The 288,358-nt window shown below is 36.5% G+C and overlaps 1 protein-coding gene and 1 pseudogene across 2 annotated transcripts; one reads left to right on the forward strand and one right to left on the reverse strand.

The window, feature by feature from the left end:
• Window positions 1-33,560: 33,560 nt before the first annotated feature.
• Window positions 33,561-231,229, reverse strand: SYK (spleen associated tyrosine kinase). Of its 2 annotated transcripts, XM_043977546.1 has the most exons (15): window positions 230,991-231,229; window positions 195,518-195,586; window positions 176,654-177,102; window positions 143,237-143,397; window positions 113,994-114,132; window positions 98,383-98,464; window positions 97,967-98,019; window positions 96,045-96,113; window positions 87,915-88,011; window positions 85,100-85,277; window positions 83,275-83,484; window positions 59,636-59,825; window positions 56,055-56,195; window positions 52,020-52,132; window positions 33,561-35,466 (listed from the first exon to the last, which is right to left on the reverse strand). In XM_043977546.1, exons 3-15 carry the CDS (start codon window positions 177,065-177,067, stop codon window positions 35,394-35,396), a joined length of 1,920 nt encoding a protein of 639 aa, XP_043833481.1. In that variant the 5' UTR covers window positions 177,068-177,102; window positions 195,518-195,586; window positions 230,991-231,229; the 3' UTR covers window positions 33,561-35,393. The 2 variants fall into 2 exon arrangements, with proteins under 2 accessions (XP_043833481.1, XP_043833482.1); XM_043977547.1 differs by lacking the exon at window positions 96,045-96,113.
• Window positions 134,524-135,794, forward strand: LOC122735771 (annotated as a pseudogene).
• Window positions 231,230-288,358: the final 57,129 nt, after the last annotated feature.

Raw genomic sequence — 288,358 nt, forward strand, 5'->3', positions numbered from 1 at the left:
CAGTTCTAAAAATTAAATCACCTTGGTTATTATTCCTGGAAAACCTATTTATCTACTCCTTTATGGCTCCCTTCACCATGCTGTAATTTTCAAACAAAATATAATTTCCAGATAACCACTCTGTCATAAAGAATGTAATCTCCTTGAGGACAGAAAATTTCTTTGCTTTTATATTTGTATCTCAAGTGTTTTGTTTTCATTCATTCATTTTTGTCAGCTTTTTAAATGTTGAATCATTTTTGCATTACTAATATAGCTCCAATTTGATCACAGTGAATAATTTTTTAATCTTTTGCTACAGTTTTTTATAGCTATTGGAGTTGGAAAGGACCTTAGAAACCTCCATATAATTCTCTCTATATTCTTTCCAACCAGTGCTTCCCCAGCCTTTGATTGAAGACCTTGAAGTGGGAGAAACCCCTTATCTCAAGATATTTTTGCATTTTGGATTGCTCTTTTTGGTAGAAAGATTTTCCTTTGTGAAGCCTATATGTATCTCTTTGAAACTTTCATCCTTTACTCCCAGTTCTGCTTTCTAAAGTGAGGCAGTTTAATCACTCTTTTGCATATGTACTTAAAGATTATCACATTACTTCTGAATCTTATGTTCTTTAGGTTTAAAAATCTGAGTTCCTTTAATAGGTTCTTACATAGGATGAATTTTACCACGCTGCTTGCCTTCCTCTGCAAATTTTCCAGTTTATTGATATCCTTAAAATGTGGAACTAGGAATACAATGTAATAGTTATGATCTAAGTAGTTAAGAGTGCAATGATTCTTTCTCCTCTCTAGTTCTGAGCAGTTCATCTCAATGTAGCCTAAGATTGCATTTGTTTTTTTTTGGATGAGGTATCACACTTAAACTGGCAGTACACCAACAACATCATATAGTGTTGTTTTTTCAAATTAAATGCTCTGGCAATAACTCTTATCTTGTATTTTTAAGTTGTTTATTTTTTAATTTGGGGAAGTACCCAATGTTAGACTTTATTAAATTTAAATAGTTCCTATTAAATTTAACTTTGTTCAATTTGGCCCACTGCCTGGGCTATCACAAAATTTTTGAGTTTCAGTTCTGTCATTCATTATGTTAGCTATTTCTCCTAGATGTGTATTTTAAAATTTAGTAAGCATGTCATCTCTACTTTTATTCCTATCATTGATCAAAGGTTTAAACAATAGAAGACCAACTATAGATTACTGGGACACTCCACTGAAGATGTTATTCCAAATTGCCTAGTATAGTCTTGGCTCTTTAACAAGTTCAACATCCACCTACTCATCATATAAAAATTCCATGTCTCACAAAACTAGATTGAAATATTGTCAAATGCTCAGTTAAAATCTACATAAGTTATAGTAGGAGACTGGCAGTTCCCTGATCTCTGAGTCTAGCAACACTATCAAAAAAAAAAAAAGAAAATTAGTTTAGTTTGTCATAAATGACTAATCATTGGAACCTTTCTAGGTGAATTCCATGAATTGAAGGATTGACATTTAGTCTCTTTGCAAAAGAAAGTAAATTCTATTTTTACTGAGAGGAAAAGAGATCTTTGAGCATCAGGGGAGTATATATTTATACCTTATTGCTGTAAGAGAACTACAATTCTAGAAGTGACAGTTGAACAGTATGTGGCTCTATATTGTGACTAATGTGTGCCAAATTTTCCTATAATTAAGAATAGCAGGTGCAGGAGTCCAAAGCTTTGTTGACCACATAGGGAGCTCATGTTTCCATCCCTAAAATGGATATTTTGACTTTGAGTTGTTAATTTTCTTTTTCCCCCCACAAGATTCATCTAGGTTGGAAATACCAAGGTTGATTGATAGCTAAAACCATGCTGTCTATTTTTCACCACTTAACCAGATGAGAAGCAAGCCCAGGCTGTGGCTTCAGTAAACGGCAGTGAGATCAGCTGAAATGTTTGTAGACTCTCACAGACATCTTGCTTCCGGCAGATGTCCCAGATACCAGGCCATGAAATCCCACCACAAAAATAGTTGTGTAAAAAAATTGTATGATTAGGCTAACCTGGCAGCTATGAGGCTGTTTCACAGAGTTTGGTTGAGTTCAAAATGATCTGTGGTTCATGTCCAGCACAACTTCTCTGCTCAAGGAACAGATAAACCTTAGTTTACATGAACTTATTTAGCAGGAATTCCTTTCTTTTCAAAGTTTTCTGTGGCTCAAGGGCAAAGTTTAGCCATTAAAATGAAAAAAAGAATGAATTTGAAGGAAAGTCTAGCACAAATTTTTGACACAGAAAATTCTAAAATTCCACATGTTTCCCCACTCCACCCCAATTCCATTAGAATATAAGATCCTTGACAGTAGAAACCATTTCTTCTTATTTGTATTCCCATTACTTTGATCAGTGCTTGGCATGAAGTAGGGCAAACCAGTAAACATGTGTTGATTTGTTTGATTTATTGAATTGTAGAGCACATTAAGAAAAAACTGGGAAATAGAGAAACTATTATAATTGTGCCTAGAATAATAAATCCAAAGAATTAAGAAATGCACAATGTAATCCTGGAGTTTGGTGACCTTGTTTAGCCTTCTTTCTTATAGCATTACCTTTTACTGATAATCTGTGATTTGATTTATCTTCAAATATTTGAGAATTAGTACATTGCCTATAAATCTACAGATTTATAGATATTAATAATAATAGAAAATTCTGTATTTTTACTTAGTGATTACAAATGGAGCAATACATGCTCTGGTTCATAGAAAAAGCAAGACTCTCTCCCTACAGATCTCCCTCTTCTCTTTAGGGGAGGCAACATATTATAGAATAAAAAGCTCTGGCTAACCTTTGAATAGATGTAGTTTAATAGAAGTGTCAGCTCTGCCATTAATTAGCTCTGTTACCTTGGCAAAAGTATTTACCCTCTTTTTACCATCATTTCTACATTGGTAAAATGGTAATGAAGATAACAGGCCTATCAACATCACAAAATTACTGGGAAAAATGTGTAAGTGGTTTGGTGTAGTATAAAGAATAATGGGGGACAGCTTGGTGGCATGGTGGATAGAGCACCAGCCCTGGATTCAGGAAAAACTGAATTCAAATTCAGCCTCAGACACTTAACACTTACTAGCTGTGTGACCCTGGGCAAGTCACTTAACCCCAATTGCCTCACTAAAAAAAAAAAAAAGAATAATGATAGTCTGGGAGGCAGGGATCTATGTTTTAGTTTTGACTTGTCCACTTCCTAGTTGTTTTACTTTACACTTTGCCCCTGTGGACTTCTATTTTTCTCATTTGTAAAAATGAGAAGCTCAAATTCTAATGTCCCTTTCATATAAAATATCCTGTCTTCACTGAGAGAATGGTATAATTTTTTGCACTTATATTTCTAATCATTTTTTCATATGACTGCCCTTCATGCACTCCAGTTAAAATTACCAGCTAGTGATTCCTTATGTCAGTGTCTCCTCCTTTATGCCTTTGCCTATGTCTGGAATATTCTCTCTTCTTATCTGTATTTCTTGGAATCCCTAGTTTCTTTCAACATCTCATGTTCCTTTCCTGATCCCCTTTGATCAACTGTGAAGTTGATACCCCCAGTGAAGAGTGGAGCAAGTAGAAATTATAGTGAGGAAAAAGCAGGAATGAGGCAAAAAAAAAGAATAGTAGATTGTCATAAGAGAGAAGTTTTAAGAGTTTTGGATCATGGGAATAAAAGTGATGGCTAAATGGTGATAATAAAATACATAACTATCCTTGTGTGGCTGAAATAAAATGCAGTTTGGAAAGTTTTGGTTGATTCTTGCTTCCAGTTTTATGAGGGTACATAAACATGTACCCCAATAAGTCCCCAAGCATGAAAATATGTATTGGGATGGAAAGTGGCAAGACAGAAAACACTGAAAATAAGAAAAAAATTATAACAGTATTCCAGGTAAGAAGTAAGGAACATCTTGAGAAAGAAAGGAGTATCACCTAGGCCAGTAGATAATTGCAACAAGGATCTGAATAGGATCTGGATATGAATGAATGAAGAAAATCTCAAAAAAGGATAAGTTGCTTAATGATGGTGGGAAAAGGAAAGATCTGGATGTGAAAGGGCAAAGCAAAGAATGACCCTGGAAATTGGGAGTAGGGTGTCCCCCTACTGCAGGGATGATGCATTTTTAGGGGAAAGAAAGTTCTGTGAGTTTAAGAAGGTGAGATGAAGAGTTCTGAAACAAACAAAGTTTGTATAAACATAGTGGAATTATTGTTGGAACAGGAGAGATACACGGGTTGCACTAGGGATAGCATAATGTATTTAGTTAAAATACCTCAGTTAAAATCCTGCCTCACAGACTTACTAGCCCTTAGGATTGTGGGCAAGTCACTTAACATCTATAATCCTCAGTTTCTTTATCTGTAAAATAAGGGAAATAATAACACATATTTCACATGGTTTTTGTGAGGATTAAATGAAGTAACACATGTATGAAGTAAATTGCAAACTTTAAAGCAACTTATAAATATTAACTAATAATATTAATATTAATAATGATGTTGATATTAGCTAATAATAAATGTTTGCTATTAGCTAGTTATTAAAATTATCAAGGAGAAGGGAAATGGCTAAAATAGATGAGGTCTAAAAGAATGGAAAAAGGAATAAATGAAAGTATGTTTTTGCTCAAGCATGATATAAAGAATTAACATACATACTACTTTAAGATTAAGCCGTGGTCTGTAAAAGCACAGAGGTGAATTTTTCCAATAGATAATTAATTAGTTATCTTAAGTCAATATACTACTTAGGGTTATAATGACGCATAAGATAAAAGGAAGAGATTGAATAATTATTATCATCAGAACAATCTAATATATAAAATGTTAAAAGTGTGGTTCTAACACCAGCACCCTCTAAGTTCAAACTAATGTGTTGAAATGAGGCACTCACAAGTCACTCAACATTTAATACAAGGATGTTTATTTTGTCCTAACATGGTAAGAATATGCATATCCTTGGATAGAGTGACTTTTATGTCCTCTGGACATAGCCCCCTCATCTCTATATGGGAACAAGTCTGATGAGCAGGGCATGGTAAGATTACTTATATGATGACTAAAAATATGAGAGACCTACCATCTGGGTAGCATATTCATTTTTAATATGGCTGGTGAGTTGTTAATAAAATGAGGCTGTCTCTCCCAGACCAAAAGACCCCTTCCTTATGGTCAGGTCTGGTTCATACACGTTTCCTCTTGTAGGAGGTCCATCATACAGTAATCAAATCTAATTGGTTGACATGATTTTGGAGGTGGGTTATATTAAAAAGAAGTCAGTGGATATATAACACAAGTAAAGATGATATCAAGGAAAAATGTGGAGACTACTAACCAAGCTGATGGTGGCATAATGGCTCCCATTCAGAATTGGTTTATGGAGGCCAAATTTCATCAGTAAGATCCTTTAGCATCTCTAGACAAAAGAATCTGTCTCCACCCAAGTCTCCTTTTGTGGGCTTAGCTTGGGCTTGACACAGAGAGATTTTATCAAGGAGAACTCAAGATGATGGCAGAGTGAAGCCAGGAAGCTGCCTGAGCTCTCCCAAATTTCTCTCAGAAACAACATTATTAAATTAAGCCTCTCAACAGATTCTGGAGCTGCAAAACCTACAAAAAGATGGAGAGAAACAATCTTCTGATTTAAGATAACTAGAAGATCTTCAGAAAAGGTCTGTTTTATCTCACTAAAAGGGGAACACAGCTCAGTATAGAGGGTGTCTGGGCAAGCCAGCAAAAGTCACAACACAGATCAGCAACTAAAACTCTCGGTCCTAGCTCAGCAAGCTAGTGGCATAGCCCCAATACAGAAGGGTAGGAATATCTTCTTTTACCCCAGCTCTGAGAAATGGACCTGGGGTGTTTGTTTCTGTTCTGTGCTGTTTATCTTCAATTTTAAATGATGGCAGTGAATGCTAGGAGTTGATCCAAAATGAACTTGCAGCTAGGATTCCAGGTGGGATTTTGCAGCTAGCCAGTCTTGCAGAAACCCCTAAGAAGTCAGAGTTCCAGGAACTCAAGCCCACAGGGGTCTTTGGACTTGAAACTTGGAACAGGAGCTGAGATAAACTATGAATCCAATACCTTTTCCCTGCCCCGGAACTGAAATGCCATAGAAGGAAGCCTCATGTGTTGAGAAGTAGTTGTGATTATAACTTTGAAGTAAATATTTGTTTGTAAAAGCTAATATAATGGTTAGTGGTTAAATAGAATTAGGGTACTGGGGAACATCCCCTTACAAATGGGAAGAACACCATTTGTGGGGACTATAGTCACTTGCAGAGAGTCTACAAACTCCCCATTGATCACTCTTAAAGATACAAGAAAGCCCTGGGAGAAGGAAAAAATGTAACAATTCCTAACTTTTAGGTAGTGAGCAGTCAGAGGAGTCAATGTTACATAGTTGACTTTTTTTTTTCTCTTTCCATTAATTAATAAATATTTATGAGGTATCTTCTGAACGCTAGACACTGCGCTAAGCACTGTGGATATAAGAAGAGGCAAAACCTGTCCTTGCCTTCAAGCAGTTTACAATCTAATAGGGGAGACAACAAATAAAGGTTACTTTACCTAAGTATAGAACAAATAGAAGGTAATTAAAAGAGGGAAAGCATTGGAATTAAGAGAGGTTTCTTGAGAAGGTAGGATTTTAGTTTGGACTTAAAGAAAGTCAGTGGTGGGAACAAAGGAGGGAGAAATTCCAGGCATGGGGACAATGCCCAGAGGCAAGAGAGGGAGTGCCTCATTGAAGAAACAGCTAGGAGATCAGTGCCACTTGGTTAAACAATACCTTAGGCATTATGGAGAGTGTGAGGGCCAAAATTTGATATACAGAGTGTAGTGAAATAGAAAGTAAGACTGGCTCCCTGGCTCTGTTTTTTTGTTTTTGTTTTTTCCCCATGGCTGGAACATTGTGGTGGTGGAAGGGAAGGAGAAGGAGGCCAGGCTGGACCTTAGGGTAGATAGGCTTCTTCTTAACATTCTGAACTCCATGTGTTCTCTCTTGACTAGGATTTAATACATGCTTAATGCCCAGAGGCTGGTGCTAAAAGTTTCTAATTTAACGCAACTATACATTTAGTTTTACTCGTCACATCATACACAATGAAAAGATGGGATTTATACAAGGAATGGAGGGCTGCTTCAATATTAGGAAAACCATCAGTATAATTGACCATATTGGCAAAAGCAATAGAAATCATATGATTATCTCAATAGATCAGAAAAGGCCTTTCACAAAATACAGCATCCATTCCTATTAAAAACACTTGAGAGCATAGTAATAAAAGGAGCTTACCTTAAAACAATAAGTACTATTTATCTAAAACCATCAGCAAGCATTATCTGTAATGGAGATAAGCTAAAAGCCTTCCCAATATAATCAAGATTGTATAACAGAATGCCTATTATAACCTCTATTATTTAATGTTGTATTAGAAATGTTAGCTATAGCAATAAGAAGAAAAAGAATTTAAAGGAATTGGAATAGGTAATGAAGAAACAAAACTATCACTCTTTGCAGATGATATGATGTTATACTTAGAAAATCCTAAAGAATCAAATAAAAGCTAGTTGAAATTATCAACAACTTTAGCAAAGTTCCAGGATACAAAATAAACCCACATAATCAGCATTTCTGTATATTACCAACAAAGTCCACCAACAATAGATAGAGCAGTTCTATTTAAAATAACTGTGGCCAATATAAAATACTTGAGAGTCTACCTACCAAGAGAAACATGACAACTATATGACCAGAACTACAAAACACTTTTTTTTTGGTGAGGCAATTGGTTAAGTGACTTGCCTAAGGTCACACAGCTAGTAAGTTTCAAGTGTCTAAGGCTGGATTTGAACTCAGGTCCTCTTGACTCCAGGGCCTGTGCATTGCACCACCTAACTGCCCCTACAAAACACATTTTACAGAAATAAAGTCAGATCCAAACAAATGGAAAAATATTAATTGCTCATGGGTAGGTAGAGCCAATATAATAAAAATGACAATCCTACCTAAGTTTATTTATTTAGTGCTATACCAATCAAACTATCAAAAAATATTTTATAGAGCTAGAAAAAATGATAACAAAATTCATCTGGAAAAACAAAAGTTCAAGGATATCATGGGAACCACTGGAAAAAAATAAGAAAGAAGGTGGTCTAGCAGTGCCAGATCTCAAACTGTTTTATAAAGTGGTAATTATCACAACAATCTGGTACTGGCTAAGAATTAGAAAGGTAGATCAGTGGAATAGAATAAAAAGAAATTACACTATAGTAAATGGCTATAACAATCTAGTATATGATAAATCCAAAGATCCAAGCTTTTGGGACAAAAACTCATTATTTGACAAAAACTGCTGGAAAATCTGGAAAACAATATGGCAGAAGCTAGTTATAGATCAACATCTCACACCATATACTAAAATAAGGTCAAAATGGGTACATGATTCACGCATAAAGGATAATACCATAAACATATTGAGAGCATATAGAATTTTTTATCTGTCATATTTATGGGCAGAGGAATAATTTAGGGCTAAAGAAGATATAAACTAGATCATTTTGATTATATAAAACTAAAAAGTTTTTGCACAAACAAAACTAATGTAACCAAGATTACAAGGGAAGTAGAAAACTGAAAAATAATTTTTAAAACAAATATCTCTGATAAAGGTCTCATTTCTCAAATATATAGAGAACTGAGTCAAGTTTATAAAAATACAAGTTATTCCCCAATTGATAAATGGTCAAAGGATGTGAACAAGCAGTTTTCAGACAAAGAAATCAAAGCTATCTATGCTCATATGAAAAAATGCTCTAGATCACTATTGATCAGAGAAATGCAAATTAAAACACCTCTGAGGTATCACCTCACACCTATCAGAGGGGCAAATATAACAAAAAGCAGAAAATATTGGATATTGGAGGGGATGTGGGAAACCTGGGGTGCTAATCCATTGTTGGTGGAGTTGTGAAAAGATCCAACCATTCTGGAGAGCAATTTGGAACTATGCCCTGATTAAAAGCTATTTCTAAATCATTATTATTACTATGCTTTTTCAACAGCCTTGTTCTTTTTTTTTTTTTTTTTTGCAGGGCAATGAGGGTAAAGTTAAGCCCAGGGTTACACAGCTAGTAAGTGTCAAGTGTCTGAGGTTTGATTTGAACTTAGGTCCTCCTGAATCCAGGGATCGTGCATTATCCACAGCACCACCTAGCTGCCCGTTTAACCCATAAATACCACTGCTAGGTTTATATCCCAAAGATATCTCCCAAAGGAGAAAAAGATCTATTTGTACAAAAATATTTATAGCTGCTCTTTTTGTGGGGGCTAAGAATTAGAAATCAAAATGATGCCCATCAATTGGGGAATGGCTAAACTAGCTGTGGTGTATGATGGTGATGGAATATTATTGTGCTATAAGAAAGGACAAACAGGATGATTTCAGAAAGGCCTGGAAAAGACTTGTATGAACTAATGTATAGTGAAGTGAACAGAACCTAGGGAACATTGTGCACAGAGACAGCAATATTGTTTGATGAACTTGCAATAATAACTGTGGAAAAAAACTTGAAGCAAGTTTGTCTGACAGGCCTCGGTACTAAAACACATAGAGAACTGAGTCAAATTTGTTAAAATAAGAGCCATTCCCCAATTGATGGATGCTCAACATCTCTAACTCACTATTGATTGGAGAGATTCAGAGCAAAACAATTCTGGGTACTACCTCATACCTATTGGATTGGATAATAGTACAGTAGAGGAAAATGGCAAATTTTTTAGGGGATGTGGAGAAAATGAGACATTAATACACTCTTGGTAAAGTTATAAACTGATTCAAACATTCTGTAGAGCAATTTGGAACTATGGCCAAAAGGGCTATAAAACCATGCATGCTCTTTGACCTACTAAGAGATTAAAGAAAAAGCTGAATTTGAAATTGGGAAGATGCCCATCAATTGGGGAATGGCTGAACAAATTTTGGGAGGAGATTATGATGGAACACTATTGTGCTATAAGAAATGATCATCAAGATGCTATCGGAAAAACCTGTAAAAACTTACATAAGCTGATGCAATGTGCTGTATACAAAATAACAGCAATATTGTAAGATGATCTGCTGTGAATGACAGTTATTTTCAGCAATACAATGATCCAAGAAAACTCTGAAGGACTTATGAAAAATGCAATCCATCTACAGAGAAAGAAATGATGTTATATGAATACAGATTGAAGCATAATTTTGTTAGTTTCTTTTTCTAAAGATTTTTTGTGTGTTTTCTTTCACAACCTGACTAATGTGGAAATGTTTTGCATGACTACACATGTATAAGATATTGAATTGTTTAAGCTCTTAAGGGGTAGTGGGGAGGAAGGAGGAAGAGCATTTGGAACACAAAGTTTTAAAAATTGACTAAAAAATTTCTTTTTTACATGTAATTTTGGAAAAAATAAAGTTCTAAATGGAAAAAAGTGATTTTGAGTAGTTCTTCATTTGACTATAGATAGCTTTGATTTCTTCAACTGAAAACTGCCTTTTCATATCCTTTGATTATATTCTTATAAACTTTACTAAGTTCTTTATATATTTAGGAATATTTTTAAAATATATTTTAAAAGCTAGGAAATAAGGAGCTTCAGATTTGACTGGCAGAACATCATGGGCTCCAAATCTGCAAAGGCTTCATATAGAAGATTCCACTTGAGGTGAATCTTGAACTTTTAGTTTCTTAGGGTTCTAAGAGACAGATGTAAAAAAAGAGTAGATTCCAGGCATTGGAGACAGTCAATGAAAAGGCAAGGAGAGGGGCAGCTAGGTGGCGCAGTGGATAAAGCACCGGCCCTGGAGTCAGGAGTACCTGAGTTCAAATCCGGCCTCCAACACTTAACACTTACTAGCTGTGTGACCCTGGGCAAGTCATTTAACCCCAATTGCCTCACTAAAAAAAAAAAAAAAAGGCAAGGAGATAAGAAGTTGAGGGCCATATAAGAAAAACAGTAAGAAAAGCTATTTGCTGGTATGGTAGATTGCACAGAGAATAATAGCATGTCAGTAAGATGTCAAAGGTGGTTCTGGACCACGTTGTGATGGGTTTTAAATGCCAAACACATATGTTTATATTTCTTCATAGAAATAATAGACAGTTACTAAAGCTAATTGAATAGGAAAGTGAAATACCTAGTGAGAACTGTATATAAAGACAATCACTTTAGCTTCTGGTGTAGATTGGGTTGACTAGACACATGAAACAGGGAGACCTATTTCCACAGGGTTGCTAAGAAAATGCTATTAAAATATTTTTTTTAATTCCTATTAAATCTGCCAATGTAGTCTTGACATGGTGAAAAGAGCAAAGGATTTGAAATCAAAAGGTAATGGATTTTAGAACCAGATTTGACACCTTCTATATGTATGATAGAAAGGAAAGGAATAAATATTTATTAAGAACCTACTTTTGCCACATACTGTGCAAAGCGCTCTAAAAATATTTGTACAAGTATTTGATCCTAAGCAAGTCGCCTATAAAATGAGGACAGAATCAATAATCCTTTCCAGCTCTAGTATTCTAAGATTCTGTAGGGTTAAGACTTGTCCTTTACTCTACTCAATCCTTTATCATCTATGTCTGATCTCAAATCACGTGGAAATCAACACTGGCCTGGACATTAACAATTGATCTTTTTCTATCAATCTCATTAACATTAATCAACATTATAGGATGCAAGTGGATCAGACAATAATACTGACACTTCTATAATGCTTTTTAAAATTTCCAAAGTGCTTTTACATAAATTTTTTCTCATTGAAATGTCAAAACAACCCTGACAAGTATTATCTCCATTTTACACATGAAGAAAATGAAACCCAAAGAGATAAAAACCTCTAATATTTCCATAGCTAGTAAGCATTTTTTTGGAATGATGGTCCAGACCTCTAGGGTTATCTTTGTCTCCTTCCTCCAGTTAGGTAGAAGCCATACCTCATTGACTTTCCTGCTATAGAATTTTATCTCCCCTTCTTAGGTGTGTGTGTCCTGATATCTATTTGGCCAATCTAAACTTTTTTTAAAAAATTAATAAACATTTTTATTTATAAAATATATTTATATGTAATTATATTATTGTGTTATATATAATTATATTCATATATATTCTGTTATGGGGAAATAGGGAGGGGTTTGAGATAGGGGTTCTTAGGAATTCCTCTTGCACACAAATCCAATTAGAATAAAATAATAGTTTATTTAGGTGCTAAGAAAAGGAAACCAAGAGTTAAATCCTTGGATTTCTTCTCATGGAGAGAAGGCATGGCACAGAGAGGAGCAGGAGATAGGGAAATCCTTTTATAGAGGACTGATGGGGGTGATCATTTGACTGTGGAAAGTTCCCTTATTGGGGGAGGACCATCCCCTACTGGTGGTGGCTGGGGAAAGTTGGGTGAGGGGAGGCTCCAGATCTTTCAAGCTATCCCTGTCCTCCTCATGCCACAAAGACAGCAGCCACATCTAATCTTATCTCCCTGAGGGATGGGGGAGACTGGAATGAAGGGTGGTGGTCCTGGAGCTAGCTCAGTCCCCTGCCACTTATCTCTTTAGGTGTGTCTGTCCTTTTGATTTAGTTTCTCAAGGAGAAGGTTCTTTGATTTACCCCAGAAAACTTCTGAGGTACCCAGGGGCCCCATAATAACAGGTTCCAATTTTCATCTCTCCTTCCCTCTCTCCCCAACCCCGCCCTGAGCCAGTAAGACATCAGATATGGGTTATATATGTATAAAACCATATTAGTCATTTTGTACAAGAAAACTTGAATGAAAGAAAAAATGAAAGAAAGTGAAAATAGCATGCTTCAGTCTGTTCCATCAATATCGGTTCTTTCTTTAAAGGTGGATAATATGTTTCTTCAATAGTCCTTTGGGATTGTCTTGGATCATTGCATTGCTAAGAATAATCAAGTCATTCACATTTCTTCATCAAGTAATATTGCTGTCTCTGTGCACAATGTTCTCTTGGTTCTGCTCACCTCACTATACATCATTTCATGCATGTTTTTCCAGGCCTTTCTGAAATCATCTTCCTTGTCATTTTTTATAGCACAATAATATTCCATCACCATCATATACCACAGTTTGTTTAGCCATTCCCCAATGGATGGCCATTCCTTTAATTTCCAATTCTTAGCCACCACAAAAAGAGCTGCTGTACATATTTTTGTACAAATAGTTCTTTTTATCTTTGGGGGGATGTCTTTGGGATATAAAACTAGCAGTGATATTGTTGGATTAAAGGATATGCACAGTTCTATAGCCTTTTGGGGATAATTCCAAATTACTCTCCAGAATGGTTGGATCTTTTCACAACTCCACCTAAAGTGGATTAATGTCCCAACTTTCCCACATCCCCTACAATATCCAATATTTTCCATTTTTGTTATATTTGCCACTCCAATCTAAACTTGATTCCTTGATTCCTTGATTCCTCAATATGTCTGTCCTGGTATCTGGTCATCTTTGGTTTTGCTTCTCACAGGAGAAACTTCTTGATTTATCCCGTCTATGTCAAGGTTTATAAGATTAGAAGCTGGAAAAAATCTTTGAAGTCATCTAGTTGTATCTCCTCATTTCATAGATGAAGAAACTAAAACTTATAGAAACAAAGTTATTGGTCTGAGAGTACAAAATTAGTAAATAGTAGAGTATCACACAAGTAATATTAATATGTTGTATTGTTGGGATTCCAACTCAGATAGTGTGATTCCCCATATTCTTTAATTCTATAAAAAATTCTATGTAAATATATAATTCTATATAAAGTATATAAATTCTATTAAAAATATCTCCCTAATGGTGCCATGATTTTAGAGAATATTTGATTGATCCCTTATCAAATTATTCAAAGACAACTCCAGAGCATCTGCTGTACTCTGAGTAAAATGCATTTTGATGTAATTTGAGTATGAGAAATTTACAATAGTGAATACTTTTGGTTTATTTTGGTCTTTTCAAAGTATATTTGCTTTAAATAAGCTGACAAGCAATACATTTCAGTTTTCTATTTACTTGAGATAATTTGGATCAAGCATGGATAGATTACACAAGTATTGGCCTGCCACCTAGTGTTTATTTTTAAGAGTGTCAACCTGAAAATTAAAGCAATCAATATAATAAAATTAAGGTCTTTAATAGGTGCAGAAGCTCTTTTTGTGGTGGCTAAGAATTGGATATTCCCATCAATTGGGGAATGACTTGTCAACCTGAAAATTAATCAAAAAATTATTATAACAGAACTTAAGGTCTTTAATCAGGGCAGAGAAGCTATAACTCAGATTATCACAAAGCAGATTGCTAGGAATTCCCAAAGATGGGAACCAAGGAATGGGTTTATATGGACTATGAGACTGCCCTTGGGAAAAGTAAGTTTCTCATAGATAGGAACAACTTAATGTAAATGAACCTTTTTACATAAAAACCTAAAGTCCTAGAAGTAAGCCTGAGAATCTTTGGGAGGGGGTTGTTTGTTTGGGAGATCATTGGCTTGGGGATGGTGAATAGGTGAGGATTAGTTAGTTTTCAGTGAATTGTGGTTATCAAGCTATCCAAGCTGTGGAATATTATTGTGGTATAAGAAATGACAAGCAAAATGGTTTCAGAAAGAACTGGAAAGACTTGTAGGAACTGATATACAGTGAAGTGAGCAGAACCAGGAGAATGCTGTGCACAGTGACAGCAATATTGTTCAATGAAGAACTGTGAATGACTTAACTATTCTCAGCAATACAATGATCCAAGACAATCCCAAAGGAGTAATGATGAAACATATTATCCAGCTCCAAAGAAAGAAATGAGTTTGATTAAACACAAACTGAAGCATGCTATTTTTCACTTTCTTTCATTTTTTTCATTTAAGTTTTCTTATACAAATGACTAATATGATAATATCTGATTGCTTACCACCTCAGGGAGGGGAAAGGGTAGGGAGGAAAGGAGGGATAAAATTTAGAACTCAAAACATTAAATAAAAATATTATTTTAAATGAATGAATGAATAGATAAATAAATGAATAAAAGCTCAGAGAGCCTGACATTTATACAAAGTTTCCATATGTGAAATAAGGCTTGAAAGAATGAGTTTTTAAAAAATATATTGGAAAAAAATCAGTGCAGAAGCATTGAGATATCACCATAGTGAGTGCTAGGAATACCCAAGGATAGGGAATGGGGGCAGGGTTTATATGAGGTAACAGGACAGAGAGAATGAAAAGATTGCCTCTGGGTTAATTTACCTCACAGTTTCACCAGCTAAGTTCTTTTACCTAAAGTCCTGAGAGTGCATAAGAAACAAAAATAGAAAAAGAAAGCTTAGTATTCTTTGGAAGGGAGAGTTTGCGGAGTTCCACAAAATTAGAATTGACAAAGTCTGGTCAGTCCCAGGCAATTCATTGGCTTGGGAACTAAACTAGATGAAGTCAATAATTGTGTTTATCAAGAGAAACTCTAAAAATAGGTGTTTTGTGAAGACCCTGCAATCTAGTGTGCAGGGATGATGATTGGTGAGTTCTGGGTCAAATAAGGAGGGGCACCTGTATCTCCTCTTCCTCAGATTCCTTAGGATCCAATGCAATCTCTTCTTTCTTGTTTCAGATCAACTTATTTGGAATAGTGAAATGAAATCCCTTTGTTTTAAAAGTAGGCTTCAGGGAAGTTACAATGATTAATATAATGAAATTATTAAAAATTAAATATCATTTTTGTACCCATCCTTCCTACAAGATAATTAAAAGGCCAGAGACATCAATAATATCTCCTACAATTTGTTCACCATGATCAGAAAAGGCTATTTCTGCCTTTTTTTTACCAGAAGTAGGTACTTCACAGAAATGAGATCAGAGAATGGATAGGAAAAACACAATAACAATTTATTTTGTCCCAAGAAGAAATATAAAACATGATCACATGGGGGACTCCACATTTCTGAGGATATATATGGGGTGTTTTGTTGTCCATGGGTTACAGGGTGTTATCAGTTTCAACAGTATGATACAGAAGCAAAGGCACTTTAACAATTTCAGTTATAACAAGTATGGAGGAAATACAGAAGCATCATGATAAGACTACAGGATTCCAAAAAAGGGTTTGGCAAGGATGAGGACACCCAGATGTTACCATAAGATAGGGACTTACTATCCTGAGGGAAAAGAAGTCATTAGGTAGAATCTTTTATCTGCTAGCTATCTGGGTTCAGGTTTGGAGTTCAACTGAAGGACATTTATGAAACTCAGGGTTTCATAAAAAATACTTTTGGATAATAAGGTGCCTTAATCAAATCCAGGTGATCCATATATTCATATTAACATAATGGATCACTTTTGGAGGGATTTGGGGCATCTGTGGAAGATATTTGGGAAATAAGGGTCCTTACCTTATGCAATGTTTATATAGCTCTTTATAGCTTCTATATAGCTATATCTATTGTTAAAGGCTAAAATTCTAGCTAGTCAGTCTAAAATATCTAATGAGTGGTCGCCAATAAATTATAAGCTTTAGCAAGAGTTGGGCTTTTAAACATTTATTAAGGAGAATAAGAATTTGGTAGAGGGAGAGAAAGGCCTACATTCATCTATCTATTAAGGGAGAGCACATTTCTAGCTCCACTCTCTACCAGAGTCCAAAAGAAAGAGAGCGAGACGTCACTTCCTGACACCAAAGAAAAGATGCTTGGTCTTGTCCTCAAAGACCTTCCTTTCATGGCAGAGTTTTTCTACAGTAAGTCTCCAGCAGGTGGCGTCATTCCAATCGTTACACTATATAGCATCTATATAGTTTCTATTTAATTCTAGAGGGTATAGTAGCTTCTAATAAACTCCTTGAGAACAAGACCAGTCTTATGCCTCTTTTTGTATTCCCAGTGGTATACCTGGCACATAATGAGTACTTAATAAATGTTTATTGATTGATTTATTGATTGATAATGCCTTAAAGACTCAGAATGTGGAACACTCTCCCATTTAGGAACTTTACCTATTCCTGGCTACTAGGTTGCCCTTCCATACACTTTTTCAGACTATAACAAAGTTAGGTGGTTATAATATAGGTCCAGAGACTTGGAGCTGGAAGGGATTTTGGAACTTATCAACCTGAATATTACTTTAAAAATCACTATAACAAAATTAAGGTCTTTAATGGGGCAGAGGAGTTGTAACTCATGATACCACCATAGCAAGCTAGGAGTACTCAAATGGTGGGGGTGAAAACAGTTTATATAGGGTACAAACAACAAACAGAGGATGTGAAAATACTGCCCTTGGGATTGATTACCTTTTTGGGAGATCTACAGTTTGAGGAGTAGATTCCTAAGTTGATCACTGCCTATGACAACTTGGATTGGGGCAGCTAGCTCACCCAAAGAATTGGAGGCTTATCACAAATCTTGTAAAATAAAGACATTTATTAGGAGTGTTAAATATTAAAATATAGTTTTTGTATCTGCCTATCTCCAACAAGCAGATCAGGGAAATAATGTTTAATCTCTCCTACAAAATTAATAAAACAGATCAGAGAAATTTTAATATCTTATAATATATCTTACTAACTAGATCAGAGAACATATCCATACCTGTCCTCCTATGAAACAGATCAGAGACAGAAAAAAACAATATCAATTTAATATTTTGTCCCAAAAAGAAATATAAGACAAAAGAGAAGCTTGGGGGACTCCTCATTTCTGAGGGCATATATGGTTTTAGTCCACTGATTACAGGGCGTTGTCAGTTTCAATAGTATGATACAGCAAAAAGCAGTTTAACAATTTCAGTTATAACAAGTATGGAGGAAATACAGAAGCATCATGATAAGACTACAGGATTCCAAAACAAGGTTTGGCAAGGATGAAGACACCCAGATGTAACCATGAGATGGGGACTTACTATCCTGAGGGAAAAGAAGTCACTAGGTAGAGTCTTTTATCTGCCAGCTATCTGAGTTCATGTTTGGAGTTCAGTTGAAGGACATTTTGCTCCTGTTAACCCAGTGTTTCATAAAAAATACTTTTGGATAATAAAGTACCTCCATCAAATCCAGATGATCTATATATTCATATTAACATCCCCTCATGTTGGTCAAGGAGGATCAGTCCCTCAGATCCCCGTAGACCAAGGAGCTTCTGTTTGGAACCTAACTTTTACAAGAACACCATTTAATCAAGGCAAGGAGTCAGGGAGATAGGAAGGCCTGAAAGTCCTGAAAAATCTGGCAAAGGCATGGAGGTTCACTGTAATGACACAAGAGGGATCCCTGTCACAGGGGTACTGACCCAGGCTTCTGTCTGAGTAGTTATATAGAACCAAGAAGGAGGATAGGTTCAGGAAGGTTGTAGCCTAGGGATCTGAGAGGGTGTGGGGTCACATGAGAGGGACTGATCATTGTCAAATTGGGGGGGGGGCAGAGCTGGCCGCGAAGAAAACCCCCACAAATACCAAACTTAGTCCCACCTGTAGTAAAATTCAAAACCATAGGGTGACCTGACAAGGTGGATAGGACACAGGGAAAGGCACAGAGTCTTTGGGGGTGCTGGGTATTCTTAGCCTTTGTCCAGTCCAATCTTGGGGTGCTGCCTCCTCTGGATGCCATCTACTTCTCATCCTCGGAGTCCCAGAGTTGTGGTCTGCAGCAGCTGTCCCCTGCTTAGGTCTTGGACATTGCATTCCAGAGTCCCACATTGATAGTGACTATAAGAGAGTTTACTTAAACCCTAAAAAAACTGACCAATAGCCATACATCCCTTACCTTTACATTCTCCCTTAAATCACAATTAGTAACTTCAATTGTAAGCAAGAAGGGGGTGGGGGGAGAGACCTAAGACTGAAAAGATACAGCAATTTGAAAATGATGATGTTAGCTATTTGGATATATGAATAATAAAATTCCACATTTCTAACTTGAGATTATTGTCATTACCTGGTCCTAATCACATAGCAAACACAAGTGGCTCCAAACTAAGCTCATGTTGTAATTTCAAGGAGCCCAGCTTTCTGGGTGGCAGCTTTATTATCTGTTTGACCAACCACTATCTGGTTAACTAACTACTTTGCTTCTCCAAAGAAAGAGTAATTTCTAAGTGACCCCAGGAAGCTGATCAACCATATTTCTCCATGGTGATAGTGTCCCCCTCAGGGCCAGAGCATCCCTAACTGGACTCAGGCCTAACAGGCTACTACATTTCCCACTTTTTCATTTAATAGCTAAGGGAAAAGAGGCTGAAGATCTCTTCTTCTGTAATTGCTTCAAGCTGAATAAGGTTGTAGAGCTGTCACTAGGTCTTGGTCCAGAGGGTGAAAAGGTGTACAGGCTGGAATTGTTGCTGCCATAAGCTAGAAAGCCTTGAATGAAGAGAGAGAATCCAGGAACCCCAGGTCCTGCATCCAGAGTGAAAAGTTGTTCACAGGAGAGAGGACTATATGGCTGGAAAACAGATCACCTTGGTGAACTGTCCCACTTGAGTGAGAGAAGACCTGGTATTTTGTATCTTTACAAAACAAAGGAGAGGGAAGGGCAAGATAACTGTGAGGGGATCTTTGAACAATGGGGTATCAGTAATCCTACTGATACCCCATGCAGCACCCATCCTTATCTTGCATATCATCTTGCAGACCTTGGTATAGCTTATTAGCTTACCTGAAGTGGGAGACAGAGCTACCCCTCCCCCAGAGAGTTCAAGGATTCCTTGGGGAGGTTGGGATGTTTGGGTTTTTGGGGGTCCCACTGCATTCCTGTAACATGAGCATTTAGCTTGTCAATAAGCTGGAGACCATCATATTTTTCATGTTTCTCTAAGGCTACCATGAAGTTAAAGCCATAGCATCATAACTGAAGTCAATAACACCAGATTAATGTCTATCGCAAGAAAAACTGTATCTTCTCTTTGTAATGTTATAATAGACTTATGCTGATGTATCGAATATGGCATTATTTCATCCAAAGAGCCTTGCCATTTACATAAAGCGCCAGAACATGGACACGAATAAGGCCTAAACTCATACTGCTCTTCTGCTTTTTCTATGAGTAGCAAACGAGTAGAATGTGTAGAAGGCCTGGAGTCAGAAAGACCCAAGTTCAAAAATTACCTCAGACATTTACCAGTTGTGTGACTTTGGGCATCTATTTCTAGTGTTTCACTTAATTAATGTTTGTCTCAATTTTCTCAATTATAAAATAGGGATAACAGTAGTCCCTAACTCCCAGGGTTATTATGAGGATCAAATGAGATAATATATATAAACACTTAACACTGCTTGTTCCCATCCCCTTTTCCTTATAGTTGTGGGGTAATGGTGACTAAGAGTCTTCTTCTAGTCAGAAAGTCTTTATATAATCATTTAACAAGCATTTATTAAGTCCCTACTATGGACTAGACACTGCTATGCCCTGGGTAAACAAAAAAAAAGGGGGGGGAATTGTCACTATTGTCAAGGAACTTATGTTCATCAGGAGAGAAAACTTATGTAATATAAATATATATGTATAAATATATAAAATATGTACAAAGGTAATTAGTGGGGGAGGGAGTATACACTAGCAGCTAAGAGGTATCAGGAAAGGCCTTATGCAGGACTTTGCATTTCTGGCACCCCCTTTTTTTTTTTTTTTAAGTGAGGCAATTGGGGTTAAGTGACTTGCCCAGGTCACACAGCTAGTAAGTGTAGTGTCTGAGGCCAGATTTGAACTCAGGTACTCCTGACTCTAGGGGCCGGTGCTCTATCCACTGAGCCACCTAGCTGCCCCACTGGCACCCTTTGAAGGAAATTAAGGAATATAGCAGTTTATTTCTCACTTTCCTTTGCTTGATCTTTATCATGCTCACTAACCATAGCTATTGCTTCTCCCACACACCTTGAGTTTCTGTTCTTGGTCCTTTTCTCTTCTCCCTGTCAGGAGTTCTTAATAATTTTTGTGCATGTCATGGATGCATTGGCACTTTGGAGAAGCATATCCTCTTCTCCAAATAATGTATATGGTTCCTTCTTTCCTCTGAAATTACAATCACCCTGCTGTAGGCCCTCATTACTTCATGCCTAGACTATTGCAATAGCCTACCAATCAGTTGCCCTCCCTCAAGTATCTTCCCACTCCAGTCCACTCAGCTGTCAAAGTAATCTTCCTAAAGCAGATATGAACATTATTCAGTAAACTCCAATGCCTCCAACCAGCTCCAGGATCAAATATAAAATCCACTGTCATTCAAAGCCTAGAATTCTCTCCTGCCTCATTCCTCCTGTCTTTCCTGGTTTCCTTAAAATTCCAAATTATACAAGAAGGTTTTCATGATCCCTCTCAGTTTTAGTGTCTTCCCTCTATTTAAATTTTTTTTAAATTAACATTTTAATTTAAAATTTTGAGTTCTAAATTCTACCCCCTCTTCCCTCCCTGCTGTTGTGGGAATGCAGTGGGACTCCAAGAAGCTTAAAGATTCCAATCCCAATGAAGTCTTAGACTTCCCCATGGGAAAAACAGCTCTGCCTCCCAACTAAGGAATAAAGTATGGCTGATAAGCAATACCAAGGTCTGCAAGATGATAATGCAAAATATGGAAGTGTGCTGCATATCTTACTGATTTGTAATTCCCTCCCCTTTGTTCCAGAAAGCAAGAAACCAGGTCTTCTCTGACTCAAGTGGGACAACTTTCCATAGTGATCTGTTCCTCTCTCCTAATAAATCTCTTTTTATTTTACAAGATTCATGATAAGCCTCTAATTCTTTGGGTGAGCCAGCCCCACCCCCATCCAGTTTACAAGTCCCTCCAACACCTCCCTTCCCCGTCCCTGAGGCAGCAAACATTCAGATGTAATTTATACATATGCAATTATTTAAAGTATTACCATATAGTCATTTTGTATAAGAAAAATAAAATAAATCAAAAAAATAAAAGAGAGAAAGTGAAAAATAGCACACTTCAGTCTGTGTTCAATCAATATCAGTTCTTTCTTTGGAGATGGATGGTTAGCTTCATATTAGTCCTTTGGGATTATCTTGCTAAGAATAATCATTCATAGTTCTTCATCAAACAATATTGCTATTAATATGTACAACATTTTCTTGGTATTGCTGGACCAAAGGGTAGGCACAAATGAAAGCTACTCTGTGGTACCACCTCACACCTATCCAATTGGCTAATATGACAAAAAGGGAAAATGATAAATGTTGTAGAAGATGTAGAAAAATTGGAATACTAATGCATTTTTGATTGAGCTGTGAAGTCATCCAACCATTCTGGAGAGCAATCTGGAACCATGCCTAAGAAGCTATAAAACTGTGCATACCCAGCAATATCACTACTAGGTCTACATCCCAAAGAAATCATAAAAAGGGAAAAGGATCCACATGTACAAAAATATTTATGACTGCTCTTTTAGGAAATTGAGGGAATACACATCAACTGGGAATGGTTAAACATGTTGTGGTATATAAGTGTAATGGAATCCTATTGTGCTGTAAAAAATGATAAGCAGATGGATTTCAGAAAAGCCTGAAATTACATGAATTGATGCTGAGTGAAATGAGCAGAACCAAGAGAACATTTTACACAATATCAACAACACTGTGATGACCAATACCAAGACAACTCTTTTCAAAAATACAATGATCCAAGACAATGCAAAAAAGTTCATGATGGAAAATGTTCTCCACATTCAGAAAAAGAACTATGGAGTCTGAATGCAGATTGAAGTAAACTATTTCCATTTTTGTTGTTGCTTTGTTGTTTTTGTTGTTGTTTATTCCTTCTTGTGTTTTTTTCCACTATACATCAATTCATACAAGTCTTTCTAGGTCTTTCCAAAATCATCCATCACAATCATATACCACAGCTTGTTTAGCCATTCCCCAATTACTGAGCATTCCCTTGTTTTCCAACTCTTAGCCACCACAAAAAGCTGCTATAAATATTTTTGTACAAATAGATCTTTTATATCTTTGGGACATAAACCTAGCAGTAGTATTGCTGGATCAAAAGGTATGTACAAATTAAAACTAATCTGAGAGTATGTCCTTTGAGCATAGTTCCAAATTGCTCTCTAGAATGGTTGGATCTTTTCACAACTCTAGTAACAGTGGATTAGCATCCCAGTTTTCCAACATCTTCTCCAACAGCAAACGTTTTCCTTTTTTTGTTATATTTGCCATTCTTATAGGTGTGAGGTGATACCTCAGAATTGTTTTAATTTGCATTTCTCTAATCAATAGTGATTTATAACATTTTTTATATAACTATAGATAACTTTGATTTATTTGTCTGAAAATGGCCTGTTCATATCTTTTGAGCATTTATCAATTTGGAAATGACTTGTATTTTTATTAATTTGATTCAGTTCTCTATATATTTCAGGAATGATGTCTTTATCAGAGATACTTGTTTCAAAAATTCTTTCTCAGTTTTCTGCTTCCCTTATAATCTTGGTTACATAAGTTTTGTTTATGCAAAAACTTTTTAGTTTTATATAATCATAATGATTTATTTAATACTTTGTATTGCTCTCTATATCTTCTTTGGGCCTAAATCTCTGTCCATAAATCTGGCAGATAAACTATTCCATGATAATTTAATTTGCTTATGGTATCACCCTTTATGTGTAAATCATGCACCCATGTAGACTTTTTTCAGTAAATGGTGTGAAATGTTGTTCTATACTTAGTTTCTACCATACTATTTTCCAGTTTTCCTAGCAGTTTTTGTCAAATAATGAATTTTTGATCCTTTATTCTTAAGTGTTTCTTGGGTTTTTTGTTTTGTTTTGTTTTTTTTGTTTTGTTTTTTGCAGGGCAATGAGGGTTAAGTGACTTGCCCAGGGTCACACAGCTAGTAAGTGTCAAGTGTCTGAGGCCGGATTTGAACTCAGGTACTCCTGAATCCAGGGCCAGTGCTTTACCACTGTGCTATCTAGCTGCCCCAAGTGTGTTTCTTGTAAACAACATATTGTTAGAGTCTTATTTTTAATCCACTTCCATTTTAGAAGTGAGTTCATCTTATTCACATACAAAGTTATCATTATTATCTGTGAATTTTCCTCTATCTTATTTTTACTCATTATTTCCTTCTCAGTCTCTTTTTCATCCTTTGTTCCTTATCTTCTCCTCTTACCTTTTTTTTTTTTTTTTTGGTGAGGCAATTGAGGTTAAGTGACTTGCCTATGGTCACACAGCTAGTCATTGTTAAGTGTCTGAGGCTGGATTTGAACTCAGGTTTTCCTGAATTCAGGGCCAGTGCTCTATCTACTGCACCACCTAGCTGCCCCTCCCCTTACCTTCTTATTCCTTATTTTTTACTTAACTGTCTTAAAACCCTTTATCTATTCAGCACACCTTCCTAATCTTAATCTAGGCATCTTTCTAAAAGTCCCTCTTTCATCCTGTCCTCCAGTTTTTTTCACTTCTGTAGTTCAAAAACACTCTTCAGATGTATACATTGTTTCCTCTTCAACCCAAATTTGAATAAGATTCTAATATTACTAGCTCTCCACTCTTCCCTGCTTCCTCTGTTTCACTTATTCCTTTCATGTCCTGCTTTTATGAGATAATTTCTCCTTTTAATCTTTTCCTAGCCAATTTTGTTTTTAAGAATCACCTCATGAACACAACTCAGTTTCAACATTTCTTATAAACTACCTTAGTAATGACAAGTTTTAAGAATAATATTACTACTAATTACTAATATTAATAATGTTTTTGGGGGCAGCTAAGTGGCTCAGTGGATAAAGCACTGGCCCTGGATTCAGGAGGACCTGAATTCAAATCTGGCCTCAGACACTTGACACTTACTAGCTGTGTGACCCTGGGCAAGTGACTTAACCCTCACTGCCCCTCAAAAAACAAACAAAAACAAAAAAAATAATGTTTTCACACATATTTGACCTTTATCATTGCCTTAAGTTAGTCTTTAATGATTTTCTTATATTTCTCCTGGATCTTTTATTTAAAATTTTCCTTTGAATTCTGGTCTTTTTGTTACAAATACTGAAAGTCTTTCAGTTAATCAAATATCCTTTTTTTTTTTCCTTCAGGATTACACTCAACTTTGATAGAGGAGTTATTCTTGGATGCAACTTTGCTCTTCAAAATATAAAGTTCCAAGACCTACAGTCTTTTATTGTAGGAATTTCTGGGTCTTGTGAAATCCTACTGTTTTTCTGCAGTATTTAAATTGGTTTTTAAATTTTTTTCTTGTTGCTTGCAATATTTTCTCTTTAACCTGGGAATTTTGAAACTTGGCTATGACATTCCTGTAAATTTTTTTCCTAGGATCTCTTTCAGATGTTGATTTGTTTATTCCTTGTATCTCTACTTTTCCTTGTTCTAGAACTTCAGTTTCTCTTCCATTATTCCTAGATTTGTTATATGTTGGTATCCTATAATGTAAAGTGATTCCACTTGCCCAATTGTAGTTTTAAAGTAGTTATTTTCTTTTTTAAGATTTTGTGTTTCTTTTTCTAATTATTTAACTTTCTTTTCACAATTTTCTTGGATTGCTTTTTTCCCCTAATTTTTCATTGTCTCTTATTTGATTTTTAAATTCCTTTTTAAATTCTTCCAAGATTTCTTTTGGGACTTGTGACCATTTGACTTTAGAGTAGGAATGGCTTTTTTTGTTTAACCTCAATATCTTCCTCTGAATATGTACCCAGATCTTCTTTTACACCAAAGTATTTATCAATGCTCAAGTTCTTTTTCCTTTGCTTGCCTATTTTTATTTAATTGTATAATTTTATTTTCAGCAGTTTAATATTATTATTATCAAATTTTATTCTCAAATTGTGGGTAATGTTGCCCTAGACTTACTGTCGTAAGGGGCTAAAATTCTAGCTAGTCTGTCTAAAATATCTAATGAGTGGTCGCCAATAAATTATAAGCTTTAGCAAGAGTTTAGACTTTTAAGCATTTATTAAGGAGAATAAGAATTCGGTGAAGAGAGAGAGAAAGGCCTAGATAAATCTATCTATCTCGGGAGCTACAGTTCTCCTGCTCCGCAGGAGAGCGCCAGCCTCCCCCCATTCCTCCCACAAATAAATGTGACTTCCTGACACCAAAGAAAAGCCACATGTCTTGCCCTCAGGCACCTTGTCCTCATGGTGGACAGTTCCTACAGTAAGTTTCCAGCAGGTGGCGTCATTCCAATCCTTACACTTTTGCTTTCTGAATTCTGTCTGGAGGCTCTTTTTCTTCTTTAAGCCTGTCATGATGTCCTGAAAATGTTCTTGCTCTCTACATAACTACACTCACAAGTCTTGTGCTTCCTCCTCCTCACCCACACTCACAGCCGGGGATCACATCTGGTCAGCATTGGTAGGCTTTCCTGACTAATTCTTATTTTTATCTATCTATCTATCTATCTATCTATCTATCTATCTATCTATCTATCTATCTATCTATCTATCTATCTATCTACCTATCCAATCTATCTATCATCTATTTATTTATTTAATGTGATTCAGCACAGAATTCCTATTGATATGTTTTTAAAAGTTGTTTAAAGAAGTGAGATTGGAGTTTGATAGAAATGTTCTCCTCATCCAGTCATCTTGTCTCTATGTATTTGTTTATTTTTCTGCTGTTTCCATTGTATTAGATGTTCACAAAGCAAATCTGCTTCCATCTATGAAAACATGGATGTTTTAGGAAAACTTCCAATGCTTGTCTTTTATTTTCACTGAGGATTAGGCTCATGTTTGCTCTTTTGGACATATTCTGTTCCTTCCTGCAGTTTCTAGTGGGTGAAGATTAATTTTGTGTTAAAATTTTTATTTCTTTTTTATGTGAAGGTCTTTCTCCTGGTCATTCACAGAATTTATTATCATTGGAATTGTCAAATTTAACTTTAGTATTTTTTTCCATGATGGGACCTGTGGATTGTTTTTTTTTTCTTTCTTTCTTTTTTTTTTTTTTTTTTTTGGTGAGGCAATTGGGGTTAAGTGACTTGCCCAGGGTCACACAGCCAGTAAGTGTCAAGTGTCCGAGGTTGGACCTGAACTCAGGTCCTCCTGAATCCAAGGCCGGTGCTCTGTCCACTGAGCCACCTAGCTGCCCCCTGTGGATTGTTTTGATTGACAGGTGTTTTTCCCCCCTATGGTTAGAAGTTCTGGGAAGTGTCTTTCATTATTCCCTGAATTACTGTGTTCAGGCTTTTTGACTTGTTTTGTTCTTCTGGTTGACCTTTTAGTTATCCCTGAGCATATTGTCTTTGAGATCAATGTTTTACTTGTATAGAAATCATATTTCCTTCTAACATTATTATTTTTTTCTTTGATTCTTTTGTGGCCTTCTTGTTTATATATTTACTTTACCGATCAGTTTTTCTGACTTTTGTTTTGTGAGTCTCGTCACATTGGATTCAAGTTTTTCTACTCTGCCAAATAGTTTTGTTTTGAAAGTCATATGTTCAGGGGGCAGCTAGGTGGCACAGTGAATAAACCACTGGCCCTGGATTCAGGAAGATCTGAGTTCAAATCTGACTTCAGACACTTGACACTTACTAGCTGTGTGACCCTGGGCAAGTCACTTAATGCTTATTGCCCGTCCCCCCCCCCCCGCCCAAAGGCATATGTTCTATTTTCATGATTCTTATTTCTCTTTTAAACCATTTTGGAGCACTCTGGTGTTTTTCATGTTTTCTTGGGAATCCATAAGTGCTCTGCCTTATCATAATTGTTCTTTTTCCTGTAATAATTATTTAGAGATATTAGGACTCTTTTATGTATCCTAGAGACCATCTTTTTTTCTGTTATATTCCTGGTTGACTCATCTACTTGTCATTCTTTTTTTCCCCTCAAGGCAATGAGGGTTAAATGACTTGCCCAGGGTCACACAGCTAGTAATGGTCAAATGTCTGTGGTCAGACTTGAACTCAGGTCCTCCTAAATCCAGGGAAGATGCCTTATTCACTGGGGCACCTAGCTGCCCTGGCTCATCTACTTGTAGATGAGGTTTTCAGTGATTTTAGGTTGCTTCCCACCCCCAATCCCTTACTTTTGAGCAATTTTGCTCATTTTCTGTCAAATTACCTGAGGGCTGGGCCTCAAAGCTTGTTCAGCCTTCTCCTGTGCTGGCAGATTCACTTTTCAATGGCTTCAGTCTCTGCCTCAAATGGTTTCCAGTAAATGGAACTTACTTAAGTTGGATGCTAGTCATTATTTCTTCATCTCCTCTGGCACTATGTTAACATCCTGCTCTAGTTTCCTGTGTTCCTTAGTTCTACGACTGGGCAGAGCTACAGAGTGGTATGTGGGCTGGTGCCCCATGAGGAGCATGAATGTTTTATCCTATCTCCCCACCCGCAGAGTTGGGGGGTGGTTGCGTTTTATTGTCCCAAAATAGAGGGATTAGGACAGATGGAGGAGTGTGTGCTGACAGAGGAACAGCAACAGAAATGTGTAACAACTGTGGACCTCCCATTTCTGTAAAGGGGTGGTCTGGTAGAATTTTCTTGTATTTCTTCTTGCAAAATATTATAATTTTGCAATATTCACTTTTCATTTGTGTATGTTCATGTTTGTGCGTGGTTTCTCTTTCCAACTATATTCTTGTAGTTACTGTGAACAATTTTTCTTGACTCTGCTTACTTCATTCTGCATCAGTTCATGTACATCTATCCATATCTCTCTATATTCATCAAAATTATCATGCTTTATAGCACATCAATATTCTATTATATTCAAATACCACATTTGATTTTAGCCATTCCCCAATTGGTGGGCACCTTTCTTTCAATTAGTTTGCTATGACAAAAAGTCCTGCTTTTAAATATTTTGGTTGTATATCTGTACTTTCTTTTTACCAATTGCTTCCTTGGGATATAAACCTAGCAGTGAAATCTCAGGCTCAAATTTAGGGGCATTTTAATCACTTTATTTGCATAATTCCACATTTCTTTACAAAATAATTGTACAGATTTATAGCTCCACCAGCTATGCATCAATGTGCCAATCTTCCCACAACTCCTCCAACATTTGACTATTGCCATTTTTTATCTCCAAGATTGCTTTCATTTGCAATTCCCTTACCAGTGATTCAAAATTCTATCTACCCATATCATCTAAAGACTTTAAAAATGTTCTCTTTACATGAAATTTTTGGGCTTAGAACTTACATTTAGCAGGTGGAGATTTTAATTGACTAAGGCATCTTATTGTGTGTGCTTCTTAAAATTTTGTTTTTGAGGAAAGAAAGTGTAATGTTTAAACTTTTATGTGTGGTCGCTTTATTCCTGTCCCAAGTGTAGGGAAAATTAGCTAGGGTTTACTTGTAAATTAGAAGCTTTAACACTACTTTTAGGCATTAAGCATTTATTAAAGTATAGTAAAAAGAGAGCATCTGGGTCAGAAAGTTAAGAAAAGGCCTATCTAACCTAGAGTTCCAGCCTGTCTTGATTCTTCCTCAAGAGCCTATTCCTCCATGAGCCTATTCCAGAGAGCAACTGCCAGTGGAAGCTTTTTCTGGGTCCAGAGGAGAAGGGATCCATCCACAATGCTTCAAGGTAATTGGCTAGCATCACCCAATCAACCAATGAATTTCATTGGTTCCCTGGACTTGAGGGTGGTCCCGTGTTGAGGTCAGAGTCCACAACCTCAGAGAACACACCCTCTTGAGAGCTAGGCAGGTATGGTTTTAATTGAATTAACTTTAAGTGAGTTAATCAGCAAAGTCAGTGGATCTCAGTCAATCCAATCAATCCCCTGGGGCCTTTGGGTGTTGGCAAAGCCCATTATCTTCTCACAAAAGAAAATATTGGTATTTGGCAGGGAGAGAAGGTGGTTTCTTGTTGTTTGATGAACTGCAAATAATGCTCTGAGTAGTCTTGCTTATGAAGATTCTTATCTGGACTGACAAAACACCCACTGTATTTATTAGAAATCTCTTTTCTGCTGTGCACTGTTGCTAAGGAAAGCCTGGTTCTGGCACTCCTGCTTTTGGCACATATTTTAAATATTTCTCCCCAACTGACAAAAAGCATATTTATTGTATTTTTTTATAATCTCCTGCAGTTGGGTGACAGTGGATAGAGTTCTGGGCCTTGAGTCAGGAAGATCTGAGTTCAAATCCAGCCTTAGACATTTAGTAGTGATGTGACTCTGGACAAGTTTTTCAACCTCTGTTTACCTCAGTTTCTTCATCTGCAAAATGGGGATAATAACAGCACGTATCTCCCAGGGTTGTTGTGAGGATTGTAGGAGATAATTGTAAAGTCCTTAGCACAGTGCCTGGTATATATTAAGAACTATAAATGTTAGATATTGTTAGTTAGAAAAAGGTAGAAATTTCACTGTGTGACTAATTGTACAGTACATGCTTCATCATTACTATGAAGTACTTACTAGAGTAAGGCTTACTAGAGATCAGTAGCCTTATTCTACAAAGCTGATTACTTGATAGCACCTCCACTTGTTGACTAATCTTTGAAATATCTGCCTGCACAATTGTCTCCTTCCTTTATGTGGCAGAGAAATCAAGCCAAAAAAAAAGAAAAGAAAAGAAAAGAAAAAGAAATTGTCAACTTCTCTCTTTCAACTGGAAGTCCTTGAATTAATTTTTTTTTTGCCTGGTATAAAGACTTTGAGGAATTTATACTTATATGGCATTAGCACTTTCATTCCATCTGGGAGATGAAGAATAGTCAGAAAACTAGCTCTTTAAAGAATGATAAGAATTATTCATGAATATTTCCCACTAATTGCTATATTATGATGCTATACATATTAGGATTTTTGAAGAAAAAATAATTGTTGAATGCTCTTGAGGAATGTATTTCTTGTAAATCATGATTTTAATGAAATAACCAGAAAACTTGTGCTTAATATTTAAAAAACAGCCCCTAGGAATCTAGAGCAATAGACAGGATTTATAATAAAACTCCAAGTTTTAATGAAAATCAAGTGGGCACCACAGATGACAAAAGACATGAATGGGATGAGTCGTGTTTGGATGGCTTTTAACTTCAATATCCATGAACAATCTGGTACGTGTCAAAGTTAGGATTTCTATCTTCTTCCTAATTTCAAATAAAGTACTTTAATAGCTATACCACTCTTCCTCTAAAAATATTTTACTATATCTCAGAAAATGCTCCTGTCATCATAAACTTACAGCCTAAAGCAAACTTAGAGATCATCTGGTACAACCTTTCATTTTACAGATGAGACAATTGAGGTCTATTTATAACTTGCCCAAGATTCCTAGCAAAACCAAGACTTACATATTGTTTCTTTTGATCCCCAATATATTGTTACTTCTATTGTACCACAAAGGTTTCTCATAGACTGGAATAGATTTTTACAAAACATTTTTTTTGTCTTGCTTATTTCGGGGTGGGTTCTGGAAAAAAGAAGTGAATCATATTTATAAGAATGAAACATCAGATTGATGCTGATCATGTCATACCAAAATTAATTGTTTTTCTTAAATATGTGTGCCTAGAAATGTATAGTTTGTACTGTTTTAGATCTTGTGAAAAGAACCTTAGCTATATCTAGTCCAAACCCCTTTTTGCAGATAAGAAATCTGAAGTCCAAGGTGGTGAAGTCATTTACTGATGGTCAAACAATGTGGGGGAAAAGGAAATTTTTGCAAGACACTAGACACTGCATAGGCACTGGTATTAACCCCCCACACCTTTACCCCGTTCCCACCAATCCCTGCTATTTTAGTTTCCTTCTGGTTCCATCCAGAGTTACTTTCTGCAAGGGCAACATGTAGGGTCCTTATGAATAAAATATGCTTTCCTGCAGGTGATTTGTGAAGGCTAACACAACACTAGGTCTAAGAGTTAAATTAAGGAAAAAGAGAACCTGAGAGATTTGAAACTGTCATCCATCAATTTTGTCTCCATTTGGTCCATTATTTAAGAGGTCACTTTCATACAAATCACTGAAAGATGTTTTCTCTGAGGCAGGTATATTTACCCTCAATAAGCAAGGCAGATTTTTGTACTACCTGGCCAGAAATTATTCACTAGGAAAAGCCTTGGTTTCTCTTGAGTTGTTTTAGTTGTGTCTGACTCTTCATGACTGTCCCATTTGGGGTTTCTTGGCAAAGATACTTGGCAAAGCTATTTCCTTCTCCAGCTCATTTTACAGATGAAGAATTGAGGCAAACATGGATAAGTGACTTAACCAAGCTCACAAAACTAGTACAAAAGATACAATGCCCATTTTACAGAAGAGAACCTTTTTTTTTCCTACCCTAAGCGGCATAACTGATATAAAAGTATATCAAGTACCCCCGTGAGCAATAGAGCAATAATATAATAATAACATAGTAATAATAAGCCAAAGAATTTGGTATATCTTAAAATTATGAGTAGACTAAAGTGTATTATAAACACATTTTCTGGTGCTTTGCAGTCAATACTGTCCTACTCAATTTTTATTTTATACCAATGTTCTTAATCTAGGCTCTATGAACTTTAAAAAATATTGATATCAAGGTAATTAGTCTCTTTTGTAATTCTATATGTTTTGTGCATTTCAAAACATTATTTTGAGAAGGGTGTCCATAGGCTTCACCTAATTGCCAAAGGGAACCATGGTACAAGAAGGTCAGGAACCTCTAATGATGAACATTTTGATGAAAAAGTTACTATGACTTTTAAAGCTATTAAACATCATTATCTGCTGGTCTGTGGAAATTCTTCTACTCTTAGTGAGCAGAATTTGGAGAACATTGTATACTACTATATATACTATACTATGTATACTATACAGTGACATTGTAAGATGATCAACTATAATTGTCTCAGCTTTCTCAGAAATACAATGATTCAAAACCATTCCAAGAGACTCATGACAGAAAATGCTCTCCACATCCAGAGATAGAACTGTGTAGACTTAAGGCAGATTGAAGCAGACTATTTTCACATTTGGGGGTTTTTTTGCTTTTGTTTTTTGTGGTTTTTCCCTTTTTTCTGTTTCTTCTTTCACAACATGACTAATGTGGAAATATGTTGAACCTGATTGCACATGTATAACCTACATCAGATTGCTTGCCATCTTGGGGTGGGGGGAGGGAAGAGAGAGAGGGAGAAAAAGTTGGAACTCAAAATCTTGTGAAAAATGAATGTTGAAAACTATCTTTACATGTAATTGGAAAAAATAAAATAATATTTACTAAAAAAAGGAACTCTTAGATAACAAATAATAACTAAAACAGGTTCCATCAGGTTTCTAAATGCTATAGTGCAATTTATATTTGATCCCAGAAAATATGTAAAGGGATAAATTCAGTCCCAATCTAGGAAAAATCTTTTTAGTTACTAACTGCTGCAAGTCAGATTCTTTCAGCCTATGATAGCAAAGATAAGTTAATATATACAGTAGAAGATACTCTGGGCCTGATAAGTAATAAATTAAAGGGTTTGGTTTTTCTCCTAAAAGATGTGAATGTTTGGTTTTAGTTTAATGTCATTAATCTAAAGGAAAAATCATGCTCTTTAGGGTGATGGGTAGCCCTATTAATTCTTTCTCTGAAATAACCACAAAGCTCATTTATAATTTTTATTAAGGAATCAGTTTCTATAAAATGTCTTTTGAAAAAGCATTGGCCTATCTGAATGTACATATAATGCAAAATACAGCTTGTTCAGCTTTTTTTTTTAGAAGGGCCAGTAGATTTTTATGAATCAAGTTTTAATTTCTACAGTTCAAAAATAAGAAGTTCAAGAATTATGGTTAATTGCGGCCTTATATAAACATAAAATCACCATCTAACAACAACAACAAAAAACACAACTAAAAATAGGTGTGAGGAAAAAATATGATTAAATTATTAAAAAGCATACATGTAATTGAATATTAGCAAAATAAAACAAAATATAGGAATATAACTTTAAAAAAATTGTCATATAAGTAAAAACTAGGATAATACAATTTCTGAAAGCCTGTTAATCGACAACCTAAAATGATTGTTCAGATTATTATTTTTTTCAGCCCTTGTAGTCTCTCTTTAGCAAAGCATTTAAGTAAGCCTATAAAAAATAATTCTCATAACCTTAGGAAAGGAAAACACAGGAAGTTATCTTTTAGGACCTTATTTTCTCCCTAAAATTCTTAACTCGAAATACCTTTTATTTGAATGATTCTTATTTATTTTGGCCTTTATTTTTCAGCATACCTCCATTCCTAGAGGAAATAAGTCACCTTTGCTCCTTCCCTTTCTGCACAGTCAGTCAAAATTATAGTTTTTTATTTTGTTTTTCCTGCAAAGAGTAAAAGTTTCTACTATAGAACTGAGAAGTGATTACCATGAAGTGCTTACTTCATATTTAGAGGTCATTCTCAATTTGAATATTTTTATGCCCCAAGATGCAAATTTTTGAGGTGGAGGGGGTAGAATGGGAGGTGATGCATGGAGGGAAAGAGAAAGAGACAATTTAGTCAGGGAATTCAGGTCTAGATGCTCTGTTTTAGAATCTCTGTTTTGGTTGTGAGGTTGACAGTGAAAGCTTGTAACACATTTGTTGAAAGAAGATAGATCAAATAAACATGGAATAGTCTTCTCACAAATAGTTTCAGTCATAAGCTTTGTCTACTGTTCCTTTTCTAAGTTATCCACCCTATAAAATAGGTTTAATCTTCCCTCTGAAAATATGCATTTTGCAATGGCCTATTGATGGAAAGATTAGCTATGAATAAGGTAACAAAAGCAATTCATTTATTAAAAACAAAACATAATTTTCATATTTTTCTCATTGGCATATTTTCTATCTCATATAACAAAGCAAAAGTAAATATAAAATATTTAATTTTCATTCAATTAAACTTACTAATACAATCTTCACTGGTTATTTGATTTTGAAAATGCAATTATGCTTTCAGGAAATATTTTACCCTAGAAAATTTGAGACCAATCAAGATAATCCTATATTTAACTTTATTCCTTCTCTCTTTTTCTTCCTTCCATCCTATTCTATTTCTATCCCATTCCATTCTTTCATGTTGTCCAATTCTGAAACCTTCCTCTACATAGTCTACATACAAAAAAAGGAAATAAAAAATAATCTAACAAACTCTTTTGTTCCTACTGTCCTCTTCCATACTTTCCATACAGAAAGGGTATTTCTGTCCTGACGTTTCTCTCTCTCTCCCCTCCCCATTCAATGTTATTGTGTATCCATGTTTGTAAAATCTTTGGGAAAAGCCTAGGTTGAGTGTAAGCAGAGGAAATTATAACAACTGTTGTGTTACATTTTTGTTCTTCAATCTGGTAACACTGAATGATAGGATTAGCATTACCAATAATATGTACTAAGTAAAATTCATTTAAGAATATGAATTTTTCCTTTATAGTTTGTCTGCTGCAGGGTTTCTATGATTCCCCAAAGGAAACAAGAATTGAAGTTCTGGATCTGTTAATTAACAACATCATAGTAGTAATTACGTAGTCGCAATTCAACAGCTGAAAATGCAGGTCTGTTTTCAACCCTGAAATGAAAAGAGAATTATTATTATTTGCCTGATACTGCTACTATTTAGGAATGGACACTTTAATATTATCTAATACTGCTATATCTTGGCACTTCTTTTAATTATAAAAGTATTTTATTATTTTCCAGTTATATGTAGAGCTGGTTTGCAACATTTGTTTTTATAAGATTTCTAGTTTTGAATATTTTTCCTCCCTCTCCTTCTTACCCCCCTCCACAAGACAGCAAGTAATCTGATATACATTATATATGTACAGTAACATTAAACATATTTCTGCATTAGTCATGTTATGAGATAAGAATCAGAGCAAGAAGGAAAAACCTCAAAAAAGAAAAACAACAACAAACAATAGAATAGAAATAGTATTGTTTGATCTGCATCTATATTCCACAGTTCTTTTTTTTCTAGATTTGGAGAGTCTTTTCCATTATGAGTCCTTTGGAACTATCTTGTACCATCGTTTTGCTGAGAAGAATCAGGTCTATCACAGTTGATCAGCACACAAAGTTGTTGATACTATGTACAATGTTCTCCTGGTTCTGCTCACTTAACTCAACATCAGGTCATGTAAGGCCTTCCAGGTTTCTCTGAAATCTACGTACTCATCATTTCTTACAGCACAATAGTATTCCATTGCATTCATATACCACAACTTGTTCAGCCATTCCCCAATTGATGGGCAACCCCTCAATTTCCAATTCCTTGCCACCACAAAAAGAGCAGCTATAAATATTTTTGTACATGTGGGTCCTTTCCCCTTTTTTATGATTTCTGAGTGAAAGGGTATGCACAGCATACCTCCATTCCTAGAGGAAATAAGTCACCTTTGCTCCTTCCCTTTCTGCACAGTCAGTCAAAATTATAGTTTTTTATTTTGTTTTTCCTGCAAAGAGTAAAAGTATGCCCTTTGGGCATAATTCCAAATTGCTCTCCAGAATGGTTGGATCAGTTCACAGCTCCACCAACAATGCATTAGTGTTCCAATTTTTCCACAGCTTCTCCAACATTTATTATTTTCCTTTTTTGTCATATTAGCCAATGTCAGGTGGTACCTCACAGTTGTTTTAATTAACATTGCTCTAATCAGTAGTGATTTAGAGCATTTTTTCATATGGCAACAAATAGCTTTGATTTCTTCATCGGAAAACTACGTTGGCGCTTTTTAAAAAAAACTATTGGTTTATCCTTATTTTAGGCTGTCTTTTATTATTTTATTTTTAAAACAAAATATACCTTGGTAGAATACAACAAAAGTACTAATGGACAGATGAATGACATAATTTACATTTAAAAAAAGGGCTGACCATAAGTGACCCTCTCTGTTTTCAAAAAGAAAAATGGAAGGTTCATCATTAAAGCCATGTTTTGTCCAAATGTTGTAACTCCTATCTGAAACATCCTGAAACACAGGATGATATAGAGGCTGAATAAAATGAAGACCATGATTAGTGTCAATCGGGTGCTAAATTGTCCAACCCCAGCACAGTATTCTGAGTATTTTTGCATTGCATTGAATTGCTTTCATCAGTGGCAGGGTATTGACACTGTCAAGACAAAGTGATGCCTGTCACTTTAAGCAGGGTGGTGAAGAATCAAAGTAGATGATAGAGGAGATTATAGAAACTAAAATAGGTCAGTTTGATTACATGAAATTTAAAAGTATTTCCACCACTTTAGATGTTGATAACTCCACCAACCATGCATTAATGGACCTGTTTTCCCATAGTCACTTAAGTATTTGTAATGTTCTTTTTTTTAAATCTGTTTTGCCATTATAATGGCTGTGAGATGCAATTTCAAGACATCTTCTAATTTGCATTTTTCTCATTGTTAATAATTTTGAACATTTAAAGCATTTTAGTCCTTCGCTTGTCATCCTATGCATCTAGTTATTATGCTTGAATCCTTGTGAAGAAGACAACTAAAATACCCTTAATGTATGAGAAATAGGACCTTTCCTACATTAAAAGAAATATCTGGTGGGCCATCTTCAGTGCAGGAATACTATATTTCATGTTGGAACCCCATCTTGTGTGTTGCTACACAATCATTTCTTCTTGAACCCCTTTGAGATATCAGGGATTCCCCTCCATCCCCCATCTTATTTGAGACTAAAGTCTACTATACCACACAGAGAGCTGGTGTAGTGTTGCCACCAAGTCTTTGGTGTAGCCCCCACACCAAATTGGTTTTTCCAAAGTACCCATTACCCTTTAAAAAAAAAGTTGAAGAATAAAAACCCCAAAACACATAAACTTAAGACTCATTAATACAACTTTTGCCACATGAAACTTTATAGTAATTAATCTTATTTTCTAAATTATTATTACTTATTTCTATTTTAAACTGAAACTAAAGTTTTTCCTGGATCTGAACACATTTTTTCCTCTTTCTCATGTTTATAATTTCTTAATTTAGTGTAATGATTTCCAAAAAGAAGTGGTTTTTAAAAATATGTCATCTAGATTTTCAATGTCTTTCCTACTATGTGTTTGGCTCAAAGGTGAACATAATACTTCAAATGTATACTAAGCCTATTACTTTCTATAGTTATATATTTGTGTAATAAGATATCTCTTACCCTAGTAGACTGTAAACTGCTTAAAGGCGGTGACTGCTTTGTTTTCACCATAATTTTACCTTGCTATCCATGTAAGGCCACACAAAAAGGACATTATCTTTAGAAAAATAAGACTATTTAGTGGAAAACCTAATTTTTCTGCTGAGAGAGAAAGGCCTTATTTTAATCCATAATCTTTTCCCACTGATGTTGTATGGGTACAAATCATGGGACACTACAAATCTCTGAAGAATGAATTTTGAGGGTCAAACCAAAAGATAGTGGAGAAACAAAAAGTGGATACATATCAACAATCAATCAAAAAATTATGCAGTAAAATTATGCAGTAAAAATTGCATGAGCTTGAAATAGTTGGTTTGATATAGCCAGCATGTTTCAATAGTATCCATGCAATGTCAAGACATTAAGATAGCCAATGAAGAATTTGAGAGGGCATAGGCAAAAATTTCACAAAATGTGGGGTTACAAATGCATTGTGATATGCATCATTACAAGGAATACCCACAAGAAAGAAATCACAGATCCATTTTAAAAAGTGACTAAGATGCCATAAGTAATTAATGACCTACTTTTTATGCATATGTCACAGGTAATCTTGATGAAAATATGAATAAAAAATAAAAAATAAAATATTATTTTAGTGCTTTGAAGAGGGATCTGATGATGTCTGTCTGCTGAGGAACTACTAGGCAGTAGATTGGATAAAACTCTTGGCCAGAAATCAATAAAACTTGAGTTCAAATCTGGCCTCAGATACTTACTCACTGTGTGACCTTAGGCAAGTCACTCACCTCTGTTTGCCTCAGATTTCACAATCATAAAGTGGAAATAATAATACCTACCTGACAGGGTTTTTGTGAGGATTAAGTGAGAGAATATTAAAGGAAATAATGGAAAAAAAGTGAAGGAAGGCAGTTTAGCAGTACCAGATCTTAAAATAGATTATTAGGCAGCAATTATCAAAACTATCTGGTACTGGCTAAGAAATAGAAAGGAAATACATGGAATAGAGTAGACATATGATTTATGGCAGCAAATAAACAACCTTGTATTTGACAAGTAAAAAGAATGAATATTTTTGGATAACAATTCATCATTTGGTAAAAATTCCTGGGAAAACTGGAAAACAGTATGGCAGAAACTGGGCCAAAATGGATACATGACCTAGATATAGAGATTTTACAACAAAATTATAAGATCATGGAGCATTACTAATTAGACTTATTGACTGGGGAATGAATCCTATTCTTTTAGATTTGAAAAAGATCTTTATATATATTTAGATATGAAAGTTTTATCCGATAAACTATCTATAAAAATATTTCCCCAATTTTCTGCTTTCATTCCGATTTTGGATGTATTTTTTTATTTGTGCCAAATCTTTTAAATTATCCATATTATACCAAAAATTATCCATATTATACCATATGCTTTCTTTCTCTTATTTATTCATAAATTGTCCACCATAAGTCTGATAAATAATGTTCCATGTTCTCATAATTTTATTGTAAAATCTCTCTTTATATCTATGTCATGTATCCATTTTGATAAATGATCAAAAGATATGAACAGGCAGTTTTCCTAAGAAGAAATCAAAACAATTTAGAGTCATATGAAAAAATGCTCTAAATCATTATTGATTCGAGGAATGCAAATTAAAACAACTGTGAAATGTCATTTTATACCTATCCTATTGCCTAAAATGATTGAAGGGGAATGTGACAACTATTGGAGAGAATGTGGAAAAAATGGGACACTAATTCATTTTCAGTGGAACTGTGAACTGATCCAACCATTTTGGAAAGCAATCTGGAATTATGCCCAAAGGGTTATTAAGCTATACCTTTTGACCCTGCAATATCACCACTTGATCTATTTTCAACGATAATTAGGGAAAGAGGAAAAGAACCTAAATGTTCTAAAATGTTTATAGCAGCTTTCTTTGTGGTGGCAAAGAACTGGAAATCACAGGGATATCCATCAATTGGGAAATGGCCAAATAAGTTATGGTATATGATTGTGATGGAATACTTCTGTGCTATAAGAAAAGATGAGCTCAATGATCTTAGAAAACATGGAAAGACATTAAATAAAAAAGAGTGAAAATAGCAGAACCAAGATAACATTGTATACAATAACAGCAATATTGTTGTTTTGACTATTATAAATACCCAAATTAATTATAAAGGACATGAAGAAAGATATTATCTGCACCCAGAGAACTGATAATAGAAGTATGTATAGAATAATTTTACATACATATTCATTTATATATACATATAAAAAAAATAATTATGAAAATTTTGTTGTATATTTGAAAGGAATATTGTAAAACAAGTTGTGCTTAGTAGATTTGCAGTTTCATGTGAAATCATCTTTTTTATTGTACTATGTTATGGAAATGATTGTGTCATGAGAATGCTTGTTTTATTCTACAAATTAAAAATTAAAAAAATTTAAGTGAACTAATATTTCTTTGCATAGCACAGTGTTTGACATGTAGTAGGCACTTAATATATGTTTATTCCCTTCTTAGCTATAGGCAGGGAAGCTCATCACTGGGTCAACCACAGATTAGCAGATTTCTTTAGCCACAGCAACTCCAAAGCCCATTTACCAAGATATAGAGAGGTTAGGAAAGGTATTGGTGGAAGTGCCTAAACAAATATAAAACAACAAATCCTTAAATAATAAATAAATAAGCAAATGTTAGGGTTTGAGATGACCCTGGGTTCTTGGAGGCTTTGCAATCAGAATTTATGCTCTGCCAGTTCCTACCCAAGCTTGCAAAGATGTAAGTGGACCTACTAACAGATCACATCTATTGCTTGAAAACTCATGCAGCTAATTGAGGAGAAATATAGTAAAAATATTTGCAAACATCATGTCTAGGAAGATTATATACTAAGAGTTTCAAACTATACTGTTAGAAGGACTCACACAAATGAGATCATTGCTTATGGAGATACTGAAGTATGCATTTCCAATTATAATGCAAATCCTTCTAGGACAGTGGCTGTATATCTTTGTATTCTAAACAGCACCTAGTATGGTGATGGGCCTGTGCTTGGTGTTCACTAAATAGCTACTGATTATATATATATATATATATTATATATATAAATATAAATATATATCAATGATATGAAATAGCTGGAATAACTACCAAGCACACAGACATATGCAGATAAAAAGGCATTCAAATCCAACTACTTTCATAAAAATCTCTAGACTATAAGCTTAATCTTGTATGTCATCAAAAAATGAAAAAAATAGTGCTATCTTTTTTGTTTGCTATCTTGTTTTACATTATCTGTATTTGCTCATTTTTTATGGGTTTCTTTTTATGGATTTAATTTAGGAACCATTCTTGAATGTCTTGTTATTATTTTATTCTTGGGCGTTACCAGGGCTTTGCATTTTATCAAGCATTGGATTATTTACCTTTGCATTATAATATTTGTTAAGAGAATATTATGGGGGCACCTAGGTGGTGCAGTGGATAGAGCACTGTCCTTGGATTCAGGAGGACCTGAGTTCAAATCTGAACTCAGACCCTTGACACTTAATAGCTGTGTGACCTTGGGCAAGTCACTTAACCCAAATTGCCTCACCCAAACAAAAAAAAAAAAGAGAGAGAGAGAACATTGTGTTTCCTTTGAGGAAAGTATTTATCTTTTTATTTTGGAATTTTTCTCTAGGTGGTCTTTAGGGGCTTTTTCACTAAATTTTCAATGATTCAGACCTTTCTTTTTATATAATTGTTTATATGTCCAAAAGGTTAGATCTTTTTTTTCTTTGATGATTACTTATAACTTTTTAATATTATAAGTTGCCAGGTCTTGTGTGATTTTTGACTTTGGTCCTTTGGTATTTGAACTGCTTTTTTCTGAATGGTGGCAGTATTTTTTTTCTTTGATGTGTGAACTCTGGAATTTAGCTATGACATGTCTGGTACATCAACTTTTGGGGTATTTTTTCCAGAAATGAAACAGGCATTCTTTTAATCTTCTTTTTTTTTTTTGCAGGGCAATGGGGGTTAAATGACTTGCCCAGGGTCACACAGCTAGTAAGTGTCAAGTGTCTGAGACTGGATTTGAACTCAGGTCTTCCTGAATCCAAGGCTGGTGCTTTATCCACTGTACCACCTAGCTCCTCCCCTCCTTCCCTTTCCCCCTCCCCAAGGTGGAAAACAATCTGATATGAGTTATATATGTATGATCATGGAAAACATCACCACATTTGTCACTTTTTACAAGCAAATTAGACCATAAACAAATGTAAGGATGTGAAAAATAGCATGCTTCAGTCTGTTCAATAAACATCAGTTCCTTCCCTGGAGGTGGATAGTATGTTTCATCAATAGTACTTTGGGATTGGGGTGGAGCCAAGATGGCAGAGAAAAGACATTAAATGCACAGAGCTCCTGATACAATTACCCAAAAAACAGCAATAAAAGAATCCCTGGAGCAGAAAAACACAAAAATACGGGCTGAAATTATAGACAGATTTCAGGGGGCCATGCTGGACCATGAGACCAAGTCTAACCCTGCGGTCGTGCTGACAGACAGACTGTTGGAGGAATTTACCACAGAGCCTCTGAATCAGCTATGGCACCAGTGTCTTCTAGAACTGAGTATGCGGTCAGGTGAGAAGGCTGATTGGCTGGACAGGGGGATCTTCAGGGTTACCAGCAGGATGGGGGGAAGAATTTGGCTGTTCCACCCCAGCAGGTAACCAGGAAGAAATCCTGAGTGATGGGAGGCTCAGGGAGGGGAGGGGTGCAGGTTCATCAAAGCTAAGAACCACACCACAGAAAGCTTTGCTCATTGGTTGTTTAGTAAGTAGGCTTAAGGTTATCTCCAGACCAGAGAACAGGCCAGGTGAGAGTAAAACCTGCCCTCCCTTAAACCAAAACACCTGGGACCCTCTGAAGCTGGGAACAGGAGTGGAGTCAAGAAGTAACTCCCTCCACACCCCCAGTGGAGAGTTTAAAATCAAAGATGAGCAAGCAAAGAAAGTTCAGAACTATAGAAAGCTTTTTCAGGAACAAGGAAAATTAAGATGTAGCCTCAAATGAGGAAATCAACCACAGGGCTCCTACATCCAAAGCTTCCAAGAAAAATATGAACTGATCTCAGGCCATGAAAGTTCTCAAAAGGGACATTGAAGAGAAAGTAGGAGAGATTGAAGGAACATTTAGAGAGAAAATGGAAAAAGAAATGAGAGCAATGTGGGAGAGTCATGAGAAAAAAGTCAACAGTTTGAAAAGCCAAATGGAAAAGGAGATTAAAAAACTGTCTGATGGGGCAGCTATATGGCGCAGTGGTTAAAGCACCGGCCCTGGATTCAGGAGTACCTGAGTTCAAATCTGGCCTCAGACACTTAACACTTACTAGCTGTGTGACCCTGGGGAAGTCGTTTAACCCCCATTGCCCCGCAAAAAACAAAACAAAACAAAAAAACTGTCTGATGAAAACAATTGCCTAAGAATTAGGACTGAACAAATGGAAGCTAGTGACCTTATGAGAAACCAAGACATAGTAAAGCAAATCCAATTGAATGAAAAAATAGAGGGCAATATGAAATATCTCCTTGGAAAAACAGCTGACCTAGAAAATAAATTCAGGAGAGATCATTTGAAAATCATTGGACTACCTGAAAACCATGATCAAAACAAGAGCATAGACACCATCCTCCAAGAGATTGTGAGGGAATATTGCCCTGATATTCTAGAAGCAGAAGCTAAAATAGAAATTGAAAGAATCCACTGATCACCTCTGAAAGAGATCCCAAAAGAAAACCTCCAGGAATATTATAGCCAAATTCCAGAACTCCCAGGTCAAGGAGAAAATATTGCAAGCAGCTAGAAAAAAGAAATTCAAATACTGTGCAGCCCCAATAAGGATAAAGCAAGATCTAGCAGCATCTACATTAAAGGACCAGAGGGCAAAGGAAATGGGACTACAGCCAAAAAAAAAATCACATATCCAGCAAAACTATGCATAATGTTTCAAAGGAAAAAATGGGATTTCAATGAAAAAGAACACTTTCAGGCATTTGTGATGAAAAGACCTGAGCTGAATAGACTTTCAAACACAAGACCCTGGAGAATCATAAAAAGATAAACAGGAAAAAGAAATCATGAGGAACATTAAAAGGTTAAACTGTTTACAGTCATACATGAGAAAATAATACTTTCAACTCATAAGAACTTTTTCAGCAAGGAATACACAGAGGACACAGGTCTGAAATGAATATGAAAGGATGGTATTTGTAAAGCATTTATTTTTTGTGTATCCTTGTTCTTTGTGGAGCAAATAAGGTGGGTTGTCTGGTGTCTGGGGCCAGATTTGGGCTCTGGGCCTCTTGGACCCAGGGCTCATGCTTTGTCCACTGTGCTACCTAGCTAACCCATGATGATATCTTTATAATAGGGGTGAGGGGTAGAAGGAAGAGACTGGGGGAAGGGGGAGGGGAGAGGTGGAATGGGAGGAGGTAGCTCACAGGAAGGATACAAGAAAAAAGCCTATGGAGGGGAGGGGAAGAGGGGGAGTAAGTGAACTTCACTATCATCAGAATTGGCTCAAAGAGGGAATAACATACATATTCAAGCGAGTATAGTAATATATTTTTGCCCTGAGGAAAAGTGGGAGGAGAAGGTGATTGGGGGGCGGGGAGAAGAGGGGAAGGAGAGAAGGGAAGTTTGGGGGAGGGAGCTATAGAAAGCAAAACACTTTAGAGGAAGGTGAAGATGTTCACCATAACACCACATGTATGACATATATTGAATTGCTTCATTTCATAGGGAGAGTTGAGGAGGGAGGGAGGAAGAAAAATTTAGAAAACAGAATTAGCTCAAAGGCCATAACCTCATCAGAGTGGGCCCAAGGAGGGAATAACACACATCCAATAGGGAAGAGTAATCTATTTAACCCTACAGGAAAGTAGGAAGGGAAGAGGATAAGGAGGGAAGGGTGAATGAAGGGAGGGTAGAGCAGGGGAGGGGGCAGTCAGTAGCAAAACACTTATGAGGACGATTAGGGCAAAATAAGATAGACAATAGAATAAATATCATTGGAAGGGAATGGAGGGAAATAGTTATGATGATTGACTACAATGTCAAAATGTATGGAACTTACTCTGCTGGGCTATTGTGGAGAAAATTCTCTTTCAAGTTCAAGGTACTATATAAAAATTTTGATGAACAGGATGCTATCAGAAAGACCCGGAAAGACTGACATGAACTGAAGCAGAGAGAAATGTACTCTATAGAAAATAATAGCATTAGTGTAAGATGATCTGCTGGGAAGCATGTGGTTATTTTCAGCAAGGCAATGATCCAATATAACTCTGAAGAACCTAGGAAAATTGCAGTACATCTACAGAGAATGAACTGATGGTATCTGAAAACAGACTGAAACACATTTTTTTCTGACAATTCCTTAATCTGAAGTTTTCTTTTTATCTGTTTTCTCTCACAACTTATATAAGGTAGAGTTGTTTGCCATGACCGCTCATGTATAATTTATGTTGAATTGTTTGAGTCCTTGGGGTGGGGGAAGAACTTAGGAAAATTGAAGTCCATCTACAGAGAAAGAACTGATGGTATCAGAAAACAGACTGAAACACATTTTTTTTTCTGACAATTCCTTTATCTGAAGTTTTGTTTTTATCTGTTTTCTCTCACAACTTAGATAAGGTAGAATTTTCTCCCATGACTACTCATGTAGAATTTATGTTGAATTGAGTTCTTAGGGTGGGGTGGGAGGGGAGGGAGGAAGAGAGGTTGGAAAACAAAGTTTTAAAAAACAGTTGATGTCAAAATTTGCTTTTACATGTAATTTGGAAAATAAAAGTCTAAAATAAAAAAATAGTACTTCGGGATTGCCTTGGATCATTGAATTGTTGAGAATAGGCAAGACATTCACAGTTCTTCATCAAACAATATTACTGTCTCTGTGTACAGTGTTCTTTTAGTTCTGCTCACTTCCCACATTCACATCATTTCATACATGTCTTTCCAAGCTTTTCTAAATTCATTCTGCTTGTTATTTCTTATTGCATAATAATTTTCCATCACCATTATATACCACAATTTGTTTAACCATTCCCCAATTGATGGGCATGCCTTTGATTTTCAATTCTAAGTCACCAAAAAAAAAAAGCCGCTATAAATATTTTTGTACAAATAGGTCTTTTTCTCTTCATTGGGATGTCTTTGAGATATAAACCTAGTAATGGTATTACTAGAACAAAGGGTATGCACAGTTCTATAGCCCTTTGGACATCATTCCAAATTGCTTTCCAGAATGATTGGATCTTTTCACAACTCTACCAACAGTTAATTAGTGTCCCAGCTTTCCCACATCCCCTCCAACAACCAATATTTTCTGTTTTTGTTATATTTTCCACTCCGATAGGTGTAAGGTGATACCTCTGAGTTGTTTTAATTTGCATTCTCTGATCAACAATGATCTAGAGCCTTTTTTTATATGATCATTGATAGCTTTGATTTCTTTGTCTGAAAACTGCCTGTTCAAATCCTTTGACCATTTAATCTTCAATTTCCGCCCCCCCCCCATTCTAATTGATTTAGGTAGTTTTTATTAATTATTTCTTGAAATACACTATCCCAACTTTGTAAAATTCATGATTTGCAGTAAGTACAACAACAAAAAGAGTTCAAATGTACAAACTTCATTTCTCTTGCTTAGTAAACTGTTATACTGGGGTTTTTTCTGTTTTAATTGTATTCTCTCATTTAATGCTGCCTGTATCAGACTTCTTGAATTATAAAGTTCCAGGTAGACCAGTAACACTTAAGTCATTTAAGTGGTGGAAAGTCTTCTATAAGAATTAAAATTGGGGCAGCTAGGTGGCGCAGTAGATAGAGCACCAGCCCTGGAGTCAGGAGGACCTGAGTTCAAATCCGGCCTCAATTAAAAAACTACTTAAAAAATTAACAACTTTATCAAATTGGCACAATATAAACAAAGTCCAGCAGGGAGATAGAAAAAAGAAACTCCACTTGAAAATAACTGTAGATAATTTAAAATATTTGGAATTCTATCTGTCAAGACAAATTCAGGAAATATATGAATACAATTACAAAAAACTTTTCACACAAAGTCAGATTTAAACAACTGTAAAAATATTAATTGCTCATGGATGGTTGAACCAAATATAATAAAAATGACATTTCAGTCTAAATTAATTTACTTATACAGTGCCATACCAATCAAACTACCAAAAATTATTTTATATAGATAGAAAAAAACCCAAACAAAATTCATCTGGAAGAACAAAAAGAAAAGAATATCAAGGGAATTAATGGGAAAAAATGCAAAGGAAAGTGGCCTAGCCATACGACATCTCAAACTATAATATAAAGTGGCAACCATCAAAACTATCTGATCGTGGCTAAGAAATAGAATGGTGGATCAATGGCACGGATTAAGTACATAATACACAGTAGTAAATGACTATAGTTATCTAGTGTTTGATAAACCCAAAGACCCCAGCTTCTGGGATAAAGACTCACTATTTGATAAAAACTTGTAGGAAAACTGAAAAACAATATGGCAGAAACTAGGTATAGACCAGCATCTTACACTGTATATATATATAAAGTCAAAATGGCTACATGATTTAGATATAAAGGATGAGATCATAAGCATATGACAGTAAGGAATAGTTTACATGTCAGATCTATGGAGAAGGGAAGAATTCATGATCAAAGAAGATATAGAGAGCATTACAAAATGTAAAATGGATAATTTTGATTATATTAAATTTAATTGTTTTTTGCACAAATAAAACTAATGCAACAAAGATCAGAAGAGAAAGCTTGGAAACAATATTTACAGCAAATGTTTCTGATATATATATATATATATATCACTCACATATATAGAGAACTGAGTCAAATTTATAAGACAAGCCATACCCCAACTGATAAGTGATCAAAGTATATGAACAGGCAGTTTTTAGATGAAGAAATCAAAGCTACCTATAGTCATATGAAAAAAAAATGTTCTAAATCACCATTAAAGAAATGAAAATTAAAACAACTCTGAAGTAATATCATATTGGTTAATATGACAGAAGAGAAAAATGATAAAAGTTGGAGAGAATGTGGGAAAATAGGGACTAATGCACTAATGGAGTTGTGAATTAATCCCACCATTGTAGAGAATAATTTGGAACTATGCCCAAAGGGCAATCAAACTGTGCATACTCTTTAATCCAGTAATACCACTATTAGGTTGTATCCCAAAGAGATCATTAAAAAAGGCAAAAGGACCTACATGCACAAAATTATCTATAGCAGTTTTTTTTTTTTTGTGGTGGCAAAGAATTGGAAATTGAGGGATACCCATCAAGTGGGGAATGGTTGAACAAGCTGTGGCATATGAAAATAATGGAATAATATTGTGCTTTAAGAAATGATAAGCAGGCAGATTTCAGAAAAACCTGGAAAGACTTATGTGAACTGATTCAAAGTGAAGTGGGCAGAACCAAGAGAACATGATAGTAACAGCAACATTTTGTGATGATCTACTCTGAATGACCTAGCTCTTTTCAACAATACAGTGATCCCAGAAAATTCCAAAGGATTTATGATGGAAAATGGTATTCACCTCCAGAGAAATAATTGATGGACTCTCAATATTTTCACTTTCTTCATTTTTTGTTTTTTTTTTTCCTTTTTAGTCTGTTTCTTCTTTCATAATATGACTAATATGGAAATATGTTTTACATGAGTGCACATATATAACCTATATCAAATTGCTTAATGTTTTAGGAAGAGGGGATAAAAACATTTCAACTTAAAATTTTATAAAAATGAATGTTAAAAACTGTCTTTTTGTATAATTGGAAAAAATAAAATACAATTAAAAAAAAAAAGATGATACCTTAATGTTTTTTGCATTGGAAAGCTCTATGAAGCTCTTATTTTTTTTAAAAGCTAGCAAGTTTAGGGGCAGCTAGGTGGCACAGTGAATAAAGCACCATCCCTGGATTCAGGAGAACCTGAGTTCAAATCCAGCCTCAGACACTTGACACTTACTAGCTGTGTGACCGGGTCAGCTAGGTGGCAGTGGATAAGGCACTGGCCCTGTATTCAGGAGTACCTGAGTTCAAATCCAGCCTCAGACACTTGACACTTACTAGCTGTGTGAGCCTGGGCAAGTCACTTAACCCCCATTGCTGCACAAAACAAAACAAAAACAAAAAACTAGCTGTGTGACCCTGGGCAAGTCATTTAACTCTCATTGCCCCACCAAAAAGAAAAAGTTAGCTAGTTTAAAATCTGGTATATCTGTGAGAAATCTTGGGGCAGAGGAAGGCAGTGTTCTCTTCCTTCTTAGTTCTTTTTCCACCCCCATCCCCACTCCAAGGTCCATTTCTCCTTGAAAGTAAGATTCCATAAAATCACTTCATTAGGGTCAATCCCAACCTTACAAAGAGTCTTAGGTGGAGACAGATCCATTTATCTGGATAACCAAAGGCTTCTCAGTCCAAGGGGGAGGTTATCCTAGACAACCCTCTATTGAAGAGGACATTCTTTGAATTTATTGCCCAAGGCTGGAGATAATCTTTCTCTGCAAGGGTTAATTCATGGCTCCCATTGTCCACCTACTGTTTCAAGAGTATAAAAACCCTGTGTACCACCACCATGGGGTCTTTGCTCTGAGAGAGATGGTCATTGACCATCCTTTTATTAATAAGCTACCTGCCTATTAAAAAAAATTAGTAAATTACACAGAAACTATGTCTCATATTTTTAATCATCACATATCAGTATTGGGCCAACCTGTATAAAGCAATTTTAGCTAAGACCCTAAGACAGAATCACTTGGTGGAAAGTGGAGAGAGGAGAGAGGACCTTTGACTCCTCCCCATCTTAATTTAGAAATGTCAGTAAATTTTAGATTTCTCATAGGTGCCTTTGCATTGTCCCCAGAAGAGCAATGGCTGACAGCCATGAAGAACTACCTAGACACACTGAAGAAAATTAGCTTTAGGATCCTACAAGGAGTTCAAGAGAAATGAATGTAATGTTAAAGGAAAATTCATAAACTTTCTGTGAAGGGAAGAAAGACTATCAGAAACCAGGAGCTATGAGCTGCACTATTGCTATATGTGCTCTCTAGGCTGAACCTACTTTCCTTTGGCCTCTCTATGTATGTGTGGTAAAGGATGATCCAAATCAGAATGGGATTTAAAAAAAAAATCTACTGCTCTTATTTTACCACCTTAGCAAGTATCCATTTCTAAAAGATAATTAAGTCTAGCTAATTGATATCAGTTTGATAATATTGAGGGAATGGGTAGGCAGAGGACAGAATATACTGTTGGGTGTTCACTAGTATTAGAAAGACAACCTTACACCCTCAAGGTTATATACCTAGAATCTTGAGGGAAGAAGCTACATGACCTATGAGGGTGAGTAAACAATTTGGAGTACTAATCCTGGAATATGTTGTAGAAACATTGAGTGCATGTATGGAGAATTGGGCCTGGATCTTTGATTTCAATGGTACAGGAAACTCCTAGGGAGGAAATTCCTGCTACCAATGTAGAAAGTCAACTTCTCTGCAAATTACAGTTTTAGAGAGTTGCCTAGGGTACTAAGGTTAATTGAATTGTCTAGAGTCATATAGTGAATATGTCAAAGATAGGACCTGAACCCAAGTTTTCCTGGCTTTGAGGCTATCTAGAAGATGGGAAAGTGGAGAAAAAGGAATAAGCACTCATGCTGCACCTACTATTTTCCAGGCACTGTGCTAAGTGTTGTTGTTTTTTTTAAATAAATATTAGCTCATTTGAATCTCTCAATCCTTCAAGATAAGTTCTATTATTATCCCTATTTAAGAGTTGAGGAAACTAAGGCAAAGTAGAGATTAAGTTGGCTGCCTGCAGTTGCACAGGCCAGATTTGAACTCAGTACTCAGAACTTCCTAACTCCAGGTCCAATGATCTATCTACTGTACCAGCAAATAAATGCTCTATTACTCCATAGTGCCTCTACATCTGTGTGTGTGTGTGTGTGTGTGTGTATACATATCTATGTTTATATGGAATTCTATAGCCAAAAGTATATGTAGATAGATGAAATATATCTATAACCAAATAGAAATTTAGCATGACACTGAAGACCTCAGGTAGAGTTAGTAAGAGGGCTTTTCAGAAAGAGAGACTTTTTTCAGGAAAAGGCAACTCCAAGGAAAAGAAAGAGGAGAAGAGATACAGAGAAAGACATTCACACAGAGATACACAGAAAGAGAGACACAGAGAGTTAGACACACATTCTTTAACACATTCATGGTTTCCAACTAAAGACTTCAGAGTAAAAATGGACCTTGATTGAGATCAGAGGTTCCCTCTGTATTGAACAGAAATTTTATCACACTCTCATCTAAAGAGTTCATTCAATCTTATATGCTGTCTGGTATATTATTACCTGTTGAATATCTCCAATTTCTGTTTCATTTACTGGATATTTGCTCTTGTTTAACCAGCAACTGATGGGAAAAGGCTAAACTGATTAATTTAAGCTAAGATTAGTGACAAGGGAAGTAGCTTTTCCCCTCCTCAGACTTGTATTCTTAAACCAGCAATTGTTGAGTGGAGCAGGTATTCTAGTCTGGCACTTGTCTTAGAAATAGGTGAAGAGATGAGCTCAGCTCAGCTCAGTTATGATTCTTCTTCTCTCTTCAAAGCTGTCTCTTGGAGAGTGGTTGGACAGTTCCTAAGATATCTATCCATGTCACCTACTGGTGAGCAGCATTTAGACAACCCATGTGGACCATACATAGGCCTCCATACATACATATACACATACACACATGTATATATATACATATATATATATACACATATACATGTCATATATGAAAACCAGGGATTTACCTAGTAAATAAAGCAATTTGATATAAGTAGGGAAACATTTTGTACTCACTCATATGTCCAACATAGTTTCATCAGATCATAAATTTCACTTGGACAGCCTGTAGGACACTCCATCCTCTCTCCTTTTTCTAACATTGCTGAAACTTCACTTCCTTTCATTCCCTAAAAAATATGAAAGGTATTTGAGGTAATTAAAATAGATATGTGTTGCAACCATTTCTACTACAACTCACATTAAAAGTACTCAAGTATGTTTCTATCAATTTCTTTGATCTAAGGATCTTAAAGCAACATGATCTATATATTTATGTGAAGATTATGGCCATAATCATGAGGGGAAGTTAATTGGGCATATTATCTCAGAATCCATTGCAGAAGTAATACCCTGAATCAATCAATCCATAAACCAGTTTACAAGCATTTATTAATCACCTGTTATATGTCAGATACTGTTAAGCAATAGTGATACAAAAGCAAAAGTGAAACAGTACCTGCCTTTTGATTAAGAGAGAGCATCTAATTTATATAAAATATAGAAAATAAACTCAAGATAGTTTGGGGAGGAGAAAACATTACTATTGGTATTAGGGTTTGTTAGAAAAGGCTTTTTGTAGAAGATGGTATATGAGCTGAATCTTGAAAGAAACCTGGTATTCTGAGAGGTAAAATTAAGGAGGGAGTACGTTCCACAGATGTGGTACATCTAGTGCAAATTCATGCAGATAAGAAGTAATGTGTGCAGAATAGTTAAGTTGGTAGGTATATTGGATTACAAAATTGTTGTAGAGACATGATGTAAAATAAGACTGAAAGGTAAGAAGGGGGCTGGTTTTGGAGAGATTTAAATACTAACACAGGAGTTTATATGCTGTCGTAGAGGTAATGGAGATTTTTTTTTAAGTAGAGGTGATTGGCATTTTAGGGAAATGACTTTGCTCTGTAGAGGATAGAGATGGGAATAACAAATGAGAGTCAATAGTGTATGGGGGCAGCTAGGTGGCACAGTGGAAAAAGCACCAGCCCTGGATTCAGGAGGACCTGAATTCAAATCTGGCCTCAGACACTTGACACTTACTAGCTATGTGACCCTGGGCAAGTCACTTAACCTTCATTGCCCCACACAAAAAAGAGTCAATAGTGCAGATAAGAGGCCATAAAGGCTTAAAACTGACTGTGTGAAAGGAGAGGGAGGGACCTATGGGTGAGATGTGAAGATAAGAACAAGATTAATGACTGATTATATATTTGGGGTGAGGAGTTAAGGATAACAATGCTGGTAACCAAAATCACTAGAAACAGTGAATGGGCTTTTAGATAGGGACACTATGTTCTATTTTGGACCTGTTGAGTTTAAGATGTTTGTCAGACATTAAAATCAAAATGTTTATTAGGCACTTTGTGACATGGGACTGAAACTTGGAAGATAATAGGTCTGTGTAGGCATAGTAATTGAACCCACGTGTACTAATGAGATGCCCAAGTGGGACAGATAAAGAAAAGACTGAATAAAGTCCAGGAGAGAACCTGAAGAAAAGCCAAAGTTAGGGGTGTGACATGGATGAAGAATCAATCAAGGAAACAGAAGAAGCAGTCAGACAGCTATGAGGATAATCAGATGCTCAAACTGATGTGAAAAAACAGAGAAAAGAGGAGGCAAGTGTGGTTAACATTTGTCAAAGACTTTGGAAAGATAAAGAAGGATAATGTTTGAGAAAAGGCCAATGTATTTGTCATTGAAGAGAGCAGTTTCAGTTGAATGAAGAAGTTGTTAAATGGCAAAACTGCAGTGGATTAAAGAGAGTGAGTGGAGAATAAAAGAAGACTCAGAATGTGGAATGCGGTTTGTTTTTTTTTTTTGTTTGTTTTTGCAGGCAATGGGGTTTAAGTGACTTGCCCAGGGTCACAGAGCTAGTAAGTGTCAAGTGTCTGAGGCCAGATTTGAACTCAGGTACTCCTGAATCCAGGGCCGGTGCTTTAACCACTGCATCATCTAGCTGCCCCCTGGAATGCGTTTTTAAGGAGTTTGGCTGAAAGGGAATAGAAATAGAATGATAATTATTAGGAATAGTAGGGCATAGAAAGGGGTTTTTTTAAAGATGAGGGAGACATGAGTGAATTGGAGGCAGTAGCAAAGAAGCCTGTAGTACCTGTAGACAGCAGGGAAGGAACCTGTTGTAGAGAGAGAATGAAAATTATAGAGCATAGACATGATTGGGGGCAAGGGAGGCAATATTGCTGTCAAAGAAGGGAAGGGATTAGATAAAGGGTATATGTAAAGGGATGGGCTTTATTGAAGAAAAGAGATTTCTTTTTTTAACCACAAAGGAGAAAATGGTATGAGTGATGTTCAAGGAGTAGTGATATAAAGAAGAAGGGAGAAGAGGGAACTCTTGGTGAATAGTCTTGAATTCTTTAGTAAAGTATATTATATGAGGGCCATAGCTGAGAGAGAATTGTAAAAAGTTTGAAGAAAGATGATTATGTATGAAACACTCCAGAGTGGGCACAGGGATTGAGAATCAATTAGGGAAGAGTAAAAGAGCTCAACTTTCAAAATGAAAGCCCTGTTGAGATTAGTTAATAAGAATTTAGTGGACACCGTTAGCATATTTGTATGACCTCTTCCAATTCAGCGGTATTTGAGTAGGAATAAAGGCAGAAGTTGGGTACAATCTAGTGTTAAACTTTGTAAAGTTGTGAGTTTTGTCAGGGACAAAAGGACAGAGGAGTAAAGGGTTTTGAGAGTAAAAACCAGTGTATAATTAAACTGGCTCACCAAGGGGTCAAGATTGGAAAGCAATGAGAGTGTAGCCAATTCTGAGGGAGAAAGAGATTGGATGGTGAGAACAATGAATAGGTTTGAGAGGAAAAAAACATAGAGATAAAATGATAATAGATACTAACAAAAGAATTTCAATGTTCTTTACCAGGGAATTGGAGGGTGTGACCATGACTGTGTGTTTCTGAGGCAGAATGGAGGAATGTCAGGAGAATTCAGCAGATTGAGGAATGAAGTAGTTAGGGTATTTAAGGGAGTGTTGAAATATTGAGGTTCATTGGTAAATAATCAGAATCTGGCTTAGATGATAAATCTGGTTAGAGTAAATATCAAAGAAGGAAAGGGTGAATGTTTTTTCCTAATTATATAACTTATACTTTGGAAATTCTCAGGCATTAGAGTGAAAGAAAAACAATTAAATAACATGTTATTTGTAGTCTTTTGCATTATTACATTATTGCTAAGTAGTATTTCCATTTCTAAGATGAAGATAAAATCATGTTTCCAGTATCACTTGAATAAGCTACAGATAAAGGAAGAAAACCTAGATTACATAATAGAACCCAAGGTATTGCAGAGGATTAATTCCAATTAAAATAGTCTTTCAATGCTTCAAAAGATCCATAATTTCATTCCATCCCCCCAACATTACAAACTGAAAGCATCCCATGCCTTTGTACACATCTTCTTAAGCTACCTTAGCCAAAAATTGAATCATTTAATGACCATCATTCTAGTGATAAAGCTCTCTACATCTACCTTGATAACAGTAATCAGATGCTGATAGCATAATCTTTGAGAACAACTCAAAATTATCTCCATTCCATGGTGAGGCATTAGAAAAAAAAAAAACCCAACACATGCTAGTGGTGAATTTCCTATAATAATAGATATAATTGTAAAGGAAAGAACAACTTGCTAGAAATTCGATTTTAAAAGACAACTCCTCAAATTAGTTATTTCTGGTTCTGAATCAGATAAAAAATAAAGCAAGTGAATAATCCAATTTTTACTAGCCATCACTTAAAGCCCCAGACTCAAGCACAGAGAAAAATATATTGATGTTATTATTCTAGTCTTATAGTGTGGAAAGATTCATATTTCATAAAGTCAAATGGAAAATTTCAATAAATTTGGTCCTAATCAAAAAGGACTGAAGATGATTTTCTCATGCAGAGATAAGGAAAAATAAATTTGTGTCCTTTTGAATATAGTATGAAACTATAAGCCTTATTTTTCACTTGATTTATGTTTTATTAACCTGTCTGAATGATGACATATACCAACCAATTAACAATAACTCACTCGATAAGGCTTCTGCCCATAGGAAAATGCTTCCCACATTAGCACTCCAAAGCTCCAAACATCACTCTTGCTAGAGAATTTATAGTAATTGATGCATTCTGGAGCATACCACTTGACCGGCCACTTTCCATGAGTTTGTGCCTAAGAACAAATGATTATAGATATTATACGAAAAGAGCAATGAGTAGCAAGAGAACCCCTGACAAAATTATTTTAAGTAAAGGGGAGAAACCTATTGTCTTCTTTTTAAAAATCTTTTTAAATTTTTTTGTTTGTTTATTTAAAATTTTATTCTCCCAAATTACGTATAAAAACAAATTTTAACATCAATTTATAAAAACTTTGTGTTCCAAATTCTCTTTCTCCCTCCCCACCTCCCCTTAAGAACTAAAGCAATTCAATATAAGTTATAGATATGTAGTCATGCAAAACATTTCCACATTAGCAGGTTGTGAAAGAAAACAGACAAAAACAAAACTTCAGATAAAGGCACTAACAAAAAAATTATGCTTCTATCTGTATTCAGATATCATCAGTTCTTTCTCTGTAGATGGATTGTATTTTTCTTAAGTCCTTCAGAGTTGTCTTGGATCATCGTATTGCTAAAAGTAACTAAGTCATTCACAGCAGATCATCTTATAATATTGCTGTTATTTTGTATTTCACTTTCCATCAGCTCATGTAAGTCTTTCCAGAAACCCAGTGTTTTCTGCAACTGTATTTCATGTGATTCGTAGGTTCACTGAATAATTTGATTCTTCCTCAGGGGCAAAACTCTTTTCAGTTTAATGCTCCAGTCTTTACATCATAGAAAATCTCTTTAGAAACTTCCAATTTGTAATACAGGAAGTATGAGAAAGCATGCACACAAAAAACAACAACAGTGACACTGGAAGTCAGAGAACCTTGGTTTAAATTGAAGCTTTGCCATTTACTGTTTGTATTACCTTGAGCAAACCTCTGCACCTCAGTTTTCTCCTGTAAAATGAATATTCCAAAGCAGAACTTCAACATCCTTTCCATATTTAAATCCTTTGACCCCATATTCCCATGAATAGAAACAGTCTATATGTTATGATGGTCCTTCTTGGCCATTCCTTTAGTTTACGAGTAGTTAATATGCCTTCTTCAAAAAAAAAATGAATCTGATCAATCATGTAGTAATCACTGATATTAGAGGCTCAGCTATTTCAAACTTTTACTCAAATTAAGACAAAGATGTGGCTTGTTCAAATATAAGATTTCAAAGCATCCACACTTTAGAATTTTTTTTTTTTGGTGAGGCAATGGGGGTTAAGTGACTTGCCCAGGGTCACACAGTTAGTAAGTGTCAAGTGTCTGAGGCTGGACTTGAACTCAGGTCCTCCTGACTCCAGGGCTAGTGCTCTAACAACTGAGCCACCTAGCTGCCCCCACATTTTTAGAATTTTTAAAAATAAACTAATTTAGGTCTCTGAGGTAAAAAATGTTATCTCCTTTCATAATAATTTGTCATAAACAAATCAGAAAAATGACCTTTAAGATATTAGAAGAATTCATGAGCGAATAAGGGATGGAGTAATTAACAGAAGTTAAAGAAGAATTTGGATTATATAAAAGTTTTTTTAAAAGATTTTGCAGGAACAAAACTTATGTAGATGAAATTAGAAGAGAAACTGTAAGTTGGAAAAAAATATTTATAGTATGTTTTTCTGATAAAACTATCATTTCTAAGACATATAAGAAACCAAAATGCTCGATGTGATATGAATGGGTACTTTTCATCAATATTTTCAACAATCATATAAAAATGCCCTAAATCACTAATAATTAGATGAACAGGTTTTGAGCATTTTTTAAAATCTCAGGACCTTTAAAAAATCTTAAATATTAGAAAGAATTAAAAAAAGCTAAATTATATGTATTGATATTTTTGTATTAGATATTAAAATTGATTCATTCTAAAATATTTGTTTACTAATTCATTTAAAATAATAATACTTATCACATATTAACATATATTATATATTTCTTATGATAAAAACAAAATAGCAAGAAAAGTGTCACTGGTTTACATAATTTTGCTTACTTCTTTAATATGTGGCTTAATAGAAGGTAGCTAGATTTTCATATCTACTTCTTTATTTAATCTTTTGTGATGTGTTGTTTTTGTTAAAGGATATTAAGAAAATTTAGCTTCATACAGATATGTAGATGGAATAGTGGGCAGTGTTTTAGTGAGCAAATAATGGTTTAGCATTATAATGAAAACAATTTTGACCTCATGGATGCCCCTGAAAGGATTTTGTAGATCATCAGGGACTTATGTATTAGAGAAATGTAAATTAAAGCAACTCTGAGATTTTTCCCAATAGCCATCAGATTATTATAAATGGTAAAAAGTGAAAATGACAACTGTTGGATGGACTCTGGGGGAAATATAGTGCTTTAAGAAATGACAAAAAAGACAATTTCAGAGAAACAATAACAATTCTATGAATTGATGCAGAGTGAAGAGACAATAATATGGACTGCAATTCATATAATAATAGCAACATGATAAATAAAAACAGCTTTGAAAGATTAAGAACTCTGATAAATCCATAGTGCCAAAGATGAAGGATCTCATTAATTGACCAAAAGGTGATGGACTCAAGATACAGAATATGACATACATTTTCAGATATGGTCAATGTGGGAATATGTTTTGCTTGATTACACATATTTCATTAAAGGAATTTTTTTCTTTTCCTTTTTCCAGTTTGGGGATAGACAGAGGAAGGGTAAGGATAGGATAACAAAGAAAAAAATGAAAGAAAAAAGGTCATTGAAGCATCTTTTTAAAAACACATAGAAGTGAGTTGAAGGAAGGTCAAAAAGAAATGAGGGCTTTCTGATTGGCATGTTAAATTTATTTCATATTTTAAAAGATAAGCAAGTAGTACATAAAAGTTCTATAGTTTCATGTACAATCTAGTGTTTGTTATGCTCTATGAACACAAAAATGATCATTTTACTTAAGTTCAAATTTTAAAATAAAATAAAATAAAAAATTTAAAATAAATGAATGAATGAATGAATTTTGAAATAAATTATAAAAAATTTTCCTCAACTTGTTTTTGTTCCATTTAAACTATGAAATCATAAAATCATAAAAAACCCCTTAAGTAAGATAACTATTTAGTAAATACTCTTTCCACCAAATTAGATCTATATAAGTAGTTTCTCTTTTTAAAATAATTTATAATTACATATTTTGAAAGAATAAACACTGTAATGTCTCACTCACATGACTAGCAATTGGATGGGACACCCATAAAAAAAGAAGAAAATGTTTTGTTTTTGTTTTCTCTTTCATGACAATAGCATTATGTTAAAGGTCAGAGAAAAGTATTAATAAGTCCCATGGTCTGATAATTTGCAAAAGGTCTTTCATGATTATAGAAGACAAAAATAATAAAAACAAAGAACTTTTTTAACATATAACTGGTTTTAAACAGTTTTTAAAATTCTACTGTTAAAAAAAGCATTGCAGAACAATCTGAATTCCAATTTTTTAACCACTAGTTACTACTGACATGGACTTACTTTGTAATACTTACCTTGTAATAGTTTTCATCAGCGTTAAGTGCTTTTGAAAGTCCAAAATCACTGATTTTGGCATAATGTTGGGTAACTAGTAACACATTTCTTGCAGCCAAATCCCTGTGCACAAAATTGTTCTCCTCCAAATATTTCATCCCCATGGAAACTTGATGAACTAGTTCTATGATATTCTTATCCTTGACATGCCTGAAAATCATTAACTGTTCCTTAGTAGGTCAATATTTCATTGTTATGACAACAGAAAAATAAATACTTGAAGCAAAAACTTCCTTCATATAAATTAATACTTGTCTTTATTTTTTGTTTTAAAAATAATTTTATTTATTTTATTAAATATTCCCCAATTACATGGAAAAGTTTTAACAATATGTTTTATAATTCTGAGCTCTAAACGGTCTTCCTCTTTACCACACAACTCCTCTCCTTGAGAAAGAGAGCAATTTGATATTGATAATATCTATGAAGTCATGAAAGACATATTTCAGTATTAGCCCTGAAATGAAAACACTAAGAAAATAAAACAATAAAAATAAAGTTTAAAAAAAGCATGGTTCAATCTGCACTCTCTCTCTGGTGATAGATAGCATTTTTCTTGCTATCTTTGGAATTTTGTTGAATTATTGTCTTGATCAGAATGTCTAAGTTTCTCACAGTTGTTCATCTTTATGCTATTGCTGTTACTGTGGAAAATGTTCTTCTGGTTCTGCTCACTTCATTTTTGCATGAGTGAAGTGCACATCATTTCTTATAATATAATAGTATTTCATCATAATAATATATCACAGCTTGTTCAGTCATTCCCCAATTGATGGGCATCCCTCAATTTCCAGTTCTTTATTACCATATATAAGCTATATCAGATTGCTTTCTGTCTTGGGGAGGGGGGAGAGAAAAGAGGGAGGGAAAAAATTTGGAAGTAAAAATCTTATGAAAACAAAAGTTGAAAACTATCTTTATATATAACTGGAAATAATAAAATACTTTTATGATTTAAAAAAAGGAAAAAATTGAGGCTTTCCTTAGAGAAATTTGTTGTAAAAATTTTCCCCAGTCTCCTATTTCCCTCCTAATTTTGGCTGCACTAATTTTGTTTGTACATATACTTCCTCTGCCTCTTGTTTCATCACAAACTTCCCATACCTATTAGTCTAGCAGGTACATTTTCCCATTCTCCCCCTAATCCACTTATGATAGCATATTTAATGTCTAAATCATTTATTCATTTTGGCCTTGTTATGTACATATAAATCTTGGTGTGTGATATTGGTCCATGCCTAGTTTCTACCAAACTGTTTTGCAGTTTTCTCAGAAATTTTTGTCAAATGCTGAGTTTTTACCCCTAAAGTGTGATTTAGATTTAGTATTTATGGTCATAGATTAGTATTTTTTTCAACCTCTATAAAATAATTGATATGGCACTGAATAAGCAAATTAATTTAGATAGAATTGTCATCTTTATTATAGTAGCTCAATCTACTCATGAATAAGCAATATTTATCCAATTGTTTAGATCTGCCTTTGTGTGAAAAATGTTTTATAATTGTGTTCATATAATCCCTAAATTTGTCTTGGCAGGTAGACTCCAAAGTATTTTACATTGTCTGCTGTTACTTGGAATGTAATTTCTCTTCTTATCTCTTCTTACTAGGTTTTATTGGTAGTATATAGAAATACTGATGATATATATGGGCTTATTTTATATCCTATAATTTTACTGAAGTTGTAAATTGTTTCAACTCATTTTTAATTGATTTTCTAGGGTTTCCTTCCATCAATCATATCAACCAAAAAGAATATTTTTATGTCCTATTTCCTATTTTTATTCCTTCAATTTCTTTTTCTTCTCTTATTGCTGTAGCTAACATTTCTAATACAATATTAAATAATAGGAATGATAGTGTACAACTATGCTTCAATCCTGATCATATTAGGAAGGCTTCAAGTTTATCCCCATTACAGAAAATATTGGCTTTTGGATTTATATAGATACTAATAATCAATTTAAGCAAAGTTCTATGGATTCCTATGTTTTTTAGTGTTGTTAATAGAAAAGAGTATTGTAAAAGGGTTTTTCTTGCATCAATTGATATAATCATTTGATTTCTGTGACTTTTTTTGTTATTGATATGGTTGATTATGCTGATAGTTTTCCTAACATTTAAACAGCCCTGTATTCCTTGTATAAAGCACACCAGCTCATAGTGTATGATCTTTGGGAAATATTGCTATAATCTCCTGGATATTGTTTTATTATTATTTTTGGGCATCAATATTCATTAAGGACATTGGTCTATAGTTTTCTTTCTTGCTTTACCTAGTTTAGATATCAAAACCATATTTCTGTCATAAAAAGAATTTGGTAGGATGCTACCTATTTTTATAAATGCTTTATGTAATATTAGGATTAATCATTCCCTAAAATTTGGTGAATCCATCTGATCCTGAGGATATTTTGTTAGTGAGCTTAATGATCGCTTCTTCAATTTCTTTTTGAAAGATATTGTAATTTAGCTATTCTATTTCCTCTTCTGTTAATCTGGGCATCTTACATTTTTGAAAATACTCATTCATTTCACTTAGATCATCAGTTTTATTGGCATAGAATTGGGCAAAATAACAATTATTGTTTTAATTTCATTTTCCCTGGTAGTTAATTCACCATTTTCATTGTTGTTACAAATGATTTGGTTTTCTTCTTTTTCACCAAAAAATTAAATTAACCAATGGCTTATTTTGTTTCTTCCTATAAAACCAGCTCCTATTTTTATTTATTTTATTTATTAGTTCAATCATTTTTTAAAATTTATTTTCACTTATTATTTAATTTCATCTCTCCTCTGATTTTCAAGATTTCCATTTTGGTGTTTAATTGGGGATTTAAAATCAGATCTTTTCCCTAGGTTTTAAGTTGCATACTTACTTCATTGATCAGCTCTTTCTGTCTTTTATTGATGTACACATGTAAAGATATATTCCTTTCAGTACTGCTTTCCCTGCCTCCTGCAAATTTTGCAATGTTGACTCATTATTGTCACTTTCATTAAATGAAATTATTGATTGTTTCTATGATTTGTTCTATGACTCACTCATTATTTAGGATTATGCTTCCATAGCCCTTTATTAAGCATAATTATACTGGATGAAGATTTGAAAAGGGTACATTTAATATTTGTGCTTTTCAGTATTTGGTATGTAGTTTTTAGGCCCTAATACATGGTCAGTTTTGTGAAGGTACCATGTACAGCTCAGGTAATGTATATTCCTTTTCATTCCCATTCAGTTTTCTCTAGAGTTTTATCACATCTAATTTCTAGGATGCTATTTATATCCTTAACTTCTTTTAAAGATTTACCTTGTTTCAGAAGGGAAAGTTGATTTGTGCCAATATTACAATTTTAATATTCCCTCCTGTAATTCAGGTCTTCCTGACTCCAGACCCAGTACTGTATCCATACTGAACCATCTAGCTGCCTCTAAACTGCACTTCCATTTTCTTCTGTTTATCCTTCTCAATATCTTTTTTTATCTTATCCCTCCTCTGAAGTCTATTTTGCTTCTGTCCATTGCCTCCTTTTATCTACCCTCCTTTTTATCTTCCTTTTCTTTTATCCCCTTCCCCTCCTAGTTCCCTATTGTACAAGATAGATTTTTATAACCAGTTACACATATGTTGTATCTGTGCACACACAGAAAACACACGCATGTATATATGTATGTATTCATATATTTATATTAACACATACACACATATATAATGTATATGTATATACATATACATACACACACTCCCTCTTTCAACCTATTTAGATATCAGTGAGGTTCAAGCATTACCCTCCCATACCACCATGCCCCCTTCATTTTAAAAGCTCTTCCTGGGGCAGCTAGATGGCGCAGTGGATAAGGCACCGGCCCTGGATTCAGGAGTACCTGAGTTCAAATCCAGCCTCTGACACTTAACACTTACTAGCTGTGTGACCCTGGGCAAGTCACTTAACACCAACTGCCTCACCAAAAAAAAAAAAAAAAAAAAAAAACCTCTTCCTTCCATGTCTCTGTAACATGAGATAATTTTCTCCATTCATTTTATTCCTTGTCCCTTCCCCCAGGGCATCCATCTTTCTCACCTATTTTGTTTTTAACATCATCTCAATATGATTAACTCCCATACTCTCCTTCTATCTAGAATCCTTTTAACAGCCCTAATAATGATAAAGGTCTTACAAGATGCATGCATCATCTTAAACTGTTTAATGTGGCAGTTACATGACAGAGTGGAGAAAGTGTCTAGCCTCAGACACTTATTTCTATTTAGCTTTGGTTTTTCATTAGGAGTGCTTGAAAGGCCTTTATTTAATTAAATATTCATTTTCGCCATGGAACAATTATACTGTTTCTCTGGGTAGATTATTCATGGTTGTAATCCCAATTTTTTTTGTCTTCCAGGATTTCATACTCTAAGCCCTTCATTTGTTTAATATAGTAGGTATTAAATCTTCTGTCATCATGACTGTGGCTGCATGGTATATGAATGGTTTCTTTCTGGCTGCTTAAAGTATTTTCTATTTGATCTGTGGGACCTCTGGAAATTGGCTATAATAGTCTTGTGAATTTCAATTAAGGATGAGAAGTTAAGTCTATCACAGTTGATCAACACACAATGTTATTGATACTGTGTACAAGGTTTTCCTGGTTCTGCTCATCTTACTCAGCATCAGTTCATATAAATCCTTCCAGGTTTCTCTGAAATTCTCCTGCTCATCATTTCTTACAGCACAATAGTATTCCATTACATGTTTACACCCTAATTTGTTCAGCCATTCCCCAATTGATGAAAATCCCCTCAATTTCCAATTCCTTGCCACCACAAAAAGTACAGCTATAAATATTTTTGTACATGTGGGTCCTTTCCCCTTTTTTATGATGTCTTTGGGGAAAAGACCTAATAGTGGTATCCCTGGGTCAAAGGATATGCACAGCATTATACTCTGGGTATAGTTCCAAATTGCTCTCCAGAATGGTTGGATCAGGTCACAACACCACCAACAATGCATTAGTGTTCCAATTTTTCCACAGCTTCTCCAACATTTATTATTTTCCTTTTTTGTCATTTTAACCAATCTGATAGGTGTCAGGTGGTACCTCAAAGTTGTTTTAATTTGCATCTCTCTAATCAATAGTGATTTAGAGCATTTTATAATATGGTAATAGATAGATTTGATTTTTTCATCAAAAAACTACCTATTCATATCCCTTGACCATTTCTCAATTGCGGAATGACTTGGATTCTTATAAATTTGTTTTATTTCCCTATATATTGTAGAAATGAGGCCTTGATCAGAAGTACTGGCCAAAAAAATTGTTTCCCAGCTTTCTGTCTTGCTTCTAATTTTGGATGCATTGCTTCTGTTTCTACAAAAACTTTTTTCATTTAATGTAATCAAAATCATCCATTTTGCATTTTATAATATTCTCTATCTCTTGTTTGGTCATAAACTGTTCTCCTTTCCAAAGATCTGAAAGGTAAACTATTCCTTTGTCTCCTAATTTACCTATGGTAATACCTTTTATATCTAAATCATGTACCCATTTGGGCCGTATTTTAGTATAAGGTATAAGATGTTGGTCCATGCCTAGCTTCTGCCATACTCTCTTCCAGTTTCCCCAGCAGTTTCTGTCAAATACTGAGTTCCTATCTGTAATGATTGGAATGATGCCACCTACTGGAGACTTGCTGTGGGAAAGCTCCACCATGAGGAAAATGCCTCAGAGGCATTGTGGCTTTTCCTTGGCATCAGGAAATGACATTTGCTCATGGGTGCTGTCTATCAAGGCTACCAGCCAATCAACTTGAGGAGCCTCCTATTTTCTGGGAGGAGACAGGAAGGAGGAAAGGGAGCCTGCACGGAGAGCTCTCGGCTTTTGGGTTCCTGACTTGATGGTGGTGGTGGCGGCAGAGGACTTCACAGGAAATTTGAGGAAAGATAGGAATGCCAGGCTGTTGGAATTCTGTTCTCAAACTTTTTCTTTCTATTTTCCAATAAACCCTTAAAAACCTAAACTCATTTTATCAGTGATTTTAGTCAGTTTCCCCCAAAACTGGGGGAACAGATAAGAATCCACATTTAGAATCTTAAATTACACAGTTTGGCGACCACGAAGGGATAAAGCAGATCCTTGATCTTCTGATCAAGTTTGGTAAGAATTTTTTTTTCTCTTTTCCTTCCTTATTTGCACATGTGCCTGTCTCTTTAAATTGGGTTTCTCCTTAACAGCTAAGTACCTAGGTTGAGTATATATTTTAACCCTTAAGTACTCTTAGCCTCCTATTTTCAAGCCTTGCTCCCTTTTACAAAATGGACCGGGAATTGCGGAACCAAAGAGGACTAAGCCTTTTCCCCTGGCTTTTCACCAGGATTGACCTTCTGTTTAAGTTTGGTTCTTATGAATTCGAATGTTCTATTCCTATTTTAATTTTAATTTTTACTTTTCTTTGTGTCATAGTGTGGAAATTTTTGAATTACAAAAAGGGGGTGGAAGATAATACATTTTATATCATTCATGACTCCCCCCTTGGGAAAATAATTGCATCTTGGGACACTTACAAACTACCAATTCAGCCAGACATGACAAAAGCAAGGCTTATCAAACTGCGTTTTATGTGGCATAAGAAATATTCTAGCTTATTGGGAAACAAATGGTTATAGAATGGATCTTTTGGTCACTTAACACTGAAAACTCTACAAATGATCCTTCATTTTGAGTCCCCCAAAGATGCAACTTATTGGAACCTCTGGAATGTAGCAAGTGAGGAATTGACTGAAAAGGGAGAAAAGGAGGATGGCTTTGGGCCTGAATGTGAATGTAAATCTGCCTCTCAGGCTGACACATCAACAAAGGAAACAAAAAAGAAAACAAAGAGAAAATTAATGTTTAGAGGAAACAGAAAGAATAAAGATCCTCCCCCTTCACGAGATCCCCTCCCATGATAAGGATGATGTTGTAGTAAGTCTTAGAAGATATATACCATTCAGCCCCAAAGATTTAGGTATATGGAAACGAGAAATTCCTAAATTTGATGAGGACCCCACAGGGGTTATTGGCCATTTTAGGACAATCTTCAGAGGATATCAGCCCACTTGGAATGATGTTAATGAGCTAATGGAAGCAATATTATCCGCAGGGGAAAGCCACAGGAAAGGGTGACATTGGGTGGCCTATTGAAGACCCTGAATGGAACCCCAACGACCCTAGGCATTTTGATCTGTTAAAAGAGGCAAGAGATACATTGCTGAAGGCAATGGAATCCTGTGCTAGAAGGACTGATAATTGGGAAAAATTTATAGATACAGTTCAGAGTCCTGATGAGAGACCTAATAGATTCTATGATGGGTTGTGTAAGCATGCTAAGCAACATTCTGGGCTAGACCCATTGAATCCTAGAGATTCCCATATTATCTGCTCTTACTTTGTATACCAGTCCTTACCAGAAATTCGAAAATACTTTAAAAGGCAGTGCCCAGATTGGAATAAGTTGAGTCCTGACAGACTTAAAGAAATAGCAAGATATATTTACGAAGGAAATGAGAGGGAGGAAAAGAACAGACAAGGCATTTTAGCTCCAGTACAGGAAATAACAAAGCAGTGAAGCTGGGCAGTTGAGAACCACTACCAACCCCAGAATCACTGCCAACCCCAGAATCATTACGAACCCCAGAATCAATATCAAACCCCTAAATTTTGTCAGTACTGCCATAAACAAGGACATTTTATACAATTCTGTAGAATTTTGAAATGAGACATGAACAAAAATAGATATAATTCCTATCAGAGGAATACAGATGGGCAGAACCAAAACAGATATAGATCTTTTCATGGGGGTGCAGGACGAAGACAAAACAGACCTTTTCAGAGAGACACAGGTGGGCAGAATGAAAACAGTTACAGGCAAAGGGGTGCAGAACAGAGAGATATAGAAGATTGATGGTGTATGGGGGGAGAAAGGACAGAAGATTTTATGTTCCCAGACCCTGAACTTTTTAGCCCTCTTGTGCCAGTACATTCACCTCCCCAAAATAATGAACCCCACATAACCCTTAGGGTTGGAAATACTTATTATGATTGCTTATTAGATACAGGAGCCTCAAGATCAGTCCTAGTGCGAAAACCTGACCCTGAATGTACACCTATTGGATCTCTAAATGTAGTGGTGTTTCAGGAAAAGCCCAGTCCGTTGCGAAATTAACCCCTCACAAGGTGAATCTGGGTCCATTAACAGTAGAACATTCATTCTTACTTATGCCTGACTCTCCTGCAAACCTATTAGGCCGTGACCTCCTTTGTAAACTCAGAGCAACCATATCTTGTTCTCCAGATGGTAGCATTTCCCTGGAGGTGCCAGAGGACACGGTCCACTTACTGCCAATTTTGATTTCAGACAGTCATGGAACAGTGGAGAACACATTTGAAATCCCTTCTGATATTCCTAAGGAGGAACTCTACTGACGTAGGCCTCCTTAAATCTGCTATACCTGTTATCATTAAGACCAAAGGTGACCCAGCACCATCCATTCCACAATATCCATTGTCTAATGAAGCCATAGAAGGGATCACCCCTATAATTGAGGCTTTGAAAAGCCAGGGTATTATTATTCCATGTCATAACTCTCCATGCAATACTCCCATTTTACCAGTTAAAAAGCCCAAGCCTGGGCCAGATGGTAAACCTGTTTATCGTTTTGTGCAAGATCTTAGAGCAATTAATAATTATGTTATCCCTAGACATGCTATAGTGGCTTCCCCTTCTACCATAATTTCTTCCATTCCCTGTGAATCTACATGCTTCACAGTGGTAGACCTCTGCTCTGCCTTTTTCTCCATACCAGTACATGAGGACTTCCAATATTTATTTGCTTTTACCTGGAAAAATAGACAGTGGACCTGGACTAGACTCCCACAGGGATTTGTAGACAGTCCCACATTATTTTCCCAAATTTTACAGCAGGATCTGGCCTCCATTACCTTTAAAGGCTCCACACTAGTACAATATGTTGATGACTTACTTTTGGCCTCTCCTAATGCTGAAATTTGTCAGGAAGATAGCCGTCACTTACTGCTGGAGCTGCACAAGAGAGGACACAAGGTTTCCAAGACAAAGGTACAATGGTGTTTGCCCCAGGTAGAATATTTAGGATTTATTCTGGCTGCTGGAACTCGCTCTGTCTCTTCTAAGCGAGTCCAGGCCATTCAACAACTTTCTGCCCCCTCTACTAAGAAGCAATTAAGAGCCATTCTGGGAGCAGCTGGGTACTGTAGACAATGGATACCCTCTTTTGGTGAAATTACTAAACCTCTCATAGCTCTAACAAAAAGTTCTATCCCAGACATTTTACAGTTGGATCCCTAGCATCTCTCAGCCATAAAAGAATTAAAACGGGCCTTGTTATCAGCACCTGCCCTAGGACTACCAGATTATAGTAAGCCTTTCACTCTCTTTGTGCATGAACAAAGGGGGGTGGCTTCTGGAGTTCTGACTCAATCACTGGGGCCTAACCAATGCCCAGCTGGACCCTGTAGTGGCTGGAGCACCACCTTGCCTTAGGGCAGTGGCAGCCACAGCTCTTTTGGTAGAAAAAGCCTCTGATTTGGTCCTAGGTAACCCTCTAACAGTGCAATGCCCTCACAAAGTAGGGGCTCTCTTACTACGACACAGGACACAAGCCTTTTCAGATCAAAGGCTGGCTAAGTATGAAATAACCCTGTTAGGTAATGAGAATATCACTCTAAAATGCTGCACAGTTCTCAACCCAGCAACGCTACGCCCTAATCTACCATTATCGGGGGAGCCATTGCATGACTGTGCTTCCTTAGTTGATATGCCTGAGAAACCCCATGATAATCTTTTCGATACTCCTTTAGAAAACCCTGATCTTGTCCTCTATACAGATGGTTCCTCATTTATGAGGGAGGGGACCCGTTTCACTGGAGCTGCTGTAGTTTTTTATTATGACACCCTCTGGGCAGCTTCTCTTCCTTCCCATTTTAGTGCACAGGCTGCTGAACTTGTGGCTCTTACACAGGCCTGTAATATAGCCAAAGGTAAGAGTGCCACCACTTTTACTGACTTGAAATATGGCTTTGGCATATGCCACTTTATTGGTATGATTTGGCTACAATGAGGCTTCCTAACATCTTCGGGCAAGGCTATTGTCAATGGGGACCTTATTAAGGACCTCTTAGATTCCCTGAAACTGCCTTCTTCCCTAGTCATTGTACATTGCACTGCCCACACAGGGAATAGTGATCCTGTTTCAAAGGGGAATGCACGAGCTGATTCTGCAGCCAAGCTTGCTGCATTAGAAGGTCCTGAACATGTATTTAACCTTTCACCTTCTGAGGATATTCCTTCCAATCTAACCTATGATGATTCTGAAGTAGAAAAGTGGAAAAAGAAATTTAAGGCAAAACAGATCAATGGCGTCTGGGTGTCTCTGGAAGGTAAGCCACTTCTTCCCTGGAAATTCTACCACCAGGTATGCCTCTCTGTTCACAGAAAAGGTCATTTTGGTACACAAGGCATTGTAGACTCTATTAAGAGAACCTGGATAGCACCAGGTGTGACTAACACAGCATCTCAAATCTGCTCGGGCTGCTCCACATGTCAATCTTATAATCAGTATGCTTTTAAAGCCAAAGCTTATGGAGGGCATCCTCTAGCATATACACCTTTTGAGCACTTACAAATTGATTATATTACTATGCCAAAAGCAGGACATTATAAATTTTGCCTTGTTATAATTGATCAACTCACTTGGTGGGTGGAGGCATTTCCCAGCCCCTGAGCCACAGCTGCCTTTGTTGCCAAAATTCTTCTTAAAGAGATAGTACCTCGTTTTGGCCCACCAGCCCGCATTGAATCTGACAAAGGCACACATTTCACTGATTTGATTTTATCCCAAATCTACTCTTTCTTGGGAGTAACTCCAAAATTCCACACACCCTACCATCCACAAAGTTCAGGCCAAGTTGAACGTATCAATAAAGAGCTTAAGAGTATGATTGGCAAATTATGTACTGAAACCCATTTGAAATGGCCTGATGTTCTACCATTGGCATTATTCTATCTACGCAGTAGACCAAGAGGAGAACTTCATATATCTCCTTATGAAATGCTTTTTGGTCACCCTCCTATCCAAGCTAAAACTTTTTCCCCAGTTTCCCCATCACTGGTGGGAGGTGATACTTCTGTTGCCTCCTATATATAGGAATTACAGACCAGGCTACATGAACTCCATGAGGCAGGAGCTGTGGTCCAGGCAGGCCCATTAGACTTTTCATTGCACAGCCTCAACCCAGGAGATAAAATATATGTAAAGAATTTTCAGAGAATCAGTGGAACCCAACCTGCCTGGGAAGGACCTTTTCAGGTATTATTGATAACTCCTACTGGCATTAAAATTGGTGAAAAAGACTCATGGATTCATCGCTCTCATGTAAAGCCTGCACCATTCATAGGTGAAGAGATTTCAGATAGACCTGAGGTAGACGCTAAAGAGCTAAAAACCCTAACGATAGGAACTGTTAAAGGGCAAAGAGAGCCCAGAGGAAATAGGCAGCTCCCATTTGATAGTCCCACTGATCAGTTAAATGCTTTGGGACTCAGTCTTCATAAAGTATTGGGAGATGGAAATTGCCTTTTTAGGGCCTTAGCGGACCAGCTAGAAGGTCACTGTAGGAATCATCTCAGACACAGACAAGAAGCTGCTTCTTATATGATTAACCATAGACAAGAGTTTGAGTCTTTTAGAATAAATGACTCCCCTTTTGAAAAATATGTCGACGAATTAAAGAAATTTGGAAAGTGGGGAGGAAATGATACAATTGTAGTGTTTGCTAGACAGCATCAGCTGAATGTGGTAGTTCATCAGTTAAATCAGCCCTTATTGAAAATCAGTGGCACAGACAAAACTGATGCTAGAGAACTCCACATTTTCTACCATAAAGACAGCATTAGAAAGATCAATGACAATTCAGAAACCCCTGCCAGTTTGGCACACAGAGAATTGGGGAACCAGTTAAAACAATGTGGCATGCCCCAAATTCTAGCAGCTTAAATACCTTAAAATTTAACAAGCATTTCCTTCTACAGGCAAACCACTGAAGCACATGGCCTGGTTTTCTGGCCCACCTCAATTTCCCCCACCTTTTCCCTACCATATACCTATTTTTTTTTAATCCTTTTTGTTTTCTTTGTTTTGACTTTTGAAAGGCACTGAAAAGACCTGGAATTCACCACACCTTTAAGTTCTTTAAGAACACAAAAGGGTGCTTAGCGAATCTTTTGCTTTTTATTTTTGGTTTTGCTTTGTTTTTTGACTTTTGTTTCTTTTGATTTTCCTTAAAACTCAATTTTGTAAACTAAGTGACTTTTCAAAGACATTTTAAGTATATGCTGTGGGTGAGGCCTTCCTCAGAAGCTACCAGAATTCTTTTTTTTTTTTTTAACTCTTTCTTTTTGAGAGAACCATGAGTTCTAATGAGTTTTTATTTTTTCTTCTCTTTTCTTTTTTATGGTGTTCTACTAAAAAAAGACCAGAAAGGGTTATTGATACCTCACTGAAAACATTGAATATTGAATCTTGCTAATTGAAGTCTTGTTTCTTTTTGATAAATTGATCACCACTTTAAGTATCTGCTACTGTTATACTAGAGAATTCATGTATAAGATGATGTGGTTTACTTGCTAAAAGAAGATTATGTAATATTGTCTAATATAATCAGCTATTTACATTCATTTATTATTTATATGTCATTATACTCTGGGTATGGTTTGGAATTATTGTATATATCACTAATATATTCTCAGTTATGCAGCATAGCACGCATTTTTACCATCATACTGTCTTTGGTGAAATTAATATGAGATTTCAGAAGTATGGAAACTTATTTCAGAGACTAACTTGCTGTGAATTCTGATGCAGGCCCTGGAGAGAATATATGTGCAACAAAAGGAGAGACAGGTATACCTAAGTCCATGGTTTGCTTATGATGGTGACTATGTAGAGCACAATTACTAGGCACAGTCCAGTATTCATCCTCTCTCCCTCCTAATTTAACCTAACTTAACTGAACTTATTTTTCTTTTTATCTCACTCAGTTGAACTCACCTGTGACCTAGCATAATCACTGGCTGTCTCGGAACCATGAGATATGGTATGATAACCTTTCCATAACATTTTTCAGGTGTCATGAACACATACTAAATTTGGCTTTGATCCAGACACATGGGGGTAAAAAGTGTTACAGATTGCATAACTACCTCAACCCTCTATTAGAAGTCTAAGGATATAAAGGAGGGAATGTAATGGAATTTATTAATTTGATCATTGACAATGCTATGCTAAGGTTTAGTAAAAATCCAGCAATTCAATCAGTTAAAGAGAATCCAGCTTTCCAGACCAGAGTCCAGAATCCAGTTTTCCAGACCAGAATCCAGCTTCCTCCTGATGACATCTTACCACTTCAAGAAGACAAGAGAAATCAGAGACTCTATATGAACTGTTTTGTTTTGTTAGTTTTTACTATCTCCTTTCTGTGTTACATCATCTGTAACATGTACCCTCTGCAGAGGCCCTCCCTTTGCAAGACTAATGTCAAAGCGTCGGTTCATGAGGACAAAAAAACTGCCCTTCTGGACAAAACTTTCCTCTCTTCCTTTTCTATATTGTTATTTACATATTGTTAGCTAGCATAGGATATTATTTTTGGTTGTTTCATTGAGCAAATGCATTCGTTTTTCAAATGAAACAAAAGGGGGGACTGTAATGATGGGAATGATGCCATCTACTGGAGACTTGCTGTGCAAAAGCTCCGCCATGAGGAAAATGCCTCAGAGGCATTGTGGCTTTTCCTTGGCATCAGGAAATGACGTTTGCTCATGGGTGCTGTCTATCAAGGCTACCAGCCAATCAACTTGAGGAGCCTCCTATTTTCTCGGAGGAGACAGGAAGGAGGAAAGGGAGCCTGCACGGAGAGCTCTCAGCTTTTGGGTTCCTGACTTGATGGTGGTGGTGGCAGAGGACTTCACAGGAAATTTGAGGAAAGATAGGAATGCCAGGCTGTTGGAATTCTGTTCTCAAACTTTTTCTTTCTATTTTCCAATAAACCCTTAAAAACCTAAACTCATTTTATCAGTGATTTTAGTCAGTTTCCCCCAAAACTGGGGGAACAGATAAGAATCCACATTCAGAATCTTAAATTACACATATCCTAGAAGCTGGAGTCCTTTGGTTTATCAACAGTAGATTACTAAAGTCATTTAATACTGTGTCTCCTGTGCCTAACCTATTCCATTGATCCACCACTCTGTTTCTTAGCCAGTACCAAATAGTTTTGATAATTGCTGCTTTATAGTAAAGCTTCAGATTTGGCACAGCTAGCCCACCTTCCTGTGCATTTTTTTTCATTGGTTCCCTTGATATTCTTGACCTTTTGTTTTTCCAGATGAATTTTGTTATTATTTTTTTCTAACTATAAAATAATTTTTAGGCAGTCTGATATGGCACCGAATAAGGAAATTAATTTAGGTAGAATTGTCATTTTTATTATATTAGCTCATCCTACCCATGAGCAGTTGATATTTTTCCAATTATTTAGATCTGATTTGGTTTGTGTGAAGAGTGTTTGGTAGTTGTGTTCATAGAGTAGATCCTGGGTTTGTCTTGGCAAGTAGACTCCCGAGTATTTTATATTGTCTACCATTACCTTAAATGGAATTTCTCTTTCTATCTCTTGCTGCTGGACTTTGTTGGTCATGTAATAGAAATGCTGATGAATTGTGTGGATTTATTTTATATCTTGCTACTTTGCTAAAGTTGTGTCAAACAATTTTTAGTTGATTTTCTAGGATTCTCTAAGTATACAATCATATCATCTGCAAAGAGTGATAGTTTTGTTTTCTCCTTGCCCATTCTAATTCCTATAATTCCTTTTTCTTCTCTTATTGCTAAAGCTACCATTTCTAGTATAATATTAAATAAGAGAGGTGATAATGGACATCCTTCTTTCACCCGTGATCTTATTGGGAAGGCTTCTAACTTATCTCCATTACATATAATGCTTGCTGATGGTTTTAGGTAGATACTTATTATTTTAAGGAAAGCTCCACCTATTCCTATGCTCTCTAGTGTTTTTATTAGGAATGGGTGCTGTATTTTGACAAAAGCTTTTTCTGCATCTATTGAGATAATCATTAATTCGGCTAGTTTTCTTATAGATATGGTTGATTATGTTGATAGTTTTCCTAATGTTGAACCAGCCCTGCATTCTTGGTATAACTCCTACCTGGTCATATTATTTTTGTACTGGTGATCACTTGCTATAATCTCCTTGCTAATATCTTATTTAAGATTTTTGCATCAATATTCATTAAGGAGAGGGCAGCTAAGTGCCACAGTGGATAAAGCACCGGCCCTGGATTCAAGAGGACCTGAGTTCAAATCTGGCCTCATACACTTGACACTTACTAGCTGTGTGACCCTGGGCAAGTCACTTATCCCTCATTGCCCCGACAAAAAACAAAAACAAAAACAAAAACAAAACAAAACAAAATATTCATTAAGGAAATTTGTCTATAATTTTCTTTCTCTATTTTGGCTCTGCCTGGTTTTTCTATCAACACCATATCTGTGTCATAAAACGAATTTGGTAGAACTCCTTCTTCATTTATTTTTCCAAACAATTTGTACAATATTGGAATTGATTGTTCTTTAAATGTTTGGTAGAATTCACTTGTAAACCCATCTGGCCCAGGAGATTTTTTTCTTAGGGGCTTGTTCAATTTCTTTTTCTAATATGGGCTTATTTAAGGATTCTATTTCCTCTTCAGTTAACCTGGGCAGTATGTATTTTTGTAAATATTCATCCATTTCATTTAGATTGTCAAATTTATTGGCATACAGTTGGGCAAAATAGTTCCTAATTATTGCTTTAATTTCCACTTCATTGGTGGTAGAATCACCCCTTTCATTTTTGATACTGATAATTTGGTTTTCTTTTTCTTTTTTTTTTAATTAAATTAACCAAAGGTTTATCTATCAGTTATTAGTTTTATTAATTAATTCTATAGTTTTCCTGCCTTCAATTTTATTAATTTCTCCTTTGATTTACAGGATTTCCAATTCATTGATATCTCTTTCTCTTTTTTATTCATGTAAGCATTTAGAACTATAAAATTTCCCCTAAGCACTGCTTTGGCTGCATCCCTGTAGGTTTTGGTATGTTGTCCCATTATTGTTATCCTCTTGGATGAAGTTATTGATTGTTTCTATGACTTCTTGTTTGACCCACTCATTCTTTAGGATGAGATTACTTAGTTTCCAATTAATTTTCAGTCTACCTTTCCATGGCTCTTTATTACTTGTCATTTTCATTGCATCATGATCTAAGAAGGATTTATTTACTATTTCTGCCATTCTCCTTTTGACTATAAGGGATTTGTGCCCTAATACATGGTCAATTTTTGAATATGTGCCATGTACCACTGAGAAAAAGGTATATTCCTTTTTATCCCCATTCAATTTTCTCCAGACATCTACAAGTTTTCTAACATTCTGTTCACCTCTTTAACTTCTTTCTTACTTATTTTGTGACTAGGCTTATCTAATTCTGCAAGGGGAAAATTCAGATCCCCCACTAGTAGAGTTTTGCTGTCTATTTCCTTTTGTTACTCATTTAACTTCTCCTCTAAGAATTTGGATGCTATATCACTTGGCACATTAGCACTGATATTATTTCATTATTTTTCATACTTTTTAGCAAGATGTAGTTTCCTTCCTTATCTCTTGTAATTCAATCTATTTTTGCCTTTGCTTTGTGTGAGATAAGGATTGCTACCCCTGATTTTTTTAACTTCACCTAAAGCATAATATATTCTACTCCAACCTTTTACCTTTACTGTGTATGTATCTCTCTGCTTTAAATGTGTTTTTTGTAAATAGCATATTGTAGGATTCTTGTTTTTTAATCCACTCTGCTATTTGTTTCTGTTTTTATGGAAGAGTTCATTCCATTCACATTCACAGTTATTACTATTTCCCTCCATTCTATTTTATTTGTTTGCTTGTTTTCATTGTACTTTTCCCCCTTTCTTTCACCCTATTCCCCCTCACCAATGTTTTGCTTCTAACCCCTGCCTCTACCAAACTGCCTTCCCTTTTATCAGCCCTCCTCCCTTTTCTTTATCCTTTTCTTCCCTACTTCTGCCCTCCCTTCTATCAGTGCCCCCCCTTTCCCCTTACCCTTTTATTTCCTTAAAGAATAAGCTAAATTTCTTTATCCAAATGAATGTATATGTTATTCCCTCTTTGAACCAAATACGATAAGAGTAAGGTTGAAATAATGCTCACCCCTCACTTCTTTCCCTGTACTGTAAAAGGTTTTTTGCACCCCTTCAATTAATGTAATTAATTCAATGTAATTAACTCCATTCCAGCTCCCCTTTCCTCTTCTCCCCATAAACTCCTTTTTTTCACCCCTTATATCATCACATCAAAGACAATTTAAACTTATACCCTCTGTGTATTATCCTTTTGTCTGCCCAAATAGAAATAGAGTTCTCAAGAGTTATATGTATTGTTTTCCCATGTAGGGATGTAAACAGTATAACCTTATTGAACAACTTTTTCCCAGCTGTTTACCTTTTTAAACTTCTCTTGAGTTTTGTATGTTAAGATCAAATCTTCTATTCCATTTTTGTCTTTTCATCAGGAAACCTTGAAAGTTCCCTATTTCATTCATTGTGCATCTTTTCACCTGAAAGAGAATGCTCAGTTTTGCTGGGTAGTTCATTGTTGGTTACAATCGAAGCTCCTTTGCTTTCTGGAATATCATATTCCAAGCCTTGCAATCCTTTAATGTTGAAGCTGCCAGGTCCTGTGTAATCCTGACTGTGGCTCCATGATATGTAAATTGCTTCTTTCTTGCTGGTTGGAGTATTTTCTCCTTCATCTGATAATTCTGGGATTTGGCTACAATATTCCTTGGAGTTTTCCTTTTGGGATCTCTTTCAGGAGGTGATTGGTGGATTCTTTCAATGATGATTTTATCCTTTGCTTCTATAATATCAGGGCAGTTCTCCTTGATAATTTCTTGGAATATGGTTTCTAGACTCTTTTTCTGATCATTGCTTTCAGGCAATCCAATAATTCTCAAATTGTCTCTCCTGGATCTATTTTCCAGGTTAGTTGTCTTTCCAATGAGGTATTTCATATTTTTTTCTATTTTTTCATTCTTTTTAACTGATTCCTGATGTTTCATGGAGTCATTAGATTCCATGAATTTTTAAGGCAGTTTTCTTGAGTGAGATTATGCACCTCCTTTTCCATTTGGCCAAATGAATTTTTTTAAGGAATTGTTTTCTTTAGTCAATCTTTGTGCTTCCTTTTCCAAGCTGCTGATTTTTTTTTCATAATTTTCTTGTGTTGCTTTCATTTCTCTCCCCATTTTTTCTTCTACCTCTCTCACTTGATTTTTGAAATCTTTTTTGAGCTCTTCCAAGATGGATTTTTGATCTTGAGACCAATTCATCTTCCTCTTTGAGGCTTCACATGTAGGCAATTTGAGAGTATTGTCGTCATCTGAGTTTGTGTTTAGCTCTTCCCTGTTGACACAGAAGCTCTCAAACCTCTTCTGTTTCTTACTCATATTGCAGCTTATTTTTTTTTATTTGAGGTCTGCTCCTAGGGCACAAGAGTCACTGTTTCAAACTTCTTGTGCTGGGGGATAGGGCCTGTGTCACTGGCTTTCTACTCTGAGGCCTCTCACCCCTTTCCCCACTCTGTGCTTGCTCCAGGTGCTGGGATGATCAGTCCCAGTCGCACCTGTCCTGTGGGTGACCTTCCAGCTGTCATCCTGCCCTCTCAGCTGGTGCTTGTGAATGTCACAACTGGCCCGCTGTGCCACCAACTTCCTGACCCATGATCTCGGGGTCTCAGTTGCTCTGCTGTGGCCAAGAGCTTCCTGCTGACTTGCCCAGACCCCCTCCATGCTGTACTGTGCTGCGCCGAGTGAGACTGACCTTTCCTGAAGTCATCTAAATTATCTCAAGTTGGGAGATTGTGTCTCCCTGTCTTTTTGTCTGTTTTGTAGTTTCAGAATCTGTTTAGAGGCTTGATTTAATGTTGTTTTTGAGGGAAACTTGGGAGAGCTCAGGCAACTTCCTGGCTTCTCTTTGCCATCTTGGCTCCACCTCTGAACTCATTAATTTTTTTAAATAAAAGTATTTAATTATTTTCCAGTTACATGTAGAGATCGTTTTCAACATTTGTTTTTATAAGATTTCTAGTTTCAAATTTTTCTCCCTCCCTCCCCCTGTCCCCAAGACATCAAGTAATCTGATATAGGTTATATATGTACAAAAACATTAAACATATTTCTGCATTAGTCATGCTGTGAAAGAATCAGAGCAAAAAAGAAAAACTTCAGAAAAGAAAAACAACAGCACCAAAACCAAAAGAAATTGTATGGTTCAATCTGCATCCATATTCCACAGTTCTTTTTTTTCTGGATTTGGAGAGCCTTTTCCACCATGAGTCCTTTGGAATTATCTTATACTGTTGTATTGCTGAGAAGAATCAAGTCATTCACAGTTGATCAACACATAAGATTGATCATACTGTATACAATGTTCTCCTGGTTCTGATCATCTTATTCATTATCACGAACCCATTAATTCTTAAATGATGTCTTTTTTATGTATTTTCTAAGTTAGTTGCTTTTTTCTATAGATATTTCAAATTTTCTTTTTTCATTTTTTGGACTTGTTTTATTGTTTCTTGATGTTTCATGGAGTCATTAGCTTCCACTTGCCCAATTCTAATTTTTAAGGATTGATTTTCCTCAGTGAGATTTTGTACCTCTTTTTTCATTTGGTCAATTCTGCTTTTAAAGGAGTTATTTTCATAAGAGAATATATGTACCACTTTTCCCCTTTGGCCTATTCTCTTTTTAAGGTGTTATTTTCTTCAATATTTTTGTACCTCTTTTACCGAGCTCTTAATTATCTTTTTTTCCTGACACCAATCAGTCAGTTTGAGGCCTGTTGGTTGTCCTCAGCCTTGGTTAAACTACCTTACAAGATGGCTTTACTGGAGTATGGCCACTGCACATGCTACAGCTCCTTGGAGAACAGGGGTGAAAGTTGGGTAAAGAGTTGGCCAATCTTTACAATAGAGGTGCCAGTGCTCTATGAACACCCAATATGATGTCTACTCCAAGCATGTGAAGACTTTCCCTGGAGAAATGGGCAGATGGGAACATTTTTTTCCAATGGCTATGAAGGTGACTGAAGTAGTTGTTGTGGGACTCTTAGAGCTTGGTCAGACATTGAAGACACCAGTCATCCAGTGGGTCCTGGACCATCACCAGTTATCTTGAATTTTTTCTTGCCCCTGGACTTCAATGACTAGAAGAGAAAGTGAGGCTGATGACTTTGTGCAAATATGCTTCACTTAAATCCTATTCATGCACAAGTCAAGACATCATCATCTTCTAAAATGAAGAATGAAGAAATAATTGTCTTTTAATTTCTTCTTTTACTTTAAATTTTTTTACCCAATCTTTCCTCTACCACTCCTCTTTGTTTTTTTGGTGAGACAAGTGGCGTTAAGTGATTTGCCCAGGGTCACACAACTAATAAGTGTCAAGTGTCTGAGGCCATATTTGAACTCAGGTCCTCCCGAATCCAGGGCTGGTGCTCTATCCACTGCAACATCTAGCTGCCCCTCCTCTTTGATTTTGAAAATCATTTTTGAGCTCTCCAAGTATTTTTGGGTTTGTATCCAATTCACATTTTTGAGGCTTTGCTTGTACCTGTTTTGACTTCATTGTCCTCTTCTGAGTTTCTTGATCTGCTCTAGCACCAGAGTAATTCTTTTATAATCAGGCTCTTTTTGTCATTTGTACATTTTCCCACCCTATTTATTGATTGGAACTTTATGTTATTGTTATGCTCTGTTTCTGGTGTGTGTGTGTGTGTGTGTGTGTGTGTGTGTGTGTGTGTGTGTGTGACTACAACTGTCTCAAGCTTCATCCTTTTCCAAAGTGCTGTTTTCAGAGCTAGTTTTGAGGGTTTCGAAGTTTTTGGTGCTTCCAAAGTGGTGTGATCTGAAGAGAAGTGTGGGCACTGCTCTTTTGGTCTTCACTCTGTCTCTTACCCCACAAGGGTTTCTGATCCCTTGGAATTGCAATCAATACTGCTCTTTCAGGGACCCTTCATTCTTAGAATTAGAAACAACATGACTCCTCAGGGTCCCTGATCCCTTGAGACCTTAAGTGATATTGCCCCTCAGGGCTTCCATTCTCTCTTTATTTTTTTATTTTTGTGAGGCAATGAGGGTTAAGTGACTTGCCCAAGGCCACACAGCTAGTGTCAGGTGTCTGAGGCTTGATTTGAACTCAGGTACTCCTGAATCCAAAGCCAGTGCTTTATCCATTGAGCCACCTAGCTGCCCCAATTCTGTCTTGACATAAAGTATCTTCTTCACTATGAACTATGACCCAGAAGTGAGTATAGGCAATGGAGCTGCCAAACAGCATCAAGTCCTGTGTCCAGTGCTAGCATAGGGGATCCTATAATCTCTTTCTGACCAGTTGACAATTCTCTTACCATCTCTGCCTTGAGAGCTCCTAAAGTTGTTGCTGCTTCTATCACCACTACCTAGTCCCACCATTAGTGTTTTATAAATGACCAACCTCGGGGCAGCTAGGTGGCTTAGTGGTTAAAGCACTGGCCCTGGATTCAGGAGTTCTTGAGTTCAAATCCAGCCTCAGACACTTGACACTTACTGGCTGTGTGACCCTGGGCAAGTCACTTAACCCCCATTGCCCCACAAAAAAAAAAAATGACCAACCTCCTCCCCTATGTCACAAATCTCTTTTTCTAAGAAATCTCCTATGCTGCTTGGGCTGGAAGAATTTCTCACTCTGATCTTTTGTTTGATCTACCACACCAGAATTCAATTTCTTTTCTTTTTCTTCCCCAGAATTCAATTAGAACATTGTTTTAAAGTTCTTTGAAGGGGAATGTTGGGAGAGCTCAGTTAAATGCTTTCTCTCCTCTGCCATCTTGGCTTTGTCCTCAGAAATCTTCCAAGATTTGTCCTTGGAATTCAAGGAGTAAGAGTAGCAATAGAAAATCTTGGCACTTTATATACCACAAATCATTAATCACATCTGTTTTAATCCCACCATTAATCCCACCATTTTAGGAAATCTTGAAAAAAGGTTTTAACAAATTCAGAGAAAACAAACCAAGCTATTGATTTAACATATCTGCCAGATTTATGCTGTGAGAAAAGAGCATAGGAAAGACATATTCTTTGGATGATGGTGTGGACATAATGGATAGCTGTTTTTTTAATTATTCTCCCACCTAGTCACCTTTGGGTATTCAAGAAAGTGAAGGACTATAGTAATGCCAATTGGGTTTACATTTTAGGAGATACAACTCTGGTTAGATACAGATATATAGTGTCCTGGAGGGTGGGTGGGAGAGATACAAAACATATAAACATATTCTTTTGTTTTTCCAATTTGATGAGATAATCAAAACTATTCTGGGGGTTGGGGCATCTTTTTATTCTAAATTTTCCATTATTTCCTTTTGCTGGCCTTTATAATTTTTATTTCAAAAATAAATTAAATAATTTTCATATGTTTGCTGATTCTTTTACACTTTGCTAAATGGCATTGGCTTCGTATAGGTATTCATCACTCCATGTTATCATTCTTCCTTCAAACTGTTTACAATTGTGTAGTTGTGTTGACATAGGGGAAAGAACTATATAGATACTTCATAGTGAAATTTCCATCTCATGAAAGCTAGTACATATCAATTGTTTTGTTTTGTTTTAATATTAAGATCAGTTAACAGTAAGTACAATATACAAAACTTTGGGAAGGATTTAACGGTGAAAAATTATAGGCATGGGTGCCAGTTTAATGTCAGGATCAGAACATTTTGTAATACTTTGCGAAATGCTTCACCTAAATATTTGTCCCAAAGAGTAAGCATACCTTGTCAAAACATAAATGACTGGCTTCACTAGGCCAGTGTAAAATGAGACTGAAGACAAAAATCATTAAATCAAGTCTTCACTCTTTGAGACCTCCTAGATAGCATAGAACTGGAACTTTGTTGAGTGTAGCAAGAAAGAATGTGAGCCTTCAGAGACAATTACTGAAACTATCCCCTTATGCCTTATCTTTGACATTTTTGTAGGTCCCTGTATGAAGGGGAAAGGAACAGTGGTAAGTATTTTAGTAATGTTTGCGATATGCTGTTAATGAATCTTGTAGAGCAGTGGTATAAAACTCAAATAGAAATGAGGCCATTAAGCCACACATAAGAATCCCTGTGGGTCACATAGAACCTTATTAACATTTTCTATGTTCTGATTTGTTTTTATTTATTTTGTTAAATATTTCCCAGTCACATTTTAATCTGGTTTGGGTGACACTTGGAAGTTTGGGAAGCTTCAATATAGTCTATATGCTTGTCACCTCTGCCCTAAAGGAAACATAGCACTGATATTTTTACTATGGGAATCTCCAGAATACTGAGTAGTTAGGGTAAACATACCTGTTTTTCTGCAGATATTTATTGAGTGGACCAAGTTCAGCCATCTCCATGACTAACATCCAGGATTCAGCTTCACATATCCCAATCATTCGGACAATATAAGGATTGTCTAGCTGTTGCATGACATTTGCTTCTCTTAGTAACTCATCTTTAACTGCAGGGTCATTGGTCTCATTTTTGAGTATCTTTACAGCCACTAACTTTTCACCTCTGCAAAACAAATTCAAACACACATACACATACATACATACATACACACATACATACATACATACATACTATATATATATATACACACTTTTATACATTATCCTAATTGCAAATAATTTTATAATTATATTAAATATATTATCCTTATATAAATAATTATATAAAACTATCCTTCCATTATTGAATGAAAATAAGCTATCCTTTGAAATAAATGATTAATTGGTTTCTTCCTCAAAATTTTTCTCTGCTATTTCTCTTTCCACTTCAAACCTCCCCCAAAAGGGAAAAAGAAAAGTTCACTACTTCAAACTATCTGAGGGAAGCAAGGGAGAGGCCAAATGTCCAGGATAAAGTTAGAATTAAAGAATATTTCTTAAAGAAATATGAGATTATTTTAACTTTCCAGATACATAATACATGCTAAAACACAATCAGAAAATCTTAATGTTAGGAAGAACCAAAGTAATTTTCCAACCTGTGAAATGTTTAGATTCCAATAGTTCAATTTTAAAAAGGCTTTTTGGGACTGAGAACACATTTTCCCTAACTTGTAGTAATCCACAAATAATGATTTAACTTATAACATATCTGGAGTTCTATATATCTACAGTGAAAAATAGCAAAATAAATATACTGGGAAGTAATTTTTTTTTCTTTTAAATATGATGCAATACAATAATTCATAAGAAAACACTTTTAAGACATATGCAGCATACTTGGTATAACTAATCTGGCTCTCAGCTCTGATAGATATAGAAAAGAAAGCAGTGTTCCTATTTCCATTTTCATAATTGAAAATGTTGTAGACTTTGGCTCAAAAGCACAATGATTCTGGAAATCTAATGAACAAGTAATTTACTATTATATTATTTTTACTGTACTGTATCATAGCAGCTTTTGGTTCTTTTATATCTTGCCTTTGGAAAAATCTGAAAGTTAAGTAAAGTGATCATGGCCTAAGGGACAAGGTCTTTCATTTTAGATTCAGGAATATACAAAGGAAAGGAGATAGTTTCAAATCAGTCTTGAACCATTAAACCAAAAAAAGAGGACCATTGTGGGGAGGGAAAGGCTGAAGTTCTGCTATATTTGCCCATTTGTATCTTTGAGTTTTAAAGTCACATACTCCTACAGAAGTCAATTTTATTTGAATAAAAATTATGTAATCTAAATCTCAAATACTTTCAATTTTCTTCCACGAGTTTCACTAACCACAGAGGCTTAAACACTGCAAAGTGATAAGGACTTTCAGGACTTTTATTCCTAGCTATATTCAACTAAGTCTTAGTCTCATCCAGTCTAAGTCAACTAAGTCAAACATGATACATATTAACTCAGCTACTTTCTGAAGAGATCCATTTCACAAAACCTGCTAAAATAAAATCACCGTACACTGTATATAATTACATTATATGTTAATAATACCAGAAATTCATCCCAAAGTATAATATCAAATGGGGATGTTTAAGGGTTAGGTGAAAATTACATACATACATACATATACACACATGCACATACATACATATACATACCCCTATATGCAGGTATATTTAATTAATAAATATTATAACCACAGCAAATATATTTCAGAATATGAATTAAAATAACAACTTACTTTTTCATTCTATAGCGGCCCCTTTTAACAGTTCCAAAGTTACCAGAGCCAAGCTCGCCTTCTTCCAAAGTTAGCAATGTTCTGTCCAGACGCACCTCTTTGGGTCTGATTTCTTCTGGATCCGCATAGGGACTTTCATAGACTGCAGTGTCCATTGGTAAGGCTTCCCTCTGCACATCTGCAAATCAATAAAACACATTTTCATTAGCCCCAGCCAGGGGATGAGTTTCCCTTTGCAAATGCAACTGAGTAGACATGTTATGCTACTTATTTTATAATTGGAAGCTCCAACACATGCACCTGGTTTAACTTAACTTGTTTTTTTGTTTTTTCTTCTTTTTTCACTCAGTCTGATGGCCTGGTCAGAATCCATCCACACAGGGCCTAGCACAATTATTGGATGTCTCGGTATGAGATGTGGTAACCTGTCCATAATATTTTCAGGTGTCATCATGGACACATTACTAAATTTGGCCTTGATCCAGACACATGGTGGTAAGAAGTGTTATAGATTGTATAACTGCCTCATCTCTGCATTATATGGGTATAAATCCTCCAAAAGGGGGGGAATATAATATTATATATATACATAAAGTTTGAGTATGAGTTATATTTTGAAGAACTCTCACTGTTTAATTTGAACATTGACAATGCTATGCTAAGAATTAGGGAAAATCCAGCAGTTCAATAGCTAAAGAAGTGAGTCCAGAGACAACTAGACTCCAGACCAGAGTTTAGTTTTCCTGATGATATCTCACCACTCCAAGAAGACAAGATCTCAAAGACTTTAAATGAATGCTTTCATTTTGTTGTTTTTCTTTTTCCGTTCTGTTATTATATACACCATTTGTAACATGTATTCTCTGCAGAGGCCATCCCTCTGCAGGCAGTATCAAAGCGCCAGTTCATGAGGACAAAATTTCCCTTTTCTCCCTTTTCTGTATTGTTATTGACATATTGTTTGTTAGCATAGGGTATTATATTCTGTTGTTTTTTACTTTTTTGTCAAAGAAACACTATGTGTTCCTTGAAGAAACAAAGGGGGGATTGTAACAACTGGAATGATGCCTCTTGCTGGAGAGTTACTATAGGAAAGCTCCGCCATGAGGAGAAGATGTCTGAGGGCAAGTCATGTGGCTTTCCTTGGTGTCAGGAAGTGACATTTGCTCGTGGGTACTGTCAATCAAGACTACCAGCCAATTAGCTTAGAGACATGTGTGCGAGTAGTTAACATCCGTTAACCAGTTTCACAGGAGGCTTATGAGATGAAGGAGATGTGGCTCACTCTCTTTCATGAGGGCTCTTGTTGAGAGCGGAGATAAAATGTGCACTCCCTGAGATAGATAGATGTAGGCATCTAGGCCTCTTTCTCTCCACCAAATTCTTATTCTCCTTAATAAATGCTTAAAAGTCTAAACTCTTGGGGTTTTTTTCTTTGGTTTTTTGTTTGTTTTTGGTTTTTTGCAGGGCAATGAGGGTTAAGTGACTTGCCCAGGGTCACACAGCTAGTAAGTGTCAAGTGTCTGAGGCCAGATTTGAATGCAGGACCTCCTGAATCCAGGGCCAGTGCTTTGTCCTCTGCGCCACCTAGCTGCCCCTAAACTCTTGTTAAAGCTTATAATTTATTGGAGACCACTCATTAGATATTTTAGACAGACTAGCTAGAATATTAGCCCCTTACAGCAGTCAACTAAAATCCTCCAGATGCTTTTAGACAAATTGATATTCTACCATGCCTCTCCCACCTTGTACTTGTGGAACTCATTTTTAAGAATCTAAGTGTAACACTTTACATTTATACCTACTGAAATTTATCTTCTGTTTAATTTATTCTTGAATTTAGATTCAAGCCAACAGCTTTAGCATGCCAAGATTTATTTATTTTTGTTATCCTGGCATTGTCAACCATTATGTTAGCTATCCTTTCCATCTAGAAGAGCTTTGAAAGGAGTTGACCAATGACAAGGCTTAATGAAAGCAAAATATTCTAAGAATTGCAGGCATGGAACATACCTGTGGAAATGTGTGCAGATGGAACTTTGGAAAATGTTAATAAGCCTGTTTTGTTGGAATCTAGAGTGAATTAAGGGGAATAATATGAAATAAATCTGGGAAGCTAGATAAGAACCATATTGCAGAAGGCTTTACATGTTAGTTTGATCTGAGAGGCAACATGGTTTAGTGTAGATAAGGAGTATCTGATTAATTAAGACTTTCATCTTTTGAAGAATAGTTTGGCAGCAATGTAGAAGCTAGATTCAAAAGGAGAGGAACTAGAGGAAGGATACCACTTAAGAGGATATTCTAATAGTCCAGGTTAGGAGTTATGAGGCTGATTTAATAGTAGCAATTTTTGGATAGAAAGGTGCTAGATGTGGGATATGTTGTGAAGATGGAGTAAATAAGAACTGATGGATGGGATAGAGATAGATCCAAGAGTAACTAGGATAAGGGGGCAGCTAGGTGGTGCAGTGGATAAAGCACCAGCCCTGGATTCAGTAAGACCTGAATTCAAATCCAGCCCCAGATACTTGATACTAGCTGTGTGACCCTGGGCAAGTCACTTAACCCTCATTGCCCTGAAAAAAACCAAAACCAAACAAACAAAAAAACAAAAAAATTGGAGGCAGGCAATCAGTGATGTGGAACTAATAATTAAGTCACAGATTAGGGTATAATATAAAGATTTGAGACATCCAAATTAATGAGAGTACTAAGAGAGTATAAAGAGAAAGAAGAGATAACAATGAAGGTACAGAAATGATAGAAAATAATGGGTTAAATGAACCTGATTTGAAGATATGATTTTACCTACCTAGTTCAGCTCCCAAAGCGGTACAATTTGTTCTCTGTAGCACATAAGGATTAAGTTCCACTGAACTGTCAGCCCGGTTAACATTGGAAGGATGTGACTGAGGTACAAAATGAAACATTTTAATATAAACTCAGGAATAAACATTTAATCTGTTGCTTCTTTACTTAAAGCATAATTTATGCAAGAAAGACATAGACAAGAATTATAGACAGACAGACAAACAGAAGTTAACTAAAATTTTATCTCCAGGCTATTGCTTGGGCACATTTTTTTAAAGCAAAAATTATAGAAACATGAAATTACTGTAAATATTTTAAAGCCTTGCTTCTGATACAATTTCAAGGATTCCTACAGGACTTTTGGGGGACATTGAACTTAAAAAACTTACTAGAATCCTAGATTTTACTTCAGATACTGAAAATTCCTAAGGACTTTTTTTCTCCTTTGGACTTAGGTTAAACAACAACAATAATAAAAAAAAATTAAAACTATCTCCTATCTTTGATCTTCCTAGGACACATTAGGATCAAAGATTTAGAATAGGAAAGGATGTTAAAGTTTAGTACAATTAACAAGGTTTATTTACTTCAATTCTTTCATTTTAAAGGTGAAGGAAACTGAGACCCTGAGACGGATAAAGTGCCTTGCATATGGTCACACAAGTAGTAAGAGAAAGAATGAGGAATTGAAACCAGGTTTTCTAACTCCATACCCATTGCTGTCTTCCATTCTGCCACAAACATAATGTAGATTGGCAAGATATGGGATAGTGGGATTCTGAGAGGAATGGAAAAGAATGGGTTGCACAATGGATACAGATCTGGGTCTGTAGCTATGTAACCCTGGGCAGGTTATTTAACCTCTGTTTGCCTCAGTTTCCTCAACTCTAAAATAGGGGAAACAATGTCACCTACCTTCCAGGATTGTTGTGAGGATCAAGTGAGATGATATTTATAAAGCATTAAGCATGGTGCCTAGCACATAGTAAGCACTTAGTCCTTCCTTCCTTCCTTCCTTCCTTCCTTCCTTCCTTCCTTCCTTCCTTCCTTCCTTCCTTCCTTCCTTCCTTCCTTCCTTCCTTCCTTCCTTCTTCCCTGCCTGCCTCCCTCCTTCCCTCCTTTCCTCCCTCCCAACAATAATGGCTACACAAAGATGAAGGTCCCAAAACTTGTATGACTGGCAAGTTCTTTCTTACCTTAATTCTACCATGTCTGAAAGATTATTTATTATGCCCATCTAAAAGTTAAAATAAGTGAATGAGAATTTCCACTGAAGCTTTTTGACTTCCCATTATATTAAAGGTAGAAAGGATGACTTAATTCAAAGTAGCCAATTTAGACTGTAGCTGATTTTGTTACACACTTTTAAAATTAAATTAAATGGGGGGCAGCTAGGTGGCGCAGTGGATAGAGCACCAGCTGTGGAGTCAGGAGGACCTGAGTTCAAATCCGGCCTCAGACACTTAACACTTACTAGCTGTGTGACCCTGGGCAAGTCACTTAACCCCAATTGCCTCACTAAAAAAAAAAAAAATTAAATTAAATGAACTAAGATTCAATAAATTAAATTAAATTTATTAAGATACATGGTAGGAAAATATTTTTTAAGCCAAAGGCACCAGTCCCATTCCTTTATATGTAATAATTTAATTAATATGAGCCAGACTAAGTTGTCACCGATGCCATATTGTCAGAAACAGTACTATCTAATAAAATCTTTTGGGAATAATTCTGCCACTTGGCAAGTTATCTTTGGTTATCTCTCAAAATGCTACTGTTATGCCACCTTCTTTTTCTAGTGAGATGTGGGGGAAGTTTTTTTGGGTGAAGACTTGGATTATTACAATGGGGTTTTCCATTTAACTCCAATGGAAAAGGAAAAACTTAATGTTTTAAAAATTTCCAAAGACATCAGCAATACTGTAGATAACAATGAAAGATAAACTGTAACAACAAAAAATGCTGTTTTAAAAAAATCTTTTTGCAATAATTGTTTTCTAATATGCTTCTGCCCCACCCTTAACTCTCCGGTTTTTTCCACCTCTTCTCCTTATTTTTTAGATTGCTCTGCCCCTGTAACTTTCTCCACTGATCAGTAAGCCCTACTGTGTGTCAAGAACTGTGTCAAGCATGAGGCATACAAAAGATAGCCCCTTCTCTTAAGGAGATTATACTCTGAGACTCTCATTTAGGGAGTGCCCAATCTACCAAAATCACTTGTCTCCTTGCTACACTCCTGACTCTGAAGACTTTTTACACTTCCTCTCCAGCTGCCTTTTAATTCTGAATATGCCTCTATCCCCATAGTCCTCTTCTCCAAGTGGTGAGTTTTTGCCTGGAACTTTAAAAAAGTTCTCTGTCTCTCTGTTTCTGTCTCTCTGTCTCTGTCTCTCTCACTACCCCCCCCCCTTCTTCTTTCCTTCTGGACATGAGAAGTATTAACATAAAAGCCTTTATACTTTTTAAAGTCAAGACTATAAGACTATTCACTAATAGAAGAATACACATCTGTCTAAGGCACAAATTTCAACCTTTGTGTTGTATGGAGCTACTCTTCTTCTCCACTAGCTGAGTCTGAATGAGAAAGAATTTCTACTACTAAGAAAATGAAAAATTTCCAAATAGCCTCTGGTTTTTCAAACATTATTCTGCTTTCTATGATGGAATGCCAGCAGGCATGACCCTGTCCTCCAGAGCTCACTGAGTTTTCAAGCTAGTATTTTAAAGGGACTCATAATGGGTGGTTTGTTCAAGAGGTGTAGCCTCATGATAGACTGGTTGAGATCAATTATTTGGGTATCCTATTCTACAATTTTTAAAAATGCCATTTTGCCACCTACATATTTATTATATGGGATAACTAAAGGCAAGCAAAATGAGAAATGAGAATAATAAGGGAAAGAGAGTCATGTTCAAATAACAAGTAATTAATTATTCTTTTGAATAAAGTACCTGCAACAGAATTCAATGCTTTGAAAACTATATTTCAGTCTTAAAAATTCTGGCCTATGTTTCCCTCATGGTTTCTCTAATAAGCATATATGGACAAGTTATGATATGGCAAAAGAGTTATCTTGTGCATAAGACTGGGATTGAAGGTAGGTAGTCTACTACATGAACAAAATGAAATATAAGGCAAGCATATGTGCTGGAAAACAGCTTTTCCAGGATGTTAGAATCACAATACCAATAATAATTTTTCTTTTCTTTCTTTCTTTCTTTTTTTTTGTGGGTCAATGGGGGTTAAGTGACTTGCCCAGGGACACACAGCTAGTAAGTGTCAAATGTCTGAGACTGGATTTGAACTCAGGTCCTTCCTGGATCCAGGGCCAATGCTTTATCCACTGTACCACCTAGATGCCCCCTCCAATAATTATTTTTCAAACAATTTTATAACACTACTAAGGAGAAAGCTTAACATGGTTATTTACCACTTTAAATAGAAACAATTTCAAGTCTAATAAAATATGCAAGAGGTTATCTTGAATTTAAATTTATCAATGAGAGTGAACAACTTTTCTGAGACTTTATCTGTTGGTCTTTATTATATTTATATCATATATTATTATATTTATTTATTATGGGGATCTTGCTTATCCTGGAAGTAGAGCAACCACTGATGGGTCTAATTTCACTATTTATCAGCATGAAAGTTTTGACCTGCTGTGTTTCTGACCCAGATCTCTCCTTGGATTCCTAGGGGCTCACAAAATTGGTAGTGAACTTAATTGTGAATACCTTATAGGCTTTAGCCCTACTGAAGCTCAAAAGTCTCAAGGTCAAGCAGTGCACCACCCTCAGCTTCCCTGGTATTTGGGAGTAGAGACATTAGCCACTACGTGAACCTGGGGCAAATATTGCTAATTGAAATGTGTTATGAACAAATGCAAAGGATGAGACAAGAATCTTTTTTCTAATTACACTTAGATAAACCTTTCCTTTTTAATTGGCATAACATTAAGGAGGCATATACACATTACCAAAAGTCAATATATTTGCTATAGTTCTTAATCCATTAACTGTGTAATTCATGAACAATAGAATAGAAGAATCAAAGAAAGAGACATTGCAATTTCATATGAGTACAAAATAGTGCCTTTGCAATGAGTATTAAAAACAATTGAGCATCTTTTTCTGAAACTAGATATTATATTTCAAAAAGACAAATGACTTTTTCTCAACATGTGTTTCATTCTTTGAAAGAAACACAACTAAACTTATAGGTTACAAATCATAATCACCCTGTCAACTATTTAATTTCCCTTTTGACAATATCTCTAAGCAAGAAATTGAGAGAATTTTGTCTTAGATTTTTAAGATTCTACCTCCCCTCCCATCATAATTTTATAATTTTTAACTGTTTTGCATGGGTGCTTTTTTTCTGCAAAAAGCAAACATATGATTAATAATACATTTAAGCCACAGAAAACATTTTCTAGTCTGGGTTAAGTACTAATATTCTGCATGTATTTTCTCTTGAAAGTGGCCAATCAACAGCTTCAGAAGAAATGATGTCAGATTTTTGGAGGTTTGAAAAATGAAGAAAGAGAAAAAAAGACAACACTTAATATTCTACTATCACTAGCCATTTTTGAATATATATATATAAATATTACACTGATATATGCTTGATTGAGTGGGCTGATCACAGAAAACAGAATTAGAAATAAAGTCACAAAAGGTTCCACTGCCATTATCTGGTTTATCTTGATTACTATTGTCTTTTAAGTATGTCAGTGTTTAGGGGCAAAAGCAGCCCTGCTTACTATTGGAGAACATGTACTTCTATTTCTCAGTACTGTATCTTGGTGTCTAATAATAAATGTAAATGCTTCTGGAAACTACATACATACACACATACACATATACATATACATATATATAAATATAGGTGCATATGTACATGTGTGTATTTTGCCACTTGACTATACGTCTAGAAACTTATAGTACTTGTAATATTACTAAGCTCATAATATTTCTAGTAGAAATCCCTAACATTTTTGAATTGGAAGAGAAATTTACAGACCTAGCATCTGCAATACTTCTTTTTCGCCAGGACTCTCGTGGAGAGTGGAGCAGGAGAACTGTAGCTCCCCAAGATAGATAGATTAATCTAGGCCTTTCTCTCTCTCTTCTTCTTATTCTCCTTAATAAATGCTTAAAAGTCTCAACTCTTGCTAAAACTTCTAATTTATTGGGAACCACTCATTAGAGATTTTAGACAGACTAGCTAGAATTTTAGCACCTTACACTTCTATCCTCTAACACATTTTAAAAATGCATGTGTGTCATAGTAATAAAAATACAAGTACAATACACTGCTAATTCAGTGACTAAAGTCAATTCAGACTATTAAATGTGTTGTTCTAAGTTGTCTGAAAAATTTTCACTTCCCACAGGTAAAATAACCTGTTTATGGGAAATAAGTCTTCTACTAAAAAGATCCAGCTGAATATACATAATTTTTAAACAAAATTTCATCTGTGGATATGATACATAAATTTTCACATGTGCCTCTTAAAAGAAAGTTTGGGTTTTTTTGTTTGTTTGTTTTTGCAGGGCAATGAGGGTTAAGTGACTTGCCCAGGGTCACACAGCTAGTAAGTGTCAAGTGTTTGAGGTCAGATTTGAACTCAGGTCCTCCTGAATCCAGGGCCAGTATTTTATTCACTGAGCCACCTACCGGCCCCCCCCAAGAAAGTTATTAATTATCTACATTTATTCCTAAAAACCTAGAATGGTCACCCCAATTAAAAATTAAATAATAAATTAGAATATTCATGGCACCCATTTATAATTCTCCTCCTTCATTAACTATTGACATTTGAAAACTTCCTTTACTATCTAATAGATAATAAAACTTGTCCTACTCATTTAAGTTGGAATTAATATTTCTCTTAGCATCTTGGAATACTAATCAAATAAGTCATTTGCATTCTTTCAACAGTCTAGGTTTAGATTTTATATGTCACTTTCCTTTTTTGGACAAGTAAATACTGTGGTTAATAGTTTATACCTCATAAAATAATATAATCTATTTTGAAGGTGTACATTCATGGAGTTTCTTTTATCATTTATTTGAGGTTAATTATGGAAAAAACTGATTCAGAAAAAAATTTTGAATCATTTTATTTTTAGAGCACTGTTGTTCAGTTGTGTCTGATTCTTTGTGACCCAATTTGGAGTTTTCTTAGCAAGATATTTGAGTAGTTTGCTTTTTCTTTCTACAGATCATTTTACAGATGAGGATACTGAGGCAAAGAGAAGTTAAGGGTCACATAGCTAATAAGTTTCTGAGGCCTGACTTGAACTAGGGTCTTTTTTACTTCAAATCCAGCACATTATCCACTGAGCCATCTAGCTCAGTGCATTCATAGCATTACTATCATTTTAAAAGTTTATCATGGATAATTCATGTCTTGATAAAGGATACTATACATTCAGTTCTTATTAAGCCTGTTTTTCTAAGTATGTAACAGTACTAATCAACTAGGGGCAAAGGAGAGCTCTATCACAAAAGATATTATTTGTGATGTGTGTGTATGTATGCTGAAACATCTTGATTGGTTGGCTAAAGATAACCAAATTTCTAAGATAACTACCAACTCTTTATCCCTCTAGTACTGCAGAACAATAAAATAATAAAAGAAAAATTTGCAATATGTTATGATTGCATCTTTCTGAATAATCCAATCAAGAGTTAACTGGATGGGGCAGCTAGATGGCGCAGTAGATAGAGTACCGACCCTGGATTCAAGAGGACCTGAGTTCAAATATGACCTCAGACACTTGACACTTATTAGCTGTGTGACCCAGGGCAAATCACTTAACCCCAATTGCCTCAACAACAAAAAAAAAAAAAAAAAGAAAGAAAAGAAAAGAAGAGTTTGACTGGACTATATCATGACTGTTTCCGTCATTTTTCCTAATGAAAAATCCATGCAGATAAATTGCAAGGGGCGGGGGAAGGTGCAGTTGTGTGTTTTTTTGTAATCCACTTTAACTGGAAAGTTAGCCTTAATGAACAGACTGAATATACAGAGTATGAATAAGTTAGTGTGCAGGTCATAGCCCCAATGGCCCCCAAATTCAATGACATCACTTAAAACTATACTGTGGAGTTCATTTCTCTTTTATTGTCAGTAGGAGGATGAGTATCCTTAAAAAAAAAATACATTTCTTATATATGCTTGGAAGAGCATAAGTCACATATCTTCCTTAATCTTGCTCTCTGAGTACATATCTTTATTTCAAGAAGCAAACTATGCTTTACTGAGTTAGTTTTAGGCTCAAATTTATGCAAAAAGGATTGGAAACTTAATAAATGTTATGAAAATGTGTTATTTAAAAATCACATTTAGAATAAGAGTAGAAACCATAAAGAATGACTTGTCACTAGACATAAGTCATTGGAGGGAAAATTTATTATAAGAAAACAGTAACTGGGATTCTATATTATTCACCTCAGGAATCAATCATATAGCAAAAAAGGAAAAGATCAAATATTAAAATTACTGCTTCTTGAGTGACATTTTTTCTATCTCACAATCTCTACCTTTCCTAATGTATATGTGAAAATGTTTTAAAATTCATAGCCATGGTGAAATAATGACAAGATCTGCAAGGTGACACTATATGCTGTCACAAAATATAGTGTTTCCTTTTAGTAAAACAAAAACTACATATCTATTACCATTAACAAAACATTTTATTTGCTCAATTAATAGTGAAACATTGCCCCAAAAGCATCATCTGTTTTCTGACAGGAAACTCTGTGCTCTAATTTGCATTTGAATAATTACAAGACTAAAAAAAAAATCTATAAATTAAAGGCATGAAATAAATCAAAGACAGACATGAAAAGCACATCATACACTTAGGATAAAGACAGTCAAGGAATTTGCTGTAATAAAACAAAGGCTACATCTGAATCAGATTATAATGAATGATATCAGTGACAACAAAGAATGAAAATTGAAAAGCATACTGCATTAGGATCTCTACATTCAGAATGTTAGTAGACAATTACACATTTAACAGGTGCAGACCAAAAGGGAAAGGGCATGGTGTTAAGTGTGGGTACATCCTACCACTTATTCAGAAACCAGCAAACACAGTATGCATTAGGCACCTTTTTGTTGCCAGCCTTTGGAAAGGAGTATGATTTGATTCTTGAGATAAATCCACCCACTGACGAACTCTAGAAACCATAATGTCAAAGAGGAACATTAAATTTTTCAAAAAACAATGGATATCTCCTATGACAGATGCTCTTTTTAACTTTTTTTTAGAAATAATTTTATTTTGCTAATAAGGTTCACCATGCAACATTTAATGACCATACCATTTAAAAATTTTTTTCATCAAAAAAAGCTTCGGACCTGATTTCTTGAAAATGTTTACCTAGAGATATATAATATCTATTACATTAGAAACAATCTATGTGGTACACAGAATTAATAAATCATGCATTTTAGAGAAACATCAATACAATGGGGAGAAACTAAATTCATCTAATTGTGAAGATTAGTGGGGCTTTCAGTAACAGAGACTGATACAAATGGGAAGTGATTTAAATACTGAGCTCCCATCAAATTCATAGTATTCAGAAACAAAGAATAGTAAAGAAAATAGCTATGGGTTTCTGCTGAAAGAATTCTAAAAGAGAAAGAATTTATAACATTAATAACAATGGACTTGATTTACAAAGAACTTCTAACTTTTCTCCTCTGTATTTCTATATTCATGATCTCTGATGGCAGAGGCTAGCGGGAATAGCTTTTATGCCTCTCTCTAGATAGAGCTTGTCTTAGAAACTGTAGTTAACTTCAAAGTAGTCAGAATCCAGAATGAAGTATAGAATCCAACTAAAAGTAGCTTCCATAAAGGAAGAAGAGGCAGTAAAAATATATCATATAAAGGAGGCAGACACCCAAACCTAGAGGAATTTCTTTGGAAAGTCAACATGACTAGCTAATACTGCAAAGCACGAAAAGGTAGGGAAAACCTAGGGAAAGAGGAGGAGGAAGAGGAAAGGAAGGAAGGAAGGAAGGATGGCAGGAAGGAAGGAAGGAAGGAAGGAAGGAAGGAAGGAAGGAAGGAAGGAAGGAAGGAAGGAAGGAAGGAAGGAAGGAAGGAAGGAAGGAAGGAAGGAAGGAAGGAAGGAAGGAAGGAAACTAAATTGAATTTCCTATCCTAAATCTTGAGAGTTATGTTCCATAGGTCTATGACAACCTAGCATAGCAACCCAAACCAGGGCATATAAAATGGTACAATTCTCTACCTTTAAACTAAGAGCACAAAATTAATAAGGTAGGGAAAACCTTTGTCCCCTTTCCACATCCTGTTAAAAAAAATAAACAACTTAGTGACTTTTATCTCTAGCAAAATAGGATTTCTCTCCACAATTCCAGAGGCAGAGTCAGGAAACTCACATAATGCTCTGAATCCTTCAGATTTGGGATGCCCTGCTGTTAAACTACCAAGTTGACTTAAAATTGGGTATTTCATGCACTTTGTCAACAATTAGTCTAGAGAATTTTCTACCTAAATCTTTGGGGCAAAACAATCAAGTCAGAAAGGTCCAGAGACACTGACCATTCTAATTCTACTTCCATAAAGGAAGATTATCCTGACTGAATTCCCCAATAAGAATTTTATTAATGTGTTCAACAATGTCATTAAAGATGCTAATTAATTTTAGTTTATCTTATACAGAAGAAAAAGTTAATTTAAATTTACTACCTGACCCCTAAATTAAGAATTTCTAAATTTAATGTCTTAAATTTAGTCTTGATATTTACTAACTATAAATACTTTAAAAATGTACATTAACCAACATACTCAGCCACTAATACCACAGCTGAAGAAATATATGACACATAAATCTTGTTCAAAATAATGAACAAGTTTATTTTAAGACTAAAAAGAGTCTTTTGTTTGATATGATACTCCATGGGAATCCCTATTAATAAAGTAATTTATTCTGAAATTTCAACATTTGCTGATATGTGTAAATGCTTAACCTTCACTGATCCTAAAAACCACACTTACCTTAGGATGAGAGGTTGGAAGAGGTGGTCGCGACATCCCAAAATCTATGTTACCTATGAAGATATGGAGGACAATTACTCCTAAAAAAAAGAGGGGGGGGTGGAGGGACTGGTTCCTGAATTTCAAATAGTGGTTGTGTAATACACATTATCTGCTAACCACACGCCCCATCTGTTAAAACAATTTTTCTCCAGATGGTATATCTTCTTACATTCAGCTATATTTTTTTCCATGTATGTACCAAGTTTCAGTTTTAAAATGTAAAGTGCATGAAGTCAGTTTCCTTTGTTTTTAAATACTTTCTTAAAGTACTAAAGATAAGCAAGATCCCATCAAATTCTAGTTTTTCAGAGATTATGTTTTTGTTTGCTAGTTTATCCAAACAATACAGAAAACCCATTATATTAATAAGTTACCATTTTCTGAGCCAATTTTCCGACATGGAACAGTAAGAACCCTTAAGAGTCCATCTGGTTTATAGGAATAATGCTCAACCAGCTGTAAATGAAGACAAAAAAAAAAGAGGATGAGTGAGTAAAAAAGAGAAACAGAATAAAGATTCCAATGGGGTCCCAATTAGTGTTTTCATTTTGAATTAGGTGCCTGTAAGAAAATGACATCTTTCTTCATTTCCACTGTGAGCTATTGCAACCATTTTGTACTTTCTTCAACTATAAATACTAATGCTGTACCTTTTACATATTGCTTTTACTAAGTCCACTTCCCTTTTTTTGAGCTTTACATTTTTTCATTGGTCTCTCACTTCCTTATGAATCAGGATCAAAACTCTCACCATATGCCTCAAAGTCAGGCTGTTTTAGATTATGTTACTATTGCAATTCCCACAAATACCCACTTACTTAAATCCTTCCAGGAAAATTTACTATATTAATAATCTAGATGAACCTTATATCAAGGTTTACCTTAGTCTCACCATCTCTCTCCTTTCTCTTCAAAAGGGAATATTACCTCATTCAGATTTTGCTCTCCAACAAAATAAGTAGGGATTTCCCTTTGGAATATTGTATAGATAAGTTTATAATTTCATAACTATAAGAGACCTTAGAAATCATATGTTAGAGTGTTAAACATAGACAGTTAATCAATAACATTTGAGTGCCTACAATATACAAAACATGATACTGAAACTCAGGAGATTTTTACATAAGAAATAATATCGACCTACATCAGATTCATTATTTATTACACACCATTAATGCATATAGTTGTAAGGAATGAATTGTGATTTGGGGTTTCTTTGACCACATCATTGCTTCATTATGGTCAGAGTGAAAAGATGTGCCCTCCTCCTGGGCATCCTTCTGAAGCCTCCCACAAAACTGGAAAACAGAGCCACACACGCACACACAACCCCAAGCTAATTGGCTGGCAACTTTGATTGACAAGTTCCACAAGCAAACATCACTTCCTGACACTAAAGCCACCTGGCTTTTCAAGATTACATCTTTTCAATCTGTCATGGAGTGCAGAGCACCTCAAAATTTCTCTGGGGCACATCAAGGAATCTTCTCCTTGAGAAACTAAACCAGAGGACAGATAATGCCTAGAGAGATAAGCAGAACCAAATCTGACTGAGTTAGTTTCAGATTCCCACCCTTCATTCAGGTCTCTGGGTGTGACTGTGGCCTTTGTGTCCTGAAGAGACAGCCACCCCTCACAGAATTCCTCTAGTCACTACCAGTGGGGGATGGTCCTCCACTCCTCACCCAATTCCCCCAGCTACCACCCGTGGGGCATCCCCACTAAAGGAACTTTTCACAGGCAGATGGTCCATCCCCAACAGTCCTCTATAAAAGTACCTTCCAGTCTCCTGTTCAAGGAAATTGGTACCTCTGACCCATGTGCTTTGTGCCTATCTCCCCATGAGAAGTCTAAGGATTTCTGTCATGGTTTCCCTTCCCACCCTCCTTCCCTTCCCTTGTTCCTAAATAAACTACTATCTTATTCTAACTACTTTTGTGTGCAAGAGGGTGTAATTCTTTAAAGAGGAATTCCTAAGAACCCCAACTCTTCCCAAAACCCATACCCCATTTTCCCCCATTACTAGTCTTACCATAATGAAGCAAAGATGTGGTCATAGAAACCCCAAATCACAATTCATTCTTTACATAGTGAAATAATGTAGCATACAAAAATAAAGCAGTTAGGGGCAGCTAGGTGGCACAGTGAATAAAGCACCAGCCCTGGATTCAGGAAGATCTGAATTCAAATCTGGTCTCAGACACTTGACACTTACTAGCTGTGTGACCCTGGGCAAGTCACTTAACCCTCATTGCCCCACAAAAACAAACAAACAAAAAATAAGGCAGCTGAATACAAAGCTTAAAAAAAAAAACCCTGTTCATTCATCCCTTTAAAAGTGTTTATCATTTAAAAATTTTTTAATTTATCTGTATTTCCCAACATATTCTAGCAGGGAAGTGAACTGTCATATCTTTTCTTTTGGGGTCATTGCACAATCATCTTGTGTATCACACTTTATTTACTCTTCTCCAATGGATGGACATCTGCTCTTTAAAAAAGTGAATCCTTCCCATAGTAACTGTGGGATTTGAGTTTATTAAACGCTATGCAATTTTGTTTGTTGGCTTTGGTATATTTGTGAACCTAATCCATTCCACTGATACTCTTTTTCAAAACCAATACCAAATCACTTTAATGATTACTGCTTTGTAGTAGTTTGAAATGTGATACCCAATAGACTTCCCCACCTTCCCACTTTTTTTCTATTATTTCCTTTGAGTTCCTTGACCTTTTATGACTTGATATGCTCTCCCCACCCCCACCAAATTCAACAAAACATTCTTTTAGTAGTCTGAATGTACTTACATGATTTAGGAAATATTGCAAATTTATATTGGCTCAACTCACCCCTGAGCAATGAGTGTTTCTCTACTTATATAGATCTGTCATTGTTTCTGAAAATTATATTTTATAGTTAAATTAATATAAAACTCATTATAGGGACTTCTGGTTGAACTGGAAAGATATCATCCCAAGTACTTTATAGGTTCTGTAGTTATTTTTTTATTTTTTTTTGCAGGGCAATGAGTTTTAAGTGACTTGCCCAGGGTCACACAGCTAGTGAGTGTCAAGTGTCTGAGACTGGATTTGAACTCAGGCCCTCCTGAATCCAGAACCAGTGCTTTATCCACCCACTGTGCCACCTAGCTGCTCCTTTAGTTATTTTTAATGGCATTTTAATTTCTAGTTTTTCTTATTTATATCTGGGAATGCTTAGGATATAAGTGGATTTACCTTATGTCTTGCAACTTTTCTGGTTATTAATTATTTTAATTAATTTAATTGCGACTCTAGAGTTCTCTAGGTCATTTATCTGTTTTTTTAGTTTTTTGTTGTTAGAAGTTTGAATCAGTTCTTTATATATTTTGGAAAGAGACCTTTATAACAGAGACTTATTGCAAAGATTTTTTCCAATTTACCTGTTTCCTATCTGCATTAAATTTGTGTAAAAAGTTTTCAATTTATATAAGCAAAATTGCACATTCTTCTTTCTGTAATGCCTTCTATTGCTTCTGTAGTAACAAATTATTCCCTTATACATCACAGTGTGATATATTAGTCCAAACCCAATTTCTACCAAATGATTTTTCCATTTTTCCCCGAGTTTGTCAAATATTGGATCCTTACCCCATCAATTTGGATCTTCGGGTTTACTGAACATTAACCTACCTTGTTTCCAAGTTTCTCTGTGTCATAATGGCTAATCTGTGCCATCATTCAACTTCTCTATTTTTAATGGCTACTAAATAATTTAAAATAATTATTTGTGGCAGAGTTTCAAATCTGATAGACACTTCCTTTCTTCCTACTTATTTCAATTATTACTCATGAGATTCTTGATACTTTGTTCTTATTTTCTTTAGATCTATTTTTTTGTCTTATTTAGTCAATATATCCATGAACACTTAATGCTTCTTCAAATTATTTAGATATGTCTTTATTTTTTCAATGAGAGATGAATTCATATAAATCCTAGTTGAATCTTAGTAGAGATACCCAAACATTGCATAACTTCGATAATAATTTTGGATGAAATTTTGGTTTTAACTCAAAACTGGCTTTGTTGGCATATATATTTATAGGAATGATAATGACCTGTGTGGATTTATTTCTTATTCTCCAACTTGGAGATCTATTCTTTCAATTAACTTTTTGTTTGATTCATGATGGTTTTCTAAATCATTGAGCTGTCTTACAGAAAGTAATAATTTTATTTCCTCTTTGTATTCCTTCAATTTCTCTTTTTCTTATTATTGGTATAGTTGGTATTTCTGGAACTGTGTTAATCAGTCATGATGATAATAGACAACTTGTAGGGCAGAAAAACCTCATCATCAAATGTAGAAAGGCAGAAATAGTAAATTCATCATTCTCAGATCATGATGCAATAAAAATTACATGTAATAAAGAGCCATGGAAAGGTAGACTGAAAATTAATGGGAAACTAAATAATCTCATCCTGAAGAATGAGTGGGTCAAACAACAAATCAGAAACAATCAATAACTTTATCCAAGAGAATGAAAATAATGAGACAACATACCAAAACCTACAGGGATGCAGCCAAAGCAGTGCTTAGGGGAAATTGTATAGCTCTAAATTCTTACATGAATAAAAAAGAGAGAGACCAATGAATTGGGCATGCAACTAAAAAAAGCTACACAAAGAACAAATTAAAAATCCCCAAATAATTACTAAATTGGAAACCCTGCAAATCAAAGGAGAAGTTAATAAAATTGAAAGCAGGAAAACTATACAATTAATCAATAAATCTAAGAGCTAGTTTTATGGAAAAAAACCAATAAAACAGATAAACCTTTGATTAATTCGATTTAAAAAAAAGAAAGAAGACAACCAAATTATCATTATCAAAAATGAAAGGGGGGATTTTACCACCAATGTAGTGGAAATTAAAGCAATAATTAGGAACTATTTTGCCCAACTCTATGCCAATAAATTTGACAATCTAAACAAAATGGGTAGATATTTACAAAAACACAATTTTCCAAGGTTACCAGAAGAGGAAGTAGAATCCTTAAATAAGTCCACATTAGAAAAATAAATTGAACAGGCCATTAATGAACTCCCTAAGAAAAAATCTCCAGGGCCAGATGAGTTTACAAGTGAATTCCACCAAACATTTAAAGAACAATTAATTCTGATACTGTCAATTTTCCCCAATAATTTAGTAATTATTTGGGGATTTTTAATTTGTTCTTTGTGTAGCTTTTTTTTCAGGATGAGATTATTTAGTTTCCCATTAATTTTCAGTCTACCTTTCCATGGCTCTTTATTACATGTAATTTTTATTGCATCATGATCTGAGAATGATGAATTTACTATTTCTGCCTTTCTACATTTGATGATGAGGTTTTTCTGCCCTACAAGTTGTCTATTATCATCATGACTGATTAACCAGGAGTTCTACCAAATTCTTTTTATGACACAAATATGGTGTTGACAGCAAAACCAGGTAGAGCCAAAACAGAGAAGGAAAATTCTAGACAAATTTCCCTAATGAATATTGATGCAAAAATCTTAAATAAGATACTACAAAGGAGATTATAGCAAGTGATCACCAGGACAAAGCTCTATGACCAGGTGGGATTTATACCAGGAATGCAGGGCTGGTTCAACATGAGGAAAACTATCAACATAATCAAACACATCAATAAAAAAACTAACTAAAATCATACGATTATCTATTTCAAAAATGCAGAAAAATTTTTGAAAAATACAGCACCCATTCCTAATAAAAACACTAGAGAGCATAGGAATAGGTGGAGCTTTCCTTAAAAAAAATAAGCACTATCTACCTAAAACCATCAGCAAGCATTATATGAAATGGGGATGTTAGAGACATTCCCAATAAGATCAGGAGTGAAGCAGAGATGTCCACTATCACCCCTGTTATTTAATATTGCACTAGAAATGTTAGCTTTAGCAATAAAAGAAGAAAAAGTAATTGAAGGAATTAGAATAGGCAAGGAGGAAACAAAACTATCACTCTTTGCAGATGATAGATGGTATACTTAGAGAATCCTAAAGAATCAACTAAAAAATTGCTTGAAACAATTAACTTTAGCAATGTTTCAGGATATAAAATAAATCCACATAAATCTTCAGCATTTCTATACATGACCAACAAAGTCCAGCAGTGAGAGATAGAATGAGAAATTCCATTTAAAGCAATAGTAGACAATATAAAATACTTGGGAGTCTACTTGCAAAAACAAACCTAGGAACTCAATTACAAAACACTTTACAAAGAAATCAAATCAGGTTTAAATAATTGGAAAAATATCATTTGTTCATGGGTAGGCTGAGCTATAATAAAAACAACAATTCTATCTAAATTAATTTACTTATTAAAGTGCCGTACCAATCAGACTATCTAAAAATTATTTTCCAGAGTTAAAAAAAATGATAACAAAATTCTCCTGGAAAAACAAAAGGTCAAGAATATCAAGGGAACTAATGAAAAAAATGGGGCAGCTATATGACACAGTGGATAAAGCATTGGCCCTGAATTCAGGAGTACCTGAATTCAAATCTGGCCTCACATACTTAACATTTACTAGCTGTGTGACCCTGGGCAAGTCACTTAACCCCAATTGCCTCACCAAATTTTTTTTTTAAATGCACAGGAAGGTGGGCTAACTGTACCAAATCTAAAGCTTTACTATAAAGCAGCAGTCATCAAAATTATTTGATACTGGCTAAGGAAATAGAGTGGTGGATCAATGGAATAGGTTAGGCACAGGAGACACAATAGTAAATGACTTTAGTATTTTACTGTTGACAAACCAAAGGACTCCAGCTTCTAGGATAGGAACTCAATATTTGACAGAAACTGCTGGGAAAACTGGAGGTGGAGGATGGTATGGCAGAAACTAGGCATAGACCAAAATCTTACACCTTATACTAAAATAAGGTCAAAATGGGTACATGATTTACAAATAAAAGGTGATACCACAGGTAGATTAGGAGAGGAAGGAATGGTTTACCTCTCAGATTTATGGAAAGGAGAACAGTTTAGGACCAAACAAGAGATAGAGAATATTATGAAATGCAAAATGGATTATTTTGATTACATTAAATTAAAAAGGTTTTGTACAAACAGAAGCAATGCATCCAAAATTAGAAGGGATACAGAAAGCTGGGAAACAATTTTTATAGACAGTATTTCTGATAAAGGCCTCATTTCTAAAATATATAGGGAACTAAATATAATTTATAAGAAACCAAGTCATTCCCCAATTGAGAAATGGTTAAAGGATATGAACAGGCAGTTTTCTGATGAAGAAATCAAAGCTATCTATTGCCAAATAAAAAATGCTCTAAATCACTATTGATTAGAGAAATCCAAATTAGAACAACTCTGAGGTACCACCTGACACCTATCAGATTGGCTAATATGACAAAAAAGGAAAATAATGAATGTTGGAAAATCTGTGGAAAAATTGGAACACTAATGTATTGTTGGTGGAGCTGTGAACTGATCCAACCATTCTGGAAGGCAATTTGGAACTATGTCCAAAGGCCTATAAAGCTGTGCATATCCTTTGACCAAGCAACACCACTATCAAGTCTTTTTTGCAGAGATCATAAAAAAGGGAAAAGGACCCGCATGTCCAACAATATTTATAGCTGCTCTTTATGTGGGGACATGGAATTGGTAATTGAGGGGATGCCCATCAATTGGGGGATGACTGAACAAGTTGTGGTATATGAATGTAATGGAATACTATTGTGCTGTAAGAAATACTGAGCAGGCAGATGTCAGAGAAACCTGGAAGGATTTATATGAACTGATGCTGAAGTGAGATGAGCAGAACCAGGAGAACATTGTACACAGTATCAACAACATTGTGTGTTGATCAACTGTGATAGACTTGACTCTTCTCAGCAATATAAGATAGTTAGTCCAAGATAGTTCCAAAGGACTCATGATGGAAAATGTTCTCCAAATCCAGAAAAAAAAAAGAACTACGGAATCTAGATGCAGATTGAACCATATTATCCCTATTTTTTTGTTTTTCTTTGTTGAGGTTTTTCCTTTTTGCTCTGATTCATCTTGCACAGCATGACTAATGCAGAAATATGCTTAATGTTATTGTACATATATAACCTGTATCGGATTGCTAGCTGTCTTGAGGAAGGTGGGAGAAAAAATTGAAACTAGAAATCTTATAAAAACAAATGTTGCAAACTATATCTACATGTACCTGGGAAACAATAAAATACTTTTATGGAAAAAAATTAAGTAATCATAATAGACAGAAAAAAATAAAATAAAATAAATTGCTCTGATCATCAAAAAACAAAAAAGACTTACAGATACCATTTCCCCATATAAGAAGTAAATGGTTTGACCTTTTTACATCTCTTGTAATTGTTCTTTAATGTTTTCCTTTCTAGCCTTCTCTTTTAAGTCAGTTTTCTATTACACAGTTTTGGTCTTGTCTTCACAATTACCTGAAAATTCTTTAGTTCATTAAATATCCATTTTTTTTCATTCAGGATTACATTGAGATTTGCTTGTTATATTATTCTTGGTTGTAAACTCTTTTACTTTATTTTTTTTGCTCTTCAGAATGTTGGGGGCAGAGCCAAGATGGTAGAGGAAAGGCTGTGACTCTCCCAGCTCCCGACACACCATCCATATACCTCCAATAATAGTGCCATAAAACAGCTCTTGGAATAGCATAATCCACATAAAAACAGAGTGAAACTCCTTTCCAGTCAAAGACAGCTTAATTAGGTGACTAGGATCACCTGCTATTCAGGTTTAGAGGAGTGCAACGCATGGAGCAGGACCAGTCTCAAGCAGGCAGCACCTCCAGAGCCTTGGAATCTTCAGCTGCTTCTTCTGAAGCTCTGTTCATGGACTGGTGAGGAGGTAGAGCAGTTGGGAAGAATAGCTGCAATCTCTGCTGGAACTGGCGCAGGGTGCCTACATTCTGAACCAGCAAGCAAACTCAAGGGACAGCCACCCAGTGGGGGAGGGGCACAGGCATGCCAAGCTTCCAGACATAGAGAATCAGATTTTAATCAGACTTCTGTTTATGGGTCAAAGAGTAAGGGAGCTCTGGTTACTCACCAGCCAAGAAGTTTGAGAACAAGCCCAATCACCCAAGTGTAGCTTGGCCCAATCAAGCCAAGTTGTAGCTCAGAACAGTGTGTCCTGGAAGCAGCTAGGTGGCGCAATGGATAAAGCACCGGCCCTGGATTCAGTAGTACCTGAGTTCAAATCCGGCCTCAGACACTTGACACTTACTAGCTGTGTGACCCTGGGCAAGTCACTTAACCCCCATTACCCCACAAAAACAAACAAACAAAAAAAAGGACTTAAAGCCAAGAAATAGGTGGTCATAATGATAAGAAGAGAAAACAGCAGACCATCAAAAACTTCTTTGGGGACAAGGTAGACTAGAATACACCCTCAGAAGAAGATAATAACAAAGTTAAAGCTCTTGCATCCAAAGCTTCCAAAAAAAAAATAATAAATTGGTCTCAGGCCATGGAAGTGCTCAAAAAGGACTTTGAAGAGAAAGAGAGATAGGGGGAAGATTTAGAGAGGTGGAGGAAAGAATGGAAAGAGAAATGAGAGCAATGCAGGAGAGGCATGAGAAAAAAATCAACTACTTGAAAAGCCGAATGGAAAAGGAGATACCAAAGCTCTCTGAAGAAAATAATTGCCTAAGAATTAGGATTGAACAAATGGAAGCTAGTGACTTTATGAGAAACCAAGACACAATAAAGCAAATCCAACTGAATAACAAAATAGAGGGCAATATGAAATATCTCCTTGGAAAAACAGCTGACCTGGAAAATAGATCCAGGAGAGATAATTTGAAAATCATTGGATTACCTGAAAACCATGAACAAGGAAAGATCTTAGACATCATCTTCCAAGAAATTATCAGGGAAAATTGCCCTGAAATTCTAGAAGCAGAAGGTAAAATAGAAATTGAAAGAATCCACCAATCACCTCCTGAAAGAGATCCCAAAAGGAAAACTTGCAAGAATATTATAGCTAAATTCCAGAGATCCCTGGTCAAGGAGAAAATATTACAAGGTGCCAAAAAGGAAGAATTCAAATACCGTGGAGCCACAGTTAGGATAACACAAGATCTAGCAGCACCTACATTAAAGGACTGGAAGGCATAGAATATGATATTCCAGAGGACAAAGGAACTGGGACTACAGCCAAGAATCACCTACCCAGCAAAACTGAGTATAATCTTTCAGAGGAAAAACTAGGACTTCAATGAAAAAGAGGACTTTCAGGCATTTGTTTTTGGTTTTGGGGTTTTTTTTTTTTTGGTGAGGCAATTGGGGTTAAGTGACTTGCCCAGGGTCACACAGCTAGTATAAGTGTTAAGTGTCTAAGGCCGGATTTGAACTCAGGTAGTCCTGAATCCAGGGCCAGTGCTCTATCCACTGCACCACCTAGCTGCCCCACTTTCAGGCATTTGTGATAAAAAGACTTGAACTGAATAGAAAATTTGATTTTCAAATACAAGACCCTTAGAGAAGCAGAAAAAGGTAAACAGGAAAAAGAAATCATGAGGGACATTAAAAGGATAAACTGCTTACATTCTTACATAAGAAGATAATACTTCCTACTCATAAAACCTTCCTCAGTATTAGGGTAGCTGAAAGGAATATACTTAGACAGAGGACACAGGTGTGAATTGAATATGAAGGGATGACATCTGTAAAGTATTTATCCTTGTTTTTTGTGGGGCAGGCATGGTGGGGTGGCTTATGTCTAGGGCTGGATTTGGGCTTGAAGTTTCCTGGGTCCAAGGCTGGTACTTTGTCCACTGTGTCACCTAGCTGACCAATGACGACATCTTTAAAATAAAGTTAAGGGGAAAAAGGAGGGCACTGGAAGAAAGGGAAAGTGAGAGGTGGAAGGGTCTCAAGTAACTCACATAAAAGAAACAAGAAAAAGCTTATAGAGAGGAGGGGAAGTTGGGGAGGAAGTGGGGGAGTGAGTGAGTGTTACTTTCATCAGAATTGGCTCAAAGAGGGAATGGCATGCACACTCAAATGGGTATAGTAATATATTTTGTCCTAAGGGAAGTGGGAGAAGGGGAAAAGTGGGGGGGAGGTGAAGGAAGGGAGGGCAGATTGGGGGAGGGGGGAGTAAAAAGCAAAGCACTTTTGAGGAGGGATAGGGTGAAAGCAGATAGAAAATAGAGGAGGGGAGGGATTAGGATGAAGGGTATTGAAATTAACAATAGTAACTATGAAAGAAATGATGAGCAGGATGCTATTACAAGGAATTATGAAAACTGCAAACCATCAACAGAGGAAGAATTGATGGTATTTGAATACAGATTGAAGTATAAATAGTATGTGTTAGTTCCTCTTTCTAAAGTTATTCTAATTTCTTTCACAACTTGACTAATGTGATGATGTCTGACATAACTGCACATGTATGTTTTATACTGAATTGCATGATTCCATAGGGAGGGTTGAGGAGGGAGGGAGGAAGAAAATTTAGAACACAAAGTTTTTAAAAAAATCAATATGAAGAAACTATGAGCAGGCAGATTTCAGAGAAACCTGGAAAGACTTACATGAACTGAGAAGAACCAGGAGAACATTGAACACAGTATCAAAATCATTGTGTGTTGATCAACTGTGATAGACTTGACTCTTCTCAGCAATACAATGGTCTAAGATTGGTCCAAAGGACTTATGATGGAAAATGCTCTCCAAATCCAGAAAAAAAGAACTGTGTAATCTAGATGCAGATTGAACCATACTATTTCTACTATTTTTTTCTTTTCCTTTTTTGAGGTTTTTCCCTTTTGCTCTGATTCTTCTTTCACAGCATGATTAATGCAGAAATATGTTTAATGTGATAGTACATATATAACCTATATTAGATTGCTTGCTTTCTAGGAGAGGGGGAGGGAGAGAGAAAAATTTGAAACTAGAAATCTTATAAAAATATTATAAAAACAAATGTTGAAAACTATAATAAAATGCTTAGATTTTTTTCAAGAAAGAATATAATGTTTCATGCTCTTTAGTCTTTTAATGTGGAAGCTACAAAAAAGTTTATTCTCAGGGTCGGCTAGGTGGCACAGTGGATAGAGCACCGGCCCTGGTTTCAGGAGGAACTGAGTTCAAATCCAGCCTTGGACACTTGACTCATACTAGCTGTGCAACTCTGGGCAAGTCACTTAACCCTCATTGCCCCACAAGGAAAAAAAAATTTTTTTTCTCCTGACTATGGCTATAAAGTATTTAAATTGTGTTTTTTTCCCTTAGTTGCTTGTATTTTTTCATTAACCTGGGAAATTTGAAACTTAGCTAACATATTCCTGAGTTTTCATTTTGGGATCCATTTCAGCTGGTGATCAGTTGATTTTTTTCAACTTCTATTTTACCATCTCATTCTAAAACTTCAGGGCAATTTGCCCTAATATTTTTTTTTTTTAAGTGAGGCAATTGGGGTTAAGTGACTTGCCCAGGGTCACATAGCTAGTAAGTGTTAAGTGTCTGAGGCTGGATTTGAACTCAGGTCCTCCTGACTCCAGGGCCAGTGCTCTATCCACTGCGCCACCTAGCTGCCCCCCCTTAATAATTTTTTTTGAAGTATAATAGCGACATTTTTTTTTATCAAAACTTTCAGGTGGTCCAAAAATTCTTATATTTTCTCTCCTTGATCTGAAATCAGATTGTTTTTCTAATGAGATGTTTCACATTCACTTTCCATTTTTTTTATTCTTTTGCTTTTATTATTTCTTGATGTTTTATGATATCATTAACTTCTTCTTACCCAATTCTAATTAAGGAATTATTTTCTTCCATAATTTTTGGATCTCTTTTTCCAATTGGTTGACTTTCTTTTCATAATTTTCTTGATTGACAGGAATTTCTCTTATTTTCTTTCCTAATTTTGCCTCAACCTCTCTTAGTTGATTTTTAAAGTCCTTTTTAAAGCTCATCAAAGAGGGGCAGCTAGATGTCGCAGTGGATGGAGCACCAGCCCTGGAGTCAGGAGTACCTAAGTTCAAATCTGGCCTCAGACACTTAACACTTACTAACTGTGTGATCCTGGGCAAGTCACTTAACCCCAATTGCCTCACTAAAAAAAAAAAAAAAGCTCATCGAAGAACTCTTTTTGGGATTATGACCATTATCATTAAAATGCTAGTTACTACTGAATTTCATCAGATAGGAAACATCCTTTTGAAATAACAATGTTTAACTCATAGTTCATCCATTAAAATTCTACAGCAGTCACTCATGATGCTGTGGAATTGAACTGATTTTTAAAGGTGATGCCAGTCAAATGCAAGCTCTATCATCTGTTAAATTAGGAAAATTGAGTATTGGTTTGGTAAAACACTGTATAAGTGTCACCTAGGAGCCAGCATAACCTAAATTCTTAAGTTTGGGGGGAAGCTAAGGTGGCACAATGGATGAAGCACCGGCCCTGGATTCAGGAGGACCTGTGTTCAAAACTGACCTCAATCACTTACTAGCTGTGTGACCCTGGGAAAGTCACTTAATCCCCACTGCCCCACAAAAAGATAATAAATTCATAAGCTTGTCATTAGATAGATAGATAGATAGATAGATAGATAGATAGATAGATAGATAGATAGATAGATAGATAGATAGATGATAAATAGATAGCACATGTGTGTGTTTGGCTATAGCAACTCATTAAACCAAAATATTGAAGTATAAGTTCTCACTAAAACTTATTAAACTATTTATTCTTCAGGTAGACTAGTGAATAAACAGAATCCTATATAAAAACTCAGTTTCCCCAGATGCATATATGTTGCTATTCTGAGAGTTTACTTGTACCATCTCTCATGGGGCTAGTGTGAGGAAAGCACTTTGTAATACTTAAAGCATTATATAAATGTCTTACTACTGACAGCAGGAAAATATGATGATAATAAAAATGAAAATAGTAAGAATACCTTATAGTCAGATTGTCTGGAACTTATTTTGGAAATTATTTCCTGGAGATATTTCCCCCATATTTAGAAATATGGATAGACATGACATGAAGAAAATTATCTGTTTTTATCTTGGTTACAGAATGAAAATCAAAAGCTGGGTGTGAACACACACACACACACACCAATGAAACATTTTTTTTAAAGGAAAACTTTCACTCCAAAGAAATAACCCAAAATTTATTTTCATCATTCTTGAAAAGTTTTATAAAAGGACCAAAATCAAGAGTGGAATTTCAGATGCATCAAACATTTGTTGTCTCTTTGTGTGAAGTTATTTTCAAGCTATAGATGGCAGCAGTTTCCACAAATATGCATCCAATTCAACAATTCAGTTTTTATCCACTGTTTCTTCCCAGAATGGTTTATTTTAGCTATAAATGCCATGTCTCTATTTTAGTATTATTCTGTCTTATATTTAATTAACAAGATAATAACATTTATTTAATTTATATGTTTTATCATTTAAAAATATTATAATTTAATTAATAAAATAATGTTTTTAGAGCACTTAGGACAGGGTTAAGTGTTTAATAAATGCTTATTCCCTTTCTTTTCCCCCTTCCTTCCAAATATAAGTCTATGTACTGCTTCCCTCTCTCAATTATCCCTAGCAGACACATACACACTCTTCTCCATTCTAAATAATCCTCCTTTTCAAGAAGAACTATAAATGAGGCCTGTTTATCCCTCCTCATTTCTGCTCTCACCAATGAACTCACAGCTTCAGTCTCTATCAAGATCCTCAGGGTAGAATGGGCCTCAGAGATCATCCAGATTAATCTCTTAATTTTACAGATAAAGAAACTCAGGTACAGAAGGTAAAGTTAACTGACTAAGGTCATAAAATTAGTTCCAAGTAATTCTGAAAAAGCACCAATTAAAGAATATTTAGATTTGGAGATGAAGGACTGGGTTTTGAATGCTAGTACTAATCTTATATTGGTATTTGTTATTGTTGTTGTTCAGTTGCTTCAGTCATATCTGACTTTTTGTGAGTCCATTTTAGGGTGTGGTAGTTTGCCATTTCCTTCTCCAGATCATTTTACAAATGAGGAACTAAGGCAAAAAGGGCTAAGTGACTTGTCCAGGGTCACACATCCAAGTAGGGTCTGAGGCCAGATTTGAACTCAGGAATATGAGTCTTTCTGACTTCAGGCCCAGCACTCTATACAGTGCACCCAGGTATTAGTATGTCTGCCTGCCTCAAGTCTCACCCCATTCTAGTCCATTCTTCATTCAGCCACTAAAGTGACTTTCTTCAAATGCATATCTGGTAATATCACCACCCTCTCCACTCAATCCAGTGGCTTCTGATTGCCTCCAGGATCAAATACAAAATGTTATTTCACATTTAAAGTCTTTTATAACCTACCTCCTACATAATACATATTAAGCCTTCTACACATTGGGGAGTAAGTTTGTATATTTGTGATTATTTATTTGACAACAAAATAGGCTACAAGATTTACAAGTATCACTCTCATTTTCTATTTCTTTATAAAAGTGAATCCAACTGTTAGTAGCTAAATGGAACTGGGGTGCAAGGGATCACTTCCTACAGTTAAGTGAATGCCATGTGTGGGTCTGGACCCATTTAAAGAAAGTCTAGAAATCCTTGAGTTCCCTTAAAGGAATCCTGGGGGAAGAGTGAAATCTAATTTGCCTAGCATTTCAGGCAGTGAAAATCATAGTAATTTTGGAGGTATACATATACAAACACACACTCTTCTTTTTGTCTGAAAACCAGTCAGAATCAATTAAAAAGTGATACTTTTTTGGAGTTTATAATCTATTATTTCTTCTTTATGAATGAAGAAACTGATATAGAAAGCATATAAATTAGTTCAAGTGACATGACATATAAGTAGCACATCAGACAATATAACAAACTACAAGGTTTAGTTATCACTCTTATTTTCTGACCAAGAGATTAAATGAAGATTGTGTTAGTTAATGGGGTAACCATGGTCCTTCATACCTGCCAAAGGGTGTCAAACTTTTTTCCATCAGGGATAGAGAGTTTTCCTGTTTTATCTTTATCAATGCGATAATGTAGAACTTTTCCTTCATGGAGTAAACAGAGGGCATATGATCCATTGTTGTCTCTTGCCCGTATTCTAAGAAAAACAAATAAACAAAAAAATCATACATGCTCACAGTCACTGTAATTTTCTTTGTTCAGGTTCTCAGAATGAATGAATGAATGATAAACATTTGGAATTCACATCTATCAAATTCCAGTTCATGTCCACTGTCCCAGTGCTCTCATAGGATCATAGATATATAAGGCCCAAAGAGGTTAGGTGTTTTATCCAAAGTCACACAAGTAAAAAGTGTAACCTTCTAACTCCAAAGTCTCTGATCATTCCCTATAACCACCCTAATTTTTTCCATCCATCCAAAGCCTTAAATTTCACAAAATATAAAAACCATGGAACCAAAGAAGATAGGTCATGATAAGGACTTTGAAATAATCTAGTTTTATTCCCTCATTCTACACAAAAGAAAACATTCAGAAAATGAAAAAAAAAACCTACTTCCCTAAGTATATATAATTTAAGAACTTTCTACAATATTTTAATTAACTATGAGATTTCAATACTGTAAAGTAATTATTTTAAGTATTTCAGTCAACTCAAATCTTTCTAATGATGCTAATTTAAGATGGAAGTATGACACAGAAACAGTTAAATGTTGTCAAGTATCTTGTCACTCTATTGAAGCATTTGTGTCAGAAAGCAGTTAAGTGTCAGGCTGATATTTTCTTTAAAAAAAGGAAAAAAGAAGAAAACAGGCTGGTTTAATAGGCAAAGATGAAATGATCACCTCTATCCCCTTTTTAATTTTTAGGTGACTTAGAAAGATCTTAATACCATTGATAACAATGATGGTGTGGTGATTTAGACCCAGACAACCTGAAGACTTAAGTCAAGTAGAACTTAGGAAGTATTGCTAGCAATAAGGTGGTAATAGAATTCTAGATAAGCTATTTGAAATCCAAAAAGATGATTCTGTCAAAATATATGTCAACATGCCAGAAAATTTGGAAAACTCAACATTGTCTACTGGATTGAAAACCTCAGTTTACATCCCAACCCTAAAGAAGGGCAATGCCAAAGAATGTTCAAATTACCACACAATCGTGGTCATTTCACACAACAGTAAGGCTATGCTTAAGATTCTGTAAGCTAGGCTTTAGCAATAAGTGAAACAAGAATTTCCAGAAGAGCAGGCTGGTTTTCAAAGAGGCAGAGAAACTAGAGAACAAATTGCCAATATTCTTTGGATTACAGAGAAAGTAAAGGAGTTCCAAAAACCAAAACCTCTACTTCTTCTTCATTTACTACACTAAAGCCTTTGACTGTGTGGATCACAACAAAATATGGCAAATTCTCAAAAAGACTGGAGTACCAGATCATCTTACTTGTCTCCTGAGTAACCTGTATATAGGCCAAGAAACAACAATTAGAACCAAACATTTGATTAAGATTGAAAAAGGAGTACAACAACAATTGTTACTTTATTTATTTAACTTATATGCAGAGTATATCATATGAAGTGTCAGATTGTGTGAATCAAAAGCCAAAATTAAGTTTGCCAAGAAACATATCAATTTTAGATATGCAGGTGATACCACTCTGATAACAGAAAGTGAAGCTTCTTGATCAAGGTGAAAAGCAGAGTGTAAAAGTTGACTAGAAGCTTAAAAAAAATAAAATACCAAAAACCAAGATCACAGCAACTAACTTCATCACTTCCTGGCAAATAGAAGGAAAAGAAATGGAAGTATTGTCAGATTTTATGTTCTTGGGCTCAAAAAAATCACTGTAGATGGTGACAACAACCATGTAATTAATTAAAAGATGTTTGCCCCTGGAAGAAAAGCTATGGCAAATCTGGATTGCATACTAAAAAGCACCATTACCTTGCTGACAAAGGTCAAGTTATGTGTGTTTTTTTTCAGTAGCAATGTATGGCTGAGAGAATTGCAAAATAAGAAAAGCTGAGTGCCACAGCAATGCTTTCAAATTGTGGTTCTGGAAAAGATTTTGAGAGTCTTTAGACAGACAGCAAAGTCAAATCAGTCAATACTTAAATTAATTCAGACTATTCATTGGAAGGTTAAATATTAAGGTAAAGCTTAAATATCTTGTCTATATAATGAAAAGACAGGACTCATTGGAGAAGAACCTGGTGTTGGGAAAGACTGAAGGCAAAAGGAGAGGGGGATGACAGAGGATGAGATGGTTAGAGAATATCATGGACGCAATGAACATAAACACAGACAGACTTTGGGAGATAGTGGTGAATAGAAGGGTCTGGTGTGCTATGGTCTGTGGGGTCATTGAGAGTGGGATATATTTAATCACTCAACAACCCAATTCTGACTTCTATTCCCAAGCCAAATTTCCATTGACCTTGATGCTTTAGTTTTCCCTTTCAGTCACTTTCAGTTAGTTTTCAAATGCCTATTACATATTTCTGGAATTTTTCACTCTTCCATCTTGCCAAGAAAAGCCTTCCCTTTTATTTATGAAAGCTACAAGTAATAGTAAATCCTTAAGGACTCAGAAGAAAAGAAATATAGTTGACTATGACTAAGGGGAAAAAAAGAGAGTATACAGAAGAAGTAGATCATTTGGGGCTATTTATAATTTTCTTTAAAGGTTTCATTTTTTAAAAATCCTAATCTTGGAAAACTGCATTCTGCCTTTGTGCTCCCATGTTCATAATTATCCATAAGAGCTGATAAAAATTCAGTGTTTAATATTTTGAAGGTCTGAGAATAAGAAAATATTATCACCAACAAAGTCACTCACAATGATCTTGGATTTTCAGCATGAGCAGAAACTAATACAAAGAAACTCACAGGCCTTTTATCTACTAATCCTCAAAAGACTGATGGTTCATAGGCAGTAATGGCCTTACTAAGAGTGAGAAACCTGCCAGCCATGAGCAGACCCTGAAAAGTGCTATTGTTTTCATTCTTTTCCTTGTAAAACAAAAAAACTGTTTATTGATTCCCTTTTTATAGGCAACATAGTAATTTCTGGAAACAGTCCCCATCCCCCTCAGACCGGACCCTTTATTGTAACACAGAAAAGTCATTCATCAAAAAATAGACAATATCTAACAATGTAGACATCATTCTATCCTAATCATCTCCCCCCTCTTTGTGAAAAGAAGGGAGATAATATTGTATTATCTATTTTCTAGGTTCATCACTGAAGATGAACTTGCATATTTGCTATTTTATAGATTTGATGTGCTATTCTCTTTAATCAGATCAGCTAAGGACTTTATTCATTATTTTATTTATTTATTTATTTATTTACTTATTTACTTACTTATTTAGTTGTTTGTTTATTTGTTTATTCATTTATTCATTTATTTATTTATTTATTCATTCATTCATTCATTTATTTATTTATTTATTTATTTATTTTGCAGGGCAATGTGGTTAAGTGACTTGCCCAGGGTCACACAGGTAGTAAGTGTCAAGTGTCTGAAGCCAGATTTGAATTCAGATTCACCTGAATCCAGGGCTGGTGCTTTATCCACTGCACCACCTATCTGACCTCATTATTCATTTTATTAGTCTTTTCTAAGAATCAGCCTTTAATTATATCATTTTTATGGCATTTTTTGGTTTCCAATTTACCTATTTTCCCTCTATTTGGGGGGGCAGGGCAATGAGGGTTAAGTGACTTGCCCAGGGTCACACATCTAGTAAGTGCCAAGCTTCTGGAGCCAGATTTGAAATCAGGTCCTCCTGAATCCAGGGCTGGTACTTTATCCAATGTGCCACCTAGCTGCCCCCTTCCCTCTAAGTTTTAATATCTTTTGTTCTTATTTTAGGATTACTTATTGGCTTTTTTTTTTTTAGTGAGGCAATTGGGGTTAAGTGACTTGCCCAGGGTCACACAGCTAGTAAGTGTTAAGTGTCTGAGGCCGGATTTGAACTCAGGTACTCCTGACTCCAGGGCCGGTGCTCTATCCACTGCAGCCACCTAGCTGCCCCTACTTATTGGCTTTTTAAATATTTAAACATATTTAATTTATTAATTCTTTTTCTACTTTGTTAATGTATGTTTCTAAAGTTATAATCCCCCCTTGAAGACTGTTTCAGCTACATCCCAGAAATTTTTCTGTTTTTTCATCATCATTTTCTTTTACATAGTTATTAATTGTTTCTATGATTTTGGCCTACTTTGCCCTGCTCATTATTTAGGATTTGTTATTATTTGACATACTCATTATTAAGTCTGCATTTTTTATTTGTGTGTAACTCAGATGTTTCCTTCATGATTTACTGATATTGGTTTGTTCCCTATGGTTCCTTTCAGCAAAACGGAGTTTCCTTGTACTTTTAATTTTTTGAATGTTTGTTTTCATTTTTTTTTCAGATAGTATGAAGGCAACTCTTGATTTTTTAGATTCACTTGATACATAGGAATTTTTTTTATATCCCTTCAGTTTCTTTTTCTATTTCTCTTTTAAAGTGTTTTTCTTATAAGGGTTTTATTTTTAAATCTGATCTGTTACTCTATTTTATTTAATGGATTGTTTAATCCAGTGTGAATGCTGGCAGGCTCCCATACTTAGAATGTTTTGATTCCTCACCTCAGCCTCATAGGACCCCTGCTCAAGTATTTCTCAGGCAACAGTACACCACTTGGACTATATCTGCCTGCTATTTTTTTCTTTCAGTAGATGGTTGACTTACCTCCTCGGTAATATATTTTTCCTCACTTGTGTAAAAGTCATTATTTACATATGCTACTGACTGCTTATGCCATTTGTTTCCACCTCAATTTTCATTTTCATTTTTTTATTCTTTCACTCACAACAATAGAGCATTACTTGAGAGAATATCAATGTAAAAAAAAAAAAAAGGAACATCTCAAGTGTAATGATTGGAATGACGCCATCTGCTGGAGACTTACTGTAGGAGAGCTCCACCATGAGGAGAAGGCTTCTGAGGGCAAGGCCATACAGCTTTTCTTTGGCGTCAGGAAGTGACGTTTGCTTGTGGGAGGAAGAGAGGGCGAGGCTGGTGCTCTGGCTCTCTTTCCTCAGGACTCGGATGGAGAAGGGAGCTAGAAATGCACTCTTCCTTTAATAGACAAATGAATCTAGGCCTTTCTCTTTCTTTTCACCAAATTCGTATTCTACTTAATAAATGCTTAAAAGCCTAACTCTTGCTAAAGGTTATAATTTATTGGTGACCACTCATTAGATATTTTAGACAGAGTAGCTAGAATTTTAGCCCCTTGCACAAGAAACAGCTTGGGACTACAGAAAGAAATATGTAATTTCTTAACGGCAATCTGCCGCACTATTCAATTTTGCATCTAGTTTATTGTCCATCTGACGTGTCTTACTAAGATATATGTCTTGCTAATATCCAACTATATATCATAATATGTGCCATAAATTTTATTTACCCAATTACTTTTTCCCACGTGAATTATTCTTCTATACATGCTTTATTTCTGTAAATGATTTATTGATGTTCATTTCCCTACATATCTTTTAATTATGAATCTCTCTTATAACATATGTAAGTAATACAATACATTAGCCATGTCTGAGAATACACAAATCACTCACTCTGGATCTCTAGTCAACTATTCTTCTGCCAAATATGGGAAATATACTTTACCATCAGTCTTTTGACTACTTTGGACAGTTTGAGGCCTTTCAAAGTAGTTTTCCCTCATATTATTATCTTTTAAAATTGTTCCTTAAATGTTTGGAAGAATTTACTTGCAAATCCATCTAGTACTGGAGATTTTTTTCTTAGAAAGTCCATTCATGGTTTATTCTCTAAGATTGGGTTAAGTATTGTGGAAATTTATTTTGATTTGGGGACCCTACCTTTAGGCTGAGATTAGAAAGCCTTAGGCCCTCAGGGTCTCTTCTGTGTGGGAGGTGCTGGTGCCCCTCCTCCTCAGCTTCAGCTGAGTCAAAAAGCCCTGTGAGCTGTGCAAGACACCGGGTCAGACAGCTGGGGGTAATAAGCCCCCAGCTCCCTCCGCCCTGAGCAGAGGTATCTGAGAGATGCTGGGCTCAGGCATAGCCTGGGCTGAGGGACGTGAAGCTAGAGCGCCCCCCCCCCACCAGCTGCAGCCCTGGCTGGTGGATTAGCTTGGTCTGTGGGGGCGCAAAAAGCCCCGAGATTTGAGTGGAGATAAGAAAGGTATATATAGACCTGGGAGTTAGACAGCAAGGGGGTTCAGTTGGACAAGGACGGATGAGAGAGGCTGAGAAGAGGTTTGGACAAGGAGACAGGGACAAGACCAACAGCAATGCAGGACTAGGAGCAAAGGCGGCAGAAGACAGATTGAAAAGGAGGCAGCAGAGAGCACAGAAGCGGTCAGCACAGGGTATAGATTGGAGAAAGTGAAGATTAAGAGGAGTTAGAAGAAAGTAGCTGAGCAGGGAAAGTACATACCCTGAGTCGAGAGGCTGCTAATGCCCTTATTGTATTAAAAAAGTCCCCCACAGCAGGTGGGAAAGAGTGGAACGAGATGCACTTCAATGCAGTCAGGTTGTACATTTTATTTCCCTGTATTCATAATTTTAAATAGTATCTCATAAATAAACTCTGCTTTGATTATTTGGTTAAGAGGCTTCTTAATCCTTTGCTTATCAATTTTGGGAGTGGAGCAGTGTGGTGGAACTTTATAAACAGCCCATATTAAATTAAACACAGTTAGCACAGTTAGTCGTCAGTCCCCAGATTAGTCCTCCAGTCAGTTTAGCCCCTCAAATTAGGCTAGTCATTTCAAAATATTTCTACAGTATTTTATTTCTTCTATTAACCTGGTTGATTTATATTTTTGTAGATATTCCTTCATTTCATGTAGACTGTCAAACTTATTGGCAGATAATTAGGCAAAATAGCTCCTAACACTTGTCTTAATTTCCTCTTCATTGGTGCTGAATTCAATCCTTTCATTTTTAATACTAGTAATTTGGTTTTTCTTCTTTCCTGTTATTAATCAAATTAACCAATAGTTTACCAATTTTATTGTTGATTTGTTCCCCATAAAACCAGCTTCTAGTTTTATTTATTAGTTCAATGGCTTTCTTTCTTTCAATTTTATTAATCCCTCCTTTGATTTTCAGGATTTTGAATTTGATATTTATCAATTTATTTTTATCTGATATGATTTATTTAATTTTTTCCATAAAAGTATTTTATTATTTTCCAGTTACATGTAGAGAGTTTAACATGTTTTTATAAGATTTCTAGTTTCAAATTTTTTCTCCCTCCCTGCTCTCAAGACAGCAAGTAATCTGATATAGGTTATATATGTACAATGACATTAAACATAATTCTGCATTAGTCATGCTATGAAAGAAGAATCAGAGCAAAGAGGAAAAACCTCAAAAAAGAAAAAGTCTATCACAGTTGATCAACACATAATGTTGTTGATACTGTACACAATGTTCTCCTGGTTCTACTCATCTCACTCAGCATCAATTCATGTAAGCCCTTCCAGGTTTCTCTGAAATCCTCCTGCTCATCATTTCTAACAGCACATTAGTATTCCATTACATTCATATACCACAACTTGTTTAGCCATTCCCCAATTGATGGGCATTCCCCCTCAATTTCCAATCCTTTGCCAACTGTAATGATTGGAATGATGCCACCTGCTGGAGACTTACTGCAGAATGCTCTGCCATGAGGAGAAGACATCTGAGGGCAAGACATCTGGCTCTTTGGTGTCAGGAAGTGACATTTGCTTGTAAGAGGAAGAGGGGGCAAGGCTGGCTCTCTTGCTCTCTTTTGTCAGGACTCTGGTTGAGAGTGGAGCTAGGAATGCTCTCTCCCTTTAATAGATGAATCTAGGCCTTTCTCTCTCTCTTCACCAAATTCTTATTCTCTTTAATAAATGCTTAAAAGTCTAACTCTTGCAAAAGCTTATAATTTATTGACGACTACACATTAGATATTTTAGACAGACTACCTAGAATTTTAGCCCCTTACACACCACAAAAAGAGCTGCTATAAATATTTTTGTATATGTAGGTCCTTTTCCCTCTTCTATGATCTCTTTAGGAAAAATGCCTACTAATGGTATTGCTGGGTCAAAGGTTATGCACAGCTTTATAGCACTTTGGGCATAATTCCAAATTGCTCTCCATAATGGTTGGATCAGTTCACAGCTCCACCAACAATACATTAGTGTTCCAATTTTTCCACAGATTCTCCAACATTCATTATTTTCCTTTTTTGTCACATCTGATAGGTGTCAGTTGGTACGTTAGAGTTGTTTTAATTTGGATTTCTCTAATCAATAGTGATTTAGAGAATTTTTTTATTTGGCAATAGATAGCTTTGATTTCTTCATCAGAAAACTGCCTGTTCATATCCTTTAACAATTTCTCAATTGGGGAATGACTTGGTTTCTTATAAATTAGATTTAGTTCTCTATATATTAGAAATGAGGCCTTTATCTGAAATACTGGCTATAAAAATTATTTCCCAGCTTTCTGCCTCCCTTCTAATTGTGGATGCATTGCTTCTGTTTGTACAAAACCTTTTTAATTTAATGTAATCAAAATCATCCATTTTGCATTTCATAATACTCTCTATCTCTTGTTTGGTCATAAACTGTTCTCCTTTCCAAAGATCTGAGAGGTAAACAATTCGTTCTTCTCCTGATTTACCTATGGTATCAGCTTTTATGCCTAAATCATGCACCCATTTTGACCTTATTTTAGTATAAGGTGTAAGATGTTGGTCTATGCCTAGTTTCTGCCATATTATCTTCCAGTTTTCCCAGTTGAATTTGATATTTAAATGGAGAATTTTAATTTGTTCATTTTCTGATTTTTTTAGCTACATGTCAAATTCATTAATCTGTTTTTTTCTTCATTTTATTATGTAAGCAATTAGAGATATAAATTTTCTCCTAAGTACCACTTTGGCTGCATCCCATAAATTTTGATATATTGTCTCATTAATTATAATTTTATTTAATGAAATTATCAATTGTTTCTATGATTTGTTCTTTCACCAATTTTCTATCTCTTTTCATTTTCCATTATTGAATGTAACTTTTATTGCATTGTGATCTGAAAACAATGTGTTTACTATTTCTGCTTTTCTGTATCTGGTTGTAAGGTTTTTGTGTAGGTGCCATGCTGAGAAAAGGTATATTCCTATTCCTATTTAGTTTTCTCCAGAGATCTATCATATCTAACTTTTCCAGAATTTTATTCACTTCCTTAATTTCTTATTTATGTTTTGCTTAGATTAATTTAGTTCTTTTTTTTTTTGGTGAGGCAATTGGGGTTAAGTGACTTGCCCAGGGTCACACAGCTAGTAAGTGTTAAGTGTCTGAGGCCAGATTTGAACTCAGGTCCTCCTGACTCCAGGGCCGGTGCTTTATCCACTGCGCCACCTAGCTGCCCCTAGATTAATTTAGTTCTGAGAGGAGAAGGTTAAGGTCCTCCACTAGTATAGTTTTATTGACTATTTCTTCCTATATCTCATTCAACTTCTTCAAAAACTTAGACGCTATATGTACAATTTGGTGAACATATGTTAAGAATTGCTATGACTTCATTGTCCATAAAGCCTTTCAGCAAGATATGGTTTCCTTCTTTATCCCTTTTTAGTAGATCTATTTTTGCTTTTGCTTTTGCTTTGTCTGAAATCATGATTGTTGCCCCTGCTTTCTTTGCTTCAGCTGAAGCATAATTGATTCTGTTCCAGCCCCTTACCTTTACCCTGTGTGTGTATCTCTATGCATGAAATGTATTTCTTGTAAAGAAAATATTGTAACATTATTGTTTTTAATCCATTCTCCTATTCACTTCCATTTAATGGTTTAATTCATCCCATTCACATTTATAGTTATGATAACTGTGTATTTCCCTGCATGTTATTTTTCAATTATTTATCCCCCTCTCTTTTACCCCCCCCCTTTCCTTCTTCACAAGTGTTTTATTTCTGATCACTGCCTTCTATCGCTTTTATCAGTCTCCCCCCCTCTGTTATACCCATCCCTTTTTAACTTCTGTATAAGGTAAGATAGATCTCTATATCCAACTGAGTGTATGTGTTATTCCCTCTTTGAGCCAATTTTGATGAGAGTAAAGTTTAAGCTTTGCCTGCCAACCCCTAGCATAAAATAAAAGTTGAAAGGTAGATCACAGTAAGATAGCAATGGGTTTGGAGTATGATTATTTGGATGAAGATAAAGATGATGTTGAAAAAGTAATATGGTATAATAAAAAGAGCTCTGAACTTTGAGTTTAGTTGAGACTTAGGTTTGAATCTTATATCCACTACTTACTAGTTGTGTGACAATGCTAAAAATCATTTAAATCTCCAAACTTGTTTCCTCTTCTTTAAAAGTGGGAAAAATAATAATATATGGCATATGCTTTGCAATCTTTAGCAATTAGGGAATCACTCAAGGTTTCTGATTTTTTTAAATCCTATCTTTTGTGGACCAGGATACTGGTAGAACTGAGGAGGTATGAGTTAAATCTCTTACAGTTCCACTATCAGGAAATTTCAAAGCACTTTTACTGATCCCAAACTTCCCATAACAACAAATGTCTGTATTTAGAAGACAAACATTTTATGAGGGTTACATATATGGTTATTTATGAGGGTTACATATATGAGGGTCACAGCAAGGTGGAATAGCACTGCTTTAAAGGAACTAAATATAAGTCACACCAAGGGTAATGGAAAGATTCACAGTGGGTATGAGCAGACTGGAACATATAACCAACAAGGAATTCTGAAGAAATACAGAAATAAAAACTGGGCTGCTCACATGGGGAGAGGGAAGGATGACACAGACATAAGGAGTACTATACTGGTGCCCTCTTGATGTAGGGGAAAGTGAAGAAGGCTTTAACATGTTGGATTGACACCCCATGAATTTATGGAAAGACATGTATAGGCTGGCATGGCTGGGTTACAATCTACATCTCTGAAAGGAAGTCCTGAATCAATGAGATTATATATCTATTTGGCTATTTTTATAAAGAAAAGAAGATAGCCTAGATATTCCTATATGTTAAAGGTAAAGTTCATAGAATCAAAGGATCTAAAGATGGATAGGACCTAAAAGGTCATCAGGTTAAATCCCCTCTTTTTTATGTTTGAGGAAAATGGGGCACATGGAAGTTTGGTGACTTGCTTAGGGTCATTTTTTAATGTTTGGGTAGAGGCCTTAACCAATTTTAATGAACGCGATTTTAACTATACTGTTCCAGGGACTATAGTAGTTTCTACTTAGAGAAATTGTGCTTATGTAAAACTCTATCCCTGAATGATGTAGGTAGGTTACGCTTAATCCTGAATTTGGTGATTAAGACTAGTGTCTATCTTCTGCAGGAATTCTATCTGTTGCTTTGCTTCAAGCCCAAGCTTCCAGGATTCTGAATAAGTCACAGGCTGTTTGACTGTTGGGTTAAATGTAGGCCACCAGAAATTCAGTCTTTTCCTGAAGACGAGGATAAGATCTGTGGGTCACATCTGTTTTTGTGGGCATTAGTCTGACCCCAACCCCTGCTATGAGACTGGGGTGTTTGTTAATTTAGCTTCCACCCCAAATAGCTGATCTCTGTCTGAGGTACAGCCCTGTTTCTGTCTTTGTGTGCAATCCTGGACTGAATGGAAGAGTTTGTAGTTTCTTTCATTTTCTTTATCATGCTTTCTTCTGAGGCAGTTCTAGAGCTTTTCTGGTTGGGTGTAGGTATGACATACTGACATTTTTCTCACAGTCCTCAAAATGTTGATATTTTTAAAAGTTAGACTATCAAACTTGTATTTGTAGTGTTAAATGTACTAAGAATATAGTATTGAGTTCATTTTTCATAATTATTCAACAAAAACACTAAAATCTTGTTTCAGAGTATTTAAATTGCTTTTTTGTTCAACACAAAAGCAAGATGAAAATCCCTATTTTGAAAGAGTGATAAATGTAGGAGTGAATTATCAGTGAGTATACACAAACACACACACACACAGTGAATCCTTTAACACCAAATCTAGTAATGTTATCAAAGGCACACAGATGCCTGCCACTCACTCTAAAACAGAACTTAAACCACAAAGTAAAAATAAATGCCCCAGTGCAAAATGAGGAACAGGAAAAAGAAAAGCACATGATAAGGAAGTAGAACAGTCATTTAGGTTATAGTAGAACCAGTGTAATTAATAATAATGAGGGACTTTTCATTGGAGGGGGAGGAATAAACAATTAAAAATTAGATTCAAATATAATTTATCCATGTATATACCAAACATCTTCAAAAATCCTAAAGGAAAACACAATATGGTTAACTTTCAGTGAATTCAGTGGATAGCATAGCTAAGACATATGCTGCATGAAGCTGTTTTCCTCTCTAATTTTAGAGAAACTCTGATCTACTTCTCCTTTGTGACAGATGCAAATAGTATGATCTCAGCTGTTGAGCAGACTGGCAAAAATAGAATCTAAAAAGAAATACAGAAATTTGAGATTTAAGGTCATCCATTTTATAGCCTCCTATCAAGCCCTTACCCTTTTAAAATAATGACAAGGGAAGAGGAAAGCAAGAGATAATATCATTTAAATATGTCCTCATTTGAAGTCAAGGAATGTGGCCCCTCCTTGTGGACACAGTCAAGGACCCAACTGAAGGAAAGAAAGACTAATGAGAAATCAATCAAGAAACATTAATTAAGCACCCACTATGTGCCAAGAACTGTACTAAGTGCTGAGAATACAAAATAGGTAAAAAACGGCCCTAGCCTTCCAGGAGTTTGCAATTTAATAGGGGAGATAACATGCAAACAAATATGTACAAACAATCTATATACAGGAAAAATAGTAAACATTTAACAGAGAGATAGTATTAGAATCAAGAGTGATTGGGAAAGACTTCTTGTAAAAGATGGGATTTTAAGTGAACTTAAAGGAAGCCAGGCAAGTCAGTAGGCAGAGTTTAGGAGGAAAAATATTCAACAGCAAGGATTCCAGTGTCGCTGGATCATAGAGTAAATGATGGGATAAAGATATAAGAAATTGGGAAAGGGTTTAGGCTATGAAGGACTTTGAATACCAAACAGAGGATTATGTATTTGATCCTGGAGGTGACAGGGAATCACTTGAGTTTCAAAAGGCAATAGGTGGGAGGAGATGACATGGTCAGACCTGAACTTTAAAAAGTCACTAGTGGCTCAATGAAGGATGGATTGCAGTGAGGAGAGACTTAGAGCAGTTAAACCCACTAGCAGTTTACTTGCAATAGCCTGAGTGTGAGGTGATGAAGGCCTGCACCAGAATGGTGATAGTGTCAGAAGAGAGAAGGGGGACTATTGGAAAGACGTTACAAAGGTGAAATCAGTAGATCTTGGCAAGTGATTAAATATGGGGGTGGGAATTAAAGATAGTGAGGAGTCATGATTGACTATAGTTGCAAGCCTGAAGATCTCAGAATAAGGTATTGCTTTCAACAGTAATAGGGAAGTTAGAAGAAGAGGTGAATTTAGAGAAAGATAATGAGTTCTGTTTGGGCATGTTGAGTTTAAGATATCCAAATGGGATTTCCAGATTGAGATATCTGAAAGTCAATTGAAAATGTGAGATTGGAAGTCAAAAGACAGATTTGAGAATCATCAGCATAGAGATGGTAGGCAATTAAACCCATGAGAGCTAAGGAAATCACCAAATGAACAGCATAAAGGCAAAAAAGAAGAGGGCCCAGGACAGAACTATATGACACCTATGGTAAGAGGAAATACTTTGGATGAGGATCTAGTAAAGGAGAAGGAGAAGGAGTGGTCAGATGAGTAAGAAGAGAACCTAAAGAGAATAGAATATCAAAGATGAGGGTGATCAGCAGTATCAAGGACTACAGAGGCATCAAAGTGAACAAGAATTTAGAAAAGGTCATTGGATTTGGTAACAAAGAAACCATTACTAACTTTGGAGGGAATAGTTTGGGTGAAACGATTAAGATTAGAAGCTTATTGTAAAAGATTAAGAAGAGAATCAGGGGCAGCTAGGTGGCACAGTGAATAGAGAACTGGCCTTGGATTCAGGAGAACCTGAATTCAAATTCAGCCTCAGACCCTCATTATCCTGCAAAACAAAACAAAAGAAAACAAAAAAGGGGGGGAAAAAAGAGAATGAGAGGAAAGTGGAGGCACCTATTATAGGTGACTTTTTTGACTAGTTTAACTACAAACGACAGAAGTAATCAGATGGGATGGAAGGATCAAGTGAGGTGGGGTTTTTTTTCCTTTTCAGTATGCAGGAAATATGGACATGTTTTTAGGCAGTAGGGAATGAGAAAGTAGGAAGGGAGAGATTGAAAATAAGTCACAGGGGGGCAGAGCCAAGATGGTGGAGAGTAGCCAGCAAATCAGTTAAGCTCTCCTTCTGTTCCCTCAAAAAGAACATTAAATCAAGACTCTAGATGGATTCTGAAGCTACAGAACCTGCAGAGACAGAGAGACACAATCTTCCAACCAGAGATAATTTAGAAGACTTCAGGAGAGGTCGGTCTCACTCGGGCAAAAGGGAGGCACAGTGCACAGCGGCAGTGCAGAACCGAGGGGGTTGGGGCAACTCAGCAGGAAGCTGTGGGCCACAGCTGAGCAACTGAGGCCCCTGGATCCTGGCCCAACAAGCTGGTGACACAGCAGGACTGGGGCGAAACTCATTTGCACCAGGTGGGAGGCCAGGCTGCCAGCTGGACAGACACCCATAGGACAGGCACGACATGGCCTAGCAATCCCAGTGCACAGCCAGCAAGGCCAGAACAGAGAGAAATGCACAAGCCATAGAGACCTCAGTGTAGAAAGCCAGTGACACAGCCCCTGTACCCCAGCACAAGAAGCTTGAAACAGGGACCCTGGTGCCCCCAGAGCAGACCTCAACTTTAAAAAAAAAAAAAACTGTAGTATGAGTAAGAAACAAAAAAGAGCTCTCACCATTGAGAGCTTCTGTATCAACAGGGAAGAGGCAAACACAAACTCAGATGAGGACAATACTCTCAAATTGCCTACATGTGAAGCCTCAAGAGGGAAGATGAATTGGTCTCAAGAACAAAAAGGCTCCTTGGAAGAGCTCAAAAAGGATTTTTTAAATCAATTGATAGAAATGGGGAGAGAAATTAAAGCAACACAAGAAAATTATGAAAAAAGAATCAGCAGCTTGGAAAAGGAAGCACAAAGAATCAGCAGTTTAGAAAAAGAAGCACAAAGATTGACTAAAGAAAACAATGCCTTAAAAAATTCATTTGGCCAAGTGGAAAAAAAGGTGCATAATCTCATTGAAGAAAACAATGCCTTAAAAATTAAAATTGGACAGTTGGAAGGTAATGAATCAATGAGATACCAGGAATCAGTCAAGCAGAAACAAAAGAATGAAAAAATAGAAGAAAATGGGAAATACCTCATTGGAAAGACAACTGACGTGGAAAACATGGCCTGAAAGCCATGATCAGTAAAAGAGTCTAGACACCATATTCCAGATTATTAAGGAGAACTGCCCTGATAATATAGAATCAGAGGATAAAGTCGTCATTGAAAGAATCCACCAATCACCTCCTTAAAGAGACCCCAAAAAGAAAACTCCAAGGAATGCTGTAGCCAAATATCAGAAATATCAGGTGAAGGAGAAAGTGCTCCAACCAGCCAGAAAGAAGCAATTTAAGTGTCATGGAGCCACAGTCAGGATTGCTCAGGATGTGGCAACTTCAACATTAAAGGATCACAAGGCTTGGAATATGATATTCCAGGAGGCAAAGGAGCTTGGATTGCAGCCAAGAATCTATTAGCCAGAAAAATTGATCATTCTCTTTCAGGGAAAATGATGGACATTCAATGACATTGGGGACTTCCAAGGTTTCCTGATGAAAAGACCAGATCTGAATAGAAAATTAGATCTTAACATACAAGACTCATGAGAAGTTTAAAAAGGTAAACAGGGGGAAAAAAGTTACTCAATAAGGTTAAACTGTTTACATCCCTACACAGGAAGATAATACTTATAACTCTTGAGAAGGGTATATGTATTTGGGCAGACAGAAGGATTATACACAGAGGGTATAAATATAAACTGTCTTTGATGTGATGATATCAAGAAAATTAAGGGCTTAAAAAGGGAATTTATGGGGAGAAAAAGAAAGGGGAGGTGGAATGAGGTGAATTACATCATATGAAGAGGTGAAAAAAATGTATTACAATAGAGGGAAAGAAGGGAGGGGTGAACATTGTTTCAACCCTGCTCACTAGATTTGATTCAAAGAGGGAATAACATATGTTCATTTGGATAAATAAACTTAGCTTAGTCTTTAGGGAAGTAACAGGGTAAGGGGAAAGGGGGGGGGGGACTGATAGAAGGGAGGGCAAAAGCAAGGGGAAAAAGGGTAAATAAAAGGGAGGGGGTGATAAAAAGGGAGGACAGTTTGGGGGAGGTAGGGGTAAGAAGCAAGACATTGGTGAGGAGGAATAGGGTGAAAGAAGCACAGAAAGTACAAAGGGGATAAATAGGATGGAGGGGAATAGACAGCTAGTAATAATAACTGTGAATGTGAATGGGATGAACTCTGCCAAAAAACAGAAGTGAATTGCAGAGTGGATTACAAACAAGAATCCTACAATATGCTGTTTACAAGAAACACATTTGAAGCAGAGAGATAGATACACACAGAGTAAAGGTAAAAGGCTGGAGCAAAATATATTATGCTTCAGCTAAAGTCAAAAAAGTAGGGGTAGCAATCCTTATCTCAGACAAAGCAAAGGCAAAAATAGATCTAATTAAAAGAGATAAGGAAGGAAACTACATCTTACTATATACTATAGCAAGATATATATATATATATAGGTACTATAGATAATGAAGTAATATCAGTATTAAACATGTATGTGCCAAGTGGTATAGCATCCAAATTCTTAGAGGAGAATTTACATGAGTTACAAGAGGAAATAGACAGTAATACTATACTAGTGGGGAATCTGAATCTTCCCCTCTCAGAATTAGACAAATTTAGCTACAAAATAAATAAGAAAGAAGTGAAAGAGTTGAATAGAATACTAGAAATGTTAGACATGATAGATGTCTGGAAAAAACTGAATGGGGATAGAAAGGAATATACCTTTTTCTCAGCAGTACATAGCACATTTTCAAAAACTGACCATATATTAGGGCACAAAAACATCAGTCAAATGTAGAAAGGAAGAAATAGCAAGTGCACCCTTCCCAGATCATGATGCAATAAAAATTACGTGTAATAAAGAGCCATGGAAAGGTGGATTGAAAATCAACTGGAAACTAAATAATTTCATTCTAAAGAATGAGTGGGACAAACAAGAAATCATAGAAACAATCAATAATTTTATCCAAGAGAATGACAATAATCAGACAACATACCAAAATTTATGGGATACAGCCAAAGCAGTGCTTAGGGGAAATTTTATAGCTCTAACTGCTTACATGAGATCAATGAATTGGGCATGCAACTTAAAAAGCTAGAAAAAAAAACATATTAGAAATCCCCAATTAAACACTAAATTAGAAATCCTGAAAATTTAAGTAGAAATTAATAAAATTGAAAGCAAGAAAACTATAGAATTAATCAATAAAACTAAGAGCTGGTTTTATGAACAAAAACTAATAAAGTAGATAAACCACTGGTTAATTTGATTTTTAAAAAAAGAAAGAAGAAAAACAAATTACCAGAATCAAAAACGAAAGGGGTGATTCTACCACCAATGAAGTGGAAATTAAAGCAATAATTAGGAACTATTTTGCCCAACTCTATGCCAATAAATTTGACAATGTAAATTAAATGGATAAATATTTACAAAAATACAAACTGCCGAGGTAAACTAAAGAGGAAATAAAATTCTTAAATAAGTCCATATTAGAAAAAGACATTGAACAAGCCATTAATGAGCTCCATAAGATAAAATCCCCAGGGCCAGATGGATTTACAGGTGAATTCTACCAAACATTTAAAGAACAATTAATTCCAATAATATACAAATTATTTGGAAAAATATGTGAAGGAGTTCTACCAAATTCGTTTTATGACACAAATATGGTGGTGATACCAAAACCAGGCAGAGCAAAAAACAGAGAAAGAAAATTATAGACCAATTTCCCTAATGAATATTGATGCAAAAATCTTAAATAAGATATTAGCAAGGAGACTACAGCAAGTGATCAACAGGATAATACACTATGGCCAGGTGGGATTTATACCAGTGTGATAAAATAATGGGATTTAGCAGATACTCAAAGATTGATTGAATCAAGTGAGAGTGATTGACTGCTGATTAGCCTACTTCAAGTTAACTGGATTGTAATCACACCTGGCTAGCCCTTAAGAAGGTATTGTTCTCAGAAGCTAGATTGTGAACTCAACTTGAGAACACCTTCAAAACCAATGGATTTGGATGACGACAACCAATCAGTTTGAAGCAGTGTGTAAGGATAGCCTCTGTTCCAGACCTATAAAAAGCTTCCACAATCAGCTTGCTGGAGAGTTCCTGATTAAAGCAGGCTGTGGCTGGAACTCTAGGCTAGATAGGCTTTTTCTTAACTTTCTGAACTCCTTGTGAATACCTGTATGCTTTAATAAATGTTTAATGCCCAAAGACTGGTGCTGAAGCTTCTAATTTAAGGTGACCACAATTTAGATTTTAAACATCACACCAGGAATGCAGGGCTGGTTCAACATTGAAGTGTTTCAACCTTACTCTCTTCAGATTTGGTTTAGGGAGGGAATAACATATATACCCATTTGTATAAAGAAATGTAGCTTATTCTTTAAGGAAGTAAAAGGGTAAGGGAAAAAGGATGGTACTAATAGAAGGGGAGGCAGAAGCAGGGGAAGAAAGGGGAAAGAAAAGGAAGGGCAGCTGATAAAAAGGAGGGCAGATTGAGGTAGGCAGTGGTCAGAAGAGAAACACTGGTGAGGAGGAATAGGGTGAAAGAAGAACAAAAAACAGTACAAACAAAAGGGAAAAGAGGATGGAGGGAAATAAATAGTAATCTTAACTGTAAATGTAAATGGGTTGAACTTTCCCATAAAAGAGAAGCAAATAGAAGGATGGGTTGAAAAACAGAGTCCTACAATATGTTGTTTATAAGAAACACATTTGAAGCAGAGAGATACACACAGAGTTAAGGTAAAAGTTTGGAGCAGAATCTATTATGCTTCAGCTGAAGTAAAAAAAGCAGGGGTAGCAATCTTTACCTTACAGCAAAAGCAAAAGCAAAAATTGATCTAATTTAAAAAGATAAGGAAGGAAATAACATCTTGCTAAAGGGTACCATAGATAATGAAGTAATATCAATACTAAACATATATGCGCCAAGTGGTATAGCATCCAAATTCTTAGAGGAGAAGTTGAGCTACAAGAAGAAATAGACAGCAAAACTATACTAGTAGGGGATATGAAGCTTCCCCTCTCAGAATTAGATAAATCTAACCACAAAATAAATAAGAAAAAAGTTAAAGAGGTGAATAGAATGTTAGAAAAGTTAGATATGATAGATGTCTGGAGAAAACTGAATGGGGATAGAAAGGAATATACCTTTTTTTTTTAACAGCTCTTGCCACATACTGAGAAACTGATTGTGAATTACAGAACAAAAATCTCATCATCAAATGTAGAAAGGCAGAAATAGTAAATGCATTTTTCTCAGATCATGATGAAATGAAAATTATGTGGAATAAAGAGCCATGGAAAGGTAGACTGAAAATTAATTGGAAACTAAATAATCTCATCTTAAAGAATGAGTGGATCAAACAACAAATCTTAGAAACAATCAATAATTTCATCCAAGAGAATGACAATGATGAGACAATATATGAAAACCTATGGGATGCAGTCAAAGCAGTTCTTAGGGGAAATTTTATATCTCTAAATGCTTACATGAATAAAACAGAGAAAGACAAGATCAATGAATTGGGGATGCAACCAAAAAAGCTTAGAAAAAGAACAAATTAAAGGGGCAGCTAGGTGGCTGCAGTGGATAGAGCACCGGCCCTGGAGTCAGGAGTACCTGAGTTCAAATCTGGACTCAGACACTTAACACTTAACTAGCTGTGTGACCCTCGGCAAGTCACTTAACCCCAATTGCCTCACTAAAAAAAAAAAAAAAAGAAAAGAAAGAAAAAGAACAAATTAAAAATCCCCAATTAAATACTAAATTAGAAATCCTAAAAATAAAAGGAGAAATTAATGAAATTGAACATAAGAAAACTATAGAATGGATCAAAAAAACTAAGGGCTGGTTTTCTTTTAAAATCCACAAAATAGATAAACCTTTGGTTAATTTGTTTTAAAAAATGAAAGAAGAAAACCAAATTACCAGTATCAAAAATGAAAGGGGGGAGGGGTCGGGCCCGTCCAGGAAGTGGCGGAGGTAGTGGCTGCCCCATCGGTGGCGGCTGCCCCATCGGTGGCAGCGTCGGAGCCGAGGAAGGGTTGGGGTGGAGGGCATGGAGGCTGAGGCGACATGGCCATGAACCTGAGTCTGGACGGGCCAGCGCTACAGAAGGCCTACCGGCAAGTGGTCGCCTAGAAGTCCCCCACAGACTGGGCCTTGATTACTTATGAAGGCAACAGCAATGACATCTGTGTGGCTGGCACTGGAGAAGGTGGCCTGGAAGAGATGGTGGAGCAGCTAAACGGTGGGAAGGTGATGTACGCTTTCTGCAGGGTGAAGGACTCAAACTCTGGCCTACCCAGATTTGTCCTTGTCAATTGGACAGGTGAAGGCGTGAACGATGTGCGGAAGGGGGCCTGCACCAACCACGTCAGCTCACGTGACCATCAATGCTCTGGCCGAGGAGGACGTTGAGCCGGAATCCATCATACAGAAGGTTGCCAAAGCAACAGGGGCAAGCTATAACTTCCACAAGGAGACTAGCCAGTTTCCAAGACTCAGGCCCCCAGGCGCCAGTGGGCTCTGTGTACCAAAAAACCAACGCAGTATTGGAGATCAAAAGGGTTGGTAAAGACAGCTTCTGGGCCAAAGCAGAGAAAGACGAGGAGAATTGGCGGCTGGAGGAGAAGCGACTGGCTGATGAGGAGCGTCAGCGATTGGAGCAGGAGCGCAGGGAGCAGGATCTGCAGGAGGCAGCCAACCGGGAGCACCACTACCAGGAGCACGCCCACAGGATTGATGCCCAGAGGAAGTATGAGCAGGAGCAAGAAAAGATTTCAAAAGAGCAACAGGAGGCAGCATCTCCTCGGCCAACAAACCCACGGGATATTTTTAAGCAGAAGGAGAGAGCCATGTCCACCACCTCCATCATGGCCCTTCAGCCATGCAAGCTTCAGAGCCCCTTCCTGCAGAGGCAGCACACTCAGCCAGAAGTCTCTATTACCAGAGAAGCCGCCCCAGCTTCCCCAGGGCCTGCAACAAATTTCCACATGCAGCAGGGCCCTGGGGCTGCCCCTCATTTTCCTGGGCCGGTGGAAAAAGAAAACTTGTATGAGAAGCCCCCAGAGCAAGATGATCTGTATGAGGAGCCTCCACAGGTAGAGGAAGAGGCTGCCTATGAGTTCACTGACCACTACAAGCTGGGGCCTGAGCTGGGCCAGAAGGGGCTATGTGCCAGGACCCTGTATGACTACCAGGCTGCCGATGACACAGAGATCTCCTTTGACCCCGAAAACCTCATCACCCGCATTGAAGTGATCGATGAGGGCTGGTGGCGAGGTTACGGTCAAGATGGTCACTTCGGCATGTTTCCTGCCAATTACGTGGAGCTCCTTGAGTGAGGGCTGCCAGTCGCTGGGGCCCGGACTCTCCAGGTCATTCCCTCGCTCCGCCGACGCAGCACATTCCCTGCGCTGGTCGTGAGGACTGGGGCAGCACCGCCTAACGAGAGCCAGGGGGTTGGGGGGGACGAGGGTGTCTGTGAGCCCCCATTCCCCACAAGGTGTTTTCTCTTGGCTGAAGCAGCCAGGTGACCCCATGCGGTGCCTTTCCAGGCTTTGGGGCCCCTTCTGGTGGCCTGGAGTTTGGTTTGTCTCCACAATTACAGCAATAACCTGGTGATTTCACATCCTCAGAGGGAGGCCTGGGCCCATCGGGTTCACTAGTGTCCCCTAAACTTCTATCCCTGTCGGTGATTAAGCCAAGCCCTCTTCCCCTTCACAGCCTCTGAGCCCTCCTGGCTTTGAGGGGGAGAAGTAGCTGTGAGCCCTCAGCTTCCCCAGCCCCTACGGGTCCCCTGGGGTATCCCAAGGGGTGAAGCCGAGTCCAGCCCTCACCTCGTTTTCCTCCTGCTTTTAAGGGGTGATGGCAGCAGCGCTTGTTACCAGAGACCTTTGGGTGGAGTGAATCTAGGAAGTGTTTTTATTTTTCTATGTGACCAAAACCAGCCTGGTTATCATGGTTTGGAGGCAGTTTGGGGTTTGGTTTGGGGTTTGGTTTTGTTTTAATCTGATGCTCTCTCCATTCCATTGTTTCCTTGGCCCCGTTGTGTGGGCCAGAGAGAATGGCTTACACCAGTGGAGGACATGAATCAAATGTGTGAAAATTTCTGCAAACCCTTCAATGTGAAAAAAAAAAAATGAAAGGGGTGAATTCATCACCAATGAAGTAGAAATAAAAGCAATAATTAAGAGCTATTTTGCCTAACTACATGCCAATAAATTTGACTGTCTAAAAGAAATTGATGAATATTTACAAAAATATTAGGTTAACTGAAGAGGAAATAAAATCCTTGAGCCTATTTGGGAAAAAAAAAACAATTGAACAAGCCATCAATAATCTCTCTAAAAAATGTCTAGGATCAGATGGCTTTACAAGTGAATTCCACCAAACATTTAAAGAACAATTAATTCCAGTACTACAGAAATTATTTGGGAAAATGGCTGAAGGAATGCTCACCCATTCCTTTTATGACACAAATATGGTGTTGATACCTAAACCAGGATGTGCTAGAACAGAAAAGGAAAATTACTCAGGGCAGTGAGGTGGCCCTGGAGTCAGGAGGATCTGAGTACAAATCCAGCCTTAGACAATTGACACTTACTAGCTGTGTGACCCTGGGCAAGTCACTTAACCCCAATTGCCTCCCCCACCCCCCAAAAAAATTCGCAGACCAATTTTCCTAATGAATATCGATGCAAAAATATTAAATAAAATATTAGCAAGAAGATTACAGCAAGTGATCACAAGGATAATACACTATGACCAGGTGGGATTTACAGCAGGAATGTAAGGCTAGTTCAACATCATGAAAACAATCAATATACAAAACCACCCAAAATCATATGATTATCTTAATAGATGCAGAAAAAACTTTTGACAAAATACAACACCCATTCCTATTAAAAACACTAGAGAGAAAAGGAATAAATAGAGCTTTCCTTAAAATAATAAGCAGTATTTATCTAAAGCAAGCATTATATGTAAAGAGGATGAGTTAGAAGTAGCCCCAATAAGATAAGGGGTGAAACATCCATCCATTATCACCTCTTATTTAATATTTTACTAGAAATGGTAGCTTTGGCAATAAGAGAAGAAAAAGGAATTAAAGAAATTAGAATAGGCAAGGAGGAAACAAAACTATCAATCTTTGCAGATGATATGATGGTAAACTTAGAGAATCCTAAAGAATCAACTAAAAACTACTTGAGACAATTAACAACTTTAGCAAAGTTGTAGGATATAAAATAAACCCACATAAGTCAGCAGCATTTCTCTACGTGACCAAGAAAACTCAGAAGCAAGAGATAGAAAGATGTGGTAAAAAAATATGAAAGTTTTTTAACAGTCGGTTAGGATAACTGAAAGAAGCCAGTTTTTTTTAAGGACCACCCTTTTGGGGAGGAGACCAACAGCATGAGCTACGCACACCAGTCCACCTGCTGCGCACGTCAGATTGCCTGCTACGCACTCGACTTCCGGGGTGCGAGCTTAAAAGACAAGGAGAGAACGGAAGTGGGGCTTTTTCCTGCTCTGCTGGTCTCCTGACTGCGCTGCACAGACAGTCTCTCTCTCTCTCTCTCTCTCTCTCTCTCCAAAGGTGGCCTTCGGTTTTGGTGAGTTTTTATAAGGAATATAGACTAAGCTTAGACTTAAGACAATTTGTATTGTGTTTCTACTTTCCTATCCTTCTAATCAACATCACCTTGTGACTACCATAACAATAAAAGGTCTATCTAGAAAACCAAAAGCTTCTTCCATTTACTAGTCTGGGAGATAAATTAAGGGAAAGGTTAAGTAGGGGAGATTTATGATCTAATATCCAATTTTAAATCTCACAAAGAGAAATTCCAGTTAAAGTAATGGTAGACAATGTATAATACTTGGAAGTCTACTTGCCAAGACAAACCCAGGAACTCTTTGAACACAATTACAAAACACTTTTTCACAAATAAAATCAATTGCTCATGGATAGGCCAAGCTAATATAATAAAAATGACAATTCTACCTAAATTAATTTACTTATTCAGTGCCATACCAATCAGACTACCTAAAAATTATTTGATGGAGTTTAAAAAAATAACAAAATTCATCTGGAAGAACAAATGATCAAGAATATCAAGGGAACTAATGAAAAAAAAATGCACAGGAAGCTAAGCTACCTGTACCAAATCTGATGTTATACTATAAAGCAGTAGTCATCAAAACCATTTGGTACAGGGGGCAGCTAGGTGGCCCTGGATTCAGGCCCTGAGTTAAAATATGACCCCAGACACTGGACACTTACTAGCTGTGTGACCCTGAGCAAGTCACTTAACCCTCATTGCCCTGCAAAAACAAAACAAAACAAAACACCTATTTGGTACTGGCTACGAAATAGAGTGGTGGATCAATGGAATAGCTTAGGCACAGGAGACACAGGAGTAATTGACTTTAGTAATGTACTGTTTGATAAACCCAAAGACTCCAGCTTCTGGGATAGGAACTCAATATTTGACAAAAAACTGCTGGGGAAACTGGAAGAAAGTATGGCAGAAACTAGGCATAGACCAACATTTTAAACCTTATACTAAAATAAGGTCAAATTGGGTACATGATTTAGACATAAAAAGTGATACTATAGGTAAATTAGGAGAAGAAAGAATAGTTTACCTCTCAGATCTTTGGAAAGGAGAACAGTTTATGACCAAACAAGAGATAGAGAATATTATGAAATACAAAATGGATGATTTTGATTACATTAAATTAAAAAGGTTTTGTACAAACAGAAGCAATGCATCCAAAATTAGAAGGGATTGAAGAAAGATGGGAAACAATTTTTATGGCCACTATTTCTAACAAAGACCTCATTTCTACAATATATAGGGAACAAAATCAAATTTATAAGAATCCAAGTCATTCCCCAATTGAGAAATGGTCAAGGGATATAGACAGGCAGTTTTCTGAAGAAGAAATCAAAGCTATCTATTGCCATATGAAAAAATGCTCTAAATCATTATTGATTAGAGAGATGCAAATTAAAACAACTCTGAGGTAGCACCTGACACCTATCAGATTGGTTAAAATGACAAAAACAGAAAATTATAAATGTTGGAGAAGCTGTGGAAAAATTGGAACACTGATGCATTGTTGGTGGAGCTGTGAACTGATCCAACCATTCTGGAGAGCAATTTGGAATTATGCCCAAAGGGCTATAAAGCTGTGCATACCCTTTGATGCAGGAATACCACTATTAGGTCTTTTTTCCCAAAGAGATCATAGAAGAGGGGAAAGGACCCACATTTACAAAAATATTTATAGCAGCTCTTTTTGTGGTGGCAAAAAAATGGAAATTGAGGGAATGCCCATCAATTGGAGAATGGATGAACAAGTTGTGGTATATGAATGTAATGGAATCCTATTGTACTGTAAGAAATGATGAGCAGATACATTTCAGAGAAACCTGGAAGGACTTGAATGAAGTGATGCTGAATGAGATAAGTAGAACCAGGAGGACATTGTACACAGTATCAACAAGATTGTGTGTTGATCAACTGTGATAGACTTGATTCTTCTCAGCAATACAATGGTCCAAGATAGTTCGAAAGTGCTCATGATGGGAAATGCTCTCCAAATCCAGAAGAAAAAAAAAGAACTGTGGAATCTAGATGCAGATTGAACCATACTATTTCTTTTGTTTTTGGTGCTGTTGTTTTTCTTTTTTGATGTTTTTCCTTTTTGCTCTGATTGTTCTTTCACAGCATGACTAATGCAGAAACATGTTCAATGTGATTATACATATATAATCTATATGAGATTACTTGCTCTCTTGGGGAAAGTTTAGGGAGGGGAGGGAAGGAGAAAAAAATCGAAACTAGAAATCTTATAAAAACAAATGTTGAAAATTATCTCTAGGTGTAACTGGAAAATAATAAAATGCTTTTATAATTTAAAAAATCATCTGGAAGAACAAAAGGGAATATCAAGGGAACTAATGAAAAAAATGCACAGGAAGGTGGTCTATATCTATCAGATCTAAAGCTATACTGTAAAGCAGCAGTTATCAAAACTTTTTGGTACTGGCTAAGAAATAGAGTGGTGTGGCTAGCTAGGTGGTGCAGTGGATAAAGCACCGGCCCTGAATTCGGGAGGACCTGAGTTCATATCTGGCCTCAGACACTTGACACTTATTAGCTGTGTGACTCCAGGCAATTTACTTAACCCTCACTGCCTCACACAAAAAAAGAAAGAAATAGAGTGTTGGATTAATATAACAGGTTAGGGATAGGAGACACAATAGGCAATGACTATAGTAATCTACTGTTTCATAAATTTAAAGACTCCAGTTCACTATCTGAAAAAAAAATTGCTGGGAAAACTGGAAGATAGTATGGCAGAAACTAGGCAGAGATGAACATCTTACACAGTATACTGAAGTAAAGTGAAAATGGGTACATGATTTAGACATAAAGGGTGACACCATAAGCAAATTAAGAAAGGAAGGAATAGTTTACCTCTCAAATCTATGAAGGGGAGAAAAATTTATGATCAACCAAGGGATAGAGAATATTATGAAATGCAAAATGGATCATTTTGATTACATTATATTAAAATGTTTTTATACAAACAGAAGCAGCCAAGATTAAAAGAAAAGCATAAAGCTAGGAAATCATTTTTTACAGTCAGTGTTTCTGATAAAGGCCTCACATCTAAAATATATAGAGAAGTAAATCAAATTTATAAGAATACAAGTCATTCCTTAATTGAAAAATGATTAAAGGATATGAATAGGCAGTTTTCAGATGAAGATATCAAAGCTATCTATTGCCATATTTTTTAAAATGCCCTAAATCACTATCAATTAGAGAAATGCAATTGAAAACAACTCTGAGTTACCGCTTCACACCTATCAGATTGGCTAATGTGACAAAAAAAGGAAATAATAAATGTTGGAGAAGCTGTGGAAAAATTAGAACACTAATGCATTGTTGGTGGAGTTGTGAACTAATCCAACCTTTCTGGAGAGCAATTTGGAACTATGCCCAAAGGGCTATGGGACTGTGCATACTCTTTGACCCAGTAATACTGCTACTAGGTCTGCATCCCAAAGAGATCATAAAAAAGGAAAAAGACCCACATGTACAAAAATATTTATAGCTGCTCTTTTTGTGGTGGCAAAGAATTGGAAATTGAAGGGATGCCCATCATTTGGGGAATGGTTGAACAAGTTGTATGTTTCATCTAGGAACACCTGTTCCTAAAAGAAACAAAGGGGGGAGATGTGATGAAATAATGGGATTTAGCAGATACTCAAAGACCCACCTGGAGATTAATCAAGACTGATTGAATCAAGTGAGAGTAATTGACTGCTGATTAAGCCTACTTCAAGTTAATTGGATTGTAATCACACCTGGCTATCCCTTAAGAAGGTATTGTTCTCAGAAACTAAACTGTGAACTCAACTTGAGAACACCTTCAAAGACAATGGATTTGGATGACGCCAACCAATCACCTTGAAGCAGTGTGTAAGGACCGCCTCTGTTCCAGATCTATAAAAAAGCTTCCACAAACAGCTTGCTGGGGAATGCTGATTAAAACAGGCTCCTTGAGGAGTTCCTGATTAAAGCAGGCTTATGGAGGAGGACTTCAGGAACAACCCAACCAAGCTGGAACTCTAGGCTAGGTAGGACTTCTTTTTCATAACCTTCTGAACTCTTTGTAAATATCTGTATGTTCTAATAAATGTTTAATGCCCAAAGACTGATACTGAAGCCTTTTAATTTTTGGCGACCACAATTTAGATTTTAAACATCACATGTAGTATATGAATGTAATGGAATACTATTGTGTTATAAGAAATAATGAGCAGACAATTTTCAGAAAAACCTGGAAAGACTTAAGTGGACTGATTCTTAGTGAAGTGAACAGAACCAGGAGAACATTTTACACAGTAACAGCAACATTGTGCAATGATTAACTGTGATAGACTTAGCTCTTCTCAGCAATACAATAATCCAAGATAATTCCCAAAGATTCATGATGAAAAATGCTCTCCATATCCAGAAAAAAAGAACTGTGGAATCTGAATGCAGATTGAATGATACTATTTCTACTTTGGGGGCTTTTTTTTTTCTTTTTTGAGGTTTTTCCCTTTTGTTCTGATTCTTCTTTCACAACATGATTATTTTGGAAATATGTTTAATGTGATTGTACATATATACCTTACTGCTTTCTTGTCTTGGGGAGGGAAGTGAAGGTGAGAGAAAAATTTGGAACTCAAAATCATATAAAAACAAATGTTTAAAACTATCTTTATGTGTAACTGGAAAAAAATACAATAAATAATAAATAAATATAAAATCAAATAAAAGCATTGAAAAATAATTCAAATGTTTATTTTGGCCTTCACTTCTTGTTGCTTCATGCTGCCATGTATTCAAAATCCTAAAATCATTTAAGAAAAGAATTGTGAATATATATTGTGTATGTTTATATGTATATGTACAGAATGTTAACCCACCTATATTTAACACCAAAAGCATGGAATAAAACAGAACAATATTTTCTTTAACTATTATCAGAGAAATTTCATTTTAATACCACGTTGAGAAAAACAAACTTGAGTTTTTCATATATCCTCAAAACAGGAAAATTAGAAGATTATATTTCAAGATTCCTTTAAGCTTACAATTCATCATATAGTGTTATCCAATTAATCTCATCCTAGTGTAGAATCCTATTTATATAGACAGAAAAAAAAATGAACTGCTAATGGTCATCAATGTTTCTGACGAAAAATACTCACAAAAATTTTCCATTTGTTTTTGACCCAATTAAAACAATCTGTTCAGACTCAAGTCGAGAGATCTTCCCATGGAACCATGGCATCTTCTCATGAGCAGTAGTAGCAATCAACTTCTCCAATTGTGGTTTTTGACTAATAATAGCTTGTTCAAGAGCTTGACCCTGTAGGGAGAGAGGAGCATGATAAGATAGATTGCCTTTCATTATCCTAGGATAATTTTTTTTTAAATGTCTCATTATCAGAAAAGATTCATATCATCAGATTTTAAGAATTCCAGATTTCAGGAAAAAATGTACCCCTGCCTATTCTCCAAACTCAATATTCTAGGCCCTGCCTCTCTGCATTCACATAACCAATTCTCCCAATGTACTATTCATTGCCATCTCTCACAATCATTTTTTTTCCATATTCAACTCAGGTAAGCCATCCTTCAACCCACCATCTCCCATTACCCTCCATTTGTTAATATTAATATTATTGTTAATAATAATAACTCTTTGGTTTTCTTAAACAATGTTAGTTTGTATTCTGTTCCTTCAATAGAATGGCAGCTCCTTCATCGCAAGCATTATTTCATTTTTGCTTCTGTGTATTTGGCTCCAAGAATATAGCAATTTTTTTGTATTGGCTAAGAATTGGAAGTCAAAGGAATGTCTATCAATTGGGGAATGTCTACACAAGCTGTGGTATATGATGGTGATGGAGTGGTATTTTTCTATAAGAATTGACAAGAAGAATGATTACAGAAAGGCCTGGAAAGACTTGTATGAACTGATGTATAGTGAAGTGAGGAAAACTCTGTGCACAGTGACAGCAATATTGTTTGATGAAGAACTGTGAATGACTTAACTATTCTCAGCAATAAAATGATCCAAAGCAATCCCAAAGCACTAATGAGGAAGTATACTGTCCACCTCCAAAGAAAGAACTGATATTAATTAAACAAAGAATGAAACATGGTATTTTTCACTTTTCTTTTATTTCTATTTCTATTCTTTTTTTATTTTATTTGAGTTTTTTGTACAAAATGATGAATATGGTAATGTTTTAAATAATTGCACATGTATAACTTATAATATCTGATTAGTTACTGACTCAGGACGGGGGGGAGGAGGGAAGGGGGTTTGGAATTTGGAACTCATAAATGAAACTAGAGGAGTGGATGAGATCACTATGTGAAACAATGTAGAGGGAAAAGAAAACAGGGCTAAGGACAAAGCCATGGGGAATATTGTCAGTTAACTTACATGACATAGATAAATATCCAAAGAAGTGAGACAAGAATAGTAGAATCAATGAGAGAGCAGAATCACAAAAAACTAAAGGGGAGAGTTTATCCCAAGGGAGGGAGTATCTGTCAAAGGCTACAGAAAGTTTCAGAAGTATGAGAAAGAAGAAAAAGCCATTAGGTCTGGCATTTAAGAAATGATTAGTAAATTTGGAAAGAGCAGTTTGGTTGAATAAGGTCAAAAGTCAGACTACAGGGAGTTAAAAAGAGAATGAAAGGAAAGGAAAAGCAGGCATTGATTGTACATGGCCTTCTCAAGGAGTTAATCTATAAAAGAGAGGCAAGATATGAAATGAAAGACCAAGTGAAGACTTTTTTGAAAATGAGACGGGCATGCTTATAGACAGTAGGAAAGTAACCAGGAGACAGGAAGTGATTGAAGATTGATGGAAAAGTAGAGATGATAGAGGGGGAAATCTAACATAGAAAAGGGAATGGGATCACTTGTTCATGTAAAAAGATTTACCTTAGATAAATAGGGTTACTCTTTCAAATGTGATATAAAGATGATGGGATACCAGGAAGCAGTACAGCCAGCTCTCCACCCCATAAAACTCCCCTAAATAGATCTAAAAAATTCACCAGACTGAATCCTGGTGTAGAAATACAAGAAAAAGTCACAGGTCATTTTTCTAGCCTATAAAAAAAAAGGGAGACTGACAAAGGGCCCTACAAACAGTATAGACAGGGTCTATCCATGTATGGAATACTCCAAACCAAAGTGAAGCTGTGAAAGGGAAAAAAGGAGGTTCCAGATTCATTAGGGCACCACAAATGTGAAGAGTTGTCAAATGCAGTTTTGTCTCCCATTATTCAGTTGTGGAACTCAGATCTAGGATTTACTATGAACATAACTGTGCCCAGTGGTGGTTTTTGTTCAAGGTAAGGAAGAAGCCACAAAAGTGAGGCTCAAATCCCAAAAGCAGAGTGGAGTTTCATTTCCAGTTTCTATTCCAGTCTGAATTCTTCAGAGGAATAACCAGAGCACAAAAATTTAGGGGAATAAAAGAAGCCTACAATTCCGTCACTGAACCAGCTGAACTTTGAGCTGTCTGATACTAGCTGAGCCCAGTGGAAGTTACTCTTGCACAGACCCAAACCTGGGTCAGGTACTTGCGAAACTCAGACCCAAGGTAGGGAGAAAGTATAGTAATCAGATGTTTCCTTATATCAGTCTACTTTGGAAACACTAAATCTCCCAAGCCCCAGCCAGAGTTGTCTCCTGATATTCTCAAACAACACAACCAGTAGTACCCTCAAGAAAGCAGAAACAGAATCAACAATAGACCTTGCCTCTGGAAGTGCCCATAATCTTAGTCCTAACATCAAGTCTTAAGTCAGGAAGTTGGCTGGAAAAATAAGAAAATTAAAAGAAATAATTCCACCATGAAAAGCTATTATAGGGGGCAGCTAGGTGGTACAGTGGATAAAGTGCTGGCCCTGGATTCAGGAGGACCTGAGTTCAAGTCTGGCCTCAGATACTTGACACGTACTAGCAGTGTGACTCTGGGCAGGTCACTTAACCCTCATTACCCTGAAAAAAAGAAAAGAAGAGAAGAGAAGAGAAGAGAAGAGAAGAGAAGAGAAGAGAAGAGAAGAGAAGAGAAGAGAAGAGAAGAGAAAAGAAAAGAAAAGAAAAGAAAAGAAAAGAAAAGAAAAGAAAAGAAAAGAAAAGAAAAGAAAAGAAAAGAAAAGAAAAGAAAAGCTATTATAGTGATTGGAATATTTAAGACACAAACCTAGAAGAAAAACAAATACCAAACATTTATACATAAAGCCCAAACAGATTGGGCACAAATTCAACTAGAAATCCTGGAGGACATGAAACAATAACTTAAAAAGAGAATTTTGAAAGTATTTTTATCAATGAGAGTGCTAGATGGGGAAAATGGAAAATAGAAAATACATGAGAAGAATTGGAAAGGGAATTAACAGCCTGGCATAAGAAGTACAAAAATTTGTCCAAGCGATGAATTCCTTTGAAAATTAGAATGGATCAGATATAAACCAAAGAAACAACAACAACAAAAAATTTCATGTGACAACAAGAAATTTTAAAACCATCATAAATCTGGAAAAAAAAATAGAACAAAGTATAAGGTATCTCATAGCAAAAACAACTGACCTGGAAAACAAAATGAGAAAAAACCATAAGAGTTATTACACTAGGTTTCTTTTTCCTTCATTCCTGAGGAGAATAGTGACATTTCGGTGAGGGAGGGCTGTGCAAAGTCACCAGCCTCACTCTCTCCTCCAAAGCCATCTGCGTCCAGTAGCAAGATATATATCAGGACAACTGGAGGTGGCCCTGGATAATTGAGGCAATTGGGGATAAGTTATTTGCCCAGGGTCACACAGCTAGTCTGAGGTGAGATTTGAACTTAGGTCCTCTGCACCATGTAGATGCCCCTTTACATTATGAGATGAAGTTAAGATGATAGAGCAAAAGTCACTGTTTTTGCCCAGCTCACCCAACACGTCACCTCTACAACAATGTAGAAAACACACACAGCTAAATTCTGATGACAAAAAAAAAGAAAAAGAAAAAAGAAAAACTCACAGTGAGTTTTTTGGGTTTTTTTTCCTAGCCTAGGACAGCTTTAGAAGACACTCAGAGAGGTCTGCAGACATTGAGGCAGACACTGACCAAAAGCTCAGAGTCAGCAGCAGTGGTGAGCAGTATTCTAGGGACAAGGGATAGTAACAGGCCTGAAACTAAACAGCAAGGCTATAATCAACAGGGCAGAAAGAGATCCCAGGGGATCTGAACCATTTTTAGGCAGAGGAAAATTCTCTGGAAACATTGCCCAGTTATAGGTCACAGTTCCAGCATGGAAAGGAGTAGTTTTGGTTATGAATGAGAGAGGCCCCATCTATGTACAGAGTAAGGAACAAGTTCCAAAACTTATCTGTGCAGGTGTGAGCCCAAGAGCAGAGCAGGGACTCAGTTTTAACCTTTAGCCCTTCAAGGAGCTTACAGTGAATTAACCAAGGCAGGAAAGCAAGGATAAAGGGGTGTTGCACTTCAGTCACACTGAACCTGCAGATCTTTTCATCAAGCTGAATCAAGCTGAATGTAATTGAATCCAGCTACAGTTTAATGAAACTCAAACACATGGAATCTAACATATTTAAACATGGCTCAAGAAATCATAAAGTTCAGACTAGGAGGTCTAAAAAAATCTCTTCCCAAATCATACCAACTTAGAAGCATGGAACATTTTGCAGGCTCCCAAATTGAGCTGTGAAAACAGCAGTAAGACATAAAACACAAAAGCTCAGGCAAAACACCACTCTCCAGAAGTGAGCAAAGCCTAACACTATTACAAATTCCTAAGCCAAGAAATACGCTGAAAGAATGAGCAAATAAAAGAAACCGATAAAAGCTGAAGACAGAAACTCAGAAGACAATGACTTGAAAACATCTACAAGCAAAGCCTCAAAGAAAAATGCAGATTAGACAAAAGGCGAACAATAATTCTTAGTAGCATTAAAGGATTTTTTAAAGGTGCAAAAAAATACTATAAAACAATAAGAGCAGTAGAAGGGGAAATGGGGAAAGAAATTAGAGCTATGCAAGAGAGTTAGGAAAAGAATCAACAGCTTGGGGGAAACATTACTGAAGAAAATAATTCCTTAAAAATTAGAATCGATTATATAGAAACTAATGACTTCATGAGATATCAAGAAATAAAGTCTAAAGACTGAAAAAATAGAAGAAAATGTGAAATATCTCCAAAAAAAACACAACAAACAAACTACTGACATGGAAAATAGAGGAGAGGTCATTTTAAAATTCTTGCAGCTTAGATATCATACTTCAAGAAATTATAAAGGAAAATTATTCAGAACTCTTAGAGCCAGAGGGCAAAGTAAAAATAGTAAAAATCCACTGCTCATTTCCTAAAAGAAACCCCCAAATGAAAACATCAAGGAATATTATAGCAAAAATCCAGAAGTTCTAGGTCAAGGAAAAAACAGTAGAAGTAATAGGAATGGGAAAGAGCACCAGCCCTGGAGTCAGGAGTACCTGAGTTCAAATCCGGCCTCAGACACTTAACACTTACCAGCTGTGTGACCCTGGGCAGGTCACTTAACCCCAATTGCCTCACTAAAAACAAAATAAAACAAAACGAAACAAAAAAAGTAATAGGAATGGAGCAGCTAGGTGGCACAGTGGATAGAGCACAGGTCCTGGATTCAGAAGGACCTGAGTTCAAATCCGACCTCAGACACTTGACACTTAATTAGCTGTGTGACCCTGGGCAAGTCACTTAACACCAAACACAAGTTTTAGCAGCCACCACAACAGTGAATGGAGGTCTTTCAATATGATATTCTGGAAGGTAAAGGATCTAAGATTACAGGTAAGAATAAGCTATTCAGCAAAACTAAGGATTATCCAACAGGACAAAAAATTACCTCATATAAATAAATGGGATGGGGCAGCTAGGTGGCGCAGTGGATAGAGCACTGGCCCTGGATTCAGGAGGACCTGAGTTCAAATCTGGTCTCAGACACTTAACACTTACTAGCTGTGTGACCCTGGGCAAGTCACTTAACCCCAATTGCCCTGCAAAAATAAATACATACATACATACATAAATAAATGGGATATTAAAGGAAGGGTTTCTACAATGGAGGTGAAAGGGGGCACTGGAAAACATTTGAACCTTACTCTAATCTGAACTGGTTCAAGAAGGAAAGAATAAACATACACAGTTGAGTACAGAAATTCTTCTTACCCCACAGGGTAGAGAGGAAAGGGTTAAGAGAAAGAGGAGGAAAAGAAAGAGAAGAGATGCAAGGAAAGAAATAATCAGAAGCCAAGACTCAAAGAGACGTTTGAGGAAAGAATAAGGTAAAAAAAAAAAAAGAATAGAAAAGAACAGGATGGAGGGAAATACAATCAGAGAATGTGAAGGGATGAACTCAGCCATTAAATGGAAAATAGAAAAAAATTAAACAAGCATAAGTGACCATATCAATAACAAAACAAAAAAAACTGCAATTATTTCCACAGATGAAGAAAAAGTTTTGTCAAAATAAAACACCCATTCCTGTTTTTCAAAAACCACAGGGAAAATGGAATTTTCCTTAAAATGATAAGTAGTATCTAAAACTAAGAGTAAGCATTATCCATGTTGAGTGTAAGCTAGTTTTTCTAATAAGGTAAGTGATGAAGAATGTCTATATTGTTCTAGAAATGCTTTTTATTGTTGTTGCTCAGTCGTGTCAAACTCCTGGGGACCCATGCCAGTTCCTTTTATTCTCCGGTCTGTCCAAGCTCATGTTTGTTGCTTCCATGACACTATCCCTCTTATCCTTGGTCATTCCCTTTTCCTTTTGCCTTCAACCTTTCCAAATATCAGGGTCTTTTTCAATGAATTCTGTCTTCACATTATGTATTTAACTTTCAGCTTCAACATTTGACCTTTCAATGAATAGTCTGAATTAACTGATTTGACCTCCTCTCTGCCCAACAGTTTCTCAAGTCTTCTCCAACACCACAATTTGAGAGTGTCAATTCTGTAGAACACAGCTTTTCTTAGAATCTAACTCACATTCATACATTGCTACTGGAAAAACTATAGCTTTGACATTATAGACTTTTGTTACCATAGTAATGTCTCTGCTTTTTACAATGCTGGCCAGATTTGCCATAGCTTTCTTTCCAAAGAGCAAGTGTCTTTTAATTTCATAGTTGCAGTCACCGTTTACATGATCTTTGAGCCCAAGAATATAAAACCTGACAATACTTCCATTTCTTCTCCCTCTACTTGCCAGGAAGTAATGGGACCAGTTACCATTTTTTTTATGTTAAGCTTCAAGCCAACTTTGACATTCTTCTTTCACCCTCATCAAGACTATTATTAATTCTTACTCACTTTCTGCCATCACAGTGGTATCATCTACACACGTGGGTTGTTGATAGTTCTCAGAGGAACCTTAATTCTGGCTTTTAATTCTTTCAGGCTAGGCATTTTGCATGATATACTCTGCATTACATGATGCAGATCCTGCATGCAAATGATGCCTCAAATGAGATACCTTGTCAAATAAGTAAAGTGACAATCCAGTCATATGACAATCAGTTGTTTCATATTCAATTCTAACTTGTTTCTTGGACCTATATATAGAGGTTCCTCAGGAAACAAGTAAAATGATCTGGTACTCCCATCTTTTTGAGAACTTGGCACATTTTGTTGCATTCCACACAGTCAAAGGCTTCAGAGTGCTCAATGAAACAGAAGCAGATAATTTTTTGGAACTCCCTTGCTTCCTCCATAACCCTACTAATGTTGGCAATTGAGTCTCTGGTTCCTCTGCCTCTTTGAAACCCCTGCCTGCTCTTCTGGCAATTTGTGGTTCACATATTGCTGAATCCTGGCTTGAAGAATCTTAAAAACATAACTTTGCTGCTGTGTAAAATGAGTGTTATTCTTCAATAATTCAAGCATTCCTTGGCATTGCCCCTTCTTTAGTTCTGTGATGTAAACTCTTTTCCAATCCAATGGCCCCTACTGAGTCTTCCAAATTTGCTGGCATATTGAGTGTAGTAGTTTACCAGCATCATTTTTTTTTTCTTTTCTTGCTTATTTTTTTTTTACATCATGTTAAACACACTTCCACATTAGTCATGTTGTGAGAGAAAAATCAGAAGGGAAAAAAAAACAAGAAAGAAGAAACAAAAAAATGAAAATTGTATGCTTTGATATACATTCAGACTCTATAGTTCTTTCTCTGGATGTGGGGAGCATTTTCCCTCATGAATTCTTTGGAATTGTCTTGGATCATTGTATTGTTGAGAAGAGCTAAGTCTATCACAGTTACTCATTGCACAATGTTGCTGTTACTGTGTACAATTTTCTCTTGGTTCTGCTCACTTCACTCAGCATCAGTTCATGTAAATCTTTCCAAGTTTTTCTGAAAACCTCCTGCTTATCATTAGTGCACAATAGTATTCCTTAAATTCAAATACCACAATTTGTTCAGCCATTCCCCAAATGATAACCATCCCCTCAACTTCTAATTCTCTGCCACCACAAAAAGAGCAGCTCTAAATTTTTATTTTGTACAATGATGGTCCTTTTCCCTTTTTTATGATCTCTTTGAGATACAGACCTAATAGTGGTATTGCTGAGTCATGGTTTTATAGCCTTTGGGCCATAGTTCCAAATTGCTCTCCAGAATGATTGGATCAGTTCACAACTCCAACAGCAATGCATTAGTGTTCCAGTTTTCCTACATTTCTCCAACATTTACCATTTCTTTCTTTTTCTTTTTTCTTTTCTTTTTTTTTTTTTTTGCAGGGTATCACACAGCTAGTAAGTGTCAAATGGCTGAGGCTGGATTTGAACTCAGGTCCTCTTGAATTCAGGGCCGGTGCTTTATCCACTGTGCCACCTAGCTGCCCTTTTTGGTCATGTTAGCCACTCTGATAGGTGTGAGGTGGTACCTCAGAGTAGTTTTAATTTGCATATCTCTAATTAATAGTGATTGAAAACATTTTTCCATATGGCTTTAGAAAGCTTTAATTTCTTCATCTGAAAACTGCCTATTGACCAAAACTATCCTTTGACCAGTTCTCAATTGGGGAATGATTTGTCTAGTTCTCACAGGAGAAGGTTGAGGTCCACCACTAGTATAGTTTTGCTGTCTATTTCTCCTTGTAACTCACTTAACTTCTCTAATAATTTGAATGCTCTACCACTTGGTTCTGTGAGAATCAGAGTGCCACCACCCTGCTCAGAAAGACATTGTGAGAACCAGGGCAGCTCTGCCCTGAGGAGAAAGCATGAGGTGACCTTTCTGGGGTTTTGAGGGTTGGATTGGTGTCCAGAAGTTTTGTCTACTGCCTGTGGGTCTTGTCTATCAATGCTACCAGCCAATTAGTTCGGAGCTGTGTATGGCCATGCTTCCTGTTTCACAGGGGGCTTCTGGGAGAAGCTGCTAAGGATCTTCCTTTTGGTTTAGGAACTGGCTGGAGGTGGCAGACTCATTCTCTCTCTTAGATAGTTAGGTGAAAGCAGCTTTTCCTCTCTCTCTCTCTCTCTCTCTCTCTCTCTCTCTCTCTCTCTCTCTCTGCTAACTTCAATATACTTTAATAAATGCTTAATGACCAAAGACTGGTGCTAAAGTTTCAGTTAGATTTTAAACATCACAGTTGATATATGTTTAGTATTGATATGACTTCAATGTCTATGGTACCTTTTAGTAAGGTGTAATTTCCTTCCTTAACTATTTTAATTAGATCTGTTTTTCTTGTGCTTTGTCTGAAATAAGGATTGTTACCCCTTTTTTCACTTCAGCTGAAGCATAATATATTCTGTTTCAGCCTTTTACTCTGTATCTCTCTGCTTCAAATGTGTTTCTTGTAAACAACATATTGTAGGATTCTTTTTTTAATCCACTCTGCTATCCATTTCCATTTTCCTATTCACCTCATTGCCAATATTTTGCTTCTGACCACTGACTCCCTTAATTTCCCCTCCCTTTTATCAGCTCTTCCTCCCTTTTCTTTCCTCTTTCCCTTCCTGCTTTCTGTCAGTGCCCCTGTTTTTGTTTTCCTTTCCCCCTTCTGCCTCCCTATAGGATAAGATAAATCTCTTTATTCAAATGATTGTGTATGTTATTCCCTCTTTGAGCCAAATCTGATGAAAGTAAAGTTCAAATAATGCTGACCCCCCCCCTTCTTTCCCTTTACTGTAATGGGATTTTTTCACCTCTTCATATGATGTAATTTACCCCATTCTGCCTCCCCTTTCCCCTTCTCCCAGTAAAATCATTTTTTACCCCTTAATATTTTATACGATTACATCAAAGTCATATTACACTCACACCCTCTGTCTATGTATACTGCCTCTATCTAACCTAATAGAGATACAGTTCAAGAGTAACAAGCATCATCTTCCCATGTATAGATGTAAACAATTTAACTTTATTAAATAACATGGGGTTTTTTTTCTGTTTACCTTTTTATGCTTATCTTGAGTCTTGTGTTTGAAGACTGAATTTTCTGTTCAACTCTAGTTTTTTTCATCAAGAAAGTTTGAAAGTTCCCTATTTCATTGAATGTCCATCTTTTCCCCTATGCTCAATTTTGCAGGGTAGTTGATTCTTGGTTGCAATCCAAGCTCATTTGCCTTTTGGAATATCATATTCACAGCCCTCCCATTTTTAATGTTGAAGCTGCCAGGTCCTGTGTAATCCTGACTGTGGTTCCATTATATTTAAATTGTTTCTTTTTTGGGTGCTTGCAGTATTTTATCCTTCACCTGATAATTCTGGAATTTGGTTATAATATTCCTTGGAGTTTTCTTTTGGGGATCTCTTTCAGGAAGTGATCAGTGGAATCTTTTAATTACTATTTTACTGTCTGGATATACAATATCACGGCAGTTCTCTTTCATAATTTCCTGAGGGGCAGCTAGATGACGCAGTGGATAGAGCACCGGCCCTGGAGTCAGGAGTACCTGAGTTCAAATCCGGCCTCAGACACTTAATACTTAACTAGCTGTGTGACCCTGGGCAAGTCACTTAACCTCAATTGCCTCACTTTAAAAAAAAAAAAAAGATAATTTCCTGAAATATGCTGTCCAGGCTCTGTTTTTGATCATGACTTTCATGTAGTCCAGTAATTCTTAAATTATCTCTCTTCAGTCTATTTTGCAGGTCAGTTGTTTTTCCAATGAGATATTTTTTACATTTTCTTCTCTTTTTTTTCATTCTTTTGATTCTATTTGACTGATTCCTGATGACTCTTAGAGTCATTAGCTTCTACCTGCCCAATTCTAATTTTTAAGGAATTATTTTCTTCAATTAGCTTTTGTACCTCCTTTTCCATTTGGCCAATTCTACTTTTTAAGAAATTGTATTCTTCACTGGAATTTTTTTTTTTCCATTTGACCAATGGTATTTTTTTAAGGAATTATTTTCTTCAATTTTTGTCCTTCCATTTACAAGGTGTTGACTTGTTCCTGTACAACTCTCATTTCTTTTCCCAATTTTTCTTCTACTTCTCTTATTTTCGCTTTTAAATCTTTTTTGAGCTCTTCCAAGGAGGCTTTTTGATCTTGAGACCAAATCATCTTCCCCTTTGGGATTTCACATGCAGGCATTTTGACAGTGTTGTCCTCTTCTAAGTTTGTGTTTTGCGCTTCCCCGTCACCATAGTAGCTTTCTATCATCAGGGTTCTTCTCTGCTTCTTACTCATTTTGACCTTTTTCATGAATTTAAAGTTGTGCTTTACTCCCAGGGCACAGGGGAACTGCCCCAAAATTCTTGTGCTGGGGACCAGGGGCTTAATCAATGGCTTTCTGCTCCAGGGCCTCAGGCTTTCTTGTTGCACTGGGGTGGCTGGGTGTAAGTCATGCCTGTTGTATGTGAGGTTTCCCTGGCAAGCAGTTTGCCTTTTGCTTTGGGTTTGTGAACCTCACAGTTGGCTTGCTGTGCCACTAGCCTGCTGAGCTAGGAACAAGGAAACTCAGTTGCTGATCTGTGCTGTGATTCTTAAGTCCCACTGGCTTACTGGGATACCATCTGCACTACACTTTTACTCAAGTGAAACAGACCTTTTATTTTTTTTTTATGCAGGGCAATGAGGGTTAAGTGACTTGACCAGGATCACACAGCTAGTAAATGTCAAGTGTCTGAGGCCATATTTGAACTTAGGTCCTCCTGAATCCAGGGCCAGTGCTTTATTCACTGTACAAAACAGACCTTTCTAAGGTCTTCTAAGTTCTCCTAAGTTATCTTAAGATGGAAGATTGTTTCATTCCATCTTTTTGTAAGTTCTGTAGCTCCAGAATGTGTTTAAAGGTTTGATTTAAAGTTGTTTACAAGGAAAACTGGGGAGAACTCAGGCAACTTCCTGTCTTCTCTCCACCATCTTGGCTCTGCCCCACTCCCCCATAGAATCATCTTTTAATATTTTAAATACTTCAGCTTGAATCCCATCATCTCCACTACCCTTATTTTTACCAATGCTTTCTCAGACCCTCTTTACTTCATTCTCTACTATGTGCAGCTTTAGATCAGTCACCACAACATTGTGATTATTTTAAGATCTTTCTTACATAGTTCTGTGTACTCTTGCCACCTCTTCTTAATCTCTTCTACTTCTGTTAACTCCCTGCCATTTTTGTCTTTTATTATGGACATTTTGGCATAAAACATTCCTTTGTATTTATTATTTTCTTGAAGAGATTTCTTGACTTTGTTGTTGTTTTGTTTTATTTGTTTTCATTGCCCATTTAAGAAAATCTTCCTATTTTTCCTTGCTATTTTCTGAAATTTTGCATTCAGTTAAGTATATCTTTCCCTTACTCCTGTATCTTCTACTTTTCTTCTTTCCTCGGCTATTTGTAAAACCTCATCAAAGAAGGGTTTTTTCTCTTCTTTTTCTTGGAAATGATTTTTTGTTGGTACCTCTTCCAAACCTCTGTCTATACTTTTTCAGGCACTCTATCTACCAGATTTAATCCCTTGAATCTATTCATCATTTCCACTTCTTACTCATAAAGGATGTTATTTAGGTCATATCTGTATGGTTTTCATTTTAATTTTTTGATGGTTTTAATTTCTTTTTTATTGCCATAACTAGAAATACTAGCTGTAGCAGTTAAAAAAAAGAAAGAAAGAAAGAAATTGAAGGAATAAGCATAGGCAATGAGGAAATAACACTTTCACCTTCTTGCAAATCTAATGGTTTACTTAGAGAGTAAACTCTTTAGGTTGAAAAACAATTTGAAACAATAAACAACTTCAACAAAGCAGCAAAATATAAAATAAACCAACACAAATCATCAGAATTTGTATACATTGCCAACAAAAGCCATGAGGAAGATATAGAAAGAAAAATTCCATTTCATACAACTGCAGATAGTATAAAATACTGGAGAGATTACCTGCCACAACACATAGGAACTCTATGAACATAATTATGAAACATGTCACACAAACAAAAATATCTAAATAGCCAGAGAAATATTAATTGCTCATGGGTAGGCTGAGCCAAATGATAACATTATCCAAATTAATTTACTTATTCAATGGCATACTACTCAAATTTCCAAATGATTACTTTATACAACTTGAAAAATAGCAATTCATTTGGAAGAACAAAAAGCCAAAAGTTTGTTGTTGGTTTTTTTTTAATCAAAGGAAGGTTACCTACCAGTACCACCAGATCTCAAAGTATACTATAAAGCTGAAATCATCAAAATAATTTGGTGTTAGGACAGCTAGGTGGCACAGTGGATAAAGCACTGGCCCTGGATTCAGGAAGACCTGAGTTCAAATCTGGCTTCAGACACCTGACAATTACTCCTAGCTGTGTGACCCTGGGCAAGTCACTTAACCCCAAGTGCCTCATCAAAAAAAAAGAAAAGAAAAGAAAAGAAAAAAGAGAATGTAAGCTTCTGGGGTAGCTAGGTGGCACAGTGGATAGAGGACTAGCCCTGGATTCAGGAGGACCTAAGTTCAAATCCAGCCTCAGACACTTAACATTTACTAGCTGTGTGACCCTGGGCAAGTTACTTAGCCCCAAGTGCCTCATCAAAAAAAAAAAAGAAAAGAGAAAAAAAAAAAAAGAAGGCAAGCTTCTGGGGCAGCTAGGTGGTGCAGTAGAGAGAGCACCGGCCCTGGAGTCAGGAGGACCTGAGTTCAAATCCAGCCTCAGACACTTAACATTTACTAGCTGTGTGACTCTGGGAAAGTCACTTAACCCCAATTTCCTTACCAAAAAAAAAAAAAATTTTTTAACTATTTGGAGGGGGCAGCTAGGTGGCACAATGGATAGAGCCCTGAATTCAGGAGGACCTGAATTCAAATCTAGCCTCAAACACTTGACCCTTACTAGCTATGTGACTCTGGGCAAGTCACTTAACCCTCATTGCCCTGCAAAAAAAAAAAGTATTTGGTATCTGGTAAGAAATAGAGAAATTGATCAGTGAAGAAAATTAGGAATACAATACACAAATGAATAAAGTAATGTAGTATTTGATAAACTCAAAATTCCAAGCTACTGGGGCAAGAATTGACCATTTTTTTTAAATGCAGGGAAAATTGTAAGTGGTCTAGTAGAAACTAGACACAAACATTTTCACAGGACATACCAAGATAAAATCAAAACAGATGCATTATTTAGACATAAAGGGTACTATCATAAACAAATTACTGAAGTAAGGGAGAAATTACCTGTCATATAATGCCCAAGATAGAAAGGTTCAACAAAGAAAAAAATGGATAATTTTTATTACATTAAATTTTAAAGTCTTTACAAAAATAAATTGAATACAACTAATATCATAAGAAAAATAGGCAAATTAAAAAAAATCTTTGTAGCCAGTTTCTCTGATAAAGCTCTCATTTTTCAAATATAGGGAACTAAGTCAAATTTACAAGAATAAGCACCATTCCCATCAAAGTATATGAATAAAATGTTTTCAGAGGAAGAAATCAAAGCTATTAATAGTTTTATGACAAAATGCTTTAAGTAACTAATAATTAGAGACATGTGAATTGAAACAACTCTGAGATAATACTTCACACCCATTAGATTGGCTAATATGACAAAGAAAGAAAATGATAAATGCTAGAAGGGAAGTGGAAAAAAAGATACACATGCACCATTGATGGATCTGGGAATTAATCCAAACATTCTAGACAACAATTTGGAACTATGATCAAAAGATTTTTAAACTGTGCATACCCTTTGACCCAGTGATACCACTCTTCTCCCAAGAGATCAAAGAGGGAAAGGACCCATATACACAAAAAATATTTATTCTTTATAGTGACAAAGAATTGGAAACTGAAGCAATATCCATCAATTGGGCATCTGAGCAATATGAATATATGAATTACACAAATATAATGGAGTCCAATTGTGCTATAAGAAATGATGAAAACTGGGGCTTCAGAAAAATCTGGGAAGACTTGTTTAAATGAAGGCCAAGTGAAGTGAGCAGGGCTAGAAGAAGAATCTACAAAATAACAGCAATATTGTAAGGATCATCAACTTTGAAAGACTTAAGAATGCTGATCAACACAATGACCCTCCACAGTTTCAAACAATTCATTTATTTTTTTAAAAAAATGCATTTATTTAAGGAAAAGTTTGTGAAATTAAGCAGTCTTTGAACAATTGTCACATCATACTTTGATTTCACTTGCTATTAGAGTGGAGCATGAATATTTGCTATCAAACATTTATAGCATTGAACTAATTTCAGCATAAAATATTTAATTCCAGTAATGGCACCTTCTGCACCATAGACAATCATGCAGTTCCACTCCCAACATATAGTAAAATTCTCATAGCAAAGAACTCAATAATGATATCAATCAATGGAAAGCACTAAAATTCCAAAACGTGTTCATCAAATATTCATATAATACCTTTTTTTAAAAAAGGATAAACTTTCTTTTCATTTTTCACTGAGACGAACAGAATCCTTTAGAATCTGTCACTAAAATCATTCATCCCTAAAATAACAGATGTAGGTATTTAAGCTAGGAAACTACTTCACAGATGAAGAGTGAAGGGATATGTATTTATCAAGTTCATTCAATTTCCAAAGTGATCTGAGAGTGCTGAGAAGCTGTTATACAATGCAATTTATAGAATTTCAGGAAATCTTGGATATATAAATGTGAGAAGCCACTATGGTTAAATTTACTTTAGTGATATTTGTTTTGAATTATACTTGTGTGAATGTGGAATTCAATTAAGTGATGTCAATTTTGTTTTTTCAAGTGAAACTTGTCACCTGTAGAAGCAATTCTATACCAGTTTCTTTAGATTTCTACTTAAAGGATTTTGGCACTGGTTTTGTAACTTCTGTGCAGTAATTTTCAATAAAAATGAGTATGTAGCAATTTTCATATCCACATATAGGAGTTATATTCAAATCATTAAATTCCATGACCAAAAAAGAGCTTCAACATCCTATTTCAGAAAATCTTAAAAATAAAAGTGCTCAGATCTTTTAGAACCAAAGGGCAAAGGAAAAATAGAAGAAAAAAAAGATCCACCAGTCACCTTCTATAAGAAACCCCAAAATGGAAACTTCCAAGAACATTAAAAACAAATTTTAGAGTTTTCAGGTTAAAGAAAAAATACTGCAAGGAACCAAAAAAAATATCAAGTACTAAGGAGCTTAACTCAGGATTACACATTGATTGAGATTACACATGATTTACACATGAGTGAGCAGCCATCATTATAAGGAGCAGAGATCTTGGAATAAATATCCCAGAAGGCAAAAAATATAGACTTGCAATTATGAATAATTTATCTTTAAAAAAAGAATAATTTATCTACCAAAATTGAATTAAATCCTGAAGGGTCAGAAATTTACATTTAATGAAATAGAGTACTTCCAAGTGCTCCTGATGAAAGACTGGAGTTGTATTAAAAAATTAAAGTTCAAATACAGGAGTCAAAAGAATATAAAAAGTAAATATGAACAGTGATAGAGGATTAAATGATGATAAATTGCTTACATTCCAATGCTGGAACATGATATGTGTCAATTATTTTGCTGACTGATTAATCAGCAAACATTTTTAAACAATGTTAAGCACTGGTGCTAAGCATGTGTACTAAGCATCTTAACCTTATCATCACAAAGTCATAGAGTGAGTCTAATTAAACAAGTCCTGGGAGTTCTGTTACATAATGATGGTCTTAAGACTAGAAAGACATAGGAAGAGGAATATGCTGTGTCAGGGAGGAATGGAAAGGAAGCTTTAAAAAGTTATCTTGTATAATCAAGATATTCAAATAGACACCTATACAAAGAGGAAGAGCTAGAGAAGTGGCTGAGACTAGAACCTTACTCTCTTCTGAACTAGTAAAAGGAGAGAAGAGAATACACATACACACACACACACACACAGACTTAACTCAATAATTAAATAGAAAGGAAAAGACAGAAGGTAAAAGAGGGAATTAGGATGAAGATTGATTATCAAATGAATTAATCCTCAGTAAAACAAATTCTAATTAAAGATGTACAAAAATATCTATAGTTATTTTTGAAGTGGCAAGGAATAGAAATCTCAGGGAGTACCCATCAACTGAAGAATGACTAAATTCTAATGGAATACTATTGAGCTGTAAGAAATGATGGAAGAAACCTGAGATACAGAGTGAAGTTAATAAAGCCAGGGAAAAACTTATACAATGACCACAATATGGTAAAGACAAACAAATTTGAAAGAATTAGGAAATCTAATCAGTGTAATGACCAACCACCGTTCCAAAGGGCTATTGACAAATACACTTCCTACTTCCTGATAAAGAAGTGAAGGGTTTAAAGTACAGAATGTTGTCTATCTATGTACATCTGTTATATAATGAATATCAATGTATGTGTATGAGTGACTCAAGAGCCAAAGGTCAATGAAATGGGACTCTCCCTTTATTGGTGGTAATTGATGCCCTATGTCTTCATGAGCAGCACAGTAGTGTCAGACGAGCACTTGGCCCTCTTTGGACTTTCTGTGAGACTTTTGTTTCTTTAGGTTTTGGATACCATTGGCTTCCAGCTTTGACTATCCCAGCTAGTAATATTAGAGACTTCAGGGAAACTTCCCCTTTAATGAAATCTAGGTCTTTCTCTTTTGGTTGAGTTGATTTATATCACTGTCAATGAAAAAATTCCTTCACTCTGCATTATCTGGTGTTTATTTGTCTATGTATACTTTGATTTCTGTTTTGCTATTGATTTGGATAAATGGATTTCTTTGCTTCCTTCTACATGTATTCATTTTGAAACTGGTAGGCCCTTTCTCCATTAATGAACAGCAATCAGAAGCTTAGCATGAACCCGAAACTATGATTCTAGACTAATAATATTTAAGGGAGCAAATAAATATAGCTCTATGCCAATATCCCCTCTGTGTAAGGAAAACAGTGGCCATGCTTCAGCCCCAACCTTCTGTTTCCTCTCCTGTCAAGACTTAAAGTCTCCCTTGAAGAAAGATGGAAGGAAGAGGGGCAGCTAGATGGTGCAGTGGATAAAACACCAGCCCTGGATTCAGGAGGACCTGAGTTCAAATCTGGTCTCTGACACTTGACACTTACTAGCTGTGTGACCTTGGGCAAAAAAAGATGGAAGGAGGAGAGGCTGGAGTTGTCTTTTCTGCCTCCCTTTGAGCAACACAATGACACACTTATGATACATGGGTGTGAGTGGGGGGGGGGGCATCACTCATTATATATCTGCAGTATGTTAATACATATGTGAGAAAATAATTACTGACTAGTATATGGGGAAATTCACATTCCCCTTTTCATTACCTGCTGTCAGCCAGATTCACTGTCCCCCTCAGGACCATACTCAGATAATAGCCAGCATGCTAACACAGTTTGGATGGGGTCCAAGTTCTTTGAATTGATTACAATATAGAGAGATGTTGTCCAGAATCAAGGAGGCATTCAGTCCTTTTGACCTGATGTAATCCACCTTTAATTATGTGAACCAATTAGATTTTATTGATATATATAATGACCAGCCTCTTATCAAAAAGGAATAAAAACCTAGAAAATTACCCATAGTATCTCTCTTTGGACCATGAGAAGTTAGGGAGCCATTTTGTCAATCCCTTACTGATAGATTATTAATAAATCGATAATGTGCTTACCCAGAACTGTTGTCTCTTGTAATTATTTTAAACATAACACAACACACACACATACAAATGTATGTCTGTATTTCTGTATGTGTATATATATTCTTTCTTCCCTTGACCAGTGGAGATGAGAGTGAGATTCAAATAATGTGTGTGTGTGTGTGTGCATATGATATATACACATATCTATATGGCATTTTTTGTTCTCAATTGGGGTAAAAGAATGGGATAAGAGGGAAAACAGATTTTTGGTGATTGAAAAAAAATTAAGTAAAATAAATTAATTAACTTTAAAAAGAAGAAGACAAGAGTGTAGAGTTGATGGGGCAGAGAAGAGAATATGGATGGTGCAAATGTAATGACTCGAAAAAGACTGAGGGAAAGAGAAATAGAAGGTGGTTGTGAGGATCAGTTAGGTATTGAAAAGCAAAGGGAGAAATAGAGTTTGATAACTCATTATGATCAGATAAAGGAAATTCTGAGTTAATGGATATGAATGTGGGATATTTGTGGGTGATGGCAAGATCAAGAGTAAAACTATGTCTGTGTTTATCTATGGTGTGGGAAATAGTCCTGGGAAATTAGTAAATTGAGTAATTGGGAGGTTTGAAGTGTTTGAAGGAGTATCAGTAACTATGATGAAATCCCCTAGTATGAGTGCAGGAGTATGAGAAGAAAGAAAGACTTTGAGCCAGTCAGTGAACTCAGTGAGGAAGTAAGACAAGTATTTTAGAGGTCTATAGAAAATAACTACCAAAATTTTGACTGGATAAATATGGATCGAATGAACCTCAAAGGAGAACAGTTTATTGAGTAAAAGTGTGAGTGTGAGCCTGGAAGTGGCCATTGAGAACAAGGAGTAATCCAACTCCACAACCATGAGCAGGGGTTCAGGGGTATGAGTGAAAGTGTAACCTGCACTGGAAAGGAAAACTAAGGAAACTGTCATCAAGAGGTAGCCAGGTTTTAGTGAATGCAAGAAATAAAGGGAACACAAAAGGAAATTTAACAGCAAATTCTTATGATCATGTCAAGAAAAACACCAATGTCTTATAATATATTTTAATGTCACTATCACCATGCATCCCTGGTTCACCAGTGATAGGAGCAAGGCACCATGACATGGATTTCTAAAAGTTTCCATTTGCAGGTACTTATATGATATTTTTAGGGTCCCACTATCCCATCCCATGAATTATGTGTTCAAGGAAGTGACCACATAATCCACCCACACTATAAACAAATGGATCCAGGATGAATAAAGAATGTCACCCACTAAATAAAGAAGTGAAAATAAAAGAGAAATAATTGTACATAAATGTAATTTTACTAAATAAAAAAGCCTCTTTTTCACTTCAAAGTTTTCAAAAATGGAAAGTATGAGACTGAACTTTGCAACCAATAATTATTTACTGTTGTTCAGTTGTTTCAGCTGTGTTGACTCTTCAAGACCACAGTGCCTGAAGTGTTTACTGATAGACCCTGTCTTTACTGTTTTCTCTCTTTCCTCAAATTATCTAGCATTTATATATCTGCTTACATTTTTTGTTCCAAGCAGAATGGAAGTTGCTAAAAAGAGACTAAAAAAAACCCAAACAAACCTCTTTCTCTTTGTGTGATCAGGTCCCAATACAGTGCCTTGCAAATAGTAGGTGTTTAATTGAATTGAATATATTTGACGATGAAGATATAATGTCATATATTTAATATATCATATATTCCAAGAGTTAGAATGGAGGGAAGCATTGTATAGAAAGCTAGACATAGAGTTGATAAGATAGAGATAAAAGTCCGGCCTCTAACATATACTTGCTATCTGACTTGCCATTTGAATTTCTAATATTTTTACTGTCTGCAACACTCACACAGAACAAGATGTACAGTAGAATTTAACTGGTTCCTGCATATGTATCTTATCTCCCTGATTTAATTATAATTTCCTGGTAGAAATAGGTCATGTTTAAACTTAGAGGGAATATCTTATTTTTTAAATCACCCTCAGAACTTTGCACAGTATTCTACACAGAGTATAAACTTACTGAAGACTCCTTGAATAAATAAATTTTAAAACTGAGTTCTACATCACTAGAAGGGTTAAAATAGAGGCTAGCAACCTAGCTATTAGGAAGGCTATAGAAAGAGTTCCTGAATTGCCGGAAGACCAGACCACATGACCTAATATCCCTTTCAAATGGTGTAGTGGAAAGAATATTGGTCTTAGGAAAGCTGAATTCAAAACTTGTCTCCATTGTAATTACCCCTATAAGACATTTGGCTTCCCTGTGTTTCTTCAACTCTAAAATGAGGTTAACCATACCTACATTACCTCTATTACAGATATATTGTGAGGAAGATTTTGTAAACTATAAAGATTATGTGAATGCAAAAAAGAAAAAGACCACACTGGGGGTTTTCTTGGCAAAGACACTGGAGTGGTTTGCCATTTCCATCTACAGCTCATTTTACATATGAGGAAACTGAGGCAAACAGGGTTAAGTGACTTGCCCAGGGTCATGTAACTAGTGTCTGGAGCCAGATTTTAACACAGGTCTTCCTGACTCTAGACCCAGTGCTCTATCCACTAAGCCACCTAACTGCCCTTCAAAAGTGTTGTTATTCAGTCTTCAGTTGTGACTAACTCTTTGGGACCCTATGGACCATACTGTCCATGAGGTTTTCTTGTCAAAAGACAATAGAGTGGTTTGCCATATCCTTCTCCAGTGAGAAGCCAAATTAAGGCAAACAGGTTAAGTAACTTACCCAGGTCTTCTTGACTCCACACCCAACACTTTATCTGCTAAGCCACCTAGCTGCCAAAACTTTTATTAAGCATTTTTTTGTTAGACATTGTGTTAAATTCTGGGGAAGGAAATGGCAAATCACTCCAGTATCTTTGCCAAGAAAACCCAAATGGGGTCATGAAGAGTCAGTCACTACTGAAATAATTGAACAACAAAAACAATATTTCTATATATGATTCCTGTACCCAGTCCAATGAGTCTTACACAACATCCAGTATCAAAATTCCCCACCTCTTCACTTGAAAGAAGTATGTTTTTCTTCATCTCTTCTTCATTACCATTACAAAAAGTCCAGCCCTACTTTAATTATTTTAAAGTGTTATTTTAATTTCAATTGTTACAACGTATGTTGTTCAACTGTTCTCCAATCATTAGACAACCACATTGGTGTGGCTATAAATACTTTATTATATTATGAAATCTTTTTTATCTTTTGATTTTTTCAGGGGTGTATGCCTAGCTTCAAAACTTCTTTTTAATTAAAACAGATTTAATTGATTTTAATTGATATATTTTGTTTTTATATTACCTACCCCTTCTTGTGTTCTCTTAAAATGTCTTTTCTTAACTTCTTCATTTCCCTTTCCTTCAGAACTTGTTTTAGAAAACTCCTAATTTCTCTTTTTCTTCTTTAAAGAGATATTCTATGAAGGATCAATTTTTTTCTAATATATTGAGTTTTATATAATTCTGAGTTGAAAGATAAAAATTCTGACCTATACTCAAACCTAACTTTTAGTTTTACAAATTTCTCTTTAAATCTATTCTTGATTTTCTTATTGTTCCATACTATCTTGGGAGTCTATGGGATTCTGTATTTCATCAGGCATTAGCCCATTTTTCTTTGCCTTATTATGTTTAGGAGAGTTTTGTTGTTCTGGGTTTTTTTTTTTTAAGTTGTATAAACTATCGATTCATAGTTTCAATTGAAGTTCTTTCAGTTCTTTGTATGCTCACATCTGTTAATGTTTGTCAAGTTCATAATAAAAAAGAAACAATATCTTTGAGGATTTGTTCATCTTTCTTTTTGCTTTTAGCATGATTTATGTTGATTTATCAACTTAGGTTTTGGGGTTTTTTCCTTGAAATGTCTGATTTTAACACCTTTTGGCGGTTTGATTATTCTTTGTATTTTCCTATGGGTTCTCTTCCTTTTACGGTAAACTCCAGGATGGGCTACAAAGCTGTCTCAGTTTCCTTGTAATAGGGGATACAAAGTTTTGTACTTTGGGTCCCTGCCCTGAGTAGACTTTGGAGAGAAAGGACTGGCCTCAGCTGATTTCATTCTTTTTCATTCAAGCCAAGAGCAGTTATCCATGCTGCATTTCCATCTAGCTTTCTCCACACAGTATTAACTGAGCTGAGAGATCATTTGCTACTTTTTGTAGGACAATGGAAGAGTGGTGAAAGGTATATTTCAGACAGAAACAGGCAGCTTTGGTAGGAGGGAGTCTATAACTTAGGGCCAGACCCCATTAAAAAGACACCATATTTTCAGCTTTCCACAGTAGTTTCAAATGAAGAAAATGAATAAGCCAAACTCTAATTGATTGAGGTAATTTCCTTCTGTTTATAAATTAACCTCAACTGTTATTTTGAAATCTATTATAACTGATTGTAAGCAAAACAAGAAGCATTTTTCTTCATTTCTATATTTAAAAGAAATATTGAGTAAGGAGCCAAGAGACATTAATGGTTTGTTTAAGACAGTAACTGTTAGTGGAACCATTAGGCAATTAGTGAAGATGGTGGGTAAGAGACAACTCAGCTGAATTCCCCCAACATTACCACCCAAACAACTTTAAAATCATGCCTCAAATAAAATTTTGGAGAGACAGAGGCAAAAAAAAAAAAAAGATCAGAATGGCATACTTTTCTAGCTTAAGACAACTTAGAAGGACAGCAGAAGAGGTTTCTGACACATTGGTGGGTGCAAGTCTGGAGCATGGCAGGAGCACTAGTGGTTGACCTTGGAGACATCCCATAAAGCAGCAGGAACACAGTAGCTTTGAGAGCTCTCACCCTAGAAGCAGTAAGGGCATCAGGATAACTGGTCAGAAAAAGATTACAGGGGACCCATTGCTGGCATTGGATGTGGCCAGCACTGATTGGCAAGTCTATTGCTGATAAGCAGTTCTGGGACACAATTCCAGGATGGAGAAGAGCACTTGTGATCAGTCACAAGGTAGCATGGGCCCTGGTCACAGTTTCAGGGCCAAGGGGAATACTAATTCTTGTAGCTGCAAGGCCCCTGCCTCAATAAAGACTAATACTACAAACCAGGAGAGCAGTGACCATGCCACTCACAAAAAAATATAACCTTAGAAGCAACAAAAAATTGCTGACCATCGGACCTACCCCTAAAACAGAAGAATGGAAAAGTCTGAAGCTTAGCACAGTGCCTCCCAACCAACAAGTGAGCAAACCCTACTCTAGCATAAAGTTTAAAGTGAAGAAATAATCTAGGGAAATCAGCAAACAGCAACAAAAGATTTTGACTATTAAAAAAAACTGCTATGGGGACAGTTAGGTGGCACAGTGGATAGAGTGCTGGCTCTGGATTCAGGAGGACCTGAGTTCAAATCTGGCCTCAGACCCTGGGCAAGTCACTTATCCCCAATTGCCTCACCAAAACAAAACAAAACAAAAAAAAAAACCTACTATGTAGGGGCAGCTAGGTGGCTCAGTGGCTAAAGCACCAGCCCTGGATTCAGTAGGACCTGAGTTCAAATCCAGCCTCAGACACTGGACACTTACTAGCTGTGTGACTCTGGGCAAGTCACTTAACCCTCATTGCCCTGCAAAACCAAACAAAACAAAACAAAACCCCTACTACGGTGGTAGGGAAAACCAAGTCATAAACATAAAAAACAAACTATGCAAAAACCACTACAAGGAAAGCCTCAAAGAAAAAATGCTCATTGGAACCAAGATCAACAAAAATTACTGGAAGAGTTAAAGAAAGAGATGAGTGGTAGAGGAAAAATGGGAAAAGAAATGAGAGTGCTGCAAGAAATTTATGAAAAGAGAATTAACAGCTTGGTGAAGGAGGCACAAAGTATACTGAAGAAAAAATAAGGGGGTGGCTAGATGGCGCAGTGGATAGAGCACTGGCCTTGGAGTCAGGAGTACCTGAGTTCAAATCCGGCCTCAGACACTTAACACTTACTAGCTGTGTGACCCTGGGCAAGTCATTTAACCCCAATTGCCTCACTAAAAAAAAAAAAAAATTTTACATTAAAAAACAAATTGGCCTAATAATGGTAAAAGAGACACAGAAATTCACTGAAGAAAAGAACTATTTAAAAAGCAGAATTAATCAAATGAAAAAGAAGTGCAAGAACTCACTAAAGAACATCATTCCTAATGTTCTCCACATACAGAAAAAAGAACTGTGGATACAGTTTGAACCTTACTGTTTCTACTTTTTTGTTGTTTTTTCTCTTTTTTTGAGGTTTTTCCCTTTTGTTCTGATTCTTCTTTCACAACATGACTAATGCATAAATGTGTTGAATGTGATTGTACATATAGAGCCTATATCAGATTGCTTTATGTCTGTGGGAGGGACGAGGGGCAAGGGAGGATGGGAGAAAAATTTGGAACTAAAAATCTTATGAAAACAAATGTTGAGAACTATTTTTTACATGTAACTGGAAAATAATAAAATGATTTTATTATTAAAAATGAAAAAAATTTAAACATCATTCCTTAAAAATTAAAATTGGGCAAGTGGAAGCTAATTACTCCATGAGACATTAAGAAACAAAATCAAAGTGATCAAAAAAAAAAGAAGAAAATGTGAAATATCTCCTTGGGGGAAAAAAACCTGACCTGGAAAACAGATAGAGGAGAGATAATTTAACAATTCTTGGACTAACTGAAAACCAAGGATCAAAAAACAAAATATCATCTTTCAAAAAATTATCAAAGAAAACTGCCCCAGTATCTTATATCCAGAAGACAAAATAGAAATTGAAAGAATCTACTGATCTCCTACTAAAAGAGATCCCAAAATGAAAAAACTAAAGCATATTATAGCCAAATTCCAGAGCTCGCACAGGTCAAGGTACTTCAAGGATCCAAAGAGATACAATTCAAATATCATCTAGCCACAGTCAGGATCACACAAGTTTTAGAAGTTTCCATGTCAAAGGAGCAAATGATATTGAGGAGGGCAACCAAGAATTACAACCAAGAATCACCTACTTAGCAAAACAAAAAAAAAAAATTCTTCAGGAGAAAAAATGAATAAACCAGAATGAAATAGAAAATTTGACATTCAAGCAGAAGCATAAAAAAGTAAACATGAAAGAATGATCATTGATGGGCCCAATGGAGTTAAACTGTCTACATTCCTTTATGGGTAAATGATGCATTTAATTCCTAAGAACTTTATCATTATTAGGGCAATTAGAAGAAGTTTTCATGTCAATTGTGTTGCAATGATCTCAAAAAAAAAAAAAAGAATATATGAGTAAGAAAGTTTCTCTGATAAAGACCTCATTTCACAAATATATACTGAGTATAGAATGGTGTCAAATTTTTAAAAATAAAAGCCATTTGCCAGTTGACAAGAACAAAGGGTATGAATAGGTAGTTTTCAGAAAGAAGAAATCAAAGCTATCTGTAGTCATATAAAAAAAATGCTCTAAATCTCTATTGATTCCAAAAAGGCAAATTAAAATAACTTTGGCTACCTCACACTTATCAGAAATGACAAATGTTGAGGGAATGAGGGAGAATAGGTACATTAATGAAATTTTGGTGGAGTAATGACCTGGTTCAACCATTCTGGAGAATAGTCTGGATCTATGCAGTAAGGGATATAAAACTATGCATACCCTTTGATCCAGCAATACTACTATTAGGTCTGTACCCCAAAGAGAAAAAAGGACCTGTACAAATATTCATAATAGCTCTTTTTGTGGTGGCAAAGAATTGGAAATTGAGGGGATGCTCACCAATTGAGAAACGATTGAACAAGTTGTGGCATGTAATTGTAACGACAAAGAACGCTTCAGAAGACCTATATGAACTATAGCAAAGTGAAGTGAGAAGAACTGGGAGATTATTGTGCACTGTAATAGGAGCGTAGAGAACTAATATACTCAGAGTGTGTCAAAGTATAATTTTCTTACTTTTTTGGCTTTTTTCCCCAATATGGTTAATATAGAAATAACTTGCCTGATTTCACATGTATAATTGATATATTGTTTGTTTTCTCAGTGGGTAAGGGAGTGATGAGAAGGAGGAGAAAATCTGGAACTCAAAAAAAGTTTTTTAAGAACTTTAAAAATAAATACATAGTTGGTGCAGTGGACAAAGCACCAGCCCTGGATTCATAAGGACCTGAGTTCAAATTCAGCCTCAGACACTTGAAACTTACTAGCTGTGTGATCCTGGGCAAGTCACTTAACCCTCATTGCCCCACCAAAAAGAAAAGAGAAAAAAAGAAAAAAGAAAGCTCATAATGCATATAAAAGGAAATACAAGTTATTTCCAGAAGGGGATTTTCTTTTTTCCATTAGAATCTTATATTTGATACTAAAATAATCCTTCATTTTAATGGGAATAGAAAAGGTTCAGAGAAGTGTCTGAAGAGCTCAGAATATAATCCCACCCCATATATAGTAAGATAAACAGCCATAGATGTGAAGTTTCAAGAGGCTAGAGTTCAAGTCCTTTTTAAGTTGTTTTGTATAAATTAACATGTCATTAGATGGTCAATAAATGTGTTCTGATAGAAGCCTGAGAATAAAAAGACAGCTAAGAATTTAACCCAAGACTCTGAATTTAGGATTTTTTAAGGAAAATTGCCCTGAGCACTAAGCCTGAACAAGAGTCATGTGATGAACAATTCTTTTTAATACAACTTTCCTTTTCATAGTATTCCATCCATAGTCCTATGAGAGTCTAGCCTCTTTGAGATGGCAAATCCAGTCATCCCAAAACCCTTAAATGCATGAATATTTTTCTTTTCCAAGTCTTTGTTGTTCTTTTCTTTGATCTGTGACCTACTAAAAGTAAGTGTTTAGGGTCGGAATGTCAAAATCTCAACTTTCATATGCAGTGGTAACCTAGAGGATAGAGTTGAACAACATAAAGCTGCACTGCTCAGGAAGTGGGTTCTTTGGCCACATCCTGGCTAAATTCGATCTGATCAGAGTGGTGCCTCTTGAAATGTTTGACCACTTAGCAACTGTACTTACCCTTGCAGCTTCAGAGGAAGCAAAATAAGGTGTCTCTGTACATAAGTCACTAGTAATGGAGTGGATGAGTTGGGGAAGTCAGCTAAGGCCTTATGTAGGGGGGTAGAATTTTAATAGAACTTTAAAAGATAGGGGTTTTATCCATTCTGGAGAGCAATTTGGAATTAAGCCCAAAGGGCTGTGAAGCTGTGCATACCCTTTGACCCAGCAATACCACTTTTGGGTCTTTTTCCCAAAGAGATCATGGAAAGGGGAGAAGGACCCACATGTACAGAGATATTTATAGCTGCTCTTTATGTTGTGGCAAGGAATTGGAAGTTATGGGGATGCCCATCAACTGGGGAATGGCTGGACAAGTTGTGGTATATGAATGTAATGGAATACTATTGTGCTGTAAGAAACGATGAACAGGAGTTCAGAGAAACCTGGAGGGTCTTGAATGGACTGATGATGAGTGAGATGAGCAGAACCAGAAGAACATTGTACACAGTATCATCAACATTGTGTGTTGACCTACTGTGATGGACTATATTCTTCTCACCAATGCAATGGTACAGAAGGGTTCCAGGGGACTTATGATGGAGGAGGATCTCCAAATCCAGGGGGAAAAAAAAAAGAACTGTGAAGTATAGATGCTGAATGAACCATATCATTTCTTTTGTTTTTGGTGCTGTTGTATTTCTATTTTGAGGTTTTTCCTCATTGCTCTGATTTTTCTCTTATAACATGACTAATGCAGAAATATGTTTAATGTTATTATATATATATATATATAACGGGAGGGGAGGGAGGGAGAAAAATCTGAAATTGGAAAGCTTGTATAAACAAAAGTTGAGAACTAGCTTTACATGTAACGGGAAAAAAATGAATAAATAAAATACTTTATTAAAAAAAAAGATATGGGTTTTATAAAGTTGAGGTAAAGAGGGAGTGCTTTCCAAAAATGGACATAGGAGTTCAGAGATAGAATGTTATTTATGAAGACTAAGGAAGTAGATTAGTTTCAATGAACAGTGTGTGAATGGGCAGTAATTTGTAATAAATTTTGTAAGCTAGGCTGGAGCCAGATTATGAAGAGCTTTAAATGCAGAGAAGTTTGTATTTTATCTTAGAGTCACTAATGGATTTTGGTTTTGTATTAGCTTTTTGGGTGAAAGATGGATTAAAGAAGGGAGAGATTGGAGGTAAAGTGATCAAGTAGGATGGTATGTAATAGTACAGATGAGAGGTAATAAGGAACTAGATTGATAGTTATATGAATAGAGACAAAAGAATGGATTTGAAAAATGTAGAATCAGAATTGGAAAGTCTTAGTAATCAATAGGATAAGGAGTTGATGACTTTAAGGTTGTATAACCTTGATAAATGAAACAGGAAAGATTTTTTTTTTTAATTTTGCCAGGATGTTAGCTACTCTCCCTCCCTTAACTCTACTCCTTCCCTTTTATGCATTGTCTTCCTCCAGTAGAATGTAAGCTCCTAGGGGACATGGACTGTCTTTATATTTGTATATTCAGCTTAGCACAGTGTCTGCCACATTAGAAGGTACTTAATAAGTGCTTATTGGGGGCAGCTAGGTGGCGCAGTGGATAAAGCACTGACCCTGGATTCAGGAGTACCTGAGTTCAAATCCAGCCTCAGACACTTGACACTTACTAGCTGTGTGACCCTGGGCAAGTCACTTAACCCCCATTGCCCCGCAAAACAAAACAAAACAAAAAATAAGTGCTTATTGATTGATAGCATTTATAGTTTAATATGAAGGATAAAATATAAACACAGATACTATGACACATTATTACATAAAAATACAACAAAATTGCAAAAGTATATTATTTAAATCAATGATGAGCCATTTTATACTACAGTTAAATATATGTATATCCCCTCCATGAAGGCAGGGGCCATATCTTATCTAAATTTTGCATCTCTCCCAGTAACCACCACAGTGTCTTATACACAGAAGGTGCTCTTTGAATAGAATAAATTGGGGGTAAAGTATAAAAATGACATGCCACACAAAGAAAAAAAATTCTAAATGTCTGTCTCTTAAAATTTAATGTGGGGGGCAGCTAGGTGGCGTAGTGGATAAAGCACTGGCCTTGGATTCAGGAGTACCGGAGTTCAAATCCAGCCTCAGACACATGACACCTAACTAGCTGTGTGACCCTGGGCAAGTCACTTAACCCTCATTGCCCTGCAAAAATAAAAAAAAACAAAAAAAAAATTAAAAAAAAAATTTAATGTGATGGCAAAAAAAAAAAAAAAAAAGGGAAACTTACCCTTTAAAACATATAACTTGTGGGGCAGCTAGATGGCGCAGTGGATAGAGCACCAGCCCTGGAGTCAGGAGTACCTGAGTTCAAATCCAGCCTCAGACACTTAACACTTACTAGCTGTGTGACCCTGAGCAAGTCACTTAACCCCACCTGCCTTGCTTAAAAAAATATATATATAACTTGTATCTTGCTGAAGTCAAGTCAATAGATATTTAAATTGCTATGTATATGGTGAAGGGGTATGGTGAAAGGACTCATGAAATTTATTAAAATTTAAATAGAGGAGGTCAGAGTTCAGATCCTCTGGTGGGAACAAGGCTTTGTGAGCTAATTTCCTGACACTGGGGTAACCTTAGAAAAGGTTAAAAAACATCCAAATAAAGTCATAGGAAAATGCCCAGAGCAGCAAAACTCACAGAAAAATGTGCTGAAATCATCTAACCAAGAACTGCTTGGAAGGTCAGAAGGAGGGAGCTGCTGTGCTGATACAGGAGTTGGGCCCAACCCCACAGTCACCCAGACATAGATCCAGTCTCAGGAAGTCCTCACCAGAGAAGGAGACCCCCAGAGCCTCTGAATCAGCTGAAGCACCAGTGTCATCTGGAACTAAGCTCAGTCAGGTGAGTGGGCTGAGCCCTGGGCAGGGGAAAGACTACAGGGGTCTATGCTGGTGCTAAGGTGGAACTTGGATTCTACACCCCTACTGAGAACCAGGTGGTAGGCTCGAGTAGAAGTTGCCCAGGTGGGGGAGGGGCACAGGCTTGTCGGAGCTAACAACCACAACACACAAAGCTAGTTGATTGGCAAGTTGGTCTGGGGTCATCTAGGACCAGGAAACAGGCCGGGCAAGGGAAGAACCTGATTCTCCTTAAATCATACCACCTGGGTCTTCTTAAGCTTGGGATACTGCAGCCTGGAAACAGTGCCCCACTTTAAGGAGCTAAAAGTCTAGTAAAAGAAAGGCAAGATGAGCAGACAGAGAAAGGTGAGGACCATAGAAAATTTCTTCAGTAACAAGGAAGACCAAGGGGCACCCTCAGAGGAAGATGTCAACATCTGAGCCCCTCTATCTAAAGCTTCCAAGAAAAATACGAATTGGTCTCAGGCCATAGAGGTGCTCAAAAAGGACTTTGAAGATAAAATTAGAGAGGTAGAGGAAAAAATGGAAAGAGAAATGAGAGTGATGCAGGAAAGAAAGGAGAAAAAAGTCAAAAGCTTGAAAAGTCAAATAGAAAAGGAGGTACAAAAGCTCTCTGATGAAAATAATTGCCTAAGAATTAGAATTGAAGAAATGGAAGCCAGTGACTTTATGAGAAACCAAGACACAATAAAGCAAATCCAAATGAATAAAAAAATAGAGGGCAATGTGAAATATCTTCTGGGAAAAACTGCCGACCTGGAAAATAGATCCAGGAGAGATAATTTGAAAATTATTGGTCTACCTGAAAACCATGATCAAGGAAAGAACTTAGACACCACCTTCCAAAATATTCTCAGGGAAAATTGCCCTGAAATTCTAGAAGAAGAAGCTAAAATAAAAATTGAAAGAATCCAACCTCCAGAAAGAGATTCCAAAACAAAAACTCCTAGGAATATTATAGCCAAATTCCAGAGCTCTCAGGTCAAGGAGAAAATATTGCAAGCTGCCAAAAAGAAAGAATTCAAGTACTGTGGAGCCCCAGTCAGGATAGCACAAGATCTAGCAGCTTCTACATTAAAGGACCAGAAGGCATGGAATATTTCCAAAGGGCAAAGGAAATGGGATTACAACCAAGAATCACCTACCCAGCAAAACTCAGCATAATCTTTCAGAGGAAAAAATGGGATTTTAATGAAAAAGACTTTCAGATATTTGTGATGAAAAGACCTGAACTGAATGGCAAATTTGACTTTCAAATACAAGACCCTAGAAAACCATAAAAAAAAAAATTGGAGTTGGGGGACATACCTGGGGTCGTACAGTGGGCAACTGTCTTGTGTCTGAGGCCAAGTTTTGGCTGGGATCCCCCTGGGTCCAGGGGTAATTATTTGTCCACTGTGTCACTTAACTAGATGATAACATCTTTTGGGTTAAATTGAGGGGTGAAAGGAATACACTGGGGGAGGGGGAAGGGCAGAAGTGAAATCCTACATGAAAGTAACAGGAAAAGGCTTATGGAGTGGGGGAAGAGATGGGAGAGGATCAGGGCAGTAAATGAATTTTACACTCATCAGAAAAGGCTCAAAGATCTCAACAGAGCTGCCTCAAGGAGGGACTAACAGACACACCCAACTGGGTGGAGTAATCTATTTAATCTGGGCAGTAAATGAGCCTAACACTCCTCAAAATTGTCTCAAAGACCTCAATCTCATTAGAATTGGCTCCAGGGGGGAATAATGGACTCACTCAATTGGGTGGAGTAATCTCTATAACACTGCAGGAAAATAGGAGGGGAAGGGGATAAAGAGAGAGGGGCCAAAGAAGGAAGGGCAGAGTGGGGGAGGGGACAGACAGAAGCAAATCCCTTTTGAAGAGAGATAGGATGAAAGAAGATGGATAATAGAATAAATATCATGGGGAAGGGAATAGGATGGAAGGGAAACAGTTAACAATAGTAATCATGAAAAAGAGAAAAGGGGGAGAAATTGTACAAAAAATTATTTATAGTAACTCTTGGTGGAGGCTAAGAATTGAGAATCGAAGGAATGTCCATCAATTGAGTAATTATGGAAAAAGCTGTGTTATATGATTTTAGTGGAATGGACTTGTGCTACAGGAAATGACAAACAGGATGATCCCCGAAAAACCTTGAAAGACTAATGAACACAGATGTATAGTGAAGTGAGCAGAGCTGAGAGGACACTGTGCATAGTGACAGCAGTATTGTTCAAGGAGCAATTGTGAATGACTTAACTACTCTCAGCAGTGCAATGATCCAAGACAATCCCAAGGAACTAATGAGGAAGCTTACTATGCACCCCTATAGAAAGAACTGATAAAAAGAGCACTTGTGGATTGTACATGTATAACCCTATTGTGATCCTGTGGAAAGGGGAGGAAAGGGAGGGAGGGAGGGAGAAAAATTTGGAACTCTAAATCTTATGAAAATGAATGTTGAAAACTACCCTTACATATAAATAGAAAATAAAATAGATTACAAAAAAAATTTTTAATAGAAACAAAATTTCTTTCCACTGGGAACAGTAAATAGCTCACCTGCAAGTTCCATGTCTGTTTTACATATTCTCTGATGAGGTTTTCCTTCAAATCTTCAAATGGACCAGTCTTTGGTTCTACTCCAGGTGGCCGATTAAAAGGTTTCTTCAGAAGGCAGACCAGGCCATCAGACTCTTGAGAATGATAAATGCACAGTTCAGCAGGGCTGGTGTGGGTCCTCCCTCCAGCAATGGCATATGTCCCATTCAGCTCCCTCTCAATAGTGTAATGATGAGCCTTCCTTCCAAATGCCACAGATAATGCAAAGCCACCCAGATAGTTACGACTCTGGCGAAGCAGATAGAGTCCATCACTCATTCCCCCCTGAACAAGATAATCTTCTGCTTCTTCACGGGTGATGTTGCCAAAGAAAAAGGGTAAGTGGTTGGCACTATCGACCATGCTGGTTGCCATGGCCACTTATTAGGCCAAAAGCAACACTCCTGTACCTAGTAGAGAAAAGAAAGCATAAAGACTGTCAACTTTGGGATGCAATAGACAAGATGATGGAAGCAAAGGATTAATAACAATGGGTGAAAAAAATTGCCTCCTAACAACTTGTAGGGGGAGAACTCTTAAAGTCATAGGAAAACTGATTTATAGCTAGATGGGATGTTAGAAGTCATCCTGTCCAAACTCATCATCTATAGAAGAGGAACCTAATGTTCAAAGAATTTGTGATTTGCCTAGGGTCACAAAGTTAGGAAGCATCAAAGTTTTAGAATTAATTCTCAGAATAGTGTTACTTCCTTCTTGGTTTTGACATCGTCAGGTTTGGTGTTATATATTATTACAGTCAGGCCAGAGAAGTTCTTTTATTTTTGTTAAATAGATGGGGCAAGTATCCCCATTTTTCATATAAAGAAACCAAAAATATGTGAGATTAATAGCCTGGTCCAAGACAACCAGTGGCAGAGATGGGAATCAAACCCAGAAGCCAGCACTTTAAAGTCTGGTGTTTGTTCCACTACATTAGTAATTGTGAAATATATCATCTTAGGTTGAGAGAGTAATTATTTAGAAAAATTTATGGAATCTTAAACCTATAAAAAACAATAATTATCTAGAATAAATTCGTAAGGGATTGATGTAGTGCAGTGGAAAGAGATTAATAAAATTGAAAGAAAAAAACTAACACAGAGTTGGCCAAACCACAAACTTTGGAGGGGGATCAAAAAAGAAGAAAAAATCAGCTAGTCTGATTTGTAAAGAGACACATAAAGGATAAATCACAACATATGTGTTTTTACATCCCTTTAAGATTCCCAGAATTTAGCCTAGCACATAGTAACTACTTAATAAATACTTGTTTATTCACAAATAAAGAAGAAATAAAGGATTATTTTCCAAACATTTTTTCCAAGTTAGATATCAAGAGAACCCACTAAATAAAAGTGACAAATCAAATTAATGAATATTTATAAAAATAGGAAATTTCAAATTAAAAAGAAGAAGCAATGGGGAATTTAAATAACCCAATTTCAGAAATAGAAATTGAACAAGCAATAATTTAATTCCCAGAAGGAAAAAAATAAAACCAGAACCAGAAGGGAATTCTATCAAACATTTTCAAAGAACAGTTGATTCCAATATTACATATACAATTCAGAAATTTGAGGAAAATCCTTTCTATGAACAAATATTATCTCGATTCCTAAACCAGGGAGAAACAAATCAGATGAAGAAAATTACAGACCAATATTTCCGAAGAATATTGATGCAAAACTTTTAAATGAAATATAGCAAAGACGCTATAGCAATATTAAAACATCTGTACATTTTGGCAAGGTAGGGTTTGTTCCAGGCATGAAAGGTTCATTCAGAATTAGGAAAGCTATAAAAATAAGAGGCCATGTTAATAAGAAAAAAAAAATAACATGATTATATAATAGATGTACAATATTCATTTTTACAAAATACAATAAACATGTTTATTGAAAATCCATAAGAAGGCATAGAAATAAATGGACTTTTTCTTAATATGGTAAAAAAAAAAAAAGCCCTATCTAAAACTTAGAGTCAGGATTACCTACAATGGAGATAAATTAGAAGCCTTTACAATAAAACAAGAAAAATTAATTTCAATAGTAAGCATACCTATGGAGAAACAAAACTATTATTTTTGTAGTTAATTGGATAGAGAGGATAAAGCACTGGGCCTGGAATCAAGAAAACCTTCATTCAAATCTAGCTTCAGACACTAAATGTGTGACCTTGAGCAAATCACTGAATCTCAGTTTGCCTTAAACCACTAGAGAAAGAAAGGGCAAACCACTTGCCAAGAAGACCCCAAGAACTAACTGTATGGTCCACAGGGTCATGAAGAGTTGGATATAGCTGAATGACTAAACAACAAAATTCACTGAAAAAAGTTAACTAAAACAATAATAAAAGAATATACAATGAAATGACCAAAATCACTAAATATTAATTTTCTGTATATTTCTGTATATTAATAACATGTTGAGGGAGACAGAAAGGGCAGTGCACAGTGGATAGAGAGCTGAGCTACAAGTCAGTGTGACCTGGGTTCAAGTTCATCCTCTGACACACATCTGGATGGCACTGGACAAATTGCAGAGGCAATTCTCTAACACTTTAAGTTGCAGAGATGTCCCAGATGTTTCTCTTGGAGCTCCCTTAGAACAATGAAATCTCAGATTCAGTCAAATAAAAATGCAAATAACTATAGATATCAATTTGGGTTAATTAGGTGGCACAGAGGATAGATTGTTGGACAAAGAGTCAGGAAGACTCATCTTCCTGAGTTCAAATCTGGACTCAGACACTTACTACATGTGTGACCCTGAACAAGTCACTTAACCCTGCTTTCTTCAGTTTCCTCATCTGAAAAATGAACTGGAGAAGGAAATGGCAAACCACAACATCTTTGCCGCACCCCCCCCCCAAAACCCAAACAAACAGCGCGCGCACACACACACACACAACCCAAATGGGGTCATGAAGAGTCAGAAATGACTGAAAATGACTGAACAATAAAAAGAAATCAATATATGGCTGTATAAACACATATACACTCATATACACATTTGCAGGTCACTAAACCCCTCCCAAAGACTTCTTTTAGAAAAGGCTCACAAACTTCCAGGTAACTATTACCCATAAGTTATTCTGCTTGGCTTCAACTCCACCAAACACCCCACCTCACCCCACATCTTTCAACTTCCTTTTATGTGTTGTTTTCCCTCATTCAACTGTAAGCTCCTTGAGGGCAGGGACTGTCTCTTTTTCTTATTTGTATGCCCAGGGTTTAGCAAAGTGCCAGACACTTAATAAATGTTTATTGAATAATACTGAATTGAATTTGCTCCTCAAATTAAGTCCCTACTCCAACATAAAGGAAATACTTAACTAGAATTGAACTAAAAAGGAAATTTCTAAAACTGTTTGCTCTAAATTGAGGTTGTTGTGTAGTGACTGGCTGTTTGACCACAGAATTTCTTTGATCTTAGCCACTCAGTTTATGCTTAGGTGAAAGAAAATAGCTACCAATACTTTTCCCTAAAACTATTTTTGCTGCTGCCACCACCAACTTAATTTTGTATTGAGAGAGTGGTGATACCTGTGTGAGGGGGAAAGCAATCTGCAGCAATTGTTAAGAATTGTCAAGTAAGTAAAAAGCTTAATTAAAGTGGGTGGATGAATCTATCAACACCTGCAGCACTTTATGCTCCAGTGACTCCCAAGGGTAGTGACTTTTGAATTACCCATCTGTAACTCCTATAGACAGCTGGACTGAAAAGTAATCATACAGAATGAACAGTATTTTCTTATGAAATGGAGCATGCTAGAGTATTTTGTGTTCAAAGTGTAATGATTGGAATGATGCCACCTGCTGGAGATTTACTATAGGAAAGCTCCAACATGCGTCTTTTCTTTGGCGTCAGGAAGTGACATTTGCTGGGGGGGGGGGGGGGACTGGCACGCTGACTTCTCTCTCTTTCCTGAGGACTCTGGTGGAGAAGGGAGCTACAAATGTGCTCTCCCTTAAATAGATAGAGGAATCTAGGCCTTTCTCTCTCTCATTACAAAATTCTTATTCTCCTTAATAAATGCTTAAACGTCTAACTCTTGCTAAAGCTTATAATTTATTGGTGACCACTCATTAGATATTTTAGACAGTATAGCTAGAATTTTAGACCTTTACAAAAGTGTGCTCCAGGGACCACTAGGGATCCTTGAGATGCTTCCCGGGCATCTCCAAAGGTCAAAATTATTTTCATAATATATTAATGTATAATATTAATAAATATTGATAGATATAACCCATAGAAACAAAAGCTCCTGGGGACGGGGCTTCTCAATCATTTTTTAAGAGAATGAAAAGGTCCTGAGACCAAAATATTTGAGAACCACTACCATAAAGAAGTTAGAATTAGAATCATCTTTCTGAGCAATTTGGCTTATACCCAGCAAGTTGTCAAAGTTGACAAAAGATAAGAATAAGCAGTGTTGGTGAGGCTGTGTAAATACTGGCACATTATTGTTGGATCTATGAATAGATAGAACCATTCTGTAAAGCAATTTGGAATTTCACAAAAATGTAACTAATGTTGAAAATTATGTTGACCCATCATTTCCATCCCTACTTATCAACCAGTGTTGGGGAGGCTCTGTTGAGGCAGGAGACAAGTCTGCAGCTTTTTGTATTAAGTCTGCAGCTTGTTGTATTACCTGCTCTTTGTCACATACCCCTACCTGCAAATTGTCATGTTCTTGCTGCCTTGAGGAAGAACTGAAATGCAACCTCTGAGGTGGACCTACCTGAATTGTCTTAAAATTACTTATAGGACCTGAGTTCAAATCTGGTCTCAGACACAACACTTACTAGCTGTGTGACCCTAGGTAAGTCACTTAACAACAATTGCCTCACCAAAAAAAAATATTACTTATAAAACCTATATCAGAGCTGGCTCCACCTGGAATCCATTACAGATCTATAGTGATTAGTCCCATCAGCATGTTGCAAACCTGATATCCTTATAATAAACCCTTTTTAATTCTCTTTGTCCTGAGTTTTGCCTCATTAAACAAAGTGAAAAGTCCAAATGAAGAGTTTACCTTTCAACACTAAAATACCCATATCCTTCAGTCTAGACCTAGGTTCACTAGTCTGAGAGGTCACTGAAAAAGAAAAATGCCCCATATATAACAAAAGAGCTACATTTTTTGTGTTTTAGAAAAGAATTAGAAACAAAGTAGACACTATTCAATTTAGGAATAGCTAGAAAAGTTGTGGTACATGACTGTAACAGAACATCATTCACCGTAAGAAATAGTGAATAGGACAGCTACAAAGAATCACTGAAAGACATTGGAGGGTACAGCTAGGTGGTGCAGTGGATAAAGCACCGGCCCTGGAGTCAGGATGACCTGAGTTCAAATCTGGCCTCAGACACTTGACATTTAACTAGCTGTGTGACCCAAGGCAAGTCACTTAACCCTCATTGCCCTGCAAAAAAAAAAAAAGAAAGACAGACATTGGAATCGCCAGAAGATCAACTGATACAAAATGAAGTAAGAATGAGAAAAAATTTATGCACAATGAGTAATGTACATAAAAAGAATAACAAAAAAATCAAAACTCAGTTTTACAAAGTTATAGCGATTATGCATAGCCCCAATGAAATGATGAGAAGACACTTTTTCATTATACTTTGTAGAAGTGGATATGTCAGACTCTTGCTATTCTGTTTAATTTTGTAGGACTTTTTTTTCATCTTGCTTTCAACTTTCTTTTAAGGGATGGATCTCACAGAAGATGGTGGAGGAAAGTTGAAGGAGATATAGGTCATATAAAAAAACTCAATAAAACATGTTTAAATTTTTCCCAAAATGACTAATTATCTAGGTACAGAACTCTGATAGGCTTTTATACATAAAATATCATGCAAAGTAGCAGAACTGTTAACAGTATTAGATCCTACAAACTTACTACAACCTAGGGGCAAGAAAATAAATAAATATATGTAAAGGGCTATGATTACCATATTTCTTTTTTTTTTTTTTTTTGCAGGGAAATGGAGGTTAACTGACTTGCCTGGGGTCACACAGCTCGTAAGTGTCAAGTGTCTGAGGCCGGATTTGAACTCAGGTACTCCTCACTCCAGGGCCAGTGCTCTATCCACTGCACCATCTAGCTGCCCCAAACGTATTGTTTCTTCTGGTTGATTGTTGAAGAAAACCCCATTTGTAAGGGTTCATAAAACAGAGTTTCAGAGGGTGGAAGCTACATATTTCATTGTTCCTGGGATAGTCATCTGCTGGAAGACTATCCCTATGAGTTGAGTGCTCCCTAATACTACATTCTTTAATAATAATTGTTCATATGATTAATTCTTTTATGTCTCAAAGATTAATTACTGTTGTCAGTAATTAAACTATCATGGGAAAATTTGAAAACAAGATATTGCACAAGGTTAAAAGTTGTCTCTTGGGGCAGCTAGATGGCGCAGTGGATAGAGCACCGGCCCTGGAGTCAGGAGTACCTGAGTTCATATCCGGCCTCAGACACTTAACACTTACTAGCTGTGTGACCCTAGGCAAGTCACTTAACCCCAATTGCCTCACTAAAAAAAAAAAAAAAAGTTGTCTCTTTGCGGGGCAGCTAGATGGTGCAGTGGTTAAAGCACCGGCCCTGGATTCAGGAGTACCTGAGTTCATATCCGGCCTCAGACACTTGACACTTACTAGCTGTGTGACCCTGGGCAAGTCACTTAACCCCCATTGCCTGCAAAAAATAAAATCCCATAAACAAACAAACAAACAAAAAATTGTCTCTTTTGATCTCATAATTATATCTTCCAAATATTCTGGAAATGCAATGCTTGAAATAAGAAATTAAAGTATGTCTGATGTACAAGGCAACTACAGAACAGTAAAATGTTTTGAAACCTTGCTTTTAGGAAATGAGATAGGATCCTACTTCATTAGACTTTATTTTAAAACTTGCAAATGTTCAATGTACTACTACCAAAACACAAATATTAGATACACATCTGTAAGCATGCAAATAAGAAAAAACTACCCTTAGAATAATTTTTTAACACTCCTTCTGGTATATATCCTTATAGATAGGTACATAGTACTCAGAGATTTGATTTATTTTTTTTAAGAATTCAGATATAATTTTTGAGATCAGAATTCCGGGCATAAAAAGCAAAAGAAGAAAGGGGGTAAGGAAGGAGTTTTAAAAAGAAGTAAAAGCATAGCTAGCAAATAACAACTAGTCCTGGAACCTGTCACCAACACAAAAGGGGTATGTAATTAGGGAAGTAGGCCTTTCCCTCAGAGTGTAAAATATGCAAAACAAACTGAAAAATGAGAAGTAGAAAATCTTAAGTCAGAACAAGTCTGTTTTAAAGTGTCTATTTAAAATTGGGCAATTTTTGTACCCCACACCTGCAATAAAATCAACAAAAAATTAGGAATTAATTGATGCATGCATTCAGCCAAAGACACTTCACTAAAACATTTTTTTTCTTTTCTTTTTTTTTTTTTTTAGTGAGGCAATTGGGGTTAAGTGACTTGTCTAAGGCCGGATTTGAACTCAGGTACTCCTGACTCCAGGGCCGGTGCTCTATCCACTGCACCATTTAGCTGCCCCACTAAAACATTTTTATAGAAACCATTTATTCTTTTGTTTTACCAGCTTTTTTTCTAAAAACATTTATAACTCTATTTATACAATTAAAACACTATAGAACCATTATGCAATCCTACAATTCAGATGAACAGCTTGAAGATGTGCTCAAAGAATCTTACAATAGCACTACAAAATCCTTCAGCCAGAACACTTGATATCAAATGAGGACTCCAATGTCCTATGACTGGTTCCTATTTCATCCATTTGTGAGTTACCAGAGGTAAAATCTTAATCACAAGCTAGATAACCAGTTCCCTCCTAGTGTTTGGTTTTTTTAACTCTATCATCTAACTTGTGGAAGTTGAAGAAATGTAAAATGAATTTTAACATTTTATATACAGAAACAATGAGTAATGGATAATGTGTGAGCCTACAATTCAGGGAAACCTGGGTTTAAGCTGTTTGGCCCTGGATAAGTCATTTAACTTCTAAGTGTGCTCAGACAACTCTTTAAAACTATAAGTTATAGAAAAGGTGCTGATTTTCATTAGGAGAGGCAGCTTCCAAACCATATGAAATCACACCACTAATTTTAAAAAGTTAGTCTACAAACATTTATAAAAGAAAAACACTATGATAAAAAGCATTCCAAAACCAAATGTAAATTACATGTGTATTATCACTTGCTTATGATTAAAGCCTGTTCGATCCACTTATTTGGTTATGTGACAATCTGCTTCCAACCTCTATAGGCAAAGGTTATATTTAATAAAATAGTTACTGAAGAATGAAAAGGATTTGTGATGGTAATGCTTAGGGTTTGGGGTTTGTGAGGAAGCTAAAGACTGAATTTGGAACTAGAATTGAGAGAGGACATTGGCTCAAGATTAAGGAGGAGAATGAGCAGAACAGAATGACATGAAGGAGAAAAAAGCAAGGAGCAGATGGAAAAGATTGACAAGCAGGAGAAGGTAAAAGACTTGAACTGCCAGAGAAAGGCTTAAAGAGGAGAAGGAAAAAGAAGTAAGGAGAAGAATAAAATAGTTGAGAACACAAGGTATGTAATACAAATATAAAAAGGAAACAAAAAGGAAGTTGTGTATAATTTTCATGGCTCCAATGCAGTGAGGAAAGTAATAACTTCAGAGATGAAGATGCCAACAAGCAGTTTTCCTTTAGGCAAACTTTTTCCTATAGGGGTGGTTGGGGGGGAAGGTAGATTTACTAGTAAGAAAGTCAAGAACTGACTTCCAACACGTATCAACAAAAAGAAAAATAAGAGTCATTGAAACATTTTTGCTACTTCACAGAACAGAAGGAAAGCCAAAATGACTCTGACAAGCAAGTCAAGTTGCCATAGACAATAGATAAAAATCACCACAGACAATAAATTAATGTCATAAGTGAATCAAATGGGATAGCATCTAAAAATCTAAAAGAAAAAGGTATGAATGTTACAGTTGGTGGAATTATAATGGCCAGGACTCTCAATCTATTCCTTTCATAAATACACAATCTAATTTTAAAAGAAAACTTAGGGAACTGAATAAAATTTTAGAAAATTAGAAATGATAGATCTCAGGATTGATTGCTGAAGGGTAAAAGGAGTAAGTATACATATTTCTCAGAAGTGAATCAAATTTTTACCAAAAAAATTGCCATCTGAGACAAAAAAAGAAAAGCAGAATGTGTGTGTGGGGGGGGGATACTTTACTTAACACAATGCAATAAAATTGAATTTAAATAAGGGAAATTGAAGAAAAGACAAATTATTTGGGGGTTTTTTGTGGTTTGGGGGTTTTTGCAGGGCAATGAGGGTTAAGTTGACTTGCCCAAGGTCACACAGCTAAGACAAAATTTCTAGGCAAAATAATTTATTCCAAATAAACTGGTAAATGAAAGAATAAATTTTAGGAACAATGAGCTAATATATCAAAAATTCTAGGATTCAGTGAAAGTAGTCCTTAGGGGAAAATGTATATGTTTTAAATACTTAATCAAAAAGAGAAAAAGATTAAAATTGGACATTCAAGTTAAAAAAAATCTAGAAAACCAACAAGGCAAACAAAACTAAATTAAACTAAACTAACAGATAAAACCAAAATATGTACACCAAAGAAAAGGTTTTTAAAAATTGAAAAAATCAGGGGCAGCTAGGTGGCACAGTGGATAAAGCACCAGCCCTGGATTCAGGAGTACCAAAGTTCAAATCCGGCCTCAGACACTTGACACTTACTAGCTGTGTGTCCCTGGGCAAGTCACTTAACCCCCATTGCCCCACCAAAAAAAAAAAATTGAAAAAATCATTAAATTAAAAAATAAAACCAGGAACTGGAGTCTTGAGGGAAAACAATAAAATATATAAGGCATTAGCTAATTTGATTTAGAAAAAGAAACTGTAAAACCAATCAGCATCAGCAACAAAAAGAATTCACAACAAATGAGGAAGATATAAAGAAATAGAATTTAAAATATTTTAACCAGCTATGTGGAAATTAAAATATAATTTAAATGAAATTATGAACATTTCAAAAAATAAAAGTAGTGCAGATAAATAGAAGAAATAGGAAATTTAATAGGAAATTTAACCAAAGTCTCTGAAAAGTAAATTGAATTCCAAAAGGGAAACACATGATCAGTGGGATTTATAATTTAATTCAAATGATCCTGATATCAAAACAGAATTCTTATATCAGTACTGTTTGCAAAACTCAGAGTAATGAGAATTATAAATTTTTTTCTATGAAACAATATGTTCTTTGTAACTAATCCTGGGAAAGACAAATCAGGGAAAGAAAAGACAGACTAATATCAGCAATAACTATTAATGAAAAAAAAAATTTAGTTATAGCAACACTACAAAAAAATAGTGTACATTTTGCCTAACCACCAGAATTTATACCAGGATTTCAAGGTTGGTTAAATATTAGTAAAAAAGCAAAAGTAAGGATAATAAATTATATTGATAACAAAAATCATCTGATTATAAAAATAGATGTACAAAAGCTTTTCTTAATTCAACACATATTTCTAGCGAAAATATGAAAAAAGAAATAAACAGACCTATCCTTACATAAATAGCATTTATCTAAAACCAAGAACTGGCATAAGATTAAATGTGATTATACTTGAGACATTTCCAATACAATCAGAAGTCAAGCAAGGATTTCCACTTTTACTACTATTATTTAACATGGTGCTAAGAAAGGCCAGTTATGGAAATTGGACAAAAAAAGAAATTGTAGAAATAAGCAGGGAAGAAATACTGTTATCACTTATCCATGGAATCCTCATGTAAACTAGGCACCATTGGGGATTCCATTTAAAATGATAAGATTCTTTTTTTTTTAAAAATAATTTAAAAATTTTATTTATATTTTTGAGTTCTAAATTTTATGCCTCCTTCCCTTCCTCTCTTGTCCATCTCCCTGAGGCAATAAGCAATGAGATGTGGGTTATACATGTGCAATTATGTAAAACATTACCACATTAGTCATTTTGTATTTTAAAAAATTGAATAACATTTTTAAAATGAAAGAAAGTGAAAAATAGCATGCTTTGGTCTGTGTTCAATCAATGTCAGTTCTTTCACTGGAGGTTGATAACATGCCTCATCATTAGTCCTTTGGGATATTCTTGGATCATTGTATTGCTGAGAATATTTAAGTCATTCACAGTTCTTCATCAATTAATATTGCTGTCTCTGTGTACAATTTTCTCTCAGTTCTGCTCACTTCACTAGACATCAGTTGATAAAAGTCTTTCTGATAAATCATCCTTATTTTTTCTTATTACTTAATTTAAGGATATTTTCAATTTTTAAAAACCTTTTCTTTGGTGTACATATTTTGGTTTTATCTATTAGTTTTCTTTTATTTTGTTTTTTTGCCTGTTGGTTTTCTAGATTTTTTTAAACTTGAATGTCCAATTTTAATCTCTTATCTCTCTCTTTTTGATAGCCATTCCCCAATTGATAGGAACCATCTACCAACTAGAGCTATGCTAGAATATACACCACTCCAAATTGATAATAAAATTTATAGAGATTACTTTTTAATAATAAACATTTTCATTTAAAGCTTTGAGTTCCAAAATCTATCCCTCATTCTCTCCCTGATGCAGTAAGCAATCAGATATAGGTTATACATATGCAATTATGTAAAATATTACCATATTAGTCATTTTGTTGTAAAAAACCAAAATTTTTGGGGCAGCTAGGTGGCGCAGTGGATGGAGCACCGGCCCTGGAGTCAGGAGTACCTGAGTTCAAATCCGGCCTCAGACACTTAACACTTACTAGCTGTGTGACCCTAGGCAAGTCACTTAACCCCAATTGCCTCACTAAAAAAAAAAAAAAAAAAAAAAAAAAATTTTTTAATGAAAGAATTAAGGTAAAAAAATAGCATGCTTCAGTCTGGGTTCAATCAATATCAGTTCTTTCTTTAGAAGTGAATAGTATGGGGGCAGCTAGGTGGAGTACCTGAGTTCAAATCCAGCCTCAGACACTTAACACTTACTAGCTGTGTGACCCTGGGCAAGTCATTTAACCCCAATTGCCTCACTTAAAAAAAAAAAAAGAAGTAGATAATATGGGGCAGCTAGGTGGTGCAGTGGATAAAGCACTGGCCTTGGATTCAAGAGGACCTGAGTTCAAATCCAGCCTCAGACACTTGACACTTACTAGCTGTGTGACCTTGGGCAAGTCACTTAACCCTCATTGCCCCACAATAAAACAACAAAAAACAAAGAAGTGGATAGTATGCTTCATTATTAGTCATTTGGGATTGTCTTGGATATTATTGCTCATAATAGTTAAGTCATTCACAGTTTTTAATCAAAAAATATTACTGTCACTGTATACAACATTCTCCTGATTCTACTCATTTCACTATATATCAGATCATACAAGTCTTTCCAGGCCTTTCCGAAATCATCCTGCTTGTCATTTCTTATAGCACAATAATATTCCATCACCGTCATATACCACAGCTTGTGTAGACATTCCCCAATTGATAGACATTCCTTTGACTTCCAATTCTTAGCCACCACAAAAAGAGTTGTTATAAATATTTATATACAAATAGGTCTTTTTTGTCTTTATTGAGATGTCTTTGGGATATAAACCTATCAGTGATATTGCTGGGTCAAAGGTTATGTACAGTTCTATAGCCTTTGGGCGTAGTTCCAAATTGCTTTTCAGAATGGTTGAATCTTTTCATAACTACACCAACACTGGACTAGCATCCCAGTTTTCCCAAACTGCCTCCAACATCCAACATTTCCCTTTTTTGTTATATTTGCCTCTCTGATAGGTGTTATCTCATATTTGTTTTAATTTGTATTTCTTTGATCAATAGTGATTTAGAACATTTTTTATATGACTATCCATAATTTCAATTTATTTCTCTAAATGCTGCCTGTTCATATTCTTTGACGATTTACCAATTGGGAATGACTTGTACTTTACAAATTTGCCTCAGTTCTTGATATGTTTGAGAAATAAGTTGTTTACTTGTTTCAAAAACTCTTTACCAGTTTTCTGCTTTCCTTATAATTTTGATTACATTGATTTTGTTTCTGCAAAAACTTTTTAATTTTATTTCATCAAAATTATCTCTTTTATATTTTGTGATGCTCTCTCTGTCTTCCTTGGTTCTAAATTCTTCCCCTGTCCATAAATCTGACAGATAAACTACTCCATAATCTCTTAATTTGCTAATGGTATCACCTTTTTTGAGTAAATCAAATACCTGCTTTGACCTTATTACTAAAATAAGTGTGCAGTGTGAGATGTTCGTCTATACCTAGTTTCTGCTACATTGTTTTCCAGTTTTCCCTGCAATTTTTGTCAAATAATGAGTATTTGTTCCAAAACCTTGGATTTTTGGTTTATCATATATTATATTACTATAGTCATTTGCTATAGTGCAATTCATATATGTTCTATTCCACTTATCTACCACTGTTTCTTATCCAGTACAAGACTGTTTTGATAATTACTACTTTGTAATACAGTTTGAAGTCTGGTACTGCTAGACCACCTTCTTTCATATTTATTTTCATTCATTCCCTTGATATCCTTGAGCTTTTGTTCTTCCAGGTGACAGTATGGTTTTTTGGGTTTGTCTGTCTGTTTGTTTGTTTCATGGGGCAATGGGGGTTAAGTGACTTGCCCAGGGTCATACAACTAGTAGGTGTCAAGTGTCTGAGGCTGGATTTGAACTCAGGTATTCTTGAATCCAGGGCCGGTGCTTTATCCACTGCATCACCTAGCTGCCCCTGACAGTAGAGTTTTAAGAAGCAAAATCACCTCCATAAGTCATATGACTATGGTTTCCCATGTAAAACAGAAAGAGTAGGAAAGAGAGAGTGATATTGATTATTTTGGTCAGGATAAAGTATATTTAACTGATTTTGTTAAAGCATGACCACAGTTTTTAAAAGATGTATACAAAATCAACCACAAGTTCTGTGGGGCAATCAGCATTGGGAAAACATTATTAGCTATATTTTTCAACTTAACCAATGGCCACATTTGTCCTTGAAGTGGTAATCCAAACAGTCTCTCTGTGCTTTTTTTAATTAGCATCTTGATAGAAATGTGAAACTCTTGAAAAATAACATCAAGGAAAATTTTATGCTTTATTCAGATCGAGATGGGAGATAAAAATGAAGAAGATCCCAGATATTTCCTTTCCGTTTTGAACTATAAACTCTTTCATTAAGGAATTTCAGGCAAAAATTATTAAAACTAAATTCTACAAAATGCTAGGAAACAATTTTTACAGCCAGTGTTTCTGGTGAAGGCCTCATTTCTAAAATATATAGGGAGGGGCAGAGCCAAGATGGTGGAGGAAAGGCAGTGAGCTCTCAAACTCACAACAGGATTGCTCCAAAAATCCTCCAAATAATGCCATAGGACAATTCCTGGATCAGCAAAATCCATAGGAAAATGTACTGAGATCATTTTCCCACCAAGGACAGCTTGGAAGGTCTGAAGGTAGATGCTGCTGTGCTGAGACAGAAGTGGAGTCCAACCCCCACAGTTGTGCTGACACAGATCCAGTCCCAGGAAGGCCTCACCAGAGAAAAAGACCCCCAGAGCCTCTGAATCACTGTCTGGTGAGAGGGATGAGCCTTTGGCAGGTGGAAGATTACAAGGGTCTATGCTGCTGCTGAGGCAGAATTTGGATTTTTCACCCTTGCTAGGAACCAGGAGGTAGGATTGAGTACCAGTGGCCCAGGTAGGGGAAGGGCACAGGCTCCTCAGAGCTGACAACCATAGCACACAAAGGTAGTTGATTAACAAATTAGCCTGGGGTTATCTACAGACCAGGGAAAAGGCCAGGCAAGTGAATAACCTGCCCCTCCTTAAATCATACCACCTGTGATCCCCTGAAGCTTGGGACAATGTAGCCTAAACACAGTACCCCACTTTAAGGAGCTAAAAGTCAAGTAACCTGGAAAATAGATACAGGAGAGATCATTTGAAAATTATTGGACTACCTGAAAACCATGATCAAAGAAAGATCTTAGACATCATCTTCCAAGAAATTGTCAAGGAAAATTGTCCTGATATTCTAGAAACAGAAGGTAAAATAGAAATTGAAAGAATCCACCGATCACCTCCCAAGAGAGATCCCAAAAGGAAAACTCCCAGGAATATTATAGCCAAATTCGAGAGCTCCCAGGTCAAGGAGATAATATTGCAAGCTGTCAAAAAGAAAGAATTCAAGTACTGTGGAGCCCCAGTCAGGATAGCACAAGATCTAGTATCTTCTACATTAAAGGACCAGATGGCATGGATTATGATATTCCAGAGAGCAAAGGAATTGGGATTACAACTAGGAATCACCTATCCAGCAAAACTGTGTATAATCTTTCAGAGGAAAAAATGGGACTTCAATGAAAAAGGGAACTTTCAGGTATTTGTGATGAAAGACCTGAACTGAATGGAAAATTTGACTTTCAAATACAAGACCCAAGAGAACCATAAAAAGTTGGAGTTAAGTGACATGCCTGGGGTCATGAAGTGGGTGGGTGTCTTGTGTCTGAGGCCAGATTGGGGCTGGGGTCATCCTGGTTCCAGGATGGATGCTTTGTCCACTGTATCACCTAGCTGCCCCATGATGACATCTTTAGGGTAAAATTGAAGGGTGAGAGGAATACACTGGGGAAGGGGGAAGGGGAGAGGTAGCATAGGGTGAAATCCCACATGAAAGAAACAGGAAAGGTTTTATGGAGTTGGGGAAGATATGGGAGAGGAGTAGGGCAGTAAATGAACTTTATACTCATCAGAATATGCTCAAAGACCTTAATCTCATCAGAGTTAGCTCAAGGAGGGATTAACACACACACCCAATTGGGTGGAGTAGTCTATTTAAACAGGACAGTAAATGAGCCTAACACTCATCAAAATTAGCTCAAGGAGAGAACAGCATACACACTCAATTGGGTGGAGTAATCTATCTAACCCTGCAGGAAAATAGGAAGGGAAGAGAGGGGCAAAATAAGGGAGGGCAGATTGGGGCAGGAGACAGGCAAAAGCAAATCCCTTTTGAAGAAGGATAGGGTGAAAGAAGATAGATAATAGAGTAAATATTGTGGGGGAGGGAAGAGGATGGAAAAAAACAGTTAACAATACTAATTGTGAAAAAGAGAAAAGAGGGAAAGATTGTACAAAAAATATTTATAGCAACTCTTTCTGGTGGCTAAGAATTGGACATCAAAGGAATGTCCATCAATTGGGGAATGACTGATGAAGCTGTGGTATATGATTGTAATGGAGTGTTATTGTGCTGTGAGAAGCGACAGGCAGGATGACTTCAGAGAAACCTGGAGAGACTCATATGACCTGAAGTATAGTGAAGTGAGAAAAACTGGGAGGACACTGTGCACAGTGACAGCAGTATTGTTCTATGAGCAATTGTGAATTACTTGACTACTCTCAGCAATGCAATGATCCAAGACAATCCCAAGGGGTTAATGATGAAGCATGCTATCCACTCCTACAGAAATAACTGATATTGACTGAACGCAGACTTTAAAAAAAAAAAAAGAGCAGTTGTGGATTGTACTTATATAACCTATGTCAGATTGGTTGCTGACTTGTGGAGGGGGGAGGAAAGGGAAGGAGGGAGAAAAATTTGGAACTCTAAATCTGATTAAAATGAATGTTGAAAACTACCTTTACATGTAACTGGAAAAAATAAAATAAATGGAAGATTAAAACAATAAATAAACAAATTATATAGGGAACCGAATCAAATTTATAAGAATGCTAGTCATTCCCCAATTGAGAAATGGTCAAAGGATATGAACAGGTAGTTTTCAGATGAAGAAATCAAAGCCATTTAGTACCATATGAAAAAATGCTCTGAATCACTATTGATTAGAGAAATGCAAATTAAAACAACTCTGAGGTATCATCTGACACCTATCAGATTAACTAACATGACAAAAAAGGAAAATAATAAATATTGGAGAAGCTGTCGAAAAATTGGAACACTAATGTATTGTTGGTGGTGAACTGATCCAACCATTCTGGAGAACAATTTGGAACTATGCCCAAAGGGCTATAAAACTGTGCATAACCTTTGACTCAATAATACCGCTGCTAGGTCTTTTTCCCAAAGAGATCATAGAAAAGGGAAAAGGACCCACATGTACAAAAATATTTATAGCTGCTCTTTTTGTGGTGGCAAGGAATTGGAAATTGAGGGGCTGCCCATCAATTGGGGAGTGGCTGAACAAGTTGTGGTATATGAATGTAATGGAATTCTATTGTGCTGTAAGAAATGATGAGCAGGTGGATTTCAGAGAAACCTGGAAGAACTTGCATGATCTGATGATGAGTGAGATGAGCAGAACCAGGAGAACATTGTACATAGTATCATCGACATTATGGGTTGATCAACTGTGATAGACTTGATTCTTCTCAGCAATACAATGGTCCAAGATAGTTCCAAAGGACTCATGATGGAAAATGCTCTCCAAATCCAAAAAAAAAAAAAAAAAAAAGAACTGTGGAATATGGATGCAGATTGAAACATACTAGTTCTTTTGGTTTTGGTGCTGCTGTTTTTCTTTTTTGGGGTTTTTCCTTTTTGCTCTGATTCTTCTCTTGTAACATGACTAATGCAGAAATATGTTTAATGTTATTATACATATATAACCTATATCAGATTACTTGCTGTCTTGGGGATGGGGGTAAGGGAGGGGAGGGAGGGAGAAAAATTTGAAACTAGAAATCTTATAAAAACAAATGTGGAGGGACAGCTAGGTGGTGCAGTGGATAAAAGCACCAGCCCTGGATTCAGGAAGACCTGAGTTCAGATCCAGCCTCAGATACTTCACTACCCTGGGCAAGTCACTTAACCCCCATTGCCCTGCAAAAAACAAAACAAAACAAAAATGTGGAAAACTCTCTCTACATGTAACTGGAAAATAATAAAATAATTTTATAATAAAAAAAAAAGAAAGAAGGAACTGAAGGAAGGAAGGAAAAGAAAGAGAAGGGTCAGTGGAAGAGAAAAACTACATAGGAAAGAGTATAACTAAGTTCAGAAGGGACACAGAAATAGAGTTATTAGCATTTTGAATTTCATGTGTATTTAAAAACCAAAAGATAGCAAGGAAATTCAGTTTTCCTAGTCTGTTGAAATAGAGTTATTAGCATTTTGAATTTTATGTGTATTTAAAAATCAAAAGATAGCAAGGAAATTCAGTTTTCCTAGTCTGTTGTTATTGTTGTTGTTGTTGTTGTTGTTCAATGTATATTGAAATGCCAACCTTTGTGTGTGTTCAAAATAAAATGTAATTGTATAACAAAAGAAAAAAAAAAGAAGTACAATAAAACTATATTAGTGGGTAACCTCAACCTCCCCCTCTCAGAAGTAAATAAATTTAACCACAACATTAATAAGAAAGAAGTTAAGGATGTGAATAGAACTTTAGAAAAATTAAATATGATAAACTTTTGCAGAAAACTGAATGGGGACAGAAAGGCATATACATGGGACCTACTCAAAAAGTGACCATAAAAACCTCATAGTCAAATGCAGAAAGGCAGAAATAGTAAGTACATCATTTTCAGATCATAATACAATAAAAATTATGTGCAATAAAGGACCATGGAAAGATAGACCAAAAATTAATTGGAAACTAAATAATCTCATCCTAAAGAATGAATATGCCAAACAACAAATCATAGAAACAATAATTTCATCTAAGAAAATGACAACAATGAGACAACATACCAAAACTTATGGGATGAATCCAAAGCAGTTCTTGGTTTCTTGGTAGGGAAAATTTATATCTCTAAATGCCTACATGAATAAAATGGAGAAAGAGGAGATCAATGACATGGGCATACAACTAAAAAAGTTGGAAAAAAAAATTAAAAACCCCCAATTAAATACCAAATAAGAAATTCTGAAAATTAAAGGAGAGATTAATAAAATTGAAAGCAAGAAAACTATACAATTAATAAATAAAACTAAGAGCTAGTTAGTTCTACATAAAAAAAATAAAATAGATAAACCTTTGGTTAATTTGATTTAAAAAAAAAGAAAGAAGAAAACCAAATAACCAGTATCAAAAATGAAATGGGTAAATTCACCAAAACAATGAGGAAGAAATAAAGCAATAAATAGGAGCTATTTTGCCAACTATATGCCAATAAATTTGACAATCTAAATTAAATGGATAAATATTTACAAAAATATAAATTGTCCAGATGAACTGAAGAGGAAAAATATACTTAAAAAAGACTATTTTTGACAAAGAAATTGAACAAGCCATTAATGAACTCCCTAAGAAAAAATTGCCAGGACCAAATGTACTTACAAGTGAATTCTATCAAACATTTAAAGAACAACTAATTCCAATACTATATAAATTATTTGGAAAAACAATTTAAGAAGGAATCCCACCAAATTCCTTTTATGAAACAAATATGGCACTGATACCTAAACCAGGAAAAGCAAGAAAATTATAGACCAATCTCCCTAATGAATATTAATGTAAAAATTCTAAATAGAATATTAGCAGAGATTAAAGTAATTTATCACCAGGACTGTGAGGAGGTGGTATTTATATGCAGAGCTGGTTCAATATTGGGAAAAATATCAACATAATTTACCACATAAATAACAAAACTAACCAAATTCATATTATCTCAATAGATGGAGAGAAAGCTTTTGAAACAATACATTACCCATTGCTGTTAAAAACACTAAAGTGCATAGGAAAAAGTGGACATTTCCTTAAGATGATGAACAATATCTATCTAAAACCATCAGCAAGCATTATATGTACAAGGGATAAGTTAGAAGTGTTCCCAATAGGATCAGGGATGAAACAAGGATATCCATTATCACCCCTGTTGTTTGATATTGTACTACAAATGTTAGCCTTAGCAATAAGAGAAGAAAAAAAAATTGAAGGAATTAAAATAGGCAAGGAGGAAACAAAATTTTCACTCTTTTCAGATATGATGTTATACTTAGAGAATCCTAAAAAATCAACTAAAAAACTACTTGAAACAATTAACAATTTTAACAAACTTGCAAAATATAAAATAAGCCCACATAAATCATTAGCAAAGTCCAGCAGCAAAGAGAAATTCCACTTAGAATAACCGTAGACAATATAAAATAAAGTTTAAGAAGCCCTGGCCTAGGTGCAAATCGATTCTCCTGTCCAGATTGTTGGAAGTAGCTTTCAAAAAAATATTTAAGGCATTCAGTGTCTCTGTTGGAAGTCTTTGGTTACTAAAGGAAAACACTGACATCAACTTAGTTATTAGTTAGCCTAATTAATAGTGATTATTAATTATCCAAAAACTCTACCTCTTGAGTTTTTCATTTTCCGCACAATACTGTAATTGCTAGCTATAACAACACAAGAAAATAAATTGAAGGAATAAGAATAAACTATCATTTTTGCAAACAATATGATAGTATAGAGAATCCCAAAAAAATCAAATGAAAAAACAATGAGCAACTTTAGCAAACTTGCTGTATATAAAATAAACCAAAATAAAACATCAGCATTTCTATATATTACCAAGAAAACATAGCAGGAGGAGATAGAAAGAGAAGTTTCATTTAAAATAAGTGCATACAAAATGTCAAGAGTATCAAGGGAATCAATGGGGGAAAAAGTGAAGTAAGGAAGCTTCATAGTACCAAATTCCAAACTATATTACAAATCAATAATAATTAAAACAATATGGTACTAGCTTAGAAATAGAGTAGTGGATCAGTGAAATGGATTGAGTACACAATATGTAGAAGTAAATGGCCATGATCTTGTATTTGATAAATCTAGAGATCCAAACTGTGAAGGCAAGAACTATCTAACTTTCTGACAAAAACTGCTGGGAAAATTGGAAAACAGTCTGGAAGAAACAAGGCTTCAATCCACATCTCACACTATATATCAAAATAATGTCAAGGTGTGTACATGAGTTAGAAATAAAGGGTAATTTAATATCTGCCAGAGAGCATACTATTGACAGTCATGTAATACAAGATCATAAAATTCAAAACCTGTCTTTCTGTAAAAGTACAACTCTTTTAAGCACTTTCTCACAAAATACAAAGCAAATCTCTGTGAGGAAATAGATTTTTATGGTTACTCTATCTCATTGCAACATTTTACAAAGATTCTACTATTTAAAGTTCTGCAACTGGAGCTAAGTAAAACAGTGAATACAGCACTGTGCTTGGAGTCAAGAAGACAAGTTCAAATTCAATCTTAGACATTTCCTAGCTCTGTGATTCTGGAAAAGTAATTTAGAGTCTGCCTGCTTCAGTTTCTTCGGCTATAAAATAGAGAAATAATAACAACTACTTCCCAGAGCTGTTGTGAGGATAAAATGAAATTATACATGTAATGCTTTTAGAACTATTCCAGGCAGTTAGTAGGCCTTAATAAATGCTTATTCCCTCTTGTCTTTTCCCTTGTAACAGCCTCTAATTGGTGACTAGAACAGTTATACAATGTCTATGCTCCAAAATCTCTGCAAAGCATTTCAGTTACAAGTCATCATGACTCCTATGGAAGCAGGTTCCCATACTTTTCCACAGGAGCAATTCTGCACATGAGTCAGTATCCCATTGCATAAGATTTCAAGACATTTTCATCTCCTACAGAAGGGGAAAGAGCCATGTCATAGGTCACAGTTTCATAGCCCCCAGAGGCTTACCTAGATAAGTACTGAAGAATTTCAGTCTGACAATAGCCACCAATCTCCAATGACTGGCTAAACTTTTGTTTTCTGGTGAGTTTCATATACTATTTTACAACCTACTAATTTTCTGAAGCCTTTACTTATCTGAGGTAGTTTGGTTTTGCTTCCGGTTTTTACACTTCTCCAGAATTGAAGAAACCATTAAAACATCTATACGTAGGTAATTTTTTACTCCTCTCTTCCAGTACGTCTTTCCTTAATATATTTTAAATATTTTGTCCTCATTTATTGCCAATTAGCAACAAGTATTATGTACTTAGCACAACATGCATTGTATATTTTGAAGAAAAATGTATATGACAAGAGATTGACTGCCCTTTAACTGTCCCCTGGATCCAGGATTTCCTACTGTAATGGGGGGAAATGGGGTACAGGTTTGATTAGGGGTTGGGGTTCTTAGGAATTCCTCTTTAAAGAATTACACCCTCTTGCACACAAAAAGTAGTTAGAATAAGGTGGTAGTTTATTTAGGAGCAAGGGAAGGGAAGGGTGGGGGAAGGGAAACCATGACAAAAATCCCTGAACTTCTCATGGGGAGATAGGCACAAAGCACATGGCTCAGAGGTACCAATCTCCTCCTCGAACAGGAGAATGGCATGTACAAAAGTACCTGATTGGGTGGGGGGGTGTGACCATTGACTGGAAAGTTCCTTTAGTGAGGGAGGACCATGCCCCACTGGTGGTAGCTGGGGAAATTGGGTGAGGAGTGGAGGATCATCCCCCACTGGTAGTGACTAGATGAATTGGGTGAGGGGTGGCTACGGATCCCTCTTCAGGACACAAAGGCCACAGCCACACCCAAGGGAGACCAGAATGAAGGGTGGGAATCTGAAGCTAGCTCAGTCCAATTTGGTTCTGCTTATCTCTCTAAGCATTATCTGTCCTCTGGTTTAGTTTCTCCAGGAGAAGATTCCTTGATGTGCCTCGGAAAACTTCTGGGGTGCTCTGCACCCCATGACACTACCCTCCCCTATCACCCACTTAGGAGTCCATCTAGTATTTGTTTTAGTATTTGTTCAGTTTACTCAATTTTGCTCAAAGAAATTTGCTCAATTTCTCCCTCTGAGATTGTTACCTAAATTTCTTTGTTCATTTGAATATTTTGAAGACAATTTTTATTTAATTTAATCTTGAAATTTTGCTAGTACCTAATTAAGTATATTAGTTTTTATTATTTTAAGGATTATTGTTCTCTTTTATTTTTACCACACAATCATCTATTTTTAACCATCCCTCACCAATAATAAATACTTCTTTGTAACAAAGTAATAAGGGGGAAACTGATAGGAGAAAGCACGTGGGTCCTTAGGATTCCTCTGTAAAGAATTACACTCTCGCACAAGACCTAATCAGGAATAAGAGAATAGGTTTATTGGGGTACAAGAGAAACCGGCCGGGAGGAAGGTTTTGCCAGAACAAAACGCTTTCCCCCCAACTGACTTGTGGGGTGCCATTTTATAGGGTTTAGATGGGGGGTGGGTAAGAGTCTCTTATTGGGTGAGGGGCTGGTGGTCTTCCCGCGTTGCGCTGTGGTAGGAAGAATCCCTCGTGAGAGATCTGGTGGTGGGTGTCAACTTTGTCCTGATGGGTCTAAGCAGTCTGCTGATGGGCAGTTCCAGGTGGTCTTCTCCTGGATTACCTCATCCAGATGCTTAGGAGGACTGGAATGTGGGGTGATGGTCCTGGAGCATGCTCAGTTCAATCTGTGCCGCTTATCTCCGTTAGGTGAGTGTGTGTCCTTGATTGTGTTCAAGGAGAGGCCTACTTGATTTCAAGGGAAAACCCCTGAGGTAACCCCCCAGAGAATTGTTGGGGTGACCAGGGCCCATAATCCTCCCATGACATTCCCCCCTTCTTATATCTAGGGAAAAAGGGTGGTGGTCTCATCTTCCGTAACTGCTTCCTGCTGGTTATGGATGTAGAGATGTCCCTGAATCATTGGGGGTACAGCAGAAGTCATTATGGGCCTGGTCCAGGGAGTGAAGAGGCATGTAGGCTGGGGTAATGGCTGCCATAAGGTTGAAAGCCTTGAGTCTGCTTGAGACAAATTTAACAAAAAGGTTAAAGAGACAAGGGCCAAAGATTAGAAGAACAACAACTAATATCACTATCGGAATGAAGGGAGTGAACCAAGAAAGGAACCAAGAACTCCAGGAACCTGCGTGAGGAGAGAAAAGCTGCTCACGTGTGTCCCTCATCCAGTGAGAGATATCATGAAGATGTTGTACTCGGGTCTTGACTTTCCTTGAATTGTTAATATACACACAACAAGATGTATTCTGAACCATACACACACCACCTTCAGCCGCTAGGAGATAGTCTAGGGCTATTCTGTTATCTAACACTACATTGGCTAGAGTATCAAGGGACTCTTGTAAATCCTCTAACCCAGCTGCTGTTTCATTCGAGAGTCTTTCTATGGCCAGAGTAAGATTGGTTAGTATGGCATCCTGCTCAATATAACCTATGAAAGGGATAGTGAGAGCGGCTGCCTTCTTAACCCACCAAAGAAAATTATCCCAGGAACCCCGCTTGACTCTTGAGGGGTGATTAGCAGGTACGGTTGAGGGGTTGTGGAAAACCTTTACCTGGGGATCCAAAAATCCCATTGTGCATTGTCCATATTGTTTATAGGGACTGAGACATGAGGCTGTCAAGACTTTCTGGGGGTGCTCTTCAGGAGTTAAGCCTGTAACAAAAATTGGCAGATTCTGGTGTCCACAGACAAAGACATACCCCTGAGGGGCACATAAGGACCCCTGGGTGTTCCTGAGCATTGTCTCAATCTCCTTGCCCCATTTTGAGTTTGGATTGCATGAGGGTATAATGCCAGGCCAAGTCTGACTGTTCTTAAGGGTCTTTTAACATACCCCAAGAAGCTGGAGGCCGTAAGGGCTGCTGGAGGGTGGAGTAATCTTTAAAACTGTCACCTGGAGTCAGGACAGTGTAATCAGGTTGCCAGTATGTATACCTGGACAAGTAAAATGAACCCTTTTTATCATTCAAGGGGATTGGTGATCCTGTACAGTTGACACACAGGGCATGTGTGAGGTTGAATGAAAAGGAGGTACCTTTCCAATTCTCAAGGCAAGTAAGCTTGTGAGGTCCATTGATCACTTTTCCTTCCTTAATCATCATTGTCCCTGTGTACTATTTCTTGGGATAAGTGATATTGAAAAAAGGCCTACCAGCAGTGAAGCATTGAATGCCCCTAAAGGTCTCCCACAATGGTATTGCAAATATAGGGAGAGTTGCATTTAAGCCAAAAGAGACCCTGCAACTATGGCTGATGATGTATACTGTATGTAGGAAGTGTATTTTCCTTTCATTTGTTCAGGGCCAGGATTCAAATGATATGGTTATAATTTGTCAGTCAAACTGGTGCATAATATAGTTAAAGACAAATTTACAACTCCACCAATGGTGTTGTTAGTGTGTCTATCTTGCCACAGCCCATGCAATTTCACCTGTTTCCATTTTTTATCCTCTTTTGTGATTTGATAGGTGTGAGGTAAAGCCATCAAGTTGTTTTAATTTATGTGGCTATTATTATTGATTTGGACCAATCTTTCTTATGTTTGTCACTACAGTAGTTTCTTATATACAAATTTAATTTTGGCAATTTTTAAAAATTTCTTTTGTTAATTCTCATTTTTTTTTTGCAATTTGGCTTTCCATTACCTTATAAAAATCAAGTTAATGGTGTGTCAATTTTGTTAGTACCTTTTATTTTTGTTTTCTGCTTTTGTTTTTGTTTTTTTACAAGACAATTGGGTTTAAGTGACTTGCCAAGGGTCACACAGCTAGTAAGTGTTAAGTGTCTGAGGTCGGATTTGAACTCAGGTCCTCTTGAATCCAGAGCTGGTGCTCTATCCACTGCACCACCTAGCTGCCCCTGTTAATACCTTTTAAAAGAAAATAATTATTATTTTATCACTTCAATAAGCTATGTTTTCAATTTTATTTCTGCTTTGGTCTTAGACATTTTTATATTTATTTTGAAACTATACATTTATTTTATAATTTTTAATTAATAATTCTCTGTTTAAAAATTTGTCTTTGTAGCTCCAACATTCCACTTGTGCATGCTAAATAAAATGTTCATTATATAAAACTGGACATATGTTGTTTGATATATTTTCTCTTTAAGGCCTACTTCAGTAATATCTCAGTTTTATGTATTATTTTATTATTGTCTTTCTGTTTTCCTCAATTTTCCATTATTTCTATGATTTGTTCTTTGCCCTACTCATTATTTAATATACCATTACTTAGTCTGCAGTAAATCTGTTAAATTGGTTAATTTTCTTTTGTGGTTCTTAATTTTGTTTTTAAGATCTATATTTAGAAATATATTTAACATTTTTGCCCTTTTATATTTACTTGTGGATTTTTAACACATTTTTAAGGTATTATATGATATTGAAAAATAGGCATGTTCTTCAAAATTGCCTTTCAATAGTTACCATAGTTTAATCAAATCTAGTTTACCTATATTCTGTTCAAATCTATGATTTTCCACATGACCACTTTTCTGTTAGATTTATCAAATTCTGAAAGAGGAATATTAAGGTCCTAAATTATATCTTGTTGCATTTTTTTTGTTTTTTTCTTTAAGTACTTGGATGTTATTGGTATATGCATGGCAATTCAATGCATACAGAATTAATGTTGGTTTTTAGTATCTATAAATATTTTTAGATATCTGCTTTAAAAATATTGTAGTTTTCCAATTTTCTCACTTTATAGCATTTCTTTCTACCATTATCTTAATAAAATTCATGATTTTAACTTGTGTATTCTTTTTTAACTTACCTGAGGCATGTTATTTAATCCCTTCTTTTAACCCTAATATGGATATGTAATCTTCAATTAGAAACTTGAAAACAAATATGCTACTCTTGAAAGAGTACAAAAGAAAAATATTTAACATTAAAGAATAAATACAAAACTTGAAAATAAATTCTATTAAACAAATAAACAAAACTGAGTGGTTTTTTTACTGGCAAAAATCAAGAAATTGTTAGCTAACCTGATGAAGAAAAAGAGAGAAAAATTAAAATACAAAATATACCACTAAACACATATGTAAGAAATAGCACTCCAAAAACTTCTGGAACCCAGAAGTGGAGTCAGAAAGCTCATTTATTTTCATTCTTGAGAGAATGGGCCGCCCCCTAGCAGAACGAGCAAACAGTGCAGGCTTGCAGGCCAGGTCTTTCAACTTCTTCCCATCCGGAATGGTGATTGGCCCTCTCTCTGGCTAATCAATCAAAACAGTATCCCCACCCCTCTGAGTAGATTCTTCTTCAGGTGGAAAAGTTGAGAAGCCTTCTATTTGAATTAACCCCCATTTGTGGATATTAGCATTTGAGTACCTGCTTCTATTCTAATCAAATCTTCCAGCTGAACCTGAGTCCACTCCTCAGACATTAAATCACCTGTAGGTATTTTCCCAGACAGCTCCAATCAACTTGAGGGAAGCCTACTTTTCCTCACAACTCATATGTGTTTTTCTACTTTTATCAGCCCAAAATCTGAAACTCAAAAGTTTAAAAATATCAGATGAAAGAGTAGAATGGAATACATATGTGTTGCCCTAATGTAATCTAGTTCTACAAACCATTACAAAGAGCAGAAGCTAGGAGACCAAGGACTATTGATAATGCTATAGTTTAATGATATAACACATCATATAAAATGGAAGGAAACTTGGAAATTCTTTCACCTTTCAATATAAAATTAAAGATCTCTTCTTAAAGGTGAGAACTGCAAAATTTACTGAGAACTGATTCCCGGGCTCCCCCCTCCCCCAAGTCCCCACTTTCCCAGGCAGGTAAATTGCCTGGGGCTGACTGTCTTTGTCATTTCTAGACTTATGGACCTTCCCCCAAGCAATTTATCCCAATGTTCCCCACCTTACTCCCTAGACTTTATGTTATTATGTAAAAAGGGTGCACCTACATTAAGTAGTTTCTATTCAATCAGTAATACCTATACTTAAATTAGCAACTGTCCTATTATTTCTTTTGTCAAAGGTTCATTTACGTTAATTAGCTATATGTCACTCTGGAGCAATCTTTTGGTTCCCTTTTGTTCTGTTACCCCATTAAAAACCCTGTCCTCTGTTCCCATCTTTAGGTATTCCTAAATTCCAAGCTTTGTGATACCAGGAGCTATAGTTCCTCTGCCCCGATTAAAGACCTTATTTCTCCTATATTGATTGTTTCCTTAATCTCCAGGTTAACAAAGATAAAAAAACTGAGTTTTAAATTTTAATAAAATTATAATTTAGAATATAACAAACCTTAGATAATAATATATCTGTGCAAAACTATTAAAGCACATAAAATAATTAAGGACAAGTTCATGTTGAGCATAATGATAGAAATGGAAGAAACAAAATTACATAGAAATTTAGCAGAAGCAAATATAGAGAAACTTTCTATTGAAACCATCCATAGTTTTTATCAGGAAATCATACAGCTTTCTTTGGGCTACTCTAACCCAAATTACTATTGTGATGGGGGCACCTAGGTGGTATAGTAGTGTATGATATGATTATGGATTTGAGTCAGATTAAACTCTGACCATGGGGTCTGGAAGGTACCCAGACCTGCCCCAGTATAGTTTGTTAGAAGTTTATTGCTTGTCAAAATTCTCACTGTCTCCTTTAAGTTTTATTGCCAATTAACAGTATTTTTACTTCTGCTCAGTCTCCCCACTTGTCAGCTACATATTAGTTTTGTCTGCAATCTATCATGTGTCAGAACCCCAGTCAGTGGGTCAGGGAGTTTGCCCACCAATTCAATACTCGGGACTCAAGAAGAAAGGATGGGACTAGGCACAGAATGCAGCCATTGAGTTGAGACCAGATGTTAAGTAACATTGTCTCTTTTTCTCAGAGCAGAATCCCCTTGGCCTTGGGGTCCCAACAATGGATTATTCTTTTCTTCCCAACATAGCCAAAGATAAATTTTAACCCTGTCATCCTTATCTTTAGAGACAGGGGCCTGGAGAGGGGAGTCAGTGGGAACTGTGAGATGTGAAACATCTGACTCTCACTCCCCTGTTTCCTTTTCCTTTGGTTTGACCTTGTTCCCCCTCCCCTTTTCCCCCTTGTCCCTGGAACACGTATGCATGTCTCCATACGCACCCTGGGTGAGACAGGATTGGATGTTAGATTGTGAGCTCATCCACCCTAGGTGTATGTGGGGACAGTCCTTTTCAAGATTACTATAAAAACCTAGAGGATTGGGCATATCTTTGCAAGACTTCAATGTGTAATTGGGTTTTGCCCGTCCTCATGAGGATGTAATAAATCTGTCTCTGCTTGACTTGGTGGTCTCCTCGAGTTATTTGGGTAAACTGAGGCAGTTTGCTCCATACAGATGGGGGCGCGTCCGGGATCTCTTTGGGGATCTTTGGAGACTCCCAGGAGCCTGTCCTTCTGAACAAGGACGTCCCTGCTGAGTTCAGCAGGTTCAGGGGTCTGGCTCTTGGTGAGGCTTCTCAGCATCCATGCCCGGAAAGAGAGAGACTTAAAAGCCAACCAGACACAGGGATGCCGGCTAAAGTAATGAGGAGTATCCGGATTGGTTCGGTCACAACGTGTGCACAGACCCAGACTGGTGAGTAACTGGGTGACCATTCAGGGGGATTTCTAGGAAGAAATCGGGGAACCCCTAGTTATCATCCTAAGGTCTGTTGAAGTTTTGCAGGGTTGAACAGGTCACTAGGACTGAATAGACACCCTGATACGAGATACAGAATTAACCTTAGGGTGCCCTCTAGGTCCTATTGAGTTTGCGGGGTTGAAAAGGTCTGGGGATGCCCAACCAACAATAGACACCCCGAACAAAATATAGGAACGCCCCTAGGGGGGGTTTAGTACCTGTTGTTTGCAGGATTGAAAAACCGGCTAGATGGTAGAGACCTTTTAAAGGTGGAGGTCCATGCTGAGCCAGGGTTGAATAGACATCCTGAGCAAAAACAGGAGCCCGGTGAGTTCAGGGTTAAAAAGTCCAGACCAGGCTAGGATCTTGAACAAAATACGGGTAGAACATCTAGAGTAGGGCAAGTTTAAAGAGCCAGAGGAGGCTGGAAAAAATCCTGGATTAGATAATTGGAAGGAGACCTTTTCAATTGAAATTAAAAGTAGAGGTCCAGGAGTAAAAATTCCATCAAAATAACTGTATTGACAAAAGAAGAAGAAAGGGAAATTGATCCCTGCAGTCTGGGTTAGAGAAGGGACTGAGAAGGGGATTGTAGAATTGTAAATTACTCAGAATTTGAATTGAGCCATTGAAATGTGATCTGTCTGCAGCCCTAGGTAAAAGGCTGCTGACCACAAAGGAGAAAGAGTGAGTGTGAGGTTTGTTCTTAGGGAACACCTAAAGTTTGTAATAGGCAGATTAAAGAAGAGAATCCCCTGGGTCTATCTTAAAATAGATAAATGGGGTTATTTGGTGAGATATTGGCTAAGCTGCCACTTTGCTAGTTTCAGATGGTTTAAGTATGTTGAGAAGGTACGAGGAAGTTTGATTAAGTGAGGAGGAATGAATGGTTAGGAAGTTGTTTGCTAGCCTACATGGTCTGCCCTGTCTGCATTGACTGTGACCAGGGGTATGAGAGTGAATAGTTAGGATTTTTGAGAGAGAGAGAGAGAGGAAAGTAGAAGGAAAGAGAGAGAGAGAGAGAAAGAAGAAAGAAAAGAAAGCCACCCCTTCCCCTTTTTCTGCTGTGGGGGAGGAGAGAGCATAAGTCTGTGCTTGGAATTTAGAAGGAAAAGTTTTGTTTAATTGAAGAAGCTACCCTTAAAAAAAAAAAAAAACAACTTGCTAGGTTAAGGAAGTGGGGGAGGAGCAGGGGGAATCTTGCTGCTCTGGCATTGTCTTTCAGACTGAATTGGAGGACTAAATGTGGCATTAAAATATTCCTTTAAACTAGCAAAAGAAAAGTTTGTGTAATTAGGGAATCAAGAAGGGTAATTGAATTTGATTGGGCTATCTATTTAAGAAACTTTGGGAATCATACAAACTATATACTGCCACTTTAAAAATTTTCTTTTGTAATGGAACTGTTTAAGGAGAAACAAAAACAGGAAAATAGGAAGTGTTTAGATTAAGTGATTATGGGATGAATTAATACTAATATGAAATTATCAATGAGGTTCTATACGATATCGTTCAGAAAATAAATTGGGGTTTAATTGAATTAATTCTGATTTAACTCTAAGTGAAATATATACTGTTCTATTTGTGTAACTTTAAGCTGACTACCTCAAGGTGATTTGTAATATGGAAAGGAAAAGTGCCCAATAGTTTAATAGTTTATTGTATTGGAGATATGGTCAGATTTGGACTCTCTAAATTACTTTGGGTTATGAATTTAATTGAATGTGATAATGGTTTTCTGTGAAGTGGGCATAGTAAGAATATTCTTAGCTGTATATTAAGGCTTTAAGATCCAACAGATCCTCAGTAAAGTATAGTGATTTGCTTTTTTTCTAAAAGTTAGAAGCTTGATGGGATCTCTTTGTGAAATGTAATTTGGTATTAGAGGGGGATGGGACTTGAAATCCTTAGTGCAGTCTCTTACCTTGAAGGACAGGAAGAAACGAAATCTAGAGATAAAGAAAAAAAAAAACTGGCAAAAGAAACTGCTGGATTACTTCAAGTTGTATTGTGATCTGGTATACTGTAGTTTGAAAGAACAACTACAACTACAACAAGAGATAATGAGAGGATTTAAAAAGGGGCCTAGTAAAATTTGTTATTATGATTGGAACGGGTTATTTGAATATTTCCTCTTTGGTTTGGAAGAAGCTGAAATTCCTCCCCACTGCAAACACTTTAGATGAGAGAGAAGGGGAGCAGAGATAAAGTTAAGCTAATTTGTTGCAATGGTGATTTGATATTGATAACAATCATGTTCAAACTTACTGTGATTTGTGAAATTGTGTTAATTAATGGAAAAAGCTTTTCTGGAATCCTGAATATCTGAATATTTGAGTTTTATTCTTAAGGTTTGGTATATATTTCTATTATGAGAATGGACAAAGTGGAAGTTTGTTATTGCAACATTGAATTAATTGGTTATTGAATTAATACAAGAACATCTAAATAATTTGTAAGTTATGAGAAAGATCTTGCTGTTTTGATCTGGATTTATTGGTGCTAAGTAATAGTTAAATTGGTGCCTGAACTTGTCATGTATGACATGTTAGTGAACAATAAGTAACTTATGAGCTATCTTGTATCATCTTAATAGGGAATCTGAAGTTTACTTATGTTTTTATTTAATTGGAATTAGAACATGTGTAGAAACACATGCAAACTAGTTGTCACTTTAAAGATGTTCCCATTGTTTAGAGGAATTCTGAGGACAGTATCTTATGTTTAACATCTAAACCCATTTTACCATGTGCTATTGTGTGGGGCATTTTCTAGTTTGTTCCCAGTATGCAATTTGGGATTGCTTACACTTATTTCAACCATTGCTTGTTATTGAGCATCTCAAAGCAGATTCATTTGTGTAGTGCTAACCTATGGATGAAAAGAGAAACCTATTTAAGTACAAGTATAGTTAATACTTGCTGTCTAGGATATGCGATCCTTGAGAAATGAATTCACTTTTAGTGCTGATTGTTGGGACTTGCTATTTAAGATGTTATGGGACTATTAATCATTATTGCTCTGAGTTTGACTCCAGTTATTACTATCAAGGAATGGTGAGCCATATGATTCATGATACCAGCAACCCTATAGGGGTTTTACATGTGTGCACTGCAGGTGGAGTTCTCTTGGGAAAGGATGGGAGACCGACTGTTTGGCAAAGGCTGAGGTAGGTGTCTCCTGACTCGGTTTCCCCGAATATTACATATGGAATGCAAACTTTCCCACCTGGCTGATTTTAGGTCTGGCATATTGCATTGGTTGTCCACAAAACTTCTACTGGGAGTTGGGAAAGTACCTTTCCCCCAGAGCTTTGTTCTTTTTCTTTTGTGGCAAGTTCCTATAATCATGTCACTTGATAAGCACGAACACAATATTGTCTCTTCATCCCTAGATTAATACTGTAACATCTGGGTGAGATGCAGGTTTAAGATTTAAGCTATTTGCCTTAGAAATTCTAGTCCCTTTCAGAATCTGAACAACTAGAATGTATAAGCATTTAGCCTTGTCATCTGTCTGTTATTAGTTATGCATGTTAGAAATTGAACCAGAGACATCTCAAGTCTGTTTCAAGAAAACAGAGAAGAGTAAAATATAGAATGTTTTGTTATATAAGTTTATTGTGTAATGTAGAAATAATATCTGTCTATAGAGCATGTCCTGTAATACCAACATGGTTTATTATGGACAACTTATTTGACATGCACTGTTTTGAAATTAATTGGTTAAATGTCATCCTAAGTCTTTTATTAGAATTGAAGTTAACTTGGTAACTCTTATGTAAGTTCATTTGTGGTCATCTTCTTACAAAGGTATTTTGTAACCTAAGTTTTATGTGAGGATTACATCTTAAACAATTGAGTGAAAACTTTTGGAGAAATAAAGTGAAATGGATATAGATGTAATTTGGAAAAATTTAAGGGTTCTGCCATCAGTGGCATTTTGAAACATTTAGATTATATGGCTTGCATGTAGCAAGATAGTGGTAACCCTTTGACTTGTTAATAATGTCTGTCAGATACAGAACTAGGTAAAGCTTTGAACAGCACGGGGCATTCATGACACCTTTCACTGGATGAAGGACATTTGTGAACAGCTTTTCGCTCCTGATGCAGGATCTGGGGGTTCCTGGATTCACTCTTTTGGTTTGCCCCTTTTCCCTATTGTTGTCTTTTAAAATTTTTTTGTCTTTGTCTCTTTAACCTCTTGATAGTTTGTTTTATCTAGGCTCAAGGCTTTCAATTTTATGTTAGCAATTCCAGACTATATACCCCCTTCATCATCTGGACCAGGCCTGCAAGGATTTCTGCACCTTCCACTGTCAGCTCTACACACATATTCAGCTGGAAGCAGTTACAGAAGAAGAGATCTTCGCCCTCTTTTTCCTTAGCTATTGGAAGGAGGGGTGGGGAAATGTAGTGGTAGCCTGGTGGGCCTGAGTCTAGTTGGGGATACTCAGGCCTAGAAGAGGTCAATTAGAGATTACTCTTTCCTTGGATAAAGTTGGGAAACAGTTGTATTTGCTATTTAAATTTGCTTTGTAAAAGGTTCTAATAGGGGTACCTGAGGTCAAAGATGAAAATTGCTAAGTGAATGGACACTGGGAGCACATCACTGAAATTATAAAGAGGTTTTTAAATCATATTTGTTGTTATAATATTGGTAGTTATTGACATGTATATGGTATATTGGGATAATTAATTAGACCCCAATTTACCTCCTGAAAGATGCCTATGGGACAGGATTAGGTATTCATTTGTAATTTTGGAGTTCTCCTTATACTTGTCCCTGTTTAGTCCCTTGCTTTATAGGTTTGATACAACGTGCAGTTCAACAGATGCAGCTGATGGTGACTCAGCAGTTCACTGAGAAAAGATTAAAGACCCTGATTCTGAAACTTCACGAAGGAGAGACTGGTGATGAGTTGGACTTGGACTGATGGGCTGAAATCCTGCATGGCTGAAGGGCTCAACGACAGTGACTCAAATCCAGAATATGCTCTCTGAGCATAAAAGAAAAATGGAGGATTGTATGATATGATTATGGATTTGAGTCAGATTAAACTCTGACCATGGGGTCTGGAAGGTACCCAGACCTGCCCCAGTATAGTTTGTTAGAAGTTTATTGCTTGTCAAAATTCTCACTGTCTCCTTTAAGTTTTATTGCCAATTAACAGTATTTTTACTTCTGCTCAGTCTCCCCACTTGTCAGCTACATATTAGTTTTGTCTGCAATCTATCATGTGTCAGAACCCCAGTCAGTGGGTCAGGGAGTTTGCCCACCAATTCAATACTCGGGACTCAAGAAGAAAGGATGGGACTAGGCACAGAATGCAGCCATTGAGTTGAGACCAGATGTTAAGTAACATTGTCTCTTTTTCTCAGAGCAGAATCCCCTTGGCCTTGGGGTCCCAACAATGGATTATTCTTTTCTTCCCAACATAGCCAAAGATAAATTTTAACCCTGTCATCCTTATCTTTAGAGACAGGGGCCTGGAGAGGGGAGTCAGTGGGAACTGTGAGATGTGAAACATCTGACTCTCACTCCCCTGTTTCCTTTTCCTTTGGTTTGACCTTGTTCCCCCTCCCCTTTTCCCCCTTGTCCCTGGAACACGTATGCATGTCTCCATACGCACCCTGGGTGAGACAGGATTGGATGTTAGATTGTGAGCTCATCCACCCTAGGTGTATGTGGGGACAGTCCTTTTCAAGATTACTATAAAAACCTAGAGGATTGGGCATATCTTTGCAAGACTTCAATGTGTAATTGGGTTTTGCCCGTCCTCATGAGGATGTAATAAATCTGTCTCTGCTTGACTTGGTGGTCTCCTCGAGTTATTTGGGTAAACTGAGGCAGTTTGCTCCATACAGTAGCTAAAGTGCAGGGCCTGGAATCAGGAAGATAGGGGAGTTCAAACTTGGCCTCAGATAGTTTCTAGGTATGTGACCAAGGGCAAGTACCTTAAAGTCTGTTTGCTCCAATTTTTTTCATTTGCAAAATGATGATAAAAATAGCACCTACCTTCCAGGATTGTGAGAATCAAAAGAGATAATAATTATAAATGGCTTAGCACAGTATCTGGTAAATAGTAAGTGCTATATAAATATTAATTATTATTATAAACTGAGTTAGTTATTTTCCCCTCTCCATTTGCACCACCCCAAAAGAAACATATGACTTCTCTTCTATTTCCTCTATTGTATATACCTATTTATTTACCTATTATCTCTCCCATTAGTATGTAAACTCGTTGAACACAGGATCTGTGTGTGTGTGTTTGCCTTTCTTTGTATCCCAAATACTTACACAGACCTTGATATATAAGTGCTTAATAAATATTTGTTGACTAATTGAGGATAAATTAGGGAGAAGGGATAATGAGCAAAAAGGAGATTATGGTTTTTAGAGAACTCAATAGTAAGTGAGGTAGTAGGGGATCTTATTTATTAGGACATGGAAAAGAAAGGGAAAATTCATTCTCCAGGAAATATAGAGTCAGTATCCTAATTTGAAAAGCAAATAGAAAGCCCTTATAGCACTTTGACAAAGTGCTTTCCTTACAACCCGGTGAAGGACACAGGATTTTATTATCCTCTTTATATAAATGATCAAACAGACTCATAGGGATTAAGTGTCTTGCCCATACTCAGACTCAAATTTTATGACTCCAAGTTCTGAATGTTTTCCTATGCTAAGTTCCCTATGATGACAACTATCTGTACAAAAGAAAGCAAAGAATATGCCGTTTCTGTAATTAAAGTTTCTTTACTGTTTGTGGAATTTAAAAAATTATATTCTCTAAGTGCAACTTAAACTATAATGCACAGTCCTGAAACATACTATAAAGTTGCTGAAAAGTTTTGAAATTTCATTTGTGTTTCTGAAAACCTCTTTCTATTCAGCTTAACCCCACAGATAATGGCTTCCGGATGATGGTGACAACTAAACCATAATCACACTCATATGACTTTTGTACTTCATCACTAGCCATTGAGCAGAATGACAATGTGGGAAAATAGCATGGCTTTGCTCTTTCCAGAATACAGTAACTTCCCCCTTAAAATAAAAAAATCAGTCATCTGGCTTTTTTGTTATCTTCAAACCAGAGTAAAACTTGACATAAGAAGGGTTAAGTAATGAAGGGAAAGGAAACTAACAGCATTAGACCTCCTTGAATTAATGTTACAGAACATTTTCCATCATATGTCTCTGCTAGATGGCTAAAGAATCCCATATGGGAAATAGATGAAGAAAGGGTAATAAAGCTGATTTCAGTTATATAAGAATAGAGGTTTAGTTATTGCACTGAGCTGGGAAAATGCATGGTTACACAAATAAAACAGAAAGCAAAATAATAATAACAGTTTGAGACTGTGAGGGGTAACAGAAAGAAGGAAGAATTAAGGAAAAGGGAGAGGGGAGAGGCCAGGTTCAATTTAGCATAAGCTAATTGCCTGCAGAAAAGAGAAAGTTTTTGCATTACAATGCATTATATCATGGTCTATCCATCTTTCTGTCTGTTTTTCTATATGTATGTATATACTTACTAAAGGGCACAAACCACCATCATAACTCTATATAATAGATTAAGTTTCCCTAATAAAAAGAAAAATACAAGAATAGAAAGACACCAAATCCCCCCATTCTCTGCATATAAGAAACTTTTATGCAAAGTAAAAATGAAGGAATGGACCAAAATCTATTTTGCTTCCAGATACTATGAGCTACAGCCAAGATGGTGAAGAAAACAAAAGTTACCTGAGATCTCCCCAGTTTGCCTCAAACTAGTGTTGTTAAGCCTCTAAATGAGGTTTAACTGAACCCACAAAAAGATGAAATGAAACAGTTTTCCAATCAAAGATAGCTTAGAAGAACACCATGAAAAGTCTGAGTCATTGGAGTAGTAAATGGAGCGTAGTCCAGTGCATGTAGTTTCTGGGTAAACCATCAAGAGCCACAACACAGATCAACAACTGAGGCCCCACAGTCCTGGCTCAGCAGTCCAGTTGCACAACAGACCATCTGTGAGGCTTCCAGCCCAGGACAGCAGGAAAACTGCCAGCCCCAGAACTCCTGGTACAACCTTCATGACTAGGCCAAGTCACCCCCCTTCTGTGGGAAAGCTGCTAGGCCTGGAGGCCCCAGCACAAAAAGCCAGTGACCAGGCCTTTGGCCCCCAGTGCAAGATACTTGGGACAGTGTTCCCTGTACCCCAGGAGTAGAGCTCAACTTTAAAAATCACAAAATAGGCCAGGAAATGAGCAGAAAATAAACAAACAAAAAAAGGATCCCTGACAATAGCAAGCCATTATGGTGACAAGGAAGATGAAAACGCAAACTCAGAAAAAGACAATGAATGTCAAAATACCTACCTTAGAAGCCACAAAGAGGAATACAAATTGGTCTTATGCCAAAAAAAAAATTCTTTGGGAAGAGCTCAAAAGGATTTTAAATGCCAAATAAGAGAAATAGAAGAATAAGTGGGAAAAGAAATGAGTTATGCAAGAGAACCATAACAAAGAAGTCAATAGCTTGGAAAAGGAAGCACAAAAATTGACTGAGAAAACTCCTTAAAAAATAAAGTTGGCCAAATGGAGGGGGGAAATCCACTGAAGGAAAAAACTCCTTAAAAAATAGAATTGGATAAAAAATAAATGTGAAAAATTTGTTTTCAGATGTAACTTGGGGAAAATTCTAAATAAATTCATTTTTTTAAAAAAGCTCAATGAGAGTAAGTATTTTTATATATCAATCAAAAAATGTTAATATAATCTTAAACTGAAGTAGGAGAAAATTAGTAATGTCATGGGGTGCAGAGCACCCCAGAATTTCTCTGGGGCACACCGAGGAATCTTCTCCTTGAGAAACTAAACCAGAGGACAGATAACGCCTAGAGGAACCAAATTGGACTGAGCTAGCTTGGGATTCCTACCCTTCATTCTGGTCTCCCTTATCCTGGGGAGATAAGTTTGGGTGTGGCTTCGGCCTTTGTGTTCTGAGGAGGGATCCATAGCCACCCCTCACCCAATTCCTTTAGTCACTACCAGTGGGGGATGGTCCTCCACTGCTCACCCAATTCCCCCAGCTACCACCAGTGGGGGATGGTCCTCTCTCACTAAAGGAACTTTTCATGGGCAGATGGTCCACCCCCATCAGTCATCTATAAAAGTACCTTCCGGTCTCCTGTTCGAGGAGATTTGGTACCTCTGAACCATGTGCTTTATGCCAAATCTCCCCATGAAAAGTCCAAGGATTTCTTTCATGGTTTCCCTCCCCCCACCCTTCCCTTCCCTTGCTCCTAAATAAACTATCACCTTGTTCTAACTAAGTTTTGTGTGCAAGAGGGTGTAATTCTTTAAAGAGGAATTCCCAAGAACCCCAACCCCAACCCGTACCCCATTTTTCCACTATATCATCTGGCGCCCGAACGTTGTAGGGACGTGGGATTTTCCTCTTTCCTCTTAGCACATAAAACTGGGGGGTGGGAACCTCCCTTCTGGGTTTCCTTTCTCCCTCTCCCGCCTGACTCAACCTCCCGTTTGAGTCACAGAGAGGTAGAGAGAGGGTCAGCTTTCGCACGCGACACTGGAGGGCAGCCTGAGTCTCCCTCCCTCGCCGAAAGCTCAAACAGACGTCTGGACCACGCTTGGCACAGAACCTGGAGGTAAGACCCTACCTTCTGGGTTTCTCTTCTCCCTCTCCCACCGGACTCAACCTCTCGTTTGAGTCACAGAGAGGTAGAGACGGTCGGCGTCTGCAGGACAGCAGAGAGCAGCCTGGGACTCCTAGATGTCCGAACCACGCTCGGACTCTCCGACTACACGTTTCTGGGTAAGAACATTTATGCTTATGTGTCTATCCCTTACCAGCTCTCTGCTCTTGGTTCAGACTATTCTCCTTAGACAGTAGTTATGGGACAGAAAGGGAGTGTTCCGAAAAATTCACCTCTGGGGTGCATCCTAAGAGACTGGACTAGACTGGAACTTAAAAACCTGAGAAAGAGGTGTATGATACATTTTTGTAACAATTTATGGCCACATTATCCTCTAGGAAGTGAAGGAAATTGGCCTGTACACGGCACCCTTAATTATAATACCATCTTGCAATTGGACAAGTTTTGCAAGCGTGAAGGGAGATGGACAGAGATTCCATACGTATCGGCTTTTATGAGTTTGAGCCAGAAGTCAAAGGGAAAGGATGAGGTCCCCTTGCCGGTTGAGAATCACCACAAGCCCAAGCAATTAGCTAACTCTTCGGGCACCTACTCTGAGACCTCAGCCTCCCCCCCTCCTCAAACTCATTCCCTACCTGTTTCTCGTTCCACTCCTCCGCCTGCTTCCGTACCTATGGGTCAACCACAGTCATATCACTCATGACTGAGACCTCTCCTTGCCCACCGGCTGATCTCAGAACCAATTCCCTGTGCCACACGGGGAATGGATATCAGTCTCCTTCTATCCTGCTCTACCCCATTTACAATCGGGGGGAACTCCAATATGTTCCCATTTCTCCTGTTTTTTCCATTCAGCCGACCCCATCTGCTTTACTTAATCTGCAGTCACCTACGGCTATCTCCCTTTCCCCATCTCCACCCATGCTGCAGCCAAAGATTGTTTCCCCTCCCCCACCTACTCCACAGCCAAAGGCTGTCACCCCTCCCCCACTGGGCCCTGCGCCCAATCCTCTGTCTCCACCTGAGCTATCTCCCCAACCCAGGTCCTTACCAGCGTCTCCCACTACTTCCCTGCTTCCATTAAGGGAATTTCCCATTGGGAAGGGCACAACAGTAAGGCATGCCCCTTTTTCTATAAGCAGGTTATCTCAGATTAAAGAGAAATTGGGGAGCTACTCAGAGAACCCCACAAAGTTCATAGATGGCTTTAAGTCTGTGACACTGGAGTTTGACCTTTCCTGGACCGATTTGCAAATTATTCTTGCCAGCTGTTGTACCCCTGATGAGAAAAAACAGATTTGGGACCTGGCGGTACAAGTTGGGGATGAACACTCACAGGTTGGAAATTGGGTTGGGGTCCCTGGTTTTATAGCTGTCCCGGTCATAGAACCGAGATGGAACTATGATAACAGGGAAGATAGGGCTTGTAGAAATCACATGATCACCTGCCTAGTTGAGGGAATGAGAAGGGGGGTTAAGAAACAAGTTAATTATGGAAAGGTGAGGGAAATAACACAGGGGTCTGATGAAAATCCTGCTGTCTTCATGAGCCGCTTAATGGACTCTCTGAAGAAATATACCAACCTAGACCCCCAAAGAGATGTAGGAATAACTGTCCTCAATATTCATTTTATCAGCCAGTCTGCTCCTGACATTAGGAGAGAACTCCAGAAGTTAGACTGGGGTCCCCAGATCCCATCCTCACAACTCCTTGATATTGCTTTTAAGATTTTTAATAACAGGGACCTTGCCATAGCCAAAGAGAGAGAAAAGATGGCTCGTGCCCACTCCATAGACCAAGCTCATATAATAGCAGCAGCCATCACCACATCTGCTACCAGCAGAACTCCGGCTGGCCGAGATTCTGGCAGCTGCAGTAAACCGGGACACAGAAGTGGGGGACGCCGCACGAAGGTGAGGCCTGCCCTCCTACCTCTTTGTCCCCAGGGCAGCACCCGAGAGATCGGCTTAGCAAAAATCCAGGGCTCTGCAGCTTGCTCTCCTGACCAGCATCATGTCAGGCCTATGGCCAAGCTGGACATAGGAGGCAAGCCTAGGAATGGTTTTGGGGCGACCTCTGTCTTACTCTCTGGTTCAGGTCCTAGCATGCAATCAAGGCACAAAGTGGGGATGGGATAAAAGGACCCTTAATGTTAGACAGACACTGCCTATCACAGAATTAGGCTTGAACTCCCTCCTGTAAAGCAGGCCACACCCTGCCCTGCAAAAAGGTCCCACCTGACTCCTGATCTGATAAAGTCCCTTTTCGGTTTTTTGGGGGTTTTTTGCTCTGGTCAGTTTTAATTTTTTTGTTTAAGTCTGTTCCATCTAGGCTCAAGGATTCGTGGCAGATACCCATTGTGCCTACGTGTTGCCTCTGGACTCTGGGCCCCTCACAACTCCGAGCATTCCAGGCCTTCTCCACTTCTCTCCCCTCCCCCTCCCTTACGCCGTGATTTCTTCGACCCCCGGTCAGCATGAAGCAGTTTCAGAAGAATCTTCGTCCCCTTTCCTTATATATAGAGAAGTGGGGAATGTCATGGGGTGCAGAGCACCCCAGAATTTCTCTGGGGCACACCGAGGAATCTTCTCCTTGAGAAACTAAACCAGAGGACAGATAAGGCCTAGAGGAACCAAATTGGACTGAGCTAGCTTGGGATTCCTACCCTTCATTCTGGTCTCCCTTATCCTGGGGAGATAAGTTTGGGTGTGGCTTCGGCCTTTGTGTTCTGAGGAGGGATCCATAGCCACCCCTCACCCAATTCCTTTAGTCACTACCAGTGGGGGATGGTCCTCCACTGCTCACCCAATTCCCCCAGCTACCACCAGTGGGGGATGGTCCTCTCTCACTAAAGGAACTTTTCATGGGCAGATGGTCCACCCCCATCAGTCATCTATAAAAGTACCTTCCGGTCTCCTGTTCCGAGGAGATTTGGTACCTCTGAGCCATGTGCTTTATGCCAAATCTCCCCATGAAAAGTCCAAGGATTTCTTTCATGGTTTCCCTCCCCCCACCCTTCCCTTCCCTTGCTCCTAAATAAACTATCACCTTGTTCTAACTAAGTTTTGTGTGCAAGAGGGTGTAATTCTTTAAAGAGGAATTCCCAAGAACCCCAACCCCAACCCGTACCCCATTTTTCCACTATATCATCAATCAGAATTAAGTAGTTGAGTTCCACTGTATTCAGAGTATTGTATCAGTTCTGGGTGCCAAAATTTAGAAAAACATCGATAAATCAGAGACTATGCAGAGGACAGGAATAAGGACTGTGAAGAGCCCTGGGATTATGGTATCCTGTACAGAGTGTTGGATTTGGAGTCAGGAAGAATTTAATCTAAATCCAACCTCAGATTTTTCCTGAGTGATTCTGGAAGTCACTTGTCCTTTCTCATGTTCAGTTTCCACATCTATAAAATGGGAATTATAATAGCACATATTTCACAGTGTTGTTGTAAGTTAAATGTAATAAAATACATTTAAAGTCCTTGATAAACGTGAGTTACTTGTAACTATGTCATTAGGAGGAGCAGTTGAAGGAACTGGGGAATAAACCCTAAAAATGAAAGTAAAAAAAAAAAATTGAATTGGCCAGTTAGAAAAAGAGGTACAAAAGCTAATTGAAGAAAATAATTTCTTAAAAATTTGAATTGGGCAAATGAAAGCTAATGACTCTATGAGACATTTAAAAGTCAGTCAAACTCATAAGAATGAAAAAATAGAAGAAAATGTAAAATGCCTCATTTGAAAAACAACTCACCTGGAAAATAGATCAAGAAGAGAAAATTTAAGAATTCTTAGACTACCCAAAAGCCATGATCAAAAAAAGAGCCTGGATAGCATCTTTCAAGAAATTAATTATCAAAGAAAACTTCCCTGATATTCATTTTACCACAGGGTAAAATAGTCACTGAAAGAATCCACTGATCACCTCCTGAAAGATCCTGAAATCAAAACTCCAACAAATATTGTAGCCAAATTCCAGAATGATCAGGTCAAAGAGAAAATACTGCATCCAGTCAAAAAGAAACAATTTAAATATAATAGAGCCACAGTCAGAATTACACCAGATTTAGCAGTTTCTACATTAAAGGATCAGAAAGCATGGGAGGAAAGGGGTTTGGATTACAAGAATCAACTGCCCAGCAAAATGAGACTAATCTTTCAGGGGAAAGTGGATATTCAGTGAAAATAAGACATTTTCAAACTTTCCTGATGAAAAGACCAAAGCAGAACAGAAAATTTGATGTTCAAATACAATACTCAAGAGAAGCATAAAAAAGTAAACAGGAAAGAAAACACATCCCTACATAGGAAGATGGTACTTGTAACTCTTAAGGTCTGTATCTAGATTAAGACAGTTAGAAGCAGTACACAATACTAAACATATATGCATCAAATGGTATAATAACTAAATTTCTAAAGAAGTTAAATAAGTTACAGGAAGAAATAGGCAGTAAAACTATGCTGCTAGGGGACCTTAACCTCCCACTCTCAGAACTAGGCAAATCAGCATAATTGACCACATAACAAAACCAACAGAAAGCATATGATTATACCAATAGAGATAGAAAAAGCTTTTGACAAAATACAGAACCCCATTCCTATTCAAAACACAAGAGAGGGGGCAGCTAGGTTGTGCAATGGATAGAGCACCGACCCTGGAGTCAGGAGGACCTGAGTTCAAATTCAGACTCAGGCACTTGACACTTACTAGCTTGGGCAAGTCACTTAACCCCAATTGCCTCACCAAAAATAAATAAATAAATTGGTGAAGTTCTGGGAAATTTATTAGGAGCAGCTGCGTGGTGCAGTGGATGAAGCACCAGCCCTAAATTCAGGAGGACCTGAATTCAAATCTGGCCTCAGACACTTGACACTTACTAGCTGTGTGACCCTGGGCAAGTCACAACCCCCATTGCCCTGCAAAAAAAAAAAAATATATATATATATATATATATATATGTGTGTGTGTGTGTGTATATTTATATATATATATTTAAATATATATATTTTAAAAAACACAAGAGAGCACAAGAATAAGTGGAGCTTTACTTAAAGTAATAAGTAGTAACTATCTGAAACCATCAGCAAACATCTGTAATGGGGTTATTTTTGCAGTCTTCTCAATAAAATCTGGGGTGAACCAAGGATATACATTATCACCACTATTATTCAATATTGATAGTACTAGAAATGTTACATTTGGCAAGGAATTAGAATAGGCAGTGAGGAAACAAAACTGTCACTCTTTACAGATAATATGATGGTATACTTAGAGAATTCTAGAGAATCAACTAATAACTACTTGAAATAATTAACAACTTTGGCAAAGTCACAGGATAGGAAATAAATCTACATAAATCATCAATATTTCTATATATTACCAACAAAAACCAGCAGCAAGAGAAAGAAAGAGAAATCTCATTTAAAATAACTCTTGCTTATATAAAACATTTGGGAGTCTACCTGCTAAGACAAACTCAGGAACTATATGAACACAATTACAAAACACCTTTCACACAAATAAAGTCAGATCTAAACAACTGGAAAAAATATCTACTCCTCATGGGTAGACTGAGCTAATATAATAAAAATGACAATTCCACCTAAATTAATTTACTTATTCAGTGGCATATCAATCAAACTACCAAGAAATTATTTTATAGAGCTAGAAAAAATAATAACAAAATTCATCTGAAAGAAAAACAGGTCAAGAATATCAAGGGAATTAATGAAAAACAATACAAAAGAAGATGGCCTGGGATGGCTATACCAAAGGAAGATCTGGCATGGCTATTCCAGATCTAAAATATTAGAAAGTGGTAATCACCAAAACTGTTTGGTAGTAAGGGAGTAGTGGACCAGTGAAATAGATTAGGTTTATAATACTCAGTAGTAAATGACCACAGTAATCTAGTGTTTGATAAACCCAAAGACCCAGCTTCTGGGATAAGAACTCACTATTTGACAAAAACTATTGGGACAATTAAAAAACAGTATGACAGAAAGTAGGTATAGACCAACATATCACACCATATAGCAAGATAATGGGTCATGTCAAAATGGGTCATGTATGATTTAGACATCAAAAGCAAATTAGAAGAGCAAAGAATAACATGTCAAATCTATGGAGAAGAGAAGAATTCATGACTAAATAAGGAAAACAGCAATACAAAATGTAAAATGGATAATTTTGATTACATTAAATTTAAAAGGTTTTGCACAAACAAAAACAATGCAACCAAAATTAAAAGGAAAGTAGAAAACTGGTAAAAAAATTTTTACAAGTTCTCTGATAAAGGCCTCATTTCTCAAATATATAAAGAACTGAGTCAAATTTATAAAAATACAGGTCATTCCCCAATTGATCAAAGGATATGAACAGACACTTTTCAGATGAAAAAATATCAAAGCTATCTCTAGTCATATAAAAATATTTCAAATCACTATTGATTAGAAAAAAAAACAAATTAAAATGACTCTGAGGTACCATCTCACACATATCAGATTGGCTAATATGACAGAAAAGGAAAACAATAAATGTTGAAGATGTGGGAAAATTGGGACACTAATGCATTGTTGGTAAGTTGTGAACAGATCCAACCATTCTGGAGAGTGTGGATTTTTTGTTTGTTTATTTGTTTTGGGGGGGTTTTTGGAGCAATGAGGGTTAAGTGACTTCCCCAGGGTCACATAGCTAGTTAAGTGTGAGGTGTAGGTCCTCCTTAATCCAGGGCCAGTGCTTTATCCACTCTGCCACCTAGTTGCCCCTACAGAGTGTGTTTTTAAAAATTTAATTGCTTATGGCTATATTTATGCCAGTTTGGTGTAAGCATATCTCCCTAACTACTCATGGTCTCAAGCTGCATGGTAAGGAAAACAGGGAGAGAACTTCAGCATCCCAATTATCAAGATCAGGAGAAAAGTCCAAAAGACCCATGCTGTTTCCCAGAGACAGCATGTAGTCTCAAGGAGACCCAATAGAGCTCAGAAAACCTAAAAGACCTGGAAGACCTCCAAAACTCAGCAGCCCCTTGTGGCATCATCCTCTTTTGATAGAGGCAGGACATTTTACATTGATCAAAGCTGATTGGTAAGCATCATTCAATTCCATTGACTGACCTGGCTTGAAGGTGGTTTAAATTAAAATGAACTCTAGAGATGACTTCAGGGAAAAGAATGCAAAAGATTCAAGTTGCTTAAGGCAATGGAATTTCCATTATCTAGGTGTGGTTTAATTTCATCAGCCTTTCACAGATCTAGATAAAAGAATCTTTCCCCATTTCTTTTGTTCCCTACAATTTGTCCCAGATGAGATTTGATGAAGTTTCTCAAGGAGAATTTGACTTTCTGGACTAGGAGGGAAGAAAGTACTGAGAAACTGATGTCTGGGATCCCCAAGAAATCCATTATTAATAATTATTTTTACACAAGAATAATTTGGAGGTATGCCCAAAGCATTTAAATTTTAATCCAGCAATACCACTACTAGTTCTATATCTCAAAGAAATCATAAAGAAGGGGAAAGGACCTACATGTACAAAAATATTTATATTTATAAAAATATTTAAAGTAGCTTTTTATGGAATTGAAAAGAATTGGAAATTGAGGGGATGCTGAAGAAGTTGTGGCATATGAATGTAATGAAATACTATTGAGCTATAAGAAATGATGAGCAGGCAGATTTCAGAAAAACCTGGAAAGACTTACATGAACTGATGCTCAACATTGTGTAATAACTGTCCTCTTCTCAGCAACACAATGATCTAAAACAATTCCAAAAGACTTGTGATGGAAAATGCTATCCATATCCTGAGAAAGAACTGATGTAGTCTGAATGCAGATTGAGGAATACTATTCTCACTTTCTTTCATGTGTTTTGTTTCGTTTTGTTCTGTTTCTTCTTTCACAACATGAGTGATGTAGAAATAATTTTAACATGATTGTACATGTATAACATTTATCTATAGTTGTCTTGGGGACTAGGGAAGAAAGGGAGGGAGAAAAATCTGGAACTCACAATCTTATAAAAATGAATATTGAAAAAAATGAATATTGAAAATAATCTTTACATGTAATTGGAAAAAGTAAAATACTATTATACTATACAATATATAATATTATAATATATTAGATATATTAAATATAATATATTATAATATATAATATGTGTTTATATATAGCATATAATACTATTATAATATATTATATAAAATACTATTATAACATATTATATAAAATACTATTATAAAATACATGAGAAAGAAACTATTAAACTTCAATTGAGATCATGATCTCAGATAAGACAGCAGTAAAACTAATAATATTAAGAGCCATAAACAAGGAAACTGCACTATTTTTATGTTTTATATCATATATATATATATATTTTATCTATATGTATCGATATACAAATGTCATGGGAGGATTATGGGCCCTGGTCACCCCAACAATTCTCTGGGGGGTTCAAGGAACTTTTTCCTTGAAACCTCAGGGGTTTTCCCTTGAAATCAAGTAGGCCTCTCCTTGAACACAATCAAGGACACACACACTCACCTAACGGAGATAAGCGGCACAGATTGAACTGAGCATGCTCCAGGACCATCACCCCACATTCCAGTCCTCCTAAGCATCTGGATGAGGTAATCCAGGAGAAGACCACCTGAAACTGCCCATCAGCAGACTGCTTAGACCCATCAGGACAAAGTTGACACCCACCACCAGATCTCTCACGAGGGATTCTTCCTACCACAGCGCAACGCGGGAAGACCACCAGCCCCTCACCCAATAAGAGACTCTTACCCACCCCCCATCTAAACCCTATAAAATGGCACCCCACAAGTCAGTTGGGGGGAAAGCGTTTTGTTCTAGCAAAACCTTCCTCCCGGCCGGTTTCTCTTGTACCCCAATAAACCTGTTCTCTTATTCCTGATTAGGTCTTGTGCGAGAGTGTAATTCTTTACAGAGGAATCCTAAGGACCCACGTGCTTTCTCCTATCAGTTTCCCCTTATCATTTGGCACCCAACGTGGGGCGCCAGATGATATGGTGGGAAAATGGGGTACGGGTTGGGGTTGGGGTTCTTGGGAATTCCTCTTTAAAGAATTACACCCTCTTGCACACAAAACTTAGAACAAGGTGATAGTTTATTTAGGAGCAAGGGAAGGGTGGGGGGAGGGAAATCATGAAAGAAATCCTTGGACTTTTCATGGGGAGATTTGGCATAAAGCACATGGCTCAGAGGTACCAAATCTCCTCGAACAGGAGACCGGAAGGTACTTTTATAGAGGAAAAAGTTCCTTTAGTGAGAGAGGACCATCCCCCACTAAAGGAATTGGGTGAGGGGTGGCTATGGATCCCTCTTCAGAACACAAAGGCCGAAGCCACACCCAAACTTATCTCCCCAGGATAAGGGAGACCAGAATGAAGGGTAGGAATCCCAAGCTAGCTCAGTCCGATTTGGTTCCTCTAGGCGTTATCTGTCCTCTGGTTTAGTTTCTCAAGGAGAAGATTCCTCGGTGTGCCCCAAAGAAATTCTGGGGTGCTCTGCGCCCCATGACACATATATGTATTTTATATGTTTTATGTTTTTTTAAATTGGCATTTAGTACTACTTTAAGGTTTTCAAAGCACGTTATCCTGACTACACTCTATTTGGTAGGTGTTATTATTTTCGTTTTTACAGATCGGGAAATCTGAGGCTGAGAACCTCAGCGAGCTAGGTGAGGCAAAATTTGAACTCCAATCTTCCTGACTCCAAGTCTAGTCTCTATCACACCACCTAGCCATTTTAAAGGTACTAGATAAAGAAAATTTAACATTAAACATTTTTTTTTGTGGGGTAATCCCGAGGTCACACAGCTAGTGAGTGTCAAGTGTCTGAGGCCGAATTTGAACTCAGGTCCTCCTGAATCTAGGGCCAGTGCTTCATCTACTGCACCACCTAGCTGCCCCCCTTAAACATATTTTAAAAAACTAAATGGTGCTGATACTCCTATCTCTTGCCTTCTCAATGGATGGGGGTGGAGTGGAGGAAGAGCATTTGAAACTGAAAATAAAAATAAAAATTTTAAAAATATGAATATTAACTCATAATAGGAGAATATTTGAATATGCCTGTTTTAGGATTGGATAAATTCAACAGAAAGATAAATAACAAGGAAAATATACAGCTGAACAAACTTTTGGATGAACTAGATTTGACTGACTTTTGGTTTATAACCTCAGCATTGTCCTAAACTCCTGTCTCTTCACCTTACATATTCAATCACCGGACAAATATTGTCATTTCTACCTTCACAATAACTTTCTCATCTGATGGCCTTTCTCTACTCACAGAGCTACTGTATTACTTTAGGCACTGATCACCTCTCACCTAGATGACTGAAACAAGCTCCTTCCTGCCTCAAGAATCTCCCAGCTTCAGTCAATTCCACACAATATACCTAAAGTAATTTTTCTTAAACATAAATTTCTAATTCAATCATTTCCACTGATTTCCTATTGCACAGAGGATGTTAACCTGGAAATTAATGAAACAATCAATATAGGAGAAATAAGGTCTTTAATATGGGCAGAAGAGCTATAAATCTCAAAGGGAGAATGCTAGGAATACCCAAAGATGGGAACTGAGGACAGGGTTTATATGGGGTAACAGAACAAGAGGGAACGATGAGACTGCCCTAGAGTTAAATATAGAAGCTACTTAACTCCAAATAGAATCATGTAAATGGACCCTTTTACAATAATAACCTAAAGTCTGGGGAGTAAGGTGGGGAATCTTTGGGAGGGGATTGTTTGGGGGAGAGTCATAAAACAAACAAGAGTCTGGAATTGACAGGCCTGGAAATGGGGAGTAGGTGAGGATCAGTGAGTTCTCAGTAAATTGCAGTTATCAAGGACAAAAAATAAATTCTCCTATTTAGGATTTTCCAGTCCTTCACAACCTGTCCCGAACCTATTTATCTCTCCAGCCTCAATAGACATTACTCCTAGTCTCCCTTCCCATATCCTACCCCCACTGTCCTCTACCCAAACTGGCCTTCTCTCTCTTCCTCATGCAAGATGGTTTACTTCCATCCTCAGTGCCTGCTTGTCCAACATGCTTGGAATAGACTCCTTTCCTACCTCTGTATCATAGTTATTGGGTTTCTTTAAGATATAGATCAAGCACGTTCTTCATGAAAGCTTTCTTGATCCCCCCAAAATACTAGTACCCTTCCCATCAAACTATTTGGTATTTAACTATTCTGCATATTTGTTAACTTTATATTTATGTGATATATATTTTTGTGTGTATTTGCCATCTCCTCCATTAAAATATAAGCTCATTTCAAGTAGAAATTGTTTCATTCTTTCTACTTAAATCCCCAAAACTCTAGCACAGTGCTGGTATATACACAGTAGGCAAAATAATATACATCTTTCCCAGGGACCCCTTGATATCTATAGAAAGCCTGATCATGTGTTCAGGTATAAAGAAATCATAGACAAACGTAAAGAGATAGCTAATAAATTCTTCTCTTACAGATTATTAAAAGAGGAGCTAAAGAAATAACATACTAAATAATGATTGATTCAAAGAAGAAACAATAATTATAATGGATAATGATAATAAAAAAAAAATAGACCAAAACTTTTGAGATGAAAGTTAAGGCCATGCTCCTTAAAAATTTATTTTGAAAAATTGGAAAAGAATAGATCAATGAACTGATATTACAATTTGATTCCACAAATTATGAAGCCCAAAATATTTTAAAACCCCTAAAAATTAAGAGTAATAAACTTGAAAATTAAAAGACTCCAGAAATGAATAAAGTTAATAGCTTTTTTAAAAAAAAATTTTTTTGGCAGGGCAATGAGGGTTAAGTGACTTGCCCTGGGTCTCAAAGCTAGTGTCAAGTGTCTGAGGTCACATTTGAACTCAGGTCCTCCTGAATCCAGGATCAGTGCTTTATCCACTGCCCCACCTAGCTGCCCCATTAATAGCTTTTTTTTAAAATGCAATAAATGTTGACAAACTGACACAGTGCAATTAAGAAAAAAGGAGGAATATCAAATTAACCATTTTTTAAAATTAAAAGATGAATTTGCAAGAGGGAGAAAATAATAAGAATGATCAGAAAGTGCTATACTCAATTGTGCCAACAAAAAAGGTAATCCCAAAGATATGGATATCTATAAAAATATATATCTTTTATGCTAACAGAAAAAAAAAGAAATTGAACTCTTAAAAAACCCACTGTTAGGACAGGAAATTGAGCAACTCATAAATGAATTACCAAAACAAGAAAAAAAGATCCTGGGACAGATGGATTTAACAAGTAAAAAACATTCAAAAAGCAAATACTAGCTATGCTATTAAGCATTTGTGCTCTCATAAATTCTTTTTAAACTCTGCATTTTCAAATAAACCGGTTTATTTGAATATTACCATAAAAAACTATTTACAGAAATAAAAGGATATAAAATAAAATGAGCACATGGTTAACTTTTGCCAATTTAATACAATGGCAAGACACCTAATTAATTTAGAGATCTAGTGCTGTTTTCAAAAGTTAATTTGTGCTTTATTCTCAAAATGAAAGACAAAAGACAATCAAATATCTTTATGACAAGAAACAAAGCTGAGAAAGAACTATGAAACAATGTTGGTAGTGAACATTAGTGCAAAAATTTTAAATAAAGTTATAAGAAAACTTCAGAAATACTTTCAGAATATAATTTGCTTTGACAAAGTTGCATTCATACCAGAGATGAAATTTTTTCAGATTAAAATTAATTTTATAAACTACAATAAAAACAAATACAGAAAACAAAATACTGGATGTATTTATGAAGAAAAACCTCAAAATTAAGAAAGGCCCTTCTTTAATAGAATCAAAAGCATATATTTTAAAATGAAGTACCCAGAAAAAATGCTAGCTAGGAGTTTTTGCAATATGAATAGCAGTAAATAAAGGACACCCCTTGACCTTTTATTTGCAATTGTTCTATAGATGCTTTTTTTCATAAGAATAAGAGAATAGAACAGAATCAAAGATATAAACATCATCAAAATGGAGATGATATATTCCTTATTCATAGATGGCAGAAAAGAATCAGTACATAAATTTTAACAAAGTAGAAAGAATAAAAGTCTACAAAAATCACCAATATTTCCATACAATACAAAAGTCAATAAGAAATTATGAGGGAAATTGAGAATATACAAGTCACATTATGACAATGCTAAGAATAAAAATATTTGTCATACCCTGACTTTGCAACATTTTTTTTATTAAAGATAGCATTGTACAATAGAAATATCTATTTCTACTCCATTAGAATTTTTTTTTTCCATCTTTGATTGGCATTACAAATAAAATAAGGTAGGGTTCAACAAACCATTTCAGTTTTCATTTGTTTCAACTTTCCAAAACCACCTAATACTAAAAAAGTAATTAGTTTTTTAATTCCAATCTTTAAAAGCAAAATATTGTACATTTAATGATTCTAAAACATATTATAGGTATGTATATACCATTCAGAAGCAGTTCAATCAATTCTATTTATTTTCATGATAAAATCAATGAATATGTAAACAAGTCCTGGATTTTAATTTACAGAGTTTTAACATTTTTCAATTTTTACATAGTTGAGGCCTATTTGTTAATTTTTTTGGTTTGTTTTTTTTTTAAGTTGTGGGATTCTCAAGCAGGGATCAAATTCATTTTAAAAATTCAAACTTTAAGAACTTTCAAATTGTACTAATTCTGACCATCAGTATTTTGGATATCTCAACTCCTCCAATTAAATATTACAGCACTGTGGAAGGAAGGAACCCTCTTATCCTTGCTATTTTACTTTAAACTAAAACTATTTTTGTCAGGCCAAGCTCAACTTGAATAATTCATAAGCTTTAACGTTTCTAATCTAACAACTAAATTAGAAGTCCTTCCTTTCTTCAAATGGAAGAAATAAATGACTTTTAGGTTTTATGTTTCTGTGTGAACTATTGAACTAAATTCTAATAAAATGTTATTACCAAAGAATATTAAATACAATGTTTATGTTCAAATTGTGCTGTCAACTTGCTTTATTAGTCCACTATCATCTTAATAGAAAGAGGGAAGGTATCAAATAGTCATTAATAAGATACTATTTCCACTATAACAAATTTACATAATTTTCCGTCTGATTTGGGGAAATTGACAAGTTATAATTTATTTTCAATTCCGTAACTTGCATCTACATAGTTCTTTATGTATCTATCTAATTTAGTACCCACAACAACCCAGAGTAGTTGGTGCTAATTATTAATTATCAATTTACAGATAAGGAGAGGCATTATGTGTCCTGTCCAAGGTCACACAGCTTGTAAAACATCTGAAGGAAGATTTGAAGTCTAAAATCTTCCTGACTCGAAGTCCAGCACTCTTATCTACTACACAATTTTATTTCTTTTCTAAATTTGCCTTTACTCATTCAATTTCTCCCTGCCTTTCACAATGGAACAATCCAATTCCCAGGCATTAACGTTTGGGTGTGAACAGGGATTGGGAAAACAAAAAAACAAATTTTTAAAGTTTGCGTATTCACGGACTATAGCAGAGAGCCTGGCAGAAGAATGGTATTTAATGAATGCTTGTTGCCTGTGTGTATTAAGTTTTTGTCTTTTCCTGTAAATTGAGCCGTAGTAAGTTTTAAAGGCAATGCGGAACAATCTATATATTACTATAAAGTTGTTTAAATTATTTTTTCGAGGAATAAAAGCACGAGGCTACGTAAACGAAAATGCCTGAGGAGAGAGGGGGTAGGGAGTAAGGGAAGATTACATCTACACTTCCCTTTCAGGTACTTTTCCCCCCTTTGCACAATCCAGACTCTTCAAAATAATAATAAACTTTTAGGCATCTATTTTATGTATACACAAATGCCGACTTCAAAAACAAACAAAAAACGATATACCCAACCTAGGGAGATAAGAGGAGAACAGCTTCCAGGGGTGCGGGGAAAGGGGAATTAAAACTGAATCCAACATCCGCAGCAAACTCCCTCCACCGTCAGCCACCACACCAACTAGGAAAGCAAACTCAAGGAGGAAAGGTGGGGACCTAGAAGAGGCGGCTAGGAATCAATCTTACCTGACTATAGGTAGAGAAAGAATGGGAGGAGAGCAAGCCCAACGGAGAGGAATGGAGTTTCCAGCCACCAACTAGATGCTCTCTAGGGTGGCCGGGGGAGAGTGGAAGTAAAGAGAATTGGTTCTCGAAGGTACTGCCTTTCAGTTTCAAAGTTCGAATTCTCCAGGGGCTTATGGCACTGTAGCTGCTCCACGCTCGGTTTCCGGGCAGTGGCAGGCTCTCTCGCCCAGTGTACTGAGGCTAAGAGTTCTCAAAAGAGAAGTCTAAGACAGAGGAACAAGCCTCGCTACCGCAACAACTTTCTGCAGCACCCTATGCTTTTCGTCACTTTGTGCTCCAAGCTTGCAAGGCACCAATCCTCCTCGCTTCCTCATTTTCAGTGACTTCCTTAAAGCATCTTGAGAGAAGCAATAAACTTCCTTTTTTTTATTCTGAGCTACTTTGTCTCCCATTCCCTTTGTCCTCTTTTCTCTTCCCCCTAGCGTCCTAAGTCACCTTTCCTTCTATTTGCCCAGTTCCAGGCTAGGTCTTTCATAAAAGTTGGAGTCTCTCGTATTTGATTAACAAAGTGCAGAATATACTGTGAGGCGGTCCACTAAGCCAAAAGGAGCCCTGACAGCTCTGGGCCGAACTCTCCAGCCAAAACTTGTAAGCAACTGAATGAAGAGGTTATTGGTGTGGAAAGTGGCAGTACCTGTTTGACACAGTTCAAAATGCATTCAGTCGTCCAGGAGTGTGCAGCCATTTTGGACGTAAAGGAAACAAGGGTGTGGGAGATAGAATAGGGCCAAGGAGAAAGGATCTCCCCTTTTTAGAAGCAGGATTTCCCCCGTTTTAGAAGCACTGACTGCTTTGGAATCCCTTTGCGGTGGGGGGGGGAGAGGGGATACCCCACATTAGTCGATTGCATTCTTTGATTCAGTGTGTGCAATTAAAAGGCAAATGCCATGAAAATCAATCAATGAACAGTGAGGGAAAGGGCGGTTACTCTTAAGTGCCTTTGAAAACAGTGTATGTTCTTAGGGATGAATTCTTTTTAAGCTGAAAAGGACAAAATAACACAATGGGGAAACTACAAGGTTGGATCTGTACCTCAAGATATCTTTTTGGTTTCCTGGAACATCACAGGAATCCTGAGACCTGGGAGTCACTATGACTGGATAAAACTAACAACCTCTCTGAGGTTCATTTTCTTCATATGTAAAATGAAGGGGCTGGGCAGCTAGGTGGCACAATGGATAAAGCACTGGTCCTGGATTCAGGAGGACCTGAGTTCAAATTTGACCTCAGACACTTGATACTTACTAATTGTGTGACCTTGGGTAAGTCACTTAACCTTCATTGCCCCACCAAAAAACAAAACAAAACAAAAACAACAAAAAAACACGAAGGGGCTAGAGTAGAAAACCTCAAAAGTCCTTTACATTTCTAAATTCAAAGACAGGGGCTCTTAACTGTGATGTGGGAGGTGGGTTCAATCAAATTGATCGTGAGGCATCCCCCAAAATTACAAGACTCAGTGACTCAGTTCCCCAAGTTTTATGCAAAGACTGTTGACCACCATGGAGATAGGTATCTCCAATAGGGGGATGAAAATGGTTATATTTAAAGTGAGAAAAAGTTTCCTCACTATCTTAATCTCCTTTTTGTGGGAGGTTCATGGGAGGTCTTATCCTAATTTGGACTTCCTGGGGTCCTAAGACAACCCCTGAGGCTGGTGCGTTTTTCCTTGGAGGTGTGTTTTTGGGGGTTTACACATAAGGTGAACCTAAGCACACATTTGGCCTTCTCTGTGCATGTTCATAAACACTTGCTTAAACTCATCAGACCCAGAAGGTCTTTGTGTTTATAGTATCTCTTTACTTAAGATCTGGTTTTTAGGTGTTCTGTCATCTAGGAATATTGTTATGGGGAAAATAGGGTAGGGGGTTTGGGTAGGGATAGGGGTTAGGGGTTTGGGATAGGGGTAGGGGTTTGGGGTCCTTAGGAATTCCTCTTTAAAGAAGTATACCGGGGCAGCTAGGTGGCACAGTAGATAGAGCACTGGCCCTGGAGTCAGGAGGACCTGAGTTCAAATCCGGCCTCAGACACTTGACACTTACTAGCTGTGTGACCCTTGGGCAAGTCACTTAACCCCAATTGCCTCACCAAAAAAAAAGAAAGAAAGAAAGAAAAAAGAATTACAACCTCTTGCACACAAAAGCAGTTAGAATAAGATAGTAGTTTATTTAGAGGAAGAGGAAGGGAAGGGAAACCAAGAGAGAAATCACTGGACTTCTCATGAGGAGAAAGGCATGGCACAGAGTGTGTCTCTGAGATACTGTGAGATTTAAAATTGGATATAAGAGCATTAAACTCCCCTTTGGATTTTTCCCTTATATATCTCCCAGACCAGTAAGAAAAGGAAGCCTCTGAGCTTTAATCAGAGAGGGATTAGCTTTTGTTGTTTAGAAATTAATTAGATAACAAACAGGTGATACTGATTAGTTAAATAGGAAAGTAGAACTACAAATGAATAGTCTTAGATCTAAGCTTAGTCTATATTCTTTTATAAAACTCACCGAATCCCAAAACTGCCTGCCAGGCCGAGAACCAAAAGTTTAGGAAGGCAGTGGGGGATTTATCCCTCTCTTGTTTGATTTCTGATATTCTGTTAAGATTCTGCCCACAGGGAATGGCACTTTTAATCCCTTGAATAATCATATATCTGAGATCTCTCATATATCCCATCTCCAGTGGGCCAGGTTGTTACTATCCCACCCTGGATCTTGGAGGGTGTGATGAATAAAATCTAATGTGTGTGTTCTTACCTGCCCTACCCCCAGTGTAAGGGGAGAACTAGCTAAGGTTTACTTATACATTCAGCAACAGTTTAGGCTTTTAAGTATTTATTAAAGTATATTAGAAGTTGAGAGCACTGTTAAGGGTTAAAATTCTAGCTAAACTGTCTAAAATATCTAATGAGTGGTCGCCAATAAATTATAAACTTTAGCAAGAGTTAGACTTTTAAGCATTTATTAAGGAGAATAAGAATTTGGTAAAGAGAGAGAAAAAGGCCTAGATTCCTATCTATTAAAGGGAGAGCACATTTCTAGCTCCGCTCTCCACCAGAGTCCAGAGGAAAGAGAGCGAGACTGAGCGCCAGTCTCTTCCTTCCTCCTCCCACTAGTCCGCGTCACTTCCTGACTCCTGGTCTTGCCCTCAAAGACCTTCCCTTCATGGGCAGAACTCTTCTACAGTAAGTATCCAGCAGGTGGCGTTATTCCAATCGTTACAGTCCCCCCTGTTGTTCCTCAAGAAACAAAATGTTTCCTTGACGGAACAGTAAAAACAATATGATAACTATTGCTAACTAATAATATGTGAACAACAATATAGAAAAGGAAGAGAGGAAAGTTTTGTCCAGAGGGGCGATTTTTTTTTTGTCCTCATGAACCGACGCTTTGACATTAGTCTTGCAAAGGGAGGGCCTCTGCAGAGAATACATGTTACAGATGGTGTATATTATAACAGAAAGAGAAAAAAAAACAACAAAAACAACAAATCAAAACTGTTCATTTAAAGTCTCTGAAAGTCTTTTCTCAGATGTCCTCTAGGTGTAGTCGTGGAATGGAAGTCTTTTCAGGGGTTGATGTGTGGATGCTGGTAATCAGCCAGGAAAATTTCCTACAAAATTGAGCTTAACACAACTTTAAAATAGCTTTGTCAATAATCAAATCAAACAATGAAAGTTCTCAAAAACATGTCTAAGGGAATTCAGAATCTTAGTTGTTACACATGAAACATATAATAAAACAAAAATTGAAACATTCTTTAAAATTATAATATTACTATAGTCCCCCCTTATGGAGGGTAATTGAGAAGATAATTGCTGCAATATTAATTATTAAAAATAATTTTTATCTGTTTCATCACTTTTTGCATCATCTGCCTAATTATCCTCATGCCATTATGAGAAATTTTAAAATCTAATATAATTAGTAACAGATGTCAAGGCCAAATTCAACACTGTTATTTATCATGACACCTGAGATAATTATGGGGGTTACCATAAAAGAACAGAGAAATGATGGGATATGAGCATTCCCACACTTGAGCAATATGTACTGCCCATACAGTATGCCAGGCTTAAAATAGGTGGATGGAATATATGTCCAAGCCACCGAACATATTGGAAGAAACTGAGTCAGACTTAATCAGATGCATGGGATTGAGATGTCCATGGCATCAGGCATATAGGAGGGAGCATAGAAGCCAGGTGTAGAAGTGAGATGGGTGGGATGAATACTTCCAGCCATCTGTACAATATTGTGGGGAAAAATAAAATAAAATATTAAACCAAGAGAATCCAACCTCAACATTTGTCAAAAGCCGTTCCCTCGGCCATACCTTAACTTCGTGCATGTCTCCCCTCATGTAACAGTTCAATGTCTGCTCTTTGCATGTATTCCTCTTGTGATTGGATGGCATCTTGGCCAACTGGCATCTGATAACTCAGAATAAAGGCAATTAATGTCTTAAATGATAAGTTCCCATAATCCAAGTCTCATATGGATTTAAAAATTGAGGATAATAAATGATTGCAAAAAATGTGAATACATCTTGACTCAGAACACAATATATAATTATGCAACAATTTCAAATAATACCCCTTTTTGCACTTAGTATACAATTACTTTTGTGAAAAATCAGAACATATTTAAATACAAGTTAAAGCACAACAGAATATCAAAGAAAACTTTTTTCTGAAAAAAGAAAACTTTTACAAATGTTCCCCTCTTTTTTTTTTTTTTTTGGAATATGCTTATCAAAAATAATACTTCTAGAATCAATTTACACTTGCCATGGCAAACAATTTGCCAGGGAAATGCTTTAAAGAGTTTGATCAAATAATCAGTTGAGAAAAAATAACAAAAACAAACAACTCAGAATATGGGAGCACAATACTCCTAGAATTAACACTGTATTATGAAATCAAAACCATCTTGCAATTTTTTCAAAATTAGATAAATGAATAGAAGAAAATACACATGGAACAATAAAAGACAGTGAAATTCAAACTAAGGAAATCTAAATGAACATGAACTTAAAGAGTATTATAAAATATAAACTTGATCACATGACTAAAAAGCTTTTACAAATATTCTCCTTGTTTTAAAAACTAAGTATAAGACACAATCTCAAAAGCATGAAAATCTCTATGAAAATAAACCCATACCATTAATTTCAAAATGTATATATAATAGCATAGAAATCCTATGTAACCTCTGAACTGACATTATTACTCTGAGTGAATTCAGAACACTTTTGATTCCGATATCTAAAATCCCCAATACTCATATCAATACCTTGCTGCTTACTTCTACATTTCTGTAAAATATGTACCCTTCCATGGCAAAAGAAGCAGAGTCTTGAACTATGGTGATGATTGTCATTCTTATTCAGCTTAAGTTTTTCTTCTTTAACCCCTCTATATTGTCTGTCAGTCTTTTCACCATACAAATGCTTTATAAGATTACTAATTAAAGACAAAAGCAGGTTAGCAAAATTATGAACAAAACAAGCATATCTGGAATTTAAAGGGCTTTCTAAGGTTGTCTCAGAAGCACAGCCAGGCTGGGAAAGGGCTGAGCCTGAAGCTGCAAATGTAGTTAGAGAAAGTTGAGCATGCGCATCAGTTCTCTGGACTTCCCAGGCAGGGGAAGCAATGGGCTTGGCCATGGGAGGAGTAGAGGGTGGGGTTTGGAGAGGAGGGGAGGGACCAGCGCAATTTGAATCAGACTTGATTTTGAACTCAGGCCTGGATTCCTCTTCCCCCACTTTGCCTCCAGGCGCTAGGGGATTAAAAGCTACTAGAGGGTGGGTCATTGCCTCCAGGCATGCAAAATTAGAGCAACAATTACTGTTAGAACTGGGAAAAGCTGCGGGAATCTCTTCAGGTTCCTCTGAAAAAGCATGGTTGGGAGAGGGAGAGATATTTCCTTGTGTGAGTAAGTTGCTGGCTCTTTTAACAAAAATAAAAGGAAAAATAGAAAATCCACAAAAACAAAGCATTAACATGATCTTATCTCCCATTTGTCTGGTTAAACAGACTAAAATCAAAAATAGGGTAATTAGGGAGTTTAAAAGGTCCATTCGAAAAAATTTAAAGGGAAAACACAGCCAGTGCGCCAGTACTTAGCAGTTTAAAGGGTAGGGGAAATTTCTTACCCAACCAGAAGATCAGAAGACAGGTTTAGCTTTCCTCTTCGTGGTCAGCCATCTGTTAAGGGTTAAAATTCTAGCTAAACTGTCTAAAATATCTAATGAGTGGTCGCCAATAAATTATAAACTTTAGCAAGAGTTAGACTTTTAAGCATTTATTAAGGAGAATAAGAATTTGGTAAAGAGAGAGAAAAAGGCCTAGATTCCTATCTATTAAAGGGAGAGCACATTTCTAGCTCCGCTCTCCACCAGAGTCCAGAGGAAAGAGAGCGAGACTGAGCGCCAGTCTCTTCCTTCCTCCTCCCACTAGTCCGCGTCACTTCCTGACTCCTGGTCTTGCCCTCAAAGACCTTCCCTTCATGGGCAGAACTCTTCTACAGTAAGTATCCAGCAGGTGGCGTTATTCCAATCGTTACAGCACATGTCTCTGAAAGAATGGAAAAGCCCTAACCCAGATCTACATGGGAGAGAGAGAAAACCTGCCTCTACCTAGCAGCTCATGCTTCCCAAGTCAGAGACAGAGTTCCAGCCAGTTCCCCCAGGAAGCCCTCTGTGGAACCGGAAGCGGGATGGTTCCCACACACAGCTCCAAGCTAATTGGCTGGTCGAATTCAAGTCCATTGATTGACATGACCTAAAGGCAGTCTATAAATAGAGGTAGCTTCCAGATGCCAGTCTGACCTTCAGAATCTCAGAAAGGTCACCTCATGCTTTCTCGGTTCTCACAAGGTGAAACTTCTGCTCACTCCATGATTCTTCTCCTGCACTTAGATGAGTATTGTCCCACTCAGTCATGGCTGCCCTCCTAATCAAATTCTTTTCTTCCTCTGAGAAGAGAATATCTAGACTTGAGGTCATCTCCAACCAGATATAAGCATTGGGGTCCAGAAATTGGTTCATCTGCTCTGCTAATCCCACTGGATCCTCAAGAAGAGACTTCATATCTGCCTTGAATCCTCGTATTTCACTATTAGTCAGCAGACCATTGACAAACTCAATTCCCCTGGCAGGTCCAGACACCAGGACCTCTCTCAAGGGGTATTGCCTGGTTGAAGGGAGTGGAAAATTTTCCTGATCCTTAATAAGCTGCTTAAGTTCTCTCCTCAGGGGGCCATGCGGCTGATCTGGATTGGGATCTGAATCAATGTGGAGAACCTCTGGAGTATCAGAAGGGAGTAGTGGGGCATTGGGTAGTGGTGCAACAATGGTTGCTTGTGAAGGGTGAATATATATGGAGGGGATAAGGAGAGTAAAAGGTCCCACTTTTTCTCCTCCTTTTCTTTATTCTTAAGAGGAAACATCTCTTCCACTGGTATCTAAAGAGCAGCATATTCTGATTCCTCCTGGGTATGTCCTGGTCTCTCATTAACCTATATGTTGAGAGCTTGACAAACCCAATCTTCAGAGGACCCAAACTTGAGCCAATGCACATTACAAGACTGTATCAGTGCTCCTGTCCACACTAAACAACAATATTTTATCATCTTTCTCTAGTCTTTTCCTTTATATTTATCTAGGATATCCTAGTTTTCCAATCTATTTCCCAGGGGACTGTCTCAGGGAACCTCAGGGAGACATTCTACCCCGTTAGACTATATATTCTTAGATTGTGTCTTTTCCATATTGTCCTACAGGTGAATTCTGATTTTTATCTAATTTATAGTTTTAGAATTTTTCTGTGATTCCTTTCTGTGGATGTTTCACCTCAGGATGTCTGTGTATCTGGGTTTTCAATCCTCCCAGCTCAGGATGTCTATGTAGCTGAGCTTTTCAATCCTGCACCTGTTGGGTTGTCTATTGTTAGTCAGGCATCCCTGGACTTTTTCAAACCTGCCGACAGGCTCTAACATGTAACTTAGGGTTTATGATTCCTCCTAAACCTAATCAGACCTCCCATTCCACCTTCCAGAGTGCATTCACACACCACCACTTCATCCATCCCTGACTCCTTTCCTTGCAGAAGAGGAGAACTGCAAGTAAAGACTCCACTCTCGCCCCGTGCTTTTGTGGCACATCTCACTCACATACTCATACTCTGGCCACTCAGGTCCAATCCTTTGAGAAATCCCCCTTCCACCCAGGCACCCAGATACTCATTGATCTGAATCCATGCATGACCAAAACCAGGTAGCTTTCACTTCAGCTGACACCCCATGTCTGGTTGGTCTCTCTCTGGATGAAGGTATTGAGGAGGCCCACCAAAAGCCAAATCCATAGAACCTGCTGAACTCAGCAGGAACATCCTTGTTTGGAAGGTCAGACCCCTGGGGGGGGGGTCTCTGCAGACCTTTAGAGAGATCCTGGATGAGCCCCCATATCTATTGAACAATTCCCTCAGTTTACCCAAATAATCTGAGAAGACCACCAAGTCAAGCAGAGACAAATTTATTTCATTCTCATGAGAATGAGCAACCTCATGCAAAGAATGAGGAGCATGCCAACAAGCTCAGGAGCAGGATTCTTATAGGGGTTCGAGGGGAGGGGTGGTACGAGGAGCTAGGGGGTTTTGGAATGCAAGCAGGGATAAATGGTAGCAGCATACACCAAGGCAAGATACGTGCTTCTCAGAGAGATTACTACAACACTCTGCTTGCCAAAAGAACAAGGGGAGATGGTGGTGGTATGATTTAGCAACAGAGGATGGACAGAATGGCCTAGCAAAAACAGAGACTAGGGTGTCAGGTACTTTCCAAACCTCAGCATCAGAATCTAAACTTACTCAAGTCCACTACTTCTCATCCACCCAGAAACTAGGCATGGACCAAACTAAGGCCAAAATGGATACATGACCATGGAAAAAAAGAGAGATTTTACTAAAAAAAAAAAAAATGAAAGATAAGTGAACAATTTATGAATAAACAAGAGATGGAAAGCAAAGTTAGGTGTAAAATGGATTATTTCAATTACATTAAATTAAAAAGGATTTTTATAATGAAAACAAATATAGCCAAGATTAGAAGGAAAGCAGAGGGGCAGCTAGGTGGCGCAGTGGATAGAGCACCAGCCCTGGAGTCAGGAGGACCTGAGTTCAAATCCGGCCTCAGACACTTAACACTTACTAGCTGTGTGACCCTGGGCAAGTCACTTAACCCCAATTGCCTCACAAAAAAAAAAAAAAAAGAAGGAAAGCAGAAAATTGGGGGAAATTTTTAGACAGTTTGTCTTTGTCAAATGTATAAGAATAAGGGTCATTCCCCAACTGATAGATGGTCAAAGATATGAACTGGAAGTTTTCCAATGAAGAAATCAAAACTAATTAAAGTCATATAAAAATGCTCTAAATCATCATTGATGAGAGAAATGCAGATTAAAACAACATTGAGAAGTTTAGATGGGGAAGATGGCAGAGAGAAGCCAACAAGTTTCCTGAGCTCTCCTGCAGTTCCCTCAAAAAGAACATGAAATCAAGCCTCTAAACAGATTCTGAAATTACAGAACCTACAAAAAGACACAATCTTCCAACTTGAGATAATTTAGAAGACTTCACTCAGTTCTCACTCAGCAAAGGGGGAGCCCATTGCAGCACAGCACAGAGGGGGTCTGGGCAAGTCAGCAAGAAGCTCTTAACCACAGAGGAGCAACTGAGGCCCCCTGGTCCTGGCTTAGCAAGCTGGTGGTACAGCAGGTAAGTTGTGAGATCCATCCGCACCAGGTGAGAGGGCAGGCTACCAGCTGGAGGGCAACCCACAGGACAGGCAGAAGTGGGCCAGGTCATCACAGTGCCTGGACCAAGTGCAGGGAGCAAGCCCAGGTCGGTGAGGAATCCATAAGCCACAGAAGCCTCAGAGAAGAAAGCCAGTGACACAGCCCCTATCCTCCAGCACAAGAAACTTGAAACAGTGACCCTTGTGCCCCAGAGGCAGACCTCAACTTTTAAAAAAATAAGCTACCATATGAGTAAGAAACAGAAAAGGGCTCTTACTATTGAGAGCTTCTATGTTGACAGGGAAGAGCTAAACACAAACTCAGAAGAGGAAAATGCTTTCAAATTGCCTACATGTGAAGCCTCGAAAGGGAAAATGACTTTGTCTCAAGACCAAAAAGCCTTCTTGGAAGAGCTCAAAAAGGATTTAAAAAATCAATTGAGAAAGTTAGAAGAAAAAAATGGCAAGAGAAATGAAAGCAACACAAGAAAATTATGAAAAAAGAATCAGCAGCTTGGAAAAGGAAGCACAAAGATTGACTGAAGAAAGCAATTCCCTAAAAAATTCATTTGGCCCAATGGAAAAGGAGGTACAAAAGGTTACTGAAGAAAACAATGCCTTAAAAATTCAAATTGGATAGATCAAAGCTAATGACTCCACAAGACACCAGGAATCAGTCAAACAGAATCAAAAGAATGAAAAAATAGAAGAAAATGTGAAATACATCATTGGAAGAACAACTGACCTGGAAAATAGATCAAGGAGAGACAATTTGAGAATTATTGGACTACCCAAAGTCATTATCAGAAAAAGAGTCTAGACACCATATTCCAGGAAATTATCAAGGAGAACTGCCTTGATATTATAGAATCAGAGTTGATAAAATTGTCATTGAAAGAATCCACTGATCACATCCTGAAAGAGACCACAAAAGGAAAACTCCAAGGAATATTGCATCCAAATTCCAGAATTTTCAGATGAAGGAAAAAATACTCTAAGCAGTGAGAAAGAAGCAATTTAAGTATCATGGAGCCACAGTCAGGATTGCACAGGACCTGGCAACTTCAACATTAAAGGATTGCAAGGCTTGGAATATGATATTCAAGAAGGCAAAGAAGCTTGGACTGAAACCAAGAATCACCCACCCAACAAAACTAAACATTCTCTTTCAGGAGAAAAGACAGACATTCAATGAAATAGGGGACTTTCAAGGTTTCCTGATGAAAACACCAGAATGAAATAGAAAATTCAATCTTAACATAAAAGACTAAAGAAAAATTGTAACAGGTAAACAGAGAGGAAAAAGAAGTTATTCAATAAGATTAAACTGCTTCTGTCCCTACATGGGAAGATAGTTTTATAACTCTTGAGAACTGTATCTCTATTTTGGCAGACAGAAGGAGTATACATAGAGGGTATAAAAAGAAATTGTCTTTGATGTGATGATATAAAGAAAATTAAGGGGTGAAAAAAAAGGAGTATATGGGGAGAAGAGGAAAGGGGAGGTGTAATGGGGTTAATTACATCATATGAAGAGGCACAAAAAACTGTTTTAAAAGAGGGAACAAAGGGAGGGGTGAGTATTGTTTCAACCTTATTCTCATCAGATTTGGTTCAAAGAGGCAATAATATATACGCTCATTTGGATAAAGAAATTTATCTTATTCTTTAGGGAAGTAAAAGGGTAAGAGGAAAAGGGGGGACTGATAGAAGGAAGGGCAGAAGCAGGGGAGAAAAGGGTAAAGAAAAGGGAGGGGGACTGATAAAAGGGAGGAAAGATTGGGGGAGGCAGGGGTCAGAAGCAAAACGATGGTAATGTGAGATTAAAAATTGGATATTAGATCATAAATCTCCCCTGCTTAACCTTTCCCTTAATTTATCTCCCAGACTAGTAAATGGAAGAGGCTTTTGGTTTTCTAGATAGACCTTTTATTGTTATGGTAGTCACAAGGTGATGTTGATTAGAAGGATAAGAAAGTAGAAACACAATACAAATCGTCTTAAGTCTAAGCTTAGTCTATATTCCTTATAAAGACTCACCCAAACCTAAAGGTCACCTTTGGAGAGAGCGAGACCGTCCGTGCCGCCAGGAGCCCCGCCGAGCCGGCCAAAAGCCCCACTTCCATTCTCTCCACCCCGGAAGTCGAGTGCACCGCAGGCAGTCTGACATGCGCAGCAGGCGGACTGTTCGTCTCCTCCCCAAAAGGGTGGTCCTTCAAAAACTGGCATCTTTCAGTTATCCTAACCGACTGTTAAAAAACTTTCATATTTTTTACCACAGTAAGGAGGAATAGGGTGAAAGAAGGGGAAAAAGTACAAAGGGGGCAAATAGGATGGACAGAAATAGACGGTAATAATAACTGTGAATGTGAATGGCTTGAACTCTGCCATAAAACAGAAGCAAATAGCATAATGGATTAAAAATCAGAATCCTACAATATGCTGTTTACAAGAAACACATTTGAAGCAAAGAGATACACACAGAGTAAAGGTAAAAGGTTGGAGAAAATATATTATGCTTCAGCTGAGGTAAAAAAAAAATCAGGGGTAGCAATCCTTATCTCAAGAAAAAGAAAAGGTAAAAATACATCTAATTAAGAGATAAGGAAGGAAACTACATCTTGCTAAAAGGTACCATAGATAATGAAGTAATATCAATACTAAACATATATGTGCCAAGTGGTAAAGCATCCAAATTCTTAGAGGAGAGGTTAAATGAGCTACAAGAGGAAATAGACAGCAAAACTATACTAGTGGGGGATCTGAAGCTTCCGCTCTCAGAATGAGATAAATCTAGCCACAAAATAAATAAGAAAGAAGTTAAAGAGGAGAATAGAATGTTATAAAAGTTATATATGATAGATGTCTGGACAAAATTGAATGGGGATAAAATGGAATAAACTTTTTTCTCAGCAGCTCTTGGCGCATACTTAAAAATTGACCATGTATTAGGGCACAGAAACCTCATCATCAAATGTAGAAAGGCAGAAATAGTAAATGTATCCTTCTCAGATCATGATGTAATAAAAATTACATGTACTAAAGAACCATGAAAAGGTAGACTGAAAATTAATTAGAAACTAAATAATCTCATCCTAAAGAATGAGTGGGTCAAAAAACAAATCAGAAACAATCAATAACTTCATCCAAGAGAATGACAATAATGAGACAACATACCAAAATCTATGGGATGCAGCCAAAGCAGTGCTTAGGGGAAATTTTATAGTTCTAAATGCTTACATGAATAAAAAAAAGAAAGAGGAGATCAATACATGCAACTAAAAAAGCTAGAAAACAAACAAATTAAAAATACCCAATTAAATACTAAATTAGAAATCCTAAAAATCAAAGAAGTTAATAAAATTGAAATCAATAAAACTCTAGAATTAATCAATAAAACTAAGAGTTGGTTTTATAAAAAAACAATAAAATAGATAAAATATTGGTTAATTTGATTTAAAAAAAGAAAGAAGAAAACCAAATTACCAGTATCAAAAATAAAAGGGCTGATTTCACCAGCAATTAAGTAGAAACTATTTTGCCCAACTGTATGACAATAAATCTGACAATCTAAATGAAATGAATAAATATCTACAAAAATACCAATTGCCCAGGTTAACGGACAAGGAAATAAAATCCTTAAATAGTCCCATTTTAGAAAAATAAATTGAACTCCCTAAGAAAAAATCTCCAGATGGGTTTACAAGTGAATTCTACCAAACATTTAAAGAACAATTAATTCCAATATTATACAAATTGTTTGGAAAAATAGGTGAAGAAGGAGTTCTACCAAATTCCTTTTATGACACAAATATGGTGTTGATACCAAAACCAGGCAAAGCAAAAACAGAGAAAGAAAATTATAGACCAATTTCCCTAATGAATATTGATACTAAAATCTTAAATAAGATATTAGTAAGGAGATTATACCAAGTGATCATCAGGATAATACATTATGACCAGGTGGGATTTATACCAGGAATGCAGGGCTGGTTCAACATTAGGGAAACTATCAACATAATCAACCACATTAATAAGAAAACTTACCAAAATCATATGATTATCTCAATAGATGCAGAGAAAGCTTTTGACAAAATGCAGCACTCATTCCTAATAAAAACACTAAAGAGCATAGGAATAGGTGGAACTTTCCTTAAAATAATAAGCAGTTGGGGGCAGCTAGGTGGCGCAGTGGATAAAGCACTGGCCTTGGATTCAGGAGTACCCGAGTTCAAATCCAGCCTCAGACACTTGACACTTACTAGCTGTGTGACCCTGGGCAAGTCACTTAACCCTCATTGCCCTGCAAAATAATAATAATAATAATAATAATAATAAGCAGTATCTACCTAAAACCATCAACAAGCATTATATGTAATGGGGATAAGTTAGGGGCCTTCCCAATAAGATCAGGGGTGAAACAGGGATGTTCATTATCACCTCTGTTATTTAATATTGTACTAGAAATGTTAGCTTTAGCAATCAGAGAAGAAAAAGGAATTAAAGGAATTAGAATAGGCAAGGGGGAATCAAAACTATCACTCTTTGCAGATGATATGATGGTATACTTAGAAAACGGTAGAGAATCAACTCAAAAATTACTTGAAACAATTAACAACTTTAGCAAAGTAGCAGGATATAAAATAAATCCACATAAATCACCAGGATTTCTATACGTGACCAACAAAGTCCAGCAGCAAGTGATAGAAAGAAAAATTGCATTTAAAGTAATAGTAGACAATATAAAATACTTGGGAGTCTTCTTGCCAAGACAAACCCAGGAACTCTGAACACAATTACAAAACACCTTTCACACAAATGAAATCAGATTTAAATAACTGGAAAGATATCAGTTGCTTATGGATAGGCTGAGCTAATATAATAAAAATGACAATTCTACCCAAATTAATTTACTTATTCAGTCGGAAAAATTATTTTATAGAGCTAGGAAAAATAATAAAATTCCTCTGGAAGAACAAAAGGTCAAGAATATCAAGGGAACTAATAAAAAAAAATCCACAGAAAGGTGGGCTAGCTGTACCAAATCTGAAACTTTATTATAAAGCAGCAGTCATCAAAAATTTTTGGTACTGGATAAGAAATAGAGAGGTAGATCAATGGAATAGGTTAGGCCCAGGAGACATAGTAGTAAATGACTTTTAGTAATGTACTGATTGATAAACCCAAAGACTCCAGCTTCTGGGATAGGAATTCAGTATTTGACAAAAACTGCTGGGAAAACTGGAAGAGAGTATGGCAGAAACAAGGCATAGACCAACATCTTACATCTTATACTAAAATAAGGTCAAAATGGGTACATGATTTAGAATAAAAGGTGATACCATAGGTAAATTAGGAGAGGAATAGTTTACCTCTCAGACTTATGGAAAGTTTATGACCAAACGAGATAGAGAATATTATGAAATGCAAAATGGATGATTTTGATTACATTAAATTAAAAAGGATTTGTACAAACAGAAGCAATGCATCCAAAATTAGAAGGGAGGCAGAAAGCTGGGAAATAATTTTTGTGGCCAGTACTTCTGATAAAAGCCTCATTTCTAAAATATATAGGGGGGCAGCTAGATGGTGCAGTGGTTAAAGCACCGGCCCTGGATTCAGGAGTACCTGAGTTCAAATCTGGCCTCAGACACTTGACACTTACTAGCTGTGTGACCCTGAGCAAGTCACTTAACCCCCATTGCCTGCAAAAAAACAAAACAAAAAACAAAATAAAATATATAGGGAACTAAATCAAATTTATAAGAATCCAAGTCATTCCCCAATTGAGAAATGATCAAAGGATATTTACAAGCAGCTTTGTGATGAAGAAATCAATGCTCTCTATTGCCATATGAAAAAATGCTCTAAAGCAATATTGATTAGATAAATGCAAATTAAAATAACTGAGGTACCACCTGACACCTATCAGATTGGCTAATATGACAAAAAAGGAAAATAATAGATGTTGGAGAAGCTGTGGAAAAATTGGTACACTAATGCATTGTTGGTGGAGCTATGAAGTGATCCAACCATTCTGGAGGGCAATTTGGAACTATGCCCAAAGGGCTATAAAGCTTTGCATACCCTTTGACCCAGAAATACTACTATTAGGTCTTCTTCCCAAAGAGATCATATAAAAGGGAAAAGGACCCTTATGTACAAACTTATTTATAGCTGCTCTTTTTGTGGTGGCAAGGAATTGGAAATTGAGGAGATGACCATCAATTGGAGAATACCTGAACAAGTTGTGGTATATGAATATAATGGAATACTATTGTGCTGTAAGAAATGATGAGCAGGGGGCAGCTAGGTGGTACAGTGGATAGAGCGCCGGCCCTGGATTCAGGAGGAGCTGAGTTCAAATCCGGCCTCTGACACTTGACACTAGCTGTGTGACCCTGGGCAAGTCACTTAACCCCAATGGCCTCACCAAAACAAACAAACAAAAAAATAAAACAAACAAACAATCAAAAAGAAATGATGAGCAGGAGGATTTCAGAGAAACCTGGAAGGACTTACATGAACTGATGCTGTGAGATGAGCAGAGCCAGGAGAACATTGTACACAATATCAACAACATTGTGTGTTGATCAACTGTGCTAGACTTGACTTTTTTCAGCAACACCATGGTCCAAGATAGTTCCAAAGGACTCATGATGGAAAATGCTCTCCAAATCCAGAAAAAAGAACTGTGGAATCTATATGTAAATTGAACCATACTCTTTCTACTTTTTCTGTTTTTCTGTTTTTCTGTTTTTCACTTTTGCTCTAATTATTCTTTCACAGCATGACTAATGCAGAAATGTTTAATGTGATTGTACATATATCAGATTGCTTGCTGTCTTGGGGAGGAGGGTGGGGGGGTGAAAGATTAATTTGAAACTAGAAATCTTATAAAAACAAATGTTGAAAACTATTTCTACATGTAACTAGAAAACAATAAAATACTTTTACGATTAAAAAACCATCATCATTGAGGTTTCATTGTATACCTACTATAATGGCTGAAATGATAGAATGGGAAAATGACAAATGGAGGACATTCATGGTTGGTGGAACTGCAGACTGATCCAACTATTTTGGAGAGCAACCTGGATTTATGCCCAAAGGATTATTAAACTACTTATCCCTTTAATCCAGTAATACCACTACTTGGTTTATATCCAAAGATAATTAGGGAAAAATGAAAAGAACTTGTATGTTTCTAGCAACTCTCTTCAGCAGACATGAATAGGAATCTGTTTAGATCACATGACTGGACTCACTTGAAATTCAAGAGGATACTGAGAATGGACCTCCTCTGTATGACATGTTCTTTCTTTTCTGTTTGAGCTTAGAGCTTATTTTATCCTTAAATGATGAGCTTATTCACTTTTGTGTATTATTTGGTATATTATAATCTGTAAAACTTCTCCAATTTATGTTTGCTACTTTTCTTAGGTAAGTGTAAGTTTGATATTAGCAATTTTCATTGATCTTCTGTTTAACTATTGTTTGGTGTGAAGGAGCTAAGTTGGTGGTGTCAATAGGATTGAATCTCTTGGCCTAAAGTGTCTCCAGGAGCTGAACAGACAGAGCAGGCATGAACAACTGTGCAAAGACTAAGACAGAAGTTTGTTTTCTACTGTGAGGGTAATGGCTTCCAAAAAAGGTGGGAAACCAGACATATGTGCCATCCCTCCTCCATAGTAGGGCAACCAACTTTAGTGTGGGCAAATCTCAATACATATGTCAATGGCAACACAGTGAGCTATAGTCCTTACAAATAAGGCATAACAGCAACAATGAGATGTTTGATTTGTAGAAGGGTTTCATGAATGGAACATGGGTACTGCAGATCCTTGTCTGGGCTCAGGGAACACCTGCTGCTGGTCAAAGCAATACAATAATTACAAGAAACAATTCTGGCATTTTGCTGTGATTCAGTTCATCCAGAGGGTGAGTGCAAAGGATTGTTGTTATTCCAAGCTCAGGACACAGTTTGCATGCTGAGCTTTAGCTCTGGAAAACAGGGTGTCTCCTAATAGTATCTTAACAGAGAGAGAGTAAGCTAAGTTCACAGTTCCACCAACTATTTATAAACATTTTTATTTAAAGTTTTGAGTTCCAAATTCTATCTCTTCCTCCATCCCTGAACTTCTCCCTCCCTGAGGTGGTAAGGAGATATGGGTTATACATGTGCAATTATGTAAAATATTACCATATTTTGTATTTTGTATGAGAAGACTTGAGTAAAAGGGAAAAAAGCATGCTTCAGTCTGTGATCAATCAATATGTTTTTGTTTTCTTGCAAAGTGGATAGTATCCATCATTAGTCCTTTGGGATTGTCTTGTATCATTGTATGACTGAGAATAGTTAAGTCATTCACAGTTTTTCATTAAAGAATATTGCTGTAACTATGTACAAAATTCTCCTGGTTCTGTTCACTTCACCATGCATCAGTTCATTTAAGTCTTTCCAGGCCTTTCTAAAATCATCCTGCTTGTCATTTCATAGAGTACAATGGTATTCCATTACACTCATATACTACAGCTTGTTTAACTATTCCCTAATTGATAGGCATCCCTTTGATTTCCAATTATTAGCCACCACAAAGAATTCTACTATCAAAATTTTTGTACAAATAGGTCTTTTTTTCTTTTGGGGGATATTTTTTGGGATATAAACCTAGCAGTGGTATTTCTGGATCAAAGTGCTTGCACAGTTTGGACAGTCCTTTGGAAATAATTCCAAATTTCTCTCCAGAATAATTAGATCAGTTCACAACTCCCCCAACAGTAGATTAGTGTCCCAGTTTTCCCACATCTCCTCCAAAATTCAACATTTTCCTTTTTTGTTATATTAACTACTCCGATAGGTGTGAGGTGGTACCTCAGAGTTCTTTTAATTTGCATTTCTCTGATCAGTAGTGGTTGAAAGCATTTTTTCATATGACTATAGATAGCTTTGATTACTTTGTTTGAAAATTGACTGTTCATATCCTTTGATCACTTATCAATTGGAATGACTTCTATTTTTATAAATTTAACTCAGTTCTCATTTGAGAAATGAGGCCTCAAAGATACTTGTTGCAAAAATTATTTCCCAATTTCCTGCTTTCCTTATAATTTTGGTTACATTGGTTTTGTTTCTGCAAAAGTTTTTAATCTTATATAATAATTTTTTTTTTACCTTTTGTGATGCTCTACTTTGATCCTAAATTCTCCTCCTGTCCATAAATCTGACAAACTATTCCATGCTCTCTTTTTTTTTTTTGGTGGGGCAATGAGGCTTAAGCGACTTGCCCAAGGTCACACAGCTAGTGTCAAGTGTCTGAGGCTGGATTTGAACTAGGTCCTCCTGAATCCAAGGCCAGTGCTTTATCCACTGCACCACCTAGCTGCCCCCTCCATCTCTCTTTCTTTTTTTCTTTCTTTCTTTTTTTTTTTTTGCAGGGCAATGGGGATTAAGTGACTTGCCCAGGGTCACACAGCTAGTAAGTGTCAAGTGTCTGAGGCCGGATTTGAACTCAGGTACTCCTGAATCCAGGGCCAGTGCTTTATCCACTGTGCCACCTAGCTGCCCCCCCTCCCATGCTCTCTTAATTTGCTTATGGCATAATTCTTTTCCTATAAATCATGTATCCTTTTTGACCTTACTTTAGTATGTGGTAAAAATTATTTGTGATATAGGCAGCTTTTGAAGGACCTCCCCTTTTGGCGGAGGGGAGATTGAATGCTCCCGGAAGGGAGGCAGGCAGCTGCTTCCGGAATGCTAGGCGGTCCCTTGTGGTGGTGGCATATGTTCATGCTCTCTCTCCGGCTACTGCTGTCTCTGGTCCAGCAACTGTAAACTTTCAGGTTCGGTGAATTACTTACGGAAAACGCTAAATTCCTTTGGACTAGCTTAATTGGGAATGGTTGGGCAGTAAATAGGTTAAGCTTAGAGTTAAGAATATCTATCTGTATTTCTATTTTCCTATTTCCTTATCTTTGATTTTTTTTTCCTCTTTTTTTTTTTTTGGTGGGGCAATGGGGGTTAAGTGACTTGCCCAAGGTCACACAGCTAGTAAGTGTCAAGTGTCTGAGGCCGGATTTGAACTCAGGTACTTCTGACTCCAGGGCCAGCGCTTTATCCACTGCGCCACCTAGCCACCCCCACTTATCTTTGATTTTTATTAGTTTCACCTTTGTTGTTTAATTAATTCCCAAGTAATAAAATCTGATCCTTTTGTGAACTAAAGCTTAGAGGCTCCTTTCTTATTGGCCTTGGAGAAATATCTAAAAAGGGCAGTTCAGAGGGGAGGGTTAAACCTAAAAGGTCCCTCATATTTCCGGGACTCCAATATTAGGGCGATTCACCCAAATAACACTCCGTATATCAAATTTTGGCACTCACAACTATATGGTGTGAGAAGTTGGTCTATACATAGTTTCTGTCATACTGTTTTCCAGTTTTCCCAGCAGTTTCTGTCAAATAATGAGTTTTTATTCCAGAAGCTTTGATCTTTGGGTTTATCACATACTAGATTACTATTGTCATTCATTATAGTGTAATTTACACCTATTCTTTTCCACTGATCCACCATTCTATTTCTTAGCCAATTGTTTTGATAATTACCACTTTATAATAAAGTTTGAGAAGCAGCTAGGTGGCACAGTGGATAAAACACTGGCCCTGGATTCAGCAGGACCTGAGTTCAAATTTGACCCCAGACACTTGACACTTACTAACTGTGTGGTCTTGGGCAAGTCACTTAACCCTCATAGCCCCCCCACCCTCAAAATAATTTGAGATCTGGTATGTCTAGACCACCTTCTTTCACATTTTTATATTTATTCCCTTGATATTCTTGAACTTTTGTTCTTCCAGATAAATTTTGTTATTTTTTTCTAGATCTATAAAATAAGTTTTTGATAATTTGATTGGTATGGCACTAAATAAATAGATTAATTTGGGTAGGAGTGTCATTTTTATTATATTGTCTCAGTCTACACATGAGCAATTAATATTTTTCTATTTGCTTAGATCTGACTTTATTTGTGTGAAAAGTGCCTATAGATAATATAATATTAATATAATATGTACACACACACACACACACACACACATATATATATAATTTATGTTCATACAGTTCCTGGGTTTGTCTTGGCAGTTAGACTCCCAAGTATTTTATGTTGTTTGGAGTTATTTTACATGGAATTTCACTTTCTGACTGTTGCTGCTGGACTTCATAGGTAATATATAGAAATGCTGCTGCTGCTGATTTATGTGGGTTTATTTTGTATCCTGAAACTTTGCCAAAGTTGTTAATCATTTCAAGTAGCTTTTTAATTGATTCTCCAGGATTTTCTAAGTATAACATTCTATCATCTGCAGAGTGATGGTTTTGTTTCCCTATTGTCTATTTTGATTCATTTAATTTAAATCCTTTGATTTTCTTCTCTTGTTACTATAGCTAACATTTCCAGTACAATATTAAAAAATAGTGATAATGGTCATCCTTTCTTCACCCCTGATCTTATTGGGAAGGCTTCTAGTTTCCAAATTACAGATAATACTGATATTTTCTCATTACAGATAATATTTACTGATGGTTTTAGATAAATATTACTTATCATTTTAAGGTAAGTTCCATTTATTCCTATGTTCTCTAGTGTTTTGGGTTTTTTTTGGTGAGGCAGTTGGGGTTAAGTGACTTGCCTAGGGTCACACAGCTAATAAGTGTTAAGTGTCTGAGGCCGGATTTGAACTCAGATCCTCCTGAATCCAGGGCCAGTACTCTATCCACTGCACCACCTAGCTGCCCCTCTCTAGTGTTTTTAATAGGAATGAGTGCTGTTTTTTCTCAAAGGTTCTTTCTGCTTCTATTGAGACAATCATAGGGTTTCTGTTGGTTTTGTTATTGATATGCTCTATTATGTTGATATTTTTCATAATGTTGAACCAGTCCTACATTCCTGGTATAAATCCTACCTGGTCATAGTGTATGATCTTTGTTTTAATTTCTTTGCTAGTATTTTATTTAAAATTTTTCAAATTTTATTTGTGATGCATAATTATATTTTATGCATAAAACATATTTCATACATACACATATATATGACATATATAATGTAAATTTTCTACATTATTACATTTAGATATACCTAGATATATTACAATACATATAACAGTATATTAAATCTTAAAATAACTTTTATAAATAACAGACACACCAATTTATTTAAATAATATACATGACAAATTTGTTTAAATATAATTACTATATAAATAAGATCTAAATAACTCATATATGCACAACATATATATTTATGTGTGTGTATATAAATACATATATATCTCCTGAACCCTTCCCAGCACACCCCTCCACCAATTTGTAAAAAAAAATTTTCCAGATTAAGCATTTTTATTTAGATTTTTCTGTTCCAATCTCTATTCCTCCTTCCCTTCCTCCCCTCCCCCTTCCCTGAGGCAGCAAACAATCTGATATGGGTTATACATATATGATTATGCAAAACATGATCATATTTGTTACTTAATGAAAGAATGTGAAAAATAGCATGCTTCAATCTGTTCCATCAATATCAGTTCTTTCTTTGGAGTTGGACAGTATGTTTCATCAATATTCTTTTGGGATTGTCTTGGATTAATGTATTGTTGAGAATAGTCATTCACAGTCCTTCATCAAGCAATATTGTTGTCAATGTGTACAGTGTTCTCTTGGTTCTGCTCACTCCCCAGTACATTATTTCATACATGTCTTCCAGGCTTTTTTGAAGTCATCCTGTTTGTCATTTCTTATTGCACAGTATTATTCCATCACCATCACCAAACCACAGTTTGTTTAGCCATTCCCCAATTAATTGGCATTTGTTTGGTTTCCAATTTTTAGCCACCACAAAAAGAGCTGTGTGGTGTTTAAAATTATATGTGATCACCTTATTTCTGTCCTAAGTTTGGGGAAAATTAGCTGGGGTTTCTAATATATTGCTACTTATAAATTAGAAGCTTTAGCACCAGTTTTGAGCATTAAGCATTTATTAAAGCATACCAAATATTAGTAAAGATAACATGTGGCTCAGAAAGTTAAGAAGGCCTATCTAGCCTAGAGCTCAGCCCGGCTTCCTTCTTTCTCCAAGTCCTCCACCACCTGTACTTCTGAGAGTGTGTCTGTGTGTGGATGCTTCCTTTGGGTCTGGAGGAGAGGTGGCCTTTCGACACTGCTCAAAGCTAATTGGCTAGCATCATTCAAATCTATTGGTTTACTAGATTTAAGGGTGGTCCATGAGCAGAACATGCTGAGGTCAGAGTTCAGCCTCTGAGGTCCAGGCTTTCAGGTAGGTGTGGTTTTAATTAAGTTAACTTTAAGTGAGTTAATCAGCAAAGTCAATTCAATCAATCTTAATATTATCCCCGCGAGTGGGGAGAGGGGGGGACCTCTGGACATCCCAAACCCCATTATTTTCTCACAGCTGCTATAAATACTTTTGTGCAAATAGGTTTTTTTTCTCTTTTGGGGTATTTCTTAGGGATATAAACCAAGTAATGGTATTGCTGGACCCAAGGGTATGCACAATTCTACAGCCATTTGGGCATAATTCCAAATTGCTCTCCAGAATGGTTAGATCTTTTCACAACTCTGCCAACAGTGGATTAGTATCCTAGTTTTCCCACAATCCCTCCAACAACTAATATTATCCATTTGTGTTAAATTTGTCACTCTAATAGGTATACAGTAATATCACAAAGTTGTTTTAATTTGCATTTCTCTGATCAATAATGATCTAGAGCATTTTTTCATATATTTATTGATAATAATGATTTCTTTATCTGAAAAAGATCTGTTCAAATCCTTTGACCATTTATCAATTGGGGAATGACTTGTACGTTTAAAAAATTGATGCAGTTCTTTATATATTTGAGAAATGAGGCCTTTATCAGAGATATTTGTTTCAAAAATTCTTTCCCAATTTTCTACTTGCCTTGTAATCTTGGTTACATTAATTTTGTTTTTGTAAAAGCTTCTTAATTTTATATAATCAAAATGATCTATTTTACATTTAATTTTATTCTCTATTTCTTCTTTGGTCCTAAATTCATTCCCTGTCCATAAATCTGACAGATGATCGGATAGTCCATTTTCTTATGGTATCATCCTTTATGTATAAATCATGCACCTATTTTGACCTTATTTTAGTATATAGTGTGAGAGGTTGGTCTATACCTAATTTCTTCCATACTGTTTTCCAGTTTTCCCAACAGATTTTGTTAAATAATGAGTTTTTGTTGCAAAAGCTAAGATCTTTGGGTTTATCATATACTAGATTACTATAGTCATACACTATAGTGTAATTTCTATGTATTCTATTCCATAGACCTACCTCTCTATTTCTTAGCAAGTACCAGATTGTTTTGATAATTACTGCTTTATAGTACAGTTTGAGATCTGGTACTGCCAGACAACTTTCTTTTGTATTTTTTTCATCGATTCCCATGATATTCTTAAACTTTTTTTTCCAGATGAATATTATTTTTTTTCTAGCTCTATAATTTTTTTTGATGATTTGATTAGGATAGCACTAAATAAATTAATTAATTTAAGTAGAATTGTCATTTTTATTAAATTGACTCTGCCTATCCATGAGCAATTAATATTTTTCAAATTATTTAGATCTGACATTATTTTTGTGAAAATGTTTTGTAGTTCTGGTTATATAGTTGCTGTGTTTGTCTTGGAAGGTAGACTCCCAAGTATTTTATATTGGCCACAGTTATTTTAAATGGAATTTCTCTTTCTATCTGTTGCTGCAGGACTTTTATTTTTAGTAATATATAGAAATGTTGATGATTTATGGGGGTTTATTTTGTATCCTGCAACTTTGTTAAAGTTGTTAATAATTTCAAGTAGCTTTTTAGTTGATTCTCTAGGATTTTCTAAGTATAACATCATATCATCTGCAAAGAGTTATAGTTTGGTTTACCTATTCTAATTCCTTTAATTTCTTTTTCTTCTCTTATTGCTATAGCTAACATTTCTAATACAATATTAAATAATAGTGGTGATAATGGGTATCTTTGTTTCACCCCTGATTGTACTGGAAAGGTTTTTAGGTTATCTCCATTACAGACAATACTTGGTGATAGTCTCAGATAAATAGTACTTATTTTAAGACAAGCTCCTTTTATTCCTATATTGTCTAGTATTTTTAATAGGAATGGGTACTAGATATTGTCAAAGGCCTTTTCTGCATCTATTGAGATAATCATATGATTTCTATTGTTTCTGTTATTGATATGGTCAATTATGCTGATGGTTTTCCTAATATTGAATCAGCCCTGAATTCCTGGTATAAATCTCACCTGGTTATAGTGTATGACCTTTGTTATATATTTCTGTAATCTATTTGCTAGTATTTTATTTAAATTTTTGCATCAATGTTCATTAGCAAGGGGGCAGCTAGGTGGCCCTGGATTCAGGAGGACCTGAGTTCAAATCTGGCCTCAGACACTTGACACTTACTAGCTGTGTGACCATGGGCAAGTCACTTAATCTTCATTGCCCTGCAAAAAAATAATAAGTTCAAAAAATATTCATTAGCAAAATTGGTCTATAATTTTCTTTCTCTCTTTTTGCTTTCCCTGATTTGGGAATCAGCACCATATTTTTCTCATAAAAGGAGTTTGGTAAGATTCCACTTATTTTTTTTTCAAATAATTTATATAGTATTAAATGTTTGGTAGAATTCACTTGTGAATCCATCTGGTCCTGGATATTTTTTTCTTAGGAAGTTCATTGATGATTTGATGAATTTCTTTTTCGAAAATTAGGTTATTTAAATATGCTATTTCTTCTTTTGCTAGTCTGGGTAATTTATATTTTTGTAGCTATTCATTAATTTAATTTCGATTATCAAATTTATTGGCATATAATTGGGCAAAATAGTTCACTTATTTTCCCAAGTAGTTTATATAGTATTGGGATTAATTGGTTTTTGTGTTGTTGTTTTGTTTTTGTTTTTGTTTTTTAATGTTTGAAAGAATTCACTTGTGAATCTCTCTGGTTCTTGGGAATTTTTTCTTAGGAAGTTCATTGATGGCTTGTTCAAGTCATACTTCCTCACATTTTTTTTTTTTTGGTGAGGCAATTGGGGTTAAGTGACTTGCCTAGGGTCACACAGCTAGTGTTAAGTGTCTGAGGCCGGATTTGAACTCAGGTCCTCCTGAATCCAGGGCCGGTGCTCTATCCACTGCACCACCTAGATGCCCCCTTCCTCACATTTCTGATTACCACTTTCTGAATTATGCCCTTACTTTTATCAGTTCCCTTTTATTATACCCATCCCTTTTTACTTCCTTACAGGGTAAGAGAACTTTCTATAACCAACTTCGTGTGTGTTGTTCCCTCTTTGAGCCAATTTTGATGAGTAAGGTTTAAGCTTTAACTGCCACCCCCCCCCATCTTCTCTATTATAAAAACTCTTTTGTGCCTCTTTTACCCCTATTCAATACCCTCCCCCTTATTCCAATACAATTTCTTTCTCACTGCTTTATTTTTTGTGGATATCATCCCATCAATGTCACCTTATCCACATCTTTGGTCTATATATACTCCTAATTGCTCTTAGAAGTAATAAAATTGCTAAGACTTACAAATATTATGTTGTCATATAGAAATATAAACATTTTAATCTAATCTTTCTTATGTTTTTTTCTTTCTTTTCTTTTTTACCTCTTTATTTAGTCTTGTATTTAGAGGTCAAATTTTTTATTCGGCCCTGGTCTTTTAATCAGAAATGCTTCAAAGTCATCTATTGCATTAAATATCCATTTTCCCCCTGAAAGACTATATTCAATTTTGTTGGGTAGATGATTCTTGGTTGTAAATCTAACTCCTTTACCTTCCCACATATTATATTCCAGCTCCCTACCCCTCCCCCTTCTTTAATGTGCAAGCTGCCAAATCCTATGTAATGTTGACTGTAGCTCCACGATATTTGAATTGTTTCTTTTTGACTGCTTGAAGTACTTTCTCTTTGATCTGTGAGCTCTGGAATTCAGTTATGATTTTTCTAGGAGCTTTCATTTAAGGATCTCTTTCAGGTAGTAACTGATAAGATTTTTTTCTATTTCTATTTTGCCCTCTGGTTCTAATTTATCAGGGCAGTTTTCTTTGATAATTTCTTGCTGTTGTGAGATTTAAAATTGGATATAAGAGCATTAAACTTCCCCTTTGACTTTTTCCCTTATATATCTCCCAGACCACTAAGAAAAGAAGCCTCTGAGCTTTAATTAGTGAGAGATTAGCCTTTATTGTTTAGACAACAAACAGGTGATACCAATTAGGGAAATAGGAAAGTAGAAATACAAATGAATAGTCTTAGATCTAAGCTTAGTCTATATTCTTTTATAAAATTCATTGAATCCCAAAACTGCCTGCCAGGCTGAGAACCAGAACCAATCACCAGAATGCACCATCACAGCTAAACTGAGAAGCCACAGTGTGCAAGACCAAGAGCCAACCTCAGTTCCCACTCTCAGTTTTAAGTTGGCGTCTCAGAAGTGGAAATACAGCGTACTTGGCCACGCTCTCTGGGCAGCAACAGGCGCATGGCTGTTCGTCATGGTCTCCTTCCCAAAAGGGTAGTCCTTCAAAAGCCACTTCAATAGTATGCGTTCAACTCTCAAATGATTCAGTTAAAACTTCTGGTTTTTACCACACTGTCTATTTCTTCCTGTAACTCATTTAATTTCTTCTCTAAGAATTTGGATGTTGTACCACATGGTGCATATATGTTTAGTATTGATATTACTTCATTGTCTATGGTATCTTTTAGCAAGATGTAGTTTTCCTTCCTTATCTCTTTTTATTAGTTCTTTTTTTGCTTTTTCTTTGTCTAAGATAAAGATTGCTACCCCTGCTTTTTTTTTTAATTCAGCTGTACTCTCTGATTCAGATGTGTTTCTTGTAAACATCATATTGTAGGATTCCTTTTTTTAATCCCCTTTCTATCCACTTCCATTTTATGGGAGAGATTATCCCATTCACATTCACAGTTATGATTGTTAACTGTGTATTTCCCTGCATCTTATTTCCCCTTTGTTTATATTTTTCTCTCTCCTTTCTCCCCTGTCCCTTCTCACCAGTGTTTTGTTCTGACTCCTACCTCCCTCAATCTATTCACCCTTCTGTCAGTTCCACCTCCCATTTCTTTCTCATTTTGCCTCCAAATTTTACCCTCCCTTCTATCAGTAGCCCACCCTTTTCTTTCCCCTTTCCCCTGTTACTTTGCTGTAGAGAAAGATAAAATTCTATACCCAACTGAGTGTGTATGTCATTCCCTCTTTGAGCCAAATCAGATGATACTGAGGTTGAAACAATGCTTACCCCTCCCTTTTTCCCCTCTTAGGGACAGAAAGGGTTTTGGTTTTTTTAGTATAGATCATCACATCAAAATCAATTTATACCCACACCCTCTTGTCTATGTCTACTCTTCCTATCTACCTTAATAGAGATACAGTTCTCAATAGTCACAAGTATCTTCTTCCCCTTTAGGGATGTAAACATTTTAACCTTATTGACCACATGTTAATGTTTGATCCCCCTTCCCCCCCCCCCCCATTTTACCTTTTTATGCTTCTCTTGAGTCTTGTATTTTTAGATTGAATTTTCTGTTCAGTTCTGGGCTTTTCATTAGGAAAGTTTTAAAGTCCCCTATTTTGTTGAATGGCCATCTTTTCCCCTGAAAGATTGTACATAATTCTGTGTGGTAGTACATTCTTGGTTGTAATCCAAGTTCCTTTGCCTTCAAGAGTATCATAGTCCAAGTCCTCTGATCTTTAATGTTGAAGCTGCCAGGTTCTGCGTGATTCAGATTGTTGCTCCTTGATATTTAAATTATTTCTTTCTGGCTTGCTTGCAGTATTTTCTCCTTTACTTTATAATTCTGGAATTTGGCTGATTTTTTTTTGAGTTTTCCTTTTGGGGACTCTTTCAGTGGGTGATCTGTGGATTCTTTCAATGATTATTTTTTCCTCTGGTTCTAAGACATTGGGGCAGTTTTCCTTGATAATGTCATCAAATATGCTGTCCAGGTTCTTTTAAAAAATTTTTTCCAATTATTCTTAAATTGTCCTTCCTGGATTTATTTTCCAGGTCTATTGTTTTTCTGAATAGATATTTTGAAATTTCTTCTGCTTTTATATTCTTTTGATTCTGTTTTACTTCTTCCTTTTGTCTCATTAAGTAATTTGATCCCCTCTGCCCAATTCTGATTCTTAAGGCTTTTCCACCTCCTTTTCCATTTGTCCAATTATATTTTTTTTCCTATCTGATCATATTTTTAAGGCATTATTATCTTTTCCAAGCTACTGACTTGCTTTCATAACTCTCATTTCTTTCCCTAATTTTTCTTCTACCTCTCTTATTTGGTTTATAAAATCCTTTTTGAGCTCTTCCTTTTTTTTTTTTTTTTTTTGGTGAGGCAATTGGAGTTAAGTGACTTGCCTAGGGTCACATAGCTAGTAAGTGTTAAGTGTCTGAGGCTGGATTTGAACTCAGGTCCTCCTGAATCCAGTGCTGGTGCTCTATCCACTGCACCACCTAGCTGCCCCTTGAGTTCTTCCAAGAGGGCTTTTTGGTCTTGAGTCCAATTTCTCTTCCCCTTTAAGGTTTCACATGTAGGCATTTTGACATTGTTGTCCTTCCCTTAATTTATATTTTGGTCCTCTGTGTCACCATAGTAATTTTCTATGGTGATGTTTCTATTCTGTTTCTTATACATATTTTAGTCTGTTTTGTGCCTTTTAAAGTTGAGCTCTACTCCTGGGGTACAGTGTGCACTGTCCCAAGCTTCTCTTGCTAGGAGCTAGGAGCCCAGTAACTGGTTTTCTGCTTTAGATCCCAGCAGCTCGCACCTTGCTTACTGCATTCAGTGGCTCAAACTAGTTGCACATGTTGGGTAGCAGATTCCTCAGTTGGCAGATTGCTTTCTGTGTTGAAGCTAGGTGTCTTACAACTGACCTGCTGTGCCACTAGCTTGCTGAGCTAGGAACAAGGGTCCTTAGCTGCTGATCTGTGCTGTGGATAAGAGCCTTTTGTTGGCTTTCCCAGACACCCTGTGCTCCCTATTTTACCCAGGTGAGAAAGCTCTTTCCTGAAGACCTTCTAAGTTATCTTAAGCCAGAAGATTGTTTCACTCCAGATTCTGTAACTCCAGAATTCATTTAGTGACTTAATTTTATGTTGTTTCTGGGGAACATTCAGGAGAGTTCAGACAACTTCCTATCTTCTCTCCACTATCCTCTTTGATAATTTCTTGAAAGATATTGTCCTGGCTTTTTTTTTTTTTTTGACCATGGCTTTCAGTTGGCCCAATGATTCTTATATTGTCTCTCCTAGATCTATTTTCTAGGTCAGTTGTTTTTACAATGAGAAATTTTTCATTTTCTATTTTTTTTGCTTTTTTGATATTTTTTAATCAAATATTGATGTCTCCTAGAGTCATTAATTTGTAGTTGTTCTATTTTCATTTTTAAGGAATTATTTTCTCAGTGACCTTTTGTACTTCTTTTTCCATTTGGCTAATTCTGTTTTTTAGAGAGTTATTTTCCTCAGTAAACTTTTGTATATTTTTTCACATGCTATTGAATTCTTTTTTTCATGATTCTCTTGCATTGTTCTCATTTCTTTTCCCAATTTTTCTTCTATTTCTCTAATTTGCTTTTTAAATCCCCTTTTAAGCTCTTCTAAGAATTATTTTTGGGCCTGAGACCCAATTACATTTTTCTTTGAAGCCATTTTGGCACTATAGTCTTCCTCTAAGTTTGTGCCTTGATCTTTCCTATGACCATGGTAACTTTGTAGAGTCAGGATTTTGCTCATTTTTATGCCTTTTTTCATAACTTGGTGTTTTTATATGAGTTGGCCTTTAGTCACAAACTGTCCCAAGTTTTTGTGCTGGGGCTCTGGATCTTACTGCTGGATTTCACTGGACTCCAGGGCTTAGCTGCTCACGTTATCTGTAGGGTAAACTTCTGTACTGGCTTGTAGTGGTGGGGGGTCGGGGCAGGGAAGGGGGGACTCCCTCTTGGTCTCTCCTGGGTATGGGATTTAATTGCTGACCTGGTCCAGGGTTGGAGTCTTGCTCCTAAGTTGCTATAGTAACAGAGTCTTTCTGGGAGCTCACCCTGGAAGAGGTATCTTGTTGCTGGTTGGCCCCAGGGGTGGTACCCTGCTGCTATGTTACTATGGTAACAGGGTCTCTCTGCTAGCTGGCCATGGAGGAGTAATTTTGTTGCAAGTCAGCCTGAGGTTTGAGGTCCCCTGCTGTTGGGTTACTATGGAAACAGAGTCTCTTTCTGCTTGGTAGGCCCTAGGGGAGGGATCTCACTGTTGGCCAGACTCAGAGCAGGCTTTTAGTAATGGTCATCAGTGGGGTCAAGGCCTCCCTGGTGGCTTGTGCTGGGGTTGGGTCTCTGGGGTGGGACCTTTCTGTGTGGCTCAGACTGAGCATTTGTCTAGGGGGCTGTGGCTTTACTAGTGGTCTTACTGATGGATTGCCCCAGGGTTAGAGCCCTGCTGCAGGCCCCCTGCTATGAGGCTGTCTGTTGCTGTTGCTTCCCTGCTCCTAGAATAATTCTAAGGTGTTTTTCTAGTTGTTTGTTCAGATCTTGTTGGGATTTTCCCCTAGAAATTCTTTGAATATATATTTTGGATGTCAGTCTTTGTTCATTAATGTTTAAGCTCAGCTTTATAGGGTATGTCACCTTGGATTGTATCTTGAGCTCCTTTGATCTTCAGAACACACTACAGTATTTCCTCCTCTAGTTTCTGGTGGGTGTAGAATAGTCTTGTTGTTCTAATTTCTTTTCCTTTACATTTGGAAGCTTTTCTCCTTGTCATTTGCACAATTTATTGATTGTCAATGGAATTGTCAAATTTAACCTTTATGTGTCTGCCACTTAGGCTTTTTTTTCCTCTGTAGGTGATCTCTGTATTCTTTCAATTGGCACTTTGTTTCTGTGTTCAGATATTCTTGGCAGTTTTCTTGAATTATTTATTGTGTCATGACTTTTTTTTTTTACTTGTCATATTCTTCTGGGAGACCTATAGTCATATATCCTGCCTTCATGATCAATATGTTTGGCTTGTATGAATACCATGTTTTCTTTTACTGTTGTTGCTTTTTAATTTTTTTCTTCCAGATTTTCTTTCTATTCTGTGTATTTGGAATTCCAATCATTTATTGTCTCCTGATTCTTTGGTGTGACTTTAATGTGGATTCAAGTATTTCTGTTTTGCTAGTTATTTCTACTGTGTAGACTGTACATTTTTATTTCTCCTTTGAACCACTCTTTCAAACTCCTCTTGTGGTTCTATGCTATGTTTGGAATCCATAGAGACTTTTACATATAAGGTGTTGATTAATTTTCCTTTGTCTTGCAATATTTATTGATAGATACTAAGAACTGCAAAATTTACTGCGAACTAATTCCCTCTTTCCCAGGCAGGTGAATTGCCTGGGGCTGACTGTCTTTGTCATTTCCAGACTCTTGATGGACTTATGGACCTTCCCCCAATCAGCTTATCCCCTCCCAATGTTCCCAACCTTACTCCCTGGACTTTATGTTGTTATGTAAAAAAGGTCCACCTAAATTAAGTAGTTTCTATTCATTTAATTTAGGAGTAGTTCTATTATTTCTTTTGTTGAAGGTTCATTTACATTAATTAGCTATATGTCACTCTGGAGCAATCTTTTGGTTCCCTTTTTGTTCTGTTACCCCATTAAAAACCCTGTCCTCTGTTCCCATCTTTGGGTATTCCTAGCTTCCTAGCTTTGTGATACCACGAGCCCTGATTAAAGACCTTATTTCTCCTATATTGATTGTTTCCTTAATTTCCAGGTTAACAATACATAGATTATTTTAGCTGATATAAAGGTCATATTATTAATATCTTTCCTGTTGCTTTATTGGGGCAGTGATGTGACATAGTGGATAGAGCACTAGCCCTGGACTCAGGAGAAGCAGAGTTCAAATCCAGCCTCAGACACTTGACACTTATTAGCTGTGTGACCCAGTCAAGTCACTTAATGCTGATTGACTCAAACATCCAGGGCCATCTCCAGTCATTCTGATGAATATCTTGCCTCTGGACTCAGGAGTAGAGAGTGAGTTTGCATAATGCTTAAATCCAATTCACTGCAAGTCATGATATGACCTCCCAATGTCCTGTCCTCTTCAAAAATGAAGGACTAACAAACAACAATTTTATTATATTCTGTGATGATTAAAAAGTTGAAAGACAGAGTTTCTGGGTAATTTAATCATTTTATTAATAAGGCCAGCAGGTTATTTATAAAAGGTGATCATTTGGCCATATCTCTTAGACCAAAGACCCTGAATGGTGATGGGATCACAGTTTATATGCCCTTCAAAGAGTAGGTATTCCTGATTGGCAGAAGGTGAGGTCTCTTGGTGTACATGACCTAGGTCAATCAAATCTTGGTCAAAAAAGCATCAAATTCCATATCACCTATCTTGATAATATGAAGAATCAACATTTCCCTTGGTTTGTCTGAGAAAACACAATGAGCAGGATTATACCCATTTGCCTAAACTTAGAATTTCTTTTATTGTTTGATTAGATCTTGGCCTGGGTAAATCTCTAAGAGAAATTTCCCACAGTGGTTGGTTTCTGGATGAGGAAGTAGAAAAGGGGAAAATCTTTGGTCCTTATATAATAATTAGCCATTAAATAGAGGATATAAATATTAATTTCTCAAATCTTAAAAGCTTTAATTCCATGAGGAATACAGAAACTAAAGATGGACCAAGTAAGTTTATGAGTCAAAGCATAAAAATCCAGAATAAACAGAAAAGGAAGTTAAATAATGAAAAGGATGAAGGAAGGATATCTTTTTCAGAAAAAGGTACAAGAATGAAATTCTAAATACTAATCAACAGAACAAGCTGGAAGGAAAGGGAGATTTTACTTATTACTTGAGAGGAGAAAATAAATAACTCGATAAAAGGAAGAAAGAAAAAGACATTATTAAGTGAATCAAAACTCCAAAACTAGAGAAAGGGGTAAGAAATTGTGGAGGAAGGATACTTAAAGGTGAAGGGAAGAGATCTGGTGAGAATATTATTGCCTTAAAGTGTATTAAGCTAAAATAACCAAAGAGATAAAATACTGTGTTGGAGGGTGGGGGGAGAGCAAAACCCTAATTGGTATTTCCCAGAATGATGAGGGAAAAAGGAAAAGAACTTATATTATCTAAAATATTTATAGCCTCTCTCTTTGTGGTGGCAAAGAACTGGAAATTGTGGGGATGCACATCAATTGGGGAAAGGCTGTGTTGTATATGATTGTGATGGAGTATTACAGTGCTATAAGAAATGATGAGCTCAGTGATCTTGGAAAAAACATGGATAGACTTGTGTGAAATAGTGAAGAGCAAAATGAGCAGAACCAGAAGGACATTGTACACAGTAAGAGCAATATTGTTTTGTTTGGGGTTTTTTGCAGGGCAGTGAGGGTTAAGTGACTTGCCCAAGTAAGTGTAAAGTGTCTGAGGCTGGATTCAAACTCAGTTTCTCCTGAATCCAGAGCCAGTGCTTTATCCACTGTGCCACCTAGATGCCCCCAGCAATATTGTTTTAATAAGAACTGAAAAGGACATATGAAGGAGGACACTATCTGATAACTAGAAATGTGATGCAAAAAAGTTTGAGACAGAATTTCTGGGTAGTTAATCATTTTATTAATTATGAGTAGGAATTAATTAATAAAAGGATGGTCATTTGGCTTTCTCTCATAAACCAAAGACCCCTTCATGGAGGCCTCTTGATGGTTATATACCCTTGGAAGACTGGGTGTTTCCAACACATAGCAATCAACTCTGATTGGTTAATGGTTAATGAGAAGTGAGTGTATTGTAATGACTCTGATCATGTCACTGATGGACAAAGAGATACTAATCTCAAGCCAGACTACTCCCTTTAGGGCAATCTATATAAAAGGATCTGTCTTCTACCCTGTTAGTGAAAAATAAATGATGGTGAGTTAAGAATTCCATCTAAATTATATTCTGCTTCTAAGGTCTTCAAAAAGCATATATAGGATATGGGCAATCTTATCTATCAACAATATCCTTCAGATGTTGGCTGAATAACCTAGAAGGAACTGATTTCTAATTGAGGAAATAGAAAAGAAAAAATATTAATGTTAATTAATAATTAATCATTAATATGGGAGAAATAATAATTTCTCTCAGAAGAGTGTATAGAATGATTTTACAGATATACATAGCAATCTCTGGGATGGGGAAGGGGAAAAAAAGGAAATCTACACAATAATCCTATTATATAATAGCAAGTTATACAAAATGTATTTATAGTTTTGTGTGCAATCATCTTTTTTATTATATGTCATTATGGAAATACTTGTTTTATTCAATGAATCAAAAATAAAATAAATAAAAATCAATTTTTACATAACAATGCCAAAATCCAAGAGACAATAATAGAAAAGGAAATACCATTCCAAATGAACACAAAGTGCATAAAATATCTCAGGATCAATCTACTAAAACATATAAAACACCTGGCTAAATTAAATAACAAAGTGCTCCTTAAACAAAACAAAAATTAAGAACAGCTTAAATAGCTAATGCAATATTCAAAGATCATGGCTGGGCCATGAAATATAATTAAAATGAAAATACTACCAAATTTAATTTACACTATTAAACTAATGCCAATTAAATTACCAAAGGGACACTTTACAGAACACCATAAAATAAGAGTAAAATAAAAGATCTAGAATATTGAGGGAAATTGTGGAAAGGGTAAATGATGAAGGGGGAATGTACTTCCAGACCTCAAACTATATTATAAAGCATCCATCACCAAAACCATCTGGAGCTGATTAAAAAGAGATAGTTGGTCAAATGTACATATTAGACAAGGAAAAATGTGTGACGGGGAAAATTTGGGGGTCCTTAGGTAATCCTCATACACTCTTGTATGAAGTCCATTTAAAATTAAAGTGGTCTTTTATTTGATGCTAGAGAAAGTGACCAAGTAGGAAGTCAAGGACTTCATCCCTGGGGAGGAGACCTCAGAAATATACTCCTCCCAGAACAGAAGGAAGGCAAAAGCTTTTATAGAGGATAGATGGGGCGTCCATCTGAAAGTTCCTTTTGGGGGTGGGGTGGGGAAAGCCTGGATGTTTGTCATATTCCTGAGAGTCGAAGGGGATTTTTTTGAAATGATAGTCCTGGCCTTTCGGGTTATCTCTGTATCCTAGCTCTGGTTGGTTAGTAGCCATGTCTTTCCTGCTACAGAATTTTATCTCCCCTTACTTCTTAGGTGTGTCTGTCCTGATATGTAGTTGGTCAATCTGAACTTTAATAATTTCTTGATTCCTTGATATGTCTACTCTTATCTGGTCATATTTGGTTTTGCTTCTCACAGAAACTTCTGATTTTTCCTAAGTCCCATGTCAAATGGAATAAGGAACTCAATAACCCAGTGTTCAATAAATCATAAAATACAAATTACTTTATTTGTTTTTTGTTTGTTTGTTTTGGTGAGGCAGTTGGGGTTAAGTGACTTGCCCAGGGCCACACAGCAAGTAAGTGTCTGAGGCCAGATTTGAACTCAGGTCCTCCTGAATCTAGGGCCAGTGCTTTATCCACTGCACCAACTAGCTGCCCCTACAAATTACTTTAAAAAGAACTCCTTATTAGATTAAAAAAAACTATTGAGAAAACTGATGTTAATATGAATATGTGGATCACCTGGATTTGATGGAGGTACCTTATTATGCAAAAAAATATTTTTTATGAAACCCTGGGTATTAACCGAGGAGCAAAATGTCCTTCAACTGAACTCCAAACTGAACCCAGATAGCTAGCAGATAAAAGACCCTACCTGGTGACTTCTTTTCCTTCAGGATAGTAAGTCCCCATCTTATGGACATCTCAGCATCCCCATCCTTGCCAAACCCTTTTTTAAAAGTATTTTGTTGAGGGCAGGTAGGTGGCGCAGTGGATAAAGCACTGGCCCTGGATTCAGGAGTACCTGAGTTCAAATCCGGCCTCAGACACTTAACACTTACTAGCTGTGTGACCCTGGGCAAGTCACTTAACCCTCATTGCCCTAAAAAAAAAAAGTATTTTATTATTTTCCAGTTACATGTAAGCATAGTTTTCAACATTTGTTTTCATAGGATTTTTATCTCCAAATTTTTCTCCCACCCTCTCTTTCCTCCCTCCTCCCCAAGATGGAAAGCAATCTGATATAGGTTATATATGTACAATCACATTAAATATATTTCTGCATTAGTCATCTTGTGAAAGAAGAATCAGAGTACAAGTGAAAAACCTCAAAAAAAGAAGGGAAAAAACAGCTCAAACGTAGAAACAGTATGGTTAAATCTTCATTCATAATACACAGTTCTTTTTTCTGGATGTTTAGAACATTTTCAATCATGAATTCTTTGAAATTGTTTTGGATTGTTGCACTGCTGAGAAGAGCCAAGTTGCTATTACTGTGTACAATGTTCTCCTGGTTCTGCTCCTCTCAGTCACCATCAGTTCATGTAAGTCTTTCCAAGTTTCTCTGAAATCCTCCTGCACAATAGTATTCCATTACATTCATATACCACAACTTGTTTAGCCATTCCCCAATTGAAGGACATTCCTTCAATTTCCAATTCTTTGCCACCACAAAGAGAGCTGCTATAAATATTTTTGTGCATGTGGGTCCTTTTCCCTCTTCAATGATCTCTTTGGGATACCAACCTACCAGTGGTACCACTGGGTCAAAGCATATGAACAGTTCCATAGCCCTTTGGGCATAGTTCCAAATTGTTCTCCAAAGACTCTAGCTTCTGGGATAGGAACTCAGTAGTTGACAAAACCTGCTGGGAGAAACTAAGCATAGACCAACATCTTACACAATACCAAAATAAGGTCAAAATGGCTACAAGATTTAGACATGAAGGATGATACCATAGATAAATTAGGAGAGGAAGTAGTAGTTTACCTCTCAGATCTATGGAGAGGAAAACAATTTATGTCCAAACAAGAGATAGAGAATATTATGAAATGCAAGATGGATGACTTTGATTACATTAAACAAAACTTCTTAACCTTTTACTGTTGCCAAATTTTTCATGAATCCCACATTCGGTTACACGACCCCATATAGGGTCTCAACCCACAGTTTAAGAAGCTTTTCAGTCTAGTCTATGCTAGAATAAGAATCCACTTCACAACATGCCCAACAACTAGTGCCTTGCAGCCTTTCCTTGAAATTCAGAAGTGAGGGGAATGAATCCCATTACCTTCCAAGGCAGTCAATCCCACCTTTGTATGGCTCTGCATTGTTAAGATATTTTTCTTTACATCAAAGCTAAACTTGTCTTTGCAACTTCTACCCTTTGTTCCTAGATTATCAATCAGTGCCACTCTCTGGCCATCCTCTGGTCAGTTAACCAGTTCTAAATCCACCTCCTTCTTCCCATCCTCAGTCTCAGTCTTCATCCTAGTCTTACCCTCCAACTGTGGGGTTCCCCCAAAGCTCTGTCTTGAACTGCCTTCTCTATCTATGCACTATTTCACTTGGTGATCTCACCAGCTCTGCCAACGACTCTCAGATCTACCTACCAATAAGACCCTAACCCTTTCTTGACCTCCAGGAAAGTTTTCACATTTTCAACTACTTATTGGGAATCTCAATCTTGATGTTCCATAGACATCTTAGACTCAACTTGTCCAAAACTGAACTATCTCACCCTCAGAAAAAACCCTTCCCTCTCTCTAACTTTCCTATTACTGTTGAGGGTACCATTATCCTCCCAGTCACCCAAGCTTAAAACCTAGGTGTTATCCTTGACTCCTCATTCTCTCTCACCTCCACCCCACAACCCCCCTAACATCCAACCAGTGGTCATGTCTTGCCATTTCTACCTTAAGATCATTCATAACATGCCCCCCACCCTCTTCTGTCCACTAACATTCTAACATTGACATCACCCTGGTGCAGGCCTTTATCACCTTACACCTGGACTATGTAAGGGGCTAAAATCTAAAATTCTAGCTAAACTGTCTAAAAATCTATTGAGTGGTCACCATAAATTATAAGGTTTAGCAAGAGTTTAGACTTTTAAGTATTTATTAAGGAGCATAAGAATTTGGTGAGGTGAGAGAAAGAGGCCAAGATTCCTTCATCTATCTATCTCAGGGAGCCAGCACCTCAGCTCCACTCAAACCGAGGTCCTAGACAAAAGAGAGAGCCTGCTTGCTCCTTCCTCCTCCCAGAAACCTCCTCTCCAACAGGAAACAGGGCCTCACACACACACACACACACACACACACACCTCCAAGCTCATTGGCTGGTAGCTTTGATCGACAGTACCCACGAGCAAACATCACTTCCTGATGCCAAGGCCACATGGCTATGTCCTCAGGCCAGAGCTCACAAAATGTTCCTCTCAGCAGGGGGCATTATTCCAAGTCTCACAGTCCCCCATACTCCCTGTGCCTCAAGAGAAGAAACATGGTTTCCTCACATGAAGCAATAATATTATAGAAACTTATGACTAACTAAGTAAAGGGAATGAAAAGAGAGAAAAAGAAATTGAGTGACACATTGACAAAGGCTAATAGGGGGCACTCCCCTATTAGCAGGTGGACATTACAAACAGAAAAAAAAAAAAAACTAAAGGGGACACTCTCCTTTAGTAAGTGGACATTATAAATAGTGTATACAATGTGGAAAAGGAAAACAGGAAAATGTCCATTTAAGTCTTAGGAAGTCTTTTCTCAGATGATTCTTGGGATGTCCTCTGGGTGTAGTTGTGGAATGGAAGTCTTTTCAGGCATTGATGTGTGGATGCTGGTAATCAGCCAGGAAAATTTCCTACAAAATTTAGCTTAACACAACTTTAAATAGCATTGTCAATAATCAAATCAAACAATGAGAGTTCTCAAAAACATGTCCAAGGGAATTCAGAATCTTAGTTGTTACACATGAAACATATAATAAAAACAAAAATTGAAACATGCTCTAAAACTTAATATTACTACACTCCTCTAGAACTCAATATTACTACAATCCCCCCTGTGGAAGATAAATTGAGAAGACAATTGTGATATTAATTTAGAAAATAATTTTTATCTTTGTTTCATCACTTTTTGCATCATCTGCCTAATTATCCTCATGCCATTATGAGAAATTAAAGAATATAATATAATTGGTAGCAGATGTCAAAGCCAAATCCAACACTGTATTTATCATGAACCTGTGATAAGTATGAGGGTTACCAAAAAAGAACAGAGAAATTTTGGGAGATGAACATTCCCACACTTGAGCAATATATACAGCCCATGCAGTATGCCAGGCTTAAAATAGATGGATGGGATATATGTCCATGACACCAAACATATTGGAGGTGTGAGATTCAAAATTGGATATACGAGCATTAAACTCCCCCTTTTAACTTTTCATATATATATATATATATATATATATATATATATATATATATCCCAGACCACTAAGAAAAAGAAGCCTCTGAGCTTTAATCTGTGAGGGATTAGTTTTTATTGCTTGGGAATTAATTAGACAATAAAAGGTGATACCAATTAGGGAAATAGGGAAGTAGAAATACAAATGAATAATCTTAGATCTAAGATTCCTTTATAAAACTCACCGAATTCCAAACTGCCTACCAGGCTGAGAACCAGCACACCCAGAGCCAAACACCAACCACGTGATTCCTCTCACCCGCATGTGCTGCCACAGCTAAGTTTAAAAGCCAGAGAGAGCAAACTTCCGTTCCTCCTTCAGTTTTAAGCTGGCATCCTGGAAGTTTGTTGTGGTCTCCTCCCCAAAAGGGAGGTCCTTCAAAAGCCATTTCAGTAGCATGCGCTCAACTCTCAAATGATTCAGCTAAAATTTCCAATATATATATATATCTTTACCACAAATAATTTTTTTTACCACAGAGGAAACTGAGTCAGATGCATGAGATTGAGACGTCCATGGCATCAGGCATATAGGTGGGGGAATTGAAGTCAGGTGTCAAATGAGATGGCATAGCCCGGGCACCCAGTGCCATGTGGAGGAAAATTAAACCAAGAAAATGCAACCTCAACATTTGTCAATAGCTGTTTTCTCTGCCTTTCCCAAAGCAGTGCAGTACCTGGACTTCATGCATGTCTCCCTTCACGTGCCAGTTCAATGTCTGCTCTTGCATGTATTCCTCTTGTGATTGGATGGCATCCATCTGATAACTCAGAATGAAGGCAATTAATGTCTTAAATGATAAGTTCCCCTAATCCAAGTCTCATATGGATTTTAAAATTAAGGATAATAATGATTACAGAAAATGTGAATGTACCTTGACTCAGAACAATTATGCAATAATTACAAATATCTTTTTTCAAAATTTAGTTGCAATAGCATAAAAAGAAACCCTTATGTACATTTAAACATTAAACATTTTAATTAAATTAAAAATTTTTAATATCTAAAATACCCAAATAGCATATTATTATATTGCAAAATATGTCCCTATTTATGACAATAATAAATTAGATAACATAAATAATGAAAAAAAACTTTTGCAAATGTTTCTGTTTTTAAAAATTTGCTTATCAAAACTAATACTTCTAAAATTTATTTATACTTGCCATGGCAACGAATTTGCCAGGGAAATGCTTTATAGAGTTTGATCAAATAATCAGTTAAAAAAACAAACAATTTAGAATATGGGAGAATAATACTTCCAAAGTTAACATTGTATTATGAAATCAAAACCATCTTGCATTGTTTCAAAATTAGATAGATGAGGGCAGCTAGGTGGCACAGTGGATAAAGCACTGGCCTTGGATTCAGGAGGACCTGAGTTCAAATCCAGCTTCAGACACTTGACACTTAACTAGCTGTGTGACCCTGGGCAAGTCACTTAACCCTCATTGCCCTGCCCCCTCCCCCCCAAAAAAATAAGATAGATGAATAGAACAAAATATACATGGAAGAATAAGAGACAATGAAATTCAAACTGGGGAAATCTAAATGAATATGAACTTAACATTAATGAGTATTACAAAATATAAATTTGATCACATCAATATAAAAAGCTTTTGCAAATATTCCCCCCCCTTTTTTTTGTTTTGTTTTTTGTTTTTTAGTGAGGCAATTGGGGTTAAGTGACTTGCCCAGGGTCACACAGCTAGTAAGTGTTAAGTGTCTGAGGCCAGATTTGAACTCAGGCACTCCTGACTCCAGGGCTGGCGCTCTATCCACTGCGCCACCTAGCTGCCCCTAAATATTCCCCCTTTTTAAACTAAGTATAAAACATAATCTTAAAAGTATGAAAATCTCTATGAAAATAAACCCATACTGTTAATTTCAAAATATAGATGTAATAGTATAGAAATACTATGTAACCTCTGAACTGACATTATTTCTCTAACTGAATTTAGAACATTTTTGATTCTGATATCTAAAATCCCCAATGCTCATATTAATACCTTGCCGTTTACTTCTACATTTCTGGAAAATATGTCCCCCTCCATGGCAAAAGAAGCAAAATCTCGAAATATGTTGATGATTGTCTTGTACATTTTGATTCAGCTTAAATTTCTCTTGTTTGCCTTTAACCCCTTTATTTTTTCTTTCATAATACAAATGCTTTATAAGGTTACTAATTAAAGACAAAAGCAGATTAACAAAATGATTATGAACAAAACAAGTATATTTGTTTTGGAAGAATTACAGCAGGATTGGGAGGAGGTGGGAAGAGGTGGAGTCCTGAGAGGAGGGGGCAGGACCATCTCTCTCACATGCTGCATAGCCACAGCACTTACACTCAAACAGGTTGGCTCAGCTGGGGAGGGATCAGGGCAATTTGAATCAGGCTTGGATTCAAATTCAAGCCTGGGTTCCCCTCCCACCACCAGGGGGAACAAAGGCTTCTAGAGGCTGGGTCGTTGCCTCCAAGCATGCAAATTAGGGAAAGCTTAGTGTTACTATTTGGAAAAGCTGCCTTCTCCTCCTGCACAAGCTCTTTGCTGGCTTTATTCCATAGGTCCCAATAAATTAAATCTTTGGGGGACTCAAAGTGCAAGATTATTTGCAAATTTTTCAGTGTTAAGTAGTCAAAAGATCCATTCTCTAACCACTTGTTTTCCAGTAAACTATAATATTTTTTATGCCACATAAAACACAGTTTGATAAGCCTTGCTGGCAGAATTGGTATCTTATAAGCATCCCAGGCTGCGATTATTTTCTCAAGGGGGGAGCCTCGAATGATATGAAATGTACTATTTTCCACCCCCTTTCTGTAATTCACAAATCTCCTCACAAACTGGAAGATCAGAAGATCGCAGGGTTCAACATCTCCTTATCATGGTCACCGTCTGTAAGGGGCTAAATTCTAGCTAAACTCTCTAAAAATCTATTGAGTGGTCACTATAAATTATAAGGTTTAGCAAGAGTTTAGACTTTTAAGTATTTATTAAGGAGCATAAGAATTTGGTGAGGAGAGAGAAAGAGGCCAAGATTCCTTCATCTATCTATCTCAGGGAGCCAGCATCTCAGCTCCACTCAAACCAAGGTCCCAGGTGAAAGAGAGCTCCTTTGCCCCTTCCTCCTCCTAGAAGCCTCTTGTGAAACAGGAAACAGGGCTATCCACACACACACAGCTCCAAGCTAATTGGCTGGTAGCTTTGATCCACAGTACCCACGAGCAAACATCACTTCCTGATGCCAAGGCCACATGGCTATGTCCTCAGGCCAGAGCTCACAAAATGTTCCTCCCGGCAGGGGGCATTATTCCAACTCTCACAACTATTTCAATAACCTGCTGGTTGGTCTCCTGGCTTCAAGTCTCTCCTCACTCCAGGTTATCCTCCATTCAGCTGACTATAACCATCAGCCATTAAACAAACTCCAGTGGTTCCCTGTTACCATCTGGTGACATTGGCCTCTTTAATGCTCCTTGAGCAATCCTCCTCCAGACTCAGAGCATTTTTCATTGACTATCCCTTATACCCAGAACTTTCTTCCTCTTCCTCACTAACTCCAAGGTTCCCTGGCTTCCTTCTAACCTCATCCAAATTCCCATTTCTGCAAGAAGTCTGTCCCAAATCCTCTTTAATTTTAGTGTCTCCTCTCTGAGATTACTTCTATTTTTCCTCCCTGTGTGTGTATAGGTTGTTCGTACATAGTTATTTTGCCTGTTGTCTCCCCACCAGACTGTGAGCCCTTTGAGAACAGGGACCATTTTTTGCCTTTCTTTATAACCCCAGTGCTTAACACAGTGCCTGGCACATAGTAGATGCTTGAATTCTAGTTGACTGACAAGTGACTGTACCATTATCTAGACCACTTCCATCTTTTCCACAAGAATAGCATGAGAGACTTTATCAAATGTTTCTGCTCCCTGGGGCCAAACGGAACAAATCTAATCGGTGTCTTAAAATACTTAAAGTCATCACTTCCTGGGAACAGTTAGGTGGTACAGTAGATAAAACTCCAGCCCTGGATTCAGGAGGACCTGAATTCAAATCCAGGTTCAGACACTTGACACTTATTAGCTGTGTGAGCCTGGGCAAGTCATGTAACCCTCATTGCCCCTCGCAAAAAAGAAAAAGAAAAAAAGAGACACCACTTCCTGCCCATGTTCTTCCTCTAAGGTCCCTTTTCTGGCTCAACATTTTCCTTTAGCTGATCTAGTAATGGCATGAGCTGGAGGCCCTTTCTATTCTGCTAGCTGTCTCCCTTTGGCCACTCTCTAGCTCTTTAATGTCCTTCCTAAGCTGTGGTTGTCCCCAAAACTGAACACAATATTATAGATATGATCTTACCAGTGGAACTGCCCCCTTCTGAATACTACAGCTCTCGATGCAGTCTTGGCTGACTCAATATCTATCAGAGAGTCCAAGGGATAGCCTCAGCTGTAGTGATTCCATCAGAGAAGAGTTTGCTATAAACCTCCCTTTGCTATGCTCCATCTCCTGCCAGAAGCAAGAAGAGGAACTGATTGTGATAGAATCTGAACTTTTAGAAGCTTTAGGCAAATCCAGGGAACACTTTTTCCATCTGACCAGAATCCTCAAACCCTCTCTTTAGGTGGACAACCCAGGTCAACTGAGGTACATGGCATACTTTCCCTTTGGGGTGGAGCAATCAATTTTGGCAACCAAGTGAAGTGTCAGCAAATACTCTCAAGTCCTCAATCATCCAGAGAACATGTGAGTCTGTTTCATTCTACCCCCTCAGCCCTCTCCCAGCTCCAAAAGCCCAAGTATCAGATTTTCAGCCATAAATGACCACCCGATGGTTTAGATGTGGTCTATCTGCATGCAGTGTCTTGGAGAAGTCCAAAGGGCTTTGAGAACTCTCTGGAAATGTGGACTTTGCAAAAACCTGTTTTGGGTCAATCTCTCAGGGAAAGTGTATTCAGAGGACCTGGGTTGAGATTCTATTTCTGACACTCTAGGTGTGACCTAGGCAAATCACAACTTTCATGGGCCTTCGTAGAACCTGACCACCTCTAAGGTCTCTTCCAGTTCTAGATCTATGATCCTACCCCTTCACATCAAGCCTAAATCAATCCTTCTGCAACTTCCAACCACTTTTCCTAACTATCCTCTAGGGTCTATTTCCAAGATAGCCCTTCAAATCCTAGAAGAGAGCCTCTATGGTCCACCTCTACCCTCTAAATCTTCTAAGTCAGTCAATAAACATTTAAGTACCTACTCTGTGCCAAGCACAATATTAAGCTTAGTGATACAAAGGCAAATATAGGCCCTACCCTTATGGAGTTCATAATTTAACATGCAAATCACTGTGCAAACAAAGGCATAGACAGGATAAACAGAAATTAATCAGCAGAGAGAAGGCACTAGAATTAAGAGGGAAAAGATTTCCTGTAGAAAGTGGGATTTTAGGCAGGATTCAAAGAAAATCAGGAAAGTTAGGGAGTGGAGATGAGGGAAAGCATTCCAGAGTTGGGGGATAGCCTGTGAAAATATCCAGTCAGGAGTGTCTTTTTCAACAAACAGCAAGGAATCCATTGTCACTGGATCCAAGAAGATGGGGTGGAAATGGTCTAAGGTATAAGAAGACTGGAAGGGTGGGGGTTTATGAGGAGAATAGCTTGTGAATGGCTTTGAATATTAAATGTGCCAGTTCTTTCAGTCTTTGCATACTCTGGTCTCCAGTCTCCTCACCATCATAATCCCCTTCTAGTTTGTCTAAATCTTTCCTAAGATAAGTTTAGCAGAACTGAACACAATGGGACTATCTCAAACCTTTCTGGCCACTTTACATGTCTTTTATGCTGCCTGAGCTTCCAGTCCAATAAAAACCCCAGCCCTTTTTCAATGAACTATGGTCTAGTCACACCTCCCCCATTCTTTATTTGTGTCATGGGAGGATTATGGGCCCTGGTCACCCCAACAATTCTCTCTTTTTCCTTGAAACCTCAGGGGTTTTCCCTTGAAATCAAGTAGGCCTCTCCTTGAACACAATCAAGGACACACACACTCACCTAACGGAGATAAGCGGCACAGATTGAACTGAGCATGCTCCAGGACCATCACCCCACATTCCAGTCCTCCTAAGCATCTGGATGAGGTAATCCAGGAGAAGACCACCTGGAACTGCCCATCAGCAGACTGCTTAGACCCATCAGGACAAAGTTGACACCCACCACCAGATCTCTCACGAGGGATTCTTCCTACCACAGCGCAACGCGGGAAGACCACCAGCCCCTCACCCAATAAGAGACTCTTACCCACCCCCCATCTAAACCCTATAAAATGGCACCCCACAAGTCAGTTGGGGGGAAAGCGTTTTGTTCTGGCAAAACCTTCCTCCCGGCCAGTTTCTCTTGTACCCCAATAAACCTGTTCTCTTATTCCTGATTAGGTCTTGTGCGAGAGTGTAATTCTTTACAGAGGAATCCTAAGGACCCACGTGCTTTCTCCTATCGGTTTCCCATATCATTTGTATGGTTAATTTTTTGGAACTCAAAATAAAATATAGTTTTTATATCTGTATCTGCTTGTCTCCTATAAAAACCCAGATCAGAGAAATTAATATCTTTAATCTCTCCTATAAAATTAATAAACAGATCAGAAAAATTATAACATCTTATATCTCCTACCAAAACCAGATCAGAGAACATATCTCCTACAAGACAAACCAGATCAGAGACAGACAGAAAAAAACCCAACATAATATCAATTTAATATTTTGTCCCAAGAAGAAATATAACACATGATTATGTGGAGATTCCCCTCCTAAGAAGAGAGCTGAGAGACTCCCCGTTTCTGAGGGTATATATAGTTTTTTTGTCCACTGATTACAGGTCAGTTTCAATACTATAATACAGAAGCAAAGGTAGTTTAACAATTTCAGTTATAACAAGTACGTGTATCTCTCTTTTTTTTTTTTTTGCAGGGCAATGGGGGTTAAGTGACTTGCCCAGGATCACACAGCTAGTAAGTGTCAAGTGTCTGAGGCCGGATTTGAACTCAGGTACTCCAGGGCTGGCGATTTATCCATTGCACCACCTAGCCGCCCCCCAGTTATAACAAGTATGGAGGAAATACCAAAGCATCATGATAAGATTACAGTATTCCAGAAAAAAGTGTTTGGCAAGGTTGAGGATGCTGAGATATCCATAAGATAGGGACTTACTATCCTGAGGGGAAAAAAGTCACTAAGTAGGGTCTTTTGTCTGCTGTTTGGAGTTCAGTTGAAGGACATTTTGCTCCTATTAACCCAGAGTTTCATAAAATAAAAATAATTTTGGATAATAAGGTACCTCCATCAAATCCAGGTGATCCATATATTCATATTAACACTGGAAAGGAACCTAGCAGAAAATAAACCATATTTTACAATGGATCTATGACCTGAGGAAAAATAATATGATGTGGCATCATTTAATAATTAATGTTACTCTGTAATGTTACTCTGTTACTCAACCTTTTCCCCATTTTCCAGACTCCATTATCAGTTCAGAGCAAAAGATAAAGTGATCACTTCTAACCCCAGGGCACTCTCTGATCTGTTTTTGTTTTTGTTTTTGTTTTCATAGGAGGACAGGTATGGAAACAAAATTTGGCAGGGGTAATCAGAGCATGTGTACTATTGTCAAACTTAGTTGAATGAATCTTGGCTACATTCCATTCCACAGACTCATTAATTGCCTGAGACTGACCAGACATTATCATTCCCAGCCTCTCACTATTTTGGAAATATCTTATACTCTTCCCCTCTGGGATTCCCAAGCTTTTCTATGGACTTTCAGTACTTATGCAAAACCACTTACCTTGTGAAACCCTAGAATGTCCCAACCCCTTTGCACCTGAAGCCCCTCTCCCTCTGCTCAAATACTTTTTAAGAACCCTGAGTCCAATCCCCTCTTTGGGCTTCCCAGCATTTGCGGTTGTGTGGAATCTTAGTTTCAACTCCTTGCTCCAACTAAAGATCTTTATTTTTAAAAATATATATTGGCTGCCTTCATTTTAATTCAGGTTGACACCATTTTCTGCATTCTTCCAGTCTTAAAGAATTGAGCTTTCAGGGCTTAGAGAATTGAGGCTGCCTAAGTGAAATATCATTATTTGCCCCCCTAGCTGGGTTAGGGAATAACAAATTATAGAACAAATTGAAGATTTATACCCCAAAATTGGTGTAAAAGGGGTGTATCTCTGTGTGTGTGTGTGTGTGTGTGTGTGTGTGTGTGTGTTTTCTCTCCAGTTTCATGATCACTGGAGACATCTAGTGACCACATTGAGAGTAGCAATATACTTACATGTCTTTTTTTTATGTAAGGTTTAACCTTTAAAAATATGGCATTTAGTAACAACACACCAGTAAAAGATTTTTAAATTGTTTTTTCCAAAATAGAGGGGGTAATTTATCAGACAAGGGGAAGAAAAATTTAGAGGACTGAAGCTTCTACCTAATGCTAGTCTATACTTAGCTAGACATCCTTAGCCATTATATCACAGTTGTGTTTGTTTTTTCCTGTGTCTACAATTTAGTATGTCTGTCTCTTCAAAGTTAGTAGGTAGAAAGCAGACACAGATGAGAGACAAAATCTTTCCCTCACTTGCAGAATTTTATGGCATCATAAACTATTCCTGAGACTAAAATGTTTCTCTACTGTGGATTTAATATCTGACTGAGTGTGGAGATGTAAACAAATTGTTTTCATACCTGTTCTCCTATGGGGGGAAAAAACAGAGTAAGAAAAATAATAGAAAACAGTTCAGAGAAGGTCATCTTCATAATCTCTCTTATGGGAAGTGAGCATCTCATGGAAACAGATGAGAGAACAGACAGGAAAAACATAGTACCAATTTATTTGTCCCCAAAAGCAAGAGGCATGAACGAGCAGAGACTCCTTTCAAATAAGGAGCTCAAAGACTACTTTTTGTGTGGGTGAAGGTATATAAATTTTCTCTGTTCACTGGTATAGAGCTTAGTTTGGGTCTCTATTGGTAAATTAATCAGATTCACATTGATTAACTTTTGGGTTTACTGACTCATTAATACAGTTATCAGTTTCATTAGCATGATACAAATCATGCTTACAGTTCAACTTAAAAGCAAACCTTATAACAAGAGTATACAAATCAGTTTAACAGTTCAACTTAAAAGCAAACATTATGATAAGATTATATGATTCAAAAGGTGTTGTCAGAGACAAGGATACCCAGATGTTTTTACAAGGATGGATCCAGCAGATGAAGGTGTTCATTAGAGAGCCATAAAATCTACCAATTATCCTGGGGAAGGAAGGAAGTAGATAGGTATTTATTATCCTGGGGAAGGAAGTCAGTAAATAGGGACTTATCTGCTAGCTATAAACTTCCCAGACATTTAGAGAGACAAATGATATGTAACACCCAAATAACTCTGGGGTTTGCCTGACACCCGCTTGTATATTGTCTGGGTTCAGTTTAGACTTCAGTTGGAGGGCACTTTGATTTTATTAATGTGAGGTTTCATAAAATTCTTTTGAATAACAAGGCAGTTCAATCAAATCTAGGTAGTTTATATTGTCATCATAACAGAGATAACATTCTGTAGAAATTTGTTTTTAAGGAAAATAAAGAGTAGGAGGAAATAAACAGTTTTGATAACTGGCAGTGGATATAGTCATTTACAATCAATTTTAGAAGATAAAAGGAAGACTCCTGGACTTTGAATACCCCCCCCCCCTTCTGTTGAAGTGGTTGTTCAGTGAGCTATGGCAACTTCTCTGCTGCAATGAGGAGGTGATCCTGAAGGGTAACTTAACAAATGCTAATAAAACAAGTTGAAAGAACTTTCTTTGACTCAGCGAACCAGCTAGGAGGTAAGTGTAGCTTAATTCTGGGTTATTGTATTCTTCCTACTTTTAAGTAGCTTGCCTTTAACTGTATGTGCATGTGTATATACATATATGTATGTATATATGTATATGTACATATATTTAAAGAAAACTTTAATTGAGAATTGCTCTTGAATATTAGAAATTATAAATCCAGTTTTAATTGGGTTCCCAAACTAAAGTTTGTTGATTATGCTTACTTGTCCTATATGCCCCAAAGAAATTTTGGACTTAAATCTACATCCAGAAGGACTTGCTAATCATACCAAATTCAAAGACAATTATTTTGTTATCTCTTCTATTTTTCTTATCTATTACATTTCATATCTATTATACTTCTAAATAAAAAGTTTTCAAGCATTTATACCACTTGTTTTTAGTGGGGCAGTGAGGGTTAAGTGACTTGTCCAGGGTCACACAGCTCATAAGTGTCAAGTATTTGAGACCAGATTTGAACTCAGGTCCTCCTGAATGCAGGGCTAGTGTTTTATCCACTGCACTACCTAGCTGACCCTATATCACTTTTAATGATTGAATCTAATTCCCAAGAGAATCAAATAAGGGTTTACTTTTCTAATATGATTATCAAATTTATGTGAGGCACTATCTTTATCCATGTTACAGATCAGTAAATTGAAGTAACAATTTGCTTTAAGATCACACAGTTATAGGGGCAGCTAGGTGGCACAGTGGATAGAGCACCAGCCCTGGATTCAGGAGGACCTGAGTTCAAATTCAGCCTCAGATACTTATCACTTACTAGCTGTGTGACCCTAGGCAAGTCACTTAACCCCAATTGCCTCACCAAAAAACAATACAAAAACAAAACAAGATCACAGTTATAAAATTTCCTGAGATCAGAGTATAACTCAGGTTTTCCTGGCCCATGTATTTTTCCAACACTTTGTCTTAAAGCCAAATAGAGTAGATTCTGATTTATCAACATTCTCTTACTAGGAGATCACAAACCACTTAAAATGAAACTAGAATAAAGGCAATCACCCCTGCATCTATTTTTACAAAGAGTAACATCTCATATTAATTTTTATTTTCTAATCTACTGCTAAAGATTTTAAAATGGCAGTCTTACATTGAGTTGTGATCTTCCACAATTACCCTAATAGGGAAACACATAGACTATTTTGTGATTAGTTTTAGGACATTTTTTTTTTTACCAAATCTTTTGATTCTCTTGAGAGTTAGATTCAATTATTAAATGTGGTGTAAATGTTTGAAAACTTTTTATTTAGAAGTATAATAGATAAGGGTGAAAATTGCCTTTGAATTTCATATAGTAAGTGTTATGGGCCCAGAGCATCCCAGAAGTTCTCTGGGGTACATCAAAGAACCTTCTCCTTGAGAAGCTAAACCAAAGGACAGTTACACCTGAAGAGATAAGTGGAACCAGATTGGACTGAGCTACCTCTGGGACTCTCACCCTTCATTCCAGTCTCGCTCACCCCTGGGGGGATGAATTTGGGTGTGGCTGCTGCCTTTGTGTCCTGAGGCGAGAGATGGCTTGAGAGATCTGTAGCCACCACCCCTCACTCAACTCCCCCAGCCACCACAGTCAGACGATCACCTCATCCATCAGACCACCATCAGACCTCTATAAAAGTATCTATCTACCTGTCTCCTGCTTGAGGAGATTGGTATCTCAGAGCCACATTCTGTGCCATGCCTTTCTCCCCATGAGAAGTTCAAGGATTTCTCTCTTGGTTTCCCTTCCCCTGCCCCTAAATAAACTATCTCATTCTATTGGTTTTGTGTACAAGAGGCTGTAATTCTTTTTTTTTTCTTTTTTTGGGGCAATGGGGATTAAGTGACTTGCCCAAGGTCATATAGCTAGTGTCAAGTGTCTGAGGCTGGATTTGAACTCAGGTACTCCTGAATCCAGGGCCAGTGCTTTATCCACTGTGCCACCTAGCTGCCCCCTGAGGGTGTAATTCTTTAAAGAGGAATTCCTAAGGACCCCAAACCCCTAACCCCTATCCTAAACCCCCTACCCTATTTTCCCCACATCAGTAAGGATCCCTTAAAATTCCCTTATCTGTGAAAAGAAGAGTCCTAACAGTCTAAAGTATGGTAATTTCGTATTAGTTGAGAACTAGAAATTACATAGAGAAGAGATTCACTCCACATCCACACCCATTATGCCATACCATCCTAAGAGCCTTAACTTATTAACCTGCTATAAATCAAGTTATATAAGCATCTGGTAGTCCTTCCCATTTACCTTTCAGGGTTGGTTGAAAGAAACTCTTGTTTGTAATGTATTTAGTATTGGGTCTTGCCTATATCATACATCAAGCACTATGTAAAGGTTAGCTAGTTTGATTTTAGTATTCCATTCTGTATAATACTTTAAGTAGGATGCATGGGGGTGTTTAGGAAAAACTAGCACCCTAGTTTTCACTAGTGTAAGAGTTTGCCAAGCCCCTTTCAGGACTGCTCATCCACCTTGGATATCCAACTAGTCACCCAACTCTCACTTATGGCTCCAAGAAGCTATAGCATGGGCAGTCCCAGTAAAACCTGTCTCAACAGATATACTATACCAGGCCTATACTGATAGGCCTCAAACCCATTGGTGAGTTGGGGATGTCTATCCCAAACATGTGAAGACTTTCTCCAGTAGAATGGATAGATAAGAACAATTTGCTCTAATGACCATGAATGGGTCTAAGTTCAGAACACTTAGAACTTGCTCAGACATTTGAAGATGCCAAGGTCATCCACTGTATCCCAAGTCATCATCAGTCATGAGACCGTACCAGTCCTCCACTTAGAATATGAATGAGAAATTTTAACAGGAATGGCTTAGAATACTTAACCCAGCATATTTTGAGCTAATCTTAAAATAACAGTTGTAAATCTAAACTGGAAGAGTCTTATATATGTATTTCCTAGTACTGTTCATTTTTAAGGAATTGTTTTAGTGAGCTTTCATATCTTCAATTCTACTTCTTAAGGAATTCTTTTCTTCAGTAGATTTTTTTACCCTTTAAAAAAATATTTGGCCAATTGGGCTTTTTAAAGATTTTTTTCCTCTTCAGTGAATTTTGTATATATTTTTTTCCATTTGGCCAATTCTGCTTTTCAAGGCATTCTTCTCTTCATTGGATTTATTTGCCTCTTTTACCATTTGGGCAATTCTGGTTTTTTGAGGTATTATTTTCTTCAGTATTTTTTTTGTGCCTCCTTTACCAAACTGTTGCCTCTTTTTCCAGTGATTTTGCATCACTCTCATTTATCTTCCAGGTTTTCCTCTACCTCTCTTATTTGATTTTTAAAATCCTTTTTGAGCTTTTCCATGGCCTGGGGCCAATTCATATTTTTCTTTGAGACTTTGGATGTAGAAGTTTGACTTTGTTCTCTTCTTCTGAGTTTGTGTTTTGATCTTTCCTGTCATCATAGTAACTTGCTAAAGTCAGGATCTTTATCTGCTGTTTGCTCATTTTCCAGACTATTTCTTAACTCTATGCTAAAGTGAAGGCTCTGCTTCTAGAGTGGAGGGGCCACAGTCCCAAGCTTCAAGGTTTTTGTGCAGCTGTTTTCAGAGTTAATTCTGGGAAGTGATAAGTTTTTGGTTCCTCCAAGGTGGTATGATGTAGGCAGAGGTGTGTTTACTACCCTCCTGTACTGTTCATTGCTGTGTAAGCAACCACAAGCACTCTTTTCCACCCTGAAACTATGATCAGGGTCCCCATTCCCCTCTCACCACAAGCTCTGATGTGTTACTACTCTTCCTTGCCCTGGGATTGAGACCCAGATCCAAATGTGTGCAATGAAACAGAGCCCTGCCAGCAGAGAACACCTGTAATCTCCTTCTCACCAGTTGTCTAACCCCCTTACCTTCTGTAGGTTGAGAGTTCTGGAAACTGCCACTACTTCCATGGAATCAGTAGCCTCCATGGCCTGCTGCTATTTTGCTGAAGCATGATCTGTGCTGGACTGTGCTCCATCCTCACCATGCTGCAACAATCCCTTCCTGCCGATCTTCTAAATTGTCTTGAGCTGGAAGATTATTTCATTCTGTCTTTTTGTGGGTTCTGTTGCTCTAGAATTTATTTTGAGGCATTATTTAAAGGTATGTGTAGGGGGGTGGGGAAGAGCTCACATGAGTCCATGCCTTTTTTTCTGCCCTCTTGGCTCTGCCCCACTCCAAGTATTGTTAATGTAAAATTAATTGCACATGAAACATGATAATACCAAAGCTATTAGGAAAAAAACCAAACCACCACTTCATTTGTAATCCAGATATTGTTAGTTACAAATTCGGTTATGACAGAGTTGTCTAAAACCTTACTATTTTGGGGGCAGCTCAAGTGGCATAGTGGATAAAGCACTGGCCCTGGATTCAGGAGGACCCGAGTTCAAATATGGCCTCAGACACTTAACACTTACTAGTTGTGTGACTCTGAGCAAGTCACTTAACCCTCATTGCCCTGCAAAACAAAACAAAACTTACTATTTTGTTCATTTATTTTGTTGGGATCATAATAATGGTTTCCAAAGATTTCTTTATTGTTTTATCTGGTACGATGTTTGGGACATGCCATTTGGGCAGTTATAAATTTGTTTCAGCTCTGCTGATGATATGGTACAAGGTTCTACAATGATTAGAGCTACAAGATTCAGAGGCAGATGAACTAGCTTCACTCCCAGCTAGAATGGGAAAAGTTTACAAATCAGCTCACATTAAAAAAATTAAGTTCCACCTAAATTTATCTATATTAAAGCCATTTGTGATGGAATGAATAATTTTCTATGTAATATTATTTGGAAATGCATTTGATATCATCTGACTAGTGTCATCTGACTAGTCTTTTATTTTTTATTTATTTATTTTTTTGCAGGGCAATGAGGGTTAAGTGACTTGCCCATGGTCACACAGCTCCTAAGTGTTAAGTGTCTGAGGCCAGATTTTGAACTCAGGTCCTCCTGAATCCGAGGCCAGTGCTTTATCCACTGTGCCACCTAGCTGCCCCTGACTAGACTTTTTTCATGTTTCCAATTCATGATACTCTGAATATTATTTCTTTTCTGAGAAATTAGTAATTAAATTCCGAATTTAGTAAATGCTATTTAGGGAAGAGTAAAGATTGTGTCATTGGAAAATTTAACTCTTTTTGATTCAGATATTGTGAAATTATCAATTAAGTTATTAGAGGCTATTGTCATAATCTTAAAACCTATGAAGAATTTAGTTGGGTGTATGTTTTTAAAGGCCGGAATAATAATTACTTCTGTTGTGGAAAGGGTAAATAGAGCAAGAGAAAGACATTGTAAGAATCTCCTTATTTGCACAACTTGTCAGGTTTCTTGATACCATCTACTTGAGCAGGGTCATAAAATCTTATCAGGTCTGTTTCCTTAGAAAACAGGATCCCTTCCTCCATTACCAACACTCCTTGACAAAGATGAAAGCATTTAAAAGTTTGTTTATAGGATAGGAATGCTTTATGTGATGATTTGTGATTATTAAATTTATGAAATTCTACATGGAATTGCGTGTTGTGAGGGACATCTTAAATCAACCTACTCTTAACAGACTCCAGTCTTAGAAACTAAAAAGAGTTCAATCTATAACACTGATTCTCAATAACATAACAGCTATGCTTAGTGAAACTTGATGTTTAAAGCTACATCTCATGGGTCTGTAATTGATATTCTGAGTTTGAGTCCAGGTAAAATTGTTGTAAATGTCATTAAGTGAATGATCCACAATGCCATAAGCCCTATCAGAGTAACATCTGTGAAATTCTACAGGTGGGTTTCTCTCTCAGGGAAGAGTAGAAAGAGTTACTTTTGACATGGACTAAATTGGATCTTCCTACTTGATTTTGCCAGTATTATATTTCCTTTTGAACAGAGTATTTTTCCACTTGTCTAATTCTGAGCCTGATTGTGACATTCTGTCAACATAATCAGCTGCCTATATGTCTTTTTCTTGGAATTGACACTTAAGTTTGGGGGGTGGCATTACCCCCTTCCTATAGCTATATCCCTCTTTTTCCTTTTATGGAAAATTTCTATAAGCATGACAAGTGATCAGAAGAAGATTTGAACACAATATTAAAACTTTATCCAATAGATTAATGCAGAAACATACCTAAGCTACTATAATAAGATGCAACTATTTAAGATCTAAGTTGTCTTTTCCATGTCCTAAACAACCAAGTTAAGTAGGACTTGGCTTTGTCATTTACCAACTGACAAACATTCATGAACAATATTAGGTCTTTGAAATAAACCTGTATATAGAGCATGCTCTGAAATGCAAGGAAATTACACAATAATTATCTCAAAATGCCCTCATATTTAGAGAGGGTTTAAGAGCAGTGGTCTATGTTGGTGCAATATTTATTTCATTTGAACATAGTTAACAACTGAGCATTTTTTACTATAAACAACTCTTTTGATACAATCTGAAAGTAATTCTTAATCAATTTTTTGTTACAATTGGAGTAAAATAAGCATTTCTTTGGTAAATTCATTTGTGTGTCCATTAAACTGAGGCATAGAAGTCATCTACTTGCAAAGAATGTTGTTATTTGTACTAAGAATGTACTCATGCATAGAATTAGATGCTTAGTAGCGTCTCATCCTCCTAGGAGGGGAATGGGCAGCTGACGTTAATAGCTAGAGTAAAACAATTTAATAACTGGAGTTATATGTTAAATATAAATGACTCTATAGAAGTACAAAAGGCCTTGAGAATGTTCCAATAACAAGTTCTAAAAATTAGGTTCAGAATTCTACATATGCAATTGTGTTATTAATCCTTTATACAAATCAGGCAGTTGCAGGGGGTTAGTTATCTCCTAATTTCTCAGCTGTTATTTTAATTTCCTAGATATATCTGCATAACAATTTGCTAACACGTTACAGAGCAGCTATAAGTAATACAATCTTAAATTCTCCAGAGTTTCAAGTGAACTTAATCTCCCTTTTGGAGACCAGAATCACCCCTAATTGGACCCATAAGGTTTGAGCTGCTTTTCCCACATAACCTAGTTATTGACAAAGGAAAATTAAAGTGACAGTATTAAATTGTATTGAAATGTTTTTTGCAAAAGATTGAGCAAATCTCTACAAGTGACCTGAACTG

This window comes from Dromiciops gliroides, chromosome 1 (assembly GCF_019393635.1).
Source record: "Dromiciops gliroides isolate mDroGli1 chromosome 1, mDroGli1.pri, whole genome shotgun sequence".
Lineage (NCBI taxonomy): Eukaryota > Metazoa > Chordata > Mammalia > Microbiotheria > Microbiotheriidae > Dromiciops > Dromiciops gliroides.

Coding starts and splice junctions, on each gene's coding strand:
- SYK (XM_043977546.1), bottom strand. CDS start 177,067: ATGGCAACCAGCATGGTCGATAGTGCCAACCACTTACCCTTTTTCTTT. Junction 56,196..59,635: donor CTGATGAAAACTATTACAAG/GTAAGTATTACA, acceptor ATTTGTTCTTAG/GCACAAACTCATGGAAAGTG. Junction 52,133..56,054: donor ATGGGCAGAAGCCTTATCGA/GTGAGTTATTGT, acceptor CATATTTTTTAG/GGAATGAAAGGAAGTGAAGT.